Here is a 288,358-nt window from a genome sequence, read left to right on the forward strand (position 1 = left end):
CAACAAAGAGGGAGAAGGAGAAGGAGGGACAAAACCATGCAGGTGGGAGGGCGCCTGGGTGGCTCAGTCAGTAAAGCCTCCAACTCTTGATTCCGGCTCAGGACATGATCTCAGGGTTGTGAGGTTGAACCCCACGTGGGGCTCTGCCCTCAGCACGGAGTCTCCTTGAGATTCTCTCTCTCCCTCTGCCACTCACCTCCACACTCTCTCAATAAATAAATAAATAAATAAAATCGTAAAAAAAAATATAGGTGTATTTAGATGAACATTTAGGGAGTTTAACATCTGAGAAGTTCCAAAGTACCATATGTGTGTGTGTGTGTGTGTGTAGTGTGTATATAATATATAATATATATAATATATAACTCATAATAGATATAATATACATTACGTACACACATACACACTGAGTAGAAACAAATGAATCTGAAAAGTATTGTTGGTATTGATTAATTGCCTTTAGTGTTCCTTAAAGAACTTCAGTAAATGCTAGTATTTCCTTCTTTTTTTTTTAGATTTTTGTTTTTAAATTTATTTATTTGACAGAGAGAGAGAGATAGCGAGAGCAGGAACACAAGCAGGGGGAGTGGGAGAGGGAGAAGCAGGCTTCCCGCCGAGCAGGGAGCCCGATGCAGGACTCGATCCCAGGACCCTGGGGTCATGACCTGAGCCGAAGGCAGACGCTTAAGGACTGAACAACCCAGGCGCCCAGTATTTCCTTCTTAGTACTTCTGGATTTCTGGACTGTGTGTCTTTGAGGCTTACTTGGTGCCAAACCTGAGTCTTGTGGACCCAAGTTCATATTCAATTTGAAATTCAATAACAATAAAAGTACTTTTCTGGTATTAGCAATAGCCTTTATTTCAAAGAGAAATAGTGACATGGTTAGGAGTGGATAACTAGGAAATATGTCTATACTGGTTTCCTTTGGATCCTCTTATTTATTCGTCTGTTTTGCTAAAATGTGATGGTGACTACAGTTCTTCATCAAGAGAGTCATTTCCTTTATTAGAATTTTTGACCAATTCCAGAGGCTCTGAAATTTCTCTGTTCATCTCATGGTTGAGAGTATTTATCAGCTGCCCTTCCATCACTCTAATTATTGTTCACAGTTTGCTGCTGCAGTGATTGATTCAAGACCAAGGAGGCCTTTGAGCTTTAAAGAGAAGGACAGCACCCTGGAGGTGACTGGGGATGTTAGTGATTACCCAACTGGGGCTTTAAAAGCAATAGACTAGCTAGTCTAGCTAGCAATGACGGCTAGTCCCACATGAGCACAGAGATACCAGAACAGGGCTTCCCCAACGTTTATCAAAAATGGAAATGAATAAACAGATAAAAATTATTTACTTCCTGGTCTTTTTAGAAGTAAGTAGTTTTAATGCTGAGTTTCTGTAGAGTCATGAACTTTTCTCTCCCAATGATTTCTAGATACATACGGTCGTGTGGAAATTTTTGACTGAGTCAAATTTTCCATGTTCACTTGGACGGTGTCATGTTTGTTTGTTTATTTTTAATAGAATAAATATATTCATCTTAATTGATGGTTCTCTCTGTAAGAAACACCGAAGACACAGATGTATTGAATTCTATTGCTTTTATAAACACTTGACTTGGGGAATATGCACTTTTCATAAAAAAAATAAGTTTCTTAGTTCCTTTACTATTGTTAACAGATGGCTTTCCCAGAAATGAACTTCATTTTAATGTTTAATAAAATAAATATTTTGTCACCCTTATTAAATTACTTGTAATATTTTTCTTTTGAGGAGATTGGTATGGTTTGGAATGTGCATTACCACAAATGATTAATATGTCTAACCTTTCAATTAAATATATAATGGCTAAAAATCAACTATGTAGTTCAAAAGTTCAGGACATAAATCAGTTGCTTGCCACAAGGTCTCTTGTTCAGTGTGGATGTTTTTGTCTATTTGGAAAAAGAAAGCATTATCTATTGCTCTATTAGAGTTTTCTTGTTGTTCTTTCACCTTTCATTTCAAATTGTTTTTGTGTGTTCACTCTTCTAAAAAGGTCCTGCTAGCTTTAGTTCACTTCTTCGGCTCTCCAGCTTAAGGGGAGTTTTTAAAGAAAGAGGTCGCATATCCCCTAGCAACCTGGTTTGAGGGCATTGATGTATCCTGCAATGTAATAAAGCAAAACCAACATCTGGAAGGTGTATTATTCCTAGCCACTTCTCCACTGGTCATGTTGTCTGGTGAAAAGTAAACAACCCCAGGTCTTCAATAAAGGTGTGAGAAGTACTTCCTAAAAGCACTATGTGCCATGGCAAGAGCAGCTAATTATTCTCTGAGGATAGATTGTCAAGAAACTACCAGGTTAGCATGAGCTACCTTTTTATAAAAAAAATTATAATAATAGTTGTCAAAATATTTAGGCTGGATATGATTAGAAATAGCCTGAGGACTCATAAAATTATAGATGCTACCCAGTAAGAAGTTATAAATTGAATGATGGTTTTACAATCTCAGTATACACATTGCTTCGTTTTGTTCATTATTGTTAAACAAAGCAGAAGCTCACATAAGGTGGCTACACACAGGCACACTCACAAAGAATACAAAGACATCATGTTCTCCTCACTCCTGCCCTTCATTTGTGGTACTATGTCCCAGACATGTGTGAGTTTTTCCTTCAGCGAAGGGTTTCCAATCATGGATTAATACTTTTTTCCTTTATTTGATGTTCTGCAATTTCCAGATTAAGGCTGGAGCCAAAAATGTATACACACTTCTACAACAAGCATGTATCCAAAAATTAGAAAATCTAAAAAGAGCTATGAATGAGAAGGCAGAAACATTTCTCAACGTTGTATATCATTCCTTATCGGTATTTTCTTTTTCTCTTCATTGTAGGATTTCAGCCTTTCCAAGAGAAAGAAAAAGACAAACAAACAAAGTCCCCCTAGATGAAAGAGACACTTTGGGCCTTCTGACAGCTGTATTATTGCAAACTAGCAGACACCAGCTCTCTGATAGCTTCCTATATAAATCATCCCAAAGTGATAATTGTCTAATTTTCCCTACACTGAGGAAAGGATTATGTTATAGCAAAATCTCCACCAAATTCCAACAGCAAATTACTTTTGGCCAAAAGCTAAATGGACTCTTAACCACCATCTTATCTAAATAGCTTCAGTACTGATGAAATAGATTAGAATAAGAGGACTAAAAGAGATTCTGAGTTTGATTTATTAAGAGTAAAAGTTAAAAGTGAGTGCTCATGTCCTTGCTTCCGGGATAATTACATTTTGATTATTATGTTGTTACAGGGTAGGAATGTTAAGAGAAAAAGATTTTCACAGGAATTCAAGAGCACGAAAAATTCATAAATAGTATCCCTGGCCTGTGTTCTCTACAGTGAAGACTAATTATGTGTCTTATTAGTGTACAGCTTGGTACTCACTGCCCACCTTCCCTTCAACTCAGTTTTTTTTCCTCCCATATATTAGTGTCCTTTCTGTGTCTAACCCTATTAATCTCTTAAAGATAGTAATGGTTTAAACAGTGTCTGATAACTCTCATGTACTTTTCAAAGGTCTATAAATCCATGCACCCTTTCAGGAGTATCATTTAAAAATACATTTCAAAAGACTTAAAAATGTACTTTCTATTTTTTTTTATTTTTATTTTATTTTTATTTTTTATTCTTATGTTAATCATGGAACACTTCATCTAAAACTAATGATGTAAAAATGTACTTTTTGATCCAGAAATTGTATTCAAGAAAATTTCTCGTAAGAAAATAATCACATATTTACACAAAATTAGTTATAGGATACTCATGAAAAGTTGTATATAATGAAAAATATAAATAATCAAAATGTTCATTAAGAAGGATTGTTAAAATCAATTTTGAGGAGAAGACATCAGCAAGATGGCAGGATAGAAAGCCCTACACTTTCCTTCCTCTCCACAGACACACTAATTCAGTAATACTTGCACCAATTCCCTGTGTGAGAAATCTAGAAACTAGTTCAGAGGCTCCTGAACCTCAGGTGAGTGTGAAACCAGCCACATCAAAGCTGGTAAAAACAAAGAAACAAACAAAACCCACCATAATTTCACTCTGGCACAGAGCCATAAGATTGGGAGGAAACCCCCAGATCTTAGCTTCTCCCTGGGGAGAGAAGGAGAGGACTGCACATTACATCCAACATTTGGATTTTTCAGGTGGCTTCCCAAGGAACTCATTTCTAACTTGCCTGAATCTAAGTCTCAGGAGCTCTAAGGTTGGGAGCTGCAGAGAACAAAGATGGTGATCTGGACTAGTGTGCAAGCACTCACCATAGATCCTCCCCACAGCTCAGTGTAGAATGAGCAGAAGATAAGCTTCAAATCCTGGCTTTACCCTGTAGAGAAAAAGTGTTAGACTAGGCATCAAAAATTCCTTTTCCAAGATCTGCCCAAGGGACCGGCTTCTGTCTTGCCTGTTTCAGATCATTGCCAAGACCCAGTTTACTCTAGATGCCTGAGAGCCACTGAAAATAAAGATGACAGTTTGGACCAGCAAGCAAGCATTCACCATCTCCCCTCTCCTTGGTTCAGCACAGAGCAAGTTTCTAAAAAGCCCTAGATCCCAGCTTCTCCTTGGGAAAGGAGAGTTGGGCCATATGTTCAACATTCCATCTTTTCCAGGGGCTGCCCAAGGGACCACCTGTGTCTTGCCTGTCTCAGAGCACTGATGGAACAAGGCACACTCTAGATGCTTGGGGGCCACTGAGAACAAAGGTGGGTTGGACAAGCATGCAGTCATCCATTGGAGCCCTTCCCTCAGCAAGACTCCAAGCCCCTGACTTATGTCTGGGGAAGAAAAGAGGAGACTGAAGCATATGCTCAATGTTCAAACTTTTCAGGTGAAAACCCAAGGCAATGGCTTCAGCCTTTCCAGTCTCCAGCATACTCTAGATGTCTGGGGCACCTGAAAACAGAAAAAGAGCTTAGAAAGTGCTGCTGGTCTGGACAACCCAAAATATAGCAGATAGCCACAAAAGGAAGCAAGAGATTACAAACTCTTGGAGGAGAAGGGGGGAGGATTCAGCAAATCCCTCTAATTGGGAATTTATACACACAAGTCCAGAGAAGACATACACACAGAAAAGATTTGAGAGGCAACCTAAATCTCTTGCCAGACTGATCGGAGATGGCTTTATCCTGTATAAGACCAGTCTGTGAAGACTGGGAGAGGTGTCTGTTTTTTCTACTGCACAGATACTAACACAGAGCCAAAGAAAATGAAGAAAGAAACAGGCAAACATGGCCTGAACAAAGGATAAGATAAAGCCCCAGTAACTACCCCTAATGAAACAGTGATATATTAATTGCTTGACAGAGAATTCAAAATAACCACTATAAAGATGCTCAACATTCAGGAGAAAAACGATGAAGAATGTAAAAATTACAACAGATAGAAAACATGCAAAAGATCAAATAGAAATATTGGAGGGGCGCCTGGGTGGCTCAGTCATTAAGTGTCTGCCTTCGGCTCAGGTCATGATCCCAGCGTCCTGGGATCGAGCCCCACGTCGGGCTCTCTGCTCCGCGGGAACCCTGCCTCTCCCTCTCCCACTCTCCCTGCTTGTATTCCTGCTCTCTCTCTCTAATAAATAAATTAATTTAAAAAAAAGAAATATTGGAACTGAATAATGCAATAACTGAACTGAAAAAAATCACTAAGAAAAAAAGAGAGAAGATTCAAATAAATATCAGAAATGAAAGAGGAGACATTATGACATGATAACACAAAAATAGTAAGAATCATAAAATCTACTATGAACAATTATTTGCCAAAAATATTAGGTAACTTAGAAGAAAGGGGGAAATTCCTAGAAACATACAACCTACCAAGACTGAAACAGGGAGAAATAGAAAATCTGAACGTTGATTCAGTCGTCAAAAACATCCCAACAAAGGAAAGCCCAGGACCAGATGGTTTCACTGGTGAGTTCTGCCAAACATTCAAAGAATTAATGTCAATTGTTCTCAAACTCTTCAAAAAGCTGAAGAGGAAGGAACACTTTCAAACTCATTTTATGAGGCCAGCTTTACTCTGATAGCAAAACCAGACAAGGACACTACAAGAAAAGAAAATTACAGGCCAATATCCCTGATGAACATAGGTGCAACAATTCTCAACAAAACACTAGCAAACTGAATTCAACAGCATAGTAAAAGGACCATCCACTATAATTGAGTAGAATTTATCACCTGCAAAAATGGTTCATCGTTTGCAAATCAATAAATGTGATATACGACAGTTATAAAATGATGGATAAAAATCTTATGCTCATCTTAATAGATACAGATCAAGTGTTTGACAAAATTTTGATAAAATAGAGAATAGAAAAAAATTTTAAAAATCAAGAAAACAAAGTTGATTTCTTGAAAAGATTTAAACAATTTAAAAACCTTTAACTAGACTTAGAAAAAAGAGAGTAGACTCATATAAAATCGGAAATGAAAAAAAGACATTACAACTGATGCACCATAAGAGCCTACTATAAACGGTTATATATCAACAACTAGGACAACCTTAGAAATGATGCATATATTCCCAGAAACATATAACCTCACTAGACCAAATCATGCAGAAATAGAAAATTTGAGTTAACTAGTAAAGAAATTGAATCAGTAACCAAAAACATCCCAAAGAAGAAAAACCCAAGATTAGATGGCTTCACTAGTGAATTCTATCAAACATTTAAGGAACTAATACCAATCCTTCTCAAACCCTTCAAAAAATTCAAAATTTCTTCCAAATTCATTTTATGAGGCCAACATTACCCTGATATGGAAGCTAAACAAGGACACTACAAGAAAAGAAAACTATAGGCTAATATCCTTGATGTATAAACATGCAAAAATCCTCAAGAAAATACTAGAAAATTGAATTTAACAACACATTAAAAGGATCGTACACCATGATCATGTGTTTTATTCCTGGGATGCAAAGATGCTTTAATGTATGAGAACCTACTAATGAGATAAATTCTATTTAAAAGGGACGATATATATATAACATGTATAAATATAGTGTTATGAAATGTTGAGAAAGAAATATTAAGTAATCAAATTGAAAGAAAACAACAGCATAATCAGAAAGAGGGAAAGACTTTGGATACAAAGAGATGGGGAAGAAAGAAAGGAGCAGGAATTTTCCCCTAAAAGATAGATGCTTTCATAACTGATTCTTATCAAATACTTAGTTGCCCTCTGAGTTCATGTGCTTATTTTCTTCAGTGGATTTTATGTTGCTGAATCACTTCTTGTTTATCTCCTCATATTCTTTCATGTTCTCTTGTAGTTTTCCATCTATTCATTTTGCTTTTAGCTTGACTTGTCTGACTTCTTTGAACTTTTGTTGTCTCTATTCTCCAGTATAGAAGAAATGGTAAATACTAATTCTGACATGAAGATTTGGGGCCTGTGGCTCTTCACAATAAATGCCTCATTGTAAAACACTCATTAAAAAACCTTCAGTTTAAAATCAATTACAGCTTTAGGTCACCAAGCACACAGAGAAAAAAAAAAGGAAAGAAAGAAAAACTACATTATCTTTAGAGACAAAAGTGCAAATATTAGCTTTTCTGGTAGGAGAATATTTACTACTCCTCCCTGTATTTGCTTCAATGGAAAGACAAATTCATTTAACAGGCTATTCTTTTTAGAAAGCGCCAAAATACCAGCTGAACAGAGACTCTGAGAGGCTGCTATTCATTACCATTGTAGAAATAACAGACTTATTTCTCCTTTGCCTCAGGAAATAAAGAAAATGAAGATTTGACATTCTAGCCTACTTCTGAAAAGTTGCCAGATCCTCCTAAAAGATATGTAGATAATGTATGCTACAAGTGTGGTAGGGATCATATTTGTTACATCCCTGTCAATGTGTGCCCTATACAGTTGGTATTTATGGAAACACTCAGTGTCATGGTATGCCCTCTTTTTTATTTGCCGCCTCTGACTGCCTTGGGATAACATGTGCAGAGTCAGCAGGCAAGTTCAAGAGATTATCGCCAGCACTGGATGGAGTGAGAGTTGCCCAAGGACCCTTCTAAGACTTTAGAGACCAGAAGAATAGCTACATAAACCCCTACACCAGGCAGTTAATTCTAGACTAAGGGGAGAACTGGAGACAGCCAATATAAACTATTCTATTGAGAATCTTTGATCTAAAGAACACTGGAAAAATCAGGTATAATTCTCTGTAGAAAATGACTGGTTTATGCTTTTAAAACTACACAAAGTTCATTTAAAGTAGAGAGTCGTAACCTATTTATTCGCTACGAAGCTTTCATTTTCTTCACTGTGCTCTGTAGAATATCTCCTGTCAGTTTTGCCTGTGAGCTCTCTGTTTGCAAGCTGCTATGACCCTGTGGTTTTCTCTCTAGTTACTTAATGCTTCTTGTTCTTTGGTGAGATGCCCCCCGTTCCGTGTTCTTTCTGTGCTTTGGCCATGAGAAGTCATTTTATTCTCCCTTACATTATATCAATGTTTGGCGTAAAGAATAATCTTCTGAATTGAAAAGGAATTCCCATTGGGTAAAACCATGAATGCTGTAATAGTTGCAATGGAATACAGTTTAGATCCTAAATTATACCTTCTTGTGGATTTTTCTGGCTAGCCATTTAATGTCTATTGTATCACAGAATGTAAAGAATAATAAGCATCAGAATATCTGGGTGCCAGTTCTATTGCTGATACTTATTAGCAAGCTACGAAACATCATTGATCCTTATTTCTTCTTTGTAAACAGGCAGTGGTGATCTGGGTGTAGCTTACAGGCTCATCTGAACAGTAAAGAGAGAATGTATGTAAAAATGATTTATACACCAGAAAAACACTTGATAGACCTAAGGCATTATTATACAGAAAGTTTTGATTTATTGAAAGGCTGATTCTTTACAATACATTTAAGATTATAATACCATAGGTCAGAAAAGGGTACAAGTGAAATAAAATCTCTGCATGAAGATAGTATTACAGAAGATTTAAATATAACAATATCACACATCAGCAAAAAGATTTTGCCCTGAAAAACTTACTGTCCAGGGAACAGGATTAAAGATATTCACAGCAATTGATTTTTTTGTGAATGCAAGTTACAAGAAATGGAACTGCTTAAATGTACTAATGGCTTAAAAACTTATGGATTGACCAAAATACACACTTGCACATGGGAAAAAATAGTACAGCCTTATAACCTCCTGAGGCCATAGCTATCATGAAAAGCCAAGAAACTGGAAGAAAGTTCCATTGTCTTTTTTCCCCTTCAATGGAGTTTTCTTTAACTTCTAAATTTCTAAAATTACTTCTAAAATTAAAAAGTACAATGAAAAATTGATAGGAAGAAAGAAATTTAGAAGGGTCATGGATATGACAAGAGTTCAAGAAAATAAATAGTTGATTTTAGAAGTGAAATGACCCTTTTAAATAAAATTAAACTCAGAACTTCTGGCAGTTGACATTGACTGAAGAATCAGCAGATAGAAAAGGGTAGTTGAACCAAGTGGCACCAATTCTGCCCCCTTGATTTTTGCCTTCTTTCTTGGGTTCTTTATGATTCCACTGCCATAAATATGCTGGATCCTGGGGCGTTCCTTTGGCATGCAAACAGCCTTGCATTCATTCTTTCAGCCTGAATCTAAATCTGTGGGCTTTTGGTTTAAACTAACACTTGAGTTAAATATGGACTCTCCTAGTTAGCTACCTCTACCATATTTCACATTCTTGACATCCTTAGTCACAATCTAAGTGCAAGCTCCCAATATCTTCCCTGACCCATCTATCATTTCTACTCTGCCTGACAGATTATTCATTTACATCCTAAACCTCTACACAGAATACTTCTCTTACTGTCTAGAAAATGTCCCTCTCCAGGGCGCCTGGGTAGCTCAGTCGGTTAAGCATTGCCTTTGGCTCAGGTCATGATTTCAGGGTCCTGGGATCGAGCCCCACATCAGGTTCCCTGCTCAGCAGAGAACAGAACCTGCTTCTCCCTCTGTAGCCATCGCCGTCCCCGGCTTGTGCTCTCTCTCTCTCAAATAAATAAAATCTAAAAAAAAAAAGGAAAGAAAATGTCCCTCTCCAAGAACACCACTTTTTCTGTAACCATGTCTGGTGGAGGATGTTCATCCTTTTAGAGTTAATATACCAAATATACCCCTATACCAAAGAGTGGGAACTTTTTAGTTTGAGTAAGATTAGAAGCCAGAGTTTTTGGACAGAGAAGTGATATGACCTGTTAAACATTTGGGAAAGAACATGCTGGATGTTGTAAGGGAGCAAGAACACATTGCAATAATCCAATTGATTGACAACAGTGTCTTGGATTAGAATGTTAATGACAGAGGTGATGAGAGTGGCGAGACACGGAATATTTTTCAAAAGCAGAGCCGTCAGCACGGATGTTGAATTGGATGAGGATTTAAGAGGAGTCAAATATTTCTCCAAGTTGTGTGTGTGTGTGTGTGTGTGTGCACAATTAGCTGGGCAAAAGGCTGTGCTATTTATTGAGATGGGAAAGGCTGGGGAAGGGGAGGATTGTTTGGTAGGGCTGTTGTATAGAAATTTAGAAGTTTTGATTTGGACATTTAGGTTTGAAAGCCAACTAGCCATTCATGTAGAGATGTTAAAAAAGCAGAATTTTCAAATCTGAAGTTAAAGAGAGGGGTTGAAGTTGTAAATTTAGGACTTTCTGCTCATAGGTGTTATAAAGCCATGAGATTAAAGATTTTCCAGAAAGGGAATAAATATATCTAGAGAAGATTTAGCAATGTAAGAACCATAGGTACACATATAGAAGGGATGGGGTAAAATAATAAAAGAGACTGAGAAGAAGCAGTTAGTGAAATAGGAAAACCAAGAGAGAATAGGATTTTTAGCAGGAAAGAAAGAAAACATTTCAAGCAGGAGGAAATGATCAATTAATGCTGAGAGAATAATATGAAGATGTAGTAACAGACAATCCCAGGAAATATGTCTTTGGATTTGAGTTTTTAGTGAGGACAGCTCATTTCTTGCATTTAATTGAGGCTCTTTAGAGAGCCCTGTTGTTGAAGAAAGTCATATTTTTCCAGTTACCAAAAAACCCATCTTAAATGAGAATCTAAATATAAACAATAATCAACAACAAAAGATATAACGTAATTTGCTTCAACATGGATGGGACTGGAGGAGATTATGCTAAGTGAAATAAGTCAAGCAGAGAAAGTCAATTATCATATGGTTTCACTTATTTGTGGAACACAAGGAATAGCATGGAGGACATTAGGAGAAGGAAGGGAAAAATGAAGGGGAGGAAATCGGAGGGGGAGACGAACCATGAGAGACTATGGACTTCGGGGAAACAGGGTTTTAGAGGGAAGGGGGGTCGGGGGAAGGGTTAGCCCAGTGTTGGGTATTAAAGAGGCCACGTATTGCATGGAGCACTGGGTGTTATACGCAGACAATGAATCATGGAACACTACATCAAAAACTAATGATGTAATGTATGGTGATTAACATAACATGATAAAATTAAATTAAATTTTAAAAAAAGGAATAAACAAAACAAGAACAGTACAGAACCTGAATGAAAACAGCTTGAAAACTTTACTGAGAGGTATTATAGTAGGAGAATAAGGGCCCTCCAAAGATGTCTCTGTCCTATTCTGGAAGCCTGGGAACAAATTAGTTCACATGGGAAGAGGGACTTTGCCAAAATGATTATGTTAAGGATCTTGAGGTGGGGGAGATTAGCCCGAATTATGCAGGTGGGCCCAATGTAGTCATAGGATCCTTATGAGAGAGAGGCAGAGGGGTCAGAGACAGAAGGAGATGTGCTGACGGAAGCAGAGATCAGAGTACTGTGGGACCACGAAGCAAGGAAAGCTGGCAGCCTCTAGAAGCTGGAAAGGGCAAGGAAATCGTTTCTCTTCTAAACTTTCACAAGGAAAACAGCCTTGCCAATCCATTTTGGATTTTTGACCTCAAGAACTATAGGATAATAAATTTGTATTGCTTTAATCCACTATGTCTTTGGTAATTTGTTGCAACAACAATAGGAAACCAATACAGATTTTACAAGACTTGAAACAATGGGAAGAAATCTCTTATCATACATACAGAGATAATTCTGTTTATACCGGGAATCATTTCTGGAAAGACTCCCAATTGGTTGGTAAGACCTGGAAGAACCTTAGGAAAGAACATTTTCCTTCATCTTTTATCCTCTTGTGCTATCGAAACCTTTTTTTTTTAATTAACCATATGCATGCATTACTTTTCGTAATTTTTTGCACGTATATTACTTTTTCTAATTTTTTTTTGAAGATGCCACACAGATGAATTTGAACCAATTCATTTCCAGTCACTGCAGAAGGGCAGTTGTCTGACCATTACTGTGTCCGATTGTCTCTGCTGCTAGATTGGACAAGAAAGCTTGAGCAAGAAAGAGGTGGACAGTTGGCTTGTATTGATGCTCTTAAGATAAGCAGTCATGCATTTCACCCTGGCATAGAAATGTACAGAATGTAGAGTCACAGAGAAAAAATACAGTCGAGGTTTTCAAGCTTTGCCAGATATGCTACAATCCAAGTAATAAGGAATCATCAAATAATAGTGTTCTCTTACACTTGGACATGATGATAGCTTTGAGGCAAATTTCATATGTTTACCTGTTAGTATTCATTTTATCCTAGAAAAAAATTGAAATGGTGGGAAAAAAAGAATGATATAAAATTTCCTGAATAATAGTTCAATAGCTTTGATAGAATTGTCATTTGGATAGAGACCTGCTGTTGTTCCGTGTACTGTATTTTGCCTGAATGATAAGTGGGTGATGTGTGAAAGAGCATAAATGTGGTTGTTTAGCAAGTGGCATGTTTTGCTTAATGCAAACCACTAAGACGTAAATCATTTTTGTAAACCTTCAGCATTTCCATTTTATTATAAAATTACGCTCCTGACAATGATCAAAGCAATAACTGTCTGTACAACTAAAAAGAATGAGGTGCAATCAACAGGGCATTTCTATTTGGGGACAATAAAATAATTTACAAAATTAACATTTGCTTATTCTGATAGACAGTTGTTTCTTGCTTTTCTGAACCATAAACTATTCTGATTGCCGCTCAATCACTGGTAATCTAAATAATCGTTGTCTTTTCTCTGAAGGCCACACATATTTGCCATACTTTGCTGTTGTCCTCATGTCTTCCTTTGGTTATCTTACTTTGGTTCAAAATAACAAATTACATAGAACAGTAGAAGATTTGTCTTATTTGAGGCTATTAGAAATTTATAACTACTGGGGCGCCTGGATGGCTCAGTTGGTAAAGCAGCCAACACTTGGCTTTGGCTCAGGTCAAGATCTCAGGGTCCTGGGATGGAGCCCCATATCAAACTCTGTGCTCAGCAGGAAGTCTGCTTGAGGGTTCTCCCTCCCTCTCCCTCTGCCCCTGTTCCCACTTGCTCTCTCTAAAATAAATAAATAAATCTTAAAAAAAGAAATTTATAACAATTCATCAACCTGTATTCCCTAATCACTGGTTTTATATGAACAAACATAATTTTAGCAGTTTACCCTTACATATTTTTTTCTCAACAGAGGAGTTTCAGGATTTTTTACAAAAATGGCCTAAAAGACTAGACATACTCATTTTTTAAATATGGAAAGTTCACTTGAATGAAAAGTACTGTGTATTTCACTACTCTTTCACAGAATTTAAATATGAAAAGTATGGGCGCCTGGGTGGCTCAGTTGGGTAAGCATCTGTTTTCACCTCAGGTCATGATCCCAGGGTCCTGGGATCAAGCCCCACATAGGGCTCCCTGCTCAGCGGGAAGCCTGCTTCTTCCTCTCCCACTCCCCCTGCTGTGTTCTGTCTCTCGCTGTGTCTCTCTCTATCAAATAAATAAATAAAATCTTAAAAAAAATAAATATGAAAAGTATGCTTTTTGGAAATGTACAATGTTTATCACAACCAAGGAATATCTTTTTTTTTTTTTTTCCTATTGACATGAATCTTTTTCCAAAAGTTTCCATTTAAGGCTAGAAATTTTAAAAGTGATGAAATAGCATTTAAGTGTTCCTGAGTATTAACAGACCTGAGGAATGCGAATTCAAAAGATAAATATTGCATAAAGATACTCTTTGAGGCCTCAAAAGAATATATCTTTTTCCCTTTCCACAGTGTAATTCCAAAAGAAAATAAATAATGAAACTGCACAGTTTCCTTTGACAGGGATTTTACCACGATACTGATTTCACTTTATGAATCAAGGTTTGCAAAACAAGCCCTTCGAACTTTTCCTGTAATGAAGATGCTCTGCCACCAGGAGGTGTGCCTTCACCATACTTGGTGGACAGAACAGCGGGTAAAAATTTTACATGCTTTCCACTCGACCATGCTGATAAACAAAACCATAGAACATGTAAAAATAGCCAGGTATATAATTTTTCGTACATTAATACTAAGATATGAAGGTTTCTAAACAAAAATGATTTCAAATTTACTATTTTTTTCAATGTTACCCATCTTTACTAAAGAAGTATTTCATTTTTCCGGGCAGAAGTAACCCTCAGTGAGGCAGCGTTTTGCAAAGGGTGATAGTTGCTTGCTTGGCCCAGCTGACTCAATACAGTATTGACTACAATAGCCATTTGGACTTCTCCCCCTCTCTGTACTTGTGAAATGAGAATCCTATGCTATGTATAATATAATTCACGAAGCACAGTTGGATGTAGAACAATACGCAGTGGGATGGACATTGGTTTAGCGCTCTCCACACTAAGGAGATGGTGCAAATTCTTAGATAGATAAAATGGCTTCCATTCTGGCCTCACTTCATTTCCTATGTATTGTCCTCAATTTTGCCTGCCTCCTACTTGCTGCGTATGCTCTTTGACCATTCTGAAAAGGGATTGGGAAACTCCCAATTTAAAGACAGAGCAGATGTTACTGTGGTCTAGGCACATGCACATCAGCTTTCTAGAGCTGAGAGTTCCTTCCTTCAATGTGAGGAGGAAAGAGAAACAAGTCTTGCAATAAACTCTAAATATGCGATCATTTCCTCTCTTAAATCAGTGGGACGCTCTGAAGCTACCTGACCACTTATTTTATCCTTAGATCTTTGTCTCGAAGCTTTCTAAAAATGTTGTTTCCAATCTATAATGTATCATTTTATAATTTATGATATATTGTTTTATTAAGGGCAAAATCTTTCAATACTTCAGTCTTTTTATCAAAAATTTGGCCGCGTTGATATTTATTAATGAATTTATTCTTGCATTCTATCAACAAACATTTATTTAATGTCTACTACATAGAAAGCACTGTGCTAGGCACTAGGGATACAAAGTATAAGACTGACCTGATTCCTGCTTTCCTGGAGCTTTTTTTTTCTAATGAATTATAGACATGAAACAACTCTCCTTTGCTGATCATAGTGATTCTCTCTGCTAGAAACTGCCCTGAACACATGAGATGCTTAATCTTAACAGTGAGGCATAAAGAACAATCTCCCTTCTCTTCTTTGCTTTTCTCTTTGCTACAAGAGTCCCCGAGTAGTGTCACTTGGGCCCCAAAGGATTATACAAGTTAAGCAAATATTTCAGTACTGATACTCTTCTCTTTCAGTTATCATGGATCAGTTAAGTAGTACTAATTCCCCAACAGCACAGTTCAAATTTTAATTACCACTGTGTATTAACTTTGAGTTATTGTATAAAATCCAAACGTCACTGCTAGCTTTTCAGTCTGCAACTCACTATGTAAACAACAGCGGTGTCTCATGATTAGTGATCACATCACATCTTTCAAAGTCTGTTGGTGATTGGTCACTGTACACCTGTTTTTGGCTTTGTGTCCAGACATCAAAGCATGTAGCTGCATTGCCTCTTCTCTCCCAGTGGTAACCCCACCTGACATTTTATAAAAACGGATAACTGAAAGAGGAAATTGGCCAGTAAAAATGCAAGTACAGCAAAAAAATGAAAAATGATAATGCTGGAAATGAAGTTCAAATCAATCCTAAATGGACTTACAAAAGAAATAGCTAATTATGGGAATGTTAACACTCCTACTGTTTGAGAGACTCTAGATATGTAGCTAGCTGGACTTATTAAGGTGAATTCATCAACATAAATGAGGAAAGTAGTGGTGAGGAATATTCCCAGAGGAAGTGACACTAGCAATAAACTTCTCTCTGCTAGAAACTGCCCTGAACACATGAGATGCTAAATCTTAACAGTGAGGCATAAAGAACAATCTCCCTTCTCTTCTTTGCTTTTCTCTTTGCTACAAGAGTAGCATTAAAGGAACTTTACTCTTTTACAAGAGTAAACATTAAAGGAACTCTCAAAGATAGTTCATGACATTGGAAGCACTAAGGATAAAATGTTGGGAGCTGATCCAAAGTTAGAAGGAAGTATGAAGACTTACAAAGGCATAGAAAAGATGCACATTTTGTATCATTACACAATAAGTTTTCCAATAAGACAGCGAGCACTTTCCAAACTACTATTTTTATGACTTTTTTCCATGTATTTAAAAAAATTTCTTATTAAAGTATAATTAACATACAATGTTATATTAGTTTTAGGTGTACAACATGTTGACTTGACAATTTTATACATTACTTAGTACTCAACACGGTGAGTGTGGTCACCATCTGTCACCATACAATGTTATTACAATATTATTGACTATGTTCCCTATGCTGTACTTTTCATATCTCTAATTTAATTGATTTTATAACCGTAAGTTTATACTTCTTAATCCCCTTTATCTGTCTCATTCAACCCCCCACCCACCTCCTCTCTAGCATACTACTCTTGATAAGTTTTTTCCAAAGAAATCAAATATGTTAATTCTCAATGTTTCTCATGTTTTACATTATGGTGCTTCCAATAAATAAATAAATAAATAAATAAATAAATAAATAAATAAATAAATAAATATTAGCTTTGCTATTTTTTATTTCCCAACACATTTAGAGCAAATCATGAAAAAGTCTTGTTAATGTTTTAACAGAAAAATTTTTTTTAAGATTTTTATTTATTCATTTGACGGAGAGAGACACAGAGAGAGAGGGAACACAAGCAGGGGGAGTGGGAGAGCGAGAAGCAGGCTTCCTATGGAGCAGGGAGCCCGATGTGGGACTCGATCCCAGGACCCTGGGATCATGACCCGAGCGGAAGGCAGACGCTTAACGACTGAGCCACCCAGGCGCCCCTTAACAAAAATCTTTTAAAGATCACAGAAGAATTGTAGTTTTTATTGTTAATTTTTAAGAATTCTTTGCATGGCTTCAGCTTGAAGTGTTCATTTGTTTTATGGTCCTGTACTGCTGTGCAAGCAGAGACTGCTGGTATAGATTGTAGCCTACTCTCTTCATAGGACTCTTCATGCATGGGAGGATGGTCCAAGAGTGGTTCAAATATTGGCCATCAACCTCAGAACTCACATTCATCTTTAGTGACTAAGCACCAGCAATGCTTCCAGCCCTTCTGCAAAAAAAAAAAAAAAAAAAAAATTTCATTGGCTATTTCACCATTTTGGTAGGTATAACGGAATATGCCTGAAATGTGGAAGGATATTTCATTTAAATTATTTTTCCAGGCAACTCTTCAGCTCCTGTGTACATAGAATCAATTCTGATGGGACTGATTTCAACAGCTCTCTAAACGTTTTAAGTCATGACTACATTCACAGTGGTAGACACTGCCCCAGCTGAGATCCTTGTTCCATAAGAAAGATAATACAAGAAAGTATTTAAATAACATAAAAATGTATTAGAATCCTAGCTATCACTGCACAAGAGTTCCAGTAATATTTATTTTGAGAACAGTAGAAAAATATATTTATTTTTATGACCTAGAGAAAAATGATCTTGATTTTTTAACGTAGTATAATTAAATAGACAATATTATCTATTAGAAAAGAATATTTTCTAATTACATATTTTCTTAGGAGTCACACACATTTGTATCACACTCTGAATATTTTTCATCTTCATGGTCACCACTTGAATGTAGTTTATTTCTCATTTCCTGATGTCAAAGCACTAAAACTCAAAAGAGAGAGAGAAACTGTAATTTCTTTTTGTTTACATTTTTTTGTTTACCTTTCATAAAACAGAGCAAAAGCAATGTGTTTTTTTCTCTAGCTAAAATATATTCCCATAATTCAACTTCTGACATTTACAGAGATATACCACTTGTCATGGTTTTACTGAAACAGTCACATCTATTTGCTTGATTTTGAATGTGTTTTTGGATGTGCAGCCTTGGAAAAAGATTACATACAAAACAATTTCCAATTGCGATTTGATGATGGAGGTCACATATTTCACCTAATGAGTTTTGTGGCTCAGTGCTATAGTTTGAGAGGGCTGGAAATGAGTTGTGCCAGTTGATGGTTGTGTAAATGGATAAACAAGGCTGGATCAGTTCAGCAAAGCACCAAATCACCAGTGAAAAGATAATAAAAACAGCCTCAACCATCCAGCTACTATTCAGCAGCTGGAAAAAGCACAAGACCTCAGGTTCACTCTCATTTAATATGGAGTAAAGTCCCTTTTTATAGTAAATATTCTTACACTGCATCACAGGTAATAAAACATGAACCTAAATAAGTGAGCTCTACTTAGATAATCCTTTTAATGCTTATACTTTACCAGAACTGAAGAGTAAAACGCATCTTGGATTAAACTGTTCAAGATCAGCTGAAGCACATACACATAAGGTAGCAACAAAAAAAATCTCAAATTTGGAAGCAATATATATACTGGATAGTGTGTTATTTTTTAAAAAATAAAAATTAAGTAAAACCAAAATAAGTAAAAGCCTTTACTTAGCCAAATGTATTAAATTTTGGAACTCTCTTGATTGACATCAGTGTATAGAGGAAGGTACCTTTGGAACAAGAGAGCGATGAGAAGAGCCAAAGGCTAGTCCCACCTTGGCCACTACTTAGCATTTGTGACAAGAAAAAGAAAAGGAATATCCTTCACTGAGGACTTACTCTGTGTCAGGCAATCAGACCCTTTGTTCATACACTTCGTTTAGTTCTCACCATAATCCAGAGAGAGTATCTTTGTCTTCACGCTACAGCTATCAAGCAGGAACGCGGGGCTGCCCAAAGCATGCAGGCAGTTCATAAGGGGCAAGCACCAGAATTAACACTTAGATTCATTGCACTCTAAAATCTTCACGCTCTTCTCAATAAGCTAAGCCTCATTTCCTCTCAAATAATCCAAAATATGAAGGATTCCTTTTTCCTATAAACCCAGAGCTTCTCTTTGGGCTTTGAAGCTGTGCCCCATTCTCCCTGGGTCTCTCTCTGTGGCATCACGTTAATATTTGATGACCTTAGTTACATTTAAATCATTGCATTTTGTAGTTTTCTTTTTACTCTAAGTAAAACAAAAAAAGTGTATCTCAATATCTGCCTCTGAGTAACAGAAGGTCAGTTGAAGTAATCAACATTAAGAGTGTTTCATAAATTTAAAGGTAGTAGACAAACTAAGGTCATGATTGTCTCAATTACGGGACAACAAAAAATTTGCTTTCCAAACTTAAAAATACTTCAGAAAAGCGTGTAGCCATATCCTTTATTCAATGCCAAGAAAAGCTATTAAAAAGACCATATTTATATGGTAAGAATCATGAGGTCGTCTGCTGGGTTTAAGGGTAAATACAAATGAAAAATAAGAGGCTTAATGTTCCCAGTTAAAAATACAGAAAGAGACCTCCCCCCTCTTCAAGCTTTTACTTTAAAAAATCTGTAACTGTGAGTTCTTTCTCTGTAAAAGATGCAAATCTTTAAAAAGCTAAATAAGGCTTGGGATGCCTGGGTGGCTCAGTCATTTAAGCATCTGCCTTCAGCTCAGTTCATGATCCCAGGGTCCTGGGATCCAGTCCCGCATGGGGCTCCCTGCTCAGCGGGGATCCTGCTTCTCCCTCTCCCTCTGCCTTCCACTCTGCCTACTTGTGCTCTCTCTCTCTGTCAAATAAATAAATAAAATCTTAAGAAAAAAAAAGCTAAATAAGCCTCTTCTAGCTTTATTTCCCAGAAATATCTTTCTTAAGGACCTAGGAAACATCTTGAAATGTAATAATCAAGGAAGAGAGAGCACCCTCTCCTCCTTTCCATGAGAGGTAAGGCTGCTGAAGCTCAGCTCCTTGCTCTGAGTTCTAAAACTACCTCCCATCATAAAGATAGGAGACTTTTTTTTTTTTGGATAAAGCCAATTAGCTAACATAGATGGTCATCCCAATTACAAAGTGAATTTAGGATGAACTATGTATGACAAATGGTGCTGTCAAGTCCTCTCATTTGAAGACTAGTTATTGTTTATTTTGAGAAAACGGATATAATGTCTGGTATCTGCTTGGCTCTACAAAAGCGTGATACTACTTTCCACCTTTGTAATCCCTTAGCTGCTTGACTATGATATGTGTCACATTTTTGTTTAATGTTCATCCAGTAATAAAATTATTTTCTTTCTCTTTTACCTTTATGGAGAGGTTTCCTGAATTGGGGGTGGGTGGGAGGAGATTTTTATTTTCATTATATCTCCCAACAACGGAAACTATGTCTTCAGAGAATCAGAAGTCCTTATAAACTTGAGTCTCAAGTGCAGTCAGAAAATGAGAAATACAAGGACAATAAGCAATGAACATTACATCAGTGGACGTTTGAAGAATATATGTGACTGACTGGTAAGAAAAATCTATAATGAATTATTCTTTTTGGTATTGAAGTGGTGTGCTTTACACCCATCCAGAAGAACACCAGTTAGTCTAATTTTTCTACAAAAGATTTGAATTGCATTAATGGATGTCTTGGGTAGGAGAATATGAGGAGTTACATATTTAAGTGCAAAACAGGATAGAGAAGTGACAGTGTCACCAATAGTCATTCTCTTGAATCCCAGCCCATAGGATGTTCTGTTTAAGAAACAGAGAGGAGGGGAGGTTTTAGAGACTGCATACTATATCCTGTTTTATAGGTTCACAACAGCCCATTAGCATATCCAAAAGCCTGAGATATCTTGTAGCCAAGAAATTTGTCTCATTTTCTTTGATCTAATTTTCTCTAAATTTACTTGACCTTTCAGAACACTTTATAAACTACTTGTTAATATCACCAATAATGCTACTGTTCCATAGAACAATATCTCTCTTGGAGAGATTTTTTTTTTTTAATACTGAAACTGACTACACTAGGGGAACACATTTTGGGAAGTGCTGATTTAAGGCCAGCACTGAAAATCCAGATTTCCCATTCCCATTTAATTATTTGAGCAGAGAAAAAAGGCACACTATATGATTAATCACAAAGTGATGCAGTAAAGCAGCTTGCTTCAGAGTTTAGCATATGGCAACAGCTGCAATTCAAGGTTTTTGGTTAATGAGGATTAACAAACACAGCTGGAAACCTCTATTAATCATTCAGAAAGAGTAATCTATAGAAGTAGCTTTAAAAGGCCTTGAGTTTTCAGATTGTGCCTACTCTAATGGATTTCATATTAATCCTTGAGGAGTAAAATTGACATAATCCTTTTTTATAATTAAATGAATTATTTTTAATCAGATCTACTGTTATGCAAGCATTTTTCCAAGCTAAGTAGTAAAAAAAAAAAAAAATCCCTTTGTGCTGAGGTGGTTGTTTCCCTAGTAGTTTAGTCTTTGGAATAAGAAATGAAACCATCTACCCCCATATTGAACCTGAGGACCAAAACTACTGATCCACAAGCACCTACAATAACAAGACTTTGCTACTTCACTGTCTTCATTAGTATTCCTTTAGTTTTCCTGAAGTTTCTTGCACAACTAAAGGGTTCAATTGTTTATACAAGAACTAAAAGACCCATCAACTCTTCAATGGAGAGCATCAACAGTCACACCTCAAGATCCTTGTTTTAATCTTTCTTACAATCCTGGACTGATGTATCAAGACCCTACTCAATTCTAATCTATTCCTCTGCTTTGAAATATTCAACTTAAGTAAAACCTCCAAATTCTAAATTAATTTTGACATTACTCTTTGTTATGTCAATAATTATGTCAATAATTTTGACATATTTGAATGTATGTCCCCTAGCACCCATATTCATATGTTGAGGTTGTAACCTCTAGTACCTTGGAATTTAACTGTATGTGGACATAGGGTCTTTACAGAGGTAGCTGAGTTAAAATGAGGTCATTAGTGTAGGCTTTCCAAGATAATGGGTGTCCTTATTAAAGGAGGAAATTTAGAAACGGATACACACTAGGAGAATGCCATGTGAACATGAAAACAGAGATCAGGGCGACATGTTGTAGACGTATGTCTACAACCAAGGAACTCCCAAAGATTGCCAGCAAACCACCAGAAACTAGCAGGGAGGAAAGGAATAGATTCTTCTTCGTAGCCCTCAGAAGGAACCAACCTGTCAACGTGCTGACACCTTGATCTCAGACTTCTGACTTCCAGAACTCTGAGACAATAAATAATTGTTGTTTAAGCCTCCCAGTCTATGATACTTTGTTACTCTAGCAAACTAATACACTTTTCCTCACTCCAAGATACTTCCAGTAATCCGTAGAGCTGGTGTTCTTTCTAGCAGCAAGCAATAAATTTAGTCTTGCCTTATCAACAGGTTGTATTACTTATATTCAAAGTGCTAGCATTCAGTAATATAGCCAGTCACAGTTGCTACTTCTGGTTCTCTTAGACTGAGGTTTCCTCAAATCCAAGAACTTTAACTCAGATGTTATGAATTATATTTTTATAATTTTTTCCTTCCACTTTATTTCTGATCTTCCTGCAGTCCATGCTCAGCCTGAGAACTCAAGTCTATGCAGTACTCTCCTTTCCACTCTACCCACCCACTCTTTGGAATTATTCCTGCCCCATTTGACAGAAAGCTGCTGAAGGACCCCATTTGCACTAAACCTTCCCCCTCCCACACAGTGCCCAACCCTGCCCTCTGCTCTTAGCCGCTACAATATATGTGACCATTCCTCGCAAGCCTGACAGCCCCCTCCCACTACACACACCAAACAGTAACTATATAAGATGATGTTAACTAACCTTATTGTGGTGATTATTTCACAGTATGTAAATTTCACAATCTACATACTGTATGTATGTACAATAGGTACGTATATCAAATCATGTTGTACATCTTAAACTTACACACTCTTATTTGTTAATTAGACCTCAGTAAAGATGGGGAAAAACCTGGCCCACCAGAGCCTTGTATAGTGACCTCAACCCCCACGACTGAGGCCACAAGTCACAAAGCAGAGCACGAGGGGGTGGACCAGGCACAGAATGCCACTCAGGAGTTTGGAGGGTACCAGACATTGATTAGTTTGCAAAATACTGCTGAGGTGCCTCTTCCCAGCCCCAGAAGATGGACTGACTCTACTATCATTTACGTCATACTCCATTTAGTTTTGTTGCAGAGTTTCTCTAAGGAGCATATGGCTAGGAGTGCATAATCTTGACCACTTATAACTTTACATCAGGTGAACCAAGGATGGTTACTTGAGATTCTTTTTTGCTTGAGCTGCAGAGTTGTACATTTTAAAATGAAAGAGTTTGTGGTTTCATTTAAAAGACTAAAATTATATGCAAATAAAAAAGATTCTGAGAAAATATTATGTACAATAGTGTCTTCACAAGCATACTTTAAAGGAACATGATGAAGGTCTACTTTGGGAGGTTTAAGGAAATGTTTTCATATTCCATGGCAAATTCTTCTGTAATTGGAGCCCACACAGGTTTAGTGTAAAATAGTATTTTTTTAATAGATTACTTTCTCAGGTAATAAGTTTTGGTTTCTCTATTTTTCTCAGTATTTCAGCATATGACACTTGTAGGTTTATATCACAGGGAGCTTTCAAGATTATTTAAAAACATGTTTGACAATTTTTAATGTGACTAAATAATATCTCCCGATGATATAAAATTCCCCGATGATCTCATGATGTGAAAGCCTATAACTAGGTTCAAAATCAGAGTGACCCCTTTAAAATTGATTCTCGTACAGTAGATGGGAGTCTGGTTTTAGGAGGAGGCCAAGTTGAGGGATGAAGGGATGAAACTTTGCAGATGAGGTTCAACATTACTCTAACGTGGCCTATATATCCAGTTTAAGCTTCTTCAAAATATGGCCTTATCATCTTTCCCCCACATCCCTAGGTTTGTTTCTTGCTTTAAACAAGAATAAAGAGAATTAGATATTCTAGGTTAATGTAATTAGAAACGTGAAAAGTCTACCAACACGGTATGATGGAAATTACCTTTACCCATTAAATTTTTCTCACATCCTGGTATTTCAGAACCTAAAATGCACAAGTGAATGCTTTAAAAGAAAAAAAAAAGTGATAACATACACTTCATACCCAAACATTTGGTATATAATAAATATTTTGTGAAAAAAATATGCAAGACATATAACCAAATCTTGATGAATGAATAAATGAATGAAAACACTATGTATGTAGGTTTAGCCTAACATGTGGAAAGCATATACTAATGAATTCAACCCTTTCTTGGCATATTTATATCTCTGAATACAATCTTGGGAAAATTCTAATGGAACCTATGCTTTAATTTCATAAAATGATCAATCTTGGATTGTTCTTCTAAATGTGCTCTTCTAAATCCAGCAGTTATGACATCACATGATCAGCAATGAGATTTTTCCTTAATTTTATTCCTTGAAAATATAATAATCATCTGGTGAGGAAAGAATTGCTGATCCTTAATAAAAAAGAAGAGAAATCAGATTTGGCAATTTTCAAATTAAGCTTATTAAAAACTTGAATGGAAATATGGACTTGGTGAAATCTAGAAATTAAAATCCACAGCCAATTTTCAAACAGCTTATTCCATCTCTTCAATAAATCTGGTAAAAATACTAAACTTTGTTATTGGATCCAAAAACTATTATACGGTATGTACATGGTGACTACAGCAATGTTTCTAGACATGAACTGCTTTTACATCAAATTTTGTTGAAGACAAATGCAGCCTAATTCAGGAGAATATTGAATTAGCATGATTACATGCTTTATTCAGGTCACTCAGGAGACTGAATTTATCTGTTTAGTGAGAAGGTCAACTGGAGGTTAATTAATTAGGAGTGTTGGAAATGGGTTGCATTGTAGACTTCTGTTTAAAATGTAGTCGAAAACGATCCATAAAATAGACATAAATGGGTAAGAGCATGTATCAGGCTAGGATTGATTAAATATAAACTTTAATGTGAGATGGAAACAATACATTTTCTTAGAGAGTTATATCCGGTGTAGTAGGTTAGGAGCTTAAGCTAGGACCTTGCTTCGGGAGCAAAATAAATCAACAACTGGTCTGAAAGAACTGTAGTTGTGAATTTGATCATTGGTTCTTTTCCATTCATAATAGTAGGTAATAGCAAGTTATCCATGACCTTACAAGAGGACAAAAGGATATGGAAGTAAATCAAAACATTTATGGACCTTAAGTAGTCATAAGCAAGACAGAATCTTGTCTGACATTTAACTCCTTCAGAGTCTTAGCAACTGCCTCAACAAATGAACCTGTAAAAAATTTTACATTTCCTGATTTTGATAAATTGACTATTATAAATTCTGACAAATTTGGTTTGAGACTAGTGTTTTAAAATTTTTATTTTTAAATAATTTTTCTGCCTCTAATATCAATAATTAATAAATGAATATTCACAAACTAAAACAGCTGTTTGTCATAGGTAGTTTAATTCCAAATTAAATCATCTAAAGAATGAAGCCTGAGTAATAAAGCTTGGGGAACCAATTTAATAATAATAGTTGTTCAAATTTGGACATTTCATTGATTTGTTGCTTATTTTTTCTATTAATACATTATTTGTTTTCTTCTTTTTAATAAAAAGAAATTAGTGAAAAGGAGTGGGCTTAGAGATGATACAAATCTACCAGGAAACTCAGTATTTGAAATAGTTAGGAGTTAATTTCATATTCAGAAAGGAAATTCAAAGAATTTTTCTTAAAATTGAAACCTATAACATAGGCTTTGGAATAAAATTGAAATAGATTTGCACTCTTTTCCACTTAATCACAGAAAATTTATACAATTTATTTTCAATGAATCCCATTGTAAAATGAGATGCTGATATCTTATTTTTTTGTTAGGTGGATTAATATGGAGAAAATATATTTAATATCATCTTTCTAAAGCTAGCCCCCACCATATGTGGTAGCTATTATGTTTCTGTATTTTAATAGAGAGAAAGTTTTAGGTATTTTTAAAACAACTGAACTCCAGCAAACTTACAAAAATAAGCCAAGGAGGTAGGAATATTGTATACCTAACATCAGAAAATTAATCAGAGCCCTTTCTTGGAAGGAAAGGAATGATGGATTAAAACAAGGTACATGAAGATATTTTAATAAGTAGAGTTTTTACAAAGAAATAAGGAAGATTTAAAGGCATCAGGGATAATACCCTATCCCACAGTTAGCAATAGCAAAGAGCTGTTATCACATATAAGCTTAAAGATGCAAGGAGAGGGAGTAGAAATGGGAGCATACCGTTATGAAGAGAGCTACCTAAAAGGAGCCTTTAGAGGAAGAACGCTACCAACCTGCAGCAGCCCTATGGGGAAAGAGCCTCAAGGACCCAGACTTTAATTGTTTCAGATCTAATCTTTTGCAGTGTGTGCCATTGGCTGAGTTCCACTAGACACTAGAAGGCAAGAGATTCCCCTGATGCTGTCCATATCAGTCAGCGTGTCCTAGGTACTAAGCAAAGTGAACAAAGGTAAAAGGTGGACCTAGAAAGGCATGAGCTATATTCACTGTGATTGTAATATTTCTGTTGTATAGGATTTAAAGTTTCTTTTGATGGTGGCACATGGCATTATGACACTCAGATGGATAAAAGGCAGAATGTTCTGTTACAGCTCGAAATAATGCAAAAAGGCTACCGGGGGGGGACCACACAGAGGATTGTACTCTGGGACAGAATGATAGCAAACTGGAGCTGCAGGGAGCGCTTGATATATGACAAGAAGAAAGGGGTTAGCCAGACTTCCTGGACTCCCTGTGGTTTGGCCAAGTTGAATAACTTCATGGGCTCCCAGGCATAGAAAGTATCTCTGATTGTCTGGTAACTTAAAAAAAAAAAGGTTTTTAAATGATTTAATTACTTAAACCACAATTTATTGTATAAAAATAGATTGAAATAACTGAAATGCAGTAAAACAGATCAAGAATAAGAATTTTTTCTGAGTGTATATAAATTTACATTTGCACTTTAAAAGAACTTGAATCATACTATAGAATTACTTCGTGAACTTTTTCATTTATAAATCTGAACATTTTTATGAAACATTAAATATACTTTCCCCAAAATCTTTAATGGCTATACACATTATTGTATGACTGTTCCCTAATTTATTTGATTAATCTATTATTGGACATTTAGGTTATTTTATTTGTTTCTTTCTTTTTTACTTTTAAAATATGATGCCATGGTGCTGTTCCTTATATGTGAATCTGTCTGAATATCTCTGATTGCTTTCTTAGGATAAATCTCTATAAGTTACCATTTTTATGTTCTTTATTCATTTCAGTAAATCCATATTTCCATCTAATATCATTTTCTTTCTGCCTGAAAGGTTTTTCTTGGTATTTCTTACAATGAAGGTCAGCTGGTGATTAATTGTTTTAATTTTTGTATGTCTGAAAGATCTTAATTTTACTTTCATTTTTGAAAAATATTTGAGTGTAGTATTCTAAATTAGGATTTTTTTTTTTAGTTCTTTAAAATGTTGCTCCATTGTCTTCTTGCTGGGATAATTTCTGATGAGAAATCTAACATCCCTATCTTTGTTTCTCTGTAGGTAGCATGCTGTTTTTCTCTGGCTGCCTTTAATATTTTCTCTTTACACTATGTCTGGGTAACTTACAATGGGTCCTGATGAAGTTTTCTTCATGTTTTGGTCTTGCTTTTATTATCTACGAGGCAGAACCAGAGCAGTATTTAATCTAGGGATAATTATTCCCCCCACTACTGAGGCAGACCTTCATGAATAATCTACTCAGTGCTCCGTTAATTAGAAGGATTCCAAACTGACTGGTGACACCATTTCCAGCTCTATGTGAATGCTGAGCATTGAATATCTTCCACACCTCTGGTGCCCTTTTCCCCAACCGTCGCTGGTTTCCTCATATACAGGCACTGATCAGTACTATGCTGAATATTCAAGAAGAGGAGAATCTGCACAGAGCTATCCTTCACTCTCTGTGCAGTTTTCTCCTCTCCCATACTCTGTCCTGCAAACTCTAGCCTCTTTGGTGTCCATGAATTCTCAACTCTGTCTTAACTGAGAGAGTCTTACTATTCCACCTGGTTTCACTCTCACTGGGACTCAGCCCAGAGACTCTCCAGACAGCAAGCTGTTAGAAGTACTGGACTCAGCTCATTTGTTTCTTTCTCTGTGAGAAAGAAATATCCTCCTTTGACTGATGTCATATAATTCATATAATTTGTATAATTTTTCTAGTCATTTCAGATGGAAAGGTAAATCCAGTCACTGCTACTCCGTATTTCCGGAGGCTAAATTCTCTGATAGAATTTTTTTAAACTAGGATTTTTGTCACTTGTCTGATGTCTTCCGTTGTTACAATGTGGTGCCATTGTGTTTTATGCCCTACTCATTCCAACTGTCAAAGGAAGGTAGGACATCTTAATTGCTTTTTTATTTTTCCCATCCTGCTTTCCCATTAATTCTCAACTCTTTATCCCTTTCTTTTTTCACTCTTTCTTATTCACCTGGTGATAAGAAACAAAAGAAGCACAAACATCACTATTTTAAAGTTGATAGCAGCTAATGACATTACATGAGTAGTTAACCATTAGGACTTAATTATGAAAATTGTACGTAGATGGACACCTTAATATTTGCAGTCTAATTTTAAAAATTCATCTACAAAATGAAATATTTCTCACATGCATGCACACATACATATATAATATTATTGTGCTATATAGTAATAACCCTGAAATGGAAAGGCTTTTATTTGGTCAAACATAGTTTTTCCAGTTTGGTATATATATATTTATATATATATATATATATATATATATTTTAATATATCTTAACAGTGTTATTGTGGACAATTTCCTGTAATGCCACAATGGGAGTTCCCATTGTAGACATTATACCTACATACTTGTCCTTGTCTAAACACCAGACTTTTCTATAACTACTCTTTTGCAACTTGGCCTGAAACACACCTTTTCCTATAATATATGGGTCATCTTTGATTATCTTCAACTGTGCATGAAACAAATTAAATAAGGTAGTCTATTTAACATCATGTACATCTTTGGAAAATTTTAAGTATTTTTTATTATATCACTGAGAAACACTTATGTTCTATATTTTTAAATAAACAGTTTTGATATATGATATTTCTCTTTAAAAAACTTAAACAAGGGGTGCCTGGGTGGCTCAGTCAGTTAAGTGGCCGACTCTTGATTTTAGCTCAGGTCATGATCTCAGAGTCATAGTATTGAGCCCCATCTTTGGGTTCCCCACTCAGTGGAAGTCTGTCTCTCTCTCTCTCTCTCTCTCTCTCTCTCCCTCTCCCTTTCCCTATGCCCTTCCTCCCTCTCACACACACACACTCTCTCTCTCTAAAATAAGATAAATAAATCTTTTTTTAAAAAGAAAAAAAATAAAAAATCAACATTAGCAACAATTTCTTTTACATGCAGCTGGACTCTTAGTTAACTAATTTTATAGGTTTTAGCCTTTGAAAGGAAAAAAAAAACGTTTCCTATTCCATATAATAAAGTAATCCTCCTTCATATCACATTATATAGAGAAAGACTGACTCATTTTTAACTTGACACAGTCATAGGTATTATTCTACTTCAGTTATAAATACTGCTCTGAAGTGCTCACATCTTGAGTAAGCTCTCTGATATTTCCTTTTATTGGAATTCCATTTGTATTATTTTATTTGCTCTCTCTGTGTATCTGGTCATTTGTATTATTCTCATCATTACATTATTTTCATTAACAAGGTTGATAGGACATTCTGTGCCACTTGCTAAATACTAAAGTATGCAGACATCATTGTCTTCTAACAAAGTAAAGCGTCAAAAACAAAACAAAACAAAACAAAACAAAACCAACCCCCCAAAAACCAAAGTGAAGCTTCAAACAAGACTAATATATTTTATCAAATGTTACATTTGCTTTTCAACACCCTCCCCCTTCCATTAAACTGGGATGAGGTATTATGAAAACAACTTCGATTTAAGTATGAAAAATGGCCTTGCTAGGGCTCAAGAGTGAGATTTCGTAGCGCACTCGATTGCTCTCAACTTTACACAGTGAGTAGTAATGCTGCTAGCTGGGAACAGGAGAGTTTTATAGAATCAAAGCACATTTTCTCACAGCCATTCAAATTTGATTCTGCTGGTAGAAACCCTTCCCGTTAGTTTTCCAGTTTTCTTCTTACTAATCAGGCCAGTAACCTGGAGTTTAGAAGATCTCAGTCTTACTATCAGCAGGGAGCTGAAGAATCAGTATTGAGGAGGGAAAAATAAGATCACTTTTAATGCTCTGGAAATAGGGTTCTCACTGTGAAATTTCCTCCAACTTCAGGCACAGTCTGGAATGAGGCTGAAGGAACAACACACCTGGGCTGGGAGGGAGTGGTAATTTACATATACAGATATATATAGAGAGAGAAAGAATTATTTTTTCAAGGAAAGAATTTCTCCTTTAAAAAAATGTTAATTTTATGTTATCACAACCAAAACACTAGATTTGGTAATTATTGTGATTGACAGTTGAGGTAATTCTAAAGCACACTTTTAAGAGTCAAGCTACGTGTTTTACCTAAGCTCTAAGATTTATTAATTTCAACTCTAAGCAGATGATGGTTAGTTGTAGTTAATGATTAGTTTATAATTCTGAAAACAATATTCTTTTGACAGTATTTCTTCACTTACAATTGCCTTTCTCAGAAACCTCAAGAAATAATTATTTTAAAATATATATTCCTGGGTCCCACTCCACAAGCTGGGGGACTGGGGATATGGGAAGACTAAAACTACATGCCTTTTAAAATTACCACAAATTAATCCTACTTAAAATTTTGAGAATTAGTCGCTGAGGTTTTAACACAAATAGTAATTATGTACGGGAAATTTAACTTTTAAATCATTTTTAAAACCAGAAAATAAGGACTATTTCTTATAGCCAACTTAATAACAGTCAATTCAACACTAACATTTGCTCAGCTTAGATAAAGACACAATTATTATTTCCAGTTTTGAAATTTACTTTCAGAAAGTAGCATATTGGGTCTCTAAAGTTCAACCATCAGCATTGAATATATTCACCAACAGGGATTTATTTCCCCATCCTACCCTTAATTAACTGGACTAATTTAGCCATTCTTTAAATTTGTCTATCTCACTGATTTCTTCCTTCTAGAAATCATCATTGTCAACCAGAGAGTCTCTCTGTAACCTTGTCAAACTCACTCACTTTGCCTTGAATAAAGTTTCTCTTAAAAGGCTATGAATACATATTTTCCCACTAAGATACACAGCTTAATAATTTTCAGTAGCACAGATTTTCACTTAAAAAATTAAATAAATTGGTTCGGTCAAGCATAAATCACTGTCTTAGGAATGAAGAGTAATTTTTAAAACTTACCTTGATGGATTTTCATTATACTAATGTGAAAGCCTCTCTCAATTCTTCTTAACAAACTTTTCAAAAATGGGCTCTGCCTTCATCTCTATCACAAGCAAGAGTAACTCTAGGCAACCTACTGAAGCTTTGTGCACTGTCATATAGAGGACAAAATAATTTGACATTTCTTTGATACACCTTCTCCCCAGATATCCCCTCCTAGGTCCAAGGCACTCAGTCCCCAGCCCCTGGGGGTATTAACTGCTGAGGGTTCATAGCTGAGCCCCTCCTCAGAAATTATCCTTGCTTTATCCAAGCTTATGCCCTTTCCCAAAGACAGCCCTCATTCCATGTCAGGTAATTTGTGTGCAAAATCCCCACCCCCTTTCCTAACCAGAGACTAATATAAAGGATCATTACTGCCTATGGTATTTATTAAGACCGTATGGGCACTACACTACAATTTAATTTCTTTGTCCTCAGTCCCACCCTCTGTTGTCACTCACACACAGGCATTGTTTCTGAGAGCACTTCCCAATAAACCTGCTACACATGAGTCATCATCCATTTTCTGGGACACCTGACCTAAGACAGGTCTCATCGTGTCTGTGAAATTTTCAAAATATTGTGCCTTTGAATGGTGGATAATTTTAAACATTAAGATGTCATATTTATAATTGAAAATGGATCATAGACCTAAATTTAAAATCTAAAGTTTTAAAACTTTTAGAAGAAAATTTCTGTGATCATGAGTTAGGTAAATATTTCTAAGGTACAACACCATAAAAGTACAATCCATAAAAGAACAAATTAATAAATAGGACTTCATCAAATTTTAAAACTTCTTCTCTTCAAAAGATACTGTAGAAAACTAAACAACTGGACTGGAAAATAATTTTTTGCCAAGTGTATATCTGAATATATGTATCTAGATTATACACAAAAACTCTGAAACTCAATAATAAGAAAACAAAGGACACTATTTAAAAATGGGCAGAAGATTTGAACAGACATTTCATGGAAGATCTACAGAAGGCAAATAAGCACATAAAAATGTTAAACTTCATTAGCAATGGGGAAATAAAACTCTCATGAGATGTATCACTGCACATTTACTAAAATGGCTAAACTTTAGGAATGAGTGACCATACCAAGTGTTGGTGAGAATCTGGAGGAACTAGAACTTACATACACTTCCAGATGGAAATGTAGAATACTACAAACACTTTGGAAAACAGTTTGGCAGCTTCTTAAAAAGTTAAAAATATACCTGCCATATAACCTAGCCATTTCACTCTATGTACCTATGTAAGAAAAAGGGAAAGGCGCCTGGGTGGCTCAGTTGGTTAAGCGACTGCCTTCGGCTCAGATCATGATCCTGGAGTCCCTGGATCGAATCCCGCATCGGGCTCCCTGCTCGGCAGGGAGTCTGCTTCTCCCTCTGACCCTCCCCCCTCTCATGTGCTTGCTCTCTCTCATTCTCTCTCTCTCAAATAAATAAATAAATAAATAAATAAATAAATAAGGGAAAATATGTCTGTATAAACACTTACATGGGTATTCATAGCACTTTTATTTCTTATAGCCAAAAACTGGAAATAACCCAAATATCAATAACCAGATAGATGGCTACACAAATTTTGGTATCCATAAAATGTAATACTACTCAGCATTAAAAGAAATTAGTTATTGATATACAAAATGACATGAAGCAATATTAAATTAATTATGTTAAATGAAAGAAGGAAGTCTATATACATACATATATATATATAGTATGATTCAATTTATACAAAACTTTAGAAATGAAAATGAATTTATAGTGATAGAAAACAGATTTGGTTTTGGTTGACTATTGGGAAGCAGCTAGGGTAGAGGAATTACAAAGGGACACAGGAAATCTTTTCAGAGATATTTGGTCTTTTTGCTTGTTTTCCATCCTTATTGAGATATAATTATCAAATAAAAATTATATATATTTATGGTGTACAACTTGATGTTTTGATATACATGTACATTGAAAAATAATCACCACAATCAAGATAATTGGCATATCCATCACTTCACATAGTTACCATTTTCTTTCAATTTTTTGTGTGTGTGGTAAGAATACTTAAGATGTACCTTCTTGGCAAATATCAAGTATACAAATCTCAAGTATATTGCTAACTATAGTCACATTCCTTATATTAGATCTCCAAAACTTACTCATCTTTCATAACTAAAGCCCTGTACCCTTTAGCCAACATCTCCCCATTTTCCTTTCCTCACCCTTTGTTGTTGTTGTTTGTTCGTTACGGTGATGGTTTCATGGGTATGTACGTATGTCAAAACCTATCAAATGATGCACTTAAATGTACAGCTTTTGTATGTCAATTTCATCTCATTAAAGCTGCTTTTCTTTTAAAGGCCATATTTAGCCCTACTGTCTGTTTCATGGGGCGTATACAGCAAGTGCTGAAAAACCATGAAGGAAAAATCCTGTAGTTTGTGCTATATACTATTATGCTGGAAGAAGCTGAATGAGGCAATTTGGGGAGATAGATTTCACAAAATATCGGAAGAGCATGAAATGAACATTACGTGGTTGGCAAAAAAAAATCCAGCTTAATAACTGCTGTATGAAAAATGATGAAAATTCTTAAGCCTGGAAAAATATTGGCAGATAAAATAAGCTATTAAATGAAAATACTCCTGCAAAAGGTGATCTGAATTCTTAGATAAAGGATTATCAAAACTAGCAACACATTAATTCAGAGCCTCTCATGTGAAAGAACTTGGATACCAAATTACCTGTCTGAAAAATCATAGAAGTAATAAAGGGTAGATAGAATCTTTAATTCTTTTTCTCAGAACCAGCTAAGTGGACTAAGTGAAGATAGTGGACTTAGCTTGAAAGCTGGATTCTGGCTTCTGTGTAAATATGAGTCAGTTAGCATCTCTCTAAATCACAGTTTTCCCATCTATAAAAAAATGAGGTTAGTAATACCCAACTCAAGGTTTGTTGTGAGCATATGTTTTTATGTATATGGAGGTTCTATTTCACAGTAGGCACAAAACAAATACGGTTGAAATGATTCTAGTGCACTGTTTTACCCTGGAAAGTCAATATGTAGTATTATTTTTATATGATGTTTATTTTTTTCTGACTATATGTATTAGTCAAGATAATTGATGCTTGGCTATGCCACAGTAGCTTAAAATAATATTGTGTATTTTTCAGTCATATGCAAAGATTTTGAGGGATCCAGGATCTTTCCATCTTGTGATAACTCTGATCTCTTAATACACACCATCCTGCAGAAAAAAAGAGAAGGTAAAGGTTGAGGACTACATTTGCATGCTCAGCTTGAAAGTAATTCACTTTAGTTTCTCTCAGATTTCATTGGCTAGAATTAGTCACGTGGTCTGAGTAACTGACTTGACTAGGAAATGGTTTTCTCTCATGTGTTCAAGAAGAGAACTGGGTGTAGCTGAGCACCAATAGCTTCTGTCACAGTAGCAATCGGTTTATTTTTAGATGCTTGCAATGCATTTTAATTACTTAAGACCATGCTTCTTGGCATGAATCAAAATGTACATGCTTTTATCCTCTAGCACTTGAGAAATCACTGAATATTTAAAAAGAAAATTGTTTCTTGATTAAAATATGAATTTAAAATAATTTATTCCTTGGCTATTATCAAAAAGACATGAAATAACAAGTGTTGGTGAGGGTGTGGAGAAAAGGGAGCCCTTGTGCCCTCCTGGTGGGACTGTAAATTGGTGCAGCCAGTATGGAAACCAGTTCCTGAAAACATTAAAAATAGCACTACCATACGATCCAGTAATTCCATTTCTGGGTATTTATCTGAAGAAAACAAAAACACTAACTCAAAAAGATATATCACCTGCATGTTCATTGCAGCATTAACAATAGCCAAGATATGGAAATAATCTAAGTGTCCATAGATGGATAAATGGATTAAGAAAATGTGTTGTATATATGTACAATAGAATACTATTCAGCCATAAAAAAGAATGAAATCTTGCCATTTACAACAATATGGATGGACTTTGAGGACATTATGCTAAGTCAGGCAGAGAAAGACAAATACTGTATGATCTCACTTATATGTGTAATCTAAAAAAGAAAAAATAACCTCATAGATATAGGGAACAGATTGGTGATTGCGGGGGCGGTGTGAAATGTGTGAAGGGAGTCAAAAGGTACAAACTCTCAGTTAAAAGATAAGTCTAGGAGATGTGATATACAGCATGACAACGACAATTAATAATACCATATTGCATATGGTTGCTAAGAGAGTAAATCTTAAAAGTTCTCATCACAAGAAAAAAAGTCCATAACTATGTATGGTGATGTATGTTAACTAGACTTGTTGCTTTGATCATTTCACAATACATGCAAATATCAAATCATTACGTTGTATACCCAAAACTAATATTATGTCAATTATACCTCAATAGAATAATCTATTCCTAGTAGAAAGAGATGCTGCTTTACTTTACTACTATTTGCCTGAATATCTCTGGTCATCTTTCAGGAAACACATGTATCCATCTGCTCCATAGTGTCTCCACTGATAAGACCCAAGTCCCTGGTATTGCCATCATGTCTCACTAGGAATTCTGTAAGTGTATCCTAACTGATCATCCTGCTCCCACTTTGCCCTCTACAGTACGCTGTATCCTGCAGCTATAGTGACCTTCTAAAACTCTAAATCAGATCATGTCACTCTTTGGATTAAAACCTTCCAGTCCCATCCTACTCAGAGTCAAATTCAAACTCCTACTTTGATAAGAATAGTTAATGTGAGATCCACACTCTTAATGGATTTTTAAGTGAACAATACAGTATTGTTAGCTCTAAGTACAATGTTGTTCATCAGATCTCTAGAACTTATTTTGCAGAACTGCAATTTTGTACATGTTTATTAGAAACTCCCCATTTCTCCCTCTCCCCAGGCCTTGGCAAACACCATACTATTCTTTGTTTCTATGAATTTGACCCCTTATATAACTCGAATCACTTAATACTGGTCCTTCTGTGCCTGGCTTCTTGCACTTAGCATCATGTCCTCAGAGTTTATTCATGTTTTACATATTGTAGAATTTTATCCGTTTTAAAAGGCTAAATAATATTCCATTGTGTGTATATACCACCTTTCCTTTATCCATTCATCTGCCAATGGATATTTATGGTGGTTTCCACATCTTGACTATTATGAATAGTGCTGCAGTGATTCAAATTTTTTCTTTGGCCGGTAGAATCCTGCGTATATTTCAACCACAAAACTTTGTACTCCTTCCCAGTCTTCTTCCAACTCTAGACTTAATATATATATGCACACACACACACACCTCAAAATCATCTTTTTATCCATAGTTAAAGGTACAGAAATTAGAAAATTTAATAAATTGTTTGCATATCTAAAATAGATAGTATTGTAGTCATGGTGTCTTTACTCTCACAGAAATTTTAACATGGAGAAAAGAATAAGTAATTAATTGTATAAAAGTATTTGTTTTCTGTCCAAAAGTAAATTGTATAAAAGTATAAGTAATTAATTCATTAAGCTGAAATGTGTTGATAAAGGACTGGCAATATGCTTTTGGATCGTTACTTTAAAGAAAGAGAGAATGTGATGTCACTGTAGAGTCATCTTGGGCCAATTATTGCTATATGCCTCCCTTTATGCTCTGTAAACATTTTATCACTAAATGTCAATGATTTTGGTTGTGTCCCTTACCTTGTCTTATAAAGCAGGATACTATTTTATTGGTAAATTCTAAAGAGTTCCTTAGTACCTGTCCCTCATGTAAGACTTCTGGGGAAAACATATCTGTTTGGTTTGGTTTCTGTTATATTTGTTATAGTTTGAAGCATATTTCCTTGCTGGCAAGTTTACTACTCATGGTTAGAAGGAATTCTCAAAAGGGCTGTTGGATGCATTTGGAACTCTTTCCCAAAACATTACAAATGCTCCAAAAAAAGTTTATTTTGGCATAATCAGGCATCTTTTTATAAAAAGAACACAAAATGGAGTGTATCCAAATCAGATCTACTTCTGTAGTAATGGGACATAAATACATTTTATATCACAGTGCACTCATTTTTCCATGAAACTTTCCCTTACTTCCTCAAATTTGATAAACCCCCCCCTTTTTTTTAAGATTTTATTTATTTATTTGACAGAGAGACAGCGAGAGCAGGAGCACAAGCAGGGGGAGTGGGAGAGGGAGAAGCAGGCTTCCCACTGAGCAGGGAGCCCGATGCGGGACTCGATCCCAGGACCCTGGGATCACGACCTGAGCCGAAGGCAGACGCTTAACGACTGAGCCACCCAGGCGCCCTGATAACCCCTTCTTATCATATGCTGCAATTTTCAAGTCATAATAGTTGTCACACTTTATTGTAACAGCTTATTTACTGTTTGTCTCCTCACTAGACTATAAGCTTCCTGAGGTCAGCAACTATGTCTTGTTCATCACTATAAATTATTTAGCTAAATACTTACATATGGTGGTGAGTAAGTTAAAAGATTTAATAAGTTAACAGGGTATACATAACAAACTGCCACTACTCATACCATTGGCAAGGATGATATCAACAATGTAGAGTCTAAGTCTTTTCCTTTTATCACATATCTCAGGGATCTTTCCCTTTTAAAAATAATATCTGATGAGCCATTTCCTCTTCTTACTTAATAATTTATTTTTAATTACCTTATTGTTGTCTAGACTCCTCAATAGATTATAAGTTTCTTCACAACAGAAATTTTGTTTAGTTTTGTGTTTGTTTATATCCATAAAAAAACTTATAAAAAAAACCTTACTTCTAATGAACATCATCCATTGTAGTTTCTCAATAAATATCAGGTGAATGCATACTCACCATGCAAAACTGATTTAGAACAAAGTATAGTGCCAGATAGCGTTCAGAGAGTAGGAAGACAGCAAATTGACAAACTATCAGTGCTTTTATCTGGAGCTTCACCTAAAAATAGAGAACTTTTGTTATTTTCTGTGACATTCAAAGTTCAAACCCCATGGCCACTGAATTTGTTAGAAAATTTTGATCTAAATTAATTCAGGTTTTTCTCTCATGTATCAGTTTATTTTGCTTCTACATCTGAATTCATCCAGGTTAAAAAGGTGAGGGGGGGCTTTTGTATGGATTTTCAGCAAACACAAGTATAAACAGTGGAATGAGCTGATCCACTATCTATTGTATATAATTGCAATACCACTTACTGAAAAACACAGTACCAACACTGCAGAGAAGGGGTTAAAATCATTTTATAAAAATGAATATAAAACTAAAGAAAATTGTTCTCAATATGAATCACATTTTTGAAGTACATATTTTGTCCCATGAAAAGCTGATTCATTTCTATTACCATGGTGATCTAGGAGAACATGAAATTGCTATGGATTAATGGTTTCACTTAGGGGCCAATTTTCAAACTAATAGACGTGTGTCCCTTTTTGTCCTTACTCTTGTAACCATTTACCAATGGTCTTACATCAAGTTTTAAGATGGATATAGTGTCTCTTTTTTTAACTAGGAGGTGACATGCCCAGGAAACTGAAGCAGAACAAATTGTATGCCTCTGACAAATCTCCCAGAAGTAACTAGTAAATACAGTTGCCAACTAAACACATTTGTCTTGACATTGAAAAATGTGGCAGAGGCTGCTAGTGGTTCATTAAAATACATCATCCTTTTTCCTGGCACAGAGCAAGACTCCATCTCACTGTAGTCAGGTTTGGGTATGTGGATTGAGTTCTACCCAGTGGAATATAACTGAAGGTCACATGTGCCACATTCAGAGATGACTCATAATGTCTCCTACATATGTTCCTCCATGTTCCTTTCCCCTTTTGACTGATTAGGATGGCAATGGTCATGACCTTGGATGCAATATATCAAAGATGGCAGAGAAGTTGTCAGCCTGGTCAATGAATAACTGTATAAAGGAAAGCTACTCTGCTGACGTTTGATACCTGCTTTGTACTATGATAGAAGAAAGAAATTATCTTCTTGTTTCTTAGACCAATGAGTTCTAAGAGTCTATTTGTTATTGCAACTTAGCTTTCCCTAACTAATTTTGACCTCAGACTTGGTGTGGGACTCATACAGTCATAATCATACATTGAGAAGAAATCTAATTATTAGGAGCTTAAATTATAAAAGGAAATGCTACATCTTCACAAATTACTTGGCCTTGAATAAAAAGCATATTCTATGCTTGTATTTTTTTAGTAGTATAAACCAACCTAACAGATTAAGAGCTTTGGGAATTTAACCATACGTTCTCTAAACTGTATCCACATATTTTCCTGAAATTTGGGAGTTTTGTCATTATTTGGAGTTCTCTATTTTCTTACTAATGTACACCCCTTAAAATGTGGCTACTGGGCAATATTTGATTATCACCTTACAAGGCTCAAATAACACCATTTTGATATTCTAACAATTCCAAATGAACAAATTTGCATTAAGTAATACTAATAGAAAGAGCGATTGTCATGGTACTGGTTATTTACTACAATATCAATTTAATTTAATCTTCACACCAAATTTGAGGTTGATATTATTATCCACGTGTTATAGATGAGAAGCTGAGGCTCAGACAAAGTTAAAATAATCTGTCTAAGGCTCTAAAAACACAAGTTGAAACCAGGATTTGGACTTGGCTTTGCACCCAGTGTTTGTCCTTTAAGTTCCCCACTACCCCATGTCAGAGAGCAGAACACTAAGCACAATCACTTTGCTGATTTTCCCAGGGTGTTACTGTTTTACAAACAATTACATGTACTAGCAAGACACCAAGACAACTCTGTATTGCTAAGCCAAAAATGGACTATTAAGCCCTTAGCTGTCTAGAACATCTCTTCTGAATGAAGAGTAGAATAACATAATTTAAAAATGATGAGAAAATTGTCTTCAAACCTAAAATAATTACATTTTTTCAAAATGTTAGAATTGTAAAATAACAACTTTGGTTCTTCAAGTATCTACAATGGAAACCACATCTAATATCACATTCATTTTTGTTTGTACAACAACAATCTGAAATGTTATCTTCAACCCCTACTTCTAACCTAGGTTTCATAACATAATTCCAAATATTTACAAGACAATTCTACCTGGTCTTTATATTGAAAACTTTAACTCAACAGCTCTTTAAATAAAACACCCAATTTCCCTCAGAACTTGATTACCCATCCAGATTTTCCTATTTATGTCCCTAATGAAGAAATTAATTTGTCACTGCTCTGTGCCATCATATAACTTAGTTTATACTGTATGAGCATTGCTTATCAAATTCATGAATTCTCATTACTTTTGTACATGATCTACCTCCCCTAATTGCTTGTGATACATGCTATTTTATACATGTGTCTTTCATTTAGGAGAAATTGACCTTAACAGCTCAAAGTTCAGTGATTTATTTATTTAACCACAAATCTATTTTAAGAGAAGGTGCCCTCTGAACTAGGTAGGAACCATAGCTTCATATTCATCTTTATGCTTCTAAAACAATCTGGTGCACTGCCGTGATTTTAACTGGATCATGACAAGTATCTGTTGAGCAACAAATTACACATAAGTACATTAATAAAGAACTTTAGTACTAATTGATAAGGTAAGTGCTGAAACAAGAAAGGGCAATTATGTGAAACTAAAGGGCATGTGAATCAATGTCCAGTGGGCAGGGAGTAGGTGAAATCCATCTAAGATTATGATTTGGAGAAATTTTTACTTATAATATTAAGGCGATGAATAAGCATCCAACAAAAATATAACTAACATATAAAAAGTTGCAGTCTTGGGAATTGTAACATTTTACAAACACGATATTTTGTAATGACAGGAGTTTTTAGAGATTAAGAAGGAATTGTGAGATTGAGAACAATTGAGTAAGTATTTGCCAGTGTTTATCTAGAAGTATGCAGATTGCAGACATTCTTACTTATTTGACAGACATGAGTACTCAAGTCATTTTTAGAAAAATATTCCCTACACAGAAACAAGAGCAATCTCCAGAGTCCGGCAGGTGATATTACTCATATCCTTTTGTTCCACCTTCTCATATCTTTCATTCATTTATCAGGTACTAATGCTGAGAATTAGGCATTGTAGCTATTAGATTTGAGAATTAGGATCACTGAAAGCATTATAGTCATCAGTTTCCCTTGTAATCAATGTATTAGTGTGCAAAAAGGCAGCTTATTGCAACATGTGGAGTCAGAATTATGTGAAATCCTGATTTTATCACAAGAAACTTTGTAATCTTGGGCAAGTCACTTAATCTCTCTGGTTTCTACTTTTCCCACCCACAAAATGAAGAAATAGGACAATGTCACTTATGGGTTTAAAAAAAAAATTGTGATTAGAGGGGCGACTGGGTGGCTCAGTCGTTAAGCGTCTGCCTTCGGCTCAGGTCATGGTCCCAGGGTCCTGGGATCGAGCCCCGCATTGGGCTCCCTGCTCAGCGGGGAGTTTCCTTCTCCCTCTCCCACTCCCCCTGCTTGTGTTCCTGCTCTCGCTATCTCTCTTTGCCTAATAAATAAATAAAATCTTTAAAAAAAATTGTGATTAGAAAAAACTGTGTTATTATACACGTCTATTACCCCTAGAGACAAGGTCTTTTCCGGCAGACCGCATCTTTACTGTGATGAGGACATTCTAAGGGAAAACTAAAAAGTTCTTAAGAAGAATATGTTCTTAAAAGATTTGATCCCATTTAGCTCTTATTTACATGGATTTAATTTAATGCTTATAGTCAGGAACATATCTCTTCAAATTAAGTTTTCATTCAAAATATTAATATGTCCTGTGTTTAGAAGACTGATACTACCTCTAATAACACAGCAAATGCCCACCTGATTTTAAACACAAATGGCACATTTACAAGGAGCTGTGACAGCTGCCGTCATTGTGGTCTTGTCTTCTTTCCACATACTTTTGAAAACAAATCAGGAGGATCCCATTCATTTTGAAGAGTCAAGACATGTGGTGCTAGATTTGACTTCCTGTAAAACCTAACTCTAGTCTAGTATTTTCCTTGAGGTTAGGTATATTCCAGAGGCCATTTTAGAATGAGTCATGGAACACTACATCAAAAACTAATGATGTATGGTGATTAACATAACATAATAAAATTAAATTTAAAAAAATATTTAGTTGTGAAAGGTACAATCGGCACTCCTTTCAAGAATGATGCCTGTTGCTCTGGATTTACCAACAGAAGGTTTATGTAAGCATGTAAAATGGAGTGAAGGAGAAGTAGAAAATTTTCTCAAGTTTTAATATTTCATCCTACTTTCAGTGTCTTTGAGTTTGCAGTGCAATTGTTTATGTTTCAGAAGCAAGGAGACCACAAATAAGACAGGCCAAATCTTGCTCCAAGGAGTCAGGTCCATTTCTGCTATTGTACCTGGACTTGGGAATCCTACTGTGGAATTCAGGTCTAAAACTGAAAAGCTAAAATGACAATATCTTTTAAAAATTTTTTGAAAGCAGATACAATGTTTTTATGTACTTTGTTCAATTTTTACTCTTATGTTCATTAAGAAATATTAAATTACCCTTTCCAAAAAAAAAAAAGAAGTTTTGAATCTATCATACTCTAGAATAAACCTGAATTTCTGGGGATTCCTAAGAACCAGATGAAATTGAATTGCACTGTATGGATTCATTCTATTATAGACCGCTTCTCAACTAAGGTTGGTTGATAGCTCATTTCGCAAAGCTATAAGATCAATTATCAGAGTAAAATAAGGAACAAAGAGAGGCAACAAGCTTAAATATGAATAAAGGGAAGCCCAAGCCATTTACAGTTTTCCAAAAAGTCCCTTAAAGAGGAGACTCCCTAATCAAATGTTTTGTTTTGTTTTGCTTTGCTTTGTTTTTGTTGGGCAAAGCAATTTGGCTATATTCATAACTATTACAACTAGCAAGCAAATTTTCCTGCACTTTCATCTATTTTTGGCTGAGGTCAACATTATCTTTGATGCTAGTTTACCCCCAAATATAATAACATCATCATTACGAAACCAGCAGGCCTTAGCCCCAATATTATAAGTCAAGTATACCTCAAAACAATTGAAACCCAGAAGTCTTAATCTCAGGAAACAAACAGGGTTGCTGGAGTGGTGGGGGGGTGGGAGTGATGAGGTGGCTGGGTGATAGACATCGGGGAGGGTATGTGCTATGGTGAGCTCTGTGAATTGTGTAAGACTGTTGAATCACAGACCTGTACCTCTGAAACAAATAATACATTATATGTTAAAAAAAAAAAAAAAGAAGAAGAAGAAGATAGCAGGAAGGGAAAAATGAAGGGGGGAAATCGGAGAGGGAGACGAACCATGAGAGACTATGGACTCTGAGAAACAAACAGAGGGTTCTAGAGGGGAAGGGGGTGGGGGAGATGGGTTAGCCTGGTGATGGGTATTAAAGAGGGCACGTACTGAATGGAACACGTTGTTATATGCAAACAATGAATCATGGAACACTACATCAAAAACTAATGTGTAATTGTATGGTGATTAACATAACATAATAAAAAAATGTCTGTTAGCTATATGTAGCTGGGTTTTCACGAAGCTGTGTACACAAATATGACATATGTGAGTAACTTAAGAAATACATCTATCAAAATTAAGAATATACATCATTAAAATATTCCTTCGTCAGTGAAGACTTTATTAGGGGACATATAATTTAGAATTTCCTTAGTGAGTCATGTGGAGGTCTGAACAAAAGGGTCTATGCTTTAATAACCATTAATCAAAATTAAAGTAATATTTTATAAATATATATATATTCACCCTGTATAATCTGATTTAAACCAATTATAGCAAATTCTTTTAGACAATATTTAATCAAAATCAACATAAAATCATTGCTTCTCTTCCTTCAGCCATAAAATTACACAATTTGGGACTCTGTTTTCCATTCTCCTCATAAAGGGAAGAGATACAACAATACCTATGATTTTTTTCCTTTAGAGACAGACCATCTTCCAGATCTCAGACATGATAAACATAATCAAAACACACTCTTTGCTACTCAGTTCTTTAAATAGTTCCTAAGCTCTGGTGTGAGGATGACAGTAGGGACTGCTTCAGGTAAGACCACCATGGATCAGGCTCTAGTCTCTATGCTTTCATTTTCCAAAACTCAATTTTAACTGCTTACTCCAAGATTCTGAATCACATTATTGTGATTTTTAAACTGAACTTCAATTTATTTATTGTGAATGGAGGAGATGCTAATATTATTCTGGTCTAATAATTGGAGACAATTATCTTAACAGGCTAATCCTTCCTGATGATTCTGTGAGGTAAATTTTATAGATAAATGTTGCTTATTGAGCTTCTTATTATACCCTGCAAGGTGAAATATTCCTAAGGCCCATCTGCCAAGCTTAGTACTCTCATAAATTGATTTTCTGTATTTTAGAGATAGTTATATCTGAACAACTTGGACCAGCTGTCTAGAATCACAGCACCTCTCCTTCGTCACACATGAATTTCCACTCCCACACTGCCTTTTTAATATTCTTTATCAGTTATTAACATTTCTGTCACTACAACACTATCTAGCGAACAGGTTAGAGTTTCCAAGATTATATTTTATCGTCATTAGTTTCCAGGATCTGTGGCTTCCTGGCTTGTTAATTGAATCAGTGATCTATCTCACAAGCATTGTCCAGGATGAGTTATTTCTGGGAAGTTCTCTAAAAATAATTAAATCTATCTGTATTTTGTTGGCTCAGGTTCCTTTTACTGAGATTAAAACATATTTTCTCAACTTTTATCCATTTACTTCAGCCTCTGTTTGTGTGTTTAACCAATACTTTGGACCTTACAAAATAGGCTACATTCACAAATATGTATGTGTAGTTTGGAATAACCATTCTGTGATCCATATTTTAGGATTTGGCATTAGGATCTAATATAAGAAAAAGGCCAAGATTTTTCTATTGTGTTAGATGAAATAATTATACTTAGGGATAAAATAATTTTGGCATGCCAGTATTATTTGAATGAAAGATGAACATAGGGAAAAAAAAGAATGAACACTTTTTTTTTTTTAAATGTCTTTCCTTCCTAGGTCACTTCCCCTAATTTAAAACATCATCAAAAACTTTAAGAGGAATATTACAGAAAGTAAGCAAAAGAAGCAAATTATTTAAACTCAACTACTGACTTCCTGTACACTATATAAGGAAAAAACTACTTATTGACTGTGCTTCCTTGTCTAATATAGTTTTAAAATTGCATGGTAACAAGATGAAGGAAGTATGGCATCAGAGATTTTGAAATCAGACTGGTAATGGCCTGCAATAATAATTTCTGCCTTTATTGAAGTAGACTTGGACAAATCCTTGATATCCTTGGTATTTGGCTTCTGTAACTATAGGTAGTGGCTATCTTGATAAATTGTTTGGGGATTGTAGATGATGTGTATAACATGATGAAGTAATTTCCATTTCTTTGGGGTTTGATGGGATTACATCATTTATAATGTTTAGCACATTTTGGGTACCTAATGGGCAGTATTGGTCATTATTACTGAAGAGCTTACTCTGAATGGTTATAGACAGGTAGACTCTTACTGTTGGTCTACAGTCAACAATGAAGACCATGCTGTCGGAAAGATAACTGAAAGCTGACAAATCATTGCATAAAATCTTATTGGATAAAAAGAAATGAAGACCAAAATTTGGAAATAATATTAACATAGGCTTGTATCATGTTTCTAACTTTTCCAATAATTTGCAGATCAATTTTGAAAAGGAATTTAGTCAGTAGGAATTAGGCTTTTATTTTATGCCCAGCCTAAAAACAATGATAAAAAGACATATATGGTATAATTTGTGCCATTAAGTTAGTCACAGATATACTAGGAAATAACAGAGACTTATGTATTTATTTATTTTTTATTTGTTTAAGATCTATTTATTTATTTTAGAGTGAGCGGGGGGAGGAGCAGAGGGAGAGAGAGAGAAAATCTCCAGCAGACTCCCGACTGAGCACAGAGCCAGACTCGGGGCATCATCTCACCACCTGAGGTCATGACCTGAGCCAAAATCAAGAGTCATCTGCTTAACTGACTGAGCCACCCAGGTGCCCCAATGGAAACATTTTTAAAAAAATGGAGACCTTTTAAACTCTAAAGGGAAAATATAATAAAGAGCCAAAATGATGATAAAGGTAGTAGATGTGCAAGGAATTCAGGAAAACTAAAGACCACTGAACAATCAGAGGAAGAGGTGGGAAGAGATGGGCCATGAATGTAGGTGAGATGTGGCGATGTGGACATGGATAAAGAGGGTGAGGAAAGGAAAGCCATGAGGAAATCATGTGGCAGGAAGGAGCGTTGTAGGTGTAGGGAAGGTGAGAAGACTGAAGATAGGAGAGGGAGGGTGAGTGGAGACAATCAGGGCCAGAATTAACAGTTGTGATGGGACAAGATGGTGGAGCGCTTCAGCACTAAAATGACATGTCTGGTTCAGATCTGACAAGCAGTTCGAAACATTTTTTTGCAATCAGATTTGAGTTCAGATGCTGCTCTGACATCCCTTGGATTATGACTTTTGGAATGCAGACAGACCTCTCTGATCTTATTTCTTCATTCTGTCATCTGTGGGAAAGAATTCTTAAGTCAGAGCATTGTTGTACATACAGTGCCACTATAGTTCCCAGAAGATTATGGTTCGCAAAAAAAGTTCTTAAAGGGAAGCCAAGGGGACGGTGGCAACTGGGTGACTCAGTTGGTTAAGTGACTGACTCTTGATTTCCGCTCAGGTCATGATCTCAGGGTTGTGAGATCAAGCCCTGTGTCTGGCTCTGTGCTGGGCGAGGAGCCTGCTTAAGATTCTCTCTCTCTCTCTCTCTCTCTCTCTTTTGCTCTCTCTCTCTCTCTCCCCCTCCCCTGCTACCCCCACCCCATCTTAAAAAGAAAAAGAAAAAAAAGGAAGCCAAGGAACAAAAAGTTTAAATGGTATGCCTCATGTCACAAAGCAAACTTGAAAATCAAGAAAGCAAATCACTTTAATGAAATTCTTAAAGCTGAGTGATTACCAGTAGCTCTCTTTACTCTCAGCCCTGTGTTCCTTCCATTAAATTACATTTATTTTGCTAATTGTGCAAAATTGCAAATACACATGGAAATCACTGAACTAGTAGGAAATCATGTAAAAATAGTTAAACAGGGACACCTGGGTGGCTCAGTTGGTTAAGCCTCTGCCTTCGGCTCAGGTCATGATTCCAGGGTCCTGGGATTGAGTCCCACATCGGGCTCCTTGATCGGTGAGGAGCCTGCTTCTCCCTCTGCCTGCCTCTGTCTGTCTCTCTCTCTGATAAATAAATAAAATCTTAAAAAAAAATAGTTAAACATTTGTATTAGATATTATTTTATGTACTATCATTATATTATATATTATTAATAACATATATAATCACAAATCAAAATAATGATTTGAGCATATAGATGATAAGCTAGATAACAGTATTATGTCAATGTTAAACTACTGAAATCTGAAAATGTCCCTCAGTGATGTAAGAAAAAAAAATCCTTACTCTTAAGAAACGATATTGAAGGGACACCTGGGTGGCTCAATGGGTTAAGAGTCTGCCTTCAGCTCAGGTCATGATCCTGGGGTCCTGGGGGGGTCCTGGGCTGGAGCCCTGCCATCTGGCTTCCTGCTCAGTGGGGAGTCTGCTTCTCTCTCTCTCTCTGCCCCTCCCCCCCGCTAGTGCTCTCTCTCTCTCTCACTCTCTCTCTCAAATAAATAAATAAAATCTTTAAAGAAAAGAAAAAAGAAACCACATTAAAATATTTAAAGGTAAAGGAAAGCAATGATATGTACAACTTACTCTCAAAAGATTCTGAGAAAAGAATAGATATGTATTAATTCTCTCTCTCCCTCTCCTTCCCCTCCCCCTCATATATATGGTCCCCTCTTACCCATAGGAGATATAGATATATACAAAATACATGTATATGTATATAGTTTCCTCTTATCCATGGGGATACATTCCAAGACCCCCAGTGGATGCCTGAAACCGTGGATAGTACCGAACGCCACATATACTATGTTTTTTCCAATAATACATAATGATGATAAAGTTTAATTTATAAATTAGGCACAGTAAGAGATTAACAATAATAACTAATAATAAAATAGAACAAGTATAAGAATATATTGTAATAAAAGTTATGTGAATGTGGTCTCTTTCTCAAAAGATCGTATTGTACTGCACTCACCCTTCTTGTGATGATGTGCAATGATAAAATGTCTGTGTGATGAGACAAGGGGGGGGAAATGACACAGGCACTGTGACATAGCGGAGGACTATTACTGCTCTTCTGACTATACATTCAAAGGAGGGTCATCTGCTTCAGGACCACTATTGAGCCCAGGTAACTGACACTTCAAAAACCAATGCAGTGAATGAGTGGGACCGCTGTCCAGGTATGTTTGTGTGTGAGTACACGCGTAAGTGAAAGCCCATATAAATATATGGGTATTCTTTGTACTATCCTTGCAGCTTTTCTGTAATTTGAAATTATTTCCAAATAAAGTGTTTAAGAGAAAAAAGTAGGGAAATGATAAACACAAGATCCAGCTCATGTGAGACAAAGGAATCAGATAGAGGAAGAATGAGGCATTAATGTTCTCGGTGACAGATTCAGGTCATGTCCTCTAATTACTATGCTTTCAAACTACATATATGTTATAGATATTCTAGTATGTGTAAAAGAATATATTAAAGAAGATAATAAAGGAAAAAATAACACTGTAAAAACAAATTTGAATAAGAAATCATTGTGCCTACAATTTTGTCCAAATGGTACAATAATATATAAGCAATTGACTTAGAAAAGGTGAAGCATTTATGTAAGATAATTGAATATTTGAGAGAGAATTTTCAAGCTATTTGAGCTGTAATGAGACTTGCAAGGTTAAGGATTGTATTTACCATACTAGAGGTCAGGCAGTCTAAGGGAACTGAGGAACTCATTTGCTTCACAATGATGAATTCCAAGACCTTGAAAGGTATGCTTTACTATGTTGAGACTTGCACTGCCCAGAGAAAAATATCCTTCAGGAGTTAAAGGCTTTTATTGTTCATGAGATTCTCAAATTTTAAAAATGAAAATATAGATTCACCAGTGATTACAGAATGATTATTTTATGCGAAAAACTGTGCTAGGAGAGATGAAGAATAAACCAATACAAAAACAGCATGATTTTCACCTTAAGAAATTTATATCATGAGCAAACGTAACTGTGTTATGAGGAAGAACACGAGATACCATAAAAGAATAAAGCATGAAGCACTTAGGAGGAAAAGTATTTTGGGGTCCAAAAAAACGTCAGTGGATCAAGAAAGGGTTATAAGGGAAGTTGCTTATAAGTAGACTGTGAAGTTTGGGTAGGACTGCAATGGGTACATATTACTGGAAGAAATTCACACTAACAGCGAGATCAGCATGAGAAAGATGAAGCTACACAGATTATGCATTGTTTACACTGATGATCAATGATCCAGGCTGACTGGGGATGGAAGAGAGCCACGAGCGTCATGGAGACTAGGCTGGAAAGGGGAGTTAGACCAGACTGTGGCAAGCATGGCTAGTAGGCTGAGAGAGGAGAGGAGCATTTCCCAAACACGGTCAGCACCTACTCCAGCAGGATGGGCAAACATCTCCATGGTGTGGTGGTAAGTGCCCTCCTTCCGTCCGTGCTGAATGGCACTTGTTCTGCAGTGAAGAAATAGATTCCAAGCAGAGGTTCTCCGTCTTGCTCATGGCCAAGTCACACCCACAACCCTCTTGCCTTCAAAGCTGGCTTACCAGTCCTGTCTTTCTGACCTTCCTCACTCCTGGCACTTGGCTCTGGACTCGGAATTAGGGATTTGTATGTCTCAGAGTTGTTTGTCAATTTGGTCCTAATTGTTTTGTAGAAGGCAGACATTATTTAAGATGTTTTTATGAAACTGTGTTTGTTCCCTAATTTCAGAATAGAAAAGGTTTCTTCTCTAGTAGTTTTGGCTTGTTCTTTTTTTCTTCTACTCAAAGTTCAGGTAAGGGAGCTAAACAAACATATATTACACTGCCATCCTACCTGGAAGTCACATATCTTCCTCTTTGATTAAACTCCATGGGAAGCTGAGACACATTCTTGGTAAGTCTGTGGCTAAAATTTAATTTTATCAGCTCCAGACCGTAAAAGAGTATTTCCCTCTCAGTGTATTACTGAGTATGGAACGAAGCACTTCAAATTAAATTAAATCAAACTTTCCTTTCTCCCTCCACATCAGGTTAAGGATTTTTAATAGATTGCCTAATTAGTCCAGGGAGGAATTATTCCAAAGGTTACCAAGATCAACCCAATAGCCTTAAGTCATCCAGTTCTTACACATACCGCAATGTAGAATACCCTAATTTCCATCAAAAGTATAGGTCTTAGCAGAACATCTCACTTTAGGGTAGCACTCCCCTCTAAAGTAAAAGAAGTGCTATTTCATCAGACCTGGTCACATTTTCCAAGGTTCTCATGATTTTCCCAGGGTGAAAACCTCTTGGATGTAACCTCAGCAACTGGGTAAAGAGAAAATACGATGACTGATCTGAATTGCTTAAAGTAAATTTCTTGTTGGAGCAGACCCAGGCACTATTACTAAAATGTGTTGAGTTACATGAGGAGTCATAAAATGGTACAGTTAAGAGGCACCGTATAGATAATCACTTAGTTAAAATTTTTGTATACTTTACACCAGAGACCTTAAATAACCTGGCCAAAGCCGACCAGAGCTAAATTAAAGAGACAAGACTAGAACTCAGGCTTCCTGACTGTGGTCATTTTTCCTTCACTGTTCACAACTCCTGAGAGGAAAGGAATACACCCTCTATTTGAACCTCCTCTTCTCTGATAAATTCCACCCACCCCCCAAAAAAAGACTAAATGCCATTTTTTTAAAGCCAAATATTTTTAAAAGTTTGAAGTAGCCCTAAAACCATGTAAACAATATGAAACTGGTAACAGCGGTTGCCTCTAGAGAAGGGAATTAATTGGCTGGAGTAGGAAGGGGTAAAAGAGAAATTTATGTTAGCTATATACTCATTTTCTGTCTTTTAAATTTTGTAGTATGGGAGCAACTTTTTTCTTAAGTAGTTCTTCCCTAAGATAGACACATTAAAATGGATAGAGAAAGAAAATGTGTGTACATGAACTAAGAAGATGCATATAGGTGTCAAGTTGACAAGAGGTGGACTTGTAATATATACTTTTTTAAGTAAGCCTCATGCCCAGCACAGAGCCCAACACAGGGCTTAAATTCACCACTGTGAGATCAAGACCTGAGTTGAGACCAAGAGTCGACATTCAATTGCCTGAGCCACCCAGGCACCCCTGTAATGCTTAATTTTATGTGTCAACCTCACTGGACTAAGAGTGCCCAAATATTTGATTAAACATTATTTCTGAGTGTGTCTGTGAGGGTGTTTCCTGATGACATCAGGATTTGAATCAGTGGACTCAGTAAAGCAGACTGTCCTCTCCAATGTGGGTGAGCATCAGCCAACCCACTGAGGAACAGAACAGAATAAAAGATGGAGGAAAGGAGAATTCACCTCTTCTGTCTGGCTCCCGAGCTGGGACATTGACTTTCTCCTGCCCTTGGACTGAATTCTTACACCACTGGTTTCCCTGGTCCTCAGGCCTTTGGACTTGGACTGAATTACACTACCATCTTCCCTGGGTCTCCAGCTTGCAGACCGCATATTGTGAGATGTCTCATTTTCATAACTGTGTAGCTAATTCTTCATAATCTCCCTCTCTCTGCCTCTCTCTCTCTGGAAAATCCTAATACAGTGTGTTATTACGTGTCAGCGCATTATATGCATTATGTCATTCAGTCCTGCCAGTAACTACTGGAAGATTTCTATGTGTTATGAGGTGCAAGAAATTAGAGCCTTAGTCTGTGATCCTTTCTGTTTCTCCCCTAATTAACTGGGAACACTTCTAGGGAAATGTAAAAAGGTGAATGACCTAGTGAAATCTTGTCAACGTGGTAGCTGAACCTCTGAGTAAACAGACTAATAATATTTGCCAGGAGGGGGCGCCTGGGTGGCTCAGTTGGTTAAGCGACTGCCTTCGGCTCAGGTCATGATCCTGGAGTCCCAGGATCGAGTCCCAGAATCGAGTCCCGCATCGGGCTCCCTGCTCGGCAGGGAGTCTGCTTCTCCCTCTGACCCTCCTCCCTCTCATGCTCTCTGTCTCTCATTCTCTCTCTCTCTCAAATAAATAAATAAAATCTTTAAAAAAAAATATTTGCCAGGAGGGAGATATTTATCTATAGAATGTTTTTAACAGGATGTGCCTGGTTAAGTACAATGTGTAGTAAATAAACCCTAAATCTAGGGTATTATAGGCATGTCTCTGTGGAAAATGTCACATAAACTAGAATATAAAAATGTGCTGTGTGTTGTAAACCCCCCAATAGCTTACTCTGAAAGCTCATATATTGTTAGGAGTCAGACAGTATGTGTCTGATGCAGAAAGCAAACACATAGGAAGTCAACTCAGTGTTCCAGAGCTCACCCTTTATTGACTTAAGCCTGTCTTCATGCAAGCCCCTTCTTGCTTCAGAGTCTCTCAGGAGAAACTTACTAATTCCTAAACAGCTCTTTTATGATGATTTGCACATAGAAATTTTGTGAGATAGATGATCTTCAATTGGCGCTCCTCTAGTTGTTTGTGAGAGAGAAAAAGGCAGGAGAAGGAGGTGAGAAAAGATTGAAAGTAACTATATAAATAGGCACCTAGAATAATAATTATTTGTGCTTAGATCATCAAGTCCAAACATAGAATTAAGATAGATATCTTATTATCGTAGTCACTAGAGACTATAGAGGATAGAGCTGTGAGCTTAGCCTTAGATGGACTAGATCTCCTACATATTGGCTGTGAACTCGGCCAGGCTACTGAACTTCTCTCTCGTTTTTCTCATGTGTAAAATGGGAACAATATTAATAGTACTTAGTTCATAGCATTGTTGTAAGGATTAAATAAGATAATATGTAAGTAATATGTGATTAGTATCATAATATATATTACATTATTATTACGATATTAACATACAAGAAATAAGTAATACAAAATAAGTGCTTCCTAGATATTAGGTATTACTATTCTCGGTGTTACAAGGGAGGTTCAAAAAGACAAAAATCTTGCACAAGCTCAGTCAGTGAAAGAGAATTCCAATCTTCCTTTTCCAAAAACAAAATGCTTAAAGAAACTACAATTCTGTCTTGAAAAGTTCTGTAAATATTTTTAAATTAAAACTCTGCTTCACTTTCTGATCCCAGAGCACTTTATACACATATCCATTATGCCACTTTACGGAGAGTATTGTGATTTTGTTTGGTTCTTTTGTGGATTTCTGAGCAATCTATGATTTCAGAGCAGAAGTGTGGAGCATTTGTCTTTGTCTTACCCATGCCTGGAGCAGTGACTGTTCAGCAGTGTTTTTTTTAATAGATATTTGATAAATGAACACTAAATGCAGCAAATAATAATAAATATACTATCAGATTTGTAATTTTCTAACTCTTTATCATATTACTCAATTTTTGTATTTTATAATACAGTTACATTTGAGCATATCATTGCCAAATTTTTTAATATTTAGGGGCAAATTTAAAAAGACATTTCTCAAGTTGTACTTACTTCCTCTAATCTAACCATAACATTCCACTTAGCAAATGTCACTTAACTCCCAGAGTAACTCAGTTTTATCTCATTACTGGATCAAAGGAACACATTAACTAGTGTCCAATTAGCATCTCTTCCCAACTGTTGAGATCTTGAATTCCTCATCTATGTTAAAATAATTTAACGAAGGCTGTGAGTTTCCACAAAAATAGATAAAAATAAACACGTAGATTCCTTTCTTTATAGGAAATGTCTTCAGTTAAGTAAAAATAGAGCACTCATGCAGCAGGTCTTATTAGCATTTTTCAAATATTCTCAAACTTGTTCCTATGACAGCTTTCTTTTTTAGAAAAGTTGTATGGACACACACACACACACACACGCAAACACACAAACACAGATACCCCCCAGATTATGGAATTTGAAATGACTAACAGTGGGAGGGTGCAGACTCCTTGATTAATACCAGAAAGGGGGGAAGTGAGGTGATGACAACGTCAATAAGGACAAATTATTTATTTATTTTAAGATTTGTTTATTTATTTGAGAGCGAGAGAGCACGAGAGAGAGCACACAGGCCGGGGGCGGGGCCGAGGGAGAGGGACAAGCAGACTCCCTGCTGAGCAGGGATCCCTACCTGGAGCTCCATCCCAGGACCCTGAGATCATGACCTAAGCGGAAGGCAGACGTGTAACCAACTGAGTCACCCAGGCGGACAAGTTAATATGACCGTTTCTGGGCTGGATCTCAGTATTCCTATCACTATTGCAGAACATTTCTTTTTTGCAAGTTCCTCACCATGTCCACAAATGCAGTAAAGCTCTAATAGCGTTGAAGGGCTTTGACATGCAAAGCCATTTCCATGTGACCCTTATGTCTGTGAATCTACTTCCTTGGTTGGATAGTTGCACTTAGCCTCCAATATCCCATTAACCAGAGAAATAATCAAAATATAAGCAGAATCCATGATTAGAAAGTATATATATAAGAAAGTAAATATAAAAAAGTATAAATATAAGCAAAATATAAGCAGGCTCCATGACTAAGTGGAACACAGATTAACACACAGATTATTTTTATAGTGTGGCTATGAAAAGTTTTTAAAAGCTCTACAAATCCAATCCTCCAGTGTCCCTATATTAAGCCCTAACTTGAGCATCAAAGTAGAATATTTTAGCTTAAATATCCGAGTTTTTAGGTACTGGGAAGTATTAAGATTTATTTCAATTTTTCATTTGTTAGATGTATATGCATAGTATATGTATGTAACTGTATAATTAATTACATTATGCCTGCTTATTAAGGCTTATTGAAGATCGACTATTGAGGAATAATAAAGTCAACAAAAAAATGAAAGACTTCTACTTTATTGGGTCAGTCCTTTGGGGATAAAACATATGTTTTGGAAGGTAAACTTTTAGCCTTCCATAAGTCTTTATAGCATAATACTCTTTTTTGGACTGCAAAAACATAAGCTTACTTATTATGTGAGCATGTAAAGAAAAATTTAACTAAATTTAACTTAAAAACCCACAAACGATGGAACCACAACATATTCAAACTGCATTTTGTTTTCTGTTTTTTTAATTTATTATTTTTAAAGATGTTATTTATTCATTTGAGAGAGAGACAGAGATAGCGAGAAAGAGCACAAGCAGGGGGAGTGGGAGAGTGAGAAGCAGACTCCCTGCTGAGCAGGGAGCCCGACGTGGGTCTCGATCCCAGGACCCTGGGATCATGACCTGAGCCGAAGGCAGACGCTTAACCAACTGAGCCACCCAGGTGCCACTCAAACTGCGTTTTGTTTTCATGTTTTAGGATATGCACATCTTATTATGCTAAATTGAGCACGAGCTCCTGTACAAGTTAATGGGCTATAGAAAGCCTATTGTTTAATAAATATTAAAAGTAATCAGGATGATATGTCAAAATTGAATACACAGAAGAATTTGTTTTGTGTCTATAAATATCTTAGTGTCAAATGTTGAGTGGAATGAGTCTCATAGATTTCTGCTGAAGAATGTCTATAATCTAGTTTAACTTACTTTTCAGTTAGTAATCAAATAATAGAAAAAAACAAATACAGTTGAAGAGTTATAGAATAACAGCAAGTTTTTTGGCTCACACTGGCCAGTGGAAATCTCTGTCTCTCTCTCTCTGTCTCTCTCTGTCTCTCTCTCTCTCTCACACACACACACACACACACACACACACACTGACAAGTCATAAATCTTTTTCACTACGCGTGTACAGCAAGTGTTCTTAACCTGTGGTCCAAGATAGTAGGTGGAAATAAAAATTACATTTTTTGCCTCAACTTCTAATTGAAGTTTAGCATTTGCTTCCATTATTAATTATAGGAAAACAAAACAAAATAAAAAAAACCTGCACACTATTAGCAGTAGAGCAGAAATCATAGATATTTTTATATCACATAACAGTTGTTGCACTGAACAATTGTTCACTACTTTGAAATTATTATGGTTATTATTAGCCATTGCAATTAGGATTTAATGCCATAATTTTAAAAGTGCACATATTATTATAGCACACATTTATTTTTAAATATTTTGATTATTGTATTTTAATATTTTTTCCATTGTAATCTTATGTATTTTATTCTATGCATTTAAAAATATTATTCTTGGGACGCCTGGGTGGCTCAGTTGGTTAAGCGTCTGCCTTCAGCTCAGGTCATGATCCCAGGGTCCTGGGATCGAGTCCCACATCGGGCTCCCTGCTCAGTGGGGAGCCTGCTTCTCCCTTTGCCTGCAGCTCCCTCTGCTTGTGCTCTCTCTCTTTCTCTCTCTCTCTCCAACAAATAAATAAATAAAATCTTTAAAAAAAATAAAAATTATAAAAACATTATTCTAAGAAGGAAACCGCAGACTTCACCAGACTGCAAAAGGGTTTATGCATAGAAGATAGAAAATGTAGCCCTTAGAAGATGTCCACGTCCTAATCCTCAGAACCTATGAATATGTTACCTCATGTGGCAAAATGGCCTTTGCAGATATGATTAAATTAAGGATACTGAGGGGGCACCTGGGTGGCTCAGTCGTTAGGCGTCTGCCTTGGCTCAGGTCATGATCCCAGGGTCCTGGGATCGAGCCCCGCATCGGGCTCCCTGCTCCGCGGGAAGCCTGCTTCTCCCTCTGCCACTCCCCCTGCTTGTGTTCCCTCTCTCACTGGGTCTCTCTCTGTCAAATAAATAAATAAAATCTTTTAAAAAAAAAAGGATATTGAGATGGGGAGATTGTCCTGGATTAATTATCTAAATAAGCCCCACATAATCACTGGGTCCTTATAAAGGTGACAAAAGAGCATGGAAGTCAGGAAAAGGAGAAGTGATTATGGCAGCCAAGGTTGGAGTACTACACTGTGAAGATGGGAGAAGGGACCAGGAACCTGGGAATCTAGGCAGCCTCTAGGAGGCCTTTCAGGCAAAAGAAGCCAATTCTCCTCTGGAGTTTCAGAAGGAATGTAGCCTCATGACACCTTGATTTTGGCTCAGTGAGACTCATTGTGGACTTTTTTTTTTTTTAAGATTATTTATTTGAGAGAGATAGAGAGAGTGCATGTGCATGAGCTGGGGGAGGGAGGGGCAAAGGGAGAAGAAGAGAGACTCCTCAAGCAGATTCCCCGCTGAGCAAGGAGCCCGACCCAGGACTCGATCCCAGGACCCTGGGATCATGACCTGAGCCGAAGGCAGACACTTAACCCACTGAGCCACCCAGGGGCCCCTTATTGTGGACTTCTGACCATAACTGTAAGATAATAAATATGTTGTTTTAAGTCACTACATCTGTGGGAATTTCTTACAGTAGCAGTGGGAAACTAATACCCCATGGAATCAAAAAGTCTCGAACACCTGAAGGTGGTGTCGATCGCTTGTTCCACTAGTAATTCCAATTTTCCTATGACTTAGAAGTGATTTCAGTGTTTTCATATAGGAACATGAGCTTTGTTTTCCTGGAGATATTTTGGTACTACATTTTTAAGGTTTCAACACATTTATAATGGCCTCACACCAAAAAATAAAAGAGTAGACATATTTTCTGTTATTTGGGGAATAACAATCGGTTTTCAAATCTCAATCTGAATATGTCTAAGACCTTGTATTTACACAAATAACATTCTTTACTCAAAGGCAATTTATTTTTTTTTTACGGAAAGTAATTTTAAAGGCCTTGATAGTCATTTGAACATAATTATAGCAATTTTTTTCAGCTGGGAAAATTCCGCGATGTTTTGATGCTTTATTTGTGTTCACACAGAATTTCAATAATAACTTATTAAAGGTAAAGTCCATGACCTGAACTGCCGTGGTCACTCTTCAGAGTACATTGACCAATACATATAAGGTTATATAATTAATATAAGCCTGTAGACGTCACCTCGGAATGACATATTCCTTGCCCTCATCACCACGATATACACATTATAAATCCATATTGGCTGATAAAATTGCATATTATTTGTATTTTTATAAAATACAAATTTTATTTTGCATAAAGTATAGTGTTCTACCCATCTGCCAGTATTAAAAAAAAATCACTTGTCTTATAAAAGTAGCTTGAGAAAATAGCATAATTTAGATAATGAGAAGGTCCTGTTTTATGAGTTAGCATAGCTCATTGTGGAAACCATTCAAAGGCAATTCAGTCATTTATAAACATCATCATCATAATGTTAAAGCTATTGTTTCTATTTAATTCATTTGAAATCACACCGTTATGATAACTGGTTCCTTACAAGTAAAGATTTTTTTTCAATACAAAATATGGAAGGAGAATTATCCTTTGATGACACAGGTTAATTGTATCCTGCACAGGCTTCGAAATCATTTCAATAAATCATAGGTTTCAAATTGGCCTATCAATGTAAACCTTTTTGTTTTCAAGGTAGTTTAATAAATCCCAAGTTCACTGTATGAATTCTACTTAGATAAAAGCTTGATAAATTATACTTCTGTTTGTTTTTAAGTCAGTGTAAGAGATCTGATAGCCTTGGGAAATGTTTGAGTGTGCATAGCCACATTTCCTAGTTAGCCCTTAGGGCTTGAGTAAAAGTCTTATTATCAATTATCCCTTTGATCTTCCCTCTCTAGGAATGCATTACTGCCTTTGATACAAAGTACAAAAACTTGGCTACAAAGGTTGGGCATGAAACACATCAGTGTGAATCACTGAGTATTGATGCTGAACGTGATGTTAGAAATAAACCAACACCTTCATTTTTACACATTCAGAAACAAAAATGCACAAAGATTAAGAGCCTGTACAAATGAATGTAGTGAGCATAGGTGAAACTAGAAAGCTGGGTTTTCTGCCTTCTGATCCCATGTCCGTTCCATTAGATCACTCAGTTTATCTTCAAATCAGTTCAGTCCAATGTATTTGACTCGGTATAATCAAACAGTATTTTGTGTCAGGCATTCTGTTGAGTGATGGAGACAAAAGAATAAAAGATATCATGTACTCTTATAGAGGAAGAAATATGTGAATAAATAGATGTATTAATCTGAGATCGATGGGTGCCTTAATAAAACAGTGGGGGTTCTAAGAGGGAAAAAGTAAGGTCAGTGTAGGAATCGGTGAAGGCCTTACTGAAGAGTTAATACCTGAAGTGAGTTTGAGGGGAGGTCAGTTGTTTGTCAAACCAAATGGGAGAGTATTCCTATCAGAGAAAAAGAGAAAGAACATGGGTAAAAGCAAGAAGAGCACATCCTTTTCTGTGAACTTCCCTGGCCACCACACTTCCAAAAGTAGAAATTACAGAGGGAAACCAGGAACTTCTTGTACACCAAGTAGGAGTTCCCTTCCCCTGACCTCTGTGACTCAATTGGCAGGAATTAATTGGGTGCTCTGGAATTAGGAGGAAGAGCCACAGATACAGGTATTCTAGAGAAGACTGCATCGCCCTTGAAATCTGGATATTGTGAGGGGATTGTTGTAGGATTTGGGCTTGTGTTAGGTGATTTTGGAGAGGAACCAAGGAAGTGTATTTTGCTCTGGATTGAGTGTTGTCAGAAAGTGAGAACGATTCTATGATTATCTCAATTTTTATCCAGGAGGTAGGTGGAATGAAGTGGGACCAAAGCCGCAATTAAAAAAAATAGCACTTGCTCATGGAGCATGCAGAGATAGATGCTTGGGTATTTTTGTGATTTGCGCAGTGTTCTTCTATTTTTTCTGTGCTCAGAAATGATTAGGGGATAGTCTCGGTTTTGCTCACTCCATCACAGTCATTCCCAGGGACTTTGGCTGCTGTGGATGTTCTGTGAAATTACTGATAGTAAGGAAGTAACAGCATAGCCCTGCCGTGAGTGCCAGGTCAGCAACCAGCTGGGAGCTCTCAGGACTGCCTCTTTGCTTTCTCAGTAGGCATCTTCATTAATTTTTTTTCTCCCTTAATGGGAATACTTTAATGCTTTATCACTAAGTATTATGTTTGCTCTAATTTTTCACAGATGCTTTTAACGAAGTTAAGAAAACTGATTGCTATTCTTACTAAGAATTTTTTCACAAAAGGATATTAAGCTTCCATTATGGAACAATGATTGAATGATGAATAGAGACACAAGACTAGTGTGAAGGCCTACGTGACTATTTCTAATTTGTTCTATTTCCCAGGCCCCCTTATCTTTGGGCTCTTTTCCCTCTAAAGTATCCTCCACTTCGACATTTTTATCATATTTCTAAAATATAAGTCATCACATTATTTCAAAGCTTATTCAGTAACCCCATTACTTACACAATAAACTCCAAAATCCTCTGCATAAAAATGCCTTCAAGGTATGATCCCCTATTTATATCCTTAACTGAATGTCTTATAATTCTCTCAGACATCTTTCAAGTTATTTATATAAAAATATTCATTAATTAAACAAATATCTGATGGGCACTGATAAGTGCCAAGCAGGGTTCTAAGTATTATGAAAATAGCAGTAAATAAATAAAATTAAATTATAAGCCCTCACAGACTCTATAACCCCCAGAAAGGGAGAGACTAAAAATAACTTCTATCATATCTTTCTTTATTGTGTTTTTTTAAGCCAAGATATAAAAGTGATGAGTACTGAAGAATGACAGTGGATTAGAATAAGCTCAATCAGAAAGTCACACTTCAGGGCACCTGGGGGGCTCAGCTGGTTCGGTATCCATCTCCTGATTTTGGCTCAGGTCATGATTTCAGGGTCCTGGGACCTAGCCCCACCTCAGACTAGTTGCTCAGCATGGAGTCCGCTTGGGACTCTCTCTCCCTCTCTTTCCGCTCCTCCCCCTGCTTATCCTCTCTATTTCTCTCTAAAATAAATAAATAAAATCTTAAAAAAAAAAAAGTCATACTCCAACTGCTGCTGCTATCTTTACTGGGGCATATCATCAGAGGCCACCACAACTTCACAAATGATTTTTTCTCTTAGCTAAGAAAGAGAGAACTCTAGAAGCAATTTGCTCTCAGCTGGAAAGAACAGCAGGACCTTGGAGCATTTTACATCAGAACCTTGTCAACTCTGACTCATCACTGTCATTTAATAAACAGGAACTTGGATCATCTCATCAAACCACAGGACATCTTACTATATGCTGACATCATGCTAATTGAATTGGAAAAGGAGGAAATGTAAATATTCCAGATGCTTTGGTGAGATACAGAGGATGAAACATAAATCCCTGGAAAATATAGGGGTCTGTCACTTCATTGAAGTGTCTGGGGCAGAGGGTGGTAAAATGGTCTTCCACATATCACGATTTCATTTCTTAGATGAAGTACATGTTTCTGCATCTTGTAATCTTTACTGAGAGTCCACAGTATTTGGAAGCAATGTTTATCACATTTCTGGATGATCTAAAGATGTGTCAGCTTTTGGTGAAACCTAGAAGAGAAGAGACTCTCCAGGAAATAGAGACTGAAGTTTAAGTAGTTTTTCCATTTTTGTCTCCATGATCCAGCAGACCCAAGGATGTTTAAATGTCCTTTGAAGACTGTGGCTGCTTTGATAGGAAAATCACAACAAAGCCTCAGAATTCTGGAGCAAATACAAGCCATATTTTGGGAAGTAATCCTCCTTCTGAGACACAATTCTTGGTTTGAACATCTGATCACTGGACACTGGGAGAAATTAGAAACTGAGAAACTTATTATGAACTGAGCTTTATAAGATCAGTTCAAAATATAGATTATGCATAGTAGCATTCCATGTTCAGCTTGAATATACTTATTTGGAGTATCTCCTAAAAGCCCAAGGAAGTTACATAAACAAGATGTTCACACTTCTGCTGGTCCTGCTCTTCCCTCAACCCACATCTAAGCCTTCATAGAGAAGTCTCTATGACAAATTTTTATTGGAGAGGAAATAATTGGAGTATGGTTTACAAATGATTTTGTATGACATGCTGTCATTAACTGTAAGTGGACTGCTATGGCAATGAAGATATAGAAGATATGAATAACACTATCAACAGATTTGAACTAATTAACATTTATAGAATGCTATACCCAACGATGATAGAAAATACATTCTTCTTAAGTGCACATGCAACATTATTCTGGTTAGATCACATGGTAGGTTATTAAAAATACCTCAATAAATATCATAAAAATAAAGAATTAAAATCAAATGTATTTTTTACTAATATGTAAAAGTTTAAAATAAATAAGAAGACATATTTGAAAAATCAAAAATTTGGAAATTTAAAAATACAAGCTGTCAAAATTTGTATGATATAGTCTACTTACTTTAAAAAGATTGTAAAACTTTGATTTTAAAATTTAAGTAATCTAAAAAAATCAATGATTTAAGCTTTCACCTTAAGAAGATACAAAAGTAAGAGCAAGTTAAAAATAAAACATAAGAAAAAATAAAGAATATGAGCAGGAGAGCAATGAAAAATACAAAGTATAGGAAAATCAAATTAAAAGTTGTTTCTTTGAAAATATTAATAAAATTTATTATACTTTCATGAAAATTTTATTATAAAATTTATAATACTTTTAGCAAGATTAAGAAAAAAGAGATCATACTAATATAAAAAAATGAAAAAGGAGATCTAATTATGGATCCCAAAGTCATTAAAAGGGCGATAAGGATATATTATAGAAAGGGAACAATTTAATGTGAATAAATTTGAAGTCAGATGAAATGGACAAATCCTTTGAAAAAATAACAAAATTGACACAAGAAAAAAGGGAAAGCCTAGAAAATAGTCCTATATCAATTATAGGAAAATAGTCTGTGCCAGTTAAAGAAATTGAATTCATAATTAAAAACCTTCCAACAAGGGGCGCCTGGGTGGCTCAGTCATTAAGCGTCTGCCTTCAGCTCAGGTCATGATCCCAGGATCCTGGAATCAAGCCCCGCATCAGGCTCCCTGCTCGGTGGGAAGCCTGCTTCTCCCTCTCCCACTCGCCCTGCTTGTGTTCCCTCTCTCGCTGCTCTTTGTCTCTCAAATAAATAACATCTTTAAACAATTAAAAAAAAAAACCTCCAACAAAAAAAAATTCAAGCCCAGACAACCTCACTGATGACTGTCAGACATTGAAAGAATAAATAATATCAATCTTAGAAAAACCATTTCAGTAAACAGTTGTTGGGGAAATATTTTCCCACTTGTTTTATAAGACCAGGGTAACCATAATAATGAAAATCTGACAAATATATCATTTAAAAAATTAAAATGTAATATTCCTAATGAAGATAGATGCAAAACTTTAAAAGTATTTTCAAATTGGATCCAGCAATATGGAAAAAGTGTAACACATCATCACCAAGTTGGGTTTATCTCAAAAATACAAGGTTGGTTTAGCTTCAGAAATCAGTATATATAATTATCCACATTAACACAATAAAAGATTTTAAAATGATAATCTCTATAGACTCAGGAAAAGAATTTTGATAAAATTACACATCCATTCATAATAAAAACTCTCATTGAACTGGGTATTGAAAAGAATGTCTTTAGGGGCAGCTGTCTGGCTCAGTTGGTAGAGCATGGAACTCTTGATGTTGGGGTCCTGAGTTTAAGCCCCACACTGGGTGTAGAGATTACTAAAAAACAAAACAAAAAGTTTTAGTATGTTAATATGAAAAGAACGTCTTTAATATGATAAAGGCCATCTACAAAAAACCTGCCGCTAACATCATACATAATGGTAAAACTTTAAATCTTTCTTTGCCTGGTAAAAATCAGAAAAAAGACTTAGCTGCCCATTCTCATCACTTTTATTCAACATTATATTGGAGTTCATAGCCTGTGCAATCAGATTAGAAAAACAAATAAAATGCATAAATATTAGAAAAAGAAGGAAAACTCCATTTGCCCTAAAATAATATGATAGTGTACATAGAAGACCCTTTGGAATCTACCAAAAAATCCATTTTTTAAGATTTTATTTATTTGAGAGAGAGAGCAGGAATGGAGGGAGAAGCAGAGGGAGAGGGAGAGCAGACTCTCTGCTGAGCAGGGAGCCCAATCTGGGCTCAATTGATCCCAGGACCCTGAGATTATGACTGAGCCGAAGGCAGATGCTTAACCGACTGAGCCACCCAGGCACCCCTACCAAAAAAAAAAAAAAATCTTATCAGAACTTGTTAGTAAGTTTAGCAAGGTAAATATAATAACAATACATAATACAAGGTAAACATAGTACAATAAATAATTGGAAATAAAAATTTTAAAAATCTATATAATTTACAATAGCATCAAGAAAATAACAAATGCCTAAGACTAAATCTAGCATATAGTTCTCAACTGGAAGTAGTCTTGTCCCTATGGGGACATTTGGCAAATGTTTGGAAACATTTTTGGTTTTCACAACTGAAGGTACTTCTGGAATCTAGTGGATAGATGCCAGGAAGCTGTTAAATGTTCTACAATGCAAGGACAGCACCCCACAACAAAGATTTCTCTGGTCTAAAATGTCAATAATGCCAAGGTGGAGAACCCTGATCTGGCATAACGTATAAAAGATCTCTACACAAAAATGCTATAAGACCCAACTGAGAGAAATTTTAAAAAGACCTAAATAAGTTGAAAGTTTTAATAGTTCATGGATTGTTATGATGAGTATTCTCTCTAGGTTAATTTACAGATTCAACATAATTCCTATTAAAACTTCATCAAGGACTCTGAGAAGCAAGCTGAGGGTTCTAGAGGGGAGGGGGGTGGGGGATGGGTTAGCCCGGTGATGGGTATTAAAGAGGACACCTATTGAATGGAGCACTGGGTATTATATGCAAACAATGAATCGTGGAACACTACATCAAAAACTAATGATGTAATGTACGGTGATTAACATAACATAATAAAATTTTTTTAAAAATTTCATCAAGTATTTTTGAATGAAACAGACAAGTTCATTTTTAAGGTGTTATAAAATCCTGAAGGATCTAAAATGCTAAAACAATCTTGAAAAAAGAGAAAAACACAGAGTCCTTATACTACCTGATTCCAAGACTATAGTGTAGTACAGCCATATGAATATATACCCAATCACTTGAACAGAATAGAGTCTAGAAATAGACCCCCCACACAGCCAGTTGATTGGCGACTAAAGTGCCAAGTTCATTCAGTCAACAAAGAAAGCTTTTCAAACAAATGTTGGTATATTACAGTTAAATATCTGCTTGGAGAAAACAAAACAAAGCAGAAAAAAAAAAGTTGTCTCCTATCTCACACCAAACACAAAAATAATTTTGATATGGATCATATACCTGAGCATTTAACCCAGAAGCATAAATGATCTAGAAGCAAACAGCTTATCTTTAAGAACTTGAAATCAGGAAAATTTCTTGGACAGGACACAAACAGCACTAACGAAAAACTTGTAAATTAATTAAATCCATAAAAATTTAAAATATATGCTTTTCAAAAGACACCGTTAATAAAATGAATAATCAAGACACAGGCTGGGGGGAAAATATTTATAACACATGTGACAAGGGATTTGTACCCGTAATATGTAAAAAAGCCTACAGATCAATAGTAAAATGACGAACATTCCAATTTTTTTTAAATGAGCCAAAAATTTGGACACTTTAGCACAAGAGACATACTAATGCTTGACAAACACACAAAAAGGCGCAAATTAAAACCATGAATGAGATACCATTTCACGCCCAGTAGAATGGCTAAAATGGAAAGGACTAACCCCACTGCCTATTGGTAAAGATACAGAGCAAATTGTAATGGCACCTTGGACTTCCTCGGAGAGCTCTTCCCCTGCGCTCTCAGGCCACGTGTTTGAGGTGGAGTGGAACCTACCTGTAGACTTCACAGAGAAGTCGAAGTTTGGAGTCTGGCCACATAGAATCACAGAGATCAGGGGCGCCTGGGTGGCTCAGTCAGTTAAGCGGCTGCCTTTGGCTCAGGTCATGATCCCAGAATCCTGGGATCGAGCCCCACGTCGGGCTCCTTCCTCAGTGGGGAGCCTGCCTCTTCCTCTCCCTCTGCCTGCCACTCCCCCTGCTTGTGCTCTCCCTCTCTCTATCTCTATCAAATAAATAAATAAAATCTTTAAAAAAAAAAAGAATCACAGAGATCATTACTGTATGTTGACTAATTGAACGTAATTAAAAAAATATGTTACCTGATCCAAGCTGGCCAATTAAAGTCAGTAAATTTAGCCATAGATCTGTTAATTCTTGAGAAACAAATATTTCTTTTTGCATGGGCACCTAAACTGGTAGACTATAGACATGGTACGATTGGTGGTCATTGTGATCATCACCCTAGCAGAACCTTCATGAAAAGAAAGCTACCACGGAATTACATGCAGCCAAGAGGTGGAAAGACAGATCATTTGGTGCTGAATCCAGCAATTCATGAGCTTGCTGTAACCCTGAATTTGTCAATTAGGAGAAGCAATAAATTACCCCTTACCTCAAGCCAGTTTGAATTCTATTTTTTTTTATTTGCACCTAAAAAAGTCTTTTTAAAAAAAAAAAGATTGTATTTATTTATTTGAGATAAAGAGCAAGTGAGAGGGAGAGAGAACACGAGAGGGAGGGAGCGGGGGGGGGGGAGGGATAGAGGAAGAGGGAGAAGCAGGCTCTCCACTGAGCAGGGAGCCCAATGTGGGGCTCTGTATGGGACTCGATCCCAGGACCCTGGGATCATGACCCGAGCCGAAGGCAGATGCTTAACTGACTGAGCCACCCAGGCACCCCAAAAAGTCTTGATTAAAACAGAAATAAGCCACATTCAATTTTTTATTTGCCAGTAAACAAAATCAATCTAGAATACGTGTGAGATTCCATCTGTATACTATATTCTTTTCATGCAAGACTTGGGGGACATACATTTTTTTTCCTGCTTTATAAGTAGAATATTTCAAAAAGCTTCTTCTAAGAAGATATATATTATAATCTGCCATACCAATTTTAAGCTGATACTTCACTTTTGGGGAAGAAAAATCAGTAGTTAAAATGAATGTGACTACTTGATCAAACTATGAAGGGAACAGCAGTGCTGCAAGAAATAAAACTCCATTAGCTAAAGTGGTTGAGATGGAGAATAAACAGGAATATGGTGGTATGTATGACTTTCAAGCAGAAAAATCAAAGGTTATTAACCAGGTTCTTCTTGCCACTAGTCAAATGAAATTGCAGGATTTAGAAAAATCTAATTCTATAAAAAGTCTGAAAATATCTTCAGATGACTGATATAGAGACTACTCAGAAATTTAAGAGGCAAGGATCATCAAGAAAATATTTCTTAAAAGCATGTAATGGTTTTATCTCCCATCTATCATAAAGACATGTTCAAAATGAAAATTAGGTATGATGTTCAGCATCAAATTAGTCAATAACTGTAGTACAAAATCCACAACTTTCAGAACTAAAATATAATGAATAAATATAATCAATGGTGTTATTTTCGGAATAAATTTTCAAAGACAAAAAACAAATTAGGCTGACATTTTAATATTAAAGCACAATAATAGTCTTCGGTTCATTATATGTTATCCTTGTAATAATTTCTTTTGTTTGGTTCTAAATCAGGCATACAGGTCTAGCTCAGATAATAAAAAAACATCTTTTAATAGAATTTTAATAATAGCCACAATCGTTAAAAGTTTATTACTTTTTCTTTAAATGCATTATTATATTTAATTCTTATGATAACCCTGTGTTACAGATTTCATTAAGGTAATTATAAAAATGAGTAAACTAGGAATTACTAAAGTCAAATAAGTACCTGTCATAAGTGAGACTTGGTTTGTCTCACTTCAGATCCCATATAGAAGTCGAAGAAACAGAGAATTTTTTTCAAATAAAGTTAGACACAAAGAGTGAAGTAAAAGATCCCCAAATTTAGGGGGATAAAAATATACTGAATTAAAGAAAACTCAGTTCTCAAATTTCTGCTACTGGCTTTAACTCAGTTTTAACAGATCTCTCTCTTTAGGAGTGTAATCTGCAAATATGGAATCTTTAAAAAAATCAACTGCCAATAATTTTTCTAACTCGTTGGAAGGAACAAAGCGCAACTTTCACTTTAAACATTCCTAAAAATCTAAATTATGGTCTGATATGAAAATGAAACCATCAAATTAGTGGAGATAACCTTGGAGAATATTTGTACAACCATAGATTTGGCAATAGATGGTCTTTCTTAAGGTCTACCTTAAGAAAGGTAGACCTTCTTAAATAAGACAGCACATCTAGAAGCCATAAAAGAAACAAATAGACATATTTTATCGCATTATTACATTCAACAATAGTTAGTGCCCAGTGTTGCTAATGCTTTTACTATCATATTCATTATGAATTTTTTGACTCTATTGTCTTTTAAAATTATTTAAATGTTTAATATTTCCAATATATCAAGAACTCTCAATTAATAAAACAAATAGATGAAGGACGTGAGGAGCAAAAAACATAAATAGATGATTCACAGATGAAATTCAAACATTAACAAGCATATAAAACGATCTTCAATGTCTCCAGTAGTAAGGAAAATACAAAATAAAACCACCAGCAAGAAGCTGTTTTTAACTCATCAGATTGGCAAAAATTAAAAGTGAAATCATTCCTTGCTGACAATGTTTGAGAAAAACAAGAGGGTGACTGGCTAAAATTGTTTTGGAAAGTTATCGGACAATAGCTGTTGCTGTAAAAAGACATACACCTTTTGACTCAAAAGCCCCATTGTTTTTTTTAATTTCATCTCCAGAAATAAAAAAAAAACAATACCTTCATATTAAAAGATATATATACAAAGCTGCTTTGTTTTGTAGCATAGTAGATCAGAATGTCTACCAACTGGGAAATGCTGAATAAATTATGTTATAACCATGCCTTGAAGATGAAAAAATATATCTGTTTCCACTGACCTGAAGAGATTTTAAAGTATACTGTAAGTAAAAAAAAAAAAAAAAAAAAAATTGAGTGTAATAGGTAAAAAGTGGTTCCATTTTAAACAAAACAAAATTTAAAAATTTACATGTGCTATACATCCAAATAAGAATATTCTGGGGGGGGGTGCCCGTGGCTCAGTCAGTTGGGCATCAGACTTTGATTTTGGCTCAGGTCATGACCCCAGGTTTGTGAGATCCAGCCCTGTGACAGGCTCCATGCTGAGTGCAGAGCCTGCTTAGGATTCTCTCCCTCCCTCTGCCCCTCCCCTGTCATGCATGTGTGCTCTCTCTCTCTCTTTCTGTCTCTCTCAAAAAAAAAAAAAAAAAAGGAATATCCTGGGAAAAGCCATTTGTCTGGGCAAGGAGAAGAGGCTGAAAGGAATAGTAGGATAGACATATACATACACAGGTGGGGCTATTAACCTTCGTTAACACAGGGGATAAGATCTGAGATGGGTTGGGAAATATGAGATCATTAATTTCTTACTGATAAAACTCTATATCATTTTTCTCATTAAAACAAGTTTGCATTATCTTTTGTAATTTTAAAATCTAAAAATAGAAAGACTTTAAAAAACTGAAGCTGTAGTGATGATATAAGGCCAATTTCAATGTTGAAAAATTCCCAACATGATCTGAAGCCAGTGTGGTGAGTAAAATGTTGTGGCTACAAAGTGAGTCACACACATGGCTTCAGGCGTGCAATTCTGCACTGTGGGTGGGTCTGTGGCCACTGCCAAGCACTCAGATTTGAAAATTGTGGAACACTGTCAGCTCACCTCCAGCTGAATTCAGTATGAGGTCTCCTCCATGAAGAAGAGAGTTTTGATACACTTAGGAAGGGACTGAAGGCACTGGAAAGAGAGAAAATTGATGGAGCAAACTTGTGGCGGGTTGAGTCAGGAGATGATGCCATCAGACCCTTCCTGAAAGGAGAGCTTAGAAAAGGGAGGGACGGATCTTATTCAGAAACGCAAGTCGGGAAGTTCAGGACTCTTCAGGGGTGCCTGGGTGGTTCAGTCAGTTAAGCGGTTAAGCGTCTGCTCAGTTTATGATCCCAGGATGTTGAGATCCAGCCCCAGCATCCGGCTCCCTGCTCGGGGGAGGGGGCTTGCTTCTCCCTCTCCCGCTCCCCCTGCTTGTGCTCTCTCTGTGTGTGTGTGTGTCAAATAAATAAATAATATCTCTTTTAAAAAAGGTCAGGACACCTCAATCTTTATCCTTCAGCAATAACAGCTGACACTGACATAATACTTACATTTTGCTGGACACTGTTCTGAGAGCCTGATCCATTCAACTCATTTAATTTTCCAACAAGCACAAGAAGTTGGTCCAGGCGAAATAACTGAGAGACAGAGGAGTTAATAGCTATGGTCTCACAGCAAGTCAATGGTGGAGTGGAATCTGAACCCAGATAGTCTGGCTATTAAGATCTCTCAGCAACAGGTTTCTTGAGCTTCCTAGATTATGTCATGTTACTTGATACCTTTCAAGTCTAAAAGGTTTTCCCTTTGCCTGGAATATTCTTTCCTCCTTATCCAATATTAGCATTTCCTTTCCCAGTCTCTTCACTGCCAAACACCGAACACCTGTCATTTTTCACAATACTTACAGCAATGCTGTAAGAACATGTTATAGTATTAGATTAAATGACATGAAACTGCTAATATTTGAATAATTTTGACCTACAAAAGTAGCAATTTCATATTTTTCAATGTAATATGTGCCTGTGTTTGTGAATATTACTTATAGGTCTATCTTTCCCACTGAAGAGGAATCTCTATCAGTGTCCCAACCCTTTTTAAAAATTTGTTTCTCCAAAGCCTATCAGGGTATCTTCTGCATAGTCTACATTCATTCAACGATTACAGAATGTAGACATAAATGAAGATAAAGAAAAATTCTAAAGTAGACAGGGAGATGCAGTAATGGAAAGGAAATGATAAAGCAAAAGACTCTAAAAGGCATGAGAATTGAGGGCTCAGAAATCAGTGTATCATTTAGCCAAATTCTTAGGAATAGGCATAGTGCTCTTCATAAAATGTATCTTTCTATTGTACTCTTAAGGTTAAAGACATTCCCAAGTCTATTGATTAATTGATGTATTTCATGTTTCAATTCCACAATATATGGCCAGGTTGAAGGACACAAATACAGAAGAAGCAGAAATTCTAAATGATTGGGAAATATATTATAAAATCCAATTCAAGTAATTCTTTAAAAATGGAAAATGACGTGAGTCAGTCTTATGAATGCTTGGAAAGTGCACTTAAGATCAAAAAGACAATAATGAAAGGAAAGCTTTCAGTGGAAGGTTTTCAGGATGAAGACAGTACTTAGAGCAGTGTCCTTTCTTCCACTGAATACATGGATGGTAGTGAAATAGACTTCAAAAATATTGGATGTGGCTAAACTAAATCGAAGTTTTAAAGAGAAATGTAAATGCAAGCCAGCATCAATAACTATAATCCATTTGTTTTATGAGGAAAGAAATGAATTTTCAAGATATACTAATAGGGGCAAAGCTAGAAAGGTTTAGAATGAAGGTCACTGATATGGGAATAGGTGACATTTTTAGTTCTTAGAATTGTGATTAGGAAATTCTATAGTTCATGAACAAATCTATACAGTGTGTCACAGACTGTGAGTGGATAACCTGACCTCTTGAATACCTGAGATGGATACTACCTCCTATCTTCTGCATTCTTCTTTACATTCAAATGTCATTATCACTTCTCTCCTCACTACCTCAAAGCTTCTATGAAGCTCATCCTTTCTTTCTTCTTAATTCAAAGCCACTCTTTCCTTCAGTGCTTTGGGCTTACTGTATTTCTGCCTTCATCTTTAAAAATTCATAGTGTTCTTTTTCCTTTGATTTCTAAGCCTGACCTATACCTACTTCTGTTTCCACTAGTCTTAAAAATTCATAAACCTGGGGGCACCTGGGTGGCTCAGTCAGTTGAATGTCTGCATTCTGCTCAGGTTATAATCTCTGGATCCTAGGATGGAGCCCCGAATCAGGATCTCTGCTCAGCAGGTAGTCTGCTTCTCCCTCTTCCCCGCCCCCATTCTCTCTCTCTCTCTCTCAAATAAAATCTTTTAAAAAAACCCTCATAAACCTGTTATTTATTTATTTATTTTAAGTAAGTTCCACACCCAGCGTGGAGCCCAATGCAGAGCTTGAACTCTCCACCCTGAGATCAAGACCTGAGCTGAGATCAAGAGTTGGATGCTTAACCCACTGAGCCATCCAGGCACCCCATAAACCTGTTAGTTTTTAAAGCACTGTACTATTAGTGGTAAAAATTCTCAAAAGTCTTATATCACTGCCTTAATTTTTCTCACCAGTAACTCCATCCTCACCTACTGTAATTTGGCTTCCACCTTCCTCTTGTTACTCAGTGCATCAGCTTTCTTTAAAATTTCAGAAAAAAGAAAGGGTAGTTAATGGAGTAGGGTCCCTGAGATCATGAGAAGCGGTGGAAACAAGGAAACAAAGTTACAAGAAAGTCTTGACAAGGGGAAACAATGTCAAAATTAGGGGAAAATGCTGGGAGAGCAGAATGGAGAGAAAGTCTTGGTCAAGAGTATCACTAGTCAATCTGTAATGACACTGTATTGGGCAACAGTGATGGAGAAGGATTTGATCTTTGTGAGACCTGGCAAAAGAAAAACTGAAGAGTCAGTCTTGACTGGAAACGCATGAACTACTTTCATGAACAACAAAGAGAAGTCATCATCACAGGAACTAAAAGTGTGATGCCTGCATAATAAAGTATGCATATTGTAGAGACCATGCCTTTACTGTATAATTTCAGGTATTTTGGTAGTGGTGAGTGTAGAGGAAAGTAGAAAAGAGAGAGCAGGATAAGAGCTACATGCAAACTGGATGAGAGACAATAGTCTGAAGTTTCCATGTGTTTAAGAAACCTCTAATATTTGTTATCCTGAGACTGGGAATCCAAGTCCAAAAAACTCTCTCTGCTAGTTTTCACCCTGGTATCTAAAAACTGGGATGAATTCTTCTTTTCTCAAGGACTCTGAATTTATTAAGTTTCCTTAACTTCCCTACCACCTACACCAGGCCAGTTTTCCTGGGAGGACTTTGTAGGCATGAACCCCACAAGTGCCTCAGTATTTGTTCCTTAAAATAGCTTGTCACAAATGATTTGATGAATACCATTCTCCAATAAGACACCCCAGGGCAAAGCTTTGGTTGCACAATATAACCAATTATAACTTGGTAAGAAGGACAGTTTCTTAATGAAGTAATTACCACAAAATAACTTGCCATGAACAATTCAGAGATTTAGTAAGAGTTGTTCAATTCTGGGGAAAATGGGACCACAAGAATCAGTTATTATTTTTAAATGTTTCATTTACAAAAGTAGAATATATAAAATTGTTGTTTAGATAGCTTAAGGGATAGCTTCCTTATATATCCAGAAAAATAGAATGTAAAAACAAAATAAAAAATATTCCAAACACATAACCACAATAAATTTTCATCAGTTCATTTGGTCATTAATTGTTTACTGCTGAATCCTGGGTTAGTAGTCACATCAAGCCACCTACTTCTCAACTAAAACTGACTTCTAGATATCCTGATGCAGTCCACTGATATATAGTCTGAAAGTTGTCTAAATGGTGTCTGCTCAGAAGCCTGTCCACGGAGTCTATTCTCTGAATTGTCAATATTCGTACAAGGTTTTGAGTTTCCTAAAGATCTTGGAAATTATCTTCAAGCCGACACACTGCAAAACATGATTAGTCTTAAAACAAAGCTTATCACATAAATGATTCAATTAAGATGAATAAAATTTAGTTTTTGGTAATAGTGAACATTATATCAGAGTAAAGTTAGCCTCTCTGATCAGTAAACCTATTTAAGTTTAGAAAAAATAAACTCAAATAGAACAAAATATAAGCTTTTTTGTATTTAATGTTGATGAATCAGAAGATACAGGGTTTTTTTCATTACTAAACTAAAATTATTAGACTGGTCCTCTTTGCTATAGAATTATCTTAATTATGTTAACTGGAATCTTAAAGCATTTTTGAGTTAGTATTTTTAAGAAAATAAATTTTAGATTTATTCCTACCTTGGGCTAGAAAAGGATGACCTTTGTGGGCTGCATTTGTCCCTCAGGCAAGCAGTGTGTTATGTCTACCTGGTACAAATGGGCCCCCATTAACTAAACCAGTGGTCTTGAAATTTTTTCCTTACATATTCCCAGAAAATTCAAGGTTACGTCAAAATCTTTTCTTATTATTTTAAAGATGTAATGTGTCATATTACTAATATCGCCTTTTAAAATAAAATTGTTATATCATATTTTTAATATATCTAGTGGAGTTATAAATGACATATCAAATCTGAAAGGAGTAAGTGAATTCTGACTAATGAAGCAAGTTCTCTAAAGTTCAGGGAACCCTGCCCTACCCTGTCCTAGATTGCCATAGGGGGATATTTTGCCCTGGACCTGCATTTCATATGTTCTGTTATTAAGAGAGCAGTTTTGATATAACTTGTGGAAACTAGCATCAAAAATAAGAGAAGGTATTGGACCAAAAGTAAACAGAAGGTACAACAGGTATATTAATGTTTTTCTTTTAACTCTGCCATTTATATAGTAGACTCCACATTATACTAAAGTTAGGTTAATCTAAATCTAGTAAGTTCAAGGTAACAACATACACCATCAGAGATAACCAGGAACATCAAGGATCAAAAAGCAGAGAAACAGTCTATCAGCAACAACAAGCAGGAGTCTCACACCCAAATGAAATCATGCACATGTCTATGCATTACCCATGAATTTGGTATACATAAAGGAAGACATGTTTCCTACGAATCTAAACAAAGAACCCCCAAATTAAACGATCTATTGGTCTATCAGGAATAAACATGGAACTTTAACTTCCTTTGCCTTGAAATCATGCCAAGTATAATTTCATGCTGTAGACACTAATGAATGAGAGTCTTTACTTTCTTTTTAATGAGGGTACTGAAAATGCTTTTCATAAATCTTAAATATTCCATTTCTGAAATTCAGAGATGGATAAGGCATAGACACTTGTCAGGACTAAGAAACTGGATGCAATAAAGTGCTCCATCTTCAGTATTTCTTACTGTTGTTCTTTGCTTTGTTCTCCTGAAACTCTAAGCAACAATGCTTTGACAATAGTTGAGGGACAGGAGGAAAGAACTTACCAAACAAAAGTGTCATAACTGCCACTACTCCGATACACAATATATCTTGAATTCAGAACATACTTATATGGGTTAAAGTACTTTCTAATTCCAGGCTCTACCCTTACCAAAATTAGCAGCAGTAAGGCAAAGAAAGACCTAATGATCTACTACTGGTTCATGGTGACTGCGTTAAAGAAGGCTTTGCCAGAATCAATATTTTGAAGTGTTTCTTTGTTTGGCACTCTGAAGATTTCACAACTGGCAACGGATGATAACAGTAAGATTGGTGAAAGTATGGCTTTCTTTTGAAAAATGGTAAGGGGGCAATTATGAAAGAAGATAATGGAAAAGAATCACAGGAGTATTCTCAGGCAGATAAATGTTAGGAACAAAAACGTGGATTTAAGGATTTGGAAACAGATTCACTTAAAATCTTCCCATGCTTACTGACCACTTGGAAATACTTGGAAGACCCACTCCTGCAAGGTCCATCTATCACAGTTTGAAGAATATGAACTTAACTTGCTAAAATTATTGAGATCTCTTTAGTTTAACTTCCTAAAGGTCTTTTAATAATGTAATATTTTTAAATGAAATATTAAAAGTAAGTATAATCCAGATGTAAGTGCATCAACTGCAATTGAATTTTTGTGGAAATTGACCGTCTATTTCTAAAATTTACATGGAAATCCAAAGGATCAACAATAGCCAAGGCAATCTTGAAAATAAAAAGTGAAGGAAATGGAGGATTTAAATTACTAAATATTAGGACTTATGAAAAAGCGATGATAATTAAGACAATGTAGCATGGGCACAAGAATAAACAAACAGACCATTGGGATAGAAACAAACCTGTGCATGTCACCTGATACATGAGAAAGGTAACACTCCAGTGCAGTGAAGGAAGGATGTTTTAGGGGTATTTTTTGGTTTGTTTTTTTTTCATGGTGCTGTGCAATTGTGTCAAAAATTGTATCTTGACCCCCAACCTCATACCACACACAATAATCATTTCTAGATGAATTGTGGATCTATATGTGGAAGATAAAAATATAAAGTTTGCAAAAGAAAACACAGAGGATACCTTCAATAGCCTTAGGGAAGGCAAAGATTTTTAAAACAGCACAAAAAGTACTAACTAGAGAGGGAAAACAATGATAAATAGGACTACATTAAAATGAACACTTCTGTTCATCCAAAGAAACTCTTGATGGAGTGAAATCACAGTCCAAAAAGTGAGAGAAGATATTTGAAATACATATACCCAATAAATGTGTGTATACAAATATACAAAGTACCCATAAAAGTCAACAATATAAAGGCAAACAACCAAAAAGTCAAAGAACTTGAACAAATATTTTCACATGACCAATAAACATATGAAGACGCTCAACTTCATTCGTTATTCAGAAGATGCAAATTAAAACCATCATGCAATACCACTTAAACAACAAACTCCCAGAGGACTAAAATAAAGAATATAGACAAAACCAAATGTTGATGAGAAAAGGGTGCAACTTGAACTTTCATATTCTGATGTGAGAGTATAAGTTAGTATAATCACCGTGGAGAGGGTTGTAAGATTTAGCGAACAAAAATACAGGATACTGTTTATGGAAAAATATTTGGCAGTATATGATAAAGGTGAACATATATGTACAGCCAAATGACAAAGGAGTTACCCCTGATTTATATAACCAATAAAAATAAATTCATGTCAATGCTTTTCTAGGACCCTCTCAAGATGAATGGAGTCACAGCACTTCTGACATGATGTCAAGCTTAGGTTTTATTACAGCACATCTGAACTAAATGTGAGACCATCATGGAGCAGAAATTGTGAGCCTTCGTCTGCTATCGCTAGTGAAAGAATATTCCTTCTCAGTCTCAATCTAGATTCCTGTGGACTGCAGTGTGCTTCTTCTCCCCATGGTCTAGTTATGGCTGGAGTTGCTGGAATTGCCCATTGAGGGCAATGAACACATGTTTGGGTATTTTTGAACAAATATTTTTGGACTCATTTGTTGCCCTTTTGTGGAGAATAGTTAGAAAATTAAATTTATCAACCTGAGAATTATTGGAGAGGTTTCTCCTGCTCCTGGAACATTAATGAGAACAGCTATTACATTTGAACTAGTGATCTAGAGGCCTTTTATAACATAATTACTTTTGTGGTTCCAACAAAGTAAGACTTAATGGAAGGCAGGCATTGGGTAGTGGAACTGGAGATTAAGCTTTATGTGGTGTAAAGGAGGCATTGTTGAACAAAAAAGAACTGAATTTACCCAACCCTCTAAAGCATTACGCACTGTATGTCAGTCTAAAAAACCTTCTATACAGAAACTCTTCCAAATATCACATCAGTAATTTCTAAGTGATTTCAGGTGCAAGGATTGTCATATTTCAGTTGAAATATCTTTCTTCCCCACAGGCTAACGTATTATGTGAATATTTGCCTCTTTCTACCTGAGTTGCAGCAAACGTTCTGAGAGCTGAATGCGGTTCATCAAATAAATCCCACTTTAGATTTAGATTTGGTGTGCCTTGGAAACCAGGTAATATTTTCATTTTACTTAGTGAATATTCTGCTAATATCTGTACTTTTCATGTGGGAAAGGATTAATAATGTTAAGGCCTTTTCAAGTTTCCTGTTTCTTCTAAATCCAGATAATTTCACAAATGCATATTTTGATAGTATTGTGGGAAAAAAAGTACACACTTTAGAGATGTTTAATGTGAACCCAAAGTTCTCATTGTAGGAAACTTGAATAACATTCTTATGCACAAAGTCCGATAACTTAGCAAGTGGACAAACCCTTACTTTGCCTTTTTAAAATTAGAAGAACATATTTCAAAGTTATCCACTATAGTCCAAGCTAAATATCTTATCATCTACGACATTTTCTGAACTATTTTGGGCAATGATAAATGCTGTTTCCAAAACAGACTTATTCTTACCTAAGCTAACAGTTTTATAGAGCATTTATTATAATGCCATACAAAGGAAACATACTGTTGAAATTTTTAAAAAGGTTTGCTCATTTCCTAATTTTTAAATGAATTACTGTTTTTCTTGTGACTGATCTTAGAAGAGGAGAAGGAGAAAAAAATCCCACAAATTTATAATGTTAGTGTATATATATATATATACTCCCACATCACATCATAAATTTAAATTATTAGGATTTTTCACCTCACAGCTATTTTACCAGGTTTGAGTTACAAAGTTAAATTGCCAGATTAATTACATGGTTGCTTTAAAATTTAAATTCCTCATCATCTGGCAGTAATTTTAATTTGCCATTTAGAAAAAATTCAGCTGGGAATTGTGATGATGTGTTGTACATATTACTTTTTTACCTTTAACTCTGTTTGTGATCATCTAGGGTGACTGGTAAGAATTTTGGAAGAAGAAGGAAAAAACTCATCTTTTTGTTTTGTTTTTTCAATGTCATGCTTTTTGTGAGGAGTACAAATTGATATGTCCTAAAATAAGAATGTAATAAAGAGGAAAATCCCTTTTGTCTGCTATAAGAAAAGAAAACTTAGGAGTCTGTATTTTGGAGGAATAACACTCTGGGTCTAGAGCTCTATGTAGTCCTGTGTCTTCCACTTCATGGAGTATTCCTGACTCAACTAAATGACTGGCTACTCCTCCCATTGGAATATAATCTGTTCTAGAGCTGATAATCAGTATACTTTATAGTATAGTCCTCCTGGCGGGGTATCTTCTGATTAGATCAGCATTCATTCTTAGCAGTAGGTGCCCAGGCCATGCTGGCTGTTAAATATTTAGAACTTCACTCTTACTCATGCCCAACTTGGAGCAAACATTTATCCACCGGGCTTGTAAAAGTGCCTAACAATAGAGAGGGGTACTTCATTAAGCTTACAGCAACACATTGCATGACTGCTTTTTTGCCCATTTATTTGTTTATTTGTTAGATTTTGGTTTAACAGCTTACATTTATCTCAATTTATGACATAGTAATATGGTTGTCTAAATTTCAGAATATTTGCACATGTGAGATAAAGATACACGTACAAAACTGCATCAGCTTTAACCACTTTTCAAGCTGCGGAAACACAGCCTTCCAGCCAAGTAAGAACCACTTCTCCTCTCACCTCTTTTCTTGACTAAAACTCTAGTTAGTAAGTTGAAGAGGCAGGAAGAGGGGAAAGGGGATAGGGAACCAACCAAAGACAACATACCCTTCCCTGAAGGTGGGCGGCTGCCAAATACAGCCCTTTGCCTGGGTGAAGTGAAGCAAAAGAAAACTGAGTTAAGCTGAATATATTTTAACCCACTGAATCCGGATTGGATTTTAATGATTTAAAATAACTACAGGAAGGGAAGGAAAAATAAGATCAGATGAAAACAGAGAGGGAGACCAACCATAAGGGACAAACTGAGGGTTGCTGGAGGGGAGCTGGGTGGGGGGATGGGATAACTGGGTGGTGGGCATTAAGAAGGCACGTGATGTTATGAGTACTGGGTATGTATGCAACTGATGAATCACTAAATTCTACTCCTGAAACTAATACTATACCATATGTTAATTAAATTGAATTTAAATTTTAAAAAGAAAAGAATTATAGGATTATTAAGTGTGAACAGGGATGTCATGGGATCTGCCCAACTTTCCACTCAGAGCCACAGTAAATTTACCTGCATTCAATACTTTTTAAAGGGATAGAGGAAAACAAAAATAAAATTTTAGTTTCTTCATAAATCCTTTTTATTTGATATGCTTGATACAAAAATCCAATATTATATTAAATGTATATAAAATATTAAGAATTATGTTTCTTCTTCTCATAACTGGTTTCAGGTGACTCAACTCTTGTGTATATAATCATAAAATGGTTTTAATTTTTTCATTAATTATCATCTGTATTCTTTTGAAACTCTCTTTCTCTTTCCACTATATATAAGCACCTTTAATGTCTCTAACAAATTTCATAACACTTTCAGTCATTTTCAGTTATTTTTTTAAATTAATTTATCTGAGAGAGAGAGAGTGCACGAGAGGGGGGAGGAGCAGAGGGAGAGAAAGGGAGGAAGTAGACTCCCCGCTGAGTGCAGAGCCCAACATGGGGCTCCATCTCATGACCCCTGCGATCATGACCTGAGAGCCAAAATCTAGAGTCAGATGCTTAACCGACTGAGCCACCCAGGCGCCCCTCATTTTCAGTTATTAGAACAGCTTCCCTCCCATCACAACAAGGTTCTAGGACCTCCCTTATATGTCCTGATAGTAATGGTCACCAATACTTCTCAACCCCCCAAACCAGACCCTCTCTGATTGGGCCCTGGAAAATGTAGTAATTCCTGTACAGTCCAGTAAACTTGCTGATAGCTAAATATCAGTCAGTATCTCATAGTATTGTCTTATAACTTAAAAATCAAAAACATCGAGCCTTTCATTTTTTTTTTTTAAACAATTTTTTCCCCTGAACAGGACCCTTAATTGAACTCCCAGGTGCTTAAGAGCCATCGATGTATTTAAATATAGTAAAATAAAAAATTAACCTCCTGATTTCTTCTTTTACTATCTGTCAGAGTCACAGAAGTCAGAGAATGACCTGAAAGCCACCTGAAGGGACAGTGTCACTCTCGGGTAAGTGCCTGGCAGCCTTTGCCAGCACAGCCATAAGCAAGGCAGCCGCTGGGAGTCCTAGCTGTCCCCGGAACGGTACTGGGCTCTCTTGATAATCTAAAACACTTTTTTCTGGAGTGCCTGGGAAGCGTCTGCCTTTGGCTCGGATCATGATCCCAGGGTCCTGGGATCGAGCCCCACGATGGGATCCCCGCTCAACAAGCAGGGAGCTTGCATCTCCCTCTCCTGCTCCCCCTGCTTGTGCTCTCTCTCTCTGTCAAATAAATATCTTTAAAAAAAAAAAAAAAAGACCTTTTTTAAGCAAATGAAGGAATAGAAGACCAGAGTTAAAGCAATGATCATGGTGTTTGTCAAAATCAAAACAGCCATCTTCACAAGCTTTAGCAGTTAAGGGTTAGCATCATTTAGGATGATTATCTACTAAGATTTCCATGGAGACTTAAAATGATCTCAGGACAGATTGAAGGCTAGAAAACATTCATTATAACAAAACTGGATTTGATTCCATCTTATCTGAAAAACTGTAGACATGAGATAAAGAGTTTCATGTCCTCTATCTTCTCTCTAGAGCTGATAGCCACTGATTGATGCCTCATGAGACAGAACCTTCACAGGAAAGATTCATAAATGCTTCCCTGCCTTCCTACAAAAAAAAATTTCTGGTGGTCTCTGAGATCCCATCAGTCATTATAAGAAAACAAACCAACCAACCCACAAAAAAACCCAATCTATTGTCATTACTAAAGGTGTGTTTATGCATGTATGGTTGGAAACATAATTTTGCACCCCATAGTCATGTCTAAGCCATAAAAGCTGAAGCTCTTTCTCTGTATGTTCAAATTATGACAAGTAATTTTACATTAGTAAGTTATTTTACTGTGCATCTGAATCAGTATTAACTCTAAGCTTTGAAAAATTTAAGGATAGAGACTATTATTCAGTAGCACTCCACTCACAGATATATGTAATATTTGATTGATGTCACTAGATGGGAATGACTATATGGAAGATCTGCAGTTATAGATTGTGTGCTAGAAGTACAATTAAATGGATTTTTTTTGTAAGTGAGGTAATTTTTTTCTTATTTGTAATTCTAAATTTCTACAGTGACCCTATAGCAACTGTTTTTATTTTTACAAAATAATTTTTATATCTTATGAAATAAACAGAGCAATTACCATGATCAATTATCAAAAGAAGAAACCAGAACCAGCTCAAAGAAAAAAGGCACTAATAGAATGACCAGGCCCTGATTTCTCTTATTCCCAGGTTAGTGTTTTTTGGTCTCTACCATACCTTCTAGAACAATTCCTGAGACGAATTTGTTATGCCTCCAAAGAACTTAATGAGGGCACTTAATGAAAGCAATAAAAATACAAAACTAATTACTTGCTATACCAGAGTAATTTTAAAGATCTACTTATTTATTTTAGAGAGAGAGAGAGAGAGAGAGAAAGTGTGAGGGGGTGGGAAGCAGAGGGAGACAAGAGAATCTCAAGCAGACTTCCTGCTGAGTGCAGAGCCCTGAGGCCGGCTGGATCTCAACCCTGAGATTTTGACTGGACCCAAAATCAAGAGTAGGATGCTTAACTGACTGAGCCACCCAGGGGCCCCTGATATACCAGAGTAACTTTAAATTTAGTTTTGGATCTCAGGTCTACCTTTAATTTACCTGTTACTTTTTTTTCTTGTATTCCAGCCAAATAATTTATGCTCTCACAACTAAAAGTAAGGAGCCTGTTTAAGAGATGGCTTTTCAGCCCACACATTTTTCTCTAGTAATTTACCTCCAGCCTCGACCTTTTTCCAGAATTTCTGTTGGGGGGACATGCCTCTTTCTGCTTGTGGTCTAGATAGACTATCAAAGAGAAACGAAATCACACATCCATGGAACAAACTAAATGAAGCTGTTGGTTTTTAAATGCTTTATTACATTGATGTTAGTACCCTTAGATGAATATAATCAGATTAGCAATGTTTTGGTCACTGAAAAAATGAAACATTTCTGAAAACTCACAAGACAGTGTAGCATGCAGACTAGAACTAGTTATGCTTTCATGTCTTTATGGAACAGTCACCTCAAGCAGTACAGTACATCATAAGAGCCTTTACTGCTGCTCTACAGCCTCTAAACCGCAGAGGAGAGATGAGACAGACATCAGAGGAAATTTCAAGGCAACTGCAGTCAAACATTATCCAGGAAGCTGCAGGTAGGACAGCATTACACGAAAGCTCAAACTTGCTTCAAAACCTGGCCTACTGAAGTATACAATTAAATTCACATTTTTTTTTTAACTTATAAGGAAATTACACACATTTAGGAACCTGTTATCTCTATGTTGATTCCCAATCCAGTTATTTGTAGTCTTAACAGAAAACTTTGTATTAGGTGGCTGTTTTGTTATTTTGTTACTTGGAATGTTATAACCTACTTTCATTAAAAAAATGAGAGTGACATCTGTATACAGAGTCACAGTTTAACAGAAAGGTAGTTAACTTGAAATTTTGAATTAGGAATGAAGAAAGGTGTTCAGTGTCTCCTTTAAAAAAAAGCACAATGGTATAGATCTAAATGATGGCTTAGTAACAACCATGAATGTAGTAATATAAAGATGCCAGTGTTTTAAGACCAAAGCCAGATAATAGACTAACTCTAAGAAATCAACTGTTTTAGTTCATTAAAATATCTTTCACAGCTGCTGTGATGTGTCTGGCACTGATTCCAAATTTATCCAGCAATTCACTAGGTTTCCCACATTGAGGCACTTCTGACACTGCCAGCTGATGAACAAGGATGTCAGGCTCCCCAGAGACGGCCGCACATACAGCTTCTCCAATGCCGCCTTCCCGGTAGTGATCCTCCACTGTGATAACCTGACCGCCTGTAGCTTTTGCATTGGAGATGATGTTGGCAGCATCCAGGGGTTTAATGGTAAATGGGTCAATGACACGGATAGAAATACCTTCTTGAGAAAGAGTGTCAGCAGCCGCTAAGGCTTCATGCAGAGTAACTCCAGCTCCAATAACTGTGACTTTGTCATTGACACTCTGGCGGATGACCTTGGCCCGTCCAATCTCAAAATTTTCTTGTGGGGTATAAATAACTGCAGTTTCTGGTTGGCTGGTCCGAATGAAGCACATCCCTTTGGTACTGGCAGCCAGATAAACAGCATACTCTGTTGAGACAGCATCACTGGGATAGAAAACAGTGCAATTGGGAACGCTTCGGAACATGGCTAGGTCCTCCAGGGCCATCTGGGAGGGTCCATCTTCACCACTGGATACCCCACAGTGGGAACCAATAAAATTGATATTGGCTTGAGATATGGCTCCCATCCGTATCTGATCGAATGCTCGGGTCAAAAAGGCAGCAAAGGTACTAACGAAAGCAATGGTTCGGCCACGTGTGGCACAGCCCAGTGCCACACTCACCATGTTTTGCTCAGCAATAAAACACTCAATAAAACGCTCAGGGTGTTCTTCGTGGAATATCTCGGAAAAGGTGGAGTTCTTTGCGTCACCGACCAAGACAATAACTCTTTCATTTGCGTGGCCCAGTTTCGCCAAAGCCAAACCAAATGCTTTCCTAGTAGCTATCCTGTCTCCAACTACGTAATCAGGCAGACAGGTCCCTTTCATATCCCTGATGCTGATCTGAGGTGAGTCTTCAATGGGAGGTTTTGGTGTGAGATTCCTGTTGGTCTGAATCTGGCTCTCAATCAATTTGATGATGGCATCTACTCTTTCTTTCGGCATCGGCTTTCCATGCCAATTTTCTGCATTCTCAATATTTGGAATACCTCGGCCCTTGAAGGTCTTCGCAACGATGGCAGTGGGCTTGTTCTTCACTTGAGCTGCTTGCCAAAACGCCTGGCACAATGCCTCCACATCATGGCCATCCACGGAGTAAGTATTCCACCCAAAGGCTTCGCAGCGATTCTGATAGATGTCTGTGCAGTGCTCAAGGGCCGTGACTCCACTCTGCCCGAAGCGGTTCACGTCGAAGACTGCCACCAGGTTGTCCAGACTGTAGTGAGACGCAAAGGCCAGAGCCTCCCAGACAGAGCCTTCTGAGGACTCGCCGTCCCCCATGAGGCAGAACACCCGGTAGCTGGCCTTGTCAAAGTACTTGCCCGTGTACGCCATTCCGCACGCGGCCCCTAATCCTTGCCCAAGGGATCCTGTTGCCACATCAACGAACGACAGCCGCGGGGTGGGATGTCCCTCCAAGTCACAGCGAACTGTCCTCAAGCTCAGCAAGTCGGATTCGCGGATGTTGCCCACCTCTGCCCAAGCGGCATAGAGGATTGGCGCGGCATGGCCCTTGGAGAGGATGAATCGGTCGTTGTCGGGGTGTTCCGGGTCCGTCCGTTTATACCTCATGGTGTGGAAGAAGAGCACCGACATGATCTCGGCGGCGCTGCAGCACGAAGTGGGGTGGCCGGAGCTGGAGGCGCACGTGGCCCTGATGGAATGGATTCGCAGGCGGTTGGCCGCGTCCCGCAGCTCCTGCAGCGTGTTCCCGTCGGGCTTGGAGTCGTCTGCCATGACTGCGCTCTCGCTGGCTTCCTCAGCGCAAAAGCGGCCGCCGCACCGCCTCCCAGCTCTGCCGTGTGACCACCGCGCCCGGGTCCCGCCTCCTCCGGGAAACGAGCTCCGCCAACGGCCGGCGCGCCTCGAGAGGCTTCGTTGGGACGCTCGGGCCGCGGGAGTCGCGGTGCGTCTCCGCCTCCGCCGCGCGCCGCCGTGGACGCGCCGCCGTGGACGCGCCGCCGTGGACGCGCCGCCGTGGACGCGCCGCCCGGGACGCGCCGCCCGGGACGCGCCGCCCGGGACGCGCCGCCGTGGACGCGCCGCCCTGGACGCGCCGCCCTGGACGCGCCGCCCTGGACGCGCCGCCGTGGACGCGCCGCCCTGGACGCGCCGCCCTGGACGCGCCGCCCTGGACGCGCCGCCGTGGACGCGCCGCCGTGGACGCGCCGCCGTGGACGCGCCGCCCGGGACGCGCCGCCGTGGACGCGCCGCCGTGTCCTTCCGCACCCAAGAGAATGGATTATTTTATATTAATTTCGTCACTTGCATGTTCAACATTATTAAAAATAATTAAATTTCTTTCCACCTTTCCTCATGTTATAAATTCAAAAGCAGTCATTCTTATTTCCATGAACATAGGAAGCTATTTATGAGGTTGTGCTTTTCTTTTAATGCATTCAGCATGTATCCAAGAGTACCAAGAAAGCCTTAATAGAAATGAGCATTAATAGAAATGAGCCAAAGTCGCGTTCAGTCTAACCAATATGGCAACACTATGCCAACAAAGACTTTCTCAAAGCACCTGAGAATTCTGGCTCTGGATCACAGATAGAAGTACAATGCCTTATTTGACCAAAACTTGAACAAAGAAGAACAAATCTAAAAGCACTGAATTTCCCCAGTAGACCCTAAAATTCTGTAACTGTTACTATGAGTAATTTTTAATACAACGCTAGTTTACCTACATTAGTTATAGAACTAAATTTGTGACATTGAGCTCTTCTAGCAGGTAAGGGTCATTGCGTGTCATCAGAAAAACAAAAAAAGGGACGCCTGGGTGGCTCAGTCGGTTAAGCGACTGCCTTCGGCTCAGGTCATGATCCTGGAGTCCCGGGATCGAGTCCCGCATCGGGCTCCCTGCTCCGCAGGGAGTCTGCTTCTCCCTCTCTCTCCCTCTCCCTGTGCTCTCTCTGTAAAATAAAATCTTAAAAAAAAAAAAAAAGAAAAACAAAAAAAAAACGACAGTGTGTTCTTTTTCATGTTGCAATGGTAAGCATCTTGATTCTTGAGCAATAGTACTTAACATTGACTTGACATCAAAATCATGACATCGGGAACCACAACAACAACAAAATAATGCTTGGGTTCTACCCTAAAATGAGTAATTTGAATTTATGGGAGTAGAGTCTGGGAAGCTATGTATTTTTCAATGCACCTGTTGATTCTAGTATGTAGTCGAAGTTAAGAACAGATAAACGGCAGCTAGACTTAATACTGGTGGTTCTTAATACTGGCTGTAGTTTAGAATCATCTGGGGATTTTTTTTTAAATTTTCACGTCCAGTCTGCATTTCAAACAAATTAAATCAGAATTTCTGGGTGATGGGTATAGGTATCACTAACTTTAAAGGCTCCCTAAATCATTTCTATATTCAATCAGGCTGTAAACAACTAAGTCAGTGTGGTCTTGTTACTTTTCATATTCTCTTACATTGTATCTCAGAAAAATATGTTAAATATTATTTGCCACTTAAGCTAATTCTACCATTTTAATTTTTAAGGATACATATTAGAGTAAACCATCATGGTATGACATTAACTAGATCTTAAGATTTGCTGAAGGAATGTTGGAGTTGGAAAAGTCTTTAGGGTCATCTTGGATTCATTGCTCCCCATGTCTTTGCAAATTAATGTTTGTTTATCTTTTTTAGACAAATAAAGGAAGAGAAAATAAAAATATTTGATTAGGGCTGAGAGTAAATATGGGAATTAGAGAAAAAAAATATCACCATCATGAATAGAGCATGCTGCTAGGGGCCAACAGGAAAGCAGTTAATATAAACAAAGGTAGCTCACCATTATTTGGGCTGAGGAGAGCTCTAATAAATCCAAATAATTGGTAAACAACATAGCAAAAAAATGATTTATGAGGCAGTGTTCACAGGAAAAAAAGCATGGGAGATTTAGGAACTACTTAACATTTCAAGTTCCCCAATTTTTCCATTTATGTAAAGTATTGCACAACTATTTCCCAAAGTATTAAATAGAAAGTTATTAACATTAGTATAGGTCAATTTTGTTAAGAAAAGATTGTCATCTTGGAGATTTAATACCCTAAATAGTGAATTTCCCCTTGTCATTCAATGAGACTGTGTGGACTTTTTATACTATATAGAAAATAATATTTTATAAATCATCTATAAAACATTTTAAAATGTTCTGTGATTTTTTTAAAGGGAAGTCTGGAAAGTTATACATAAATTATTAATATTTTCTTTAAGCATGTAATCCTTTAAAATATATTTTAAAATATACAATTGAAAATAACGATGTAAATATAAAGTATACATAATTTGATTATGCAAAATCACCCTATGTGGTTGTGAACACAATTTAGTCAAAACAATCAAAGAAATGATACCGCGTTCTATTTTCTCCATTCTGAAGAGGCTATTACTGACAAAAGGCCTGCCAAAAAATTTTAAGTCAACATGTTAAAAATTTAGTTGTCTTGGAAAAAGTCCATCATTTATTTTAGTGGTCATTTTGGAAGTTTTCTGCAAAATAGGAAGAAATTATGTATTAATTTTGGCTCATTCACACGAAGTAGGGATTGGCAAACTCAAGTGCCTAATGGGCTAGGAGGTACCATAAATAGTACATGAATGTCAGATGTAAAATAAGACGATTGGAGTGGTTTATGACAAGCTGGAGAATACAAGCCCACCTAAAGACACTGAAAATTGAAATAACTGTGAACATTTTGTTGGACAAAAAATCCACAGAAACCAAAAAACCTATCTTCAGGCTGCTGGTTTTGACCTCGATTTAAAGTCTGTTAAAAATAAATTAAATGTATTGTTTTGTCTTTGTTTAAATTTTCCACTACAACTTGTTTCTCATGGTATGGAAAAGTATTTGTGGTAGAATGTACTTCAAATGAAAATAAAACCTAGCTGGATCACTCATACAAATAGCTGTGGAGGGAAAATGTAAAGAACAGGAACTGGTAAGTACAATTTCTACTGGACTGTAGTAAAGAAAATAAAACATACATATAGATTACTTAGGAGGTCTACACTGATTTGTGAAAATATACATTTTTGCTACGTAAGAGTGAGTTATTATTTAGAGGTTAGAAGCATTGAAGTTTCACTTATATCTTAGGATATTTACTTAGGAAAGTAAATATGAAATGCTTCTTAGATGAATAAATTCTGGGACTATATCATAGAGCATAGTGACTATAGTTAACAACAATGGTTTTGGGACACCTGGGTGGCTCAGTCGGTTAAGCGTCTGCCTTCAGCTCAGGTCATGATCCCTGGGTCCTGGGATCGAGTCCTGCACTGGGCTCCTTGCTCAGCTGGGAGTCTGCTTCTTCCTCTGCCTGCAGCTCCCCCTGCTTGTACTCTCACTCTCTTTCAGGCAAATAAATAAATAAAATAAAATAAAATAAACCACTCTGTTTTATATGGAAAGTTGCTAAGAGAGTGGATTTTAAAAGTTTTCACCACACAGAAAAATATAACTCGGTGCAGTGAAAGATATATTAACTAATCTTACTGTGCTAATCATTTCACATTATATACAGTGTATTAAAATATTACATTATATACCGTAAACTTACACAATTTTATTTGTCAATTATAGCTCAATAAAGCTAGGGGGAAAATAAAGTGCTTCTCTGCTAAGCCTATTATCTCTGTCTCTTAATCTGGTTTCACTGATTTTTTTTTTTTCCTGTTCTGCTTTTTGAAATAGCCAGTAATTTAGTAGTAGTAGTAGTAGTAAATGGTGGATATTATTTTGCAGTGCTAGATTTTGCTTTGTGAGTGCTGGATTTTGTTTTGTTGGGCAGTTTGGTGATCTTAAGAATTTTAAGTTTATTAAGGCAGATAGATAGAAAGTATACTCCACTCTGGTATTAGTTTAGCTCACACAAAAGCAAGCCTGTCTGAGGTTTCTCCACTGAAGTCCCTGAGTGTCAACATGGATTCTCCTCTCTGGCTAGTCAAGACTCAGATGTGTCTCAGCCCTATGTGAGCTCCGGGAAATGTTTGATTTATTACTCCCAAGTTGTCACTTGCCTGGCCTTGTAGAAGTCCACCTTATGCAAGGATACACATTTTAAGATGTCTGGAGGATGCTCGCTTCAGCAGCACATATACTGAAATTGAGGATTTCTGGAGGTCTTTCTCCAGGCAGTTTCCTTCTTGTAAGCATTCTCCCTCCAAAATTCTAGCCAATTCAGCCCTCTGGAGCTCTAGCCTCTCTTCCCTTACCTCACAAGACTGCCTTGCTCTGTCTAAGATACCCTTCCCCATAACACTGTCTGGAAAGTGCCTCCAGGAAGACGATATGGCTCACCTCATTTGTGTCTCTTTTTCAGGAATAATAGTCTTGTGCTGTCTGTTTTCCAATCTATGAAAACTTGTATAGTTTGTCTAGTTTTCTAGTTGTTTACAGCTAGAGGGTCTCATTCTAGTTATTCTGTCATAGCCTCGACAGGTATTTGAAAGTGTTTTGAACGTTAATATCTTATATGGGGCAGATACTCTCCAGATAACTACAACCCAAACTACACCATTCTCTGTTGTCTTTCATACAGTGATATTACCACTCTGACCCCAAAGACTTTGGAGTATGGGATTCCTATCTATACCAATTACTGCTAACCATTTTGGTGTCATTTAAAAAATATGTCCCCCAAAGCTGAGTCTAATAAAATCTTCATTGTTAGGAAATATTAAAAAAAAAAAAAATCTCTTTGTTACCGTCAGTTGAATTTTCCAGAGACTTAGAACTGCTCTGTTAAACACAAAAAAGTTTGCATTTGAATGGTTTTAAATTAAACTCTCTAAAACACATCAAATATATCTACCTTTCTTCTTATAAAGCGTACGTGAAGCATTAACCTTTTCTTTGATGACTAATGGTCATCATTATAAACACTGGCTATTATACTTTATTGAAATTCAATCAAATAAATCAAAATAACTCTTGAGAATGATGTCTGAGGAAGGTTATTTCAGTATCTTTGTTTAGAATAAATGTTCAATTTTTATTACTGTACTGTAGTGTATTTTTCAAGTTATATGGCTGTGGCAACAAAATAACCATACAAAAAAAGGTAGTAGCTCAAGCAAGGTTTAAGTTCATTTCTCCTACATATAAATGTTCAGAAGATGGTGCAAGATCCAGCCTCGTCAGGCAGCTCTGCTCAATGAGTCTTACAGAGTCCCACGTTCTTTCTTTCTGCCTAACCAGTCATTCCTTCAGGTATTTCCTCATCTGCAAAGTTGAAGATGGACGTTGTCCTGTCCACTTCCTCTCCCCATAGGAAAGAACAAACAAACAAACAAAAAGAAGAAAGGTAAGTTTGGCTGTGCTGTGTGCACAATCTTATAATAGTGTTTATTTACAATGTTTTCAAGTTCAAAACAGTCCATCTTCAAAACTGTATTTTTTAATGCTTAAGAACCAAAACAGATTTTGTTCACTAAATAGTAACAATTTATTCATTTCTTTATTGCATACCTGATAGATAACATGCTTATGTAATGCTCTATAAGTGAATCAAAGATGGTTCTTGTCCTCCAGATACTGGACTTAAATCTAATAGAGAAGACAGGTAGGCACACACATACTTATAGTAGATGCTTATGGTTGCCAAGTGTAAAACCAGGGCAAAAGAATACTCTCAGCTAGTGCCTAGAGAAGGTGTCACCGAAGAGGTACTCTTCGACCTATCCTTTGTAGAATGGGTAGAATTTTGGTTAGTGTAAAGAAGAGAGGATGTGAACAAAGTTATGGAAGCAGAAAAGAGAATTTCTAATCTGACAGGAAGAAAAGATTCATGCTGAGAAACAATGTTGGGGAAGGCAAGAAGCCTGCTCTTGAAAAGACCTTGAAACAGATCCAAGTGGATTGTTTCTTGGTCTTCTTTGGTGCTCTTGCTTTGGGGTCAAGGCTGGTACAATAGAAAGATTTTCATCATCTGAATGTCTTGATCATTGTAGTGCTTTAGAAAATCGCTTTGATAGTGTTAGGAAAGATAGACTTGGAGAAAAAATAAATGCAGGGAAGGTGCAACTATCACAACAGTGCACAAGTCAGTTGATAAAGGACTTAAGTAGGGGGTTCTTTGTATTGTTAGCTCCATTATATATATATATATATAACTGAACATTAAATTTAATGCAAGCATTTGACAAGACTGAGAAGGAGAAGTGGAGAAAGCCGTGGATCTACTTTGGTGAGTGTTTGATGGGTCTACTGTAGCAGAATGGCTTAAACAAAAAATTTATAGTCTTACAGTTCTGGAGGCTAGAAGTCCAAAATCAATGTGTGAGTAGGGTTGATTCCCCTGAGGGCAGTGAGGGAGGGATCTATTCCAGGCTTCTCTCCTTGGCTTGTAGATAATGGCTGTCTTCGCCCTGTGGCCCTTCACATCCTGTTCCTTCTATATATGTCTGTGTCCAAATTTCTCCTTTTTATAAAGACACTTGTATTGGACTAGGGCCCACCTTAATGATCTTGTTTTAACTTGATTACTTCTGGAAAGACTATCTCCAAATAAGATCACACTCTGAGGTAGGAGTTAGCACTCCAGCATATCTTTTTTGGTTCGGGGGAGACACAGTTCAATCCATATGGCATCGTAGCAGCATAATTCCCATATTCTCACGTCATCCCCTGTGTGCACGTCATGTGCAAATTAATCTTTTTGTCAGGGATGAGTCATATTGAATTAGGGGCCCACCCTTCTCCAGCAGTGAACTCATCTTACCTAATTACATCTGCAATAGCTCTATTTCCCAATAAGGTCACATTTTGAGGTTCGAGGGGTTAGGACTCTCACACTTACAGCCTAAATTTGATGACTAGCCCTTTTATTTTGTTTGCATTAACCCATCTCTAAAGACACCAAAATCTTTGATCACTTTAATCATCAAATTCAACTTTTCTCGATCTTCTTTTTTTAATTGGAAAAAAGTTATAAAATACACTGTTTTCGGGACGCCTGGGTGGCTCAGTCAGTTGGGCGTCTGCCTTCGGCTCAGGTCATGATCCCGCGTCGGGCTCCCTGCTCCGCGGGAAGCCTGCTTCTCCCTCTGCCTCTGCCTCTCTCTCTCTCTATCTCTCATGAATAAATAAATAAAATCTTAAAAACAAAAACAAAAACAAAAAATACACTGTTTTCAAAATTCAAACACTGTAGAATAGAGTAAAAATTTATGTTCTGAGCAACCCCCACCTCAACCTTAATCTCATTAACTACTAACAATTTATTGTATATCCTTCCAGATATTTTCTACGCATGGATAATAATATACACAACATTTTTCCACATAGGTACATATAGATTTAAATCATTTTTTAAAACAGCAGCAAATAATTGTTTGTTACCTATTTAACTACTGTAGCAAGTTCATGGATATGACCAGGAGATGATAGTAGCACACAAAGAGCTTTATTTGGTAGGAGCTTTGACAGATTTGCATTGGGAGGGGAGTCCTTCAGCTCATGACATCTTCTAAAGGCAATGCTGAAGGCCACTAACCGGAATGGGAAGAGGGGGATTAGAGAGAGGGTTTGGAGAAGGGGCTGTGTGTCTAGGTGATATTAATCACCAGTTTGTGGGGAGACTCTAAGCCCAAGAGCTCTGAAAGGCAGGAGCAGCTTGGGGTCTTTATAGCCCCAGGGTTTACCTTACCTATGGCTAACAGATTTTGGGTGATGGTTGGGTATGCCAAGCAAGGAGGCTCTAAATGCTTTTAAAAAATCTCCTTTTTTGAACTGTATTTCAAACAATTGGTTGCATAAAAATTTGAGTTTGGCATCACCTGGCTTTTGAGTTATGAGGTCCCAGCCTGCTGTGAAGGTGAAAACAAAAAAGGCCCATATACAGGGGCCATCTTTAAACCATTTACATAACAACTCCCTATTGAAAGACATTTTATAATCTCTCCCCAGCAAGCATTGTCACAAATAGGTCAAGAGAAAAGTTATATCATGTATAACAAAAAGCTAATTTTACTAATACAATCAGTATTTCTAAAAATAAGTAGGATAAAATGATAAAGTAGTGCAGGCTACTCTAAAATCAACCCTGAAAAACGATAGAAACAAGAAGGTATTGGCAGTTGGAAGTAAAATCACAACTGTGAGAATCCCTAGGAGGATGGGAACTAGCGAATGATGGGGTGGGAAGTAGGTGGAGAACACAGCAGTCACTTGGGAGGAGGACATCTGTGGCAGCTGGGGGAGGATGTGGAGAGGGTGTAATTTTAGCTCCTGTCTCTCTTACTTTACTTTAGTAATGTGGAACATCCCTGGCCTCCCAGTAGTGTGAGGCACTAGCAGAGAAGACAGAACTCAGCTAAAGTAAAGAGCTGATGAAAACGGGTGCGGGTAAAGTAAGGAGCTGATGAAAACAGGTGCAACGATGCCCTTGGACCTTTGCACCTCCTGCGCTTCTTGGCAGCAAAGGTTCTGCTGTCCCTGGAGCTCTCTCCTTTGAGACTTGATCCTCCTTGTTTTCAAATTTTCCAAGGACACAGGTGAGAGTATGACTTTGAGCACTTCCCCAGTACACATTATAGTAGGACAAGAGAGCTGATTCCATCAGTGAAATGTGATGTCACAGGTTCAAGAAAAAGACATACCTGAGGAATACAACTGTATGAAAAGAATGTTAAAAAAAATAATTAAATTGAACAACACATGCCACATAAAGCACACTTTATTGGATGAACCAATAATTTTTTTAAAAGGTTTTATTTATTTATTTGACAGAGAGAGAGAAAGAGAGAGCACAAGCAGGGGGAGCGGCAGACAGAGGGAGAGGGAGAAGCAGGTTCCCTGCGGAGCTGGGAGCCCGATGTGGGGCTCAATCCCAGGACCCTGGGATCATGACCTGAGCCTAAGGCAGATGCTAAACTGATTGAGCCACCCAGGTGCCCCTCACTGCTTTATGGAATTTACCACAGATTATTTTTCTATCCTTTTGTTAAGGAACAATTAGTTTTTTTCTACTTTGGGCTATTATTAGCAATACTGTTATAAATACCTTGTTTTTATATCCTGAGATACATGTGCCAGAGTTCCTAAGGTATACGTTTGGGAATGACAATGCTGGGTTAGAGGATGCACACATTTCAACTTTTTAGAGATTGCCAAAGTGGCTTTCCAAAATCCAAAAAAAAAAAGCTTTCTCTTGAGGTCAGGAATAAGACAATGATGCCCAGTATCACCACTACTCATGCACATTTTTATCATATTAAGGAAGTGCTGTTCTATCTCTATTTGTATGTATTTATAAAATCTAAAAAATTTGAGCCTGTAATTTTAATGTGGGAAGATATTTGAGTAACTATTTTTTAAAATGATAATGGTACTATTCAAGTTTTCTATTCTTCTGCATACATCTTGGTAGGTTATATTTTTTCCTAAGAATTTGTCCATTTTATTTAAGTTAATTTGGTCATAATTCCCTTTATGCTTGCATAATATGAAGTAATGTCACCTTGCTTTAATTCTGATATTGGCTAATTGTATCTTTTCTAATTTTTTTAAGTGATCCTGCAGGAATGTATCAACTTTATTGTTCTTTAAAAGGAAACACATTTTGATCTTCCTGATCTCAATTATATATATATATATTTTTTTTTTTCTATTTCAGTAATTTCTGTTCATTATTTTAACTTCTGCTTTGAATTTCTTTTGTTGTTTCTTTTCTGGACTCTTGATATGGATTAGTTCATTAATTTTCAGCCTTTCTTTTCTCTGGTGTTTATACTAAGACTCTAGTACTTATACTAAAAGAGCTAATTACTGCTTCAGATGTATCTCACAAATTCGGATATGCAGTATTTTGTTATTTTTTCAGCCCCAAGTATTTTCTAATATCCGTTATGATTTCTTCTTTAACATATGACTTATTTGGAAGTATAATTCTTAATTTCTAAATATATGGGAATTGTCTAGCTATCTTCTTGTTGATTTCTAGTTTAATTGCATGGTGGTTAGAGAGCACATTCTGTAGGATTTCAATCCTTTCTAATTTGTCTAGACCTGCTTTCTGGCCCAATATATGATCATTTTGGTAACTATTTAATATATGTTTGAAAATATATGTGTTCTTACAAACACTGGAAGCAGTATTCTGAACAGATCCATTAGTTCAAATTATGTTGTGGTCAAGTCTTTCAAATCATTGTTAGTATTTTATCAGCTTGTTCAATTAATTATTGAAGAAAGGTAATTTCCTAACAGGGCAATTTGTTTTTCTACTACTCCTTGAAATTTTATCAGGTTTTCCATTATATATTTGGGGCTATGGTACTAAGTAAATATAAATTTAAAACAGAAACTTTTTATCATTGAGAAGTAACCTCTAACTACTTTTTTCTATTTTGTATAACATTCATATATTTATACCAGCATTCTTTCAGTTAGTATTTGCTTAGCATGTCTTTCCATTTTTTATTTTTAATTGTTCTGTTTCCTTATATTTTAGATGTATCTCTCAAAAACAGGACACAGTTGTATGTTTTAAATCCAACACGAAATATTTATTCTTTAATTGGGAGCAGTTAGTACATAATTATTGTTAAATGGATTTAAATCTACCACCATATTTTTGTTTTCTACTTTTCCTATCATCTTGTTTCTTTTTCCCCTTATTTCCTTGCTTTGAGTTGTCTGAGTATTTTTTTAATCATTCCATTTATTTTCTCTACTTGTTTCTATCCTATTCAAAGTTACATATCCTGTTTCTATTGTTTTAGTGGTTGCCCTAGAAATTGTACAAGTGTTCTTACTGTATCAATATCTAGTACCAATCATTACTTAACCCCTACATACATACACACACACACTCACACACATCTCTCAGAGTATTTGTTAAAGCACAGGAAATTTTCTCTAAAGATGTCTCTGAACTGTCCATGAACTGTCATGACTGTTATTGAGTCATGGGGGCATTGTATTGGAAGGAAGCGGGGGAGATTCATTCTGCTTATCAGAGTGGTGTATATCACATTAAATCATGACCAAATGTTAGTCATCATTGTTACTTGTAGGCTTTCTTTGTATAACTCACTTTTGCATTTGCTGCAGAATATTTTGAGCATGATGTCTTGCTCATAGTCAATATTATTTAGGGATTGAGTCTGAATGGGGAAAAATTAAGTCTTTTATTTTCAAAACCCGAATTAAAATGAAAAAAATAATCTCAGGATAATACGGTTTGTTGAGTTGTTGGCAATCTGAAATTTAGGAATGGGGTAGGGCAGGTATAGATTTTGTGATTAGTAAAACAATTAGCAACAGCTGTAACAGCCAGAATAAGAATTGAATGCTCACCGGATTGGCAGTAACATAGCCCTCAGGAAGCTGACTGGCACTGGGCTGGACTCGGGGAATGGGGTAGGGAGGGTACAATTTGTATCATAAGAAATGGTGAGAGCATAGAAGTAAAGTGAAACGTTTTGGATTAATTGAAGTCCTCAGTAGACTAATGTTTCCATAGCATATATTGTAAGGGTGACCTTCATAGTGTAGATTCACATGGAATGCTCTTGCACACACTTAAAAACCGTATGAAAATGCCTTGCCCCTAGATTCATGGATCTTCTGGTCACAAATTCTTGGTTACAATTTCATCTATTTTTTTGAATGGATATATTTGTTGATTAAATACATGTACCTGCTCATGCCTATCCAGACACACCCAACTTCACCCTGCCTGTGGCTTCTTCCCATACCTACTTTTCTCTTTTCATTCAAGTGACAAGATTCTCTCCTTGACCACACTCTACTCAGGCTCCCCAAACTCTTTTTCATCTAGGCCTAGAATTTTGGATTTCCCTTTGTTCTCTGCAGGGTTCATTTTTAGCAAGAAAATCAGTCTAGCTAGAGTCCCCCCATCCTCTACATCTGGTCAAGCTTGATATCTTTATCTAATCAGTTTCCTGATCCTCCACCATCTTCCTGGTGATGTCTGATCACAGTGGGTACTGACTATTGCAAGAATCTTGTTAGGTTGGTTTAGCCATAATGCCCCCTTACTCCTGACGTTTCCTCTTGGTAATTTTCCATCCATCACCCCTCACCCTGCTCCTTGGCTATAAATTCCCGCCCGCCCAATCTGTATCCCCCGCTGCAAGACGCGGTAGCAGTGATCCTTATACACATGGCACCCCCCCCCCCCGAATAAAGTCTGCCTTACCATCCTTTAACAAGCCTCTTGAATAATTTTTTTTAGTATCAGTCTCTGCTCAACTCTCATTTTCAAGAGGATCTCAGAGACAACCACTCGTAAAACAACTTTCCTGCCTATGCCACCATCTTTATTTTCCTCAGAGTAATTATACCATTTGAAATAATAATAATAATGATAATTTTATTTATTTATTTACTTAATTATTTATTCACCAACACTCGGAGTATCCCCAAAGCCTGGCAACACAGTAGACAATCACGTATTTGTTGAACGCATATACGGTCTGTGGAATCCTAACAAATACAGGTAAAACACAGACTCTTACACACTGCGAGAAGAAAACAAAAAAACTAGGTTGCAAGGGGCCTTGGATCTGTAGAAGGGCCCTTAGTGGGTGAAGAAACTGAGACTCAGTTAGGGGAAAGCCTTGCTCCAGGTAACGGAGGCGAGCAGAGGGCCTTCTGCCCTGCTAGGACGTGGGCCATCTCCTAACAGCCTAACGCGGAGGGGGCAAACTCTGCGAGGCAAGAACCTCCAGCCTCGGCGGGAGATGCTGGTCAGCTGGGGGCTGTGCACCAGGGCCGATGATGCAGGAGATCAGCGCCCGGGCCTGGGACCCCACTAGCCAGGCGCGTCTCGCATCGGCAAGCCCAGCTCAAAGGCTAGGCGTCACCCTGGGCGCTGGGCCAAGTTCACCCTCCCGTCCCAGGCTCCCTCCCACCGTTTCTGGCAAGCCGGCCAGGAAGCTGCCGGCTGGTCCGGGGCCGAAAAGTCTAATACGGGATGAAAAGACATGGTCTTGGTTTCCCGGGGACGTTTCAGAGAGACGTACTTGCCCCTCCCTTTCCGGTCGGCCCGGCCCGGTCTTCTCCGGCAACCACGTGGGTTTGCGCTGGACTTTTCCTCGGAGCTGAAGCGGTTGTTGGTGTTTCCCTCATCTGGGCTGCCGAGGTCCTGCAGGGCCGTGAGGACGTCACCATGGTGGGCCCCCTCCCGCTCCCCTGAACCCGCTTGGCTCTCTGGAAGGCCCCCCTGGGGCAGACTGGAGGGGAGGGGGCGGTCTTGGGATACTAGGAGAGGGGACCGGGGCTACTTAGGGTTCTACTGGTCCGTACACTGGGGGGGGGGGGGGGGGGGGGGTGCAGGGCAGGACAGGCCCGAGGTGGCCGCCTGGCCCCGCGTCTGGACCTTGAAGTTCAACTTCTGGGGTCTGAAGTGTTCACAGAGTGCCCTGTCCCTCGGGAAAAGACTCACGTTTACATTTACTTGCTGCTCACTAGTATGTGGGGGGCGGGAGGATGGTGGGGGGGAAGGTCGGCAAAACTTGGGAAAGTGTTGCCTCCATACCGGTGTGCCACCTCTTGCGGGTTTAGACTGCTTAGGCTCAATCTCTTCTTTCTTGGTGTCCTGTCGCCGCCCTCCAGTGATGTGCTCGCTCCCCAAATCCTCCATGTCCCCCCCCCCCCCCCAGTTCCCTCCAGGACGCTCAAACTATTCTGTTTTTATTAAAAATTGACTAGATGCAAAAGAGTGTTTACATAACATAGTGAAGTATAAAGATTAGTAGTGTAAGGAACTCTCGTTTATCCATTATCCAGTTTAAGAAATAAAACTTCTGAAAGATTCTGTGTCTCCTTCCATGGATCTGTAACGTTCAGGAGCCCTCAGGTAAACAGTATCTAAATTTTGTATTTATAATTCCCTTGCTCAGTTGGTTAAGCAACTGCCTTCGGCTCAGGTCATGATCCTGGAGTCCCGGGATCGAGTCCCATATCGGGCTCCCTGCTCGGCATGGGGGTCTGCTTCTCCCTCTGACCCTCCTCCCTCTCATGTGCTCTCTGTCTCTCTCATTCTCTCTGTCTCAAATAAATAAATAAAATCTTAAAAAAAAAAAAATTATATAATTCCCTTGCTTTTCTTTACAGTTACCACTTATGTTGTATTCCAACACGGTTGTTGTTTCTTCTTGCTTTTTTTAAAATTTATCAATATTCATTAGAATAATTCTTGAATAGGAAAATGTTTCCTATTCATTTTCAACCAGTTTTTATTAAAAACAACAATGTAAAAAAGTTTACAATCTGGTAAAAAGTTATGATACTCTGGCCACAAGGTCTTTTATTCTCTTTGTTCTTTTTCCTTTTTCTTCTTTTTGTTGTATGCCTGTCATTTTTGTCTTTCACATCTATACGGTTTTTTTGCCTTAGATCAGACACGTTTGTATATGTATAATTTTACTCTTTTCGCTTATCACTGCACTTGTGTTATTTCCAACCCTTTATAAGATAATTTTCTTTCATAGCTTTTCCGTTTCAAGAGTGGAACACTGAAACATTAGATATGATTGGGCGTTGGTTGGCATTTGAATGTAGTTTTCCTTGAGTATCAGAATTTCACTTTATCAGGCTGTATGGTAGGAGGATATTTCACTGACACATTTGCTGCCATTTTCAGTTCTCTGGTACATCACCAGTGGCCCTGCTGTGCCCTTTCTTGAGTTTAAGCTCAGCTTGGTACTGGAGGTTTTCCAGTTTTTTATATCAGTTACTCTAAACTTCTTTCAGTAGAGTTTAGTGATTTAAAAAAACAACATTAATTATCTCCGTTTCTATGAGTCAGGAATGAGGCATGGCTTATCTGGGTCCTCGGCTTCAAGATTTCTCACAAGGTTGCGATCAAGGTTTAATCTGAGGCAGTGGTTTCATCCAGGCACAACTGGGAAGCATGCACTTCCCAGCTCACTCACATGGTTTTTTGTAGGATTTATCTCCTAGTAGATGACTGGACTCAGGGCCTCAGTTCTTCACTGCTGTAGGGTGGCGGCCTGTCTCATTTTGTTAGATAGGCCTCTCCGTGGGACAGTTTATTGCAGGATAGTTGGGTTCCATCAGAGCTAGCCTAGTGAGAGAGCAAAAGACAATAGGCAAGATGGAAGCCAGAGTCCTTACAAAACCTAATCTCAGGATTGGTAGTTCCTCCATTTGCTCAATGTTATTCATTAAAAGTAAGTCACTAGGTCCACACTCTAGGGGAGGAGATTATACTTAGACATGAATATCCAGAGGTGGAATTTATTGTGAGAATCTTAAAGGCAACCTACCATGGGTTCTGAAATGTTTTTATTGATTCATGTTTGCTAGGTAAACTTCATGTACAAAAAATCCTTATCATACCTTTCTTTCTTGCACCCCCCACCCCACATGTGCAGAGAATAACACAAAAAAATGCACATACAAACATATCTTAGAGATATTGTGGGTTTAGTTCCAGACTTCCCCAGTAAAGCGAATATCACAATAAAGCAAGTCAGATGACTTTTTGGTTTGCCAATGCATCGAGAAATTTTATTTACACTATACTGTAGACTATTAAGTGCGCAGTAGCATCTATCTAAAAAACAATGTGAATACCTTAATAAAAAATAGTTTATTGCTAAAAATGCTAACCATCTGAGTTTTCTGCAAGTTGTACTCTTTTTGCTTGGGGCTTTTGCCTCAGGCTGCTGACGAGGGTAGAAGTTGCTGAAGGTTGGGGTGGCTGTGACAGTTTCTTAAAATGAGACAATAATGAGGTTTGCCACATCAATTGACTCTTCCTTTCACAAACAGTTTCTCTGTAGCATGCAGTGCTGTTTGATAGCATTTTACCCACGGTAGAACTTCTTTCAGAATTGGAGTCAGTCATCCCAAACCCTGCCACTGCTTTATCAACTATGTTGATGTAATATTTTGAATCCTTTGCTGTCATTTCAACAGTCTTCACAGCATCTTCATCAAAAGTAGATGTAGTAGTTTGTTCATCTGTAAGAAGCAACTCCTTACCCATTCAAGTTTTATAATGAGATTGTAGCAAAATTCAGTGATATTTTGAGGCTGTACTTCAATTCTATTCTCTTGCCATGTCCACCACATCTGCACTTCCTTCCTCCTTCCTCGTAAAGTCTTGAAACCCTTGAAGTCATTTATGAAGGTTGGAATCAACTTCTTCTAAACTCCCATTCTTATTATATTTTGGCCTCTTCCCAGGAATCATGAATGTTCTTCATGGCATCTAGAATGGTGAATCCTTTTCTGAAGGCTTTCAGGAATTTACTTTGCCCAGATTCATTAGAGGAATCACTGTATATGGCAGCTATAGCCTTATAAAATGAAATTTTTTTTTCAAATAAGACTCAAATGTCAAAATTTCCTTGATCCATGAGCTACAAAATGGATGTTGTGTTAGCAGGCATGAAAACAACATTAATCCCATTGTTTGTCTCCATTGGAGCTCTTGGGTGACCAGGTGCATTGTCAATGAACAGTCATATTTTAAAATGAATCTGTTTTTCTTAGCAGTAGGTCTCAACATTGGGCTTCAGATATTCAGTAAACCATGTTATAAACATGTGCTATCGAGCGCCTGGGTGGCTCAGTTGGTTAAGCGACTGCCTTCGGCTCAGGTCACGATCCTGGAGTCCCGGGATCGAGTCCCGCATCGGGCTCCCTGCTCGGCAGGGAGTCTGCTTCTCCCTCTCCCACTCCCCGTTTGTGTTCCCTCTCTCGCTGTGTCTTTCTCTGTCAAATAAATAAATAAAATCTTTAAAAAAAAAAAAAAAGTGCTATCAACCAAACTTTGTGGTTCCATTTATAGAGCACAGGCAGAGTAGATCTCCCATAATTCTTAAGGGCCGTAGGATTTTGGGGATGGTAAATGAACACTAGTTTCAGCTTAAAGTTACCATCTGCATTAGCCCCTAACAAGAGAGTTTGTCTTTTGAAGTTTTGAAGCCAGGCATTGGCTTCTCCTTTCTAGTTCTGAAAGTCCTAGATGGCATCTTCTGGTAGGAGGGTATATTATATACATTGAAAATCTTGTTTAGTGTAGTCACCTTCATTATCTTAGCTAGATTTTTCTGAATAACTTGCTGCAGCTTCTACATCAGCACTTGCTGTTTTACTTTACACTTTTGGAGACTGCCCCTTTCCTTAAACCTCATGAACCAACCTCTGCTAGCTTCAAATTTTTTCTGCAGCTTCCTCACCTCTTGGCCTTCATAGAATTGAAGAGAGGTGGGCCTTTCTCTGGATTAGGCTTTGGCTCAAGGGAATGTTGTGGCTGGTGTGATCTATCCAGACCACTCAAAACTTTCTCTTTATCAGCATTAAGGATGTTTTGCTTTCTTATCATTCTTGCGTTCACTGGAATAGCACTTTAAATTTCCTTCAAGAACTTTCCTTTGCCTTCACAACTTGGCTAACTGGCACAAGAGAGAGGCCTAACTTTTTGGCCTATCTCAGCTTTGGACATGCCATCCTCACCAAGCTTAATCATCTCTAGGTTTTGATTTAAAGTGGGAGATGTACGACTTCTTTCACTTGAACACGTGGAAGCAACTGTAGGGTTAGTAATTGGTGTAATTTGTATACTGTTTTGTCTCAGGAAATAGACCTGAGGAGAGGGAGATGGATGGGAGATGGCTGGTCAGTGAGAATCGTAGGGACACACACAGCATTTATTGATAAAGTTTGCCTATATGGACGCAGTTCATGGGGCTCCAGAACAATTACAAGAGTAACATTAAAGATCACTGATCACAGAGCTCCATAATAAATATAGTAATAATAATGAAGTTTGAAATATTGCAAGAATTAGTGAAATGTGACATAGAGACATGAAGTAAGCAAATGCTGATGGGAAAGTGGTGTCCATAGACTTGCTCCATGCCGGGTTGCCACAAACCGGGTTTGTAAACAAACGAAACAAGACCCCCACACTGTGACACACAGTAAAACAAAGCTTGCCTGTATTGTTCTATGATGGTTTCACATTATTCTTCTATACCTGTAACCACCTTCCAGTGCCATTCTGGGTTTCAGAGTGGCAGTTATCTTGGCTAGGTGTATCAAGAAGTGAGCAGTAAATATTTGTTGGTGTATTTCAGTGAATATTAGTTGAAGGAATGAATACATGTGTGAATGAGGAATTGGTGGTCATTATAATTAATTCTGCCAAAAGTTTTACAGAGGAAGTGACTCTGAGTTGTATTTTATGAAAAGACAAGGAAGGAGAAAAGGATTTTTCAGGCAGAGGTAACCAGTGCAGTTTTCAGAAGTTACAAAACAGCATGGTGTGTTCTGGAAATGGGGGAGAAGTTCAGTAAGAACGGGATGAAGGATGTTTTGAAGAGTAAGAAATAATGCTGGAGACGTAGGTTGGGGGTAGATTGTTTTCCACGTTAAGGATTTGGGACGTAACTGTGAGCTCGTTAGCAGGGGAGAAGGACTTTACCAGATAAATGTTGTAGAAAAATAAGCTTTGCGACTTCCATGAAAAAAGAATGAGCAGTGAGAATCTAAAGGCCATCCTAATCATGAAAAATCATGAGGCTGAATTAAGGCAATGACAATAGTTTTGAAGAGAAGGTTCTAAGAACCTTTTTGAGATTAGGTATGTTAGAGACGGCCAGTTGTCCCCAACTAGAATCTTTTCTTTTGTAACAATGTATTTTTTTCTGAGAATAACAATTATATTTACTACTCTCCTTTACATAACCCCCTGATTAAATTTTGATCAATGGGTTGTAAACAGAAGACTCCAGCTTCCTGATATCTTGCTCTTAAAGGAAAGGGGTGTGCTTTTTGATTTTCTTTTCTACTTCTCTCTGGCTGAAGTTTAGACTTGTTATTAAGTCATCTTTTTTTTTTTTTTTTTTAAAGATTTTATTCATTTATTCATGAGAGACAGAGACAGAGAGAGAGAGAGGCAGAGGGAGAAGCAGGCTCCCAAGGAGCAGGAAGCCCGATGCGGGACTCGATCCTAGGACCCTGAGATCACGACCCGAGCCAAAGGCAGACGCCCAACCATCTGAGCCACCCAGGCACCCCTGTTATTAAGTCATCTTGAGCTATACAGACATACAGGAGGTTATAGCCTCAGGATAGTAGATGGAAGGAGCCTGGATCTCTGAGGACTTTGTGAAGCAGAGCCTCCAGCTCCTACTTCTTACATGAGAGAACTAAACTTTATCAGGTTACACCATTATTACTTTGGGCTTCTCTTATAGGAAGTCAAACCTAATTCCAAAATAAAAACAGGTATGATAAAATATAGAATTATGTAGGAATAAAGAGTTAAATGTCTAGTTCAGTGTGCCGAATGAATTGGGACCTTGTTAACTGGCGTAAGGTTTGAATGGGAAAATAATTTGTTCTTTTTTGGGTGTGCTAATTTTGAGATGGCTTGTATTATTTCCTCTATTCCTGTTTTTCTATGAACCCAGCTTTGATTTTGCTTGATTCAGTGCCGACTCTGTTCCATGTGCAACTTCTGCAGTCAAGCTCCCGTGAACATCCTACATTCCTTCCACTTCCCCAGCTTTTTTAACTGTAACACAAATTTTTAACTCTGTCTTCTCACTACCTGCATTCACTTACCTACTTTGAAGATAGTAAGAGTTGAAGAGCTGGGTTTATTGACCTTTTCTGTGCCTTTCTTTATTTTCTTATATCACTGAAGAGTAGTTTTGAATACATCATTTCTATTATGACAATGGAAACCAATGCTGTTCCAATCATTTAACGGGTCTGGCTTATCTCCTAATTCCTAGAGTAGTGTTTCTGGCTTATGGTATTTCTTATATTACTGTTTTTTAAATTTATTTCTAAAGGAAATTTTTTAACTGAAATCACTTCCATATCTGACTATGTGTGTCATGTATTTTCCTAATTTTAGCCTAAAGCCCTAAAGGGAAAACTTGTAGGACGGGAAAAAAAAGTCATCCATCCATATAGTAGAAAAGCAGCTCAAATTACAAGAGAGGCCCACAAACAAGAAAAAAAGGAAAAGTAAGTATCTTTTTATCATTTGTATTATGCATTGGTGTAAAGCCCATTAACATTTATCTTTCATCAATATTCCCTTCTCTCTAATAAATGTTAAGTATGTTCAATGCCCTGAAGGTAAAACAGTGAACAAGGATTCATTTCTTCTAGAGCTTACCTGAAGCAGAAACATACACTTAAATAGGTTGTGATGAGTACAATGAAGAAAAAGGAAAAAGAATTATGGGATGGAGAGTGACAAAGTGGTTCTGTTTTACATAGAATAGTCATGTGTAGCTTATCTGAAGAAGTTCATATTGGAGCAGAGAGCTAAAAGATGTGAGGGAAGGAGCTATGTAGTTATATATTGGACATATAGGTTAAAGTACCGTTAGTCTATTAGATATTTAGAAGGAGATAGAAAATGGGCAGTTGGATATGTTGGGTCTGGTGTTCAGGAGATTGATTAGGGATGCAACACAAATTTGGGAGTCATCAGCTTCTAGATGGGACGGTAAGTGATGACACTACATAAGATTATCTAATGAGTAAATGTAGCTAGAAAAGAGAAGGGGGCCAAGGATTGATCCCAGAGGCCTCCATCATTTAGAGGTTGGAAAAAGGATCCAACAAGTGAGACTGAGAAAGAGGAAAAAGAAGATTGTGTTTCGAAGAGAAGGTGGTGATCAAGCTATGTCATTTGCTCTTGATTGATGTGAGAGCTGAGAATTGATTTAGTAATTTGATTTAGTAATTTGGAAATCATCTAGTAAAGTGGAGATCACTATATATTTTTTGTTATTTCTTAGTTGTTGCTCTGAAAATTACAACTAAATCTTAAAACAATCTTGTTTCGGATTAATGCAAAGTTAATTTCAATAGTATACAAAAAATTTGCTCCGTTGTGGCTCCATTCTTCCTTCTTTGTACTATTATTGCCTAGAAATTACATCTTTATACATTATAATCCCATAAACACAGTTTTACAATGATTGTTTTTATGCAGTTGTCTTATGAGAATACACACAAAAGTGCATTTTTACTGTCTTGTATATTTACCTGTGTAATTACCTTTTTTTTACTGGTGCCCCTTATTTCTTCATGTGGATTCAGATTGCTATTCACTGTCCTTTCATTTCAGCCTTTCATTTCAGAACTCCCTTTAGTATTTCTTATAAGGCAGGTCTGAAAGTGAGAGATTCTCTAAGTTTTGATTATCTGAGAATGTCTTAATTTCTCCCTTATTTTTGAAGGAAACTTTAGAATATAGAATTCCTGCATACAGAATTCTTGGTTCAGTCTTTCTATTCAACACTTTAAATATGTCATCCCTCAGCTTTGTGGCCTGCATGGTTTCTTTTTTTTTAAAGATTTTATTTATTTATTTGATGGAAAGAGAGACAGCGAGAGAGGGAACATAGGCAGGGGGAATGGGAGAGGGAGAAGCAGGCTTCCGCCTGAGCAGGGAGCCCGATGCAGGGCTCAATCCCAGGACCCTGGGATCATGACCCGAGCCGAAGGCAGACGCTTAACAACTGAGCCACCCAGGCGCCCCAAGGCCTGCATGGTTTCTAACGAGAATTCAGCTATTTATCTTACTGAATGCGGTGAGTTGCTTTTCTCTTGATACTTTAAAGTTGTTCTTTGTCTTTGAATAGTTTGACTCGTATGTCTAGTAGGTGGGGATTTCTGAGTTTATCCTACATGGATTTCATCCTACATGGAGTTTGTTACGCTTCTTGTGTGCGTAGCTCAGTGTTTTTCATCAAAATGAGTTTTTAGCCATTATTTTTCCAGATATCTATCTTTTCTGTCCTTTCCTCTCCTCCTGTGACTCCCATTATACATATGCTGGTGTTCTTCGTAGTGCCGAATATGTTCGGGCTAGCTTTCAAGTCGTCTGTGGACCTTCCATTCCCCAGTTTTCCTTTAAATTTTTTTGGTGTCTGAGACTCTTCATTTTTCTTTCCTTTCCACTTTTTGTTGCTCAGACTGGATAATTTCAGCTAACTTGCTCTTATGTTTGTGGATTCTTTTTTCTGCCAGCAAAACTGCTATTGAATCTTTCTAGTAAATTTTTCATTTTTATTATTGTATCTTTCAACTCTAGAACTTGTACTTGGCTCATCATTGTAATTTCTGTCTCTTTATTGGTGAAACGTTCTCATAATTTCCTTGAATTTTTTAGATACAGTTTTCTTTAGTTCTTTGTATGTTTATTATAGGTGAATTCAAGTCCTTGTTGAGTAGGTCCAACTGTCTGGGCTTCCTTAGGAAGTTTCTATTGGATGCTATTTTGAATCCCGGAATATGGGCCATACTTTCCCTTTTCGTTGTGTGTCTCATAATTTTTGGTTGAAAATTGGACAGTTTCAATAACACAGTGTGAAAACTCTGTTAAATAGACACCTCCAGCGCCTATAGTCAATTAGGTTTGCTCTTGTTGTTTGCTTTGTGACTTTCCTAGACTGATTTTGTAAAGTCTGTTTGTTGTGTGTGGCCGTTGATGTTTCTGCTCAGTTGGTGGTCAGCTAATGTTTGAACAGAGAGTTCTTTAAATGCCTTTAGCTAATAAGTCTCTCACCCTATGCTGAGGGGCTCTATGAATCTATTGGGCATGCCTTTGACACACCAGGATGCAGTTTACTTAGACTTCATTTCTTGTTTGCATAGAGCCTCAGGGTTAGCCAGAGGTGAGAGATTAGGACCTGCTCAGGTCTCTCCTTAGCATGAACATAGTCCTGCATGTGCATATGGCATTCTAGATTCCCAGGAATACGTTCGGGCTAGCTTTCAAGTCGTCTGTGGACCTTCCATTCCCCAGTTTTCCTTTAAATTTTTTTTGGTCTACCTTTTGTTAGCCCCCAGCTGGTAATATCATCGAGGCAGCTGCTATGTTAGATAATTGCTGCTGATTATTTTCAAGAAAAACTTGGGGATATAGCTGTTCCTACAGAGAGAGCTCTGAGTCAGATTATGTAAAGACAATGTAACTTTAAGCTTCTTAGCATGCTGCCTGTCAGGTCAAATGGTAGCAATTCTCTGGGGATGGAGGTTTTGGGGAACTCCAAATTTGATCTCTCTGGTGGCCGTTAGGAACATGGCTTTTACAACTACCATGAGTTGCTAGTCCATTGGTCTTCAACACTGTTGCAGAGCTGACGAGAGGACGATGGATTAGGCACATTACAGCACCACAGATTTGTTGTTCTTACTGAGATTGGCCTGTTTTTCTTGAGAATGTTCCTCAGATTCTTTCAAGCCTTTGTTTAATTTTCATACTTCTGAAAAAGTTGATTTTGACAAGTTTTGTTACTATTCTCTGCTTTTATGGAAGAGTGGATTTTCGTAGGTCCTTATGCCATTCTGGAAGTTGGTTTCTACTCTTTTTTTTTTTTTTTTTTAATTTTATTTATTTATTTGAGACAGAATGAGAGACAGAGAGCATGAGAGGGAGGAGGGTCAGAGGGAGAAGCAGACTCCCTGCCGAGCAGGGAGCCCGATGCGGGACTTGATCCTGTGACGACTCCAGGATCATGACCTGAGCCCAAGGCAGTCGCTTAACCAACTGAGCCACCCAGGCGCCCCGGTTTCTACTCTTGATGTGAAGAATTCATAGCAAAATTTTCTTCTTAGGAATACAAAATGTGTATATAAAATGCCCCTTCTTTTCTGCTTCCTGTCCCTTAGTCTCCCCTCTCTGGTCAGCAGCCCACACTATAATTTGCCAATTCTCCCCTCCATCTTTGGCCTGTGAGAGTCCACAGGAGCTGCTGTAGAGACAAATAAAAAATTACTTAAAATGAAGTTATAAAGACAAAAGTCATCATTTTAGCTATTTTAAAATAGCCTTACCATTTTTATAAATGGTAGATACATTTCCACACTAGCTGATAGAAACCAGCACGTTCATTGTTATATATTAATTCCTTACCCAAAACCTAAAGGCATATTTAGTAAAGGTTAGCTGTTCCACAATGATTTGGCTAGAAGTTTTCTGGAAGAGAAAATGACCTTTTTCATAAGGGTTATTAGGATGGTAGTATCACTTTAAACAGTAATTTTCAAACTTTAATTTATTTATCACTTTCATGAATTTTGCTATGTCTTTTGACATGGTTATTACTTTTTGTTACTGTCTTTACTAGTATTTCACAAACTTAGGTGTACACGAGATATACCTGTAGGGCATATTAAAACGATTTGTTCTTTCCCCTAGAATTTTCCATCAGAACATCTGGGGCAGTGTCAAAATTTTGCATTTCTAACAAGTTTCAGGTAACGTTGATGCTATTGCTGCTTGTTCAGGGACCACACTGTGAGAACCACTGACCTGTGGCATTATTTACTTAATATTTTTTTAGAATCTATTTCCCTTACGTACCTTTTTTTTTTTTTTTTTTTAAAGGAGACATTTAGTCTGTATTAAAAACAAGTAAATACTGTTGCCTTTCATGGATGGTCTGAGCCTCAGGCATGCTTGCTTTATCCTTGGTGAAAAGATTTAGCAAAGGTTGGAAGACTTGTTAAGTAAGCATTAAACTAAGTTTTCTTCTTAATGTAATTAGAGAGGATCAAAAGAAAATGGGGGGAAAAAGTAGCTTGCTTAAAGATGATTTAATTCTGTGTCTATGAGACTCAAAAATCAGCTTATATAGTGCTAGTGGTATACATGGCAATATTTTAGGAAATACTGCTTTAGAGTTTGGCTAAATTCTTTGGTTCACTGTAAGTACTTGTGCCAATGAGCCTAGAATCTTTGTATGTTGTCAGGTATTTTCAGGATTTTATGTACTGATTTACAGAAACAACAATATAAAGGAATTATGGAAGAATAAAACTGAACAACATGGTAATTCCTAAATAACTTATTCTAAGGAGGTCCCATTATTGGCCAAGGCTCCATTTTTATAGTACAGAATTGAAAGGTATTACTTAATTTTTTCTACTTGGACAGTGTTCTAAACAGATTTTTCTCATTTATTTTGAAGAAGTCATCATTGTAACCGTTATGGCTCCAGAAGCAAACAAATATACAGTTTTAGTAGTGTCTAATGTATTTTATGAAACAGGCTTACTTAACGCCTGTCATAGATGTCAGTTTTTTGAGTAGCAGCATTATTGACCATGAGTCGTATTTAATTTAAATGGCGTAAACACAAATAGCATCTTTTTTTTTTTTTTAAGATTTTATTTATTTATTTGAGACAGAGAGAATGAGATACAGAGAGCATGAGAGGGAGGAGGGTCAGAGGGAGAAGCAGACTCCCTGCCGAGCAGAGAGCCCGATGCGGGACTCGATCCCGGGACTCCAGGATCATGACCTGAGCCGAAGGCAGTTGCTTAACCAACTGAGCCACCCAGGCGCCCAACACAAATAGCATCTTAAAATGCTGCTGATCTTCCTGCACTAGAGTAGTACTTCCAGCAATACAGAAATGTTGAGTTCCATATTTTGGAGAGATGGTTGGTGACAAGATACTCACACTTCTGGGATAGCTGTGAGCAAGATGGTAGAAAAGGTACCAGCAGTACTTAACTTGAACTTCAGGTGCCTGTGGCTTCTTAATAATGAATAGCAGTTATCAAATACTGCTTTAATTACCTTTTGCTGCATAAGAAATTCTACGGCATCATAGCAGTTTGAAACAAACAGATTTTTGGTCAAGAATTGCAGTGCCACTTAACTGAATGCTTCTGGCTCAGAGTCTCTCACAAAGCTACAGGTAAAATGTTGACCAGCCCACATTCATCTCAGAACTTGATAGGGAGAGGTTTTGCTTCCGAGCTTACTCATGTGGCTGTTGGCAGACCTCAAGTCGTGGCTGCCTGGTGGCTGGAGGCATCAATTCCTTGCCACATGAGCCTCTCCATAGGCTACTCACAACATGGTAGCTTGGTTCCGACAGGGCAAAGGCTCAGAGATAGAGCAAGAGAGGATGGCTAGGACAGAAGACAGTCTTTGAAACTTAATTTCAGAATGACATCCATCACTATTGTACTATTTTATTTGTTAGAAGTCTCTAGGTCTAGCCAGCCACACGCAAGGATCACAAGGCCATGATTATCAAGACACAAGAATCAGTGGGGACCATTTTAGATACTGTCACCTTTTGTGAACTATCTGCCTACCAAAGATACATGGTTTTCCAAGGAACAGATGTAGCCAGGCAGCTTAGAATATCTAGTTTCTATACTTTTCATAGAACTGAGGATTCTTTGTACCACTTCCTAAGGTTCCTTTTTAGGGAGAAACGTAGGTAGGTGGGGAGATCAGGGAGGATATCTGTTATGTTGTAGTGCCTTTGACTAGTGGTCAAGGATACAAAACCAGACCTGCTAGGTTAATCAAGTTGACTCTTATTGATAGACTCTGATTACTTAAAGATACTGCAGGAGTGAATAGCAACAGAATAAGAGCTCAAGCGTGTTTTTCTTCAGTATTTGAATGCTCTGATTTAGGACTATATGGAATATTGCTTCTGTTCATATTAAAAGAAATTAGTATGTTTTGAAGACTAGGACATTTCAAGGGATGCAGAATTTACAGAGAGCAAATGGCTTTTTTTTTTTTTTTAAAGATTTATTTATTTTAGAGAGAGAGAGAGCACACGTGTGTGCACAAGCAGGGGGAGGAGCAGAGGGAGGAGGATAGGGGAAGCGACTCCCTGCTAAGCGTGGAGCCCGTCGAGGGGCTCTATCCCAGGACCCTGATATCATGACCTGAACCAAAATCAAGAGTCAGATGCTCAACCGTCTGAGCCATCCAGGCACCCCGTGTGTTATTTTAGCTTTATTTTATAATTTCTCAGCATAGCAATGTTTTGTTGGTATGTATTATCATACATACAGTATGTCCTGCAGGGTATACAACAAAGAACTCTAGATACCAAAAGAAAGTATGGAAAATTAACAGAGAGAAACTAAGCATAATGGGAAAAATCTAGGAAACAACTACTTTGGAGAATTAATCTCAAATCTCTCTACTTTTCTGTATCCCAACTGATAACAATTCTAGTTCAGGCCCCATTGAGTTCATTCAGAATTATTGCAACCTGACTTCTAACTAGATTCTTTCCTCTAGACTTAATTGAAAGGAATGAATTTTTTCTACCTTGTTATGAGTATTCTCTATTTTTTAAAATAAACTTTGGGGTATAAACAGCATTCAGTAAAATGGCCATATTTTCAGTGTACAGATTTGGGTTTTTGACAATACATTGGTCTAACCACCACGATTAGTGTGTAGTGCCATTTTCATCCTTCCAGAGGATTCCCTTGTGCATCTTCTCGGTCATTCCTCACCACCACCCCTAGCCTCAGGCAACCCCTGATTTGCTTTTTATTTTGATACATGAGATTTGTCTTTCCTAATGTTTCATTTAAATGAAATGATTATATGTAATTTTTTGTGCCAGCTTCTTTCACTTAGCATAATGTTTATGAAATTTACCTGTTATTTCATATATTAGTTGTCTTTCTTATTACAGAATGGTATTCCATTGTATGGATATGCACTGTTTATTCATTTACCTGTGGTGTGTTCATTTGGATTATTTATAGTACTGGGCGATTATTGGGGTCTGCAAGGTAAGGGTCCAGCCCCCTGTTTTTATTAAAAAGTTTTATTGGAAAGCAGCTAGCTATGCCCATTCCTTTTGTATTATCTGTGGCTGCTTTCAGGCCACAGTGGCAGAAATGAGTAGTTGTGACAGAGACTGACCACATTACTCTCTGGCCATTTAAGAAAAAATTTGCCTGCCTCTGCTATTATGAATACAGCTGCCATGAACATTCACTTACAGTATTTGTTTGGACATTTGCTTTCATCTTTCTTTCAGTTCCTAGAACTGGAATTGCTGGGTCATATGGTGATTGTATATCAAAGTATATAAGAAAATTGAGTTTATATGGAATTAAGTTTATAAAAATTGCTGGTCATATGATAGGTGTCACGTTTAAGTATGTAAGAAATTGCTTTATCCAAAGTGATAGTATCATTTTATATTTTCACCACCAGTGTATAAGAGTTATATTCTCTCCATATCCTCTCAAGCTTGCTGTATTACCAGGTTTTAAAAAACTTTTTAGCCATTCTGGTAGTTGTATAATAGTATCTTAGTTTGATTTAATTTTGTACATCTTGATAACTAATGATGTTTAAGTATCTTTTTATGTGCTTATTGGTCATTTCTGTGTCTTTGATATGATGAAAAATCTGGTAAAATCTTTTGCCCTTTTTGGTATTAGGTTTTCTTCTTAAGTAGTAAGAAGTGTTTGTATATTCTGAATGCAAATCCTCTGTTAGTTATTTGTATTGTGAATATCTTCCCCCATTCTGTGCCTGAAATTTTTTTTTTTTTAAAGATTTTATTTATTTATTTATCAGAGAGAGAGAGAGAGAGCACAAGCAGGGGGAAGCGGCAGGCAGAGGGAGAAGCAGGCTCCCTCCTGAGCAGGGAGCCCGATGCGGGACTTGATCCCAGGACCCTGAGATTATGACCTGAGCCAAAGGCAGAGGCTTAACCAACTGAGCCACGCAGGCATCCCTGTGCCTGAAATTTTTTATTAAAAAGGCTTCATTTTATTTCTCCAGTTTTCTAGTTGTTTAAAGTGGGAGGATGAATCTGGTCTGCTTTGTTAGTCAGGGACAGTAGATTTTTTTTGTTCATTGCTGTATCTCTAGTGAGTAGCATAAAGTGTGGCAAAAACTAGCTGTCCAAAGGTGTTTTCTGAATTAATATTTAGAATACCAACAATAGAAATCATGTATTACCTAGACTGTTTCCTGAGAATAAATGAGTTCTTTTTCTTTATTATAATTCTTTTCAAATTATGAAAAATAAACATTCTGTTCTTGTTGAAGTTTAAAAGGTGACACTAGGGCATTTTGGTCTTGGTGGCCGCACTCTGTCTTCTAGAAGGTATTCATTACTCTTGTGCACAAGTATTACCCACCTGAACATTCATAATCCAATCAGACTTTTTTTGTGTTTTCAAAACTGATTTGTTCTATAGGTGTCCTTTAGTCGTTAGTCACTGAAGACCTAAAGAAACGTTTCTAGTAACATTTTGTTCCAGTGATTTAAAAGAAAAGCATGGTGTTCAATGTTTCTGCACTAACAAAATTAATTTCATATGTATAAAAGAATGATCCTTGAATTAAGGTTCTGTGGGCAGTTTTTTTTGTTTTTGACAGATTTTTAAAATTTGTTTTGGAAATTTTCTAACACATTATGTACCTTTTTCCCCAAGATTGAAGAATGAAAAGGCATTGCGTCTCAACCTTATTGGTAAGTAGATTTACTCATTTGACGCTCTGGCTAACCCATAGTGAAGTTCTGCTCTGTGCCTGTTTTTCTTTTGATTCTTCTAGGGAATTTTCTTTACTAGACTTAATTAAAACAAAACAAAGTAAAATCAATCATTAGCTCTTAGATAGTGTTAATAATATCTAGCTCAGTTTTTCAGAAACTATTTAGTTTATATTTACCTACCTACCTACCTACATCTCTATCTATCTCTGAAGTTTAATTCTAGCTCCCTAGCTCATTAGAATTAGGAAGGATTATGGTCTAAGTATTTTGGAAACAGCAGTTTATATTTAGTGATGTGGATACATGCATCGTCAGTCTGTATCTCAGTGTCACAGTTTTTTTTGGGGGGGGCGGATTTATTGTTAGTAAATTTTTACTTATAAGTCTGACTTCAAAATAGTGACTCTTAGGGGTGCCTGGGTGGCTCAGTTGGTTAAGCGTCTGCCTTTGGCTCAGGTCCTTATCTTAGGGTCCTGGGATGGAGTTCCATGTCAGGCTCTCTGCTCAGTGAGGAGTCTGCTTCTCCCTCTCCCTTGGTGCGTTCTCGCTCTCTCTTCGCTCTTTCTCAAATAAATAAATAAAATCTTAAAAAAAAAAAAAATGACTCTTAGGCTTTATTTATTTGTTTGTTTGTTGTTCTGTTTTAATCTTAGGCTTTACTTGAACACCGATCTCTAATGCTTTCTCAGATAATAGAATAGTATTTCTAAGTAGGTCATCCATATCTGAGGTAGGGCCATTTTTTGATCTGTAATATTGAGAAATCTAACTGCAAGAGACCCTGATGGTCAGATTTACTCTTTGCATAGTATCTGGCAGATCTTGCATGGTTAATGTATTTACTAATTTGAGGCCCTGGACAGGCCACTTAACCTTTCTCATGTGTGAATAGGGATAATAATGTACTAATCCTCATAGGATTGTAAAGCTCTTGACATAGAGCCTGCTGCTTATTAAATGTTCAGCAACGACCATCTTCGCCATTAATCCAATCAAGTTTTCATTTTATTATTTTAGACAACTGTTCTGTCTTTTGCTTTTTAAATACTTAGAACTTCATGTTCTGTTAATGTATTCTTTTTTTTTTTAATGCATCCTTATCGGATAAGAATTACATACTGAGAGGCATCTCTGTCTCTTCCCCAAATTAAAATGTGACAGTTTGATTTCTGACAGACTGGTTTAATTAGCTTTGAGCCCACGCAAGCCTTTATATTTAACATTGAAATAAATTTTGATAGTATTTTAAACACATTGATGTTGAAAATTATGATGAATACTCATTGCTTTAGTGATGATTTATGGTGTTAACCTATCTTTGTACTTTGTACTTGTTGTTATAGGTGAAAAACTGCAGTGGTTTCAAAGTCACCTTGATCCCCAAAAAGTAGGATATTCAAAGAGAGATGCTTGTGAATTAACTGAAAGGTAAACACTGGGTATGTTGTGAGCAAAGTGTCAGAAAAGGGAATTCTGCAACCTGGTTCTTCAAGAGACAGAGTTCTGTTCTCGATTTATAGAGGAGTAAATGGGCTTTGTTACCAAAAGGCTTTAGATTCACACCCTGGTTTAGCCACTCTAGTAGGTTTGTAAGGTTTCTGAGCTTCAGATTGTTACTTAACCCAGTTTCTTGGATCAGGAAAGGCTTCCTATGGAAATATCATCTAAACTGACTTCTGAAGCGTAAGGGTTAGCAGACTGAGGTAAAGTTAATTGAAGAGCTTTTAGGCAGAGATAACAGTATCAGAGGTATGAGTGACAGATTTAGTGATCTACCAAACATTAAATATAATCAAAATAATAGGTTCAAGGAGGGCATTGTGACAGGTACAGCTCACAGAAGACCTCAGGTATCACTGTAAGAGTTTGGACCTTTTCAAAGGACATTGGGAGCCACAAGAAGTTTTTTACAACAGGCACCTGAGATGATCATATTTAAACCTTAGAAATGTCACAGTCGTGAGAACGATGATGATGGCCTGAGGGCACATGGCTTTGGCCAGGACACTGTTGAGAGGCTGATGAAACAATCTAGGCAAGAGATGATGATGTTGGCCTCTGCATGGTTAGTAGCAGTATGGTGAAGAGAAATAAAGATTCCAGAAATATTAAGAAGGTAGAAAGTCTCAATCTTTAGTGAAAACTTAGATATGGCATTAAAGGGAGAAAGTGGAGTCAAGGAGGACGTGTACATTGTTCACATGAGCAAGTGGGTGGATGGTTGTACTATTTCCTAAGATAGAGAGCCAAAGAGATGGAACAGGTTTGGTGGGGGATGGGAGGGGACAGAGGTGAGCACAAGTTCACTTTTGAGGTGTTAAGCCTCCATGGGACATCCAAATGGAGATGTCCAGGAGGTGGTTGAATACGAGGATCCTGGAGTTTAGCAGATACTTGAATAGCAGGCAGTGATCTGATTGCTGAAATTTTGGACATGGTTGGGTTATCCAGGGACCGTCTGAAGTCTGAGGACACGAGGAACTCAGAAGAGTATAAAAATTTTAAGGATAGGCGAAGGCTGGGGTTTGTTTTAAATGGGGTAATGTAAGCCAAATGTAAGACTTGTAACTCATATTGCTTTCTTATTTCTCAGGTATTTAAATCGATTCAGCAGTGAACTAGAGCAGATTGAATTACATAACAGCATCAGAGACAGGCAGGGAAGGCGGCACTATTCCCGGGAGACAGTCATCAAGCAGACAATGGAGCGTGAGCGACAACAGTATGAAGGATATGGCCTTGGTGTGTTCTCTGTGACTTTCTTTTTTTCTTTCTAAAATACATAGGCATATCAGGTTTCTAATTCATTTCAAAGATTTAATTTTATTTATTCTAAATATTTAGTTTAGTTTGAATTTCTTCTTTTGATTTCCTTTCTTTTGTGAGTATATCAAATAATTTTTTAATTCTTTTTTTTTTCTTACATTCTCAAAACTGTCACTTGTCATAGTGATGTATCTTTCCACCCTGACAGTAAAGTTTTCTTTTCCCTTCTGGCACATTCCTAATTTGCTTTATTGTGGAGTTATTACTTGCCCATCTGTAACTACATCAGTGTTCCCTTAGAGTAGGTGCTGTGCCCTTCTTATCTTTCTAATTCTTATAGGACCGATCTATAGTTGTTGCAGTTATTCTTGAGAAACTAGAAATCAAACATTCATTCTTAGCATTGTAGCATTTCTTACCATTCTTAAAGACAAGTATGTTGTTAGTTTATCAACATTATCTGAAGAAAAAGCACTTAGGATACTTAAGGCTTGCAAAGACCACAAACAGGTGAGGATCCAGAGGCAACATGGCATGCAAATGGTATTTGATTGACTTCTTTATTGTCAGTCTAGGAAGTATCTGGCAATTTCACATGAAAAATGTAGATTTTGTGCTTTTTAAAAAAAATTCAAGTGGTCTGGCAACATAATCTGCCTGTAATGGAGTAACAGCTGTCCCTTTTAGACTTGATCATATATTCTCAGGTTTGCCATGGCCCTGAACATTACTTCACTCACATTCCATTTCTGGTCCATGTTATGGCATTTATAGTGTGTGGATTTGCTTGATAAGTACAGTATAAATGAAATATTTAATAGCAAATTAAGTTATTTTTTTATTGTTATTATTTTTTAAAGATTTTATTTATTTATTTGACAGAGAGAGAGACACAGCGAGAGAGGGAACACAAGCAGGGGAGAGGGAGAAGCAGGCTTCCCACTGAGCAGGGAGCCTGATGCGGGGCTCGATCCCAGGACCCTGGGATCATGACCTGAGCCAAAGGCAGACGCTTAATGACTGAGCCACCCAGGCACCCGCAAATTAAGTTTTTAAATTCTGATAATAAAAACACTGAAGTATTAGGACCTTGTGGGTAACTGTTGTGTTGGTCCCAGCCTATTGATGGCAATTCTATCAGCTAGAAATTCCAGAGGCACTCACCTGGGCCTCTAGTACTTGTGTTGAGCCCCCATAGGTATTTCCCCAACTGGAGCCAATGTTGTGGCTGGTGCAGCCCTTGTGGTTCTTACTGTGATTGTAGGATGCGTCTAGTAACAACCGTCAGGGAAATTTGAAAAAAAGAAAAGCCAAGATTTATTACTCACAAGGTCTAGAGGGTCCATAGCATGCCCAGGGCCACACAGGGAGGTCAAGGGTAGAGAGAGGAAGGGAGTATGGACTTGGGGCTCTACCTTTATTAGGGTCTGAAGGTGAGGTGCCTGGGGTTTCACATGTTCACTTTTTTTTTTCCTGCTTATTTATTTATTTAATTTGTATTATTATTATGTTATGTTAATCACCATACATTACATCATTAGTGTTTTGATATTGTTCTGTGATTCATTGTTTGTGTATAACCCCCAGTGCTCCGTGCAGAACATGCCCTCTTTAATACCCATCACCGGGCTAACCCATCCCCCACCCCCCCGCCCCTCTAGAACCCCCAGTTTGTTTTTATTGGTGAATTAAAAACATAACTGGGAGTTAGGGCATGAGAAGGGAAAAGTGGGGTCACTTGAGTGGTGATTTAGTAGGTTACTAGGGCTTTCTAAAAGGGGACTTTGATGGGTGGGCATGGCCTGGTTTCTTATCTAGTTCTGCTGGTAGTGTGTCAGACAGCTGGCAGTATTTTTATTAGAGAAGGGTGTCTTTGATACGGATGTCTACACAGTCAAAAGCTTCGTGTCAGGCACTTACACTGTGGTAACACGAGAGACCCTGAAGTAGTTGGTTGGCAGTTCCTCTTCATCATTTCCAGGAAGTGAGCTGCTTCACTGAAAAAAATAACAGAAAATAGCTGTGGCACTAGATAGGTATGATTTAAACCTTTAGAGCTTACTGTGTAACAGGACAAGTGATTTAACCCTCCCCCCCACTGGGTTTTGTTTTCTTCAATTTAAAAATTGAAATAAATAGTATACCTACTTCCCCAGTTGTTTAAAAGTTACATGAGGTTTCATTGATCAAAGTGCCTGACACAACCTAATACAAGGAGGTTCGGGGAGAGCTTCAAGCACTGCTGTCTGTATCCCTTTCACTGAGTAGTCACCGTGTAAGAACGTAAAATTGCTTTATGCTCCTAGATCTCCCATCTCCTCCTGTTGCGTTTTCTCTGGAACCCACTTTAATTAGTTCTTGTCTCCATCACCCAACAAATACTGGTCACTGATGACCTCTAAGTTGCTAAGGCGAACAGTTGCTATACTGGGTGTTGATTCTCAACTTTTCTGCGGCATTTGATACAGATGATCACTTCATTTTCTTGTCACACTTTTCATTTGGTAAAGAAGACCCAGCCCTTCCCTAATTTTCTTTCTAGTTCAGTTTTCTAAGTTGAATCCTCCTCCGCTTCACAAACTAAATATTGGCCAAGGTTCCCATCCTTGGGCTGCTTCTTGTTTTCTACGTATACCAATTCCTAGTTCATTTCACTCAGCCTGTGGTTTTAAATACCATTTACGTGGTGATAACTTTGAAATTTGTATTTGTTGACCCTAACTTATCCCTAGAACTCCAGACTTGCATTATCAAACTGGGGTTTCTCAGAATCTACTTGAATGTCTTCTAGGCATCTCAGACCTGACGTCCCAAAGCAAAGTCCAGCTTTTCTCCTAAAACTTGTTCGCACATGATCTGTATGTCAGACAGCAGCATCACCACCTGGCCAGTTGCTCAGGCCGGAAACCCGTAGATACTTTCTCGCTCCATCCAGCTCGTCAGCAAAATGTATTTTGCATCTGAAATTTGTGCTGCTAACACCACCACCTCCCTAGTCCAAGCCACCATTGTGTCACCTGTTCCATTGTAACAGCCTGCCAGTTGGTCTCCATGCAGCTGCTCTTTCCTCCTAGAGTCTGTTCACCACGTAGCTGGCAGATGAATTAACAGAGCATGGCCAAGGTCAAAATGTATTGGTGATTGAGCCAGCACAGAAACTCAGATCCAGCGTTCTTCCAGCTGTGCCACAGTGTTTCTTCCAGAGTCAGGGAGTGTGTCTGGTGAAAGGGTTGTGATCTCTGACAACTCCATAAGTGCCTCTTAACATAGGCAAATTGTTACCGAATTCTGCAGGTTCGGAGAAAACTGGATTCTGACACCTCTCCTTCCTCAACCCATGGTAGTATAACTACTTCTGACTCATTTTATTAGGATTTCTTTTTAAAAAATGGTGTTTAATTTACACCTTTTAAACACTTGACCCCCTCATACTCATATTTTCTGAAACTATAGTCATAATCAGCATATAGTTGTGTCAAGCCTTTTTATTTTATCTTTTTCATTCATTGATTCTGATTTTAATTAGTATTTTATTGCATAGTCCTGTTTCAGTTTTTTATACATGCCATTTGTGTTTTACCAGTAACTATGATCGTGCATATTGGTTTATGGTAAACTTTCTAATCATGGTGAGGAACTGTTAAATACCTAGTTTTTTCTTAAAAATGGATTTAAGTTTTATTGAGTTGCTTTGAGCAGCTACTGATTATAGTTTGTTTAAAATTTTTTTCACATTTTGAATAATGTGATTTTTAAAAATATTAAAGAATACTTCTATTTCTCAGATAAACTCTACCTTGCGAAGGTGAAATACATGCTTGAAAAAAAATTGTACTTTTCACCAAGAAAATATATTTAAAAATCTAGCCTATTATTTTAGGGGATTGATCATTAGAAATTGCTATGTGCCTTTCATAGATTAAAAGGACAGGGTTTTATCTCATTAATAGGTTTATTTCATTTTACAGATTCTATGCTAGAATTTATTATTTAATAGCATTCCTCTTAAATCACATTCTTAAGCTAAGCCCTTACTTTTCATACAGCATTATAGCAGTGCTTTGAAATTTTGTTTTGCTTGGATTTTCTTGCTGTCTGTCACTTATTCATCGTATCTGAGATAATAAACAAGAGAACTGTAAAATGTTGTGATTTAAAGAACACTGCTTAATAGATATAAATTATTTTCTTTCCCAGAGATTCCAGACATTGTAAATGCAGGTAATCTGAGAACTTTTAGGTAAGTCTGTCTCTCTCTATTATCCCTTGAGGCTGCATGTAAAATACATGAGACATAAACTTTCTTCCCTTTTGTACTTAGACATTAGAGCTAAAAAAACTCAGGGGTTTCTTTTAACCTTTTCTCTTTTATCAAAGTAAGACTTCCTAATTTGTGTTTATTTGGAACACGTGATGTGCACTGACATGATAGCAACATGGTGCCTTTAAATTCCTTAATATGATACTTAAAAGAACTTGGTCTCACTGTTCTTCCCCAATTCGTATTTTTTAAAAGATAAATTAACAGCAACAGGCTCAATGGCTTAGAGTTCTATCCCTAGACTGTTCACAGCACGCTCTTTTGGAAAAGATGGTTCCTGGGAAGTGATACCAGAGAAAAGGTTAAGTCGTCAAGAACTAGTTAGTTCAGTGGTTGAAAGATGATTTCTGTTCTAACAATAATATATTTTTGGTTACTGAAACTTTGACTTCCCACCAAGTGTGAAAGGTTAAATCGTTTCTGACTGCACTTTGGAGATTTGCGAGTACAATATAGTTACTGCTTTTGAGGTTCTTGATACTATATGGCCCATATGGAGTGATCAGGTTAGGGAGAATAAACCAATGGCAGAGCCTCCTTGTCACTTCTGCCTAATAGTTGCCTGTACTGCGTTGGAAGTTTGGGATATGTGGGAATCTCTGTGCAGTTACTGCTGTTGTAGATTAATGAGAAGATGCAATATGTACGGACAATGCAAGCCTTCCTTCTTGGGACTTTTTTTCCCTAATGCATATAGTGTTTGTTTCTAGGGCATTTGGATCTGCAATAAATGTATAAGCTTTGTTCTGCTGCTTTCAGAGTTTTAAATATTGACTGCTTCGCCATCTTGCACCCCAGCAACCCTCTCTATGTACTCTCTTTTGTTTATTTAGGGAATGGGATTTCGATCTGAAGAAATTGCCAAACATTAAAATGAGAAAAATTTGTGCTAATGATGCAGTCCCCAAGAAGTGGAAGAAAAAAACTGTTACGGCTGTAGACAAAGATTTAGGGGAACTGGAACTAAAAGATGAATCAAGTGATTCAGATGAGGAAATGACAGCAGTGGCCTAATTGTCCTTTGCTTGCTGTGAAAGCAAATAATTGGAGAGCTTCAAGTTCTCTTTGACCTGATTATGGTAAATAACTGTCCAGATACAAGAATTTGCTATGAAACTTCTTGCATCATGGAATCCCATTTGCAGTTTCAAAAACAGTGTTACGATTTTCATTTAAAAATGAATGTTGCTTTTCGTTTACATTCAGTTGCTAAAATAGATATAGTGAAATAAAAGCACAATCTAAGATCCATTTAATCTGAATTTCCCGGGCAGGGGGAGTGATATGAATGAGGACAGAAAGGTTTTGATTTTCTTCCTCATGTTTACCTCGGATCACCTGATCTCACAGTCTGGGGCTTGTATAGCAACGTGTTTGCTGTAAGGGTCCTATGGATACTTCTTGAGCAGTGATGATAGCTAAATTGGCTTTCAGTAATAGTGTTTCACTAACCTTCCTCTTAAACATAACACCTATTTTCTTTCCTTGTAAAATAAGGAAAATGTGATAGGGAATAAATATACACTGATAGATTGTATGTTATTTTTATTATCTTTAAGCCAGAGTTAAATGGTAAAGTAAAAAACTGGGGTCTATTTTCATGATGTTGGCCTCCCACACTTAATCTGTTATCTTTTGATCGAGGGGATAAATGATTTCAGGTAACTCTGTTTCTGTATTATTTTCTGCTTTCTTATGAAAAATGATAGGTTTTATTTGTGGAAACAACTAATGATTAGAGAATCAGTTATTGCAATTGTGTTATTTGTGTTATTTATTCTTCTAAGAGATAGGCTAAATGACATATAACTCAGTATTTCAAGTATCATGAAAGACATGGATGTGTTAGAATGTTGTTCTTCGTAGAACTCGTAAAAGGCAATTATCTTTTAGGCTATTTTCTAAAGAATACAATGCGAATATATTTGAGTATTTTCAAGAAAAGAAATACAAAACATTAATGCTATAAGAGGTTAACTAGATATCAACTGTCTTATTAACAATTTATTTAAAATGTTACAGCTTTTTTATTACTGAAAATTAAGAATAAAATTTATTTTCATAATTTCATTTCTTAAAGTTCTAATTATTTCATTTTTTTCAGTGTTTTAACTGATGCTGATTTGCTTTAGTAATTTTCATAAAAATATGGCTTTATGGTTACAGAAGTTTCAGTCTCTTTAGTCATTAGAAAGTGTCCTTTTTTTGTTTCAAAATGGCTATAAAAACTGAATTTTAAATTATAGTAAAGAGAATAGAAACTGTTTTATCCTGTCTGATATTTAAAAAGGCATACTGTTAGATAAATAAGAAAATGGCAGATCATCCTCCCCCTCAGACATTTGTTCCTAGTTTTCCCTGTACCATCAAAGCAAAAAAAGACAACAGGCACACTGCTTGGAACTAGAATAGGTAGATACTTGTTGAATGAATGAATTTACTTTACCATTTAGGATAATAATTATAATTCATAATCACATTTTATTATATATCATTAAATAATGTGGCAGTAACAGTCATAATTTGTTGTTAGAATAATGCTTTTAAGTGATATCCTTAATCATTGTCTGTAGAACATGTTTTTTCTGCAGTGATAACTTGTGCTACCTTATCTAGATTCTTTTCCGGTCAGTAGTATGTCTTTGTAAGATAGCTTCTTCAGTCTGTGGCCACGGAAGAGAGTAAAAGCAACTCACTTGGTTGGCAGTTCTGTGCAAACCGGGGGCTGGTGAACTTTTTTTGTAAAGAGCTAGATAGTAAATATTTTAGTTATTGCAGCCCAAATGGCAGTTTCTGTTGCATATTTGTGTGTGTGTGTATGTGTGTGTGTGTGCATTTTACCACCCTTTACAAATATAAAGATCATTCTTAGTTCATGGCCATACACAGAATAGGCCACAGGCTGGGCTTGGCCTGCTTGCCATCATTTGCCGACAAGCTGAACTTGCATGGATATGGGCTAATTCTACATTTCTAAGCTCAAAGCACCTAACTCTGACACTGGTGATCTCTTTCCTAATACCTTAGTCACTTCTTTGCCTCACCGACATAGACCATAGGCATCTCTTTAGGATTCTGTTCACCTCAAATAGAAGCTTTTTCTACTCCTATATCCCTTGTGCTACTGGAGCAGGAGATTAGATAGGTGTCCTCTTTGCTCTACCACCACTTCCTCTTAGTTCTTTTAAGTTCTGCCATTGTCTCCCTTTCCTTGTTATCTTACCTCCCAGAAGAACCTTCTGCCCATTCCACGACTTTGGCTCTTGGCTCAGTTTTCTTCTCTCCTATTTCAATCATGTTACTGATTCCAGAAGCCTTGTGGATAACAAATCTAACATGGTGACCTTTACCTTTCCCAGTCTTTTTCTCCATCCCATCAGAGGCCTACCCGTGGTTACACCCAGATCCTTATCAGCTCCTGAAACTCCTGTAAACTTGACGGACTCTTCTGTTCTCCATTCACTATCTCCCATCCCCTTCCATTGCTGAAGTTCCACACTTTGACCTCATTTCTTTCATTGTGCACCACCTATCTCCTGTTTTCAATTATTGCTTCAGATTTTGTTGAGATTCAGATTTAATTGCCTCCCTGCATATGCCCTGAATCCCTCTGCCCCGGGCTGCATAGTATTCCTCTTTAAAAACTCAAACTGAAAAACACTTAGTTAATCTGTCTCCTTCATACCTGTTGTTCCCAAGCAGCTCAGCGTTGCTGGAGAATATCAGACAGCATGTCAGGCATTCACGTTTGCACATTGCAAGTGGATTCTCAGTACTGATGAGCAATTTTACTGTGTTCCTCTAATAAGTTCCCTTTCTAACTTTGAGATAATTCTTTCACTACCTTTTTCCACATGTTCTAGTTCATCTTTAATATTTGCCTCTTCGACATTCATCTGTTCACTTTATATGCATCATTGAGAAGATACAAACTATCATTTTCTTTTCTTTCGATTTTGTGAATGTAGTCGCTTTTCTTCTTTCAAAGGCAAATACTCCTGCTTGTGTTCTGGATCTCACTCCCTACTGTCTCCTGAGGAACCTTGAATCTCTCCCAAGTTTTTCACCTAATTTCTCAAGCCAGAAAACTGCCTGTAAATCATCCTTGATTCTTCTCTTTCTCTTTTCCACACCCTCCCCAATCTAATTTAATTAGTGAGTATTTCTGGTTCTATTTCCAAAAAGAGAGTCAAATCAGTCCATGTCAGGCCATCTCCATGTCTTGCCTGTGCTGTGTCCATTTGCTTCCTCACTCGCCCTCGTGCCACCATTCTTGGTCCTGGGAATCCGTTCTCCAGAGTTGCTCATGAATTTTTGGAAATGTACACTAAAATATGCTCCTCCTCTGTTCATATTGTTACAGTATCATTCTGTCACGTTCTTCATGGTATGTTTATTTGATGGGTGTAATTTTATATCTAAGCACTTTTTTTTGAGATTTTATTTTTTAGAGCAGTTTTAAGTTCACTTCAAAATTGAGAGGAAGGTAAAGAGATTCTACCCCCTGCCCCCACACATGCATAGCTTCCCCCGTTACTGACATCCCCCACCAGAGTGGCATATTTATTACAATTGCTGAACTTACACTGATAATCTGTCACATTTTGAATGAAATTCACATTCCCTACCGTGGCCAAAGAGGCCTGAAATGATTTGATTCCTGACTGCTTCTCCCACCTCAGCTTGGCTTACTGTACTTCAGATCGCAGGCCTTCTGTCCATTCCTAGCATGGCCAAGCTAGTTTCTATGGTGGAGCAGCTCTGCTGGCACCCTGATGACCGTGTGTTTGTCCACGTAGGCCAGGCTTGGTTCAGGCTGACCTGAGCCTTAGAATGAATGCCCTATGAGCTTCCTGGAACACAAGGATATGGGACCTGCAGGAACTACTGAGGGCCACTTCACGTTTGCCTCCCTATCTTTCCAGGAGGACATGTGAGACAGTTTGTCCTTGCCTCTGGATTTTGATGAAGTTTGAGACCATTCCATTGTGAGGCCCTTTAGGGTGTAGCTGCAGGCCACAGACTTGCTTAGCTGCAACAGGGAATCAGCATCTCAGCACCAGGGTGCCCCGCTCCTTATGTTGCATTATCTATCATATCTTTGATCTATCATGCCTTCTTTTTGTGTCTTCCCTTGGGACAAGACTCACGGGGGGCTGGCAGTTTGCCTTTCTTTTGCTATCTCTGTAAGTAATAAACTGTCAGACTCTAACAAGGGTTTGTTCTTTCCTTAGTAGCTGAATCTTGCCACTTGCCACTAAGGAGTTTGGTTACTGTTCCCTCTGCCTGCATCGCCCTGTCCCTGAGTTAAAGTATTTCCTTGTTAATCACCTCTTTATTCCTTTCTATAATGTCAGGGTTGGTCCGTCTATGTTGGCTTTAATGTAATATGAATATGTTCAGACCCTGCTTAAAAACACAGACTATTATAAAATCTTAAGAACCCAAGCATTTTTGAATGTTGCAGATACATATCTGCAGAAATCCTGGTAAATGAGCCAAAGAGTATAGAAACCATAACAAAAGTTTAGGTCACTTGTTTAATATACAAAGTCTCTCTTTCACAGATAATTATTTTCCTTAATTTGTCTTAGTACACATTATTCACAAAACAGTAAGTTGTTAATGCAAGAGAATTAGGTAAAACCAAAAAAGTACAAATGCTCAATCTCAAAAATTGCACACAGTTAAAATAATTTTTCCTTGTTTGTTTAAACGCAATCTCCAATTTCAAAATGGGCTTTCTTCAGATTTGGAGGAAACACTGCAGCCCAAAATAACAGTACTTCCTTTGAGCTGTATTGATATGTAAAATAGCACCTTTGGGCTGACTTAAGGAAAGAAAAAAAGTTTTTCATCTTTCTTAGTTAAAGTTAAGTCCTATACAATTATAACATAACAACTACAATAATGATAGTAAGTTTAAAGAGCTCTACTTTGTTCCAAAATACTCACTGGCAAGGTAAGGAAAGGTAAACTGTCAGGTGAATGCAGTAATCTTTCCCATCTCATCCCCTTGACAATTAGAGTGTCTTAATGATGTCATTGCTCTAATGAGCTGATTTTCCAGCCAAACAATAGATTAGTTTTGGGGGTATCTAAGGACCTTTTGCAAAACAAGATAAATTCGGCTGTTGGGACAGTAATCACATGTAATAGCAGCTCAGAGTGAGATTTAATCCTGGGACATTTTGAGAGACTCCTTCAGTATATACCTATCTTCAGTTTCTTCATTGCTGTATCCCAGGTTTATTGGATCATTTTTGCTTTGATTTTTTTTTTTTTTCATTTTTGTTTTGCTTGTGTTTGTTCTTAAGCTTAATTGCCTTTTGGAAAAAAACACGGATTTCATTCCTTTACCGTTCAGTCTTTGATACAATGAAAGTGAGAGTTCTTTTAAAAATTAACGGCATAAATGTCTGTGGTTTATGGTATTGGTACTACCAGATGCATGATTATAAAAAGCCAGGGTTTTTAACAGAATTGCGTTGTTCATTCTTCGATTTCAGTCCTTTGATTCATTTCCATTTTACTTCTTACGTGAGCAGGTAAACATGCTTCAAAAAGAATTGTCCTTCTGGAGGGTAGTTTTTGAAGGGTATGTCCAGTCCACAAAAGTATTGTCACAAAGCCAAATCCTTTCATTGAAAGGGCAGTTGCCGCACAAATAGGAAAGAAAATCAATATTAGGTTTTAAATGCACATCATTATTTCCAGTGGTTTGAACCACAAACAGCCATTGCAGGAAAACTTTTTATAAAAGATTTAAATTCAGGAGTTCAGGGTTTGTAAAGGGCAGAAGAATAGCAGAATAAAAAGCTGACTTTTAACCTGCTAGGGAGCTATATTATTTTCTCATTACAAGAAAGTCAAAGCCTGTACAAGTTAATTTTGAGAATTTATGTATCGTATTAAAACACCGTGTCATATTTTAGGGTTAAGACAGTAATGCTTATCTTTACTTTTCATTCTAGAAATGTTTTCTTAGTGTTAAGTGTAGCCTTTAATAAACAAGGCCTACTTTAGCCAATCATCTCCTACTGAGAAATGAGCTATGCACTTACCTATCTTGCTTAGGTCTGTCCAGAATTTAAACAGTATTTTTGGTGGTAATTAAGGTAAATAAGCCTTTTCCTTTCAGAGCAAACAAAAGAGAAATCAAGATTTCATTGCTTGCTGGTGACAGATTACCCCCCCTCCCACCGCCCCCCCCCCCAGGAATATTTGTAAACAACACGTTTCCATTGCTAAGCTCTGGGAAAAATGGATTAGTAAAAAGCTTAGGAAAATTAACAAAAATTGAATCCAGGTTAATCTATTGGGTGAGGTGCTATGGTTAAATCACCCAAAGCTTAGCTATTCATGAATATTTATCTAAAACCTTTAAAATGGAAATTTAAGAGGAAGTTAATACAAAGTTTAGTTTGTTTAAGGTTCATAGATTTTTTATTACAAGTATGTCCTTAGTTGTGCAGAAATTATGGTACACTTTAGTTACTTCAGCTTTGTTTTCCCTGTGCCTTTAGTCCATACCCTCCGCAAGTTTTAAGAAAGATGAGTTTTAAACCTTTTGTTTCCTGACTGGCCGAAAACCTTAATGTTTTTCTCATGTACACACATGAAATCACACACACACATCACACACACACACACACATACACACACACAAATTTGACATTGTATACCTTTTCTTTATTTCTATGAATTGGGACTATTTGGACTCATTGTCAGCCACTACTAATATTCATATCTTTCTCCACATTAAAAGGTTATTTCCTTTTCCTTTTTTCTATGATAATCCATGAAGAACAAGCACACTGATAATTACAAAGTGCATCAATGTGATACCCGGGTTTGTGCAATGCAATACCCATGCTTTGGTTCTTAGGGCCATCATGGTTGCCTTTTCACAATAATAAATATGACAGCTAACGACAACAAAAAATCACCTTTTTAAATGTGAGACATCTTTCTTTCATGGGTCACTAACTCTATAATCATTAATCTAGCTCACTGCAGTAACATTCACGCTTCAGTTTTACATGAATATGCAAAGAACACAATAATCAACTGAACTGCCAAACCTAAACAACTCAATTTATTACTTATCACAAAATCTGTTGAATATCTTTACTTCCCAGCTGAGCAAGGGAAATACTGTCAGCTTTTTAAAATAGTCTAAGTGCTTAGTCATAACTATTCATCTGTCAAGTTAGATACCACATGTGGATTAAAGAAAAAAAAAAAGCCCTACACATTTGACTTAACAATAATATTTAATTTTTGTTTCCCTAGCATATGTGCTTCATAGTAGCAAACAAGTTAATTTCAGAACTTTGCCACATGTAGATCATTGTATCTTTCTATACTTTCATTTTTTTCACCCTCTAGAGAAATGGTAAGTTCACCTAACTCTTTAACCAACCACATTATTTAACTTGATTAATTTAGTGCTGTATAAAACTGTTTAACATTTGTGAGACTTTGAATAAAAGAAGGAATTGAGCTGCTGTTGTGGAATATTCAATGGAGCAGAGGCTCTGCCTTTAATTTTAGGGCCTGTGCTAAACAATATGATTAATTCAAATTAAGATACGCTGTAAAGATCAAATACATACTGGATTTTTAATTGTGGTTCATAAACGAGGATGTAAAATACCTTAATTTTTAATATTCATGACATTGAACTAACCTGATACATAGTGTTAAATGAAATATGAAAATTTCACTTATTTTTACTTTTTCTAATGGGGCTACTGGAAAATTTTAAATGTAGGCATCTGGCTTGCATTTGTGGCTCACATTATATTTCTGTTGGGCAACACTGTTTTACGGGGACCAGATAAAATGTAGGACCTGATAGTTGCTTTCAGCTTCAGTGGGTACTTAACAGCATTAATTACACCCAAAAACTCTGAAAATCTGTTCATGATTTGAACATAATTCTAAATATTAATATCTTCAAATGTGTATTGCATCTATTGTAAAAACATGCATCTGGTAAAACAACTGGACTCCACGATAGCCATCAAAATCTGTTAGCTGTCAAAGTATGAATATCAAAATATGCATCCTCCAAGTTTGCTTCTGATATGACTTAAGGACAATGCAGACGATTTCAAGCTTAAAACCTAGTATGTTTCTTATTTCCAGATGAGACAGTTAACATGACGAGGCCTTAGAAGAAACACACATTGCAGTTCAAGTCTGTATTCTGAAACTCTCCTGTGAAGACGTGTGTGGCCATTCAGGCTTTCGTCACTGCCTACGAGCATTCCTTGCTCCAGTGGCTCTTAATTGTCTTAGAAATCACTCTCTAGCAAACTTCTCACATTTCCGTATCACACTCTGGATGGACTGCTTCACGGGATCCTGGTCATTTGGTGTTGTTTTGGTCCTTTGCTTTTGAGCAAAGTAAGGAAAAATGAGTCCGTAGGAGAAAGAGAAGATAAAGGGAGTGAATACTTCAGGATCACTTCTGTCATGTGTAGTGGCTAAGGGCTAGAAAGATACTCTTCAGTGAAGAAACTCCCAGCTGGTCCTGTCACACTGGTATAACCTCAGGGGGGCCGCCGTCTGCAGCTGGCAGGGAATTGGTACCCGTTTGTGATACAGGCACTACCACGGCATCCTTGATGTCCGTGTTTACATTACATGAGAAGTTCTTCTCCTGCTTTTTGGCAGTGTCTGGGCAATTTTGCACAAAGATCACACGGTTGTAGGCCTTCAGCCTGCGCCATAACTGAACGTAGACTTTACACTGTACGTACATGAAGACAAGACCTCCCGTGAAGCCAATGGCCACCACAACCAGTTTTGTCCAAAATGGCCATTCAAGGACACCTTTGAAGTAAAAAAGAGAGAAAGTTACCACCGAGTTGTTATCAGTGGGTTTGGTAATTTTTTTCTATGACTCCTTCAAAAGACCCTGCCTGCCTGCCAACTTTCATAGATAAGGAATCTATTGTTAACGGGCAGTAAAATTATAACCAGAATTGCTTAATTCCTTTCAACTCTTAAATGTACTGTTAAAATTGTACATGAAGAAAAACTTACCTACCACTATAATGATCTTATTTCTCCTAGCATCAAGTACCTACCATGGTTATCAGATGATATTGGACTTTTGACACTTTGACATTTGTTCCTTAGAGCTAAATCTTTAAGGAAAGATAGTGAACCTACTAAGTGAAAGAATCAGTTTTAAATCCTTTTAAGAAGATAAAGTAATAGGTACTTCTATAGGATTGTACATATAGGTCCCCCCTCCCACCCTCATTCCCTTTAAAATTAAAAGGAAAAAAAAAAAGTGAAAGAAAGAAGCTGCCACATCTCACCAAAGAGAGACAGAATTCCTGAGTAAAGACATGCATAAAATTTAGTACTTTAGTCATTTTTGTTTCGTAAATCTTCTTGTCACTGAGAACCACCACTTTCTTAGATATCAATGTTTTCTCTTAATTTGTACCATCAAAGCTAGAAATTGGCTTTCACAATTTTTAAAACTTGCACAAGAGTTTCTGTAACTATAACAATATTTAGGCCACACATGATTATGGATGTTAAATACATGATGGTCAAGAGTCCATCTCTTGCCAACACCAGGATGGTCTGGAGGATGGCTGTCTGCATTCCTGTGAAAGTCTGTCCAGTAAATGAGCTGGACCGGGAAGAGTGGTTAGAAATCACAGTTTATGGAAGTCTATGTTTTATTTACTTTTCCTTATAGCAATGAATGGAGTTATAGGACATGTCCTACCTATATTTTGTAACAGTGATATTTGCTTTATGCTTCTATAAGAAAACAGACACTAGACTTGTTTAGCTTCCTACCTTAGTTCTATTTATGCAAGGAGAACAATCATCTGACATACAGACTCGGGGTAGACCAGTGGTTCGCAAGGGTAGTGGTTCTCCGGGTAGACCACTGTTTTTTTCCCCAGGGGCCATGTGGTAATGTCTGGAGATATTACTGTTATACCTGGTGTTGGAGTGTGGGGTGCTACTGACTGTTAGTAAATAGATGCCAGCGATGCTGTGTAAACATCCTGCAGTGTAGGATAGGAGAGCGCTCCCCAACAAAGAATTGTCCTGTCCAAAATGCCAGTAGTGCTGAGGGTGAGAAGTCTTGTAGGAGACAATCACTTAAACCTCTTGGGAAATTTGTAGGGAGGACTCAGTATACAAATCAGATATCTTGGAGTTCTCCAAATTTAGGATTTTTGCTCTTGGCTACTCTAGTGATCAGTAGTTTCTCGTGCTTGGAACGTTTTAATCAGACAAGCTGGAGAAAACATGTACTTTATCTCCCATTTTGCGGGGGAGAAGTCCCCATGAATTACATCTAACTTTCCCCTCAGTCTGCTAAATCATACTACCAGCTGTTCTTAGTAAGTGCCTGAAGGTTTTCCATTTCTGAAGTTTTGTCCGTGATATTTGTTCTCTGGGTTTTGCTTCCCTGTTTCTGCAGGTCTACCTGTCCCACAAAAGCCAGCTCAGGAACATTTTCCAGCTGGAATACATTTTACCACTTTTCTAGTTTCATGTTATTTCTTCCACTTGTGGCGTGAGTTAACTTTCTAACAAGTTATTTTTACTTTGTTACACCATAATCGTGACAAGCACAGATTTTATGTCTGATTGGTCCTTGTTTTCCACAGTGCCTTGCTCAGTAGGTATTTCAAAGATGAATAAAGCTTTTGAATTTCTAAGTTGGATTGCTTCGCCTCAGTCTTTTCAATATAACCGGAGGTACCAGCCTTTCTTCACTTGTCCACGAAGCTGTGCTTTCATGAATGGATGATCTGAAGAAGACTCCACTCTTGCCCCACCAATCCTTCCTGAAATAGTGACCAGAACCAAGAATATACCTGAAAACCTGGGCCAGGAGTGACGAGCCATTTTCTGTGCCACTTCTGGAAGACAGTTTGATACTTCCACTTTCTTTCACAAGGTTCTCCAAGTCGATTTCTTCTCCTCCAATCATTCTTCCTTCATATGTCTGGGAAGTCAAGGCCCTCCATATATTCCCTGACAAAGTTTATAGAGTACAGAGTATCTCCCTGCTCCACATCAGAAGCCCTTTGGGTGCAAACCCATTGTTCACATGACCATCTTCTCTCGGAGACAGCCTGATCTTTCTCTTTGCCTTTGACTAAGTGGGCAAGATTTTTATTTTCTATAAAGATATTATTGAGCAGTTGTATGATTTTACCTTGGAAAACTCACTGTAAGGATGTCGTGAGAAGAGATGCTAACACATGGGGCTAAGTGGATTTCTGAGAATGTTTCCATTGGTAAGCTATGTTTACCTCCTTATTATTGAGACTCAGAAAATTGTCTTCATATTCAACCTTGTTGGACTAGTTCTATGCTATCTTCTGTAAAGAAGAAAGAATGTCCACAATAAGGAAGGGTGGTAGAAAAGAGAAGGCACAAAATCTTGTTCCTTGTGGGCCCTTTGTGTAAACAAGGAATTCTTTGTCCTCACTGAAGCTGGAACCTGAACTTGGAAATGCCAAGAGCACAAAGTTGTTTCTACTGGCCCAGTTTGGAAGAGGAATTTGGATAATCCAACTTGAGGCAATTCTCCCACCTGTTCATTTCTCTGAAGCCCAAGGATTGTATGTACTTCTTCCTTTGTGCTTGGGATCTTTCTTCAGGAGTTTCTGTAGGTTTAGGAATAAACTGTCTGCATCCCTTCTTCCTAAACACTAATGGGACACGCTGGTTAGAAATTCTTGGGCAGCAATTGAAGGAGTTTGGAGGAGCAGGTATTCTGTCCACAAGCATTTTCTTTTTTTTTAAGATTTTATTTGTCAGAGAGAGAGCACAAGCAGGGGGAGCGGCAGGCAGAGGGAGAGGGAGAAGCAGACCCTCCACTGAGCAGGGAGCCCGATGCGGGGCTCCATCCCACGACCCTGGGATCCTGACCTGAGCTGTAGGCAGACGCTTAACCGACTGAACCACTCAGGCGCCCCTGTCCGCAACCATTTTCTAAGAAATGGAAGTCTTTTGTCCCTGCTAATAGATAAATTTGACTCATTCACTGTTCATATTGTCATGCCAATCCTACATGAACGGGCAATAAATTTTCAAGCAGTCTCAACATAAGATTAAATTCTTCCAGGCCTCCTTTCTATAATTGCGTGTATATAATGCAGTCCTGGAGGGCTGCACTATCTTCCGTGCTGTCCCCAGACAATCAGCATGCCAATAGGTTTTCTGTGAAAGGCTTAAGATGGTCTGTAGATTTGTCCTGTGATAGGATATTGAAGACTTCATAAAGAAGAGTTAGATGAATCAAAATGCCACATTATGTCTGCCTGAATGTGTAGTCTACAAGAGCCACAGAAATCAGCCCACAATTTGTAGGGAAATTTATATTTAAAGAGCAAGTAAAAGTACTTTAGACAAAGAAAAACAAGTGCACCTTTCAGCTCATCATAGGCTCTTGGGATTCTGAGTCTGTGCAAGATTTTTCTAGCAAGCCAGAGAGGAAAACGGGGGACTCCAGGTAAAAGTAACCGGTTATAGAACTTGAATAAAAAAATAAAAATGAATGACAGAATACAATTTGTAAATTGTTTTTTTCACATAAAAAATTCTTCCAGATATTCCTCACTGCATTTTCCATTGGGAATGGGTAAAGAGACATGGACTGGGACTATTTAAGGGCATTTCGCCTTCAGGAACCTGAGACTAGAGTTTATTGATAAACAGGATCCCTGCCACCGACTGTCACTTCTCTCCTTTACAATCACTATTTATTCATCTTCACTCCTAGAAGCCCCCTCCTTCCTGGCTAAGAAATACCCAAATCCCAGATAAATTTTTACTCAATTTCTTTGCAGACCAAACCCCAATAGGATATCCCTTATCATGGTTAATGGCTTCTCAAAGGCTGTTTTCCCATGTAAAATCCCCACTCATTCTTGAGGATTATGGTTTTTTGTTTTTTTTTTTAAGTAGCCCAACATGGGACTCGAACTCAGCACAACTCTGAGAGCAAGACCTGAGCCGAGTTCAAGAGTCAGACGCTCAACAGACTGAGCCACCCAGGCGCCCCGAGGATTATGGGTTTTATTCCTAACAATCAGCCACTTCAGTCTTTACATCTTCATCCATCCTAATTCGGATAGCTGTTTCATTTCCTTGAGGTATTGAGAGCCTGTTATCTGGCATTCTCTTTGGTCTCAGTTCCCTCATCTTTGGTAGCTTGTTCAAAAATACTCCCATTTGGCTCATGCCTTCCTGTAACCGGGTCCTTTGGTTTCCATCCCCTCTCTCCTTGACTCTGGCTGTGGCCACACACGACTTGTTTGCGCCGATAGAACAACAACAAATACAACACAACAGAAACTTCAAAAGTGTTCCCACTGTGTGTGTGGTTTGCTCTCTTGCTACTTTTTTAACCCTAATTGACACGTGAAGAAGGCAGGGCCATCAAGCCTTTTGTGATGACAACACAGCTCAGTTGTTGTGTCCTCCAGCCGAGAGCATGCCTGCGGCCAGACAGAGGAGGCCAGTCTTGATACAGCAGTCAGCCCATGCACCAGCTGTTGGCAGCTACGGGGTGAACCTGCAGACAGCAGCCAGTCTGGCCCCGGCCAGAAGAAATGCCCAACTGATCTGCAGAATTTAGGAGTGAAATAAATGCGTGTGGTTTGAAGTCAGTAAGTTTGGGGGTGGTTTGTTATACAGCAAACGATAACTGATCTATCAGTTAAAAATGAAGGTAATAGTATTTACCTCACTAGGTTGTTCATGTGGATTAAATGAATAGTTCTTGACATAGAAAGTGCAATGTAAATGTAGGTTATTGTTGCTTTCTGAGTGATTTATCACTCGTATCTTTGGCTGATCTGAGTTGTAGATCAAAGCTTTCCCTGGTGCCTCTAAGACCTTTCTAACTTCAATGGGCTTCAACCTTTGGATGTCCCATCTGGATTCCGGGCAATGAAAACCTCGAGAACCAGGAGAGAAGAAAGTCCAGTCAGCCACCAGCCAGGTCACTGTATTCAGTCAGCACTACACCCCCTTACCCTGTGGCTCTGGGCATCCTTCCAGTTGGTAATTCCCTTCATGGAGAAAAGCTCAGAAATCGCACGGAAAATCAACTAAAAGGTCCTGAAATGTTTAAGTGGCAACTATGTGTATTATTTGTTAGGGAACATTGATGCCACACTTTCAGACTACAAGGACAATGGTTTGTAAACTAGGATGTATTCACTTTCAGACTCAGACTCATTTACTTTCTAGCTATATTGTTTCTCAGAAAACATATTTCCCAGCTCTCTCCACTGGAGGAACACACGCAAGGTCACCTGTAACATCTTGCTTCTTTGTTTTCTCTTTAAGTCAAATTGGGTAAACCAACAACCTCCCAGGTGAGTGTTTATAATAAAGCTGCAGATGAGGCAAATTACTTCCTTCCTCATCTTTAAAATAGTGATCTCTAAAATCTCTTACAGCTTTTAAATTGGAATTCTCAGAGTGTTCTGCTTATCTTATGTAGCACATCATGTAAGTAGAGACACCTGGAGTGTGTCTAAAAAGACTTAAACAGCAGACGAGAACCTGTCTCATTTAACAGCTGCAGGGACAATATATATTTAGAAAAAGCATCTCATTGGTAAGTTGGGATATTTTTGGCTGGGTGCTTAGGTTATGCAGAGTTATAAAATGTGTTCGTGTAAGGGTGTGTGTGAGCGGTGGGGCTCGGGAGGCGGTTTTCTCCTTTTGTCCTGTTTGCTTCTCTCTGGTTGCATAAATTATTAAAAAGAAAAAAACTTTCACATATTTGTAACATGTTCCTTAACTTGTTTAATGGTAATATTCACCGTGAGTAGAGACAAATACATAAATATATATAAATATGAATATATAGAACAAAATATATAAATATATATAAATTATACAAATATATATGTGCAGTATTTGTATAAACACACTATTTCATTTTATTTGATAGAAGGTCAAGTTCATGGTGTCTTTGAAAAAATGAATCAGAAAGAACCTTTGAAGGGTATTCAGTCCAACTTCGTTTTACCAATGAGGAATTTGAGCATCAGAGTGGTTATTTTATTCAAGGTAACTAGTCCGTGACCAAGGCAGAACTAGACCCTGACCTTCTGACAAGGAGCTCAAGTCAGTGTTTATCATATTTAGCTTAACAATAACAGCACACATAATTACATTAAGGAATGTAAGGAATGCTTAAACAACAGTGCTCAAAAGGAAAACATTATATGGATTGCTGGGAAGTGATTTTTAACACCTACTCGCAGCAGATGTTAACAGCGAAGGAGTATGGCACTAGCCATAGTTCTCTGCTGGGGTCAGCCAGAGCTAGCAATGTTTTTGAACCTCTACCATTACTAAATGCTTGCTGAATAATGAAGCATAGTCCTTGCCCTGGAGTTACTTAGAGGCTCACAAGTGAGTCAGGCATATGAGAAAAGCAATTTGTTATGCTAGTCCCTAGTGGTGTATACATTTAAATAGTCCCGGGGCAACATTAAAATCTGTACTGCCATATGATTTCATTTATATGTGGAATCTACAAAACAAAACAAACAAACAAAAAAACAGAAATAGACTCATAAATACAGAAAACAAACTGTGATTGCCAGAGGGACAAGTTCGGAGAAAGCTGAAGTAGGTGAGAGGAGGTATGAACTCCCAGGTCTAAGTAAGTCATGGGGATGAAAAGGACAGCGTAGGAATTACAGTCAGTAATAGAGTAATAATAGCTTTATATGGTGACGGATGGCAACTGTCCTTAACTGTGCTGAGCCTTTTGTAATGTATAGAATTGTCTAATCACTCTGTCGTACGCCTGAAACATATGGCAGCTATACTTCCATTAACAACCAATCTGCACCGACAGTCTCCCCAATAGTATACATTGTTGTGTTTTCTTGGTCTGTATTTTTGTGTTTTGTTTTTAACACACAAATAGTATACTGGAGCATTTTTCTAGCGTATGTAAAGATAAGACAGGAAGAGCATCGCTCCCCCAAATTAGAGTTAGCGATGGGTAATCGAGGGTGTTAAAGTTTCAAGTACCGAGACTCTGATTTTTTATTTTTTATTTTTTTGTCATTACAGGTGATAGAAAAGTGAGAGAGCTGTCTGGAGCAGCAGGCTCATTTAGTCTAAAAGAACAACCATTAAAAACACAGGAAGAATTTTTTTTTCTCTCTAGCATTGTTATTACAATTCAAAGAATTTTGCTGTTTTATATTCAATCTCAGTTTGGGCTAAAGAAGGACAATGTGTTCCTCTTCAAATGTTTTTGAAGGTTTTCAAGGCAATTGAAAATATATTGACTTTTAAATTACGCAGTTTTTTCAAATTTTAAAAAGTAAATTCAGGCTCAGCACTCACGGTCCCAGTGCCAAAGGGAGATGAACATAATCCCAACTGATAGAGATGCCCACACTACCCATAAATGTGTGCTTTGGGAAGTCAGGCTTTAAATACAATTTGGACATAAGTACAGACGATTCCCTTTGCGGAAGTCAGTCACTATAGTTTCCACCGGAAATTACCCGAGTTAGGAGCTGTCCCACTGGCCAGTGGCTCTGTAGGGATGGTCATGGGCACTGCTTTCTGAGAAATACTCTTCCTAATTCAAAAGCTCTGAACACCAAAGATAAAAGTTATCTCATTTCCACTTTTAAGAAACTGAAAATAATTTTTAAAAGTGTATAGTAGAAAGCTGACCTTTATATATATATATAAAGCCAACCTTTGATTATCATTCAAGCTTTTCTTTTGGGAAATCTGACTGAGGGGACCGAGTGACAATTCACTGGGAGACTCTGGTCTGAAATCCTGCATCCACCCAGAACTGAGAAATGAAAAAACAAAAACATTTTGAAGAAAAATTCTAAAAGAAAGATAAAAGGTAGGAAAGTGTGGGTGTGAGGCGTTCACGCTTCATCATTCCTTCTGCAACGTTGACTGGGCCACTTGCCCCAGTGTTTGGCGGTGATTACATTACCGAGCATGGGTTAAAGGTGGGCAGAAGTGGAGAAAGTCCAGTAAAGAAGCTGTTGCAGGTTTCAAGTAAAAGATAGGATAGTTTGCACACAGATGAGAGCAGTGGGAAAGGAGAGCCATGGACAGATTCCAGAGGCCTATGAGGTAGAATAATAGGATCTGGTGATTGACTGAAGGCAGAAGTGGGGGAGAGGGAGATGAGGAATGACAACCCAAATGGGTTTGGGACCCGAAGTTAATAACGCCTCTCCCACAGGTGTTAGGGTGGTCAGTGGTAGTAGATTACGAGTTTGGACACACTAAGTTTGGGGTGCTTGGAAGACCTTTAAATGGAAAGGTTCAGGAGGCAGATGCATGATGTGGAGTGCAGTACGAGCTGGAGATAAATCTGTAATATATATAGTAATAATATATATTATTACTTGGCTTGGCTATCAGCATGGAAATGACAACTGAAGATGTGGGTATCCAGGGGACTAGAGAATAAGCAGACAGAGTGACATAAATGGAAGGAAGCTTGGGGCCATGGGTTTCTTGGATTCTGGAGACTCTGTTGGCTGAAGTTGAGATAGTCATGTTCATTGTAGGATAAATGATCCCTATTCACTCACAGGTCTCAGAAGTGGGATTGAGTAACTGAATGTAAGAAAGGGGTTCTGAACTGTCTACATATGAAGGACAAAAGATTGCTTCTTGTTATGTCTAGGACAGGTGCCTTTAATCTTTCTTCCCTGGCATGTGGCTAGAGAAGACCAGAAGGAGCCCTGCAGGCTGGTACGGCCAGACCACATCAGCGTGACTGCTGGGAGAAGGCAAGGCTACACGGGGGCCGACTTAGGATTCTCAAACACTGAACTCTCAATCAGACATCTAAAGCTATGAAGTCTCTGGCTGTCGGATCTGCCCTCGATCACTAGGAAAACACTTGAGTCCTAAGATCCTACACTGGGTGTGCTGAGGTGGGGCTGGTGCTGGGGCGTTATCTTTGTTTTCTGTACGTACATGACTGCTGTGTTTATGGCACACTTTCTGTTACTTAGCTTGGGCCGGTACCTGTAGCTATAGGGGACGTGGGTTAAAAAAAAGGGGGAGGGGTCCTATCCTCAGGGAACTTATTTAATAGGAATGTAATAGACATTTTTAATCCAGTATCTCAGGACTAATGCAGAATGTAGTTGTAAACAGTCTAGTTTGGTATTAATTGTAAATTGTAGATGTCAATGTAATATTGAACTGAAAAACAACCAAACCTCGCCACACCTGTTTTTCTAGCTTTTACTCTCATTCAGAAGAGAGCGAGAACTGTAATTCTGTCACCCACCTCCTTCCCCACCCCAACACACACACACACACACAGCGAGAACTGTAATTCTGTCACCCACCCTGACACACACACTCTCTCTCTCTCTGAATACATAAACCACATCCCCGCGCATCCGACGGGACGTCCTCAGTCCCTCATCCCACGCGGCTTCTCCAGCATCCAGGAGAGCGCTTGCCGGTGCTCACTGCTGCCACCATGCGGGCAAGCGTGAGAATGGAACATCCGTCCCTTCTGCTGTTACTGAATCCAAAGAAATGCAGAACAAAACTTTCCCTATTAATATTCTTTTCCTTCTTCATTCTTTCCCTCACTTCCTCTCCCTTATTTCCTGTCGTCTTTTTCTTTTTTCAGTTTCTTTTTTTTTTGAGGGAGACACATAGACATCTTTTAGAACACTACAAACTTATAGTGTTAGCATCTGAACAAGTTCTCTTTTTAAATTCACCAGTGGCCTAATATTGTGGGATTTTTGGGGGGGTAGGGGTTATTTTCTCACTTTTTTACCAGCTTTGATTTAGGCCACAGGCAGACAGATAGAGCCTGATGAGAAATGGAGCTGAGGACCTTCAGAAGTGAAGATAAACCACCTATTTTTCCCTCTGCTTTAAATAAATTATCCATTTCAGATGTAAGACTCTGCTTTAATGATTTTTAAATGACTTTCTTTGCAGACTTGACATCATCTTTCACAATTAAACTTAGCATGGCTAAAATTTCAAGCCATAGTGTTAAACTACTCAATCAAATTATATGGTACTAATTAATAAGCTACAACACATTCTTTACTAGAGTATCATCTTACTCATGTTTTAAAAGAAGCAACAACTGCAGTGAATTAAATAAAATGAAAAAACCTTTCACTTTCACAACTGTTTGTCTTTTCACATCAGGCAGAACAGGATCCCTACTCAACTCCTAAAACCCCGAAGTGATGTGTGACATCTCTATATTTGTCCCACTAAGGTTTAATGGACAATCAATCTCGCATCTCAGCCGGGGAGCCCTAGATATTCCATCCGAGTATTTATAACATAATTGGAGAAGACTTAATTGCCAGTACTTGTTTTTGCTGATATATCACACATGAAGACCCAATAGGGAAATAGTTTCCCCACCCACCTCTGGTGTGGTCAGAGAATCCAAGAGGAGAAAAAAAAAAAAAGGAGAGAGACGTGCTCTTACCATTATCGTTGCCTTGCTTGATTTCCTCCGCTGTCCGATCTATTAATACATACAAAGACCAAACCACACAGGTGATGGCGATTACGTGGAATGTGACAGAGCAGAATATTTTCCTCCTTTCGCTCGTGGTCATCTGTAGTTTCTCCCACTGCAATCATAAATGAATCACACAATGCTGAGTTTCTAGCTAGGGAAATTTGCTCCCCATTTATATCCCAGACATAGACAATGAATAGAGGAAAAACATAAAATATCCACAATTTCACATGACACAACAACATTCAAATAAGTCTTTGTGTTGGGAAAGATACGGAATCATAACCCCTGGAGTTATATATAACTTAAATATGTATTAAAATGAAAAGAAATATTTTCCTATTCTCCAAACAAATTAAATCAAATAATTTCTGTTTTGCTAGCCTGTAGTTTCCTTGGGATAGTTTTACCGTTGTACAATTTTTAGAAATTTTAGAAAACATTTCCTTTCAGGTTTCTGCATATCACTTCTTTGTGGTACTAGATTATAAGTAGTAATAAATAATCTCTTCTTGGATGAATACTTAACCGGATACAGTGTTGCATTCTTGAATGTACATTAACAAGTGTTTGAATGGCTGAATGATATCTGATGAGAGAAAGTCACCATCTGCTCACAGCCCTTGTCCTAGAGAACACATTTGAACATCTGGGCAATGGGAGAAAAGTATCCTTTCAAGCACAGTCTTGATTTGCTGCTACCATTACTCTCAAAAATCACTCTCCTTTGGTCACACTCCTCAGAAAGTAGAGGCTGCTCCCTCCTGGGAGAGAAAGAGGGCCGCGGTTTTTACAGTAGTGAGTTAAGGTTTATATGAGGGAATATGTGTTTATTTATTTTGGAGAAACAGACTCTCAAAATTTGGATGCCTTGCCAGCCATGGTACCGCTTCATTTCTCTGTTAGGAATTGTGTGTTACTTTTCTTTGCACTATTTCTAAAGGAAAATCAAATCACTGTGATCTTATTGGAGGTGAACTGCAGTGCCAGACTTTCAAGAAACCATGATATTTTCCATTCTTATTATGCTCTCGCTAAAGCAAAATCTTTAGAACTTCAGAGGACCCCCTTCCTTTCCCACCCATCCCCACATATAATTCCATGTACAATTCAGTCGAAGGTGAGGGCATACGTTCGTGCTCCATAAGTCCTGGCTCGGCCACCTGCGTGGAGACATGGGTGAACTTGTTTAACTTCTCTGGGCCAGTTGCCTCATCTCCATAGGATGCCGACTGCGGCAGAGGCTGTGACAGAGAGGTTTGGGAGGAAGATACATTCTTCCCTTGTTCCTTTACCAACAGACTCATTCTGTGAGGGGTGACATCGTGCCCAGCTAAAAGCTGCTTTCCAACCTTTCCTGGCAGAGGTGGGCAATGGCTGGTTTCCGCCAATGAGCTGAGATGGCTATCGACTGGGGTATCGAGTTTTTGTCTTCCTGGCACAGGAGCTGCCCCTTCTTCCTTCCCTTCATTTTCTCTTCTTTGTTACCTGGAATTCATAATTAACAGTAGGAGTCCCAACAGCCATCTTGCAACCTCAAGGAAACGTCTTGAGAATTGGAGAGACCTCAGTCCAACAAACAATGGTTCGTCTCTGGATGCCCACTTACATGCGAGGAAAAGAAAGCCCTGTCTGATGGAGCCATTGTTTCTCAGGACTCTGCTACTTGCTGTCAAATACAATTCCTGATAAAAGAATTAAATGGATACTTCCTAACTTCCCTTCCAGTCTGACGATTAAGATCCTATAATTTCATTTGTAAGAAGGCCCAATGCTTAATGTCTGATCAGGATGCTCCAGAAAGTTTGGTAAAGACTTCAGAGAAATAAAGGTTTCATTTCCAAACACCATCCATTCCCCTCCTACTGGCTAGTCATCAACACAGTTTTCCTGTAAGGGGCTCTTAGAGCCAATTAAAAATTTCACACTTCATCTTGTACTTTCTTTTTCCTTAAACTATATTTTATATATTATTCCAAATAAATAATGGAGAAATCGTGGTAATGTGGCTCTGAGAAAACCAGGTGCTTCAATCTAGGATCTATTTTTAATTAATCAACATTGAACCGAAGATTTTAGTATGTGTATCTTGGCTTTTATCAAAAGTTCACGCCATATCTGTGAAAGATTGATTTTTAAAATTCCATTTTGTCATTGAATCGTTGTCATGTTCATCTGAATAGCCTGTATAATTATAAAATAGAATATTATCACTTGGCAATAGCATTTTGTGATTTAATAACTTGTGAATTACCTTTATGGCCAATGTGACCAAATAAAAAATGCAGGATGGTGCAGAAAAGTGGCTTTACAAGTTCAAATTTCCTAAATGTTCTGAGTGGATGAAAATACCTACAGTAAACAGAATATCCAGACCAAATCAACCATCATTTGCAGAAAAAGAACCTTAAGAATTGTGTCTTCTTAAATCTAAGGAGCATTTTGACGGAATGGCTGAAACACATTTTTCAAATGTAATGAGCCTCAAAGAAAGAAATATCCATGGGGCTGACAGGGATGGACCAAGCCATTTGTAAAGCCTCCTTCTGCTTCCAGACAATAGAATCTCCTAAGTTGTCACTTCCTGAACTCAGTCGCATTTTAAGGGGGAAGTGAAGTGTAAAGGGACCATCAGACTCTCTTGCTTTCCCTTATAAATTCTTACAGGGACTATTTGGGAATTCAAGAGACAGCACACAGGTAAATGCAATGCCACAGTGCCCTCTCCCTAATGATTACATTACTGCACCCAGTATTCAGCACAGAGTGCCAACAGCAATCCGTGCATTTTGTAAAATGTTCATCCATCTCCGCGTATTTTCACGCTTATATCCAAAGTTTGAGTACGTTTTGCAAGACTTCACGCTGAGGAATGGATCGAAAAGGCAAGGATAGAAATCATATTTTAACAAAGCTGCCATGAAGGGGCTCTGATTTAATATTTGGAATGCTGAAATTTAAATGCCACTTCACCAAAGCTTTTGGGTCAGGAAAGTGATAAGCTGTCCAGATGCACACAGCCTTTGTGCTCCCCTGTCCAGTTTTACGAAGCAGTGTATGCTGAGGTCCCCGCGAGCCCGGGTGCGATGGTTACCGATGGGATCTCTCCGAAGGGAGATGGGAGAGACAAGAACTTCCCCGGGTCAGGTGTCAGGTTGGCCCCCGCTCAGCAGCAGGGTCGGCCTCACCCGCGCCCTTGTTCAGGTGCGAATTCTCACTCCACTTAGGAGAGGACTCTGTGTTGGCTTTGCCCACGGGCACACAGAAAATATCAGCCCTTGCTCCGTCTCTGATGACACACAGCTCTCTGGAGACAGCGCAGCCTCACTTTCGCCTTGCCACAGCAGGGCAGCGGGCCATTGCCTTTTCTCTTCGGATTATTCAGGCTCCAGTCAAATATCCGTCCCCAAGTTCCTCAGTTTTAAGAGAACACATGAGGGGGCACCTGGGTGGCTCAGTCATTAAGCGTCTGCCTTCGGCTCGGGTCATGATCCCAGGGTCCTGGGATCGAGCCCCCCATCGGGCTCCCTGCTCCTCGAGAAGCCTGCTTCTCCCTCTCCCTCTGCCTGCCACTCTGCCTACTTGTGCTCTCTCTCTCTCTGTCAAATAAATAAATAAAATCTTAAAAAAAAAAAAAAAAAAGGACACGTGTGTCTCCAAGCTGACTCAAGGAAGCCGGTGGAACTGAGAAGCCGGCAGCTCCCTTTCCCTGCCCTGAGGGGCAAGGGACAGCCATGCACCACAGGACACCACCCCACTTTCTACAAACCTTTATGCTGCCCCCATCCGTCTGCAAGTCCTCTTTTACTCTTTCAAAATGGGAGATAAGCTAATGGGGGCCAAACCAGTTTCACAAAATCTTAGCACCTTCTACATGGATGGTTTGGGACCTTGCTGTAGGCTTTACAATCTCTGGGTCTTTGGTACCTGTTTTATTGTTCTTGCCCTCTGATGCCTTACTGAAACCCCTCAACAATAGAAAGAATTGAGCAGATCTCTGTTATTCACTTAGAAATATACAGCTAGATTTTTTTTCTGAGGACTTCCAAATTGGAGTATAAATTGATGCAAAGATTGTTTCTGTGAAATTTTCCATTCATGCTAGCTAAATCTAACTGTGCAGGTTTTCTAGTTTCAATTACTTGTATTGGTATTCTGTCCTAAAATACAATTTAAGAAGTACCGTCCAATAAGAATGTTTTTTTAAATCTTCCTGTCAGTGAAGAATAAAGGCAGTTCAGGGGCGCCTGGGTGGCTCAGATGGTTAAGCGTCTGCCTTCGGCTTAGGTCATGATCCCAGGGTCCTGGGATCGAGCCTCACATCGGGCTCCTGGCTCAGCAGGGAGCCTGCTTCTCCCTCTCCCTCTGCCTCTCTCCCTACTCATGCTCTCTCTCTCCCTCTCTGTATCTCTGTGTGTCAAATGAATAAATAAAATCTTTAAAAAAAAAAAAAAGAATAAAGGCAGTTCATTTGCACAATATCAAAATACACGGGCTGGGGACTGCTTTACTAATTCCACTTCCTTTTCTTCCTTGACATAGTTCCAACTACATTTTCTAACTTTCTTAACAGCCTTAAAACCAGAATGATCAGCAGTCTATTGAATGATGGAGCAAATAACTACCACCAGGTGGTACGAGGACCATACCGTAGGAGTAACCAAGACTATTTTCCCTGCCTAGAGCCAGACTCAGGAGCTCCCAGCCAGCCAGCTGTGCAGCTCTTTCTAGTCATTTCAGCAACCAGCATAAATGCAAAACCACACCTAATTGTCCCTCCCTGTCATAACACTTAAAATATTCTGAATCTACTTACCACATGGTAGAATTTTACTGCACGTGCGTGAAAATAATATCCGGGACAGCACATCTAAAATTAGATTTTTTTTTTTTATCTGCATGCTTTAGTAAGATGTATTCTGCCCGAGGATAGTAAGTAAACCCTACAAAAGTTCTGAGGTTTACAATATTGGTGAAGTTTATAGAGGGCCCACTGGTGTGGGGGCAGTGATTTTTTGTTTTTTTTAATTGAAGAACAGTTGACACACGTTACATTAGTTCGAGGTGTACAACATATGAGTGATTCACAAGTCAATACACTACCCGCTGCTCACCACAAGTGTAGCTACCATCTGTCACGCTACAACACTATTATGATGCCATTGGCTATATTCCCTTTGATCCCGGTGACTTAGTCATTCCATAACTGAAAGCCTGTACATCCCACACCCTGATCCCCAGCCCCTGTCCCCGCAACCATCAGTCTGTTCTCTGTATTTACGAATCTGTCTCCTGGGGCGGTGGTTCTTAAAAAGTGTTCCCCAAAAGCATCAGCTTGGGGCTTGTTGGTGTTAAATTAACGAAACAAGGAGGCCACTGGGTGGAGGCGGCTCTAATACCACGGCAGCCTACCTAAGCTAACCCAAATCTAAGCCTATACATGCCTGAAGGCTCAGCAATGGAAACCTCGGGATAACCAGTCACAAGCAGCCAACTAGACTTTGAGCTACAGCCAACTGAATGATTACCTTTCTTTGCTTCTGCACTTCCTCTATATAAGTCTCTCCCCTGGATCCTGTGGATAAAGAGCTCCCAACCATTTCTGGTTTTGTACTGCCTGATTCAAACTGAGTTTCCTCAAATAAACTCTTAAAATTTTTAATATGCCGGAGTTGAGCTTTTAATGTTGGAAATGCAATATTTTGGGCCCCACACCAGACTTACTGAATCAGAAACTCTGGAGGTGGGGCCCTACAATCTGTGTTTTAACTAACCCTCAGGTGATTCTGATGCAAGGTAGATCTTGAGACGCACCTGCCTCATGACACTTGGCAGAGTTGTATGGTGACCTCAGTGAGTCTACCTTAGGAATAGCACTTGCCACTCCCTGTCATAAACTAATTAGTAGTCCAGGAAAGGGAAATCAACAGACCAGTTTGGTTACCTGGCTGTGATATAAATATTTCAAGCTGAATGAACAATTACAAAATCAGTGAATTTGTTTGAAATAAATTAATCTCATTAGCTCATTAATCACTAAACTATTTCATTTTTAATTTTCAAATTAGTGTTACGGTACATGAAAACATATTAAAATCTAATTTTCTTAGTTATAATTCAAATACTGTGGGAGAGAACCAAACAACAGACTCTTTATATTTATGAGGCATAACTCTTGAGACCTTAATGGATCCCCGAGTTCACAGATATGCCTTGGTAAATCATTTCTCTCTTAAAAGTGGATTGAAGAACCCTGGAAAAGAACTGTGACCTCTTCAGGGGTTTAGTGATATATATTTTTAAAGATTTTATTTATTTATTTGTCAGAGAGAGAGAGAGCACAAACAAAGGGAGCGGCAGGCAGAGGGAGAAGCAGGCTCCCCGCTGAGTAAGGAGCCCGATGCGGGGCTCGATCCCAGGACCCTGGGATCATGACTGAACCAGGGGCAGATGCCCAACTGACTGAGCCACCCAGGCACCCCTCTTTTAGTGGTATTTACTATAAACCTGATGATAGATGGGAAACAAGACAACCAGAATGAGATGTGGAGGGTGGGTAGTTGGTTAAGCTCACTGATTAGTTAAGGGGCTCACTATCTGACAAAAGTCAGAAAGTGTCCATGATTCAAACTTGTCTCTCAACAGAATTACAAATAACCATGTACATGGATCTCCGGGCTTTCTTACAGAGAGCCCAAACCTCAAATGTTATATCCATAAATGTCCTGTGCGACTACTATAATCTCTTAAAATCATCCTTTCCCCCCCCCCATAGTTCCCTCTTCCACTTTGGGTCCACTGACATGAATGATTTCACATCTTTCGTGCATGGTCCCATTTGAAGGCGAATTCTCTACTTTTGGTTGAGTGTAGCTCCTCTATGTCTCTTGACAACAGGACAAGAGGAGATGGTCTTGTACTGCAAGAGGGGTTAGGACCTATATCCAAAAAATCTGCAAGCACAAACAGTGATGAATGAACCATCCAAAACTCCAATCGAAATGCAAATACAGGATTAACAATTACCATGTTGGGATCATCGGAGCACATGTTGATTTATAGTTGGGGGAAACAGTCATGGATACCCAGGTTAGGTAAAGATAATACTGCAAGTAACTGGCAGTCTCTCTGAGAAATGGCTTCTACATTTTTCCCACAAAGAGGAGGAACACCTGGGAATCTGAAATCAGTGGCTACATCTTGCTACCGCTCAGTTTGTCTCCTTCAGTATTTAGAGTTACTGAATAATGGACATTGCCTGAACATGGAGGGGAATAAAAGTAAAAATTATTCAGTTCTAGGAATCTTTTAAAATTACAAGTAGTTTTCAGACTTGGCTGTCTAACAGAATCCTCTGGGGAGCTTATGCCCAATCTCTACACCCAGGCTCGGCTGAATCCAGCACTGAGGAATGAGCTAGGCAGTTTCAAAGTTTACTGAGTTTGGGATTCAAGGGGTACTTGTTAAAAAAAACGAGGGTTCTGGGTTCAAATTCTGACTCTACCACTAAGTGCTGTGTGATCTTGGGGGAGTTATTTTAATTCTCTGTCCTTCCATTTCCTTTCCTGTAAATCGTGATAAGAACAGTACCTACTTTACAGAGTCAAGTTGAAGTGAGTTAATGCATATAAGGGCGGAGCAGTATCATGTACTTAACAAGAATTCAATAAATGTTAGTGACTATCATAACTTGGAACTTGCAGCACCATATCCAATTACACTTCAATTGTCTTTACCTTTTAGATTAATGCATCATGTTGATAACATAACCGAAGGATGAAGAACAGATGAGCTGGGATTTGTTCACACAGAATTAAGGCAGTCAAAGCCACCTATCCCCATCTATTTTCCAAGTACAAATAGGTTTTTTTTTTTTTTTTTTCCTGAATAGTGAATCTCATAGCAGGGAAATACAGTCTGTTTTTGTTAACTATTTGTACAAAGAAGGGTAAGTGGATAATTTACTCTGCATAAACTTGGTAGAATCATTCAAAAGGCTGCACAATGGTAGCTTCTTTTCTGTTAGGATTAAAAAAAAATATATCACCAGCTGTGATATATGCATGCCCCAGTTAGTTTTCTTTCTTTTTGTTTGGAAGTTCAATTCAAAATGTTATGTTAAGACTTCCCAAATAAATACTGTTCTGCGTGACAGTTTTCATAAAAGGCTGAAGGGACTCAAACAGTCCAGATAAATGGAAAGCATTAATGTGGGTGTATGGATTATAATTATGCTTTCCTGAGTAAAGGAGGACATGAGAGCCAGCCTGATAGGAAACATCCAGAAATATGCCCCAGGGCCTCTATTCTATCTTCATGATTGCACAACCCAAAAGTTATCTGAGAATGGATAAGTGAAAGAAGTAACTTATTGTCCTCAAAAGGTAATTCACTTGGGTTTCTATACAAGATGACTCTTAACATTTGCTTTTCAAAAACAAACATTTTTTGAGGCCAACCGATACAATAGTACTTTACTGAGAAGAGTTGGTATGACTTTACAGTATTTTGGAAGCAGCCTAGTTGAGTAGAAGAGTAGAGGTGTTCTATCAGGGCAAATCCAACTTAGCACAAAAATCTAAGCATCCCAGAAATACATTTTAAAGCTCTAGGAGAAGGTGCACTTATTTATTTATTTATTTAATTTTTTAAAAGATTTATTTATTTATTTGAGAGAGCGAGAATGAGAGAGAGAGAGCACATGAGAGGGGGGAGGGTCAGAGGGAGAAGCAGGCTCCCTGCCGAGCAGGGAGCCCGATGCGGGACTCGATCCCGGGACTCCAGGATCATGACCTGAGCCGAAGGCAGTCGCTTAACCAACTGAGCCACCCAGGCGCCCAGGTGCACTTATTTAAAGCAATAGTAGTAAAAATAAATTGTATCAATATGATTGTCACATTAGTTTACAATGTGAGTAATAAGTTACTAAGAAACATGCTGATGCAGAGAGATGTAAATTACCGGATGAGCAACTGTCCAAATGCAAAGACACTTAGTAGCATCAGAGGCCAAATGAACACAGAAAATGTTGGAAAGAACCAGGGGGAGCAGGGAGAGTTGGGGTAGGAGGAGCAAGGGGTCCGAGTGGGAGGTGAGGAGCACAAAGTGCCAGTCAGGTCAAACAGGCAAGAAGCCACATGCTCAGAGAGGCCCTGGAATGAAGTCACTGAGAACACAGACTCTGGGGTTAGGCCCACCTGGATCAGAGCCACGGGCAGGAAGTCTCAACTGTCTGATGTGGGGCAAGTGACCTACCTCCTTAAGCTCCAGTTTCCTTGTGGGTAAAATGGGGATAATGATACTATTTCTTATACAGCGTATTTGTTAGAATTATAGAAGATACCATCCATACATAGTTAACATTTAGTAAACCCTCAAGTAAGCCAGGGGCCCACACTGCTCTTGGGCCCATTGTGGGCTCGAAAACATTACTAGTTTTTGAATTCCTTGAAATGTAACAAACTCAGTTCGCCTTCGTTCCCACCACTCTCTTTGGTATATACCCCACTTACCTGACTCATTTATATTACCTGCTTGCTGCCTGTGGGCAACTGAATTTGTGATCCTTGGAGTACTAACATCAATAACCAGTTTTTCAGAGATAGGAGCCATGAGGTAAAAAAAACAGACATCCCGTGCTTTCAGAATCTTGGAAAGAGCTGAGGCTCTTAGGGGTGACTCAAGGGGTCTCAAGGGCCATTGAGTACTAAAAGATGCTCAGAGAGAACAGTCTGGAAGACCCAAGTTTTTGTACTGATGTGCTGGAAGGCATTTATAGAAAACTTGTATGTGAGAATATCAATACTACAGGTATAAATAGTCTAAAAAATTGTGGCCAGTAAATCCAAAGTTGCTAAAATATTTGAATAAAGCATATTAGATATATTACATTCAAACATATCAGGATTACAATGTTCTCTTTTTATAAAATGTATGTATATTACATATCAAATATATATCTACAAATACAGGAATTTGATGTGATAGTAAACATTTTTTTCTTATAAACCTTTTCCTGATCTCCCATTGTTTGCTTTCAAGTAGTTCACGAGAAATGAGATTTCCTTCAAGTTTTGAGCAAGACATTTGTAGTGTAAGAAAAAAAAAAAATGGCTGAGTGAAATCATCCACTAGATGGTGCAATGATATCACATATGAAGATGACTTGGGCGGGACAAAAAGAAATGAACAAGTAAGTCTGTCTAAAGGGGAGAGATACTATGTGGTACTCTCGCACATCGGCATTGGAGTTGATATGGTAACAGTTAAAATGGCAAATTCTGAGGCTCTGTCCCAGATCCATATGGGGGTACTTAGGAATTGGCATTCTTAATAATCACTCCAACTGATTTTTCTGTATGCTGAAGTTTGAAGATTACTTTTCTGAGGGAAGAAAAATTTAGGAAAACATTTTAGAGAGAATTTGTAATTTCTAATATTTTTTCACAAGAGTGAAAATATTTCCACTTCCGTGCCACCACCCTTACCCCACAAAAAACTCACCTAAATCTGGATTGATTAGTATTGTCACGTAAGAACACAAATTACATACAGACTTAATAGATGCACTTAGACAAAATTTACTTTAAAATATTCAACCAATACTCGGTTGTCTGCTTCCTCTTCAAGTTCATGGTGAAAAATATCCTATGATACATTCAGGAAGAGATACCACTATATTACCGCTCCAGGCGTGCTAAGCGGGCAGATCTACGGTGTTGGGTCTGTGGGGATAGTTTATTATGGGCTGTGACTTCATAATGAAAACAAAGGGAATAACTGGACCGCATTCCATAAAATGGCCTATTCCTCCTTGTCTACGGATTTAAGACCTTGCCTAGGACTCCTGGAATTGCCACTGCAATTCCACAGAAGAAATAAACACATCCCAGAAATATATATTCCTCATATTTATTTATTTTGTGTCTCCCTTCTTTCCTCCTCAGTGATTATACATAGGCCAGTGCTCTTTCTTTGTACCTAAAATGATCATAGCTTTGCATTCTAAGAGAAAGTACCCATGCACGAAGCAGAATCATAGAGATTGGGAATATTGGAAGTCTTTTAAGAAGACCCAATTTTAACCCCTCATTTTCTACGTGGAGAGACTGAGGCCCAGAGAACTGAACTGATTTGCCCAGAGTAATACTCTAAGTGTATGTAGTTTGTTTGTTTTCCAAGCTCTATTGAGTAGTGGATTTTTTCAATCAGGAGCTGATTACTGAAGCATCACAATGTTTCAGATATTTTCTAGGTGCGAGGAACAAGATAAGCCAAATTCCTGTTTTCACGAAGTTTACATCAGCGTCATAATTGTGGAGCTTCGAGTATTAGAATGGGGCGCTGTATGATTGCCCATTGGACTTTGCTTTCACGAATGCGTCTATCCTTCTCCCATCTGTCTTCTCGCGCGCACGCGTGTGTGTCTGTGTGTGTGAATGTGTGTAGTTACCTTTCTAAAATATTCCTTTGGGTGGCAGCAAAGAAAAAGAGAGGTTTCTCCATGGAGTCTCCATTGTCCAATGTCAATTCTACTGACAACTCCTTGTCAATACTTATTTTTAGGACAAAAAAATTTTTTTTCATCTTATTTCCAACCTGCTTTAAGAGTAGTGTCCCATCTGAATGCTGTGGTATAATGTGACTGGGTTGAGTTCTTACTGTTGGTGGTGGTGTTTTACTCTCACATAAACATTTGAAATAAATCTGATAAATAAATATATTTTATTCTACTCCAGCTTAAATGGCAGACGGTGAAGCTTTAATCTCTAACTATTAATTCATATTTTAGATATAATAACACAAGGATAACACAAATAAAATCAGTTTTATCAGTACTTTGACATCAAGCATAATTAGTTGGCTCACTATATTACCTTTAAACTTGTTTTGGCATTTTAGAGACTGAGCCTTTGCTAAGAGTTTTGTCCTAAAACTGAAGCCTTTTTATTAAATAGTGGAGTTCTTTGGAGTTTCTAGGGGTATATAAGTTCCCTAAATTGTATATAAAATGTTGCATTTACTTTTCCTGGGGAGAGGTTCATACTTCTCATTGAATTCTCAGAGAGGTCTGAGACACTTTCCGGATTAAGAGCCCTTGCTTTAAACTGCTCTCCCTTTAATTGATTTAATAGTAACATATCCACTTCTTACAAAATAAGGAAGCACCGGACCAGGGAAGAGGGGGAGGTACATATAATCTCCAGAGGCTAGAAATGAAACTTAGGGTTGGGGAACGTGACATGTTTGGAAAACAACCACAACTGGCCAATTTCCTCATTTGCAGCACTTAGAATGGATTCTAAATCTCAAATGCTGATTCTCAGCCTACTGGTGGTGGGAGACAATGAAGCAACGCTCGTTCCTGTTTACGTGGGAATGTTCAGTTGTTCCCATATTTTGCCGTATAAGAAAGACAACTGTGTCCCATCCTGCCATCCCCAAACCTTGTGTTCTTCCATTTAAGAAGAAGTTGCTTTCAACCAAGGAAAGCTTTTGGGTAGCCAAGCATTTTATGTCAGTTTAGAGGACACCAAAAACAATTTGTTCTGGACCTCCCAGAGCCCTTGCCAAGAAATCTGTTTTGAGCAAGGATCCCTTATGTCTGGTTACTCTCTCTGTGGAATTTCTTGAGACACAAGCAATACTTGTTCACATTCTGGAACAAATTCCATTTTTCTTCCTAGACCTTAAGAGTGAGAAGTGAATACGAGAGGAATTCTTATTCAAAAGTTCTCATTTAATAGCCTGTCCTTTTTTCCTCCAGTCTCTTTGGAAGTCTAATAAAAATGGGGTTCTTGCTCCTCTCTCCCAGGTCCTTCATTCCCAGTCATTAAAATTCTGATAAAACACCTTTTTCCACAGCAGATTCAGTTGTCAATTTCTCTAATGCCACTGAATCCCTGCAAAGGGATAGGAATCAAATAGTAAGCCAATCTAATAGTATTCTACTAACTTGTCCTTATAAAAAACAAGAGGTGAAAGTCAGTTATCCACATTGAAAATGGAGCAGGAATGTTTAATATTCCCATTTAAACATCCCCCCCCCTTTTTTAAACATCCCCTTTCTATTAAAGATCATAAAATGCTTCCAGTGCTTGAGCTGAGCATGACAAAAGGGAAAGAGGGGAAGGTGAACTTCAGGTTATGTGAAAATTTACAGGGTTCTGTAAATAGAGATTTGTCTGAGGAAACTGCAAAGACTCAGAGCGTGAGCAAGAGGTGAAAAGGCAAGCAGTGAGGTGGGGAGAGTGGGCAGGACCAGATGATGAAGAGCCTTGAGTATCAACCCAAAGCCAGGGAATCTGGAGCCCAAGATCGACATGGATTAATGTGTGGGGAAAAGTAGCAGATGTTCTTCCCAGATTTCCTTCATGGAATTTGTTCAAAAGAAATTTCATTGTGCCTAGTTGAAGTGAAAAGCAAGACCACAGGGACACAAATGTGGGCTGATCTCTTTGAGTGAGACACCAGACAGAGTTTGTCTGTCCTTCTGAGGAAATGGGGAGAAGGAGGAGTTAAGTTTGTTGGGGGGTAGCTGAGAGGAGGTGGATGCCTTTGGCTTCATGATGAGATTGCTCACCTGCTGCTGGACTCACCAAATGGTGAGGTAAGTGAATTTGGGGACAAAATCCACAAAGTGACTGATCTTTGATTTATATGAACAGAGGTCGGATAGCCTGTATGGACAGAGTATGTAGAAACAGAAAAGATGTTACAAGTGCTTGCAGAAAGCAGGTGCAAGATGTGGGTGGGCATTAAGGAGGGCACGTGTTGGGATGAGCGCTGGGTGTTAGACGCAACTGATGAATCATTGAACACTACATCAAAAACTAATGATATACGGTATGTTGGCTAACTGAACATAATAAAAAGATAAATACATTAATTTTAAAAAAGGATGTGGATTGTCCCAGGCCATGGATTTGAGGTGTGGTCCAAGTTTAAGCAATCTCCAAGGAGAAAGATAGGAAGGAGTTTAGGGTTTAAGGCTTACCAGGGTTTTTAAAGGCCGTTCTTATAACCATATGGAGGGCAAACTGGAGAGAGGGTGACTGACTAGTAGTTTCCGCTACTCGTTTTTCCCTCCAAGGGAGGGAAAGAACTGATGTCTTAACAGGCGGTCTTAGTAAATATAGCTTCTACTTTGGAGAACATTGATACTCTCAAGGGTAAACTCCCTTAACTTCCTGTCTTTAGACTAAAACCGTATTTATAACTGCATCACACCCTTCTTACTTCCTTTCCTCTTATTGAAGAAGAGGACAAAATGTCCCTCTGCCGTCCAAACTAGTCATTCCCCGTGACTCTGGACCCTTTGGTTGTATCTTTTCATTTATTTTTAAATTCTCTCTCTATATATGAAGCCCCCTTTCCTTTCACATAAACACTTGCATGTCCCTCCCAGTTCTTGCTTTATATTAGCTCATTGCTTTTTTTAACTGCATATTCATTATAGAAAACTGATAAAACACAGAAAAGTAAATCAAATAAAATCATGAGTAATCTCATCTTCAATGTGTCTCTTTAATCTTTTCTTCTTCTTTTTTTTTAAAGATTTTATTTATTTATTTGAGAGAGAGACTGAGAGACAGAGAGCATGAGGGGGGGGAGGGTCAGAGGGAGAAGCAGACCCCCTGCTGAGCAGGGAGCCCTATGCGGGACTCGATCCCGGGACTCCAGGATCATGACCTGAGCTGAAGGCAGTCGCTTAACCAACTGAGCCACCCAGGTGCCCCTAATCTTTTCTTCTTTATGTGCACATGTAACATATGAGTATGTAAACATTCAGACCATTTTAAAATGGAAATTTAATTCATATATATCTTTATTTCTTTGAAGCCCCAACAGAATGGAGGTGGAGAGATAAGGGGAGTGATTGATAATCAGGAAAGTTTGAAGGAAGTTTGTGCTAAGAAGGAAGTTTGTGCTAAGAAGAGGTCAAAGGATCGAGGAAGGAGGAAAAACATACCCATGTTGGGAGGCTGGATGAGAACAGGAGTCATCTACAAGCTGCTTTAGCAGGCAGAGAGGTCTCACTCTTCAGGGAGAACTTAGAGAATGTGTCTAACAGAGGACCACTTTGGGAGACATTGTTGACAAGATGGAATCCATGCAGGGTCTGAGTCACCTCTCTAAGACCATCCAGCCTTAACTTAAAAACCTCTGATTGTCGGCACTTGTGTTCTAGCCTATTATTCATCCCATCAGTGGAGCCCGGGAGGACAGGATTTTACCTCCATCCACTGCTTCAGCCATTGGCTACCAAAAAGGAGTGTCCTCTTCTGTGCCACAATGCTTTTCTCCCATCTGCAGAGCCGGGGCAGACACTCCCTTTTACAGTGTTCCAGAATATTTGCACATGGGGGGGGGGGGGGTCAGCCTTGGACATCTAGTGGAGTGGTAATGGGAAGGCTTCTACCCTATAATTAGTTGGAAGAAGCAAGAATTGAACAACTGTGAGCCACCAAGCCCCAAACAGTGTTTTGTTGACACAATTTTAAAAAGTGACTTTGAGAGATAAGGGACATGTATACTGCACATATTTAAAGTGTAAAAGCTGATAATTTTTGACTTATAACCTGCGAGGCTATCACCCCAGGTGATATGAATATATGAAGAATATGAATGTATCTATCATTCCTCAAAGTTTCCTCTTATCCTTTTGTAATTTTTCCCACCCAACTCTTCCCCTGCACCTTCTCCAGGCAACTAGTGATAGGCATTTTTGTCTTTTGTCATAGATTAGCATGCATTTTCTAGAGTTTATTATAACAATATATGGTCTTTTTTTGTCTGGCCTTTTTCATTCAGCTTAATTATTTTGAAATTCACGCATTGTATCTTGTATCAATAGTCATTCCTTTTATTGTTGATAGTAGTCCTATTGTATGGCTATACTACAATTTGTTTATTTGTTCACTTGAACATTTGTGCTGTATCCAGTTTGGGGACTCCTGAATGTGCAAGTCTTTGTAAGAACATACGTTTTTATTTCTATCAGATAAATACCTAGGGGTGAAATAGCTAGATTATATCATAGGCATATGTTTAACTATTTAAAATACTGCCAGACTTCTTCCCATAGTGGCTATACCATTTTATACTTCCTCCAGCAATGAGTGAGGGTTCCAGTTCCTCCATAGCCTTCCCAACTTTTGGTATGATCAGTCTGTTTAATTTTAACCATTCTAATAGGTGTATAGTGGTATCACTGTGGGTTTTAACTGGCATTTCTCTAATAACTAATGATGTTGAACATCTTTTATGTTTTCATTTGCCATCTGTGTAACTTTTTGGATGAAGTGTTTATTGAAATGTCTTGTCCATTTTAATTTGTTGGGTTGTTTGATTATTTTACTGTTGAGATTTCAGAGTTCTTTATACAAGTGAAACACAAGTCCCTTATCAGCTATATTATTTGGAAATATTTTTTCCCAATGTGTGGCTTGACCTTTCATTAACTTAACAATGACTTTTGAATAATAGATGTTTTTAATTTTGACAAAATCCAGGATACCAATTTGTTCATTTATGGATTTTTTTAGGGTCATATCTAAATATCTTTGCCTAACCCAAAGACTTTCTCCTATGTTTTCTTCTAGAGGTGTTATTGTTTTAAGTTTCACATTTATAGGTTAAAGTTTGAGTTAATTTTAAATATAGAAGGAGACGTGGATAATATTTTTTTGCATTTATTAAAAAGGCCATCCTTTCCCTATTGAATCGCTTTTGCATCTTTGTTAAAACAATTATTTGAGTATATATGTGTGGGTCTGTTTCTGGACTCCATTCTGGTCCATTGATTTATTTGTCAGTCTCGATGAATATTACTACATTCTTTAATTCCTGTTGCTTTATAATATGTCTTTAAATTAGGTAGTGTTATTCCTTCAAATTTGTTCTTCTTAAAAATTGATTTAGCTATTCTAGTTTCTTTGCATTTCTATGTGAATTTTATATTTAGTTTGACAGCTTATTTTTTAAAAGCCTGCTGGGATTTTTTTAAAAATTGGGGTTGTGTTAAATCTGTAAGTCAGTTTGGGGTGGGGGAGAACTGATCACAACATTGAGGCTCCCAATCTGTGAATACACTAGATCTCTCCGTTTATGTAGGTCTTTAATTTCTCTCGGCAGTGTTTTGTTGGTTTCAATGTACAGTCTTGTGCTTCTTTTATCAGATCTATCCCTAAGTATTTAATAATTTTAGTGCTATCAGAAATGTTGTTTTAAAACAATTTCTAATTTAAAAGTTTGTTATTAGTATATAGAAATAGATTTTATTTTTATATATTGATCTTGTGCCCTGTAATTTCGCTAAATTCACTTAGTAGTCTAATAGCTTTTTGGAAATTCCATCTGATTTTCTACATAGATAATTATGTCATCTGCGAACAAACAGTTCTACTTAGTTGTTTCCAATTTGAATTTTTTTCCCCTTGCTTTATTACCCTGGCTAGAACCTTCAATACAATGTTGAGTATGTTTCATTTTTAAATAAAGAAAGAAACATTATGCTAACATACTTCAGTGAAAAGTTTTTTAAATGTAACAGTACATCATGAATGTCACTGCCTTTCATTTTTCATGGTTGCATATATGTTATCACATAGCTCAACTGAAGTCTCTCCTACCAGCTCACTATTAGAAATTTTGGTTGTTTTGGGTGTAGTATCTAAACATTTTTGCCTATTCCAAAGTCATCCAAATTTTCTCCTATGATTTCTTCTGGAAGTATTACTGTTTGAGGTTTTACATTTGTTTGTTCACTGTTATAGCTAATACTGTGCCAAGAATTCATGTAGCAAAGTATTGTGCACATCCATGATTACTTCATTAAGGCCAATTTTTAGAAATAAAATTTGATGGAGACATTGTATGACATATTTAAGACTTCTGGTACATGTCAAATTTGCCCTCTGGGAAAATTATCTCACTATGAGCATGTTTTAAATGCCAATATAAGAGGATAAAATTGATACTAGATTGTTCAAGTGTTCATATTTTGGTTTGCTTGTAAGATGGAATAGTGTGTGTGTGTGTTTACTGACCATTTGCATTTCTTTTTGTATTGCTTTTTCCCATATTTTTTCCTATTGGTTGCTTATCTTTCTGATTTTTAAGAACCCTTATATGTTTATGTCCAGTGAAAAAAAACACGTCCTTTGGTCCTCTGCTCCACCAAAAGCATTTTAGAAAGCATATTCCGTCTTTCTCTGAATGTCAGCGCTTTCTTACCTTCTGTAAATTCTTCAACCCTCTGAAATGCAGCTGTTGAAAATGTTACTCCACTGAAATTTTTGGCTCACTCTGAGTGTTGTCTGCAGCACTTGACACTACCTGACTCTTCCAGCTTCTTTTGAAGCCTTTGGCTTCAAGAGTGTCACCTTTCCCTGGTCTTTTGCCCCTTTCTGGCTGCTGTTCAGCATTCTCTCTCGGCCTCTCTTACCCACCTGCTCCTACATCTTGGTCCCCAGGGCTCCGTCTTCATCCACGTTCTCATCACACCTCACTCTTCACTGACTCGTCTGAGTCTGAGGCTCCCATTACCAGGGATATCCTGATGACTTCCACCCACATTTCTTTCCAGATTCAGCCTCCCTCAGACTCACTCCTTTACCTGGCTGGCTCGTAGACATCTCAAGCTCATGTGTCCTCACTGTGTTTCTTATGTTATTTTCCCAGATTTTCTCATCTGCATGTGTATTCTTCCCTGGTTAAGAATGAAACCCTTTACCCAATCACTCAAGGCAGAAAGCTGAGACCCATCATGGACTGTTTCCTACACCTTATCTCTCAGCGTCAGCTCTTGTAGCTCTGTAACCAAACCCTATCAAACACCTCCCTCTCCATCACCTCAGTACTGCTTTAATTGAGTCCATATGGTTTTCTAGCTTGCATGTTGTGCCTGGCTTACCTACATGGGCAATTCATTCTCTACACATCGCTGCAGAGTGATCTTTCAAAAGTACTAATATATTAATTCATTATATAATACTCTTACTGTCTTCCCATGCCCTTCTGGATAAAGTTGAAATTCTTTAGCAAAGTATCTGATATAACCTGGCCCTTACTTTCTAAAGATGTTTTTTTTAATTCATTTGAGAGAGAGAGAGAGTGTGTGTGTGTGCAGGGGGAGGGGCAGAGGGAGAGAGAGAGCCCTGCTGAGTGCAGAGCCCGACAGGACATGACGAGGCTGGATCCCACAACCCCGAGATTGCAACCCGAGCTGAAACCAAGAGGTGGAGTTTCAACCGACTGAGCCACCCAGGCACCCCAACCTGGCACTTGCTTTCTGTTTAACTTCGTCTAATATCTGTCTTAACAATAATATTAATAGCTTTACATTGTAAATTTAATTCTCAAAACCTCTCTATGATGGACATCCTATTATTATTTCCACTGTAGATGAGGATGGGAGGTTGGGAAACTTGCCAATGGTTATCCTTTTTTTCTGGCAAAGCCAGCTATTTTCAATTTGTGAATTATTCATCCTGTGTGCAATTAAATGTACTGTTTTCTTGCATAAAATGTCCTCAACTGTTAATATCTCACAGTGAGACATCTAGTCACCACTCATTACCAATTTCAACTCCCTCCCTACCTGGGAAGCATTTCCTAACAATCCAGGCAGATATGATCACTCCCTAATTCAGACCACAGAGGCAGTCTGGGATAATGCTTAAAACCCCTGACTTGGGCATGACGTTGATTTAAGACTGAATCCCAGCTCTACTGGGTAGAATGGAGACCTTAGTTTCTTTAACCTCTCGAAGCCTGAGTTTTCTCACCTGTGACATTATGATAAGAATACATATTTCGGGAACCTTGGTAGCTTGGTTAAGCATCTGCCTTAGGCTCAGGTCATGATCTCAGGGTCCTGGGATCAAGCCCCAGGTCAGGCTCCCTGCTCAGCCTGCTTCTCTCTCTCTTTGCCGCTCCCCCTGCTTGTGCTCTCTCTCTCTGTCAAATAAATAAAAAAAATATTTTTTTAAAAAAGAAAAAAGAACACCTATTCCATGTTTCTCGGGAGGGTTAAATGAGGTTGGGTATACAGCAAAGCGTGCGGCACAGTGCTGGGCACCAGTAAGCAACCAGGAAATTCTGGTTGATTATCGTGGCCATTAATATAATGCATCTTAGTGTATAATTACTGTAAATGATATACACCTTTACCAAATTTACTTAGTGGTAACCCAAGACGAAAATTTCCCTAGGACCTCAGTAATCTGATAACCTATGTATTTGCTAACATATTTATATTTATATACTATAAATTATTTCATTCACCACATTTCTCTCTTTGCTTTGGCTGCTAATCTTTTTGGAAACAAACAAACTACTCTTCCCATCTGACTAGCTTACAGGACCCACGGTATGCATCTTCATGTTTGCCTTATGATTTTACTTCACTCACTTCTTTTTCCTACAACCTCCTTAACCATTGGCTTTACTTTTTGGCATGTGTTTCTGCAAGCAGGCTAAAATCCTTTGTGCATTGTGATGGAGTGCTAATAATTTCTGAAGGATATAACAGGCGAGGGCTGAGCTAAGTAACCTAAAAGCCTTTGTAGATTGACATTTGAATGCCTCATCTGTCAAATCACAATAATGGAAAGAAAATAATGCCAATTCTTCAACAGTGGATATGATAATTTGTACTATTTTATATGAATAAAATTCTTTAGCTTATTGAAATAAGAATGGCAGCTGAAAGGAGCTGAGGTATGTTTTATCTAATAAACATGCAACATGAAAATGCTCTGAGCCATTAAGACCCATATAGAAACTTCATTTAAAGCCACATATTTGTGTTCTGAAACCTTTGGGGATCATGAAATGAAACATGGCTACCTTTTATGCAATCAACTTTTGAATAAAAATGTAAGGGGCAGGAAGTCTTATAAATGTTTGAAAACTAACTAGAAACCCAGGCCAATAGTACTGGATGAGTGACTAAGAATTACTTCCGATCACTATGTAAGTTCAATGTAGCCTGTGAGTAGTATTGTCAAGATTGGGTTAAAAACGAAGTCTTTAAATTTTTAAACCTCAGAAAGAATCCAATTTTCTTGTTAAGAGTGAACTAGCAAAAGGAGTAAAATGATCCTTACTATGCTTTCATTGGGATTTTCTTTTAAACCAACCACTCAAACAACCCAGATCTCTGAGGGGACACTGTCCTACCTGATGTCAGTCTCTGAGTTCCTGTGTGATGCTGTCCCAGCCTCTCAGAGAGTTGCGGATTTATCCCAATTACATGGAAGAACTTTCAAAATTGGGCCTTGACTCAACAGGGAACAAATATACAACAGGTGGGTGATAGTAACCTCAGAAAATACTTTGTCTTTTAAGTGATTTAATTTCACAAACCATGAAAAAGCTGTTGATTGCAATCAGTTTACATAGAAATTAGTCAAAATATGTCAACATTGATACTAGAGCTTGTAGCAAACAACCTCACATGTCCTGGAAATGCAGAGAGAGAACATAAATGCTACGGGATTATTGTAACTTTAATACTTTCATACACACATTATCCCTCAAGTCAAATTCTTCTACTGTAATGACGTGATATCTTATAAAAAAGTAATAGCTTTGTGCATACAGGGGATGTGTTTGACCCTGTGTATTATAAAAGATGATTATGATTTAAGATTTGCAACATTGGAATGGTTTTCTAGAGGAGAAAAAACATGGAGTGTGTTGCCTTGACAACATGGGTTGGTTGCATCAAGAAATCCATGGCAATGCAGGACCTGGTATTTCAAGATTGCAAACCATCTACCAAATTATGTTAAAATAAAACTAATCTACTATCTAAGGCAGTGTTACCTGACCTATGGAATACCAGTTCTCACTTTTTATCATGAACCTCGTTAGAAAACAGATGAAAAATCTAGGTGGGCAAGACATTCAGTCAGAAAAGCAGGAAAAAAAAGCAGCAAGTGCAAGGGTTCTATTCAAGAGTCTGCCCCCTCTCCTCTAGACCACCCCACCCCCAAGAGAAGTCCAGGAGTTCCTGCATATTCTCTGAAAGTCCATTCTGCTAAGAAAAAAAACTGTATCTTGCCCTGTTTCTGTTGACTTCCCCAGCAGTACCCCACAGAGCTTCTCCAGGAGGAATATCACCTGCCATATTGCATAGTCTTAAATAATGAGCATAATACAGATTACCACAACAAAGCTAGTTATTAATTGAAGAGAAGACAAAACCTGTTAACATATGTGCCCTTTAGTCCAATTATCTTAGCAGGGTTGAGGAAAGATTTATCTGTAAATCATCAGGCCTCCAAGACAAAGCCTGTTTTAAAAACTTATGTTATTGAACAAGCTTGTTTCCTCCCCCCTCCCCCAGAAAGCACCACTTTGTGGCACTGTTCTAAATACACAATTTTGATACTCTGCTTCTCAAAATCACCATAAGGCAATTTTGAATGAGGAGTTTGGATTTTCTTTTCATAAAGAGTTTTTGTTTAAAGGTAAGCAGAGCTATGCTTTTCTTGGCTTCAACTGCAGTATACATTTCATTTTCAATAGAGTCTCAGGCTGTGATTCATCTGACATTACTAGAGATCGGCCCTGAGTGAAGGAGACACACCAAGTGGCTAGGCTGCCCTTCCCTTTTGTGTTTCCCTGGCTTCCAGGGAATTGGGACCTGAGAGACACATATTAGGAGTGAAGGAACTGCCTCCGTGATAACTAAGTTGAGAAGCACTAGCCCAAGCTCCCATGACCTTGGATAGTGTGAATGGGTAGACAGGAACAGCTCCAACATATGCCAGGCCACAGAGCACAGTGAGACACTGAGCATGAAGGCTAAGAACAAAGAAAGGTTTTGTTCCAAATGGTATGTATTTTCTTTCTCCAGGGTAATAGACAGGCAGCCTAATAGATAAGCCCATCACCTACATTAAAGGCCAAGGTTACTCGTGAGGCTCTATGTCTTTGGAGGCAAAACCCAACACTCCAAACCCATGAATAATTTAAAGGATGCCAAAGGATGCATGAACATGTTGCTTTTTATGTGTACCTTTAGAAGTGACAACTGTGTAGGCATAGCATCAACGGTGGCTCACCGACTAGATGTCAGGTAGAAAACTGGTCATATTGTTCGGGCAGTGTGCCAAAGACGTAGTCGTGGACAGCTTCCGATTCAATCCTAAACATTAGGCTTTCTCAGTCAAGATAAGAATGTCAGCAGATGAATGGATGAAGACTATGTGGTTCATATATACAATGGAATATTACTCAGCCACCAGAAAGAATGAACAGCCACCATTTGCATTGACATGGATGGAACTGGAGGGGATTACGCTAAGTGAACTAAGTCAAGCAGAGAAAGACAATTATCATATGGTTTCACTCCTATGTGGAATATAAGGAATAGCATGGAGGACCATGGGGGAGGGAGGAAAAACTAAATGGGATGAAATCAGAGAAGAAGACAAACCAGGAGAGACCCTGGACTCCAGGAAACAAACTGAGGGTTGTGGAAGGGAGGGGGTGTGGGGGAATGGGGTAACTGGGTGATGGGTATTAAGGAGGGCACATGTGATGGGCACTGGATATTATCGCAACTAATGAATCGTTGAACACTACATCAAAAATTAATGATGTACTATATGTTGGCTAATTGAACATAATAATAATAATAGTAAAAGATAAGAATATCAAAATCCAAGCAAATACTAAGCCATAACTTGCCTTCTTAGGCAAGGCCTTTAACCTCATCAATTGACAAGGTAATCTACATAGCTTCCATGCAAACACTTATGGGATCACAGGAAAACAAGAATTTTACACAAGAAGACAGAACTCATGTTTCTCCAATGACTTCAGTTCTCATAAGTGGGCCATCTGGCCTTTGATTTACTTGTGTGATCACACATAGGTCAGTCTCAAATGAGGGCAATTTGGGTGACATATGTGAGTCTATCCTGTGGTCACATTGAAGAAAACCTCTCTATTTTAGAGAAGAAAGTAGACATATCTAAATAAAACCTGCAGTTGGTGAAAAGCAACAAGCATGACACAGAAGGAAATCTTCCATTCTGGTCCTTATTTTACACAAATGTGTAATTTTGAGTAAGATGCTTAATAATCTTTGGGTCTCGTGTTTTTTTCCTTATAAAATAAAATGTTAGATTTGGTGGTTTCCAAGCTTTCTTCTGTAGAGGCCAAAGATTTATTAGAGTTTCAGGAAATATCAGAGGTTAAAGGGGAATGAAGAACAGGAAGGATTCTGGGTCCCCCTTTTATTCCTTTTCTCACTGGTCTAATCGGAGTATTTTGGCTTTTAACTCTCTGTTATTTAGTCTTTTATTTAACATTTTAAAATAAATTTTTAATTTTGGAATAAGTATAGATTTATAGCTTCCCCTAATGTTCAAATCTTATATTACCATGATACATTTGTCAAACAAAGAAACCAATATTAGGTTCATTAATTTTAACTAAACTTCAGACTTTATTAGGATTTTACCAGTTTGCCCACTATTTCCTTTTAAATATTAGGTAGATACTGTTCCCTGATGAAAGTTCCGAGACTATCTTTCACAGAGTTTGGAAAATATGGGAGATGTAAAAGACAATCTAGTACCTACTTGAGGCTTTCTTTCTGATACCATCAGAATGATTTAAAGTTCTGAGTTAAGAACAATTTTCTCCTTATGTAAGTAAATGCTATGGGAAGCATGGTTCTAATTGGCATCACCTGGAAGCTTGTGGGGAATGCAAAGTCTCATGGCCCACCTGAGGCCTACTGAATCATCAAAACTTGATTCATATTTTGAGATTATTTCCATAAATCTATAGGAAATGTTCATTTTAAAGAATTCATAGAAATTCATTTTATGACAGTCTCCTGCTCTACCCTTCTGCACCCTTCTTTACCATCATCTAGAGACAATCACATAAAATATGCTGGGTGATACTTCTGATATTTACCTCTGTCATTTTATGTAGTATGCTTCTGCTGCTATTGACAACTCGTTGATATTACACATCATCTTTTGATCAGTTATTATTATCATTGATGATTTAATGCTAGCCAGAGCACTCCTCACTCACATTCATACTCTCAGGGTAACTGTATGACTATTTTGGATATATCAATATAAGAAATTATAACTATGTAAAATGGTATTCATTTAGAAGTCAAGTATTACTGTAGAGGAGTGTTTTTCAAAGTGTCATCTGGAGACCCTTTCAAGGGACCTTTTCAGGTGTCAAAACTCTTTAATAATAATTCCTAAAGATTTGTGAATGGTGAGATTTCCCAGAAGGTACATGATGTATGGTCAACAGACTGAATGCAGAAGCAGATATGAGATTTCAGTTGTCTTCTATTAGGCCAGACATTTAAGAGATCTATAAAATGTAAACCAATGCAACTCTTCTCATTAAATATTTTTGTGCTTTGGAAAATATAATTTTTCATAAAAAATAGATTTGTCTTAACATGCAAATGTTTCTTGTTACTTTTAAATGATTTCATAAGTACATATATGAACATTTCTCACTTTCAATTTCTAATATGGTAAATATTGATAATATAACCCACATAAACCAAAGCTATTTGGTGTCTTCAATAATTAGTAAGAGTGTAAAAGAATCTTGAGACCAAAATCTTGAGAATTGCTGCTCAGGAGTAATAATTCACTTAATCAATACATTTCTGTTACATATTAAAGATAATTTCCTTTCAACTCTTTGCTTAAGATGTACCTACCTTATTTTTTTAAATCCTTTATTGCATCTATCCAAAGCCTTTAATTTTATTTCTCAAGCAAATCAGATATCCTATCAATTGATTTTTTTTTTTTCCCGGGGACCTCTAACCCTGAGGCTTCTGTTTTATTCTCCATTCTGAGCTGGTCACTGTCTTGGTCTCCTTTTTTATTTTTTTTTCCTCCTGCTCTCCTCCTCTGCACTCTTCCCAGGGGTGATTGCTTTCAAATAGTTTAGAAATGTTTGGTGTACAACCTTTGTCCTGGAAGCTCCTTTGCTCCCTGCCCCCTGCTATGTTGCTTTCTTGTGCTTCTCCAATCCTCGTGTTTTTCCTGTATCAAGTCCCTTATTTTGTTCAAGCACTCCCTTGAAAAGTTTCCTAAGAGGGCATGGGATGTAAATTTTTAGAATCCTTGCATTGCCTGAAAATCTTTATTCTATTCCTAAGTTATATAGGTATACTTGCTTAGTACTAAAGTTGAATATTTCTTTAGAATATTCAAATTCTTACTGCACCATCTCCTAAGCATATATTGTTGAGAAGACCACCATAATTCTGATTGCATGGAATTAATTCATCAGAAGCCCTTTGAAAGTTTCCAGAATTTACCATTTTTTATTTATTCTTTATATCCTGAATTTTTACAGGAGCCTACCTTTAGCTAAGTCTTTATTCATTTGTGCCAGATGATCATGCCCTTCATTTTCCAGAAGCACACTTGTATTACTTCTTTGATAATTTTCTCTGCTTTGTTCTTTAAGTATCTGGGAATTTTCTTAACCAAATTCTAGACCACTTTTATTAAGACTTTGAAAAAAAATGTTTTACTCCTTTTTTTGCCCTTTTATTTTAGTCTCTGAAATATTTGCTCAACTTGCTTTTTCTAGTATATCACTGAACGCTTTTTATTAGGTACTTCTAAGGGATTTCTTAAAATCTATTCTTTCATTTCTTCTAAATTGATGGGAGCTTGAAACATAAACATGCAATTTAACCAATTAAGCTTTCTTTGTCAAGTTCTGATACCAATGCTATGGCAGTTTCCTGAAGAATACTAAAAAACTCATTCTTTCTCTCCCCACTGGAAGTCTTTAAGTATCACTTGGGTTGTATGTTACAAGTTTCAAGCCCTGACATCCTCTAATTTCCACAAAAATCTAAAATCTAAATCTTTTATGAAGGAGATAAATGATGGCCCATGAAGAGCTAGACCTGTTAATTTGTCATGACTTTGGTGGGGGTGTCTCTTTGTTTTTTTTAAAGATTTTATTTATTTATTTATTTATTTATTTATTTATTTATTTATTTATTTATTTATTTATTTATTTATAAATAAAGGAAGGTCCGTGATCCAAGGCCTGACCATCAGGATCACACCCTTAATGGGTAGACTCAAGTCAAAAGAGACCAAGTTTAAGGATTAATTTGTACACAAAATAATTCCCCCCACCCCCCACTCTTCTCACGGCCCCCATCTTCTGTCTTCCCCAGGTGAGGCATACAGTTGCACAAACTGGTCTATGGATGTCACAGGGAAGAGTGGTCTAAGGAAGACAGGGGCGCTTAGTATCCTTTTACCTCTTTCATAGTTTTGAATTCCAAATAAAATTGCATTTAAAAAGGAGGAGAGGTCTACCACTTTATATAGCTTCAGAGACCAGTTGTAATCTCAAAAGATACTTTTAACTTGAAAATTTTGGGACCATAAAAAATACTGAGAAGTTGAAATTCAAGTCACTTAAAATTTACACATATGGGTAGTTAACCTGTATTCTCATCATGTTCCAGACACACTGCTAAGTGCTTTACATGTACTTTCTCGTTAGACCTCCGAACAACCATACAAGGGGGTCCATGCTTTTGTTATCTCCACTTTAGCCCAGGAGGAAACACAAGCATGGAGAAATTCAGTCACTTGCTACAATGACCACGATCAAGGACCCACACCCTGGCAGGCTGACTCCAGAGCTCAAGTTCTGAATCATCACACTAGTCAGAGGGGGTAAATGAAAATAACTGAACTATTGGATTACTTTGTGTAAGTCTTTAAAAGAAATATCTCAATGAGTCTATAAAAATAATTAATTACTATATCAGGTGTTTCTATGCAAACTGCTGCCCAGTAGACTGAATGCAACCCTTTAGGAGGTAAGCACAAAATAAATTTTGTTCAAATATGCCAGGCAAGGCTAATTATTTTAACATTTTTTTATGAACTCCTGAAAAGGTTTCAGGATGTTGATGTTTTTCCTGTCTTAATTCTGCTTACCCTATTAATTTGCTCAGCAAGTTCCCTCTAGATAAACTTGCAAATTTAAACCAGCACAACTCTTATTTGGATGACTATACATTTGAAATTACTGGACCACAAATTAATCAATGCATGAACGCCTAAAATAATTCAATGCTCCATAAATAGCTCGTTGAAAATGTGCATGCTACTCTCTTGTTGGCCTTAAAGTGAATTCAATCCTAAATACTGACTGAGGAAGATTGGAAAAGTGAACTTGCTACAGTGTTCATAATGGAGAACGGGGAAAGATAATATCACTTTGTAGGAATTCACCACTGACAAAGTACTTTCACTTATATCATTTAATTTCCCAGTAGAATCCTGAAAAGTTGGCAAAGAAGGTAGTATTGCCATCCTTCTACCTTCCATTTTTCCAATAGATCCCATTTCAGGACACAAGACTCACCGAAACCTGCAGAGCAACTTCACTGGGGGTCTGACTCCAGCTGGTCTGGATACCCAGTCTACGTCCTTTCTGCTGCACCATGTCATACTCTGCTGGGCAAATACTTGCGGAGATACATGGGCATTTCTATCCAGCAGAGATCATAAACTCTTAGCTTGTGAGCTGATTCTAGCCTTCAGATCAGTTTTTCTTTGCCTGAATGGTTTTCAAGTTTGAGTAAGTTACTGTTATTTTTAAAAATTAGAAGAGATATATTAATTCTGGAATTTGTGCTTCATCTGACAAAGTAGTCGATTTGGCCACAGGCCACGAGAGATGAGTAGTTACTACTCTATTTAGAGGAGGCACATCTATTCCAGAATGCCATAGTCTTCACCGTGCCTCATCATATCCCCTGGACTGCATTATTTGTCACTTATCATCATAAAATCAGATTGCTTCATTCATTTATATAACCCGTTTCTTGATATAAATATCTGTGGGAATGAACAGCATTCCACAGACACTTGGTAATTTTTCTCAGCCAATGTGGACAGGGTTGTCTTTGTGCATCTTCCTAGCTCTGGTTCTTGACATTCATGTGGCAACCTTTTCATCTTAATTTCCTTTATTAAATTGTTCCCCTGATGGAACAGTGAGACAGTTGTGAAATGAAGAATTTTTCACCTAGAAATAATTATCTCCTATACCATTTTTAAATCTCTTTCAAAATATTACAACTAACTCATTTTCAAATTCCCTGCCTTCATCCCTACCCCCACAAGATTGTATATTCTCTAAGATCCAAAATTTCACTTGTTCTTCACTATAATCTCAGTACCAGGGACAGTGACTGGCACTCAGTATATATCTGGTGACTGACTGAATGAAGTGGGAGTAGTGAATCATAACTGGGCATTACTGGAACTTCTCTGTGTGGTCCTTCAGACACAGTTGACTGTTGGGATGATCTTATATATAAAGAGCCCGATAGGAGATTATCAGTGTCTTAAGAGATAAGTCACTTCCTAGCTGCTGAAAAGATCTGGCTCAAAAATTTGTTAGTGTTGTTTATTGATAAAATACTCCATTGAAATTTCAACTTCTATATTAAACTAGCTCTGCATTTACAGAAACCCTAGCTTTCGAGAAAATATAATTATCTTTCTTAGACTCAACTAAGCTAAGTTGCTTAGACTTTGAATCAACTTGATTTTCTTTACTGTGCCAAGGAGAAGATGGCTTTCAGCCCAGTCTGCCTGCCTCTTTTCTTAGGGTCAGAAAACTTCCATGTGCGTCTCGGGGCTGCAGAACAGCTTTGCTGTCAAGAACTACTCGAATCTAATTTACTTTAGCCTTTAACCACCTGCTTACAACTCATAAGAAAAAACAAAGTGTGGCCTGGACCCTGACATCTAGCTTCTACTCACCTTTCAGGATGCCTCCTCATCTTCAATTGTCCTCATACTCTCGTCTCCTCTCTTTGCTTCTTTCCTCCTCTTTCTCTTCCTTCTTCCTTTCTTCTCTCCCTCTCTCCCTTTAGTCATGCCTTTTAATGGTTTTCCTTTTTAAATATACAGTATATCTTGTTTTTCTCACCATGATTTGCTTTAAAGGGTAACAGGCAAGATTAAGAAAGCACATATGTTCCTTCTTTTAGGACGCAGACCTTGGACTTCTGTTTACTCAGCATGCTGTGCTATGCAACTGTTCGAGTAGAGAGTTAGTTAGGCTTTAAAACGGGAGTCATGGCCAGCTATGAGAAAAGTTAGAGAACTCTTATGGCAGCATTCCAAAAAACGAAGCCAACAAGAAGCTGGATCAAACCGGACAGGCTCAAGACAAAGCAGGCTGAGATGCTAAGCAAGTAAGGGAGAAAAGGCATGAAACCCCGCTCCCAAGAAATCTCCTCCCCAGGTAATAAATATTCCATGCCCTCATTAACATCTGTCAATAAAAGACAGAGATCCAAACCCCCAGTGCAGCTCTCCCTTGAGCTCACCCACCCTCACATCTCTAGAGCTTACTGTCACTTGAGTAAACTTTCCTACCTGTGCTGTTCAACTGTTTGTTGTGTGTCTGGTCTCTCCTGGAATTCTTTTTTTTTTTTTTTTTTTTTTTTTTATTATGTTATGTTAGTCACCTTAGAGTACATCATTTGTTTTTGATGTAGTGCTCCATGATTCATTGTTTGCATATAACACCCAGTTCTCCATGCAATACATGTCCTCCTTAATACCCATCACCAGGCTAACCCATCCCCCCACTCCCCTCCCCTCTAGAACCCTCAGCTTGTTTCTCAGAGTCCATCGTCTCTCATGGTTTGTCTCCCCCTCCAATTTCCCCCCCTCATTTTTCCCTTCCTTGTCCTAATGTCCTCCATGCTATTCCTTATGTACCACAAACAAGTGAAACTATATGATAATTGTCATTCTCTGTTTGACCTATTTCACTGAGCATAATCTTCTCCAGCAAAATCCTAGAGGAGAACATAGGCAGTAACCTCTTTGACATCGCCCACAGCAACTTCTTTCAAAACACGTCTCCAAAGGCTAGGGAAACAAAAGCAAAAATGAACTTTTGGGACTTCATCAAGAAAAAAAAGCTTCTGCACAGCAAAGGAAACAGTCAACAAAACAAAGAGGCAACCCACAGAATGGGAGAAGATATTTGCAAATGACACTACAGATAAAGGACGGTATCCAAGATCTATAAAGAACTTCTCAAACTCAACACCCTAAAACCAAATAATCAAGTCAAAAAATGGGCAGAAGGCATGAACAGACAATTCTCTAAAGAAGACATACAAATGGCTGACAGACATATGAAAAAATGTTCAATATCATTAGCCATCAGGGAAATTCAAATCAAAACCACATTGAGATACCAACTTACACCAGTTAGAATGGCAAAAATTGACAAGGCAAGATACAACAAATGTTGGAGAGGTTGTGGAGAAAGGGGAACCCTCTTACACTGTTGGTGGGAATGCAAGCTGGTGCAGCCACTCTGGAAAACAGTATGGAGGTTCCTCAGAAAGTTAAAAATAGAGCTACCCTATGACCCAGCAATTGCACTACACGGTATTTACCCCAGAGACACAGATGTAGTGAAAAGAAGGGCTATATGCATCCCAATGTTCATAGCAGCAATGTCCACAATAGCCAAAATGTGGAAAGAGCCAAGATGCCATTCAACAGACGAATGGATAAAGAAGATGTGGTCCATATATACAATGGAATATTACTTAGCCTTCAGAGAGGATGAATACCCAACACTTGCATCTCCTGGAATTCTTTATGGTGATGAGACTAAGAGCTTCCAGGGACAATGCGAGGCAGGGCTGGCCTGGGCCTCAGGGCTTGGGGAGACAGTCTCCCCAGGCCACCAGGGAACACAACCTAAGCTACTGTGGCTGTGAAGAATTCTCTCTATGCCTGTTTTTCTTTTCCTTCTGAACACTTAAAATTCATTTGAATATAAGTTTTCTTTCTTTCTTTCCTTTTAAATAAGTGGATTGCTTGCTCACTTTGTTTTTCATGAAATCACAGAATTTTGAGTTAGAAGAAACTTCAAAGATAATCTCATCCAGTCCTTGTTCTACAGATGGCGAAACCGAGGCAAGTCTCAGAGGGATTAAGCTTCAGAACCAGAGTTAAAATCTGACCTTCTGACTCTTAGTCCAGCACTATTTTTTTTATTTTCTTTCTCTCTTTCTTTCTTTCTTTCTTTCTTTCTTTCTTTCTTTCTTTCTTTCTTTCTTTCTTTCTTTCTTTCTTTCTTTCTTTCTTTCTTTCTTTCTTTCTTTCTTTCTTTCTTTCTTTCTTTCTTTCTTTCTTTCTTTCTTTCTTTCTTTCTTTCTTTCTTTCTTCTTTCTTTCTTTCTTTCTTTCTTTCTTTCTTTCTTTCTTTCTTTCTTTCTTCTTTCTTTCTTTCTTCTCTTTCTTTCTTTCTTTTCTGTTTAAATTGTTTCTTCTTTTTAACTTAGCACTTTCCTTTTATTTCAGTGAAGAGAGAATTTAAAAATAGTTATCATTCCTAGATTTTTGGGTTCTCTGTGTTTTGGATTCTCTGTGTTAGGGTTCTCTCTCTTGTTTTTCTTTGCTTCATGTTTCCATGTGGAGGGACCTCTGTTAGAGTAACATAGCTGGCCTCTCTCTGCTCATCACTCACTTCTTTACCAAAGGAAATGGGCAAAAGAACTGAGTGTGGATTGCTCAACTTCTCTGCCTCCTATCCTGCTTTCCCCACCTTCTGGAATATTCCATGCTATACATTTCACAGAGCCGGTTCTGCCATACCTGTGGCTGAGTGGGTAAATTTGCCTAATTTGGGGCAAATCATTCCTATTCGAGATAATTGCAGTGATATGACCAGGCAGTGGGTGGCATAACCATGTGGGAAACAAAAGAAGAGGAGGTACTCAATGGTAGAGAAAAATAGAAAATTGGAAGGGAGCTGGCTTGTGAGAGAGTAGGTCTCTTTGGAATGAAATCTTTCAGACACCTATCTTATTAAAATGTGGATAATATCACACAAGCATGTTGAGGCTTGGACAGCAGGGACAGACACCATCATTTCCAGACAGATCATGTCAAAGTCTTCCTCATTTTTCTCTTACTTGTCAATGCTAAAGAAAAGCAACTTGATTTGGTCCAAAATATTTGCTTTTGAAAAAACCATGTTGATTTCCTTGTGCCTTAATTCAAAAAATTAAACCAAAAGTCTAGGAGAAAATTTTTCTTAGATTTTATGCCAAGATTTTGAGAAACTGGATAAATGAATTAAGAAATAATCCCAGCCGAGAGAGAACACTCTTTAGCTGGAAGAAAATTTAAATATGGAAATAATTTAAAACTCAATTGTTATGCCATCTTAAGAAAACTTAAAATGAAACACAAATATAACTTCTTTCTCATTAAAAAAAACTCAGTCATAAGATGATCCTTTGGGGAAATCTTTATTTGTAACTGTGTGTGCGTGTGTGTGTGTGTGTGTGCATATGCTTCTGCACATTCTAATTGGATGCTTTTATGCTTTCCATACGGATCATTGTAATACCGATTCCCTCATTTCAACCATAGTTTATGTTTCAAATATCAAAATACAAAGTATATAAAAGAAGTTCCATTTCCTGTGTTCCTTGTCCTTGTCAAAATAAAAATGTATTTTCACAAGGATGGAACTGTATCCTGTTAAAGACTTCAATAGCAAATCTAATGAAAGTTAAATGTTTCTTTTCATATCTAGAATAGTAACACAAGGTGACATTCTTACCAGGCAAGTGAGGTTATGTTCTTCAAGCAATAATTTTCAAAGAGAGAAACAGAACTGAAGTAATATATAATTGGATATACTAATAAGGAAGTGCTGAAGAGAAATGTTCCAGCCAACAACAATTATTCAGGAATTGGTTAAGTCTCCTCTGTGACACCCTCTGTCAAATCCTGTTCTATATTCCTAGTTCTCTTTGCCCAATGTCCTGGATACCCAATTGCTAAGTAATATCTTCTTGATTTGCCTAGGTTATGTGAAGCACGGATAACAAGAGGAAAGTCATTCTGCTATGTACTTGTAGTTACTGTACAAAAAGAAATCCTTTTATATGGACAGTCTCACAAGTAAAGACCAAACATTTGATGGCTTGCTTTCTTTGAATTACCTTTACCGTTCCCTCTGGAGTTACAGAAAATTCTCAATCCCCACACCGCCATCCACTGATTACTATGCCTTTAAAATTTATTACAAAATAATGTAAGTAATCCATCTTTTCCCATCTTTCCTGCAGTGGATGCAGTCTGGGAGCAGGGTTTTTTCCTATCTGGTTCACTACTGAACACAACTGGCCCATAGTAGATAGTAGATAGTACAGTGAGTTGAGTGAATGAGTGAACTGGGCATGACTGGAGCTTTCTTAGAACAATCATTCGGAACACAGTTTGCCACTGGGTGGAGTTCACATCTACCTTGAGAGAGGACTGTGTTTAAGGATGGAAGCTTCACAAATGAATAAGCTCTTCTGCCGCCTAGAGAAGAATATTTCTATTTTGAAAAATTATTCTATAATACAGATCCCAGTTGACTACATTCTTCTTGCTTTTGGAATTTTAAAGACTAATCAGCTACTAGTAATCTCTCAAAGGACAAAAGGATGAGGCCATATGATAAATCCCAAGTATCTATTAGAAAAAGCATGAGACACTTGTATTTTCCATCTCATAATCATTTGATGTTAGACAGGTTGGCATTGCTCTCTACTCACATTTAATAGTATTTTAACTGAAATATCAATTCAGTCCTGAGGGCATGGTAGACACTGCTTTTAGGCAACAGGCTTGAGCAATAGAAACTTGAGCAAGGCAAAAGGGCCTACAGTGACTACCAAGCTGACGCAAACAGGCTCATTAAGCAACCCACCGTGAAACAGCCATAGACCCTAACTGACCAGTTACAACCAGACACAGTTCCTGAGATTACGCAAAAAGAAAATTCCCTGCGTCCCCATACTCCCTCACTCTGCCCTGCAACGGTGGCCCTCACCCCCGCCTCGTGGCAGACAGTCTCTCCTCTGCTGTCCTGCCCGCTGTTCCCTGGCAGGGTCCATTCAATACACTTTCATCTCTTCTGTCCCACCTTGAGCGGATTCCTTCACCACCTGCGCCACGGCCCCCATCCAGTCCAGATGCCGCACAGACATGAGTGTGGTAAAGCAAGAAAACAAATACAAATAAAACCCAAAAACCCCCAAAACAAAACAAAAAGACTTTAGTAGAAAAGATAATGCTCCAATTGAGTTGAAATGCTTTTCTTTTAATGATCTTTTTGTTATTTTGTGGTTTACTTATCCTTTCCCTTCCCACTGCTATCAGTTGACTAGCCTGTTGGGCTCCTCCTTTTCATGGAAAGAAGCTGTGAGAAGTAAGGGAAGTGTTGGCTGCAGACAACACCACTGCTGGTTGGAGAAATTTGTTGGGAAAAGCTTACCTGGTTCATTAGGAAAGTGTGATTTTGAAAACAAAATAATTTTCTAAGAGTGTTCTAAATCACTTTGACTGCACTTGGAGCTCATATTATAATGGAGTTGAAACGCAGCAAGATGACAGAGCCAATAGGCATCGCAAATGATGAGTATGGATATTTTTTGCAAGTATAAAGAAAGCTTTATCTAGCCTCATACTAGGGCAGAGATTTTCATTGCCTCCAAGCTTACGTATTTCTGAAGAAATGGCACAGCAAACCTACTCCCCAGAACTGGACTCTGTGATTCTAAGGAAACATCCTGGAGACATCAAAACCGTATTTGCTGAGGGCTTTTTTTTTTTTTTTTAATGTAATTCCAAGTAAAGGTGAGAATTAAGAAGGATGCCAAAGAGAGGTCCAAGAATCTTGGAATGATGCCAAAATGTTCGTAATCACTAAAACTCTTGCCAATGATCAAAAGCGAATGTTGCAGAAGTTCATCTAGAACTGGGCCTTTTATAGACCTAATTTTATAACTCTTGATTTTTGTCATTGTTGTTTACAGCAGAAAAACAGTAGCTATGTGAAATTTGAATAACGGCTCCTGAAGGAACAGAGACCTGGCAGCAGATTCTGAGAGCGGGGAGGATGAAAACAACAAAAACAGATAAAAGGTGCAAGATTTTGCCACCCCAAAATATGCCTCTTTTGCACGTTGATTATTTTAACCTAGTTATTTTAAAAACAAGTGGACATGGAAAAGCTCTAAAAATCCAACAAAAGTTACTATTTTGTAAGAGACATTCACATTTATGAGGAAAATCTCCATTTGTAAGGATGTCTCCCTTGCTGTACCTGGAAGAGGCAATCTCTAGAACTCTATCAATGCAGATGACAACTTAAATCTGCTTAACAACCTTACCCTTGTATACTGTTTTTCTTGGTAACCTCCCATAGCTGGTCTCCTTTCCCCAAAGGTCTTCTTTTGTCTTTAGCTGAAGATGGTTTTTACGGTGATGGCTTCGGCCATTTCAGTGAGTTATTTGGTTTTCCGGGGTCTCTCTCATGTATACATGTTATTAAACTTTTGTTTTTCTATTGTTAATCTGTCTTATGCTAATTTAATTATCAGACCAGCCAAAGGACTTAAAACGGAAGAAGGGAAAACTTTTCTGCCCCTACAAAGGGCTTTCAAAACATTCTGGCAGATGCAGAATGAAGATGTGAAAATTAATAAAAGAAAATCTTGTTTAAAATGAAGTCAGGGGGCACCTGGGTGGCTCAGTTGGTTAAGCGACTGCCTTCAGCTCAGGTCATGATCCTGGAGTCCCTGGATCGAGTCCCGCATCGGGCTCCCTGCTTAGCAGGGAGCCTGCTTCTGCCTCTGACCCTCCCCCCTCTCATGTGCTCTCTCTCTCTCATTCTCTCTGTCTCAAATAAATAAATAAAATCTTTAAAAAAATAAATAAATAAAATGAAGTCAGGAGACCAGAAGCAGGTAGCTCTCACGCCCTACTAGGGTTATCAACTGCAGATACCAACAGGAAGAAAGGAACCTTGCAAGTGATACTACTTTAGCTACTTTATACCTCAGCAGATGGAAAAATGGTTTTTACCTTTGTGCTCCACCGCCCCAACCCGCAGGAGCTCAGCCAATGAGAGACAGTCACAAATCCGCCAATGAAAAGCCACTATACTTTGAACTCCAAGTTTAAGCCAGTGGACTCATTCTTTTTTTTTTTTTTTTAATTATGTTATGTTAATCACCATACATTACATCATTAGTTTTTGATGTAGTGTTCCATGATTCATTGTTTTCGTATAACACCCAGTGCTCCATGCAGAACGTGCCCTCCTCAATACCCACCACCAGGCTAACCCATCCCCCCACCCCCTCCCCTCTAGAACCCTCAGTTTGTTTTTCAGAGTCCATCGTCTCTCATGGTTCGTCTCCCCCTCCGATTTCCCCCCCTTCATTTTTCCCTTCCTGCTATCTTCTTCTTCTTCTTCTTCTTTTTTTTTTTTAACATGTAATGTATTATTTGTTTTTCTTTATAATAACCCTCTGGACTTCCCCTTTTCATCTACAAAAGAGCATTCCTCTCCTTTGTTCCCTGGACTTGCCTGTGGTTTTGCTGTAGCTTGCTTGACCCAAACTGCAATTCTCTGCTATTCCTGGTTAAACCCATTCTTGCTGGTAAAATAACAGAAGCTTATTTTGAAAGTTAACAAAGATAAACAGCTTTCAATGCTAGTAACATTAATGAAGTAATGTTTTTCAACCTGCCAAATAAGTGATGTATACTTAATGACATAACTAAGTACTAAGAAAATACATTGGGTAAAACATCCATGTTTAAGAAAGATTTTAGAAAAATTTTTATTTCTGAAAGATTTGTTTTGGAAGATTTCCTAGAAATGGTCTAAATGAAAACTGAAGCTTTGGTGATTAAAGAGAGACTCTCAGCCACTTACGGCAGCATGGCACCGCACAATGGGCACAAGCTCTAGAATCAGGGGGCTCTGGGGTGTGTGATATTAAGTAAGTTTGGTACTGTGTCTCATTTTCCTCATCTGTAAAATAGGCTTCACGTGCCTACATGAAATGGGGTTGTAATGCAGATAAAAGTTAATTGATATATTCTAAATATTTGGCACATGGTTAAAATTCAGTATATGACGGTTGTATTAATAAAATTGCAAATCCTCCAGAATGGTAAGTAAATGAAGCATTTTGAATTTTCTTACGTATGACGAGGCAGTGTTATTCAAATGGGGTACCCAGCAGACCCTAGCTAGGAATCTGACCACATTCTCTGTCCTATCCAATTTTAAGACTATGAACTGCAAGATCTCCAGATTAGTGGAGAATCAATAATAACCTTTGGGCAGTAGGCCTGCTATGGTAACTTGCACTGGCTCTTCTGAAAGACAAATGTTACCTCAAATTAAGGGGAAAGGAAGGAATTAACACAGCATTTGTCAAATACAGTTCTTCATTTTTTTTTAAAGTAGATATTTCAACTAAAGCATTGGAAGTCATTATGGTGGAAGTAGAGAAATACCAAAAATGATTATTCCTTTTTATTTGGTTTAATATATTCACAAAGAACTTAAATTTTATGGACGTTCCAATATTCAACTGTTTTGATCTACAAAATGACAAGTGCATATGGTTCAATCTAATCATTACCAAAGCCAAGGTAGTTGATTCACTGTCTCATTTAAAAATGAGACAAGGAACAAAAGGATGCATAGAGCTGAATATTTTGTATTATATATTTGTCAAATGGTTGCATATGAGGAACTATATAGAGAAATAATTTAGGGGAGAGCATAAAGTTGTCGGTACCATTTGCTGTCCTCATAAGCTTAGCTTCATATCCAGCAGCTGGTCTCTCCCATTCAGACTCAATCTGAACCTCATGCAATTCTTCAGCTTCCGAACAGGAGAAGATTTTATGCTTCCTAACTGATACTGTATGTATTTCCAAACTGTACTGCTTTGTATATTTTTCTTTTTGACTGACCCTGGGTAACTCATGGGGCTTTTATTGAGTGTTATAAAAGTAGGTGAGCTGCTGACTTAAAGATGATGAAATTGCTTTTTTTCAAAGAAGCCCTTGATTTTATTTAAATTTTAAAGATTTTTCTTCTGGAGATACTAGGATACTTTGATGAATTTACCAACTGAAGATTTTGGTGTAGTAATAGTAGCAATTAATGAAGTAAGGTTTTACTGATCTCCTTAGGGATTATTAAGCCCCGACGTTCGTCAGACTATGAAGATTTGCAGCTTTCCACTTTAAGAAGCCATTTCATCTAAACAGAATCTCCTGCCTGTATTGGCTAATGGTAGAAATTCAGAATGATTAGCTAAATTAATTGTTTCATGAGGTTGGTCTTTAGAATGTTATAAACTGTAATGGAATTACTGAGTTGAGAGCGATTAATGGGATGTTCTTCGTATATATTCTAAGCATTGCTATACCTGTCATTCGTAATGACCAATTAAAAACTATCAAAACAAAACTGTTGATGAATCTTAGTGCCATCAAAATAAGCCATCTAAAACAGTTTACAAACACCTCGTATCTGTATAGTTCGTGTCACCTCAGAATCTGAAGTCATTTTGGATACTGCCGTTTAAGTGTTATGCCAACGCCCCATAGTTTTCAAGGAGAAAGTAAAAGTTTGGAATACTTTTTCTAGGTTTTTAAAACCTATAAGTCATAGAGACAGGGACAGAATGCATGTTTCTTGTGTCCAGGACTCATGTGTTAGACCAGGAGTTGAAAATTCAGATCCCTACTCTGGAGCGACAAAGGTATTCAGATGAGTGGGGACGGCACAAGGTCTCAGGATCAGAGACGGAGGGAGGGCTGAGACATGTGGAGCACTTGAAAGCAAATATCCTTTTACAGGCGCTAGTCACCACTTAGGTCCCCCTAGCTACCCCTTAGATGTTGTCCTCTGGGAATATGGTTCCAGTAGAGCTAGATACTGTGACTTTCAAACAAATACAAATCTGTGGAATTTACATGAAATACGCACACATCTAAATGTTGGTAACTGTTTCAAATGTTAAGCCCTGTGGGTCAAATAAAACACATCTGTGGGCTGTCAGGAAGCAACCTCTGGATTAGATTCTAACATCCTCTGTAGATATAGAAATGCTATTAAAAATGACGGATGTTGAGATGCTGTCCTTCATCAATATTTATGACAAAAGAAATGTTTTTTAAAAAGAAAGTAGGGTATTTCATTAATCGATAGCTAGTAGGTGCCCACTACGTTGTCACAACATATTCATTATTAAGAAGATTTAAAAAGATAGACGTATTCACTGCCTTTCTCTGGTTTATAAATAGGTTATTTGAGAAGAAACGGATTTCATGATAGGGTTGTAAATTATCAGGAATGGAATACTAAGAAAGGATCAAAGTAGTCTATAAGGGATGATTCCACAAAAGCGGAAGGTTGAATAAGACTTTTCAAGTTCCATACAGCATCATGTATTGCTTATTATACAAAAATGGGGGAAGGATAGATAGTAGGGAGAAGAGAAAATCTGAATATTTTATTATCCTACACTGTTGCTCTCGAATTGAAATATTACATTTGACAAAGTTGAAATGAACATTTTTATATAGATGGAAGTTGAAAAAAAAAAAAAAACCATGGAGAAATATACAGACACTGTGAAACAGTTTGTAGGTCCCTGAGGGGCATGAAGAGAAATTTACAGAATCACAGAGCACAATGTGTTATTTAGCTACTCCAGACATCACACAGCATCTGTTCAGTGGATGAAGCAAAGGGCAGAGAGTAACGGTCCATTTCTATTTCTGGCATTGATTGCTCTGGGACCCGGAGGAACAGAGCGTCACCTTTTGTCACTCAAGTTACAGAAAAGACATATGTTAAGAAAAAACAATGCACTTTTACATCAGTTCTGACATCTATAAACCATTTGCACACTTTCAAAATCAAGGCTGTGTGAAAGCAAGGAATGCTATTCTCCCTCTCCATGATTTACAGAATTAATGAAGAATTGCAATGGCCAGCAACCCACTAGATTCCTATTGGAGTATTCTTGTTTGCTTTACATCTCTCCTCATCCTGGAGCTCATTGTGTTTATTTCTAAGCAATGTCCTTTTCATCCACTTTTGCTTTGTACTTAATTTAAATGAAAAAGCAGCTCTAGGCCGAATCATTATTTAAATTGCTGTCTCCATACTCTCCTTTGGAAATTGAGGCATCCGTATATGTAAGGCTGCAGTTAGGTAAAAAGCTAAGTTACATGCTAAAATCTGGGGCCCCAGCTATAGGGCACGAATTACATAAAGTTCATTGTCTTCATTTGTATCCTTCACAAGTTATCCTTTGCTAGCTTTGAGTGCGATGCTAACTATATTTGACTCATATTCTTACCTTCATTCTTTAGGAAAATGTAAATGAGGAATTTGAAGATCAAGTTTGTAGATAAAAATACACTTACCTCTCTCTTACAGCTTGATGCACAATATGGAAAATAATACTTTTTCTATCTACTCTAATTATACATGAATTATCACACCAAATTCTCAAATAAAGGCAAACCCAAAAAAGAGTTCACACCTTATAGAAGAAAACATTCTCTTCTATTACCTAATGCCCGATTTTCAGGAAATTAGATGAGTTCATATTATTTAATGTAATCTATTATCCTAACCTTCCAGGGAATTGACCTCAGTAAGTATAATGTTCTCACATCAAATTACAAGCATATTTATTTTGCATATATAAGTATAAATATATATATAATGATGCACACATAAACACATACATCATGCACACACACACACACATCCTTTTTTTGATTTTGAAGAATGATATAAAAATCAGAGCCCTAGAACATAAAATGGAGATGAAGGATTATTTGCAAACACTTGGCTCTTTTACATATTGAGCCCAACACAAGGCATGTACTCTTCATGGATATTAGCATGTTACCAAATTCTACTGGGGGAAATAAATGGATTTTTAAAACATGCCTGCATTGCAAGTGCTCTCTTTCAAACCAATTCCTGCAGATACCATACCTTCCGGAGGGGTTTGAGCTTAGTCTCCATTATGAAGTCATACTTGCAGAGCTCACAGCAGCGCGTATCTGAGCTCTTGATCCACTGGTGGAGGCAGGACTGGTGGACAAAGCGCAGGGTGCCCGTGCAGCGACAGGGTGTGATGAGGGGGCTCTCTTCATCCCCTTCACAGTGACAGATCCTGGGGAAGGACACAGCAGTCAGGATGAGATCTCCCAGAGGACATTTCTCACCTGTAGATTTCCTTCCTGGCTCATACCAGACTGCATTAGAAACGGCAACCTGAGAATTAGGAAGCGTGCACATTTCGCTCCAACTTGATCTGGAACTGAATCTAGGCTCAGTATAATTTTCTTCCACTTGCTACTGACATTCAAGTAATTAGCTGTTAGACACTGGTACCTCAAAAATGTACTATCATTTCATTCCTATACTAATGCGATTTTAACAGCACAACTATTGAGCCATATCCCCAGCTTAATCTATTTACTAAGTCAGTGTCTATAAGCATAAGCTTGATTTCATATACAAAAGTTGAGATTTATAGGCATTGTAAGGAGTGTTTGAATCTGATAACGTTATTGTTTTATTGTGATGACAGTTTTATAGAAGCATGGTGTATAATTTAGTACCCATGGTATCCTACCAATGTGGAAGAATTATGAAAAATTTTAACATGTTCTCTAACAAGAATAAAGTGAATATTGAAAATTTCAAGTTGGAAATACTACATTTTCCTAGGAAGACGCACACATATTTGGTCACAACGAATGGCCCAAACTGTCAATAATCATCATGGTTTAAAAGTTACAAAGATAACTGATTTCATAAAGTTGTTCAAGTACAGTAAATTCTATTGTTTTAAAATGTTAATTATTACATCTTCCAAGGAATTCAGAGTTCAACTACTTTACTGAATTACTATGAATTCAAATGTCATAGATTCACAGTCTATGAAATCTTCATTATTCTCATTTACAAATTTTAAGAAAGAATTTGCTTTCCTCGTTAGATAAGATTTTCATATCTCAAGATAATGAATTTAAATCTTAGCACTTCAGTAATTCTTGTGATTTACCCAGCTGTTAGAAGTTGTTAATAAATTTGACTGGAAATATTTTTTGAAATCTTGAAAAAGTATGAATGGCGTATTTAAAAAAAAATACATCTGTAAAAGTTTCTTTTTTGAGTTGAGTTGTAGCCGCAGGCTTAAAGAACGTTTGAATTGTTGCTCTTTCCTTTTAGGTCTATATGCCCTATCCTCCAGAAGCATGAGTTTTAACGAATGGATTTTTAAAACATATTTATCTATCTTAGCTGTCTCCTCAGGGGAAATGAAATGCTCTAATTGTTACTGCAGTAAGATACAGGAATTGAAACCAAGCCCTTCCCTCACCTCAAAATAAAGAAGTATGACACAGTACACCAGTATTTTGAATCTCTTTTTCTTAAGTAAAAATAATATAATCAGAAAGGAGCACTGACTTCTAAAGTCCTTAGGGTGTATATGATGAGATGAGAGCACAGGGAAGTTCAAAAGCAGAGTCCTTCTTCCCCTCTGGACTGAGGTAGGAAGTAGTAGTGCTGGATGTGGGACCACATATAAAAGGCTGGCGTGGTGGGAAAAAACTAAAAATTATCTGAATTCTATTGTTCATATTCTATTCTATTCATATTCTAATATGGAAGTCTGGAGTATCTCTCTAATCTCTCTGCCTCTACACAAAGAATACTCCTTTGGGTGAGGAGTCAGCAAACTATGGCCCAATTCTTACTGTGGCATGTTTTCGTAAATAACGTTTTATTGAAACACCCCCATGCACATTTGCTTATGTATTGTTTAGAGCTGTGTTTGCACTGTAACTGCAGAATTGAGAATTGCTGCAAAGACCATATGGTCACAGAGACTAACATATTTACTACCTGCCTCTTTACAGGAAATATTTGCTTACCCTTGCCTTAAATATGGTGATTCTGGGGCGCCTGGGTAGCTTAGTCAGTTAAGTGTCCGACTCTTGGTTTCGGCTGGGGGCATAATCTCAGAGTCATGGGGTTGGCCCCGCCTCTGGCTCTGCTCTCAGCGGGGAGTCTGCTTGTGATTCTCCCTCTCCCTCTGTCCCTGCCCCCCACCACTCCCCTCACATGTGAGTGCGCCTCCCCCTCAAATAAAGAAACAAATCTTAAAAGAAATGGTGATTCTGAGTTAAAGACAATATATGACTATTACCAACAACAATAAAACAAAAGTTACACAGAGAAGTGCACCATAAAAACAAAAGTCCTTCCTGGCCTGTCATTGAAACCTGCTGATCCACGAACAGTCTGCCAGGAGAGTGGCAATACTCCTCATTTGAAAAAGAAAAAGTTGCAATTAATGCCATCTGATAATTATTACTAAAAAAAAAGATCACATCAAATGCTACACAGCTTCCAAGATGATTCTGAGGCTCTGATTTTTTTTTTTTTTTTACTGACATGAAAAAAGTAATTTATTCATAAGCAGATTTAAACAAAGACCTTGTTGATTACTGGGTTCAACCTGACCTGAACAGTTTACTGATTGTAGTCCAACTTCCTATGTCTTACAGATTCATTTTTAAAAAATTTATGCTAAAACTGTTACCTGAAACACCACCAGCAATTTCATTTCTTCATAAAATTACGGTTATTTCCCAAAGGGAAAATCAAAAGCTTGGTTCATTTTCATTCCCATTTCACAAGATTTATTTTTACATGATTTTAGCATTTTGAATTTTTTCTAAATTATCCAACTTGAGTTGGACCCCAAGAGTCTTTTTCAAATCGTGTTGAGATTGTTCTACATGAACTTAAGAGCTAAATATCAACTTCAAATATCTACTAGAAATAAAAAATAATGTGATGCCATTATGAAGAGAATTAAACAATTCTTAAGCTGATATATTTCACACTAACCACAATTGCTAAATGATAAATGAAAACACAGTAATAAAAAATATACATTTTTTCCCAACAGAATAATTGTGTAGAGAAAATGATTTTAATAATAAAATTGCATTTAAAATATCTGTAATTTCAATGCATTTTTACCTTATGGGAAATTGAGGCTTGGGAACTGAGTGATTCTATAAAATTATTGGTGATTGACATCAGGTGTCTGTCACCTGACAAGAACAAGCTGAATTCACAAATTTTTTGGCATTTTACTCTTTTAACTGGCTGCTTATAGTCTAATCAATATGTATTGAGACTTTCACCATTTATGAATTGAATAAACTTCTACTTCCATATAACTTCAAGCTTTCTAGTGAAAAGTGAAAAGCAGGCCACCAAATAGTATTAGGCAAATTAAATTCTGGAAATTCTGTGTGTGTATGTGTGTGCATGTGCGCACACACTTAAAGTCCTTTCCTTAATGTTTGAGTTTTAACAAAAGTAGGTTTTTGTTTGGTTTGGTTTTGGACTTATGTATCTTAAAATGATCTCCACCGCTCCCCACCCCCTCCCTTGTCAAGGCTTCTTGGCTCTGGTAGAATATATTTTTCTACATAAGTTTTTTTTTCTTTTAGTAATTTATCACTAGAAAGAAATCTTTGTGAGGGTCATAGTGATTATGTAATTTGGGGATTTTTATTCATTTATTTATTCACATTTTCTTAGTCCTTGTTATATGCAAAGAAAATCAGACAACAGCATCAGCAGGTAGTGTGAATTGAGAAGGAGAGAACAGAATCTGGAAGCAGACACCCCTTTTGGACAACTATTACAGTCATCCAGATATTAAGAATCTGAAACAATATTGTGATGTTGGGGAGGAGACGGGAGACCCTCAGTCTGCAGAATGCATAGAGATGTCCAGGGCCTTGCTTGGTTTCCATGTTAACTGTGGCCACAAAGTCCACTTATGATATGTAACTCCTAAAGGCAGTCATCCCTATAATTTTCAGACAGCCTCTTAACTTTTTCTTCCCATATTCCATGCCATTTTCCCCCTTTCCTTTCCTTTCCCAATGTGGGGCTTGAACTCACAATCCTGAGATCAACAGTCGCACACTCTATTGACTGAGCTAGTCAGGCACCCCATTTTTTCCCCTTTTCTTTTGGCAAATCTTTCTGATCTATTTCCTCACTTTTGTGCCTGCATTTTTCTCCATACCCATCTCCAACTAAATAATCTTTAAGCACAATAATTATGGATACAGCTATGTTTGTGATGGCTTAATTTGGATGTTAATCTTTACTCAAAACTAATTCTCGTGCTGCGGAGTTTGGCATTCATTCTTAGAATTCACTTTCCTAACCTAAAAATGATTAGAATCCATGTGGGATTAACATAACAATAAAAAATTAAAAAAAAAAAAGAATCCATGTGGGTGGAAGCCATACTGAAAGTGGATGAGAAGTTAATGCTCAAGTAAATGAGTGAACAGATATAATTTCTCTTTCTTTTTGAGAAATAATAGCATAGCAGTGAAAGAATAGCAGATTAGAGACAATTTTATTTTTAATTTCCATTTCATTTTATTTTTAACAGGGAAAAGCTGGACTTGTTCATAAGCAGAACTATAGGTGCCACAGAGAGGTGAATTTAAAAAATAAACAGGCGAGAGAATGCCCCACTGTTAAATGAAGGCTCTTGAGAAATCAAGAAAGTATGAGGAAAGGAACTTAGCAGAGGAGTATTTTTGGACAGGTGGAAAAATACATGGGAGGTAAACAGACGCTTTTCTCCTGTGAGCAAGATGTAGAGGGAAAAGGATAAGTGAAGGAGACAGAAGAATTGCAGTAGCTGGGTCTGGGGAGGGGTCTTCCTATCTTGCGAAATACAGCAGACCGTGTGTCTGCTCCACAGAAGGCAGGGAGGCATGGGGTTAAGGTATTGGAGAGGCTGTCAGTAATTGGCAAAAGCCACTTGGAACATGTGATGGGAAATTATCCAGGCATGAATATTAGAACCATGGAGCGGTGGTGAGGTCCCTGGTGAGATTAGACAGCACAAATTTACAGTGGACGCTGTTAACACTGCCTTGAGTCAGCGGCGTTCTGCACGCAGAGAGCAAGCCTACAGCTGGTAGCACAACCTAAGGCATCTTGAGATCACTTAAGTCAGAAATGAGAAGGACGAAGGAGTGAAGATTCTGATGCATCACAGAACACAGTGTAAAAACAGTTGGTCATAAGGTCTAGACTCCGAGCCGGGAGGCGAGTGAGGCCATCTTGCAGTTAATGTATCATGGGGAGAGACTGGAAGTTACAACAATGGTGAAGAACTGATGTTGAAAGTGGGACGAAATGGGACAAAGGTTGTCTATGTGTAGCATATTCATATCCTTCATGGATGAATTTATATCCTTTTTGTTGTCCTTTTTTTCCCCTACTGTCACAGGAAAAAAAAATTTAAATATGAAATTATTTGGTGTTTGAGATTCACAAACAAACCAAACCCTGGCTCACATGCTTGCTTTCTGCTCCAGTAAACTGGAGACGTTCTCAGTCTACTCATGTGTGAATGAGGTTAAAAATACCTCTTAGGGTGTCATGAGGATTAAAGGAGATGAAAGAGTGCAGTACCTGGCACGTTACAGGCAAATATTTGTTAATTTTATCATGGGATGATAAGATACTACTACTTCTCCTACTAATTTTGTTTAGCTATGTCATTGCTTTTGCTGCACTGGGACTAATTATTTGTTTTTTCTTTTTTTAATTATGTTATGTTAATCACCATACATCATTCGTTTTTGATGTAGCGTTCCATGATTCATTGTTTGTGTATAACACCCAGTGCTCCATGCAGAATATGCCCTCTTTAATACCCATCACCAGGCTAACCCATCCTCCCACCCCCCTCCCCTCTAGAACCCTCAGTTTGTTTCTCAGAGTCCATAGTCTCTCATGGTTCGTCTCCCCCTCCAATCTCCCCCCCTTCATTCTCCCCTTCCTACTATCTTCTTCTTTTTTTTTAACATATAATGTATCATTTGTTTCAGAGGTACAGGTCTGTGATTCAACAGTCTTGCACTAATTGTTTTTAACGGCTCCTTTGGTAAGTTGGTTAGAGCCAATGCTTGTAAAAGGCCAAGGTCATGAATTCTGACTCCATACAGGGGAGTTAGCTCCTGACACCTTTGAATCCCTACATTGGTCAAGTCAGACAAGTCTCAAGAAAAGCTAGGTGAGGGAGTATATTCAGATCTCTATATTGGGTGGCCTCAGAGAAGTTTTCAGACGGTTTTCTCATCTTTGAAATGTTACATGGCTATTGTAAGGCTCAAATGGGATATAAGAAAATATTACAAAATGTAAACGCTATCCCAAAAGTATTATTGCCAATATATATGTGATCAATAAAATCAACAAAAATTGCTGCTAGTTAATAAATGCAATGCATTGCATATTTTTATAAAAGCAAACTCAATTTTTCGTGTGTGCATTTCAGTTTGTAGGACTCTGTCGTTTTTCACCTCAAATAACTGTGATATAGGGTGCCTGGGTGGCTCAGTCAGTTAAGCGACTGCCTTCGGCTCAAGTCATGATCCCAGGGTCCCGGGATCGAGCCCCACATCGGGCTCCCTGCTCCGCGGGGAGCCTGCTTCTCCCTCTCCTACTCCCCCTGCTTGTGTTCCCTCTCTCACTGTGTCTCTCTCTGTCAAATAAATAAATAAAATCTTTAAAAAAAAAAAGAACTGTGATATAAGAAAGGGATATCTACCTCACCACTGAGACTAGTTTTCTGCTAAGCTAACAACACCCTTCTTACAGTCAGGTCTGAAGACCTTTCCTATTCTTCATTTTTCCTGATTTTTTTTTTTTTTTATTGTAGACTAACCCCTCCTTCTTGAAACTTTTCCCTTTGTGGCTTTTGTGACTACTAGCCTTGAAGTTGGGAAAAGTGGAATTAGAAGGGCATATAAGATGATTGTAGGGATCAAACAGTGACTACTTATGGAGAACAGACCAAAGATGTTAGGATTCTGGAGCCTGGGAAGGTAAGAAATGCTAGGTGAGATGAGAATATGATATGATTTGGTAGGTGAGATATCATGGTGAGAGATAGCAGGGAAATAATATAGAATTCAACAGATCTGAATTCATGGCTAAATCTCTTCCATGAATTCAAAATTATAGGTCAAAGGGACACCTTTTAAAGTATGAGTGTAGGATGTTAACTAGACTTATTGTGATCTTTTCGCAATACATACAAATATCAAATCATTGTTGTACACCTGAAACTAATATAGTTAATACGTCAACTATAAAAATAAAAAACAAAATATGAGTGCAGTAATTTTGGGACAAATACAGAGAACTACTGACTTCCATACTTCACATTTTGGAGGGGGGAAAAAAAAGCAAGGAAGGGGAAATTACATGACAGCTGTGTTTAGATATGTGAAAAACTATTGCATGAAATGGTAGCTGATCTTGTTCTGTCCCAAACTAGATCCAATGAGTAGAAGTTAAAGGAAACAAATTTCCCTAAAATTCACACACACACACACACACACACACACACACACACACACACACAGCGCTTTCCAAAGATGGAATGTGTTACCCCAGGACAGTGCAAATTTCCCATCATTGAAAGTACTCAGATATAAGTAGGGTATTTATATGGCAGGCATAGTGTAAAAGGAGCTCATGCAAGGGTAATTAAAAACATGACCTCAAAGTTCTTTTCTAATGTTGCAATTCTGTTATTTTTTCTTTCCCACAGACTGATTTCTACTCCCTCCCTCCTGCCACTATTTCTTTGTCAGCATTTCCCCTCCGCTTGTCTTGGGAGTTTTGTACTTCAACTTCCAGCATTACTCCTAGGCTTGTGGTTTTAAAACACTTATCTCCAAAACCAACCTCTGCCTCTCTGATAGCAAGAAACTTCAGCTAGTTCTCTAACTCCATTAATGGGGTTTCCCACTTAATGCTTCCTACATCTCACCATCTCTCAAACTAGCTTTTCTTCCCAAAGATGCTATTCCATCAGTATCCCATTCTCAGCTTGCCTTTATCTTGGAGCCTTCCATATACTTTAGACTCAGTTTTCCGCATCTTCTTTCTTTTCATTCTTACTACCATCTCCTAGTAGTTTTGACTGGCCAACAGGTACATGAACTGTCTTTAAGATGTTGCTCTTTTCAAATCATTCTCAAAACACAGTTATTCAGAGGTTCTTAAAATACTGTTACTCTTCAAGAACTCTATCATCAATCAAATAGGATCCAAATGACTTCACCTGGTTTTCATATGACCTTTCATAATTTGTATTTATCTTACCTCTCCTGCTGTATTTCCCACTACTTCCCAACATACAGGTATAGTAGCATAGTACAAAATTTACCACCTGATAAGCTGTGGGTTTTGCCACAGATCAGTTCCCCCCATGCCAAGATCTTGATTTCTATCAGCCTGGAGGCTAGGTAAAGGGTACTGGGTGTATTGTCCATTAACCCTCATTGATTTAGAAATGTTATCATGTTCTACAGGTGTCATGATGTGAAGAATGTTGGGGAACACTGGTGTGGTAGTTAAAAGTACAATCAGCATTAGAATCATGGTTCTGCCTATCTATGTTAAATTACTTAATCTCTTGTGTTTTCAAGGTCTTAATCAATAAAGTAGGAAAACAGTAGTGTCTACACTTCATAGGATTGTTTATTAAGATTAAACTAAGTGATCGATAAAGGTTAAATAATATTTTTTCAATCTATGTTGAGATGGTTATTTCCTCAGCCTATTGCACTCTGGGAATATCTGCCTCTGGGAATTTCCTCAAGTATGATCTCGTACCTGTGATATCTGCCCTCTCTTGATAATAACCTCATCTAAATTTAAGCTATTCTAAGACTCACACCCTTAATGAAACAGCCTCTAGATCTTTTTTCCCTATAATGCTCCCTCCATTTCTTGAGATTTCATTGCTCTTAAATCCTATACTACACAGATCTGGTCTTTGTTGTTTGTTAATTATTTCATCTATGCAAGTTCTGGTATTATGACTTAGATAAGTTCTAGGTTTATTAATTTTGGGGGGTAGAATTTTCTTTGTACAGCATGATGCTAAGAGTAATTTAAGTGAGAAGAGTGTTAAAAAGTCAGGGTAAAAATGGCTAATTACTGGACCAGAAATGGACTGGGAATGCTATTATTTAAACGTGTATGGAGCAGAGATCAAAAGAGATAGCTTAGTGAAATGATTTGGCAATTCTCAGAACTTGTTACCCAGTACCAGTGTTGTGTTTATGTTTCCGGAAAATTCACTTACAATGAAAGTGAGAAGTGTATGATCCTTACATATACCATGCACTCTTTAATTTGCATTTGAGGAACTAAACTGAGGTGAACCAATTTTATATCCTATCTGAGCATCAGAGGAAGTCAAGCAAGTAGAAAGGAGAAGTAACTCTTACTTAATAAGAGAGAAGATGGACACTATTTAATATTATTCTTACTATCAAATGTTTCCACCAACTCTTACTGATGTGGAATCAGCATACATTTTTGGAATTAAAAGAAACTTACAAATCAGATTTCTCAAATTTTCTTTAAGCTACCTACCATTCAGCCTGAGATTAAGAATATCTTGAAAACTCTAATTAAAAATACAATTATGACATAAAAATAAAAATATTCTATGGATAGCTAATACAATTTTTGGAATCATAAGATCGGTCATTCTGAATCTGTTAGACAATCTTTTTGACATCTACAGGTGAGTGACAGTTCTTCACACACAAGTGATTTTTTAAAGTGTTTTGTTTTCTGAAAGGAATATTTTCAAATCAGAAAAACTTGGTACATAGCATGACTTCCTGAGTTTAATTTCATGCCCGAATTTGTCATCACTGACTTGTTCAAAACCTCAGACCATCTGCACAGAGCTGTAGGGAATGATCAACAACATAGACAATGACATAGCAATGTTCCTGGCTGCTGACTTGATCCTGGAGCTGATACAAAGTTGCAACTCATCAGCCACATTTTCTTCACACAGATGGAAAACAGTGGAGAAAGATAATGATCACCTTGCTGCGCCAATAATGGAAGCAGGGAGGCCAGTTCTTATTTGAATTTATAGGTATTTTGGTTGTGTGAGCTGCAATGGATTGGGAAGATTCCATCTGAATTTCTCTTCCTGCAGCTGCCATCACCTCTGGTGATGGTTTGATCCTCTTGATACCAGGAGTTTAAACACTGACTGGGTTCAAAGATTCTCACAGGGACTCATCTGTCCTACATAGCCCATGGATTTAGTCTCATGATGGGCTGGGTCCTCTTTGAGGACTTTCTGGAAAGTTTCCTTGGGTTCTTGGAGTACATCAGATTTCTCTCCCATGTACTAACATGTATAGTCCCCAAGAGTCCCAGCCCCAAGTGTATCCAACAACAGAATAGATCTTTCTCATTAGTCTTAGGATCAACTCAAACTGTCCAAATCCTCCAAGTCAGAAGAGACCCAAAGATGGATTCTGCCCTTCCGGGATAATCCCTCCCCTGTTAACCATTACTTTGCTGCCCCGTCCTTACTCTGTTGGCGAGCTCAGAGTACAATCTAACTTCTGGATGAAAGAATCAATTTTCCCCCGCAGTATTTATCTTTCCAGATCCTACCTTATAATTTTGGTGACATACAGATGAATAAATAGATAATAAATGTTGAATGAGGATACCGATGCAATGATTTTCTCTACATTCTCACACATGTCACAGTCATTTTATGTCAGCTTTGAGATCTTTTTGGCTTGTTTGTAAAATTGATAAATTTAAACTAGAGATACTTTCTTGTTGTTGTTGTTAACTAGAGATACTTCTAAGCAGATATTCTTAAAGTTATCAGCCGCATGCATTGACTGATGGGACAGGAAAGATAAAATATATACTTATTTGCTTTCTGTTTGGATATAACCAAAGAAATCTATTTGGTCAGATGCAGAGTATGGCTTTTGTACTTTACATTATAACAGAATTACCAGAAAAATCACTATAACTGTTTAGTCTTTTTCTTTTCTGCATGTAGCAGAGATTCTTAATTCAAATTGATTTTGTGATAGCACTTCTTTGTGATTGCTAAGTCTCTGAATCCTTGTAACCTCACTCTCAACCATTTTTTGTCCACTTATTAATCTTACCTGGCTGAGCCTTACATCAAAGGAATTCTCAAGTTGCCATGGATAATTGACAGAACAGGTAATTTTTACAGATAACCAAGAAAGCACTGAATGAATGAGAAATATGCTTCTGCATATGAATTCTTCTGAACGGGCAAGTAAGTGTGTTGGCACAATACACACACACAGGCACACATATAAATAAATAGCTTTAAGTGTATTCAGTTGGAGTGGGAACTCACTAAAAAATTTGAGTAAGAAAGTAGGATTATTAGTAAGATTAATCTGGCTGTGTTACCTCAAAGATCTGAAAGAAGAAGAAGGGAATATGATAATAGTCAAAATCAATAGTAGTAAGAACAAGAACCAGAGTAATAGTTGGGAGAATGGAGGAAGAGAACAAGAGATACTATACAAGTAAAGTTGGGGAAACTTCACTAATTTGGGTAAGGAAGGTGGGGATGAACTGTGGGACAATGGGAGTAAAAGATAGACGAACTGGCTTTAGGGTTTAAATTAAAACTTCTCGGGACAGATGTTCGAGATTCATCTATCTACAGGGCCTCTGAGCATTTGTTTGTCATCACAGTACCACTTAGAAACCATCATGTTTGTGATTTAATTTTTAACTTAGTTACATTGCATGGGACAGTCATTTTGAAAAACAGAGGGAAGTAGTTTCACATTCTGGATGTGAGATATTTCAATGCATAATCATATTTGAAGGCTATTTTTTCCAAATAGTGGTAGAATTACCAATAACACATAATTATTTCAAGTAGTAATTATATTTGCAATATAGTTTTCCACCTAGTAGTAGAATGACAAATATATAACTAATAATGTGGTTTCTTACTTCCTCTTTCTAATTCATATTTTCCTAGTGTGTAGTATGTCCAGGATGATTCTTATACCACTTCATTGTTCCAACCATCTGTTTCTCAATCATAGCACAGTTTTGTGGACCCAAATTAAAGTATCTTATAAAAATAAAATCATAAAAATTTTATTCATTCAGAATCCTGACAGGAACAGAATTTCCACTTAGACAAAAATAAGTTTTTTTCCAAAAGTTTTGTGTATGAACTTTATACCTTGTCATTAACAGAAATAACTGAAAACATAGTATAATCCTATTAAAAATTATATGCATAAAAAAGATTAGAAGGAAACATATCAAAATCTAAATAATGATTATCTAGGCAGGTAATTAAGTTTAAATTAGAATAGTTTTCTCTATTTTTAATTTTCTTTACAATAACCACAACTACTATAGTACTCACTAAAAGAAATATTAAAATAAGCCAAAAATATAAAGATCTAAGAATAATTTTCCAATTCTGCTTCACTTGCTTTTTCTCATTCCCTAGTAAGTTAAGAAATTCATGAATGCTTGATAGACTTATATATTTGAACAATTTGGAAAACTGCTATGTCTTATTATCAGTAAATGTGAATTGTTTTCCTGTTCCCTTCCTGTCCAGGTTTAGGAGCAGCCTTCACCTCCTTTGTCTTATAAAAAGCTTGAAAATCTCATTATTTTAGTTGTTTTTCATTTTTTAAGGTTTTTAATTTTAATTCTAGTGTAGTTAACGTAAGTATTATATTAGTCTCTGTTGTATAATATAGTGATTCAACAATTCTATACATTACTCAGTGCTCATCACCGTAAGTGTACTCTTAACCCTTTCACTTATTTCCCCCATCCAACCTCCCCTCTGATAACCATCAGTTAGTTCTCTATAGTTAAGAGTCTGTTTTTTTGATTTGTCTCTCTCCAGGAGTAGCCTTTGTAACATTTTAGTTATGCAGTAACCAAAGGATTTCCACTAACTGTCATTTATATTTTAACAGAAATACAAACTTGCAGGTGTTAACCCTATCAGTGAACATCTGCAGTCTGTACCCAGTATACTTATTCACTGGAAGGACAGAAAGTGTTAAGAATGGTTTGTCCCCCACCTCCACCCTGACATCTATACCAACACCACAGATATCTTGTATTATCTAAATTCTAAGTATATAAAACTTGATACTTCATAGAGCTATGGTATACATCTCTGATCTACTCAAGTATGCATATTCGCACATTCCATTTTGGTGTATGATAATTCTGCTTCAGTTCCTTAGAACTGAAAGAGGTCTCTCCTGCTGCATCATTAGCATTTTCACCTGCCTGTATGTGAGTGTGTTCACCTGTGGATGTGTTTCAACTTTCTCAATGCTCATCACTGTCCATTGGGTCTTTCTCAGTGCCTGGCCTTCATTTTGTATTCCTGTAATTTCATCACCTTTTGATCTTTTTTTTTTTTTTTGAGCAGAGTTTTTCCCTGTGAAAGAATCTAACTGATAAATTGGTATCATTTTTCCTCCACACTCAATATAAATGAATTTCATTAATTATGTATGCCAGATGCAATCATTTTGCATCTCCTTTCCCTCTTTGCTTTTTCAAAGATTTATTTATATGAGAGCAAGAGAGAAAGAGAGAGAGAGCAAGCGAGAGCACAAGTGAGAGAGAGGAGCAGGCTCCCCCCTGAGCAGGAAGCCTGACATGGGGTTCAATCCCAGGACCCTAGGATCATGACCTGAGCCAAAGGCAGATGCTTAACTGACTGAGCCACCCAGGCTCCTTCCCCTCTTTGCCTTTTCAAATGTCTCTGAAGCAGCTGTCTTTATTTGAAGACAAAAACAATTAAAAAAATGTTAAATGTATGTCTTCAACATGGAGTTTGATGAAAGGTAAAGTAGAACTTTTTTCATGCACAAACTACAAAAGTGAAAAAATGGAAATGGAAATGCAAAAATGCACGTGCAAAAGTAAAAACCTCAAGTATGGTGTTGCACTAAACATGATGTGAGATAAATAAAATAGAGTTGATTGCTGTCATGACTAACTCCTGGTTTATTTTAGTTTTTGATGATTTATAGCTGATACATAACATGAAACAACAGTAACATTCCTCTGCTTTCTTGATATTGATGGAAACTGTATCTTTTTTTTTTTTTTTTTCTGATGCATAGAGCATGAAAGAAGGTACAGTTCTGGGCTTAATATTTAAAAACCTCTTGATTGTTACTATAAGGAAAGTTGCTTTTTATTTTCAAATTATATTTTAATTTTCAAATAGCATCTTAATGTGGCTATTCTCTAAAGAAGTACATGGTGAGAGGGTTGTCTGGGTGGCTCAGTTAGTTAAGCGTCTGACTCTTGATTTTGGCTCAGGTCATAATCTTAGGGTCTTGAGATCAAGCCCCATGCCGGGCTCCATGCTGGCTGTGGAGCTAGAAGACTCTCTTTCTCCCTCTCTCACTGCCCCTCCCCCGCCTCTAAAAAAGTACATGATGAATACAGACTGATAATATCTTCAGTTTGATTTCACAAAAATAGTGTTTTGAGTGTCGTCATAAGAGCTTTGACAGTCATAGACGACTGTATATCTACTACATATATACGCATATATACATATATGTTAGAAACAGAAGTGTATACATTTCATACCATAATGAATATTCACATTATATTAGTGAGGCACAGAGTTTGCTGATTTCTGTACTTGATTCCTTAATGGCATTGACAAAAAGTAAAGAAATGAAATAGTTCCAAATGGAGCCCAAAAAGTCCATCTACATTACTCAGCATATCATTATGACAAATATATTGAAAAGTAATCTGCATGCAAACTTACGACTGGCAAAGGCATGAAGAGGCTATAAAACCTAAACACATTTGTGAACTTTATTTTTTCACAGAGTGGAATTTGGGCTAAGATGACTCCCGAGTGATGCTGAAGGATGTGGCTCTGAGATCAGGTGGGGAATTGATACAAATGCTCTTTTAACTGGGTGGCATTAGCCTATGGTTATACTTGGTCACTTTAGCTCAGCGTTTGGGAAGGTGGGTGGAGGTGGTGAGAAAGAAGAAACATATACTCTTTTTTTTTCTTTTTTTCTATTCTTCTTGAGGCTTTTAAGCAAATTCCAGATCATTTTACCCCAAATTTTCTCTTCTCCACTACATTGTATGTAGGTCATGCAAAATGATAAAAAAAATATGTTAGTCATGACTTTGTTGATCCATCTTTGTATTTCTTATAAAGTCAATAGGCTCTTGTAATAAGTAGCACATTTTATTTAAGACTAAAATGAAAATGAAACAGAACAAAATAAAACCAAGCATGATATAATTTTAAAAATCATCCTTGCAAGAATGTTCAAGTTATTATATGTCATGGGAAATTAAGCGGTTACACAAGAATGAATGGATCTTGAGCTATTTATCAAGAAAAAGTGCAGGCTGCCAGTGGATACAGATAATTTGCTTCTATGACATTTCTTTCCCCCACAAATACTGAGCGTCTTAGAGTTTTGGAGTTGAAGAAGCCATCCTTTTAAGCACTTAATGCAGCTCTCTAGTTTTTATAATATGACCTTAACCTTGTCCTCTGCCAACCCTCAGTTGTCAAAGGAAGTGGATCTCTGTGGAACATATTCATTACATGCAGGGAGCCAGGGACATCATTCACTATATCGAAATGTTCTCATTATAATGACTCATGAAAGAAATTTTGCTTAGTCATTCCTCATTACTAACAGAAGTTGTGTCTCATCTGAAACCTGTTCCTTTGCTTTGGCCACTGTGCCTATGAAAATTAAGTTTGTAGGAAATCTCCATATAAGCATTTCTGCAGATTTAGTATTTTTCTACCCTTATTTTCGTGTGTTCTGATTTTTCTCAATTTCCTAATTTATTCTTTTGGAGTGTGTGTATTTGTGTGTGTGTGTGTGCATGCACACCTGTGTGTAAATGTGTATACGCACACTCGTATATGTTTACATACATGTATACACACATATATCAATATATATACAGTATGTCAAGTCATTAAAGAAAGGAAATAGAAAATCATCAAGCACAAACATATATCAACTCCTTTATTTGCTTTGTGTTTTGCTGTCCCTGATGTACATACTTGCATCAGGCTCTGTTTCCTTATACTCCCGAACTCCTTGTATTTACCCATTGCAGCATGAACACCTTGCCTTGTATTACAATTGCCTGTTTTCTCATCTGTAGCTTCCACTTCAGAGGTTCTCAAATTTCAGCATGCATCAGACTCTCATAGCGGTCCAGTTAAACTAGATAGCTGGGACTTACTCCTAGAGTTTTCATTCAACAGGTCTGGTTGGTGTCCAATAATTTGCATTTTAACAAGTTCCCACGTGATTCTGATGCTCCTGGTGCAGGGACGATAATTTGAGAACCAAGGATTTTGTGGTTTGTTTGTTTGCTTCTTCTATAGTGTCATTTGAAAGTGAATTGCAGCTAGATAAGAAATTTGAGGTTTGATCCAAAATGAAAATTGTAAAAAGCAACTGCACCTTCTATTTCCACCAATAAACTTGTTAAGTTTCAGAACCACTTTCCCAAATGACTTGAAGAGCTGAAAGGAAAGAATCTGTACCAGTTGTTCACCCCCAGGCTCCATTCTAGTGTTTCCAGGTTTTACAAGTGCTGCCAAGTGGACCTCCTGCCCAAAGTATGGTTCTTGCAATATATGTATCTTCTGGGCATCAATTTGTTCACTTGAGATTGGGCTAAACAATCAGTGATTCTCAGCCCTGGCTGCTCATGAAAATAATCTAGGATGCTTTTAAAAATGTACTATGTTGAGACCTCCCTTCCAGGGGGATACTGGCAGGAACTTTTTTTTTTTTTAAACTTACCAGGTGAGTCTAATATGCAGCCCAGATTGAGAACCACTGGGTGAAGTGATCTCTCTGGTTCTTTCTAGTTCGAACTGGTAGAATTTTGAGGCTTCCAAATGCTGATTGGAATCAAGACTCCTCTAATGCATGGAACATTCTGACAGGTCTATGACTCCTCTTTCATTCTAGTTACTTATTCTTCTTCCTTTATTCCACCTTTATTTTCTCCAGTGTTACTATTGTAGAGTGTGGCAAAACATTTTAATTTGATTATACCCTGTGAGAGTTGTGAGCTAGCTCAGATCAAAATACCTTTAAAATAAAGATATCAGAATTTATTAAGGTGAGGCTCTGAGGGGCCATATAAGAACAAAAGGAGTACAGGTTAAGCAGGAAATAGAAAGGTTTCATGATCACTTGTTAGATAACCATGAAGGAAAGAAGAAGGTTTGCAGCATAATGTCTAAATTAAAAGCCATCTCCAAGAAGCTTTCCAAACACAGGAACTCCTGTATTATGGCATCTTCAGTTCTGTATAGACCTGGAAGTGAGCGAAGGGGAATTAATAGACTCCTCGAGTCCTTGTATCTGACAGCGGAGGCAAGGAGAATATCAGGCTGAGTTTAAGGCTGTCAGAGCACTACCAACCAAAGACAAGTCAGCCAGGCTATTCCAGGGGCATTTTAATTTCTGAACCCAATTAGACACTGGTGTTTAAATCTGCCTATGTTTGAGGATGCCTGCAGAAGATTTGAAATGAATGCATAACTACTCTGCAATGGTTATGAGGAAGATGAGAACCTAAACATGGTAATTAGAAACAGAGGAAATGTTCACACTATAAATAAATTCTCAGATATAAATCATGATTTGGTAGCAACAAGCCCTGTACCCAGTATTCATCAGTTTATATACAGTGTTCATTTTCTGTTTACATATATATATATATGCATATAAACACACACATATATATATGTTTAAAAATGGATTTGTATAAGTTAGAGAAGACACTGAGCGCTGTTCTTTTTTTTTTTGTCTTGAGGCAGAGAAGAATTTGCACGTTGCCGGATAGACAAAAGTTCATAAAACAAAGCACATAGTTCAAAGTAACTATAACCCTGAACACATGTTGTTCTTAAATTAAGTAGATAAACTCTACCTAATTGGTATTTTTTTCTTATTCAGTATTTTGCACTTTGGTATAATTGGTATTTAACAAACTTAGAAATAAACAAACAAAAGATAAATGTAGTACAGTGTAAACAATTCTATAATATGTGAATACTGACTTATCTGTCTGAAGGAGCACCATACTTCTATTTTTGCCTGAAGTTTCCTGAGGTTGGAAAATTCCTGCTTAATCTTCAAATTCACTTGAAGACGGTTTTATAGGTAGAGAAATGTCCATATTTTTTTCTTTTCTAAAAGTACAACTTGTTAAATAATTGGTCTACAGAATACATGCTACTTTCAAAAATCAGAGTGACCTATTTAGCCAAATTAGAATAGTATTAATCAATCTGCTTGGTTTTTGATAATCTACTAGCCAAGGCAATCAGTATTATTGATGACACTGTCATTCCACTCCTGGACAGATTAACTCCCAAATTGAGAACAATCAGGACGAAAAAACCTTGCTAAGATCAAGGCATGTCTTTGGAAGATATATGTTTAAAAAAATATATAGAATGCCATTTCTGTAAGCCTTTCAAGTTATTTTTCTCATAGATTTCATGTATGTGTATAAATACCAGTGCCTTAATTCATAGCTTTTTTTCATTCAAAATATAAATTACTTGGATAAATGCTGAAAGACTACATGAAATCACACTACACACTCATAACATTAGAATGTGGTGCTAATTAACTTTTTCTTTGTTGGCGAACCCTTTACTCCTTAGAATAAAGTAGCATGGTGTATATCTGAATTTTTGCTGAGGGCCACAGTAAACATAATTATTCATTTCAAAGAAAGAAATTAGTTCTATAACACTATCATACTAGTAATGCATACATTTACAATACACAGCCATTTTTCTCATTTTTTGATCACATATATAAGGAGAGAGCCATTTTACCTTTTCCAAGTTTGACCCCTCCCAGTAGAGAGAAAGCAAGAGTTGAAAGTGAGATTCGGTGACTCAGTGTTGAGTAATCACAATGAATTGCCCCATGACAGGTTACTAACCACCGGTGTTCGCATCTGCATTTCCTACCAACTCAGCTGTTATTAAAATGAACAGGGGAAAGATTAGTGTGAATTCCTATAAGACTCAGCAAAACAAAGGCAAAGCCTAAGGAGAAGAATAAATTTATGAACTTTCTTAAGAGTCTGTTACCTCTTGGAAATAAATGATTCTCATTAGGTCACTTAGGAGACCTTTCTCACCTGAATACTGAAAACTCTGAACAGCTGATTTTTTACTCATGGAATGGACTTTGACAATAGAATGTCAGTCTCATATTTGTACAGAAAAAGTAACATAAAGAAGTAACATAATACATTAAAAAATTTTAAAAATCTGTTACTGAATGAATATAAACCTAGGACTAAGAGGGAGAAAATACAAGGACATAGGCTGATTCAATATTAGAAAGGATGTTTTCACAATTAAAGATTCTAAAAGGAAAGAGGCTGTCCCAGGAAATAGTATGTTCAAGGAAGAGAGAGATAATAACGTGTGCTGATGTTCCAAGGTGTTCAAAGATCAGATTGGAGAGTAACCTAGATGATCTATGAATTAATGAACCCACCCTTCCCAATGCTATAATAATTATCTGAAAGGTTAAGGTAAAAAGAAGTATGTTTTTTTTCTCTAAATAAATATAGAGAGCACAATTACCAACGGAAATGTTATTTTACTTTAAAAATTGGGATGCCTGAGTGGCTCAGTTGGTTAAGCATCTGCCTTCGGCTCAGGTCATGGTCTCAGGGTCCAGGTCATTGGGCTCTCTGCTCAGCAGGGAGTCTGCTTTTCCCTCTCACTCTCCCTCTGTGTGTTCTCTCTCTCTCTCTCAAATAAATAAATAAATAAATAAAGTCTTATAAAAAATCTTATTTGTAAAGCATATTGGTCTCAGTTTATAAATTTCCAATTTATCTGGAGATACATTGGGAAACATATATCAAACTGTGCTAAATGTGAAATCTAGATGTTTCACAACATCACTCCCTTAGATCGAAGTTCAATTGCCATATTTGCATTTAAATGATGTACTGTAGATGGAAGTTACATTTCCTGCCATCTGTGGCCACATGAACTCATAGTTATGGACCTCAACAGGACTTCCAACAATGCTTTTCTATCTTGCTATGCTTAGCACTGCTACACTTAACAAAATATACGGGATACCTAGTTAAATTTGAATTTCAGATAAACAATGAATACTTTTTTAGTATGTGTTTGTCCCAATGAAAAATTATTTCTTGTTATCTGAAATTCAAATTGCACTGATGTATGACCCTGCAACCAACCCCCTTGCTCTAAAAGGCCATCAAAAATAAATATCTGTGGGGTAAATTATGTTGAGTGAAATAAGTCAAACAGAGAAAGATATGTATCATATGATCTCACTGATATGAGGAATTCTTAATTGCAGGAAACAAACTGAGGGTTGCTGGAGTGGGGGGTGGGGTGGGAGGGATGGCGTGACTGGGTGATAGACATTGGGGAGGGTATGTGCTCTGGTAAGTGCTGTGAATTGTGCAAGACTGTTGAATCTCAGATCTGTACCTCTGAAACAAATAATGCAATATATGTTAAGAAAAAAAAAAAAGAAGAAGAAGAAGGTAGCGGGAGGGGAAGAATGAAGCGGGGGAAATCGGAGGGGTAGACGAACCATGAGAGACGATGGACTCTGAAAAACAAACAGGGTTCTGGAGGGGAGGGGGGTGGGAGGATGGGTTAGCCTGGTGGTGGGTATTGAGGAGGGCACATTCTGCATGGAGCACTGGGTGTTATGCACAAACAATGAATCATGGAACACTTCATCTAAAACTAATGATGTAATGTATGGGGATTAACATAAGAATAAAAATAAAAAAATAAATAAATAATAATAAAAAATAAAAAATAAATAAATATCTGTATTTGTATATAAAATATCTGTATCTGTATATAAAATATCTGTATCTGTATGTAAAGTAAATATATACAAGGCCATCAAATATAAGGCCATCAAAAAGAAATATCTGTATTTGTATATAAAATATCTGTATCTGTATATAAAATATCTGTTTATAATCTGTAGATCTACATTTGTCCCTGCATCTGTCATTTCCTCTTTTACTTCTATTGCAAAGAAAATCATACTTATTTTCCTTGCCATGGCAATCCTTTTATTTTGGGCTTTGGGTCCCATCCTTTCTTACCTTTTCTGTGGGACCTTAAGAAAAAAACATTCTGATCAGTTTTCTTCATCATCAACTTCTCTTTCTCTCTCTGAGCTCAGAGACTCTCTGAATTCATCTCTTCCTCTATTTGTTACCTTCTCTCTCTCCTTCATACAGTCCTGTGTTTTCATTTGTCTCGTTGGCCATTCCCTTTCTTCTCTCTGCTGGCCTCTTCTCTTCTTTCAGGCCGTTAAATGCTGCTATTCCCCAGGGTTTTTCATGTCCTCATCTGCTCTGTTTACAGATTTTCCATTGGAGATCTTGACAATCACCACTTACATGCCCAAGACTTCCTAATCTTCATGTAAAGTTGCAAATGCCTCTTCTGAACTCTTCTGGATATCTCTCTTTGGATAGTTGTCTTGTGCCTCAAACTATTATGTATAAAACTGAACTCATCTCCTCCTTCTAAATCTGTCTCTCAAGCAGTATGTTCTCTCAATAGTAAAGGATACTATAATCTACCGATCTCTAAATCAGAAACTTGAGATCAGATACATATGTAAGTTATCATCAAATACTGTTTGATTTACTTTCATAATACTTAAAAAACCTGTCTACTTCTCTTTTTTTAACTATTTTTTTAAAGATTTATTTATTTATTTAAGAGAACGAGAGAGGCGCTCATGCCCGTGAGCCAGGAATGGGATAGAGGGAGAGAAACTTCAGGCAGATTCCCTGATGAGCGTGGAGCCCCATGGTGGGGCTTGATCACATGATCCATGAAATCATGACCTGAGCCGAAACCAAGAGTTGGAAGCTTAACGGAATGAGCGACGGAGGCGCCCCTCCATCTAGTTCTTTTTATTCTCACATCCACCATCAGCTCTTCCCTGGGACACATCTGTGTCTTTCTAATTGGTTTCCTTTCCCTTCAGTCTTGCCTTCTCTGGTCTGTTTTCCAAAAGAAGCTTGAGTGGTCTTCCAGAACACTAAGGTGACAGTGTCGTTCTTTTTCCTTAAAAGTCCATAGAAATTTACCCTTGGCATTAAAACACAGTCTAAACTCCTAACTGTGGTTGATAAAGAATTCCATGGTTGACTACCGTTCCCCTCCTACTACTTGCTGCAAGGCCACAATGACGTCCTTTTATGCCTGATCTCATGCATCTCTGGGTGTTCATATACGCCATACCTTTTCCTGGAACAGGTTATCCCTTCTCTCTGCTTAACTTACTCTCATTTGGATTTCTTCTTTATTGTTGATTTCTCAGGGAAATCTGTTTTTTCTATTAGATGCAATGTGTTACTTTATCTTCATTCATGGATTTTTTTTTTTTTTTACATTTGCCTGTTTAAATTATTTGTTTTACTAACTGGAATATAAGTTAATGAGCGATGGGACCATTAATATATTTTTCATTGTATTTCCAGCTTCTAGAACACTCCTTGATACAGATTAAAATTCCCAACAAATAGTTGTTAACTGTGTGAATGAATGAATAAATGAGTACACAGATATGATGACAGGGATAAGAAGGGTCTATTTTAAGCATAATTCTCTTAGGATCTCAGGCCTATTATTAAAAAATTATCTGAATCAATCTTACAAATGCTAGTGATTTGTCAAAAAGCATGATTGTGTTGCCCTTGGAATGTAGTTTTATGCTATGAATATTTTGAGTTTTAGAAATGTTCTCTTTCCATTTTCCCACACTTGGTGTAATGTTATTGTAAACTATAAGAATTAAACAAGTCATTATTCACCACGACCAAGTGGGATTTATCCCTGGGCTGCAAGGTTGGTTCAACATCTGCAAATCAATCAACGTGATACAATACATTAATAAAAGAAAGGAGAAGAACCATATGATCCTCTCAATAGATGCAGAAAAAGCATTTGACAAAGTACAGCATCCTTTCTTGATCAAAACTCTTCAGAGTATAGGGATAGACAGTACATACCTCAATATCATAAAAGGCATCTATGATAAACCCACAGCGAATATCATTCTCAATGGTGAAAAACTGAGACCTTTCCCCCTAAGGTCAGGAACACGGCAGGGATGTCCACTATCACCACTGCTATTCAACATAGTATTAGAAGTCCTAGCCACAGCAATCAGACAACAAAAAGAAATCAAAGGCATCCAAATTGGCAAAGAAGAAGTCAAACTCTCATGCTTTGCAGATGATATGATACTTTATGTGGAAAACCTAAAAGACTCCACCCCAAAAGTGCTAGAACTCATACAGGAATTCAGTAAAGTGGCAGGATATAAAATCAATACACAGAAATCAGTGGCATTCCTATACACCAACAACAAGACAAAAGAAAGAGAAATTAAGGAGTCAATCCCATTTACAACTGCACCCAAAACCATAAGATACCTAGGCATAAGTCTAACCAAAGAGGCAAAGGATCTGTACTCAGAAAACTATAAAATACTCATGAAAGAAATTGAGGAAGACACAAACAAATGGAAAAATGTTCCATGCTCATGGATTGGAAGAACAAATATTGGGAAGATGTCAATGCTACCTAGAGCAATCTACACATTCAATGCAATCCCCATCAAAATACCATCCACTTTTTTCAAAGAAATGGAACAGATAATCCTAAAATTTGTATGGAACCAGAAAAGACCCCAAATAGCCAAAGGAATGTTGAAAAAGAAAAGCAAAGCTGGCGACATCACAATTCCGGACTTCAAGCTCTATTACAAAGCTGTCATCATCAAGACAGCATGGTACTGGCACAAAAAGAGACACATAGACCAATGGAACAGAATAGAGAGCCCAGAAATGGACACTCAACTCTATGTTCAACTAATCTTCGACAAAGCAGGAAGAATGTCCAATGGAAAAAAGACAGTCTCTTCAACAAATGGTGTTGGCAAAATTGGACAGCCAAATGCAAAAGAATGAAACTGGACCATTTCCTTACACCACACACAAAAATAGACTCAAATGGTTGAAAGACCTCAATGTGAGACAGGAGTCCATAAACATCCTAAAGGAGAACACAGGCAGCAACCTCTTTGACCTCAGCAGCAGCAACTTCTTCCTAGAAATATGGCCAAAGGCAAGGGAAGCAAGGGCAAAAATGAACTATTGGGACTTCATCAAGATCAAAAGCTTTTGCACAGCAAAAGAAACAGTCAACAAAACCAAAAGACAACGGACAGAATGGGAGAAGATATTTGCAAATGACATATCAGATAAAGGGCTAGTATCCAAAATCTATAAAGAACTTCTGAAACTCAACACCCAAAGAACAAATGATCCAATCAAGAAATGGGCAGAAGACATGAACAGACATTTTCCCAAAGAAGACATCCAAATGGCCAACAGACACATGAAAAAGTGCTCAACATTGCTCGGCATCAGGGAAATCCAAATCAAAACCTCAATGAGATATCACCTCACACCAGTCAGAATGGCTAAAATTAACAAGTCAGGAAACGACAGATGTTGGCGGGGCTGTGGAGAAAGGGGAACCCTCCCACACTGTTGGTGGGAATGCAAGCTGGTGCAGCCACTCTGGAAAACAGTATGGAGGTTCCTCAAAGAGTTGAAAATAGAGCTACCATACGACCCAGCAATTGCACTACTGGGTATTTACCCCAAAGATACAAATGTAGGCATCCGAAGGGGTACGTGCACCCTGATGTTTATAGCAGCAATGTCCACAATAGCCAAACTGTGGAAAGAGCCAAGATGTCCATCGATAGATGAATGGATAAAGAAGAAGTGGTATATATATATACAATGGAATATTATGCAGCCATCAAAAGGAATGAAATCTTGCCATTTACAATGACGTGGATGGAACTGGAGGGTGTTATGCTGAGCGAAATAAGTCAATCAGAGAAAGACATGTATCATATGACCTCATTGATCTGAGGAATTCTTAATCTCGGGAAACAAACGGAGGGTTGCTGGAGTGGTGGGGGGTGGGAGGGATGGGGTGACTGGGTGATAGACATTGGGGAGGGTATTGCTATGGTGAGCACTGTGAAGTGTGCAAGATGTTGAATCACAGATCTATACCTCTGAAACAAGTAATACATTATATGTGAAAAAAAAAAAGAAGAAGAAGAAGAAGATAGCAGGAGGGGAAGAATGAAGGGGGGGAATCAGAAAGGGAGACGAGCCATGAGAGATAATGGACTCTGAGAAACAAACTGAGGGATCTGGGGTGGGAGGATGGGTTAGCGTGGTGATGGGTATTAAAGATGGGTATTGTTTGCATATAACACCCAGTGTTCCATGCACGTTCTGCATGGAACACTGGGTGTTATATGCAAACAATGAATCATAGAACACTGCATCAAAAACTAATGATGTAATGTATGGGGATTAACGTAACATAATAAAAAAAAGAATTAAGTCAAAAAATAGACAATTTTTACCATTTTCTCATTTTCCTCAAAAACTTTTCTTAATGAAAAAAATGAGAATATGCATAATGAAGGCTATAGCAAAACTATATAAAGTATACCTTCAAACTCACCATCCAACCCAAGCTAGACTAGAACATTATCAGAAGTTATTTACTTTTGGGCTCTTCCTCTTTTAAATAAGCCATTGATGGAATTAAATATATCTTATTTGTTTTACCCTGTACCACCCAATTCCCATTGTTCCCCATGACTTTTGCATCTCCTCTTTTAGCATTCTCTAATTTTGAAGCCATTCCAAGAATTCTTTTTGGCAATTGCTGTATTCTGAGTACTATAGAGAGCACAAAAGAGGGATAAGATATAATTCCTACTTCAAGGATCTTAGTCTATAGGAAACAGAGAACTAACACGTGAAGCTGCTGGAAATTAAGTGAATTCTAAGTAATTGCTCCCAACTACAAAAGGTTATGGGAATCCGAAGAAAGGAAAGATCACTGTGGACCAGGGTAGTTTGGGAAAGCTTTATGGAGAGGATAAAAATGAGATGAGTGTTGAAACATACCTAAATGTGGGCATTTGGAGAGGAAGGGAAAAACACTGGGAAGAGGGAGAGTCGCATTGGATGGTAGTTGAGTGCTACTGTTTTGTTTGTTTTTTCTTGCTTAGAATTCTTGTCCCACTTTTTCTGGTACTAATGTTATTATTTTTTTTACTGAAATGTCTTTTCCCCAATTCATAAGGTCCTGGAGAGGTTGCCAAAGTCACATTTTAAATCCAACCTTCCTTCCCAAGGACTTGGTCTGCCCAATGCCACTGGTGACCGTGGTTAGCCCAAGGATGTGACCTAGGGCAGGCTAATTCTATTCCATCCCTAGGATTGCATGTGTAACTGCTTGAAGAGAACATTTCTCTTTTCTGTTAAGTCATGGCTGGTAAAATGTAAGCCTAAAGCTATCTCTGCCCACACCGTCTCTTCCCTCTACTGTACAGAGGAAGCTTGCCTGCAGTTGAAGAAAACGAGAACACACAGAGAAGGAGAACCACATTGTTTGAATCTCTGCAGTCTCTGAAGCCATCTGTATACCTGGATTTCCTATGTCTGTGGCTAATACATCCCTTTCTTGTTTAAACTCATTTGAATTGGTTTCAGTCAGTTTTACCCTGGTAGAAAGAGTCCTGACCAAAAGACGTAGTAAGCTAAAGGGTGGATGTGGAGAAAGAACAGAAGTATAAAGAAGGATCAAAATGGGACAGTAACAATGAGAAAGAGAGCACAGACCAAAAGCAGTATCTGGAGGAACAAAAGATAGGACTTGGTTAGAGACTGGGTATAACCAGTGCAGGAGAAAAAGAGTCAAAAACTAGAAATTCCGGGTATTTGTGAGCTCATGGATAAAAATGGGGGTTGTTGCGATGAGGAAGTGGGTTTGCAGAGACACAATAGGCAAACCATGACATCTGAGTTCCTGGTAAAGTTGGGGCTTTGTCAGTCTATGGTTTTAGTAAGATGACCAGCACTTACCGGTACAACAGGGTGAACTACAAGAAGGTAACCTAACTTTGCTTTGTGTCAGCATTCAATAGAATATGACAGAAAACTGTAATTATGCTTCCCAAACTCATCTTTTCTTATTTATTTACTCATTTATTTATTTTAGAGAGAGAGAGAGCACGAGCTTGCGTGCGGGGGCGGGGGGGTGGGGAGGGGCAGAGGGAGAGGGAGAAGCAAACTCCCAGCTGAGCAGGGAACCCGATATGAGGCTTGATCCCAGAACCCTGGGATCATGACCTGAGCCGAAGGCAGACGCCCAACCGACTGAGCCACCCAGGAGCCCCCAACAATCCGTATTTTAACAAGACTTGTGGTCTGTGCTAATGTCCGCTAAGGTTTAAGCACTGCTGGTGTAGAGTATGCTTTATATGTTGGTTCCATAGCAGGTGAGGTAATCTACCACATAGTGCTACCATTCCACCTTGTTAGAATAATTCCCTTAGAAAAATTCATTTTCCCTAAATCTATTCACTCAAAAATTGTATGTTGAATATATTCTATCTGCCAGGCACTGGTCCAGGCACAGTGGACACTGGAACAAAGCTCAGTCAACCACCACAATACCCACATGTAGCAATTAAAAATTATGTTATGGAAGGGATTCCCAGGAGACTTGAGTGTTGAGCATCTTGAAGGTGTCCCTAAAGAAATTACATTTCAAGCAAAAAAGAATGACTAGGAGTTAGTCTGATGAAGGGCAGAGAAGGTAATGTGAAGGCATTCTAGGCCCTGAAAGGGACAAGCCTAGGCACTCTCAGGGAACTGAAGACAGACCAGCACCAACAGGTCTTCATTAGTCATGGGTGTTGAAGCCAGAGAGGCAGATCTGATAGACAGATCATGCAGGGACTTGTAAATCATAGTAAAGATTTTGAACTTGCCACCAAGGGCAACGAAGAGGCCACTGAAAAGCCTCGAGCATGGGCTAATACGATATAATCCATATTTTAAATACTTTTTTCCTATGAAAAAGGCAAAGTCAGGGCGCCTGAGTGGCTCAGTCCTTAAGCGTCTGCCTCGGCTCAGGTCATGATCCCAGGGTCCTGGGATCGAGCCCCGCATCGGGCTCCCTGCTCAGCGGGGAGCCTGCTTCTCCCTCCCCCACTCCCCCTGCTTGTGTTCCCTCTCCTGCTATGTCTCTCTCTGTCAAACAAATGAATAAAATCTTAAAAAAAAAAAAAAGACAAAGCCTTTCCCACTACACAGCTATGGGTGTAACAGCATGATGACTTAAATTCCCTGTAAGCTGTAATTGGCTAGTAGAGAAACTTTCTCTGAATAAGGCTTTGAGGAGAGTGGGAAAGAGTGTAGGGTGCCCAGGCAGGGGCCCAATGCCAGGAACAGAAAAGGAGGAAGGGCTTAGGAGCTTTTTCTGCTTTGTGGTTATGACCGAGGCTGGTTCTGCCCATGCATGTCTGAAGCAGCGGGAGTGCAAGTTCATAGGCAATTGCTGCCTCTCTCCCTTGCACAGGGGACCCTGGTGCTCAGGCTGTGTCCACCTGGAGGCCTTTTTCCTGCATACGATTTCATTCAGAGATTTCATTCACTTCCCAGTCATCACAGTTACCTGCCTGAGAATGACACCCAAATTTATATGTCCTCCCTGGCCTTGAGAAGATTTTCATTATTAGCGTCTTTGTGCCATTGCCCCGTGCTAATATGTCATGTTAATAACAATTGCAGATATGCAATTGTTTCGTGGCGATCTGTGTACAGTTCACTAATGCTTGAACAATTCTACAGAACCAGCTGTGACTGCTCTCGTGCCCCTCAGGGACATGTCTCAGATTGTGTGCTGGACAGCTGACCCTGCAATATCACTGCAACCACAAAGAGCCTGCCTACGATGGAGCTCATCACGTATTTCCCAATCCGCCTCCCTCTGACCTCTTCTGCCTTTGTCAGTAAGAGCAGCATTTCCTGTCTCCCAAGTTCCAAGGTGTGGAGTCACCCCTGACTCCTTTGTCTTACGCTCTCACAAATTCCAAGCACCAGGATTGTTTCCAATCACTGGATGGAATGACAGCATACCATGTGTTCCTCCCTTTCATTACCCTTTATCTTCCTAATCCTACTTACCTCAAAGCAGGATACATTCTAACTTACTGCAACTTGTGCTCCTAAATCTAGGTTCCTTTCCCAATACACCCCCAGGGACGTGGTGAATGTATATGTTATTCTCCATCAGGCCTATTTTATTGAGCAAAGGATGCTCTGTATTATTTTTTGCAGCAAAATCTTTTTTTCCTAAAGGGATAATGTCGAACCCCATTATATACAAGAGATAAACATGCAACTTCTGTGACTGAAGATGGGCTAAGGGGAGCACGATCCCCCTGATCTGTTCTCAGCTTCTGAGGCAGCCTCTTTGGTACCCAAAGGCTCATTGAGCCAGTTTGAAAACAAAGATGTAGAGAACACATATCTTCTTTGGAAAGATATGCATGTTTTCTCTACAAAGTCTTTAAAAAAAATTTTTTTTTTTTTAGTTGTTATCTATGTAAACTTTCCAACCCAGTCATAGAAGTTCACACAAAATTCTTCAGTGCAGAGTGTCATTCCCTCATCTCTGTCTGGGCTCATGGTGTTCCCTGCCCTGGGTGCCTGGAATGCCCAGCATGCATCTCTGACAATTTAATTCTACTTTTCTTGGTCCCAATCCTACCTCTTAATGGGGTTTCCAGATTGTTCCAGCTCTCAGAAGTTTTTCTGTCTTCAAATTTCTGCAGTATTCCTTTTGTTTTGTTTTAATTCACCCTGTACTATCTTGAATTTGTATCTTTTCGGATGTGTGTTCAATTTCTCCCACTAGATAACAGGCCACTTAACAGGAAGAATCAAGTCTTTTGTTGCTTTTTGCCCTCAGCGTCCAGTATAATACACAGTCCCTGTATTTGCTTAGTGGGTGTATTTTGATGACAACCCACAGCAAGAAATAATAAGAATAGGTCCATTGATCTCCCTTTCATTAATAGAAGTCTAAGTTAAATATCCTGTCTTTGAAAATGTTCTTCCAGAGCAGTGCTTTTAAGTTAGGAGAATCAGCCACTATGACTTTAACTGCAAGCATTACTTTTTTTCTCCAATCACTATTAAACTCACAACTAGCTTCTTTCATTAAATTATGTTGGAAGTAGATTCGGGGAATGACAACAGATGGCTGTAAGTGGGGAGTTCTTGGTTGAGACTGGAAATACTGTTTTATCCCATACCCCAACATTTTAGCAAAGTCACACTTAAATCATATTCCAAAGATTACAAGAAACTTACATTACCATATAATTCAAATGGCGTCACTTCTTTGAGATGTCTGAGCATGTTGTACCTGGCTCTCTCCACCTCTCCCCACCATCTCCACTACCTGCTCCCCACATTCATCACACCCTGGCCACAGCAGCCCACTTTCAGTCCCCTGGATTGCCAAACTCCTTCCCTCCTCCTGGCTTGGTGTAGTGGCCCTTTCTGCCTGAATGGTCCTCCCGTTTCTTTCCTTGATCAATGCCTGTCATTCTCGAGCCTCAGTCAGCTTGGCTGACTCTTTTAAGAGAGTTCTCTGATCTCCCTGAGTAGGTGAAGCTTCCTTGTTGTGGGCTTTCATAGTCCTTATCACAATTGTAATTGTACATCAACTGTGAAATAGTTTCTTTTGTTTCTCCGTTCCCCCTTAGACAGTAAGCTCTAAGATGTCAGAGACTATATAAATCTCAGGCACTGTAACATTTCCAATGCCGAGAATTGATGCATAACAGGTGCTTGAATGAATAAATCAATGAGCATTTTATGAAAATCTTATAAAACATTCTGAGAAATAAACTATTATTATTTACATCCAGGCCTCAAACCTCCTTGTCCTGTCTTGAATGGATACTGGCAACATTCTCGGGGTCACGTTATTGGCAGGAGGCACACATACATGTTTTATAAAGTAACTTTAACTTTCATAAAACAAGCCCAAACAACCAAGCATTATGCAACAAAACAACAAAACTTAACCAACTTAAATGACTAGGGGATAACATGAACACATAAAACTATCTGTTTTGTTTAAAATGATCTGACTTGTGCATACTAGCATGGATATTCCTATAATTCTTATTCACTTTAAGTTATTTTGAAAATGTATACGGTTGGGGAAAAAATGGCAAGAAAGGAGTCTCATAGCTATGAAATATCTACATGTTGAAACCTTTCAGTACATGATTATCACTAAAGTTGATGTGTTCTCTTCCCTGAAGGCTCCAGCAATCCCACTGATATGTCCATGACCTGTTTCTGTGGCCTTTCAGTCTTGAAATACCCTGCTGAGTCAGACAACTGGAGAACAAATTAGCACCAACTGCAGAGATTTTTCTGATTAAAAAAAAAAAATCTGACCTTAAAAAAACCCAAGCCTTGAATATCTTTCTGTCAGGATGCTAACAGTTCACCGAATTTGCATTAAAGGATCTAGGGTTTCATACACTCTCACTCGTCTTTCCTCCACTGGTCTTGTCTTAACTTGAATGGGTACCAGACCCAACTGGCTTGTCAGTACATTTACCAGGATAACTCACTATCCAATTGAGGGAAGAGTAAAGGGGACATCTAATTCTATTCTGGAACAGCTTTCAAACCCATGGATGCTTCCCTATTATTTCTTCCCATTCCCACAGCTGCCTTTTCTTGTTTTATCACCTTATATACAATCAGACAAATAACAGTATGAATACATGTTATGTTTTGAGGGGAGAGGTCAAACACACGCCTAACTCACAGTGGGAAGAAATGCATGTGGATGGCATCAAGTCTTTCTCTACAGTGACTGACCTGCACATTTTTAAATTATCAGACCCGTCATGGTAGGTGGCAGGAGGCTTCTGCACAGAGTTATTCACCTGGAACGTGGCAGCGTCCACATACTTGCCACCTTCGGCTACTGCCAATATATCAGTGCTGCAGTCAGCTTCTGAAAGTCTTTTCTGGATGGTTTCATATTGCCCAAGACGATGCAAGAGCTGCAGATCCCTGTGGTGGTACCTGCCTTTGCTCTCCTCGTGCTCCCTTGAGGATCTCTTAATCTCAAAGGATCCTTGTGGCAGGGAAAGACTGCATTCTTGGCACCTTATGCCCTTTCCTCTGCAGAGATTTAAAGAGCAACTTGCACATTCAGTCAGCTCTTGTTGCTTTTTCCCTTTGGATTCCACATCTACCAGATCCATTCCATGAGGAGCAGAAGGCCCATCCACGTTTCCGCATGGCTTATTGCCATTTCTCCTTCTTCTTCGTGACAGTCGGAATTTAACTTGGGCTCTTCTCTTTGCCTGAATCCAGTGAGTCTCATCTGTGGAAGATGAATCTGAAGAGTCTGCATAAAGCTCGCTCCATCTGGGGCTTGTGATTTGGAGGTGAAAATCATTTCTTCTCCCTTTTATTTGTTCTTCTGCAGGCTCATATCTCTCAGAGGCCCTCCTCCTCCTCCTAGGCCTCTGTTTTACTGATTTCTTACCAGACTCTTTCCTAGCAGGGCTCAGCACCATGACAGGGGTGCATTGCTCAAATGCATCTTCTGACATGTCATGCAAGATGGCAGATCTAGACAAAGCAGCAGGCAAAGGATGGGAGATGGGAATGGAGAGGAGAGCCACAGGAAAACAGAGAGAGAGAATGATGAAAATGATAGCATGGACCAGAAGTTGGTAAATAAAGATCAAATGAAGAAAAAGCACTAAAGGGGGAAAAATTAAGCCAGTATAAATTGTCCATGGACAATGTAAGGCAGAGGCAAGAGCCACACAGTCTCATAATATAAAAGAAGACTACAAAACATTGGTCTAAACAAGATTAAATAGGATCATTTGCTGAGCACTTACCTGCAGATGTCCTGAGTAGATGGACAGACAGACAATCTTGACTGGCTCCTGGGAGCTGTCCCTGTTGTTGGACTGCTTGCCTGGAGAAACAAGTTAGATAATTTGGCATCTTGGTTAAGGTAATACATGGTCGATATCTTGCTTTTTTTCCACATATTTAAAAAATTACAACAAACGTGGCTGCCGGCTGTCATGTTGCTCGTAACGCAGCTCACAGCATATAGGAAGTTAGAGGGTTCGTTTTGCAAAAGTAAAACTTATTTGAGGAACTTGGAACAGCTGAGATGCTGTACCACTTTGCTGTTGCTTCATTTATGAGAGAGGAAGATGATTCCACAAGTTTCTGTTCTATTTACTGTAAACATTTGAGTGGAATGGCTCCATTTGCCTTGGAAACAATGGGTAACATCTGAATATTCTATAATACAAAGGATGTAAAGGCTATTATGTGACAAGGATGATAATAACCTGGGAAGCCTAAATAATCAAATAGCCATTAGACTGCTAGATATTGCCTGGGAATCACATGAAGTCACATCAAGGCCCTATGAGATAATATATTTGGAAATGTTTTGTAATATTTTAAAGCCTATAGTTATTACTACTGTTATTTCATCATGGAAACTGATGGAATCCATCCATCACAACTTTATTGACCTTTCGTATCTTCTAACCCTGTGACGGTCCTGAGGCTATTAATAACAGAGCCTGAAATAAGGCAGATTGTTAGCACAGAGTTGAATGCATGTCACCAAACTCCTACCTTTGAAACGCATTTTCTTCACTGAATTTGACATCTTTAACCTGTTGTATTTAATACAGATGATGGTGATAAATCAAAGAATAGAATGTGCTGAGAACTGGCTGTGTGCCAGGCATCGTGCTGTGGCTTTATCAACTGTTTCCTAAATCCTCACAATAATCTCACCAGGGGGAAATAGTAACAACTAACAGTTTAGAGTGAATAGTATGTGCCAATCACTGTCAGTGAATTTTCATTTGTCTCTTCATGAATACTCATGAGAAGCGAGTGTGCTAAATGCTGTGATTATTTCCATGTTATCGGTAAGGAAACTGAGAAGTCGGTGCTGCTTCTCAGGAGTAGGTTAGAACAAGAGGTTTGGGATGAGGAATCTTGCCCTTTCGTTTGTTCTCTTACCCACCTGAGAATACACTTCTCCTTTACACAGGAGGAAACTAAGGGGGGGCCCTGACCAAGGAGATATCTATATATATATCTATATATATAGATATCTCTCTATATATCTATATATAGCTTCTAGAAGCTGGAAAAGGCTAGAAAATGGGATCTTTGCTAGACCCTCCGGAAAGAATGCAGCCCTGCTGACACCTTGATTTTGGCTCAGTGAAACCCATGTTTGACTTTGACCTCCAAAACCATAAGATAATAAAGTGCTGTTTTAATTCAAGAAGTTTGTGGTAAATTGTCAAGGAGTCATAGGAAACTAATATAGGAGATGAGACTTGAGCTAATCTAAAAGGCAAGCAGGAGTTATTAAAGAAGGGATCAAAAATATTCTAGGCAGAGGACACGGGGGCCAAGAGGGAAGGATGGCATTCTCAGCTTGCTCCACAGACTGATTTACATCTGCACACTTCTGACTTAGTATTTTTGGAGGGTTCCCTACCAATCCATGAACACTGTATTTTTAAAATACTTGAATGTCATCTTTGAACACCAGTCCATGTTTGGTTATATCTTTCAATATTTCTATCAAAACTCATTTATTTCAAATTTTTAAATTCAGATTAACTGCATCCATCGAACAGGTATATAGCCAATTTTTGTAAAATATAAGCATTTCTTTTTTTTTTTAAAGATTTTATTTATTTATTTGACAGAGAGAGACACAGCGAGAGAGGGAACACAAGCAGAGGGTGTGGGAGAGGGAGAAGCAGGCTTCCCGCGGAACAGGGAGCCCTATGCGGGGCTCGATCCCAGGACCCTGGGATCATGACCTGAGCCGAAGGCAGATGCTTAACGACTGGCCACCCAGGCGCCCCAAATACAAGCATTTCTGTACTCTATGCAGTAAGCAGTAAGTTTTATTAGACTGCATAACACTTATCCCACATACAACCACTGAGGTTAATAGGGAGTTCTGCATGCAGCAGTCGCTGAATAAAGTGAAGTTTACTACTCATTCTCTTTTAAAAAAGCAATGAATTCCAAAAGTGACCTCAAATCACTGATAATACTATAAAAGTGAACCAAAATATGTTGAGCATCGTAATGGATATCCATGGCTACTTAATGACATGTTGAAGCCAATTCTATGAAGCTGTACAGGGAAAGGATGTTGGAACAGACATAATCATAATAAAAAGTTTTATTGTCCCACAGGCCTGGGCAAATGTATGTCCTACAATGAGAAAGTGATTTGGTAATGAATAATAACGCAGCTTCCCTTTGGTAATGAATAATAACGCAGCTTCCCTTTGGAGGGTTTTTTGGTCCACCATGAGACTGAATCAAATAGCATTTGTGTCTATGAGCCTTGAGCATTTTGAAGGAAATAGAAATCATCCTTACTGTGCATCAAGAATCTTCAAACAGTTCATGTCTGATATTAGTTGATACACGTTCAGTTTGGAGGTGGGGCAGAGGTTATAGCATCAGCTACTGTAGCAGATGCCATCGATGCCCACCCCATCCCCCTGGCCTTCTTCTGCGTTCACCTGGATGCTGACTGATTCCCACTAGAGTGCCTGTGCCTCTTGGGTTCTATACCCTGGGTCTTTGGTACCATGCGCTCGCCCTTGGCTACACACAGGTGCAACCTGGAAGTGTGGCGTAAGTTAAAACCTCTGGGGACCACTCTTGGACTGAAGTCAGTGGATAAATGCTCTAGATTTTCCATTCTCCTGAAGGATAGTTCCAAAATGACTTGTAGTTTCTCAAAAGGTCCCAAGCTGGATTATGGCCCTGTTGACCCTAGCTTATCAACACACCCCTTTATTGGCATTTCCCCTTTCTCTCTGTCTTATTTTATCCAGGCCTGTAGTGCTTCCTGGGATCACTTCCTAGAAAAACTACCTGCACCCAATTAAGACAGTGGAATCTATTTGGCCAGCTGATTGGTATAAAATTAACCCAAGCGGGGCGCCTGGGTGGCTCAGTCGTTAAGCGTCTGCCTTCGGCTCAGGTCATGATTCCAGGTCCTGGGATCGAGCCCTGCATCGGGCTCCCTGCTCCGCAGGAGGTCTGCTTCTCCCTCTCCCACTCCCGCTGCTTGTGTTCCCTCTCTCGCTGTGTCTCTCTCTCTGTCAAATAAATAAATAAAATCTTTAAAAAAAAATTAACCCAAGCTTGTATGACTTTAGATTTATTCGTTTAGCAACATGAATTAAAGGTCTGTTATGTAATAGATACTATGGAGAGTTCTGGGAATAAAGAAAAGATAGCATCCTGAAGGAGCTTCTTGTTTAGTAGAAAAGAGATTCAAATGGACAAACAATTTTAATATAGTCTCGTCTATCATGATAGTCTAGTAATGGGAGTTCTGATGAAGGAAGGGCACCTCACGTAGAACGGAGCAGAGATTTAAAGGAAGTGTCCTATGGGAGATGATGTCTGAGCAAGAAAGAGTGAATGTGAACCCAGTTTTATAATGAGTGGAGGGAGGGTGTTGAGAGAGATAAGAAATGATACAAAGTCAGTATAAAGGAGTAGACAGAGATCCTGTATGTCACATTGAAATTTTTGGATTGTATCATAAAATGAATAGAAAGTCACTGATAGATATTCAGCAGCAAATAGAAATGAGTAAATTGGGGCACTAGAAAACTCACTTTGGCAGCTGAGAACTGGAAAGTCTAGGAGTGATTATAAGCAGGGGAAAGAATTAGGATTCTATATATCCAGGATGCAGCAGGGATTGGGAAAAGGGATAGTTTATTTATTTTTTTTTTATTTATTTATTTTTATTATTTATTTATTTGAGAGAGAAAGAGTGAGAGAGAGAGCAGAAGAGAGAGAGAGAGAGAGAGAGAGAGAGAGCACAAGTGGGGGAGGAGCAGAGAGAAAGGGAGAAGGAGAAGCAGACTCCCTGTTGAGCAGGGAGCTCGATGTTGGGCCCGATCCGAGGACTCGAGGATCATGACCTGAGTCGAAGGTAGATGCTTAACAGACTGAGCCACCCAGGCACTCCTGGAAAAGGGATAGTTTAAAATATAATCCTAACTGGTTGTTTTATTTTTAAATATGATAAAAATTATTTCAAAAATCAGTTGAAAAAAGTAACACAGGGAAACATCTTTAATGTCCAATGAAAAAAATTTTATTAAAGTTAAGTGGGATGAGAGGTTAGAGTACTTTTACCAGATATCAAAACATAGTATGAATCTTTAGAAATTAGGAGAATATGTATGTGGAAAACTATCTATCTATCTTCTATCTATCATCTACCTATCTATCTACCTATCTATTAGCTTTCTATTCCTTAGTACTTAATAAAGTTACATTTCAAATTTGTGGGAAAAGACCAGGTTATTAAATAAACAGCATGGGCAGAAATGACTAGTCATTCAGAAAAATGTAAAGCTGGATCCCTATTGCTTACACTGCAGTTTAGGTGGATAAAAGACTTAAATGTAGTAAAATAAAAATAAAAATATGAGAAGGAAACATAACTGAGTATGTTTATAATGTTGCGGAAGGGAATCCCTTTCTTGGGACAACATAAAATAAAAAATTAACATAGGAAAAGACAGTTAAGCATGGTAATTAAAAAAATAAAAACTTCTAATTTATAAAAAAGAAATACATACACTCACCAACATTACCCCAGACAAAACTCAAAGCCATAAATAATGCCATATTTCATAATATATATGATAGCCAAATAGTTAATTTCTATAGTACTCATAGACTTTTTACAAATTAAAAAAAAGAGAGAAATTGGTTGATCTTAGGAAAAAATGAGTAAGACACACAGACAGGTAGTTCACAGGGGAGGAACTGCACATGGCTTTTGGCCACGTGTAAAAAGATGCTCCATCTCAATAAGCAAACAAATGCAAATTCAGTTAACAATGGCATTTACTTTCACTTGTCAGATCAGCACATTAAAAAAGATTGATTAATACCTAGTGTAGCCAAAGTTGGGGACACCAAGCATTGCCATATATTGTTGAAATAATTGTAAATTGGCACAACTTATTTGGAGGGCAATTTGGTAGACTTTAATAAGGTAGAAAATGTCTATGGGATTCAAATCAGAAATTCTACTCACAAGAATCAATTTTATTAAAACACCTACAAAATTGTCTGAAGATATGTTCATTATAACAAGAATGTTCATTAGAGTATGGTTTGTCATAGTATGAAATTGGAAACAACCCAAATGTTTAGTTTCTTAACATTGAAATACATAAGCCATTTTAAGAAAAGAGATACACCACATACATGCACACACACGCTCACACAGCACACGTGTAGGATATATTTTTAAGTGAAAAGTTAAGCTTCAAAGCTGTATATAGTATGACCTCACTTGGGTAAATAATGCTTTCATGATATATGCTATCATATGAATAGGACACATTTGGAGGAGCGTACATCCATCCATTAGCAGTGACTATTTTTGTGAGGTGGGATTATGAGAACCTTTATTTTTCAGGTTATATATTTCTATAATATTTAAAAATTTAATTTTAATAAAAGGAAAAATAACTTTTTAAAGATTTGTTTATTTGAGAGAGAGAGAGAGAGAGAGAGAGTGGCAGGGAGGGGTGGGGGGAGAAGTAGAGAGAGTCTCAAGCAGACTTTTTGCTGAGCGTGGAGCCCAATGCGGTGGTTTGATCTCACGAACGAACCCGTGATCATGATCGGCCCAAACCAAGAGTCGGACACTCAACTGATTGAGCCACTCCCGTGCCCCAACTTTTTAATCATATTAACGGTGATGTCATAAATGATAACTATTAATATAAAAAATCAGGATTGGTATTTTTTTCTCTAATATTTAAGTGATAAAGTCGTTGCTTATTTAGGGTCTTGGTATTCCACTTTCATTCTTCAATTACATGTACTCAGCATGGTATCTACGTAAAAGAATTGTTATGATGGTAACATGAAATCACTGATCAGATAACTGCTTTGTGGAATGTACAAGAGTTGTAGTCAGATGCTAATCATGAAATATTAGAATTCTTTTTATTCATTCCCAGCAAATCATGTTTTCTCCCCACAGTGGACTCAATGGTATCCTCTCATTCAGAGAGAAGACACAGAACAGTCTAAGGTCAGTGATTCTCGATCCTGGCTAAAAATTAGAATCACTGGGGAAGTTTTCAAATAAATACCTCTAACTGGGCCTGATTCCAGAAGCTTTTGAAGAATGGACCCCCGGGGTACAGGACCTGACCATCAGTATTTTTAAAAGCTGCCCCACTGACTCAATGTGCAGCCAAAGTTAAGAACCACTGGCTTAGGTCAAAGGGGATACAATTTTACTTCTAATTTCATATTAGATATTTTATTTTTCCTGAGACTCCAGTGGTAATATTCTTGAAAGCTTGATTTTTTTGAGAGAGAAAAGTGTTTTCTAAATTCTCAAATCTCATGTTTATACATCTAGAAGAGATCTTGGACTTCAGGGCATAGTTTTACTACAATCTATAGTGTGGGGAGATAAAGGGTATAACTTTAAATCAATACTTTACAGGAAGAATAATTACTCTCTGCTCACTACTACCTGCTGCTGAAGAACAGGAGAGGGAGAGAAGAATGAAGGGTGAAATTCCAGTGTCTTCCTTCCCCATTTATCCACGCTGGGTTGAACATGGTTTGGGAGAAGGGGTGGGGGCAGGACAGGGTATATGCAAACCTCACCAGGAGATGGCTGTGGGAAAACCAGGAGAATGATGTTTGTTCTTCTTTTCCCTGGAAAGACTGCAATGTCTTTCAGATTAGCTTTTCAGTGGGCAAGGGAGGTGCCTGATATATCACCTGCATGGTTGGGTAGAAGTGACAGAGGCAGCTGTGCCAGTTTCCCATTCTTCCAGAATGGGTAGAGTGAGGAAATCCAGATGTCTTGTGCTTTGGTGAGTGTGTGTGAAAGATAGCTGAGGTTGCTAGCCTGGGGAAGTAAGCAAGGGTCAACGAGAGTACAAGTCAATGGGACTTTGTAACAGAAAGCCACAGAAAAGACTACCAGGCAAAAGGCCTGGCAATGCCAGTGAAAGCTCAAATGGGTTGGAAGATCAGAGCCCTGCTTGACTGTAACAAAGAGCCAGTCACCAGGTCTTGGTGCCTTAGCAATAGTAGTAAAACCTGCAGTAAAAACCTAGTAAAAACCTGCGTATAGAACTCTAAAGAGAGCTCCGTGCCCTAGTGTATTCTGAAAATTGAAGGGATAATGGGAAGAAACCTTGAAAGACTGGATGTGATGAAGTTTTGAACTGGGAGAGACTGATACCTTTTTCTGAAAAAAAAAAAAAAAAATCAAGTTTTCCATATCAGCCATAAGGAGAACTCAAGAGGAAGATACAGGGAATGAGATTACTTTTAGAAAGTCACATGTTTTTTTCCCCCTGTATTGTGCAAAATTTACCACACTTCACCCTGGGGTCCATGTGGGATCCCTAGGAAACTGTGTAACATTGTGCTACATCTGTAGCATTGGCTGATTACAAAATCTAGATATAGAAGAAAGCAATCTTGAAGTTGGGTCTATAATCTTGCAGATTAGAAATGGTGCATTAAGAAAGATGCAGGCCAGACAAAAAGAAAAGAGTGGTATGACAAGTTGTCTTAATGCTCCTTTTGGCACACCAGGTTTTGGGAAAAACTGAAAATCCTTTCAAAAAAACGAAAGACAAATCTCCCTTTGGCAATTCACAACATTAGGGGTGAGGCTTAGAGGGAGGCTAGATTCTTTGAGAATCTAGGAGAAAGGAAAATTTCTCCTTTCTAAAGGAGAAACTAATGGTGCAGAATCAAGCTTGCCTTGAGAGGCCCTGGAAAGCCAGCAAGTGGGGCCCAACTGGTCTACAGAGGCCAAGCTATGCCAGCCTACATATCCTGTTGAAACAGACAGTTGAAAACAGAGATGGAACGGTGATTGTCAGCAGGGAGGGCACAGCAGGGGATTTGTTCTGAAGTACCAGCTCATGTCACTTTCTCCTTCTTAAAAGCCATCCATACCTATTGATATAGATCAGATCCAAGATGAGCTTGGGCGGCAGTCAAGATTGAACCCCTGGGAGCAGGAGATGATAAGGCTGATTCTGAGAGGAAGGAACGTCTCTTGGGGGGAATAAATAGACACCATTCTGTGAAGAAGTTGAGGACCCATCATGGTACCCAAGCTACCTTGTAAAAGGTACACATCCTGGGAGATAGAGAAACAGATTCAGGCAGTTGCCTTTGGTACCCCATGTCACATCTCAGTCCACTTCTGATAACTGCAGCCCTAGAGAACAATTCCTTTGTGAGCACCAACTGACCTCCTGGTGAGAATGTCCCATCTCAAGGGAGTGCAACCTAGTTTCTACTCCTAAAACAATGGAAACCCACTTGGCTCTGTACAAGCCTGAGTGCAAGGGAAATAATACCTCTAGGGACAAACTCAAAAATATGGGAGTCAGAAGCTTGTGGAAAAATGATCCATCCTTTCTGTCAGATACAGAATTCAGAAAGACACTTTGGATATCTCTCAGGAGTCCCATTAGAATCATAGCTGACTTCAAAATGCACCCTTAAATTAACTTTTTACTCACTCTTTTCTCATGTTTCCTAATTCCTCATTGATGATTCCTGGGATAACTTCTGAAATACACCAACTGCACTAAAAGTCTTGTCAGCAGTACTGCTTTGAGGGGAACCCAGACTGAGAGATAGTTGGTAGCAGAAATAGTACCATAATGCAGACCCACAAGAAAGAATGTAGGAGCTGGGTCACTCATTATCAAACTTCACAGGGAACTCTTTGCTGGTAGTAAGTGGGATGGTGATGTCTAGTGAACTGTAGCCTCACAAGCACTGGGTTGGCTGAGGCACAGGTGACGGGGAAGCAAGCAGTAGCTCTGGAATTTGTATTATCCAATGGTAATTAGGATATGCAGTTGCCTGGCTTTGTTAACTGCCTTGGGAACTTCCATGAAAGAGAATGGAAGGTTCAGTTTGGCCAAATACCAATGGAGGTTACTTTGTGAAAGCCTGTGTACAAGGACAGCCCAAAGTACAGAGATGTTACCCCTAGCTCTCTGCCAAAAGGGAGCAGAAGCTGGAGGATAAGTCGTCAGCCCCCAGTCCTTCAGGTGGTCAATTCTTGGAGACATTCTTTACATTTCATAAGGAGATCCTGGTGGAATCAAGCCCTGTTGCCATATCAGTGACCTCTTTACTACACCCTTCGATTGGCTTCCCCTTTTCTTTCTCTCACTTTCCTTCTGCCTCACTCCTGTTGCCCAGTGAACACTTCCCAAACAAGTTACCGGTATAAGTCCTTGTCCCAGGCCCTGCCCCCGTGAGAACTTAAACTCAGACACTGAAGGTTTAGGGTGGGCTCTATCATCAGATAAACTGGCTGGCTGTTGCCCTTGCACTTGCTGGCCTGGACTATCTCCCATGCCCCTGAGTTGTATATCCTCTAGATGGCAGGTCTGGCGCTCAGTCTGCAAGAAGATCAAGTTCCAGTCCTGGCCCTTTCCTCAACCTGTTGCAGTTAATTGCCTAGAGAGAGGAAGATATTCTCAGAGCTCTCACTGCCTCTCATTCTCCTACCATAATGCCGATAGAACAGAATGTAGGAGCTGTCTTTGATCCGTATATCACAGAGCTTCAAGATTTATCTTCCTAAGGTATAATTCCAGGCATCTCCTTTGCTTGATCAGAAGGCTTCAACGATTCCTGACTGCTTAATACATACAAAGAGGGCAGTTTGGGATTTGGGGGCCTTTGTGTTTTGACTCCCATCTACTTTTCTGGTATTTATCTCAGCCTTAACTCCTCTTAATTCCTGGATTCCAGCAACACCCTGCTTATTTGTTTGTCAAAATTATCCTATCCATATTTATCATAATACCAAACATGTTCCATACTTTAAAAAAGAAAGATTTTATTTATTTGTTTGAGAGAGAGAGAGCAAAAGAGAGAGAGCACAAGCAGGGGGTGCGACAGGCAGAGGGAGAGGGAGAAGCAGACCCCCCGATGAGCAGGGAGACCGATGCGGGACACGATCCCAGGACCCTGGGATCATGACCCGAGCTGAAGGCAGACGCTTAACCGACTGAGCCACCTAGGCGCCCTGTCCCATACTTTTCTTTTATTTTTTTTACGTTAAGTTAGCCACCATACAGTACATCATTAGTTACGTGTCCCATACTTCTATTTCTATGCGGCTCTTTGTAGAGAAAACAGCAAAAGTGAAGCCGCGGAATTTTCCTCAAGGGCTACCTCATTTTCTCAGCTTTACGGACAGCCATTCTCCTTTGAACTCCAACAACCCTTTTAACTTCTTTTATGGTTTCACCCTTGCTCTAGCATTTATCATCTGTGTTCCCATCTAACCATTTCCAAACTGCCACAATGTTCTACAGTTAATCTTTTTTGCTTCTTTTCCAGATTGAGCAAAGAGGCCACGTGTTACTCATTTTGGAAATCTTCATAGTGCCTTGTGGTGCCTTGTAGCTAATAAAGAGTTGTGGGGTTGTATTGAGCTTGGCAACAGTTGAATTGAGTTCAACTGAGCTTGGTAATAGTTGGACCACATTGAATTGACCTTGGTAAATCCTGTCCTGATTGCAGTGGAGATAGAGATGACAATTATATCACAGTGAACCAGGAGGAAAGGGCTCCATTCTCCTCTGTAAAAGAGGCAATTCTGCTCTCCTACAAAATAAATGAACTGAGGCCAATATTTGATATAATTTTTGAGGTCCTTTCCTTGGACTTTGGAGTTAAAAAGCATATCAAATGAAAGATGTGTCTTCTGTTTTCTTTCTTTCATTTTTTAAATGATTTTAAATTTTATTTATTTATTTACTTAAAAAAATATTGTTATGTTAATCCCCATACATTACATCATTAGTTTTAGATGCAGTGTTCCATGATTCATTGTTTGCGTATAACACCCAGTGCTCCATGCAGAATATGCCCTCTTTAATACCCATTGCCAGGCTAACCCATCCTCCTACCCCCCTCCCATCTAGAACCCTCAGTTTGTTTCTCAGAGTCCATAGTCTCTCATGGTTCGTCTCCCCCTCCAATTTCCCCCCTTCATTTTCCCCTTCCTGCTATCATCTTCTTCTTCTTCTTTTTTTTTTTTTTTTAACATATAATGTATTATTTGTTTCAGAGGTACAGGTCTATGATTCAACAGTCTTATACAATTCCCAGCACTCACCATAGCACATACCCTCCCCAGTGTCTATCACCCAGCCACCCCATCCCTCCCAACCCCCACCACTCCAGCAACCCTCAGTTTGTTTCCTGAGATTAAGAATTCCTCATATCAGTGAGGTCATATGATACGTGTCTTTCTCTGATTGACTTATTTCGTTCAGCATAATACCCCCCCCCTTTTTTTTTATTTGTACATTTCCATAGCTCAACTTACAATTTTAAATGATCTATCCTGGAGTTTAAACTTGAAAAAGAGGAAGTAAATCTGCTGTGGTCTTTTTTATTTTATTTTATTTTATTATGTTAGTCATCATACAATACATCATACAATACATCTACAATACAATACAAACTAATACATCATTAGTTTTTGATGCAGTGATCCATGATTCATTGTTTTCAAATAACACCCAGTGCTCCATGCAGTACGTGCCCTCCTTAATACCCATCACCGGGCTAACCCATCCCCCCCCCCACCTCTGCTCTAAAACCCTCAGATTGTTTCTCAGAGTCCATAGTCTCTCATGGTTCAACTCTCCCTCCGATTTCTCCCCTTTCATTTTTCCCTTCCTTCTTCTAATGTCCTCCATGCTATTCCTTATGTTCCACAAATAAGTGAAACCGTATGATAATTGACTTTCTCTGCTTGACTTATTTCACTTAGCATAATCTCCTCTAGTCCCACCCATGTTGATGTAAAAGTTGGGTACTCATCCTTTCTGATGGCTGAGTAATATTCCATTGTATATATGGACCACATCTTCTTTATCCATTCATCTGTTGATGGACATCTTGGCTCTATCCACAGTTTGGCTATTGCTGACATTGCTGCTATGAACATTGGAGTGCATATGGCCCTTCTTTTCACTACATCCATGTCTTTGGGGTAAATACTCAGGAATGCAATTGCTGGGTCATAGGGTAGCTCTATTTTTAATTTTTTGAGGCACCTCCACACTGTTTTCCAAAGTGGCTGTACCAACTTGCATTCCCACCAACAGTGTAAGAGGGTTCCCCTTTCTCCACAACCTCTTCAACATTTGTTGTTTCTTGCCTTGTCAATTTTTCCATTCTAACTGGGGTAAGGTGGTATCTCAATGTGGTTTTGATTTGATTTTCCCTGATGGCTAAGGGTGATGAACATTTTTTCATGTGTCTGTTAGCCATTTCTATGTGTCTTCTGTTTTCTTTCAAAGATAGGGATTCCTACTTAGGAAGTGGCATAACTATATTGCTCAGAGAAGAGTATGGCTTTCAACAATTTTTAAGTTGGCAGGGTCTGTTTAAAAAGAAAAGAAAACATGGTAATTTAGGCTACAAATGAATTAAAATCTTTTAAATGCATGGCCCTATTCAGCACCAATGAATTGTTTTAATTTGCTAGTTGGTACATTATGAGAGTGTGGTAATTTGTTCATCCCATTAATAGGTGCAAGATTGAAATGTGGCTGGGGAGGAAAAAATAACAATTGGCTGGATGAGCAGAATAATATGTTCTTTGAAATGAAGCATTCTTTGTAATGGATGTTTATTTCAGATGATTACACTGTACAGTGCATTTAAGTGGGAAAAACAAACAAGAGGCCAGCTGTATGAATTTTATCAAAGTTATTTATAACAGCAGTATAATTAAAGGCAGTAATTTCAAATTAGGTTTTCTGAGAATCCATTTATAGGCAACACAAGACAACTTGTCTCTATGGCATCCAGGCCACGATTATGCTCTGGGGGCAATGTTAACTACTGCCAATTGGTCTTGGCATTTTGAAAATTAATTATTGTTTTGAAAGATGCTAAAGCTGTTACCTCCTGCTGCCCTGACCAGTTTAGATCCACTCCACTAGGAGAACCCAATATATAATTTATGGATGTGACAAAGAATAATCAAGCATAATCATTTACAAATAGCTTCTCTTATTTAGTAATACAATAATAATACCTTATGAAGAATGATTCTAGAACTTCAGATGGGAAATGCTACTGCGGAAGCTTCTTTTCTAAAAAAAAAAAGAGCCTCCACTCATTTCAGCAGTAGTTCATGAGTAACATGTTGAAGAATTAAGTATAAGATGAAATATTAAACTGGCTCTAGGGAACATAAATGGGGCAAAAGCTAAAAGATTCTTCTTAGTTGTGAAAATAATATTTAGTGACTAAAAAACCTAATAAATTTAGAGAACATATTTATGTAATCTCAGGGCTCAGGGGAGCTTTATAAAGGAGACCTGGTCTAACCCCCATCTGACACCATTATTCCACTTATAACATTCTCAATGGGTGATCATCCAAGCCCATGTTTGGTCAATAACAGAATTCATGGTCTCCTGAGAACATCCCTTGCATTTCTCTAACCATATCATCTAACTGTATCATCATAAGTATCACACTGAAGTCACTTTCTCTGTGACTTCCAGCACTAATTCTAGTTTTACCCTCCAAAACCACACAGAATTTGCTTGATCTCTGAGTCTTACTTCTATATCAGGGTCCCTTACTACTTACTGACCCACAGATACACTGTATGCTTACATCCTATCCTTGATTTTTTAATGCAAGTTTGGAGTATACTTTTGGAGCAGTGAGTAATTAATTTTATTGGAAATGCAGGAAGCCAGTGATAAACCTGTAAAGGAGGATTTTAGATAATGATGGGACTTCAATGTTAGGTTGAAAGTGTTCTACATTATTTGATATGTAATCAGTGAAGGTTCTGATTAGGAGATAAGGATGAGGACAAGGGTCCTTAAAAAAGACAGTGTCTATTTTAAAATGAAACAAAAAATCAATTTATAATGGCACCCAAACTATAAAATACATCCAAATTCATCAATGGGACAGAATAGAGAGTCCAGAAATAGACTCACAAATATGATCAATTGATTTACAACAATGGTGCCAAGGTAATTCAATGAGGAAAGGAACATCTTTCAAAGAAATGGCTCTGGAACAAATGAATATCCACAGGAAAAAAAACTAATCTCAATCCTTACCCTACAACATATTAAAAATCACTTAAAATGATTCACTCAAAACAAAAAGCTAAAACTGTACAACCACGAGACTAGAATATAGGGGAAATTCTTTGTGACCTCAAACTAGGACAAGATTTTCTAGATGAGACAAAAAAGTGCACAGATCATAAAATAAATTGTTGGTAAATTAGACTTGATATAAATTCAAAACTTTTGCTTTTAGAAAGGAAGAGAAAATGGAAAGTACATATTGGGTAAAAAACTTGTACATATAAAGAATTCTTAAACTTTTGTAATAATAAACACCCAGTAAAAATAAGCTAATGACTTGAGCAGCCACTTAAAAAAGGATATTAATTTCAAATATACATTTGAAAAGATACTGCAAATCATTAATCATCCTTGAAATGCAAAATGAAGTCATCACCACATACCCATTAGAATGGTGTAAAACACTGACAATACTAAGAACTGGCAAAGATTCAAAACAACTGGAACTTTTGTACAGGAAATGTAAAAAGGAAATTCATTTGGCAGTTTCACATAAAGCTAATAAATACACCTACCATATGACCTAGCCATTCTATTTCTACGTATTTACTCAAGAGAAATGAAATCATATGTCCAACCATACCAACACTTGCATACGAATGTTTGTGGCAACTTTATCAACAATGGGCCTAAACTGTAAACTGTAAGCAGTCCAAATCTTCATCACCAGGTGAATGGATAAACAAAATGTGGTATATTCATGCCTTAGGATACTACTCAACTTTAAAAAGGAACAAACTACTAATATATGCAACAACATCAGTGAATCTCAAAATAATCATGCCAAGTGAAAGAAGTCAGGTACAAGAGTATATATAGTACAATGTTACTTATAAAATGCAGACTGATCTACAGGGACATAAAGCAGATTATTGGCTGCTGAGGGCATCGATGGAAGAACTACATAGGAAGAAACCTAAAGAATCTTTGGGGGGGTTGCTGGCAATGTTCTGTATTTTGGCAGAGTTTTATGTCCAAACTCAGTGAACTGAATGATTTAAAGGGATACAGTATATTGTTCTATTTGTTTGAGTTAAAATAATCTAAATTTAGTTTAATTTGACAATATTGTGAAAAATGAATTGTGGTGGTAAAAGACAAGACTGGAAGCCATAGAACCAAAGAATATTTCTATGTTCAAGTCAGGAGATTATTAATGTCTGCTACAGAATATTAAAAAAGGCAATGCAGTTAAAAGCAGGAAGGCCAAGAGGAGGGAAAGGAAAAAGAAATGAAGAGAAAGTTAAAGATAAAGAAGGAGAGCAAAGTTGGGAATGGAGAAATAATTGGAAAGAAAAAAGCCAAGAGACAGTCAGAAAAGGAGCAAAGAAAAAGGCAAAAAAGAAAAAAGAAAAGAAAGAAAGAAAAGACCAATCTACACATTCAATGCAATCCCCATCAAAATACCATCCACTTTTTTCAAAGAAATGGAACAGATAATCCTAAAATTTGTATGGAACCAGAAAAGACCCCAAATAGCCAGAGGAATGTTGAAAAAGAAAAGCAAAGCTGGCGGCATCACAATTCTGGACTTCAAGCTCTATTACAAAGCTGTCATCATCAAGACAGTATGGTACTGGCACAAAAAGAGACACATAGACCAATGGAACAGAATAGAGAGCCCAGAAATGGACACTCAACTCTATGTTCAACTAATCTTCGACAAAGCAGGAAAGAATGTCCAATGGAAAAAAGACAGTCTCTTCAACAAATGGTGTTGGGAAAATTGGACAGCCACATGCAGAAGAATGAAACTGGACCATTTCCTTATACTACACACAAAAATAGACTCTAAATGGCTGAAAGACCTGAATGTGAGACCGGAGTCCATCAAAATCCTAAAGGAGAACACAGGCAGCAACCTCTTTGACCTCAGCAGCAGCAACTTCTTCCTAGAAACATCGCCAAAGGCAAGGGAAGCAAGGGCAAAAATGAACTATTGGGACTTCATCAAGATCAAAAGCTTTTGCACAGCAAAAGAAACAGTCAACAAAACCAAAAGACAGGGGCGCCTGGGTGGCTCAGCCGTTAAGCGTCTGCCTTTGGCTCAGGTCATTATCTCAGGGTCCTGGGATCGAGCCCCACATCGGGCTCCCTGCTCTGCGGGGGGCCTGCTTCTCCCTCTCCCACTCCCCCTGCTTGTGTTCCTGTTCTCGCTCTCTCTCTGTCAAATAAATAAATAAATAAAATCTTAAAAAAAAAAAAAAAAGACAACGGACAGAATGGGAGAAGATATTTGCAAATGACATATCAGATAAAGGGCTAGTATCCAAAATATATAAAGAACTTATCAAACTCTACACCCAAAGAACAAATGACCCAATCAAGAAATGGGCAGAAGACATGAACAGACATTTTCCTAAAGCAGACATCCAAATGGCCAACAGACACATGAAAAAGTGCTCAACATCACTCAGCATCAGGGAAATCCAAATCAAAACCTCATTGAGATACCACCTCACACCAGTCAGAATGGCTAAAATTAACAAGTCAGGAAACGACAGATGTTGGCGGGGCTATGGAGAAAGGGGAACCCTCCCACACTGTTGGTGGGAATGCAAGCTGGTGCAGCCACTCTGGAAAACAGTATGGAGGTTCCTCAAAAAGTTGAAAATAGAGCTACCATACAACCCTTTAGAAACCTTTGGTTTCTAAAACTTTATGTTCTCTAGCCACAATTCCACAGTTTTTTAGAAAATCAAATTTTTAAGTTAGCTGTTTTGTTTAGTGATTATTCTAAACTGGAACTTCTGAAGTATGAAGCATTTTAGGCTTATGGTAAACAGAATAAATAGATACACTTCAAGATTCAAATACATAATGTAAAATCAATTGCAAGACTTAAATATGCAGCAAGGCTGCTTATTGGTTTGGAGAGGGTTTAAGGAATTGTGTCAAGAAAGTGTTGGATAATAATAATAATAATAATAATAATAATAATAATAATAATAATTAAAAACCTGTCTATGTATCTCCTGATCTTGCTTAAGAATGAATTTGAGATAACTGATACAACATATATAAATGCTAACAATACACAGATATATACAGTACAAGACAAAATATGATGAAATGAGTGTGAGAAACTTTTAGAAAAAAAGACATAAAGGGAAAAGTTCATGACATTGGTTTTGGTAATGATTTTTTTGGATATGATATGAAGAATACAGAAAACAAAAGTAAACATAGGTAAGTTTGACTACATCAAAATTTAAAACTTCTGGGCATCCAAGGGTACAATCAAGAGAGTGAAAAGGCAACCTCCAGAATGGGACACAATATTTGCAAATCATATTTCACTTAAGAGGTTAATACCTAGAATATATAAAGAACTTCTACAACTTAACAACATCAAAAGAACAAACAACCTATTTAAAAAATGGGCAAAAATCTTGTGTAGACATTTCTCCAAAGAAGATACACAAATGACTGACAAGCCCACAAGCTCAACAACACTAATCATGGGGGAAATGTAAATCAAAATCACAATGAGATAATCATACCCACTGGGTTGACTACCATCAAAAAAACCCAGAAAATAACAAGTGTTAGCAAGGATGTGAAGTAGTATCAGAACCCTTGTGCGCTGTTGGTGGTGAGAATGTAAAATAGATAGCCACTATGGAAAATAGTATGGTAGTTCCTAGATGAGTTAAAAATAGAATTATCATATGATCCAGCAGTTCCACTTCTAGGTATATACACAGAATAACTGAAAGCAGGGTCTCAAAAATATACTTGAGGCCTATATTAATAGCATCATTATTTGCAACTGTCAAAAGGTGGTAACAACACCTCTGTCCATTGTTGGATGAACAGATAAACAGAATGTGGTATACACAGACAATGAATAATTATTCAGCTTTAAAAAGGAAGGAAATGGGCGCCTGGGTGGCTCAGTTGGTTAAGCGACTGCCTTTGGCTCAGGTCATGATCCTGGAGTCCCGGGATCGAGTCCCACATCGGGCTCCCTGCTCGGCGGGGAGTCTGCTTCTCCCTCTGACCCTCCTCCCTCTCATGCTCTCTGTCTCTCATTCTCTCTCTCAAATAAATAAATAAAATCTTTAAAAATAAATAAATAAATAAATAAATAAATAAATAAATAAATAAATAAATAAATAAAAAGGAAGGAAATTTTGACACAGTCTACAACATGAATGAACCCAGAGGACATTATGTTAGTGAAATAAGCCAGTCACAAAAAGACAAATACTGTATGATCCCACTTATATAAAATACCTAAAGTAGTCAAATTCATACAAACAAAAAGTAGAAAAGTTTTCAGGGGTGGGGGGGCTGCAATGGGGAGTTGTTTAATAGGTATAGAGTTTCAGTTTTGTAAGATGAAAAGAGTTCTGGAGGTTGACTGCATAATGATGAGAATAGATTTTTTGCCCCAGAACTTACACACTTAAAATTGGTTAAGATGGCACATTTTATGTTATGTGTATTTTAACCACAACTTAAAAATTTTAAAAATGTAAGACCATGGGACAAGAAAGAAATGAGATCAAGTAAGATGAGATACATACCTTTCCATTCACTTGCTAGAGCAATAACTCAAATGTGGTTCTAAAGTTTTTAATCCTTGATACGAAGAATCATAGGATTTGTACTCTCCATAAGAGATAAACAAACTGAATCATTACAAACACAATTGCTGGTGCTGAGACCAAAAAGAACTTTCATCTCTGGGTGATCATTTAAGGGAAATAGTGTTGAACATTTAGGGTCAACACAATTTTTATAACGAGTATAGTCATGAGTCAAACACGTGTTCATGATTATTTTCCAGTGGTACAATGTTAAAGTAAGATTCAGTGTGACAGGAAAATTTTAATTTTGGTATTATGCCATCAGAAAATAATAATGAACATGTCTTTGAAATTCCTTACTGTGTTCATTATGAAATATTCTTAGCTCCTTCTCTTACCCCTCCCTTTTTAAATCTTCACTGCTTGTCTGCCATGTCTTTATCATGCTATTTGGATTGACAGATAGTGATACTTAAAGTAGTAAGAGAGGTGGGATAGATTTCTCTACAAAGGAAAAGTTTGAAAAAGGAAATAAAAAAAAATCTTTGAAGAAGATGGAGTAAAGGCAGAATGATAAAGAGCTGAGAACGGCTTTAAGAATTTGTGGATGGGACAAAGATGAACAGCTGTTTTAATGAATGAGGACTTAGGGGATGGAGATAAGGAAAGGATCTTTAGGAATTCTTTATGGTGTGATTTTTGCCCTGGTTCCAATATTCATCTCCACTTCTACCTCCAATCCATAGAGCACTCCAAGAAAACTTTTACGAAAGACTTCACCAGTGATTACAGAATTGGGATATCATTTCTTTTGAATAACATTTTGTGTGACACAGGACTTGGGAGCAAGAAGGCCTGGATTTATTTAGTTTGTGTCAATGAAAAGCAATCCTACAGAAGAATAAAATTAGGGGACCTAAAATACTCTTTGCTATCTGGCTTAATTCAAGAATTAACTTGGGATGCCGGAATGGCTCAGTTGGTTAAGCGTCTGCCTTAGGCTCAAGTCATGATCCCAGGGTCCTGGGATCCAGTCAGGCATCAGGCTTCTTGCTTAGCGAGGAACCTGCTTCTTCCTCTGCCCTGCTGCTTCCCCCCACCCCGTTTGTGTGCTCTCTCTCTGACAAATAAATAAATAAAATCGTAAAAAAAAAGAATTAACTTTAGAATAGCTGGAGGAAAATAGAAGACCAGATAATACTTTATTAATACTGTGTCTCTCAACAGGGTTGTTGATAAAGAGTTGAAAAGAGTTGAGAATTATATATTCCCAGTCCTACACTTCCATGAAGCTATTTCCTTTGGCTAAAGTGTGGCATCAGATGAGGTCAGGGAAATGTAGGCATCTTCTTACATCTATTGAGAAACCTATCAAAAGGTGTGCTTGAATAAAAAGTTGGCAAACAGTCACAAGGAAATTAGTCAAAGATGTACATACAGGCAGGGCCAAGAGCTATCAGAAGAAACTTCTGAGGTATACTTAAGTGCATAGGTAAAAGGATAGTTAAGATATTAAATTTCAATGCGATGGGCCATAACTATGATAATTTTAGCCTGGAATAATTTTAAAATTTGTCCAAACATGTTTATGTTTATACAGAAAAATTCAGCAAACCACCTATAGTATATTTAACAGCCACCTTCTATTATACCCATCAAGTTAAAAAGCTCCCCAACTGCAGGCCTAAGTAACTGCGTCAGTTTCATTTTATGCACATAAGCAAAAACAAATTTAATTTTAGAATACTTGACTAATAGATATTTAGACTAATGATCTAATAATTGGGCTAATTGTTAAGGCCACCACCCTTTGTTCATTAAAATCATATTATTGATATCAAAGAGAATGTTTCCTTTTCTATTTTGAATGCCAAAGGGGTAAAATAGGCAGTAAGACAAGAAGAGGTAGAAAAAGACTTTACAATATTAGTCTCAGTTTTTAAACTTCCTTCATTTATAATTTGTGTTTTTATGGTTTTAACACAAAATCTCATTATCGTATCAATCTATAAGTGCAGTCTCTTTGTTGTCCCCAAAATAACTTTTAGCATCTGGCAAATACAATACACTTGTTTAATGTTATAATATGTAATTCTTGCATTTCCAACATGTTAATTTCTAAGTAATGTCTGCTATAAGAAGCTAAAGAATATTTCTTAACATCCAAGTTATTTCATCAAAACTGTCACCTTTCAAGAATAAAATGATAGTTTAACTTTGACTGAGAAAGCATAGGGAAATCAAGTAATAACACTGTTTGGAAGAAGAGAGGGGAAAACTTAAGTCACTACAATTCCTGTAATTTAGTTATTATGACTAAAAATAACATAAGAAAATCATGGCTGTTTGCAGGGAAAAAAAAAGTTTTAGCTGCCATCTGTCCTGTTACATCACCATTACAGTATTATTGACCATATTCCTTATGATGTGTCTTTTATTCCTGTGACCTATTCATTCCATAACCAGAAGTCTGTATCTCACTCTCCGCTTTACCCATTTTGCCCACCCACAACCGCAATCCCCTCTGGCAACCATGTTTGTTCTATTTATAGATCTGATTGTGCTTTTTGTTTGTTTATTCATTTTTTTAGACTCCACTTATGAGTGGAATTGTATGGTATTTATCTTTCTCAGTCTGATTTATTCACTTGATATAATACCTTCTCGGAACTGCTAGGTTCATCCATGTTGTCTCAAATAGCACGAACTCATTTTTTTCTATGACTGCATAATATTCTAGTGTGTGTGTGTGTGTGTGTGTGTGTGTATGTGTGTACCACATCTTCCTTATCCATGGATACTTAGGTTTCTTCCGTATCTTGGTTATTGTAAATAATGCTGCAATAAACATAGGGGTGCATATACATTTTTTGAGTTAGTGTTTTCTTTGGGTAAATACCCAGTAGTGGAATTATTAGACCATATGGTATTTCTGTTTTTAACTTTTTGAGAAACCTCCATACCATTTTCCACAGTGGCTATAGAAACTTTTATTGTCACCAACAGTGAAGGAGAGTTCCTTTTCTTCCACATTCTTGTCAACACTTGTTATTTCTTGTCACTTTGATTTTAGCTATTCTAACTGATGTAAGTTGTAGTTTTGATTTGCATTTCCCTGAGGATCAGTGATGTTGAGCATCTTTTCATGCGTCTGTTGACAATCTGTATGTCTTCTTTGGAAAAATATCTATTCAGGTCCTCTGCTCATTTTTTAACCAGATTGTCATTTTGGTTTATATATTTTGGATATTATTAGCCCCTTATCAGATATCTCATTTGCAAATATCTTCTCCCATTCAGTGGGTTATCTTTTTATTTTGTTGATGACTTCCTTTGCTATGTAAAAGCTTTTTATTTTGATAGCTTATTTTTGCTTTCCAAATAGCTTATTTTTGCTTTTGTTTCCAAAAGGAAATTAACTCTGAGATATGCATAAATCTAGGATTGATTAAGGTCATGGGCTGTATACCTTCTGAAAACTCAAAGTTTATTATATTATATATAATTATATATAATTATCACATATTACACCAGGAATAGAAAACTGCAAGGAAGATATTAATTCCTGGACTAGCACAGGAGTTAATAAATATCGCTAAGTTTACTGCAACAGAAAGCAAATATTTATGTTAGTGAAGGAGTCAAGGACATGCCACACCAAAATATACTGCTTTGGCATATTGATAGCTTTGAGTTGAAGGCATTTGCATAACAGCAGGTGCAAGAAGGGCACTCTTCCTCCCCTTTTCTTTCTGAAAGCAGGAGATGAAATTTCCACATGAAAGATGTCTTCCATATACCAGGAAGAAATATTCTTATAATCAGAATCAAGGAGTTGAGGTTGAGAGAAACCTGTACAGATAGACCTTGAAAAAATAACTGTTATCTTCCTTTAGTCTCCCCATGCATTTTACTTACTTTTCCACAATTGCCACTCTTTGTTCAACCTAGTATATAAGCACTCAGGCTTGGCCACTTCTTTGGGTCTTCATTCTCCTGTGAAGATTCTCATGTACATGTAAAATCTTATTAAATAAAATTTTTATTCTTTTTTCTTGTTAATCTGTCTTCTGTCAGTCCCAGTTGGAAACCCTAAGAGGTTAGAGGAGAAATTTTACCTCCCCTATATCAGAAACAACTGTTCTCTTCTTGGGCCACAAGATGAGTGGAACTTCATTGAGAAACATAAATCTGATGGATATATTTAGGAACTCCAAAGGATTCCAAAAGGCAACTTTCTAGGCTACTCTTTCTCTGTTTCTATTTATTTTCTTCTTTGGTCTTATTGTTTGGTTCTTCCTCTCCAGACTGGTGTGAGAGATTAGTAGGATCAGGAACAAAGTTAGTTTATCTATGTTGGAATTAAATACTATCCAAATTTTCCTAATTTCTTTGGCTTGATTTGTCCTGTGTACAACTGTTCAGAAGCTGTCAAACTGAAAGTCAACATAAAACATATCTTGGGTGTACCAATGGAGACATTGTGTTCCTCTTCTTTTTTTAAATTTATTTATTAGTTTCAGAGGTAGAATTTAGTGATTCATCAGTTGCATACAACATGTGTTCCTCTTCTTATGGAAGTCTTCCTACCCTCCACCCCCTGTCCCACAATGCTGCCATGACCTCATTTTCCACTGGTCATGCGGTCCAGGCCAAATTCCTGATCTGTTAGGTCACCCCACAAAGAATTAGTAATTTGACTTTGTATTTGGATCAATTACTCAACAAATTTAACTGAGCTTAGATATACAGGTTCTCATAAATGAGTATGTGGCAGTGTTAGTGATTCTACTCGTTTTTGCCTTTCTCTGGATGGTAGTTTTGAGAGTGGGCTTGAAGTTTCCATTGTCCTCCAGGGGGAAAAAAATAGATGGATACATTTGTTCCTTTTTTACAATAAGCACAGTAAAATTTTTCCCCCCACCTCTGCTGAGGTTGTTCTTTTTTTTTATTATTATGTTATGTTAATCCCCATACATTACATCATTAGTTTTTGATGTAGTGTTCCATGATTCATTGTTTGTGTATAACACCCAGTGCTCCATGCAATACGTGCCCTCTTTAATACCCATCACCAGGCTAACCCATCCCCCCAACCCTCTCCCCTCTAGAACCCTCAGTTTGTTTCTCAGAGTCCATAGTCTCTCATTGTTCGTCTCCCCCTTCAATCTCCCCCCTTCATTCTTCCCCTCTTGCTATCTTCAAATTAACCTTTAATTGCAAGAAGTCTCTCTTGCCATTTATTTATTTATTTTTAAAGATTTTATTTATTTATCTGACAGAGAGAGAGTGAGGGAGCACAAGCAGGGGGAGCAGCAGAGGGAGAGGGAAAAGCAGGCTCTCCACTAAGCAGGGAGCCCGATGCGGGGCTTGATTCCAGGACCCTGGGATCATGACTTGAGCCGAAGGCAGACGCTTAACTGACTGAGCCACCCGGGCGCTCCTCTCTTGCCTTTTAATAAGTGGTATTGAAATTTCCTATAGTGTACTGGATCGCCTGGATTTATTTTCCCACTAAAGTGTACAGTTGTTACCGTTTGCTTAAATGTCACTTCAGTTCTGGATGAACCATTCTTACTGGATTTATAAATCGTTGCTTTGCATTTTGTTGGCTTATTGTATGTGTATCTTTTGACTAAGGAGACAAGTTTGCTTGATCTCTTTGTAGAGTTCTTTCCATAGTTCGTGTTACAAGAAGATTTTTTCATATGCTCTAACACAAATGGATGAAGGTAGTTAATGGAAGTTTACTGGATATACTATTTATCTCTCGGGTTTGCTCCTCCAGAACTCCAGATTTGCTAAACTTATTTTGGATTGCTACTGTATTACGTATTGTGGGCCTGTCAAAATAATCCTCCTATTAACACCTCAATCTATGGAGGGCTACAGTAAGTATTATTTGACTACAGTGAATTGAATTATTTAACATCATTATTAAACAATGAGCTGAAAGGTCATAGATTAAGAATAAGAAAAAGAAATCCCTTTAATGTAGGCTAAGCACTAATTGAAATACCACATTTCTATATTTTGGTTTTTTAAAATACAGTTTACTGCTCACAATAAGGGTATAACAGGTAAGAAAGAAGAACTACATTTATAAGAATAAAGGATTCCCAAATGTTGATTTGGGAATAGTCAATTATAGGGAAAACTATGACAGTTCCTCTTCCTGTAATTCCTTAGGTGGGATGGTTATTTTATGTGTTAACTTGATTGGGTGAAGAGATGTCAAGATTGAACATTATTTCTGGGTGTCTTTGTGGGGCTATTTCTTAACAAGATTAGTATTTGAATCGGTAGATTGATTTCCTCAATGTGGGTGGGCATCCATCATACAATTTACTAAGGGCCTGCGTAGAACAAAAAAGTGGAGGAAGGAATCATTCGCCTGATTTTGCTTTCTTCCTGCCTGCTTGACCTGAGACGTTGTTCTTTTCCTGTGTTTGGACTAGATTTCAACATCATTTTCTTCCCTGGTTCTCAGAAAACTGGACTGGACTTAGACCACTGGTTTTCCTGGGTCTCTAGCTTGCAAATGGCAGATGGTTGGACTTTTCAGCCTCTCTAATCTTGTGAGCCAATTTCTCATAGTAAATCTCAAGACTAATACATTAGGATTGGTCCTGAATAATTAGCAATGGTTTCAATGATTTACATTTCTTTAGACATTCCTTTTTCTTTGGGGTGGGGACTAGGAGATGTAAGCATTTCTTTCTTTCTTTCTTTTTTTTTTTCAAAATTAGCTTTTGTTTTTTGTTACTTTTTTTTTTAATAAGGAAAAAAATGCCTAGAGGGAAATCATGTGGAAGAAAATTATATATATTTTTAATAAGGATGGGATGGAGATGGTACTAAGGAAGAAAAGAATGCAAGGGTAAAAATGGCAATGTTATTGCATAGTGTTCCTCCTGTGATCTCAAAATTAAAATGTGTCCTTCTTACAATATATATTCAACAGTGCTTCTATAAGTGGCACTACCCATGTTTCTTTAAAAATGTTATACGAAAACAATGAATCGTGGATCACTACATCAAAAACTAATGATGTATTGTATGGTGACTAACATAACATGATAAAATAAAACTAAATTAAAAAAATGTTTTGCAGGCAGCATATCAATGGGTCTTGTTTTTTTATCCAATCTGATACCCTATATCTTTTGACTGGGGCATTTAGCCTGGGTGGGGTGATGGGCTAGCCTGGTGATGGGTATTAAGGAGGGCACGTATTGAATGGAGCACTGGGTGTTGTACGCAAACAATGAATCATGGAACACTACATCAAAACTAATGATGTAATGTATGGTGACTAACAACATAATAAAAAAAATAAAAAAAAATTAAAAAGTTTTTAATTACAAAATTTATAACACTTAGGTAAAGCCAATATTTCTATATGTTCTTGCAGACCATGTTTTCTTAAACATGTTTTAATTATTTCAAGTAAAATATTTTTTCTAGAAATGTCCTTCAAACCTAACTTCTCCACAAAAATTGAAGCACATTCCAGAGCTTGTAAGTTTTGATCTATAAGAAAGAATATCGATACAATTTTTCTATTAACATGAACTAAAACATAGAATTTTCCTCTTTATATTAGGGATCCTTCCCTTCCCTTCCCTTCCCTTCCCTTCCCTTCCCTTCCCTTCCCTTCCCTTCCCCTTCCTTTCCTTTCCTTCCCTTTCCTTTCTTCTCCTTTCCTTCCTTCCTTCCATCATTTGGTGAATAAAAATGTTTCCAAACTGTATTTGAAGAAAATTATTTTTCTGAGTCAAAACACGGAAAATTGAGGCTAAGTAAATATTTACCTTGGTATAAATCTTAGTTTCTAAATATTATTCTTTATTGTTAGACAATTAGTGAGACACATTTTAGATACTGAATGTATTACCTACTGTGCAGAATACTGCCCCCAAATTTAGGAATACTGTGTTCAGCTCATTTATATTATGAACTTTGGTGAGTCAGCAATGTTAAGGCATATCTCCTATGTCCAAACATTTGAAGTTCGGTGCATGAAATTAGGCAGGTTAGGCATTTTTGCATCTCTTCTAGTTATTTGTGAAGATTTCATTTATTTTGTCATCCCATCATCTATTTCAGAAATCATCAAACTATGGCCCATGAGGTAAATCCACCCTGTTGCCCATTTTTGTGAATAACATTTTATTGAAATAGAAGCCATGTTCATCCATATACATATTGTCTATAGCTGCTTTCATATCACATGGCAGAGTTAAGTAGTTGTGATATATTACGTGGCCCACAAAGTTGAAAATATTTACTCTCTAGTCCTTTACAGAAAAATTTTCCTGAACTTTATTCTGTAGGAAAGGTAAAAATTCATGGGGAAAAGCCCAGCTGACCACCTTCAACACCAGGTACTTAAAAAAAAAAAAAAGTTGGAGAGAAAAGAAAATATGCACTCTTGTAGGGAAAATGAAAATAATGAAAGCTGAAAATTATTATGGGAAAGAAAGGAAAGAGGCATGTAAAATGAATGTATACTAAAACTGCAACCCTGTTATTAAATAGTGACTCGAAGAATGGCTGTGAGAAGAAAAAAAAAAATAAAGGAGTTCAGAGGACTGGACAAAGTAAACATGCAAACACGCGATTCTAACAACTTAAAAAAAGTATCTCTGTCCTTCCCTGTTGTGCTCTGCGGTACTGTTACAGATACCATCGTTGGGAAAAAACATGTAAAAAGCACAGGGACTTGATAGCCTATTTTCCCAATGTGACTATATTTTTGGCTTCTCTCAAATCATCATGGTTGTAGAAGGCAAACAGTGCTATTGAAGTTGAATGCACAGCACAAGATCCAAGCCTCATGTGATTCATTTTTCTAGAATATGCTGAACTTAACTTCATTTCTGGTAAATTATGTACCTGGTTCAGCACATTCCTGAGAATGAGTTTTTCTTTGAGCACAATATGCTCCATTAGATTGGATATTCCATTAAAATGAATGGATTCTCTGCACTGAAATAGGCTACTAGAGCCCTCCTACAGACTTATATCATACAAAAAGAACATTTTCCTAGACTATTTTTGGAATTTAACTACTCTAAGCTTAATTTCCTTTAAACCCACAGGAATACCTAATTCTACAATGGAAGATAAATTTATAAGCAGAGAGTTATAAATCAAGATATATTGCACAAAAGAAAAGACATTGGGGAAGATAATTGGTGATAATCCTTGTTTTTTGTTTCCAAATCTTTCAGAGAGACTGATCTGGTGAAATTTTAACTAGACTTTTTAGGACATAAATAGCATCTGCAACATCGAAGCTAAGTTTTGCTGGTCCCCAGTAGCTTGGACTGCAGAGTCCATCCACAGAAGAGCCTCAGAAGTAACTCATCACCTGCTAGCCTGATGTCAGTGTTAAAGTGCATGATGGTAAAACAACAGCAAAACAAAACAAAAGCCCTGCATTTTCTATCAAACATGGCCAACTGAAAGTCTTCCTATGATAGACTGTGGAGTCTCTTTTGTTTATACCTGGTTTTGTCATTGTGTCCTTCATGCAATTGCTTAATGGCTATACTCATTTCCACCTCCAGGAAACAGAGAGAGGATATCTCTCTGAAGATAAAGGCAAAATGAAGAGCTGAAAAAGTATAAGCTACTTGCTGATTATTAGAGACAAAGAATTCATGCCTATTCACCGGCATGAGAAGGTTGGGACAAGGACTCAGCAACCCAGGAGGCTTTCTTAATGAAGAGAAATAGACAGTCCTTGGTAGATCTCTGGGTGGAAGGTCTGATTAGTGATGGATAGGGCTTAAAGTTAGCATGTAGAGTAAAAAGAATAAGTAAGCATAGGAGATATTATAAAAGGCCACGGGATATGATTTTTAAAAAATATTGGGTATCATTTTTTGAGGTCACTGAGAAGCATGAAGCTAGATTAAAAAAAAAACTGCTGAAAAAGCTCTGTGACAACTGAACATAAGCAAACATTGAAATGTTTTAAGAGTAGCTGCTAATTAATAAAAGACAAAAAAGGGAAAACAAAGCCACTTTCTAAGTTTCATGTTAGGAAAAATACGTATTTATGTAGCAGAAAAGATTAAAATATCCAGAAAATGAGAGACTATGTGACCTGGGCTTTGAAGTCAGACAAACTTGCGTTTGAATCCTAGCTCTGCCACTCACTAATTTTGTGGCTCCCGAGCCCCCTGAAAGTTAGTGAATTTCGCCAAGTCTTAGTTTTTTTGTCTGTAAAATGGGGATAACACTGCCTGCATTGTATGTAGAGATAAGGCTTACATTAAATCAGGTGTAAAGTGTCTAGTACACTCATTATGTTTGCTCCCTCCCTTCTTTCTTTTTTTTAAAAGATTTTATTTATTTATTTATTTATTTATTTATTTATTTATTTATTTATTTATTTATGAGATAGATTGGGAGTGAGAGAGAGAATGTGAGTGGGGGGCGGGAAGGGGGGAGGAGCAGAGGGAGAGGGACAAGCAGACTCAGTGCTGAGCATGGAGCCCAAAGCACGGCTCGGTTTCCCAACTCTGAGATCATGACCTGAGCCTAAATCAGAGTCAGAAGCTTAACTGACTGAGCCACCTGGGCACCCCATGCTCCTTTCTTTTTCTTTCTTTCTTTCTTTCTTTCTTTCTTTCTTTCTTTCTTTCTTTCTTTCTTTCTTTCTTTCTTTCTTTCTTTCTTTCTTCCTTCCTTCCTTCCTTCCTTCCTTCCTTCCTTCCTTCCTTCCTTCCTTCCTTCCTTCCTTCCTTCCTTCCTTTCTTCTTTCTTTCTTTCTTTCTTTCTTTCTCTTTCTTTCTTTTCTTTCTTTCTTTCTTTCTCTTTCTTTCTTTCTTTCTTTCTTTCTTTCTTTCTTTCTCTTTCTTTCTTTCTTTCTTTCTTTCTTTCTTTCTTTCTTTCTTTCTCTTTCTTTCTTTCTTTCTTTCTTTTTCTTTCTTTCTTTTTTTCTTTCTTTTTTCTTTCTTTCTTTCTTTTCTCTCTTTCTCTTTCTTTCTCTTTCTTTTCTTTCTTCTTTCTTTCTTTCTTTCTTTCCTTCTTTTCTTTCTTTCTTTTCTTTTCTTTCTTTCTTTTCTTTCTTTTTTTGCTGTTCCATAGTTTTTTTTATGATATAAAATTGTTTTTGTTTTTAATTTTATTTTATTATGTTATGTTAGTCATGGAAGTTAAATTCCACAGAGAAACAATGCAATGCCAATTAAAATCTTTTCATTTACTTATTCGTTTATTTAATCAGGAAAACAGATAATTCCACTATGGACAATCCATCTTCCTCACAGCATTTGCCACTCTCTTTAGATTACTTTGGCATTTATTGGTTCTGGGGTGACCTACTTACATTCCACCCCAGAATGTCATGAGACTTTCTTTTGTCTTTTTCTTGACTATAATCCTAAAGTCTGGAATAGTTGGACATGTTGTAGGAACAGAAGCAGCAGCAAATACTTATGTTATACTTATATGCCAGGAATTAAAAAAAATTTGATCTTTATATCAAACACATGAAATGGATACTTCTTTGGCTTTATTTTACACAAGAGATACTGAAGAAAAGACAAGTTAAAGTCACATAGGTAACAAGTGTTAGAGCTGGGATTTGAATCCAAGATGTCTAGTTCTAGAACGAAGGATCTAATCATGTTATATTGTGTCAATACGTATTTCTTGAATAAATGGATAAATGAACAAATGGTTTGTTTTGGGTGCCACTTAGAACCAGCCAGGTGTGACTGCTTGTAGTTAATTGTAATGTTTTTGGATTTTTGTGTGCTAGGATATGCATTTAAGAAATCTCCTCTTGGTATATTTTCTACATTTGTTGAATTTCCTCTCTCACATTCAAATACAATATAATCTGAAGGTTTAACTGCTTCTAAAACAGACTTTCAAACAGTATTAGCACTTTTACCTCCACTTTTGTCCTCACTTCCAAAGGTTATTAGTTGACCTTTTGAGAATTCCTTGTTGTAAGCTGAGTGCTTTCTTCGTTTTTCCCACAGCAACCTTAGATGTTTGCTTTCTTGACTCTGCTTCTTCAGTTCCTAAGCTCCATCAGTTTTTCAAATACAAGTTTTTTTAAAATGCAGTATTTATTCCTATTTTTAACAGTTTTATCCTTCTAAAAAATTCCTTTACCTTTACTTTAGTAGCACTCTAAAGAAAAAGCAGAGGTAAGTAGATGGGGTCTGTCATATCATCTTTAATAGAAAATCTAGGTTTCATCTTTAGCTCCTTTCTCTTTACACTATCCTCTACTTCTAAGCCATCACCAAGTTCTAGTTTTTCTTCTTTACTATTCCTAATCTATCCACACTTCTCCACTCATACTTTTAAAAAAAAATGAGTTCAAGGCATTAATTCTTGGCTAAATGACATCAGCAGCCTCCTAATTGGATTTTCTTTCAATGATATTCCATTTTCCTGAAAACAAAGCCATGGCTTTTGTTTGTAGCTAATGAAGCTTTATGATCTGGCCCCTGGTTATCTTTACAGCCTCTTCCCTCCCTCCCTTACATCCTATGCTTCACTTTTCTGAATGACTTGTAACTTCATGATTAATGCCTCGGAAGCTTTCTCTTCCACTGGACTTTTTAGGATACCTCTCAAGGTGTTCCCATAAGAGTCTGCATGTACTCCTAACATAGTAGTTTTCATACCAAACTGACACTTTCTCTCCTAATTAAAACATCTCTGTGGCTTCCTATTGTATTTGAATAATATTCAAACTCCTTACCATGGCTGAAGAAGGTCTCACGTAAGGTAAATCTTTCACATCATCTCCTACAACATTCCCACTAGTCTCCATGTGCCAGCCACATACTTTTCCCTTCTGTTCCTTCAACACACTGATTTTTTTTTTTTTCCTGGAAGGTTGACTTGGCATTTTCTCTTCCTTCTGACTGTGATGTCTCTTTTCCACTTTTGGTGGAGTGGATTCCTTTGACTCGTTACTCAGTTTGATCTCAAGTCCCTCCTTATTTGCTGTATCTAAAATAGTCCCCTTCTCCAGCTACTCTCTAACACGTAATTTTGCTTATTTGCTCTATAGAACTTACCACAAATTTCATCTACAAGGGCAGTAACCTTGTCTATATCCCCCAACTTATCTTTTATTTCTTTTAAATATTCCAAAAGGGCCCAGAAATATTCTACTCTCCAATTAAGGTAAAGGAATTAGGTAACTCCACATCTATACACATACTTCTAACTAGCGTTTTCTTATTCAACTTTTAGTATGTGCCGTAGCTCACCTAAAGTCCAAATTTGTTAATTCAGCCAACATTAAACAAATACTTGTTGAGCCCCAATTATATTCTGTACTGCTCTAGGTGTTTGGGATAAAACAGTAAGTAAAACAAGTCCTTTCACTTATGGAGTTCCCGTATTTTGGGGTAAAGGGAGGTTGGAGAAAGAACATTAAAATAATGAAAACAAGAAATTATATGATCATCAGGTAAGGATAAATACTATTAAGGTAAGTTCATCAGGCCAATGGGATGGAGGGTTGTTGGTGAGGGGGTTGTAATTAAATAGAGTGGTCAAGGAAGTCCTGTCTGAAGACTGACTGAAGTAAAAAGTAGATCATAGATGGAGAAGAGCAGTCTAGACAGAGGGAACAGCAAGCACTGTTACAAATGGACGCGAACCAGCTAGGAGGGCAACATGAGTGGAGCAGAGCAAGTGAGAAGCAGACTGACAAGAAAAATGATGAGAGAACTAGCTAGGGACCAGATTATATATATTTTGTATGTTGTGGTAAAAACAATGGATTTTTTTTCCTTTTCTGGGTTTGGCAGGAACTCATTGGAGCATTCTGTGTATGGTAGCACTCAGATTTATATTTGAAAGTTGAACACTGTGTTGGGTGGAAAGGATAGCTTAGGGAGGTAGAAGGGGAAGTGAGGAGATTATTTATGAGATTATTGCTGTAGTTGTTAGAGATACGGAAGCAGCATCTAGGATGGTAGTGTAGTGACAGAGGAAGCAAAAGAGGATGGATTTAGTGTATATGTTAAAAGTGAAGCCTAGTCACATAATCTAGTGACAAATTGATGATGGGGTAGTTTGTTGGGTAGGAGAAAAAGGAGAGAAGTTAGACATCAAGATTTTGGCCTTGAGGATTAGATGAATGGAGTAGATTTTTTTGTTTGTTTATTTTTTAAAGATGGGAAGCACTCTGAGAGAGACATTCAGATTATAAAAGATGCTTCAAGCCCAAGACCTGGAAATCTTGACAGGCTGCCCTGTAGGCTTAGAAACTGGTTTACTGTCTCCTCCAATCATCAACTTTTTTGCTCTTGTCTCCATACAAATGCTTCCTATTGAATACCTGATTTTTAGCATCATATAGGCCTAACTGTGATAGAAGCCCACCTGCAACCCCCACCTCCTGAAATGAGACACAACTGTGAAACTGAACTGACCTATTCTCAGGTCACTGGTTCAGTGAGATACAGAGAAATCTACCAATTTACCTTTGGAATGTGAAACTTCTTGGGAAATTTCAAAGGTAGAGAAGGAGAGGTAGCAGAATATGCCCTCTCAAAAGATTCCACTTTAGTATAAAGATAATTTTGAGCTGAAGGCAATTGAGTAGAAGCAGATACAAGAAAAGCTCTTTACCTTCCTCCAATTTTCCCTAAAACAAGACATAAATTTTAAAAGGTGTCCCTCCTTCCCACCTCTTCCACTTCCCTACCATGTAGGACAAAGGCACAACTTTGTACCCTTATCAGTGGAGAAGTCATCCACTTAAATCTGCATAACAAATCTTATTCTTATTTACTGTGCTTTACCTGGTAACCTCCTTATAACTGCCCTCCTCCACAGGGTTTTTCCTTTTGTCTTTAGCTAAAGATGGTATTTGAGCTGAAGTTCTAAGACATGGCTTTGAGTTACTCATTTTCCCTGAGTATCTCCCATGTATATGTGAGGCATACATTTTAATAAACTTCTGTTCACTTTTCTCTAAAAATAAATAAATTGAGTATAGATCGAGATGAGAGGTAAGAATACAACCCTGGAGCACTTTGATTTTTGAGCTCAGAAAGATGAAGATGAACCCCTAAAAGAGATTTAGATAAAGTGACCAGCTGGGTGGAGGAAAGCCAGCAGAGAAGGGGCCTTGTAAATCAAATGAAAAAGAGAAAGGACTTTGAGAAGGATAGAGAGAAACACTGGAGTAAATGTCCTGAAAAGTCTGATAAGATACTTACTGAGAATTGACTATTTGGCAATGTGGAAATCATTGCTGCCCCTGACAACTGACAAGCTATGGTAAGTGCCTGACTAGAATATGTTCAAGAAAGAGTTGAAATATAAGGCATGAAGTCAGTAGCTTTAGGGAATGATGTCAAACAAAACAAAATGGGGTGGAAAAATGCAAGAGAAAGGAAAAATTTGAGGCAGATGAAATTTGTGTGAGATGTTAAATTTCTACCTTTTGAAGTAGATCAGAGATTATAAAACCTACCTCCACCCATATAGCCCCTCCAGTTCCCTTAATAATAATTTTGGCTATGTAAATACTGAGTGATGTATTAATTAACTTTTTGCTACTAGTATACATGATTCCTTTCATGTCTCTCCCATTTTGGAAGCCCTTTTCTGGATCCAGTGTCTCCATTTTTCTAGTTGCATTTCTTTGTTTGTAAAGAATACAGAGTTCAGTAGGTACCAGAGAATGGGCTGTAACTTTTTGAGACTTCTATTTTGGAAAATACTTTTATTCTACCTTGCTATGTAATTGATTGCCTAGCTGATTACAGAAGTCTAGATTAGAAATATTTTATTTCAAAAATTTGAAGTAATTGCTCCTCCCCCTCCTTTAATCCCAGTGTTATAATTGAGGGGTTAGAGGCCATTCTAGTTCTTGATTCTTTGAACAAAATAATTTATTTTCCTCTTCGGAATGTGTAGGATGTTGTCTTTGTCTCCAGTGTTGTAAACTTTTTAAATCCAATTTGCTGGGCACTCAGTTGGCCCATTCAATCTGGAAACCTATGTCTTTCAGTTTGAGGATGTTTTCTTGAATTATTTCCTTGATAATTTCAAGTCATTTGTTTTCTTTATACTCTTACACTAGAACTCTTATTATTTGGATGTTGAAGCTCCTGAAATAATTCTCAATTTTTTTTATCTTTTCCATTTTCTTTGAATTTTTTTGTGCTTTCTGGAAATTTTCCTCAACATTTTCTTCCCAACTTTTAAATTGCTTTTTATTTCTCTCTCATATTTGTAATATCCAATCACTCTCTTTTCTATTCATGGAATCTTTCTTTTTTAAATGTATTGTCTTGCTTTAAAGATGCAATATCTTGTCTCACCATGGAGTACTGTATTTTTCAAAAATCCTTCTGCTTTTTTCATTGTCTTTGTTTTCTCTGATCTTTGGATATTGGGTCATATTTAAGTCACTAAAAAGCTGATTAGAAATTCTATGCATGTGTTTCGGGCAGGTTAACAGATGACCTTCACTCTAGGGTGCTCAAGTTAGACTCTTTTGGGGGGAAATTTTCTCAAATTAGTATCTTCAGCTATTTTCTCTGCTCCCTCAGTTTCTTAAAAATAAATCCTGCCAACTCTTGCATTGGCACATGTAGCTGATGCCAGCATATTGGGACCAAGAGATGAAAGAAGAGTCATCACTGCTCATGATGCAGACTTTACTTAAAGCATTTTTACAACAGTAACCCCATCCTTAGCTGAGTCTGATAATCTTAAATCCAGAATGCATGTGAATCATTTTGTGTTCTGCCACAGTTGGGAAGGGATAGTCATCCAGAAACTTGGGGCCTAGAAAAGATCTGCAGGACTTTCTGTCTTCACATGCACTTTTAATCTAATTACTTTTTATTCAGCCTAATTTGAACCTCATTTTTGTAGTATAGTTGCCTTTGATTCTTGGAATTCTATAGCATGAAACAATTGTCTTCCTGCTTTTTAGCAGCTGGCTTAATTTTAGCTTTCCTTGTTATACTAGGTAAGTTACCACTCTCCTATCTGCGGAGTTACTCTTTGCTTTTCCAACTTCCCATATTTTGTTACTGTTGTCTCCTCTCCATATTTTTTTTTTTTTGCTTCTTTGTGTTTAAGCTTAAATTTTTTTTTTACTATATTTTAATGAAATTTCAAAAGAGAACATGTGTAAATGTGTGTAATCCATCTTCCTGGTTTAATCAGAATTCCAGTTCTCTCTTCAGCCATGTCTGGTCTTTTGTTTATTTGCTTACTGAGTTTTTAAGAATACATTTGCTATATCTTTCATGTCTAGGATTTCTAATATTTTTTTCTAAATTCCCTGCCTTTTTTTATGGTGTCCTGATATTTTCTTATCTTTGGATCCTTTTCTTATGTCTTTAATCATTTTAAACACACTATTTTAAAAATCTCTATTTGATTTGTTCAACTACTTGAAGTTCTTAGAGATTTAATTCTGCTATTTGTTGGTGCTTGCTTATTCTTCCTCATGTAGATTTTTCCTTGTGTTTTTTAAAAGTCTGAATTGGAAGCTCACCTTCACCAGGCTATAGTGTGTGAAAAATCTGTTCATCCTTCAGTGGGGAATATTCCTTCAGAGGCAATTGTGTTTATTTGTTAGGGGTTATCATTGGCCTGGAAAAAAGTGTTTCTTAATTTGGAGGCTCCTAGATCATGCAGATAATACAAATTAAAGCCCAGCTAACTGGGATGTATTACAAATATGTGATTAAATTTCTCAGAGGAAGTTCTTTTTTTCCTTGTACACATGAATTCAGGCTAAAAAAAGAACAAGCACCTTCTTTTTTATCTCCCTATGTGGGTGGTTAGATTTCTTTTTTTTCCCCCTCATAGGTATTTTTGCTGAAACAGTAGCATTTTAAAAGGCTTGTTCTTTTTTTTTTTTTTTTTTTTTTTTTAAGGTAGCGTGTGGGGAATGTTTAATTCTGCATCCCATGCAGGCCCATTGCCTTGTTTTCTGCTCTGAATGGGCACTGACACTGACCTCATGATCACAAGCGACCAGCTCAGACTGCCACACTGTCAACTTAGGCCAGTGTCTCTGGTTTATGGTTTCCCCTTCCTTACTGATTCCTGGAGATTTCTCTGCCCTTCTTGCTCATACATCTAAGTATTGGCCAGGATATTTATAATATTTTAATCCAGTATTTCTAAGTTTTAATATTAGGAGTTATTTCAGACCATCTTGTCTGCAACATTACTAGTCTCTAACCACCTTATTTCATCTTTGAAAGTAACGGATTCTATAGGTGAGGAAGTGGAGGTTTGTGAAGCTAAATGATTAATCCAAAAGCAGGTCATAAGTGGCAGAACCAGGGTCATCTTTTTCCTCGTCCAGTGTTCTCTCCAGCATGCTGTGTCCCCAGAATTCTACGTCTAGAATCTTCTGATTTTAATGTACACCAATATATACAAGCTAAGGGTTCTGGACCCAGTTCCAGTGTGTGCATGGATGTGTATTTGTGTTGAGGGAAAGGGGTTTCCCTCACACCAAGAAGCAATTCTCCAATACAAGTTGGGTGTCCTATAATTCTACTCAATTTTGACATTATCCACCTGGAGATGGTATCAGATTTCACAGGCCAAGGGCTCAGTCCTGCAAGACTGCCCCGGCTTTGATGCCAGACGCAAGTCCAGCTTGTCACCTGTGTTTCTGATCAGAGGTTCCCACACCCCCTCTTTGGGTTTGATTAATTTGCTAGAGTGGTTCATACAACTCAGAAAACCCATTTACTCACTAAATTTCTGATTTATTAAAGGAAAGAAATAAACAGCATGATGAAAAGATACATGGGATGAGGTCCTGAACAAAGGAGCTTCTGTCATGGAATCTAGGGGCCCGGCATGGTGGTACCTAGAAACTTTCTGCTTCACCAACCTGGAAGATCTCTGAACCCCCTTCCCTCCTTCTGGGTTTTTATGGAGCCTTCATTATATAGACAAGAATGTTTAAATCACTGGGTATTGGTGATTATTCAACCTAGAGCCCCTCTCCCCTGCGTGGAAATCAGGGGGTGGGATCGAAAGTTCTCATCCTCTATTCATAGTTGTTGCACCTGGCAACCAGCCTCCATTCTTAGATATTCCAAAAGTCACCTCAGTATCACACACTCAGATGTGGTTGAGGTTTGTTATGAATATCAAGACACCTTTATCAAGACACTTAGGAAATTTCAAGGGTTTTAGGAGCTCTGTGCCAGAACTGGGGCTAAAGACCAAATATATATTTATTATAAATCACAATATAACACAAGCTCATGCTGACACCTCTTATCATATATTCATAAATAAGTATCAAGTACATAAAGATTAATAGAAGCTAAAAACCCTTAGGCTTTCATATTTATCAGCCTATCTTCCACTCTGCATCTTGCATTTCCTTTAATAATCTCTTGCTACTGGATTGTTCAGAACTTTGAGCCATTCACACAGCTAAGTCAAGACCTCAACGTACTTGCTAAAATAAGATAATGAAAAAAAAAAAAAAAAAAACCTGACAAAAACACCAAACAGCTGACAAATGCAATCAGCTGTGATATACGAATTTGCATTGTTTAACTGGGGCTCCAACACTGAAAAATAAGTCAACAGAGTATTCTCACTACCTTATTTTTCATAGGCAATGAAATTCAAAGTCATTTACAGTGCTGAAGAAGTCTGACTAAAATGGTTTGTTTTATAAACCAAAAATAAGGAGTTTAAAGCAATGAACTTGTGTAATGCCATCTCTATTTGTCTCTTCCTGGTCAGAGATCAATGTACTCCTGTATTGAATAGTTACAGCACATATGGAGATTTTACTGAGCATATATTGCTCAGTAAATTTCAAGATATATATACAAAAGATCAAGTTAATTAAAAGATTATTTTAAGATACAGTAATTGACCTATATTTGTTAATGCATAGGTTCCATATCAATGATTTCCAAATCTTTAAAAAGGCAGTAAGGCCTCCTTTCTCCAAATTAATTACAAAGAACCCCCAAAATATAAAACAGATTAAGGTAAAAATATTCTCTTTGAGGAAGGGGAGAAGACCTTTTCACCAGGCTGCCTTGTCTGTGCAGGACCTCCAGAGAACTCGGAGTCCTCAGAAATAGTTACAAAACAGACCAGATTCAATATGGAGGTGATTTCCAAGTTTGAAATCATGTTTGAAATTTCTAACATAATGGAATAAAGACATATTCTATCTGTGGGGCCAATTCTTCTAGCAGGCACAGTAGGAAGAGGTCCTAGAGCCTGCAATATTTTTAAGGGCTCACAGAAATATTTTGACTTTAATTTCTTTTAGAATCAGAAAAAATATTATGATAAAAAATAAATGTATAATAATGAATCCAGACTACATTATATTAGTCCTTATACTAATATGGTCATAAAATATAAATTTTATTTTTTCCAGGAAGGGGACCATTAAGGTAAAAGTGTCTTGGGCCCAGGAAAGTCATAATGCATCCTTGTCTATCTGTCCTGTTAGTTACTGGACATGATGCTAGGCCCTGACCCCAACTACCTTCTGCAGAATTAAAAAGAATTGATTCCACTGCAAGTCTTAGTGTACAGGAAAATTCCCATGTCACTCTCGATGTCATAATATTTAGCGATACAGAGTAAAGTAACTGTACAGATACAAATTACAATGTGTTTAAATTGCTTAAAAGGTTCTGTCAAGGATATAATTGAAGGGAGATGCTGAAAATACCACCAAAAATAGAATAGTGGGTGAGAACCCTTAGCTGCAGTCTCTTCCTAAGAAGTTCAGATGCTTGTGTGACAGAGTGACTTAAGGAACTGTCCCCTCTTTCTATCTCAAAGAAATCCTCTCCGAAGTGCATTTTCAGGCAGTAAAGATTACTAATGATGTTCTTCTTCTCATACCACAATTTACTTTTGTTACAACAATTTTTATATGTGTGAGAGAAACTGTGTTCCCTTGCAGTTACTGCTTGAGAGTATATAACATTGAAAGAAAAAGCCCTGTTAAATAAACCAGCTTTGGGGCTTGAAAATTATTAAGGAGAAGTGTAAATTCATTCCCTTTATCCATCCTTTGCCCCTTTGTTGTGACATTTTCTTTCTTCCATGAAAAAGAATGTTGCAGCTGTAACTAGAAAATTCTTACCATTGTTGCCCTCTGCCTGAAACAGAATAAATCTGTTATAAACTTGCAAAGATACTTAGTATTTTATTGTAAATTGGTCTAAAAACATATTAAACTACTTTTTCATAACTAAAAGTTACCAGTTTTACTACTCCATGGGGCAAACTGAGACATTCTCTCAGAAGTGAGCCCTTCTGAATGAATGCTGAGGGGGTACCATACCCAATGGGCTTGAAATGGACAACACCCCCAGGCCCCTAAGGCAAACATTCATGTTTGTGCTGCAGCAAATATGCTCACTAAAAGCTCGCATAGTAAGTTAAAATGTCTTATTTTACTTACTTTACTGTGGAGTACTTTATATACATCATTTCAAATATTGGGAACAAATATTAATATATCAACGAATGACCCCAATCAGTATCTCTGCATCTATTTAGTTGTACAGTAAAGAACGGGGTGAAGCAGAGCATCTGAACCCTTTGTCTCTTGTAAGCCATAAAATATGTCATATGAAGGTGTCATTTTCTTTGATAAAGCTTTGGCCATTATAACACACAACTTTATTATATTTTGTCTATATCATGAGCTTCATCCTGTAGGTGATTTTGAAGAAATGATTAACATAACAGTAAAAAAATAAAATAAAATAAAATGGAAAAAAAAACCCAAGTGTTTCCATTTTATTGCTCTTAACCAATTCTTCCTCTTTTTAGTTGCAACACACACACACATACACACACCCCAAAATAAAACACTCTCATGATTTGTATCAGTGCTGTGTAAACTTTGCAGCAAGAGAGATTATTTTATGAATTTATTATCAGAAATTTGCCAAACAAGTACACATTCAGATTTAGACCATTTGCATTTCCATAAATGTAAAGCACTCATATTAAAAGTGACAGTCTGTTCTTCCTGAGTTCACTGCCATGTTTACTCTCAATAAATGGATTAGGCACCTGTGGTGGTCTTCAGTGTCAACTTATATATTTTTAGGGAGTGGTAGAATCAGATGAGAAATGTCATGTCACAAGATAGAATTTTCCGAATTTTCTTTTTTCGCTTGTTTTCATAGACTTCAAGGTTCTGCTTTATACTTCCTGTTTCTAACCACTGTTATTTGTTCCCATTTTAAGATATAATTTAAAAACAGTTTAAAATTCTACTTTTAAGTCACTAAACAGAAATGCCACAAATGCCACAAAACCCTGAATTTTTGGCATTCTTCTGTTATACCGAGACTCCATGGACTCCAAGTTTCCAGTGAGAAGGGACCACCTTTACTTTGTATCCTTACACTGTCTTGTTTAATTAATTTTTGGTGATTCAAATGGGAGAAGTTTCATAAAAAACAATTTGTTCAACACCTCTTTTTTAAAGCCAGTAGTTTGTTAGGTGCAAAATACGTAAAAAAAAAAAAAACAAACAACAAAGCAAAACAAAAAAACAAAAACAACCCACTAGTGTGAATACCTAAAAGACAGTCTGACAAAGCACATAGTAAGGTCCTGAACTCGGGGTGGGGGTGGGGGACAAGTTGAAGCTCTGCTGTAAAGTCACATGATCATAAACTACTCACACATACTTGGCAGAAGCTGCAGGGCCTGCTATCACAGGATTCACCCCAGGATTCTCTCCAACAAGAGAGAAGTATTACACTTTTCAGTCATTAACTACATATGATTTTCCTCCCGACACCACAGGCTTGAACAACAAAAATACCCCCTAAACTAGAAGATGTTGAAAATAGTGTTCTACTGATTGGGTTATAAAATCTTTTACTGACATCAAAATATACATACTTATTTTCCTTAATCTTCAAGTAAGATTGGAAATATGTGAGAAGCCCCTAGAATAATAGAGAATTCCTGAGGATATCTCTGTTAGTTTTAGGATATTTTATATGATTATACAGCTGCATGATGTCCATTATTTTAAAAATTTAAAATTTAATGGAAAAGTCCTTTTTTCATGGCCCTGTTTTTTTTATTCTTATGTTAATCCCCATACATTACATCATTAGTTTTAGATGAAGTGTTCCATGATTCATTGTTTGTGCATAACACCCAGTGCTCCATGCAGAATGTGCCCTCCTCAATACCCACCACCAGGCTAACCCATCCTCCCACCACCCTCCCCTCTAGAACCCTGTTTGTTTTTCAGAGTCCATTGTCTCTCATGGTTCGTCTACCCCTCCGATTTCCCCCACTTCATTCTTCCCCTCCCGCTACCTTCTTCTTCTTTTTTTTTCTTAACATATATTGCATTATTTGTTTCAGAGGTACAGATCTGAGATTCAACAGTCTTGCACAATTCACAGCGCTTACCAGAGCACATACCCTCCCCAGTGTCTATCACCCAGTCACGCCATCCCTCCCACCCCACCCCCCACTCCAACAACACTCAGTTTGTTTCCTGCGATTAAGAATTCCTCATATCAGTGAGATCATATGATACATGTCTTTCTCTGTTTGACTTATTTCATTCAACATAATACCCTCCAGTTCCATCCACGTCGTTGCAAATGGCAAGATCTCATTCCTTTTGATGGCTGCATAATATTCCATTGTATATATATACCATTCTTCTTTATCCAGTCATCTGTCGATGGACATCTTGGCTCTTTCCACAGTTTGGCTATTGTGGACATTGCTGCTATAAACATCGGGGTGCACGTACCCCTTCGGATCCCTACTTTTGTATCTTTGGGGTAAATACCCAGTAGTGCAATTGCTGGATCATATGGTAGCTCTATTTTCAACTTTTTGAGGAACCTCCATACAGTTTTCCAGAGTGGCTGCACCAGCTTGCATTCCCACCAACAGTGTAGGAGGGTTCCCCGTTCTCCGCATCCCCGCCAACATCTGTCGTTTCCTGACTTGTTAATTTTAGCCGTTCTGACTGGTGTGAGGTGGTATCTCATTGAGGTTTTGATTTGGATTTCCCTGATTGGCCCTGCTTTTTTAAAAGCTTATTTTGGAAAGGCTTATGTTAGAGTGAATGTATACACAATTCCTATCACAATCTGCCCAATATTTTTTCTGTTAAAAACAATGGTGGCACTTTAGTGATTAAGCTACACTATTTGACATAATGGATGACCAACTGATAATGATATTGTCGTATCACTCAGTGTGGTTAAACAATTATAAGTTGAAGAAACTTTACTATAGTTTTTTGGGTATATTCTGAATAGATCCAGATTTCCCAACTTCACGGCCAAGCTGACAATGAATTAGTGAATTACATTCAGCCAAAGTGTTGAGGTCCTGAGCTCAGTGAGATTGGGCAGTGAGCCAAGTGCTGGTAATAAACAGAGTAAGTACCTGTTCAGGAATGGCCACGGTCTCACAAGTGAAGCAGATAGACAAACAATTAATGTATATGTTGTGTTTTTGTTTTGTTTTATTTTTGAGAAGGCGGGGTAGGGGAGAGGGAGAGAGAAAATCTTAAGCAGGCTCCATGCTCAGTGTGGATCCCAAGGCAGGGCTTGATCTCATGATCCTGAGGTCATGACCTGAGCTGAAATCAAGAGTCTGACACTTAATGGACTGAGCCACCCAGGGTGCCCCTATGTTGCTTGATATTGGTAGGATCATGTGTATTACGTAGAATAGCAAAGAGCAGTGACTAATTCTAAGAAGGAAGAGGAAGAAACAGAGGTAAATGGACAAGGAAAAGTTAGAGCGTGTAACAAGTGAAGTGGTCTTAGGAAGACCAGGACCTTACCAGGTACCTATGGGAGGAACCCACACTGAATGAGGGTAACCCAGAAATTCTCTCAGGTTTCTATATATCTTTTAGAAACCAAGAAAATAAACCAAAGGACACAGTTCTTAAAATCTCCTTCCCCACGTACTTCTAGGTGAGAGACTTTTGGAATTGTTTTGGAAGGCAGAAGAGGAAAAGAGGTCATTATTCTTTAGAGGCTTTTGCAGCTAAATGTGTGGGCAGATCTGAGATTTACAGTGGCTTTCTGATGAGCTCTTTTTTTTAAATTTTTTTATTCTTATATTATCCCCATACATTGCATCATTAGTTTTAGATGTAGTGTTCCGTGATTCATTGTTTGTTTTTTTTTAAAAGATTTTATTTATTTATTTGACACACAGAGAGAAAGCACAAGTAGGCAGAGAGGCAGGCAGAGAGAGAGAGGCAGAAGCAGGCTCTCCACTGAGCAGGGAGCCCGATGCGGGACTCGATCCCGGGACTCCAGGATCATGACCTGAGCCGAAGGCAGTCGCTTAACCAACTGAGCCACCCAGGCGCCCGTGATTCATTGTTTGTGCATAACACCCAGTGCTCCATGCAGAATGTGCCCTCCTCAATACCCATCACCAGGCTAACCCATCCTCCCACCCCCCTCCGCTCTAGAACCCTCAGTTTGTTTTTCAGAGTCCATCGTCTCTCATGGTTCGTCTTAAGATCCACCCATTTCACTTCTGCAGACTGTGGTAGTTTGTGGAAGCTTCTGAGAACTTCCTGGGAATTGCAGCGTCTTATGGAAAGCTTTTGAGAAGTCCTTCCTTAGTGTGCTCAGCTGAGTGCAATAATTTTCAGTGGTAGCTTCTCAGATCTTCAGATCCTCAGATATTCTAGGATTGGTATAAGGCCCCAGTGCTCATAAGAAAAGCTCTATATCTGGAATGATGACAATAACTGCTCTTTTCTTGATTGAACCCTAACTTGGCTCTCATTTGATTGTCTTGTTTCTTTGTATGCCTTGATATCTTTCGTTGGACACTGTATTCACAAGACTACTTAGAAATAATTTGAGGAAAAGTGAGAATTTTCATCCCAGACACCTAGTATCATGAGTAATCCAGAATCTGATTAATTTTATTCCAGGCATTAAAATGATTTTAAATGAGCTGCAGGTGTTGTGAGGTGTATCTAATTCCTGCTTACACTTAATCCTTGGGTTTAGTCTTAAAGGGCCACCAAAGCAGGGGACATTTACGAAGTCCCTGATTGTGCCAGTTCTGGACATACTTTGGCTTCTCACATTCTCAGCTGCTTAGCCACTCTTGAAACTGGTGAATACCTCTCGGGAAAACTAGTGTCAAATGCCAAGCTCCCCTTCTCATGATTTTTATCTTCTATGGCTCTTTACTATCTTGTCCTTGTCACGTTAATTCTCCAAAGTCTTCAAGTAGAAGAGTTTTTATAATTTCTCAGCTTTTCTAATTGTCTTTGGTGGCAGTAATGACCCAAATTAACTTGTTATTGTGAGATTTAAAGTATATTTCTGTAAATATCATTCCTTAAACACAAATCTTTGATAAAGCATAATAATAAAGTTCAGTGGAATTAAAGAGACTTACATAAACAATTATAAAAGAAATGGGAAAAATTATAATCTTAGTATAAGGACTTTTCTAATCAGACATAAGAACTAGAAGCCAGAAAGAACAGAGAGATCTTACTATATACAATTTAATATTTCTGTACGTTAAAAAATAAATTAAAGACAAGTCATAGACTGAGAATAAGTGTTTGAGACACATAAAAGAGAACATTATTTATATTTATCACCATTTACTCTCTCAATTGCACTTATATTTTAAATATTCTTACTTTGTACATTTCCTTTATATTTCTTTTGGTTCAGTTTATTTTCTCTACAGCTTCACTTCCATGCTTTATGGATTTAAAGACTTCTTGTTACCCATTGAAGATGTAGAATACTTTCATAAAAAGATTATTTATTAAGTCAGTGAACATTTATTGAATACCCACTATCAGTCATACAAATGTTTTAGGAGCTGGGGAGACAATGGTTAACAGGAAAGATAAATGTTCTTATTCTGTTAGTCAATCACTATAAGGGTTTTCTTTTTCTTCTGAATGTTTGGGTGTTTCCATTCTATTGTCCTGTGGTACCTGGCAATTATAACTTTCATTTTTGTTTATTAATCTTCTAACAAGAGGGGAACTAAGCAGACCTAGTGTATACCAATGGGAAGACCATGAGATTATCTTTGACTTCATCCCTACTGGTTCATTTGTTTGCTATCCATTTAACTGGATAGATTATGGAAGATGTAGCTCCTTGCCCAATTTCCTGGTTTAGCAGTTGAATGCATAGGGGAATGCTCCCAGAGCTACTAACTAGACTTATAAATGGATGAGATAGATGAAAAAACAAAATTGCTACTTATTGTTACAAAGACTCTTGTGTCTTATCTCTTCCTATGGCTATAGCCATTTCTCTGTAAATCTCCCTTTCTGTTTTCTGGGGAATGCAATTACCAACAAGATATACAAAGGCTGAGGGGCCCTGGGGTGGTGCAGTTGGTTAAGGGCCCAACTCTTGGTTTCTGCTCAGGTCATGATCTCAGGGTCCTGAGATCCAGTCTTGTGTTGGGCTCTGAGCTCAGCGAGGAATCTGCTAAAGTTTTCTCTCTCCCCCGCCCCTCCTGGTGCTCGTTCTCTCTCTCTAAAATAAATAAGTAAATGTTAAAAAAAAAAAAGGTTTAATTGAGTGGATCAGTACTCTGGCTACTTCAAAAAGCACAGCATTCATGGTAGAAGGATAGCTGTCAAGATTTTGCTTTAGTAGAGACTTCATATTTTGAATTAGGGCTCCAGTGGGGGAGAGTCTAAGAGTAATGTTACTTTCAGGAAAAACACAATGCAAGTCTTTCACCAATTGCATTTTTTTTTTTTTTGTATGACTCTATTCTGGTAGTTTTTTTGTATGTCTTTGTACTTCACTTGTAAGTGGTGTTGGGGTGAGTTGCATTAGAAGCTAACCAGATGCCATTTTCCCCCGAGGGTTAATTTTTTAGTTCGGTTTCTAATGCTACATTTTCTCATATGTATTTTACTGGTATTTATAAACAGATGCATTGGTATTTAAATATACACATGTTAGATTTGCAAAACTCTGAATGGTATATAATCAAGTAGGTCATGATATAATTTCATTCTTTACACAATTACATATTTATGTAATATCTTTGTGGCAATTTAATTTGAAGTAAGAAAGGTGTGAATTTTTCTAAAAGTACAAATGAGAATAAGAAGTATTTTTCTAAAGATCATCAACATATTTTTAAACTTTTATTATTTTCTTTTTAAAACTTACTTTTTTCCTGTATTTCAAAAGTAATTAAAGTTTATTGTTCAAAGAAAAAAAGAAAATAAAACTTGCCTGTTTTTCATCACATAGCATTATCAGGGTTGTATATACATTTGCTTTGTTTACTGTCCATTGTTATTTATACAAAGAAGACTAAGTTCAGGTTGAGGGGTCTCCTCTCCTAATTTCAGATCTGTCACTAACTGTATGACCTTGGGCAAGTATCTTAACCTCTCAATGCCTTAATTGCCTCATCTGTAAAAATGGGGATCCACCTTATAGGAGCAGGAATTGAGAGAAAACATGGAAAGCTCTTTAAAGTTTCCTGAAACACAAAAAAGCACTTTAAAAATGAAGCTATCCTTATTTGTAATTTCCTTGTTAAAAATGAGTTAAACGTTATGTTTATAAAATTTTTTTGTACTTAATAACATCATGTAAGCATATAAAATGCTGTCCTATAACATAATTTCAATGGCTGCATAATACACACTTTTTTTGATGGGTTTTAAACTTTTTACTATTATATACTTTAATAGTCTCCTATGGCTGCTTTAACAAATCACTACCAATTTAGAGGCTGAAAGTAACCAAATTTATTATCTTACTGTTCTAGAGGTCAGAAGTCTAAAATCAAGATGTCAGCAGGGTTTTGTGCCTTCTGAAGGCTCCAGGGCAGAATTCATTTCCTCATCTTGTCCACCTTCTAGAAGTTACCTGCATTTCTTGATTCATGCCCTTTCTTCCATCTTAAAAGTATATTCATGTCAACCTCCGGTTCTGTTGTTACATGTCCTTTTTCTGACTCTGGCTTTCTGGCCTCTCTCTTACATGAGCCTTTGTGATTACACTGGGTGCTCCCAGATAATCCAGAATAATCTTCCCATATCAAGATCCTTATCTTAATCACATCTCCAAAATCCCTTGTCACGTAAGGTAATGTGTTCACGGGTTCCAGAGATTAGGGCATGGACATCTTTGGAGGGCCATTATTCAGCCTACCACACACATCAAGCTAAAATAAACACCTTTAGAGAAACTAATGTGTATGTTCTCCTTCATTATTTTTTAGAATACATTTCTACATTGCTGGTTAAATGACATGTCCCCTTAAAGATTTTCACTCAATATTGTCCTATTTAACATGTAGCAAAAGCCTAATTGAATGAGTATTACTCAATCCAAAAATATTGTATTAATTTACATTCTGACTAGGATTTTATGACAGTTGCATTTTATTTTAATGTTTAGTATTGGAATTTCCAAACTTTTTAATTATCTTAACAGTTGGCTTTTAGTTGTTCTTTTTCTTATTTGTTTAGTCAGTGTTCAGTAATAAAAATAGGAATTTCCTAGGTTTTTTATATTTCAACAAAATTCTAACAGAATAAAAACATCTTATTAAATAAGATTTCCTCTCTTAGCAATTGTAAAATAACTATTCCATGAAATGTAGGTGGAAAAAAAATGAGCTATTGCAACACATAAAAAAAAAGAAGAAGAAACAAACCTATGATTTCCTAGAGAAATCATAAGCAACATATAAAAGGCACAAGTGTTTCATTTTTTTAAAAGTGTTTGCCATATGCCACAGACTTTGAAATATTATGTATTACTTTTGGAATCTGTCACGAGTGTAATTTATGAATTGGATTTGGAGAATGAGAACAGTATTGACTATATCAAAGCAATGTGAGGGGAAAAAGACAAGAAACAAAAAATCTTCTACTCCTGTCATGATGTAAGCTAGCCTGGGTTCCTAGCCACTTCTTCAAAATCAAACTTGGAAAAACCAAAGATGAGAGAAGGAAACATGAATTACAGGAGTTATCTAAATAACAAACAGTCTGACTTGATCCACCACTAGGAGGCTGCACAGGCCTTGAACTGAAGTGTGGGAAGTGGTAAGAGGAAGTCCTTGGGATCTTTCAAGTTTTTTTTTTCACTTCTCCCCTCATCGCCTTCAGACAACCATTGTTTTCCTTTCCATTATCCAACTCATTATTAATACTTAATGATTTAAGGAACAATTGGGGCCCTGAACACAGAGTAACACAAACAAGGAAATGAGAGTAATGAGCTGAAAAGCCGATGGAACAAGGGGAGCTGGTCAAGTGCCCTCACACCTCGGAGCTCCTCTAGTCTCTCCTTTTCTAAATCCCCGGGGCAGTTAGATTAGAGATCTTCCTCAATTTACGAGGGGCTTCCGTCTAATAAAATAGAATGTAAGGCAAAAATATCACATTAGTACACAAGGATGTTACATATTGGAAAAGAAAAAGTAGAAAAAGAAGGCATGACATTTTAAACATATGTGCACCTAAAATACAGACTCAGAACACATAAATCAAAACTTTTAAGGGATAAACAGATAAATTAACAATTGTCATTTGAACTTAAAAAACAAAAACAAAACCCAATGGAATAGATCAACGAAACTTTGAGCTGGTTCTTTGAAAAGATCAACAAAATTGATAAACCTTTAGTCAGACTCATCAGAGAGAGAGAGAGGACTCAAACAAAACTGGAAATGAAAGAGGAAAACTAACAACTGACCCTACAGAAATACGAAGAAATATAAGAGAATATAATGAAAAATTTTATGTCAAATTGGACCACCTAGAAGAAATGGATGAATTCTCAGAAATGTATAACCTCCCAAAACTGAATCAGGAAGAAATAGAAAATGTGAACAGACTAATTTTCAATAATGAAATTGAAGTAGTAATAAAAAAAACTCCTAACAAACAAAAGTCCAGGACCAGATGGCTTCACAGGTGGAATCGACCAAATATTTAAAGAAGAGTTAATACCTGTTCTCAAACTATTTCAAAAAACAGAAGAGGAAGGAAAGCTTTCAAATTCATTCTATGAAGACAGCATTATCCTGATATCAGAACCAGATAAAGACACTACTAAAAAAATAAACACAAAACTGCAAGTCAGTATCTCTGATGAACATAGATGCAAAAATCCTCAACAAAATATTAGCAAACCCAATCCAACAATACATTACAAAAAATCATTAACCACAATCAAGAAGAATTTATTCCTGGGATGCAAGGGTGGTTCAATATTTGCAAATAAAGCAATGTGATGTATCACTAAACAAGAGAAAAGACGAAAACCATATAAGCATTTCAATAGATGCAGAAAAAACATTTGACAAAATACAACATCCATTCATGATAAAAACCCTCAACAAAGCAGGTTTGTAAGGAACATACCTCAACATAATAAAGGCCATATATAAAAAATAAAAACAAAAACAAAAATTAAAAAACCCCCACAGCTAACCTCATACTCAATGGTGAAAAATTGAGAGCTTTTCCTCTAAGGTCAGGAATAAAGCAGGGATGTCCACTCTCACCACTTTTATTCAGCACAGTACTGGAAGTCCTAGCCACAGCAATCAGAAAACAAAAAGGAATAAAAGGTACCCAGATTGGTAAGGAAGAAGTAAAACTTTCACTATTTGCAGATGACATGATTATATATATATAATAATCCAATTAAAAATTGGTAAAAGACGTGAACAGACATTTCTCTGAAGAAGATATACAGATGGCCGACAGACACATAGAAGGATGCTCAACATCACTGTTCATCAGGGAAATACATATCAGAACTACTATATCACTTGACACCTGTCAGAATGGCTAAAATCGACAACACAAGAAACAACAGATGTTGGTGAGGATGTGGAAAAAAAACCCTAGTGCACTGTTGGTGGGAATGCAAACTGGTGCAGCTCCTGTGGAAAACAAGATGGAGATTCCTCAGGAAGTTAAAAATAGAACTAGATGCTAGATGGTAGCATCTAGCAATTGGACTACTAGGTATTTACCCAAAGAATACAAAAATACTAATTCAAAGGGATACATGTACCCTGATGTTTATTGCAGCATTATCTACAATAGCCAAATTATGGAACCAACCCAAGTGTCCACTGACTGATAAATGGATAAAGAAAAGTGTTTATATATATGCACAATGGAATATTACTCAGCCATAAAAAAGAATGAAATCTTGCCATTTGCAACCATATTGATGGAATTAGAGAATATAGTGCTAAGTCAAATAATCAGTCAGAAAGACAAACCCATATGATTTCACTCATGTGGCATTTGAGAAACAAAATAAATGAGCAAAGGGACAAAAGAAGAGAGAGAGAGAGGCAATCCAGGAAACAGACTCTTAACTACAGAGAACAAACTGATGGTTATCAGAGGGACATGGGTGGGGGGATGAGGGAAATAGATGATGGGGATTAAAGAGTGCACTTGTGATGAGCACTCGGTGTTGTATGTAAGTGATGAATCACTATATTGTACACCGGAAACTAATATTACACTGTGTGTTAACTAACTGGAATTTAAATGAAAACTTAAAAAAAGGAGACAAACCAAGAAACCAACTCTTAACTACAGAGAATAAACAGATGGTTATCAGAGCGGAGGTGGGTGGGGGAAATGGGTGAATAGGTGAAGGAGATTAAGAGCACACTTATCTTGATGAGCACCTAGTAATGTATAGACTTGTTGAATCACTATATTGTACAACTGAAACTAATATAACACTGTATGTTAACTATAGTCAATTTAAAATTAAATAAATAAATAAATAAATAATTTTATAAAAATGTCATTTGCTATTTTACATATCCCTCTCAGAAGCTGCAATCAAGTAGACAAAAAATAAGCAATCTATTCCCCACACTGAATCTAGAGAAGTATTTTTTTAGTTGTATATTAGGTTATGTCATTTTCTTACCATAATCCTATAGCTTCCCATTATTCTTAGAAAAAAAAATCTAGAAAGTTCTACAAGTCTCTGGATGATTTGGTTTATGATTTGTTCCCATCTTATTTCATTCTTTTCTCTATATTATTTAATACATTTTTACCAAACTAGCCTTCTACTGGTACTTGGAAGATGCCAAGCTCCTTCTTGTCTCAGATTTTGGAGTTTACCATTTGTTCCCTACTACAATAATCTTTCATTTATGTCTAGTGCCTTTGTATCATTCAGGTTTCTTCTTACAGTAGCTCTTCCTCAGAAAGGCCTTGTCTATTCATGTTACATAGAAAACAAGCAATTAAACAAACAAAAAATAGTCCCTCCACCCCTAATTTTCTATGCCAACTCTGTTTCTTGAGCACCTGCCATCATAGGATAACACCATCTTGTTTACTTCTTTACTTGTCTACTGTTGGTCTCTCCCTTTAGTGTGACAGCTCTAACAAGAGTAAGAATTTTTATTTACTGCAAATTCCCACCCAGCAGAGTGCCTGCCACACATTGTGGACTGATATGTTACTGAATAGGGAAACATGATGGAGAGGAAAAAACATGGCCTTTGGAATCCCAGATTTCCATCTTGCCTTGTTGTATAACTTTGAAACTCTTCTGGCTTCAGTTTTCTCATCTGTAGAAAGTGTGGTTTTTAACAAGCAGGCTAGGTTGTAGGGATGCACTCATTTCTGAGTTAATTCATATGAAAAGTGCCCAGAATGGTGCTTACTGTTTAACAGATAAATTGGTGATGGTAATGAAGAGGATTGGGTTTTTGAACCCTTTTGCCTTAGCTCAATTGCCCTTGATGCAGAATTATTAGTACAATTACAAGCTAAAACAGCCATAGTAGAATAACTTGGTTCTCTGCCCTTCCTTATTTCTTACAGTAAAACATGAGTGTTACATTCAGGTCAGAAAACCACTTGAACTTCATTTTGATTATTATGACAATGTTATCAGGCCTGCCAGATTAAAGCAGTCGCCATCTCTGTATTGTTTCTACACTCAGGCAAAGTGGATGGTATGTATTATGATTAAATAACACAGAACCTGCTCTGCCACTTGCATAGAATTAATTTTGGTATAGCTTCCATTTCATTAAAGAAACCCTTTAAAGCAGGTCAAGTGTAACCAAGACTAAATTGAAAATGCATTATTCTATTTTGGTAGGCCCTCCAAGCTGATACAAATTTAATGCAATTTTTTGAGGAAGTTCAAATGTCAGGCAGACTCCTTTAAGGAAACAAATGTCTTAAGTCTCACACTAGGTAATTTTAGAATAAACACTCAGTATATCTCTTCCACTATCCTGGAGCATTTCCTGTACAGAAAATTAGCTGTTTGTGTGAGTTATGTGGAATACAGCTGAGAGCAGTACATTGAATACTGTTCTCCTTATTGTCTGTGTCTCTTTGGGGCTTACTTTATGCTTTTAGGAATACCTTAGGTTTTTCTACATCTTCACTCATGGCATTGGATTCTTGGAATTATGGAAGTTTAACGAAATTTGGCCCATGCCTTGTTGTTTCTCCACATATTAATAGTCTTATTTATCAGGTTGTTCAGTCAGCAAGATAACCACAGTAACTTTTAACTCTTCCCTAAGTGTAAAAGCAGCTCCTTTTAGATAAAACCACTTTCTGCAGTAAATACCACTTAAAAAATGAACATTTTCTTTCTATAGCTCTGCTGATTTTTCAAAACTGATTGCATGGACTAATGAGTCATGTACACAGGGCATTAGCATTTGGCACTGTGGTGTGGGATCTGGGCAGAGGAATTAAGTCGTACAGTGGAGTTGTGAGTGTGGCCATAAATCATTAAGTGTAGTGTTTGGCTCTCAAAACACTTAAATCAGTTGGAAAAGGAGAGAGTTTAAATTCCTTTCCTTCCTGCCAGAGTGCTTTGGGAGAATGTGAAATGAGAATTTCTGTGTCATGAGTTGCAAAAGATCATTGGATTTTCTAGTAATACTTTCCCAGATTTAAAGACACCCTAAATTGATAATTTTCAAGGAAAAAAAAGATCTCCGAGTGTATACTGATATGTCTATTCTTTTCTTATAGCCAGATCACTCTGCCTAGAGTGTACTGACATTTAGAAAACCCCAGACTACCTCAACCCCATACTCTCCCACTCTTGTCTCCTGTTTAGCGGTGAACTGCAGTACATGCCCCACACATTCATCTTTTTTAACATGTATTCATTTATTTGAGAGAGAGAGAGAGAGAGAGAACCAGCAGAGTGGGGCAAGAGCGGCAGAGTGAGAGGGAGAAACAGGGTCCCCATTGAGCAGGGAGCCTGATGAGAGGCTCAATCCCAGGCCCCCGGGATCATGACCTGAGCTGAAGGCAGATGCTTAACCGACTGAGACACCCAGGGGCCCCTATCTCCACTTCTTAAACTCCCATGTTTCACTTGGGGAAACTGCCATTCCCTTTTAACTGATCTCTTGCTGTTGTCTGTCTTTCTCTAAATTGATCAATTGATCAACCTTCTTTCTATAGTGCTCTTTTTAAAACTCAGATCATCTCACATTATTTTCCTGTTTTAAATCATTTAATATTCCCCATAACGTCATTCTAAAGCTCTATTTCTTTTTTAATATATCTTATTTTATTTAAATTCAATTAATTAACATACAGAGTATCATTAGCTTCAGATTTTTTTTTTTTTTTGTAAAGTTCTATTTTTTTAGGTTAATCCAAAGCTCTGGCATGATCTTACTTATCTTACCAGTTCCAACCCCGTCATCCCTTCAAATGTAACCACTGGCTTCAAACTACTAGCCGCTCCAGAACATGTCATGCGTGCTTTTTTGTTTCTCTATGGATCTGCCCCTGTTGTTCCTACCTTCCTTTTAATTTTACTCTTACTTTACCCTTTACTGGGCTCAAATTACTCAGAAAGGCTTTTGGGATCCATATCCTATTTTGAGTTATCTTCCTTGTGAAACTATAAAATCCTCCTAGTGTCTTTATCATAAAACTCAGGATCCTTTTCCTGTAGTTGAAGATAGCGAGTGCTTGTATGTTTGTCAGACTTAATAATCTTTTCTTGGTATTAACCCTCCCTAAACTCTCTGAGGAACTGTGCTCTCTAGAACACCACCCCTTCCCTAAACATTCTCTTTTTTGGTGTTCCCCCCGGCTCACTCAGCACTCACGGTTGCTCCTACCTCTTTTGCCACTTCTTGTGTTCTTCCAGGGCTCCCTGCCATCCTTCTTCCTCTGTGCAACAAGGAGTGTTTCTTGCAACTCTATCTTTAGACTTCTGATCTTCTTTTCATACATTTACTCCCCATGAATATGGTTTCTTATATTTAGAAACAACACCTCTGTGGGATAAATCCTGAATCTCTATTCTCAATCCAGACTGTACTCTAAGATGTTCCACGATCACTTAAAATTCCTTCCTAATATTTATCAAAGTTGCCATTATGTATTTGCATGATTTTATGATTGCCCAAATAACTCATTACACTGTAAATTTCATGGCTTGCCATTATTTTCCCTGTGCCTGGCACTATGTCTTTTATACGCCCCCCACATATATATACACACACATATACATATATATATTCCTTAGCACTGAAAGTACATCTTATTCCAAACTATATATATATATATTTATTTAATTGTATGTATATTTCATTTATATATATATAAAATCAATAATTACTTGCTGAATAGATGAATAATAACCAGATGTTATTGGGACTATGCTAAATGGGACTATTTTTGTTTCTGAACTACACTTTAGAAATGTAAACAGTATTCCCATATTTTTATTTTATATTTTAAATTTTAATTCCAGTATAGTTAACATACAGTTTTTAAAAATTTCTTATTTTATTTTAACAGAATCCCCATATTTTATTTTATTTTATTTTAAATTTATTTTTTTTATTCTTATGTTAATCCCCATACATTACATCATTAGTTTTAGATGAAGTGTTCCATGATTTATTGTTTGTGCATAACACCCAGTGCTCCATGCAGAATGTGCCCTCCTCCATACCCACCACCAGGCTAACCCATCCTCCCACCCCCCTCCCCTCTAGAACCCTCAGTTTGTTTTTCAGAGTCCATCGTCTCTCATGGTTCGTCTCCCCCTCCGATTTTCCCCCCTTCATTCTTCCCCTCCCACTACCTTCTTCTTCTTCTTTTTTTTTTACAGAATCCCCATATTTTAAAGGGTTGTGTGTCTATGCTAAGAGATGGCTCCTGAAAACTAGTCTTGTGACATTTCTAGACCATCAAGCATCTTCAGGCTATGTAAAGAAGGAAAGAGTGAGAGGAGAGAAGTACTATTCAATGTGGTTGAAAGGACGCTGCCATTGACCTCGAGCCAAATAAAAGAAGGTTTAGGAAAACGTGGAGAAGAATTCTCAGACGGGCAGGTGCAGTGGTCTGCAGATTGTACACTGCCCTCTAGCGGTGTCGTTCTCTTTACAAGCATCATAGTTCAGTACAGTAAAACGATTTTCAATCAAGTGACAGTAAAATATTTTGTTCTAATAAAATCAGTATATATTATGATAATTTTATGATGGAATTATAATATCGTGGGTAAGTAGTACCTTTTTCTACTTTTCACAAAGGTGACATAGGGACTAGTCGTCGGCCTGAGTTTGTCTAGATTTTGGAAGCTATAGAGATTACTGTCTTTCTCACCTACAAAAATTTAAAGAGATTAACTGAATCTGGGCATTACTGCAGAGTGGGGAGAGAATACTAGTTGGCATAAGATGTATTTCCACAGCTAAGGAGCAAGAGTTCATGTTTCCTTTGGGCCTTAAGTAGTCTTAAAAGAAATCAGGTCTTCCAGCTAGGACAAAGTGACCTTAATGGAAAAAGTCTGTGTGTATGGCTTATGATGTCTTAGTAACAAATTATCCCAAAATGTAGTAGATTAAAATGGTGACATTTATTTTGCTCACAAATCTGCAGTCTGGACAGGGCTCAACAAGAAAAACTCTGTTTCACTTGGTGAAAACTGGGGAGGCTTAAAGCCTGGGGGCAGAAATCACATGGAAGCTCATTCACTCCCTTGTCTGCCACCAGGGTTGGGAAGACTCCAACAACTGGGAGCTGGAACAGCTGACGCTCCTTGGGCATCTCTGTCTCTGTGTGAGCTCTCTGTATGCACTTTCTGGCATGGCGGCTTCCAGACAACCAGTATTCTCACATTCATGTTGGGGCTTTCAATGAGTCTGTCATGAGAGAGAGATGACTAACCAGAAGCTTATGACCTACACTTAAAAGACACACAGTATCACTTCTGCCATGTTTAACTGGTTGAAGAATGACGAAGGTCCACCTAGGTTCAAGGGGAGGGAACATAGATCCTTCTTCTTTAGAGGAATGTGACTGTCACATTGTAGGAAAAGCATGTGGCATGGGATATATATCAATGCAACCAGTAAAATAAGCTTTAGAGTGATAACAAGGTATCGATTACAAAGTATGTTGCCAGTGTCAGGGAGAATTCCAGTTTAGGAAGTCTCCAAAAAAACCTGCTACAGATGCGCAGGTTTCCTTTCTCAAACGAAAGCCAGCATTTGGGTATCTGTCATATCAAGGATTTCAATGTCTGATTATGAAAGCACCCCCATTTGTTCTTCTTACTAGGCTGGAATCTCTCAATAAGACTCATCTTTTTTTTTTTTTTCATCCCTTATTTCCAGTTGCTAAACGTAACTCATTTGTTTATGTTAAATATTAATCATGATCAATACTTCTTCTTTGCCACTGTCACTAACTTCTCCAGGTACTCAACAGTGCTTATCCAGTTTACTATAATGTCTCTAAGCATTACTCTCTGCTCCTCCAATCTATCCTACATATTGCTACCACTGTTTTTATTTTTTCTAGCATCTTATGAAAATTTTCAAATATACATCAAAGCTGAAAGGATATGCAGTAACACCAGTATACCAATACCCAAATTTCTAAAATACTGCTAATTCTATGTTATCATATATTAATTTACTTATACATTCCTCTATCCATGCACAAATCCATCTTATTTTTATGATTCATGCCAAAATAAGTTGCATACAAAAGTACACTCCATTCCTAAATAATTCAGAATGCATATCATTAACCAGCATTCAGTATTTGTGTCCAATACTTTTTAAAGGTAGGATTATGCGTATGTTTTAAACACAGTGTGACAGGCTTAACAATACATTTTTTTAAATCCCATTTTTATTATGCCTTTCCCCTTCCTAAGAAACCTGAGTGGCTTTCTACCATCTATCAAATTATGCCACCCCAAATCTTTTCTTAATACAACCACATCAATTATCCAATTATTATTTTTTTAAAGATTTTATTTTTTTATTTATTCATTTGAGAGAGCGAGAATGAGAGAGAGAGAGAGCACATGAGAGGGGGGAGGGTCAGAGGGAGAAGCAGACTCGCCGCCGAGCAGGGAGCCCGATGCGGGACTCGATCCCGGGACTCCGGGATCATGACCTGAGCCGAAGGCAGTCGCTCAACCAACTGAGCCACCCAGGTGCCCCTATCCAATTATTTTTGAAGTCACTTCCCTTTCCTTCTATAGTGTGAGGCCTACATAATCTGTGATGGCCATTCACACTTCGTGTGTGTCACATGAAGACAAGTCGGAGAGGACAGTGAGAGTGGTCTGGCACATTAGACTGTGGATAAGTAACCCTTTGAGTACAACAACTAGGTTAAAAATCCAGGTACTGCCACTAACTTGTTTTGTGATTTAGTGTAAATTACTTAATCTAAGACTTAGTTTTCTAATCTTTAAATTGTAAACCTATCCAAAAAAGTTCCTGTCAGATTTAGTGATAAAAGGTGTACAGGACCAATTAGGGTGCTTGACACATAGTACATGCTCAAGAAATGACACACAGCAAGTGCTCACGAATATTGATTAATATTAAGAAGACATAGAAAGGTTCACCTCAAGAAACTTAAAATCCAATCCTGTATTGTAGTAATAAAAAATAATTTTCAATATAAAACAATTTTTACCCCGATGTAATATTTATTTATTTATTTATTTATTTATATTTTTAATTTAAATTCAATTAGCCAACATATACTACATCATAGTTTCAGATGTAGTGTTCAATAATTCCTCAGTTTCATTTTTAAAAAAACCCATATTTTTACTATGTATTAAGCAGCAAGCAAAGCTTCTCTTCATACTCGGGCAGAAAGACCTGTGTATAAATTACATGTTCTATTTCTCATTTGGATTCGCCTGTGAGTGAATGAACATGTAGGGGATAAAGTATGTGGAGAGGTGGATGGATGGGCCACATTTTTGTTAATATTTTTCTTTAAATTTCCTTCAAGTACCCTGAATATATATACTCACGGAACTATTTCTATCTTAAGGTCTGACTTTCTAAATACTACATTGAAAAACCCTTATCTCCTGGGTTAGATGTTGAGCTCAGTGCTTTACACACAGGTTTTCAATAAACTTGAACCGTAATTATTGTCATCATATTTGTCCATTTAGGAGAAAAAAGCAAGTCAAAGACTCAGCTGACATAAGAAAAATGCTCTTTTATAGAGTGTATGCTCATGTACAGAATAAGTCTGCCTTTAAAATTCACTGCAAAAAAACCTATGAGTATGTTTTTTTTTTCCTCAGATGAATTATTTGCAGAACCATTCAATAACTTCTATTTTTACTACTTTTAGCCATCTTGTTCTGTTCTCAGAACAAAGATGTTTTCACAGAACCAAACTCTTCCATTAGAAGTCTTTCCAACCCATGTAAAATTTACTCTGCAGTACATGGATTAGAGACCTGCAAATTTGTTAGCTTTTTGGTGTATATATTTTGTCCAGTTTTTAGGATGGGCAAGCACAAAAAGTAATCTTAGTATTCTGTTTTTTCTTACTTCAAACAAAATCATCTTGACATAGTAGAAATGCCAAGTTGGGGAATCAAGAAAGCACTTTATATGGAACAGTAATCATTGGGTTACCTAACAGTTTCTCCAGTTCAACGTACGTTACAAGAGGTAAGAAGCTATGTTCCTTTCACCTACCACAGAACAAGAACAAAGGATATGTTTGCTGTGTAAATAAATAAAATACTAGTTTACTGTAATTTGGTCAGCAAAAATTTTCGTTTTGGCTGACCCAAGACCTATGGTGAACCAAAGAGTAATTAATTGTTCGACTTTCATTTTTAAAGGTAAAAATAAGAAGTTACTATAAAGTCTGAGAATTTCAGTCTGTTGTGAGGGGACGTATGATATTTATGGGTTTATGGATGTAGAAGTTCCTGTCATTCATCCTTTCTTTAGTGGCAGCAAGAAAAATGTATTCCTATAATTTTTCCCTTTCCTCACTTCAGTACCAAGATAAGATGAAAATGATGCAAGTGGTTATTGAATTTCATCTTAAACTGGTGCTATTTATATGTCACTATTCCTTCATAAAGCTTTGATTGTAAATTTCAGTGAAATGTGAATCAAATGAGGGAATACATGATGTATCTCTGCAGTAATTAGTGGGATAGAGATTTGACAATTACCCAGCTAATCTGATCAAAAAGACAGCCAAATTGGGTAGTTCAAGTCTCAAAGTGGATTTATTTGGCCTAGTCAATCCAAATTGACTATACACATTAATTACATTAACAACACAGCTGCCAACATTCTCCTCACTGTCGGATATATGGAAAGAGCTCAAAAACAGGGGATGATGAAGGACACTGAAAGGAAACAAACAGCAGCACGTAACCAAGTAAAATGGAGCTGGGAGAAGCAAAAAGAAACCCCAGGATTTAATTGTAACCTGAAAAAAAAAAAAAGACAAAAGAACCAAGGCCATAAAAAAATTTAAAAAGACAACTAATATCCAATAATACAAGAAATAATAGAAAGGAGAGAAGCAGTGAGAGATGTTGGTGTAACCCTATGGAAAATATATCAACATATCATCTTTTGTGTAAGTAGGTTAAAGATGATCAAAAACTCTGACTTCTTTGGTTTTCAGTGATTTAAACAATACTCTTTTATTTACTTGTAGTATTTGAACTAGAATATCTCCAGTACCTTCACTGATCAATCTGTAGTGTTGCTGGCACTAAATGGAGCTATTGTCAGGAGTGGGGAAATCTACAAAATTAAATTATTTCCTAAAATAAAATCATAGGTGAAAAATTCAAGGGTGCAACTACCAAATGACCATGTTAGATAATATAAATTTAAAGAAATTTTGTATAGTTTATTGATATTAATAATATTCAAAGAAAAGAAACACCAATTTGGCTTCCGATCAATTTTTCTTGTATTAAATGTTTAGTTGAGGAAATCCAGAGGGAAGAAGTTATGACTGCTTAGAGTATCAACAGATAGCATTCATTTCTCTTGCTTATACCATCTTCTCTCCCCAGCCCCCAACATTCCACATTTCATGGCTAGTTAGACTTTAAATGTATGCTTTTATTTCATCAGAGATTCATTACACTGAAATATATGAGTGTCTGCAAAAATTAGAATTAAATTAAATGCAATCATTCTCATTTAAAATAAATCTTTCCCATTGGAAAAGAAACTACCACTGCAAGGTTGCTTTTTGTTTCTACTCTGGATAACAGTTGATCAGTGGTGAGAGATAATTCCCACCCCTGGCAGCACAAAACCACATGTTATTCTTTCCCTTTCAGAATCATGGGAACCAAATACTGGCCCACTTTTGTTTTATGATCTGGTCTGGAAAAGCAAGTTCCCACATGACTACAGTATTGCAGTCACAACAATTACAGCTGTGTCATTAATTCCTGGGGCTCATTCATGATCAGTACTTCCTGATCCTCAATATTTCTTGTTATGAGAATATTTCCTTAAGTCAAGCAAGGCTGACTTGGCAGGAATCAGGATTTAAGAACTTGCAAATTGACATTTTAGGTAGTATCACATATTGTCCAGATTGGGATTACTTTTCTAGGTGTTTTGAAAACATCCAGGTACCATTTACTTATTTCTTTCCACAGAGGAGTTTAACATCTTTTCTAGAGCAGCAGTGTCTGTCTGATAGAACATTTTGTGAGGATGGAAACATTCTATGTTCTCCAATGTGGCAAGCACTAACCACCTGTAGTTATTGAGCACTTGAATGTGGCCTGTGCAACTGTAGAAATTATTTTTAAATTTTATATAATTGCAGTTAGTTTAGATGTAGATAGGTACAGAGATGGGAAGAGAGTGAAGGAGTGAGGCACTTGCCTCAGGCACATAATGTAAGAGAGCGCCAAAATATACAGTAAGCAAGTGAAAAGAAAAATTGAAAGCAATATTTTTAATAAACAAAATTAATGCAAAAAACCCCATGATGAACAAATACGAAAACTTTCAATAAATGCGAAACCCGCATTACAGATTTTTTCTTTTGGCTCTGGCTGCACATGGCTTAACATAGCCCTGATCCTGTTTTTATTTAAAATGTTATTTTATTTATCATGGGGTTTTTGCAGGACATTTGATTCCTAAGTATTGCATTCAACTTTATCTTGATTACTGAGTTTTTTGGTTTGTTTCTGAGCCTAGTGCTTTACTTATTTCACCCTAGTCCCAGCCCTACGTGAGAGGCAAACCCAAACTGGAAGATAGCTGACGCAATCAAGTTGCTATCAAGCAGCCGGATGGTCTTCTCGATAAATGCTACTAAATTGGGGGGCTCAACATCAGTGTCGGCTTCTGACAGGTTAAGTATTCATTCAGTGGTGGAGTGTTTATTAACCCTGAGTAATGAAGAAACCATGGTATTGTTGTCCATGCATAGCCTCCTTCTCTGACAACATGGCTCCTCCACTTATGGGCCCTGGCACAGGAATGGGGGGCTCAGGACACAGGCTGGCTGAAATCCACTTGGTAAGAGATGCTTTCCACCTGATTATTCAGTGCCTCTTCTGCAATAGATCCTCCTTGGTCCTTATTAAAGTGTGGTTTTTAAAAAAAAAATGCTTATGTGAAGAAGGCACATGATGTAATGAGCACTGGGTGTTATATGCAACTAATGAATCATTGAACACTACACCAAAAATAAATGATGTACTATATGTTGGCTAATTGAATTTAAATTAAAAAAAAGAAGAAGAAAAAATTCTCATGTGTTATGTATACAGGGTGAAAGGCCACTACTTGACTTAGAAAAAGATCTCTGAAGAAGGAGACAGGTGGTGAATGATCTGAAACATTCAAAGAAGCTGGAGGAGTGTGGCTGGTATTGAGCATTTGGATGGGATCAATTGTACCTACCGTAAACACTTATACGTTCTATCTATCTTGTGTGTACTGATAACAAGTTCATGCACTGGCCTGGTCCAAGGATCTCTGCTCTATATATCCACACATTCCATGTTAAGAGCATACATTCTAATGCTAACAAAACAAAACAGGCTATATTCGTTCATTCGACACATATTTACTAAGTGTATACTACTTATCAGTCACTTTTCTAGGTGCTGACGAAGCAGTATTGAACAAAGAAATAAAGTTCTTGTTCTCTTAGAGCTTAAATTAGACAAATAGGAAAATATATAAAATTACAGATTATAATAAAATCCTTAAAAATACAGCAGGAAAGGAGATCAGTCCTCACTGACAAGGTGGTATCTAAATAGAAATGTAAAACAATGTAGGCAGCCAATCATGCAAACATCTAAGGAATGAGCATTTTGAGCAGCAGGAGCCTGGAGGGCGAATGCCCTGCAGCAAAACCTTGTGTTTGAGGAACAGCAAGAGGTTAGTGTGTCTGGAGCTGAGTGACTTGGAGGGAGAATGATAAATACAATTAGAGAGAGTGTGTTGGGCCAGGTTAGGGCTCCTTGGCCAATGAAAGGATTTATGTTTTACTCTGACTGATACAGGAAACCACTGGAGGGTTTAAACAGGAGCAAGGCACTATCTGATTCATATTCGCAAAGAATCATTTTGGCTGTTGTGTGAAAAATAGACTTGAAAGGATATAAGGGTGATTGTTTTCCTCATGTCACCATTTAATTTCTCAGGCTGTTCCCTGAAATAGAAACCTGGTGGGTCAGGCAAATGACAGGAGACAATGGCAAATGTAACCAGGCAGTAGCTCTAATTGCAGCTGCTGTGCCTTAGGTACTGTCATTATGAGACCAGAACAATGCGGTGTCAAGGTCTGGCATGTAGTATGAAGCTACTGGTCTAATAATGTGTTCTTTTTAATATTCATCATAAATGAATCAAGGCTGGCTCAAAGGCAACTTGCATTCACCTGATATGGACATCAGTATACATTCCTGGTCCTACCCCAGGGATTTGTCACACTATAGATTGGAGGTGTCCTCGATCAACAATGGTCAAACATCAGGTTAGTTTACTGTATGCTGATATCATGTTAATCAGATCTAATGAGCAGTTAAGGCCAATAATCTGAATGCCTTATTAGGACATGTGTGTTCTAGAGCACAGGAGAAAAATCCTACAGACATTCAGGAGCAGGCTTAATCAGTGAAAATTTTAGGGGTTCCACTGTGTTATGCATGTCAATACATTCCCTTCAGAGTGAAGGACAGATTTTGCATCTCATCTTATTGCTAAGAAAGACCCAGAGTGCTTGGTAGGATTCTGGGTTTTAGAGGTGGCAAAGACCACACTTGGTAATAATGCTTAAATCCTCTATCAGATGACTCAGAAAGCTACCAATTTTGAGTTGGGTCAAGAATGAGAGAAGTTTCTGCAGCAGTTTTGGCTTTAGTATAAGTAACCTCAATGCCAGAGTCGTACTAAGTAGCAAATCCCATAATATTAGAGGTACCATAGTAAATAAGAATGCAGTTCAGGTTCTCTACCAAGCCCTGAATGGAGAATTGCTGTGAAAACCTTAGTGTTCTAGATCAAGGCCATCCTATTACAGTGGAGTTCTCTTCATGGAAAGCAGCTCCTGGCATACTACTTGGCTCTAGAAAGACCAAAGGCCTGACCATGGACATCAGCTGACCATATGACTGGAGCTCTCGCTCATGAACTTGATAACACAAGTTATATTGTCTGGTAGGCAGAGCAACCATTCACTGAACAATTGGACTTGTCCATTATGAGGAGGGAGGGTTGCTGCTACATAATGAGGAAGCAAGACATATTTTAAAGCTTGGGGGATCCACTGCAGCATTTTTTTATTCAGCCATACCCTGGATTAACTTCAAATGGTTGATTACAGCAAGCACAGCCTGTTAAGGCATAACAGTCAAGACTGGATGTCAAGCCACCTAGCCTAAGAGAACCGATCATCAAGAATGAGGAATATTTGGTATAATGATAGAAGATGATTTATCAATTATGGCTTTAGCAACTACAATAGCAAGAGCCTGTTCTACTAATCCATGCCGTTCAATTTTTTACTCAGAAATTATGATCAATCATGATCTATAAGTGTTCACAACAGGATGGAATGAGTTCATATGGATCTGAGGGGTGCAGGTGATGGGCCAGAGCAGATGCTGCCAGTGTTCTGCCGAAATCCAGCCCGGCCTCTTTCACTGTTTCAGTGCATGGTTCCTTCAACTCCTGAGCAGTTTTGTGTCTAAAGTGCTGAAACTGTGATTCTCTTTGGAGAAATGCCCTTGGTTTCTTAGATAGTTTTACCTGCATGTGACGAGAGTCAAAGTGCCTGGAAGTTACTCTCTCTCGAGGAGACCTTGAGCTAGTGAATGGCTGCTATGGGAAGATGAAAGTCCTGTTTTCATGCCTCAGGTGGGAACAACTTTCAGTTTATTTTATACAGCAGGGTCCCCTTGAAGGATCAGGGGAAATTTTCTTGTCTTCCTCCTCTTCCCTGTCCTTCTTCTCCCATTCCTCTGATAGCTTTTCCTAAGCTTCTAGGGCTTCTCCATAGTAAAATATTGCAAAAAAAAAAAAAAAATCTCATTTTAGGATCTGTTTCTGGACAATCTGACCTAAGACAGATTCCTATTACACACCGACATGGAAAATTTAAATAGGATATCTGAGTCTGGAATTCACAGCAGAAATCTGGGCTAGAAATATCTATTTGGGAGTTGTTGGCATGTTGATTCTATATAGTCATGAGGCTAGATGAGATCACCTAAGGAGTGAGTGTATATAAAGGAAAAGCCCCAGGATATAAGGTGTCAGGTTTTCTTAATCTTCCATCACTACTTTTACCAATTCAACTAAATTTATACTCATTTGCTTAAGTTTGGTCTCAGGACAGACCCTGACTCGGGCTCTATGACAGTTCTCAAATTAGTCTACCTCATTTCTAGTTGTTTCCTAATTATACATCCCATTTTATCTATCAAACTTACCCTCTAAAGGTATGTAGTCTGAGGGCATGACTGATTTATAGGTCCCCTGTATAAGCAAACCAAGGTGGATCTCTCAATAAGACAGAACATTAAACACCTTTTTGGAGATGCAAAATGTTTGGCTCAGGTTCAGCTGAAAGATTTCCCAATACATTTTCCATTTAGGGAATACTTTCACCTTGACCTTGCTGGAAAATATGTTGGAATATTGGAAAGCCAAATCTGGCAAAATAAAGATTTATACAAGTAAAATCAAAGTATGTATTTGATCAAAAGAAAAGATCTATTTAAAATGCTATGATTTATATAATGGCTTGTACACAGTATATCCATAAAAAATATTTGTTGAATAAATTTTATTGACTCTGTCATGCATCTTCATTTACTGCAGAATAAACTAGGGTACATGAACAGGAGAAGAGGAAGCTTTAGGAATATTATTTTATACACTATATACCATCTTTACCTAACATTCTCTATAATATTTCTAGGTAAAGACCAACAGAACAATTTTGATGAACCTTCCTCAAATAAATGAAGTCTAGGGAATATAACAGGAAGTGATGGAAACTAATTGAAATATTTTGTTATGTGGTGGCTTTTAAGTTTCTTTTCATAAGTAGATTAGATTTTGTGAGCTGCTTCCCACATAGACCAAAAAGCCTAAAAGTGTTTCATTTAAAAGAAAATTCTAGATGTTGATTTGAATTGAAAGTACAAGGCTTTCTTTCCTTTTGACAGTTTGCTTTTGAAAGATTTTTCTTGTGAAATACATAATATGTTGTTGCTGGTTGAATATAATGACTCCTCACCCTAGAAGAAATAAAAGAAAGGCCAAATTTCACTAATTTTACATCTTGAGGAACCTATTTGGGAGCCATATGTGTGTTAAAAAGCAGCAACCAGCATTAATATCAAAAGCAGCTTTTCAAAAAACAAACAAAAAAAGTAAGTGTGGATAAATGAATGCTGCTACGTTCACACTGAAGATATTTTGACAATCTCACATACATTGTTTTAAGCCTATATAGCTTCTCTGTAGCTTTTGGATCAACTTTAACATATCTAACGCATACACATCCTATTAGAATAAGAAAAAAAAAAAAAGATTCACAGGTCTGTCTTATATGTCCTAAAACAAACTAGAAATATAAACTAAAAAAAAATTCTGGAATGGCCAGAAAACTCGAAATACAACTTGCAAGCTATAATTGCAATTAAATAATATAGGATAAAAAGATTCAGAGATAAAGACCATGAGAAAATTTTCATAATGTTCATTAACAATTCAACATTTGTTATTTATCCCACGCTTGGGTATTTCATATTCACAACTGCGAGATCATGTTTATACAATCCTAAATAGCAAAAATCACAATGTTCAGTTTGATACATATTTACTAAAAAAAGCCTCAAGGATCTTGATGTGTTCCAAATCCATCCCTATGTTATCAAGACAGCTGACACTTGTATGTTGTGACTAAAGAGAGTGTATCCTATTATTCAACGTTCCATCTCAAAGGCCCCTAAAATGATTTATGTATCTTTCTCCTCATAATCCATGTTTTCCAGTTTCCATGTCTTGTACTTATGTCCCTTTAAACAAACTTTCTTGGCAGTTGATCAAGTCACACCCATTCTTCAAGGCCCTGTTTATATACCATTCTTCTAAGAAACCATGTCTGATGCATCCTGTCCTCACCAAGGGGAAGTGATCATTCTCTCAACTCCCATAGCCTTCTGTCTACACTCTTTTGGCTAATGCAGAAGGGAACGGTTCCCATGACCACACCCAGTTTCAGTGATTTTCTAGGAAGCTCACAGGACTGAGCTTATGGTCATAATCATGACTATGATTTATTACAGTGAAAGGATACAAAGCAAAATCAGGAAAAGGAAAAGGCACGTGGGATGAAGTCCAGAGGAAACCAGGAGCAAACTTCCAAATTTACTCCCAGTGGAGTCATACAGGATGTACTTAAATCCTGCAGCACTAAATTGTGACAACAGATGTGAAATACTATCTAGCAGGGGAATTCGTTAGAAACTCAGTGCCCAAGTCTTCGCTGGGGGCTCATCATATGGGTAACCCATTGCCTAGCATGTACCCAAATTCCAGACTTCCATAAGGAAGGCAAGTATTTTGGGAGAACCGTATATTTTTTTCATAGTTCAGGCACAGTGAACCATTCTTATAATTTAGGGTGGTATGCCATGCCTAAAATCTAAGTTCCCAGGTGCCAGCCAAGGGCCAACCTTGCCAGCAGGCCTTTCTAAGAGAAGAGTCTCAAGCCTGGTCTGTTATCTTTTTTGCACAGGGAGTTATTAGTTCTACTTGATTAATTTATATAGATATGTAGATCTCATATATATGATGGGATCTCATATATATATGATATATATGATGTAGGTCTCATATATATATGGGATCTCATATAAGCTCATTAAGCTCACTGAGTATATGGAAGTCCTCATTTCCAGTATAGAATATAATTACTAATGGGAAACATTCCACAAATACTGATGATTAGAAAGTTCTGCTGGTTTAGTAGAGAACTGCAAGAGACAGGTAGGAAAGCAGACTCAGCAGTGTGGAGGGAAGTTCTGATATCCCACGGGGGACATAATCCTCTGTAATACCTGGGATTTTCCTGTATCAAAGAATTGGGGATGACACAAACTTGATAAAAATTAAGAAAGATGCCTATTTTGGGTAATACTGCTACTGACCTAAGATAATTTATTATTGTTAAATATACATATTTATTCTTATTCCACTCAGAACACAATGCATATATTGTAACTCACGTCTCAAATTCACTTGCTTACAAAAAGGTTTACAGAGTACTTATTTGGTGCTGTCACTGAGATATAAATAATTAGAAGCCCCATAATAAGTATAGTTAATGCTTGCACAGGGCCAGGCACTGTTCTAAGCACCACTCCAAGAGGTAGATGCTATTACATATTCTCCTTTTATAGATAAAGTTATTAAGGAAGTTAAACAACCTTCCTAAGCAGTTTCTTTGGAATCCATGGTCTTAATTACTCTGTTAAACTGATTATCACACTCCTGAAAAGCTCCTAGTCTTTTTCTTTTTTCTTTGTTTTTGACATGAAAATTATTTTGACACAATCAGAGAAAAAGCATCTTGATTCCGCTTTAATTTTTTTTCTCCACCACTTTAAAAGTTAAAGGACTCAAATATTGCTAGATTTTGCCATTTTACACTTGGTAGGTTACATGGTCCTAATGAAAAGTTTTTCCCTTAATAATTCATGAAAAAGTAGTGAGGACTCAACAACGTATTTAGCATTTGTGACTTCATTCTGAGAATGAATAAAAGGAAAGTCATATTGGCTTAAAAAAATAAACATGCACAGAGCAATCTTTTTATCTCTACGGGTGTCTGATAGTTGAGTTTTTGCTATTGTACAATTAGACTATTTAAGAAGAGAGCTTTCCATTTCCCTCTGAATGTAATGCATTTTTGTCATTAATTGTCTCCCACACAGGGATGCAATTAATACATATCAGAGCCTGGAAGAACTCAGAGAAGGAAAACTACACTCCTGACTTTTTTATTTCTCAAAGAAGAAGTTAAAAGCTTAAAAGTTATAAACAATCTGCATTATGTCAAACTCAAACAGCGGCTTGGAAATGCAATATAATTGTACGCCTGGATCATGAAACAGTATTTGGTGTGACAAAGGAGTTGTCAGTATGTTTACAAGTGTCTAGGTCGACATTAACATTCAAGTTCAGAAAGACAACAGTGTTCTGCAGTTGTAGGCAAGGCTCTTCACAATGTGATCAAGATGACAGACATCTGAAAGGTATCGTTTTAATTTACAACTACTTACGGAAACCTC

The 288,358-nt window shown here is 37.5% G+C and overlaps 3 protein-coding genes and 1 pseudogene across 8 annotated transcripts; 2 read left to right on the forward strand and 2 right to left on the reverse strand.

Moving 5' to 3' along the window:
• Positions 1-67,956: 67,956 nt before the first annotated feature.
• On the forward strand, positions 67,957-78,238 carry LOC123848820 (uncharacterized protein C3orf38-like; annotated as a pseudogene).
• A 5,312-nt stretch (positions 78,239-83,550) lies between these two features.
• TKTL2 (transketolase like 2) lies at positions 83,551-86,291 on the reverse strand. The gene has a single exon (XM_045879361.2). It carries the CDS (start codon positions 86,172-86,174, stop codon positions 84,297-84,299), a length of 1,878 nt encoding a protein of 625 aa, XP_045735317.1. The 5' UTR covers positions 86,175-86,291; the 3' UTR covers positions 83,551-84,296.
• A 13,086-nt stretch (positions 86,292-99,377) lies between these two features.
• Positions 99,378-200,276, forward strand: TMA16 (translation machinery associated 16 homolog). 5 transcript variants are annotated; one of them, XR_010409605.1, is made up of 8 exons: positions 99,378-99,590; positions 106,323-106,435; positions 115,667-115,704; positions 117,072-117,156; positions 118,322-118,470; positions 122,692-122,734; positions 179,301-179,409; positions 200,161-200,276. XR_010409605.1 is itself a non-coding variant. In XM_064585227.1 (7 exons), the coding sequence occupies exons 1-7, from the start codon at positions 99,393-99,395 to the stop codon at positions 179,320-179,322; spliced, it is 648 nt and encodes a 215-aa protein (XP_064441297.1). In that variant the 5' UTR covers positions 99,378-99,392; the 3' UTR covers positions 179,323-179,888. The 5 variants fall into 5 exon arrangements, 4 of the variants coding, with proteins under 4 accessions (XP_064441297.1, XP_064441296.1, XP_064441295.1 ...); XM_064585227.1 differs by lacking the exon at positions 200,161-200,276 and having other exon boundaries at positions 179,301-179,888; XM_064585226.1 differs by lacking the exons at positions 179,301-179,409; positions 200,161-200,276 and adding an exon at positions 134,476-135,622.
• Positions 128,931-218,540, reverse strand: MARCHF1 (membrane associated ring-CH-type finger 1). Of its 2 annotated transcripts, XM_045880190.3 has the most exons (5): positions 218,257-218,459; positions 217,214-217,978; positions 185,321-185,501; positions 143,331-143,478; positions 128,931-132,658 (listed from the first exon to the last, which is right to left on the reverse strand). In XM_045880190.3, the coding sequence occupies exons 1-5, from the start codon at positions 218,448-218,450 to the stop codon at positions 132,360-132,362; spliced, it is 1,587 nt and encodes a 528-aa protein (XP_045736146.1). In that variant the 5' UTR covers positions 218,451-218,459; the 3' UTR covers positions 128,931-132,359. The 2 variants fall into 2 exon arrangements, with proteins under 2 accessions (XP_045736146.1, XP_045736145.1); XM_045880189.3 differs by lacking the exon at positions 217,214-217,978 and having other exon boundaries at positions 130,036-132,658; positions 218,257-218,540.
• Between the last annotated feature and the right edge of the window lie 69,818 nt (positions 218,541-288,358).

This window comes from Mirounga angustirostris, unplaced genomic scaffold (genome assembly GCF_029215605.1).
Source record: "Mirounga angustirostris isolate CCGP_5_RB_7025 unplaced genomic scaffold, mMirAng1.0.hap1 SCAF_2, whole genome shotgun sequence".
In the NCBI taxonomy this organism is placed as follows: Eukaryota; Metazoa; Chordata; class Mammalia; order Carnivora; family Phocidae; genus Mirounga; species Mirounga angustirostris.

Bases quoted from the DNA above. Each gene is read 5' to 3' on its own strand.
- MARCHF1 (XM_045880190.3), bottom strand. From the start codon at position 218,450: ATGACAGCCGGCAGCCACGTTTGTTGTAATTTTTTAAATATGTGGAAA. The intron at 185,502-217,213 runs GTCAGTCACTGT...GTCCTTCCCCAG, and splicing joins GATAATTTAAAAATGTGCAG to GATCTGTCACTGTGAAGGGG. The intron at 143,479-185,320 runs GTATGGTATCTG...TTATGATTGCAG, and splicing joins AGCTCAAACCCCTCCGGAAG to TGGGAGAAACTACAGATGAC.
- TKTL2 (XM_045879361.2), bottom strand. From the start codon at position 86,174: ATGGCAGACGACTCCAAGCCCGACGGGAACACGCTGCAGGAGCTGCGG.
- TMA16 (XM_045880191.3), top strand. From the start codon at position 99,393: ATGAAAAGACATGGTCTTGGTTTCCCGGGGACGTTTCAGAGAGACGTA. The intron at 117,157-118,321 runs GTAAACACTGGG...CTTATTTCTCAG, and splicing joins GCTTGTGAATTAACTGAAAG to GTATTTAAATCGATTCAGCA. The intron at 122,735-123,648 runs GTAAGTCTGTCT...TTGTTTATTTAG, and splicing joins GGTAATCTGAGAACTTTTAG to GGAATGGGATTTCGATCTGA.